The sequence below is a fragment of the Cetorhinus maximus genome, chromosome 2 (genome assembly GCF_964194155.1).
Source record: "Cetorhinus maximus chromosome 2, sCetMax3.hap1.1, whole genome shotgun sequence".
Taxonomy (NCBI): Eukaryota; Metazoa; Chordata; class Chondrichthyes; order Lamniformes; family Cetorhinidae; genus Cetorhinus; species Cetorhinus maximus.
The window spans coordinates 175,693,347-175,981,704 of record NC_135880.1 but is presented as its reverse complement, the minus strand read 5'-3'; the positions used below and the strand labels follow the sequence as shown (position 1 = coordinate 175,981,704).

Below are 288,358 nucleotides of genomic sequence, written 5' to 3'. Positions count from 1 at the left end.
ATAGAGAAGTGTGAGGTCATACATTTAGGGAGGTCAAACAGTTACAGGGATTACACAATAAATGGGAATATACTAAGAGGGGTAGATGAAGTGAGAGATCTTGGCGTACAAGTACACAGGTCCCTGAAGGCAGCAGTTCAAGTAGACAAGGTTGTAAAGAAGGCATATGGAATGCTCTCCTTCATTGGCAGAGGTATAGAATATAAAAGTAAGGATATAATGTTGGAATTGTATAAAACACTGGTGAGGCCACAACTGGAGTATTGTGTGCAGTTCTGGTCACCACATTACAGGAAGGACGTAATAGCTCTGGAGAGAGTGCAGAGGAGGTTTACAAGAATGTTGCCAGGGTTAGAAAAGTGTAGCTACGAGGAGAGATTGGATAGGTTGGGGTTATTTTCCTTAGAACAAAGATGGCTGAGAGGTGACTTGATTGAGATGTACAAAATTATGAGGGGAATTGATAGAGTGGACAGGATAAAATTGTTTCCCTTGATGGAGAATTCTAGAACCAGGGGACATAGATTCAAGATAAGTGGCAGAAGGTGTAGGGGGGACATGAAGATGAACGTTTTTACGCAGAGGGTAGTGGGTGCCTGGAATTCGCTGCCCAAGTTGGTGGCCGAGGCAGAAACTCTAAGCTCTTTTAAAAAGTACCTGGATCTGCACCTTAAGTGCTGTAAGCTACAGGGCTATGGGCCGGGTGCAGGAAGGTGGGATTAGAAAGGGCATCTGGGTGTCCTCGGGCTGGCATGGACAAGATGGGCCGAATGGCCTCCTTCTGTGCTGTAACTTCACTATGGTTCTATGGCATTACCATCACTGAATCCCCCGTCATCAACATCTTGGGGGTTACCATTGACCAGAAACTGAACTGGACCAGCCATATAAATACTGTGGCTACAAGAACAGGTCACAGGCTAGGAATTCTGAGAGAGCAACTCACTTCCTGGCTCCCCAAAGCCTGTCCACCATCGACAAGGCACAAGTCAGGAGTGTGATGGAATACTCTCCACTCGTCTGGATGAGTGCAGCTCCAACAACACTTTAAGAAGCTCAACAACATCCAGGAGAAAGCAGCCCACTTGATTGACACCTCATCCAACACCTCAAATATTCACCCCCTTTACCACCAGCGCACAGTGGCAGCAGTGTGTACCATCCACAAGATGCACCAAGGTGCACTGCAGGAACTCATCAAGATTCCTTTGACAGCACCTTCCAGATCCCTGACCTCTACTGCCTAGAAGAATCAGGGCAGCAGACAAATGGGAACAACACTACATGAAAGATTCCCTCCAAACCACACAGCCTTGGAAATATATCGTCGCTCCTTCACTGTCGCTGGGTCAAAATCCTGGAACTCCCTTCCAAACAGCACTGTGGGTGTACCTACACCACATGGACTACAGTGGTTCAAGAAGGCAGCTCACCACCACCTTCTCAAGGGCAATTAGGATACAAATGCTGGCCTAACCATCAATGCCAAAATCTCATGAACGATGCTCACCTCATCCTCTCACCAACACATTGCTCATGCCCTTTCCTCACAGTTTGCACACATTGCCAGCCATTCAACCATCTAAACCACCACCCAAACACGTTGCCTTACATTGGTACACTTCCCTCTCTCGTGCAGGAGAAGATAATGCACAAACAGAGGCAGCTGGTGCTAAATGGAAGGGAACAGGGACAATTGCATGTCCTGAACCCCATGGAGAGACATCACAAGTCATTATCTGGCTGCCTATTTCTGAGCCCATGGCCAGTGGTGGGGCTGAAACAATCAAAAGTGGCAACAGCCTCATACCTAATCCTCATTCTCCCTACCCACATCCTCCCCATCGAACACTTTCTCCTGATTTACTAGCTGTAGATGGTGTAATCATGTCCCAGTGGGTAGAACCATCACCTCTGAGTTCCTAGGTTGTGGGTTCAAGTCCCTCTCCAGAGTCCAGCGCAGTATGCGGTAGCCAGTTTTGAGGGAGTGCTGCACTGTCAGCGGTGCTGCCTTTTGGATGAGATGTTAAATGGAGAACCCATCTGTCTCCTCTCTGATGGCTGTCCGATGGCAATAATTCAAAGACGATCAGAGAAGTTAGCCCACATCAACATCAAAAACACAGATCATCTGGTCGTAATCAAGCTTTTGGTCATCTGATCTCCTTACATGTCTCAGTGTCATACCTTGTTTGATAAAGCTCCAGTGAAGTGTCTTGGGACATCTCATTATGTTAAAGGTGCTATAGAATTATAGGCTGTTGTTGTTATCTGATTGCTGTTTGTGGGTGCTTGCTGCACACAAATAGGCCACCCCATTTCCCACATCACAGCAGTGACTATGCTTCAAAAGTACTTCATTGGTTTCGGGAACACCCAGACATCTCAAAAGGTGCTAGGTGGGTGCAAGCCTTCATTTTTAAGCCTTTTATTTTCTCCACAGCCAGGTTAACATTTTAGGAAACTCATAGTGGCGCAAGGTTAGAATAAGGTCCTTTTGCAAATCAAATCACATCAAGTTGTTGAGAATTCTCAAGTATGTGCCCTGACTTTCTGTGGGAAGTTTGTTTGGGCAGTTTACACTCCTCCTTCCGAATTTCCATTGAACATGCCATGCGAGATCAAGAACAACTCGTATTCAATATAGCGCCTTAACATAATGAAACATCCCACGGCACTTCACTATTAGACAATATTTGATACTGGATCACATAAGGAGATATTAGAGCAGTCCAACCAAAGCTTGGTCAAAGAGATAAAAGTAAAATACTGCGGATGCTGAAAACCTGAAACTAAAACAGAAAATGCTGGAAAAACTCAGCAGGTCTGGCAGCATCTTTGGAGAGAGAAACAGAGTTAACGTTTCGAGTCTGTGTGACCCTTCCTCAGAGTCCCTCCTGAAGAAGGATCATACAGACTCGAAACGTTAAATTTGTTTTTCTCTCTCCACAGATGCTGTCAGACCTGCTGAGTTTTTCCAGCATTTTCTGTTTTTGGTCAAAGAGATGGCTTTTAAAGAGCATTTCGAAGGAGCTGAGAGGTTCAGGGAGGGAATTCCAGAGCTTAGAAACTAGGCAGCAGATTGGGAGAATTCTGTAGATATCCTTCAGTGTCCAGTGTGACTAGTATAAACACTCCCACAATTAGACATGTGTTGTCCCTCTTTCCAACACACAGCTTTTACATACCTAGATCCAGTTTTATAAAAACTGCATGCATTTTTGATGTATATACTTTCTAAACTGTTGTTTTGTCAAAGAAATACAGTAAATAATTAATTACTTTTCATTACACACACTTCCATTAGCCTCTGTAACATGGATGCCTCAAAACAGTTTTTTTAATACAACAGAAACCTCTTTACAAACACAGCAGAATAGTCAGCACATTCTCCTTCATTCTAAACTATCTTCAGTTAACAAAACATTGTGGGATGCAAAGCAAGTGTGTCATTTCTGAAACAATGCATTTATTAAGAAATTGCCATGTTAATTGACAGGCACAATATCATCATGTTTAATTTCACTCCCCCCACCTGTCTAGATCTCTTTGGAGTAAAGAGACCCATGCTTCCTGTGGTTACTATCAATGATCACACTCAAGCCTAATTAGGTAGTGGAGGCATCATTGGCAGCTGTCTGCAAATTTTGATGAATGCTCTTGATCCTTAGCAGCACATTTAAACATTCAGCCAGCATGTGTGAGGATCTGAAAGCCAAGTGCTCCTTCTGAACTAATAACTGAAGGCTAAATCCAGACATTCCACAGCAGTGTGCAAGGGTGTCACTCTGAAACTGGACATCTCAGGCCCAAACTCAAAAATGTTACAGCGATAAAGCTTAGTTCATTTCTGCGGATTAATCCCCCCCAGCGATTTTCTGGGGTTCATGTTCTGCTATCCTGTGTGTTATTTTTTAAGAAACCTTTGACTGTTACATTGATTTTTCAATATTAGTGTTGATACATTGATTTTTTAATATTAGTGTTGAAAGTGGGGAAGAATCGCCTTGGGGAATAGTGCTGAATTAATCAATGGCCCATTACACCCCCAGCCAATATTGCCTTCAATGGAACTACATTACACATTAGGTGTATAAGAGGTGGTCATTGCAATTCCCGCCCATTTTGCACTTTCCCCCAGGGTCAATTTGTACCCCAATGTAGCTTCAGCCTCTTGTACACCCTTCTCCTTTCTCACAATCTGTGGCCTTGCCTTTAGCAACTTAGGCTGCACACTCTGGAATTTCCCTGAAACTCTGCTCCTCGCATCTTAACTCACAGCTAGTCCCATCCCCCTGTCACCCTTGTGCTCACTGACCCACAGTGGCTCTTGGTCAAGCAACGTCTTGATTTTAAAATTCTCAACCTTGTTTTCAAATCCCTCCATGGTCTCACCTTTCCTTATCTTTGTAATCCCCTCCAGCCCCACAACCCTCTGAGATACCTGTACTCATCTAACTCTGGCCTCCTGAGCATCCCTGATTTTAATCACTTCACCATTGGTGGCCTCACCTTCAGTTGCCATGACCCTAAGCCCTGGAATTCTCTCCCGACACCTCTCTGCTTCTCCACCTCTTTCCTCCTTTAAGGTGCTCCTTAAAACCAATCTTCTTGACCAGGTTTTTGGTCATCTGACCTAGTAGCCCAGATCTCCCATGTCTCAGCATCGTCGGAGATTGGACATACACCCCAAGATGTACTTAGGAACCCCGGAAGCCCTGAAGTGCTGACTCCGTGGGAATTGCCTAGGAAGTTTGAACTTCTGATGGGCAATTCCCCTACTCCCCAGCACCCTCTGAAAAAATCTCCCACTCTGCTTTGGATAGTTCCGATTAACTTACCTAGATAGTTACCCAGAAAATGTTACTCAGAAAAGCCCTAATCTAACTCATGGGCAACTATACAGCTGACTCCCTCCCGCCAACCCCAATCACTCACAATGACCCCCTGACTACCCTCCTGACACTCCCAACTTCCCTCCCAACCCAACTACCCCTCCTGACCTGACCTGATTTGCCCCAATAATATCCCCTGACCCAACCTGGCTATCCCCCACCACCAGACTCCCCCCCCAACCCCCCCCATCACCGACCTGACCTGACTAGCCCCCGACCCCTGACAACCCTTCTCAACCTGAACCAACTACCCTCTGACCACACCTAGCCACCTCACCCACCCGACACCCTACCACCCTACCCACCTACCCACCTGACACCCTATCACCTTACCCACTTATCTCACCCACATACCCACCCTACCACCCTGCCCATTCACTCATTCATCCATTACCCATTCACTAACGTTCACACTCAAGATTTAAAGTTACCTAATGGTAGCTAATGCTGTAAAAAGGGGGCATGTCTTCTACGCTGAGTCTCTTTGCTGCTCTCCACGTGGCTTCCTGTGATAAGGGAATTTTTCTGGCTGCTGCATCAGAAGTTGGAGAGTTTTACACGTATCCAAATGAGTGTTCAGTTTTCTGTCTGATCAGCATTGAACACAACGGTTCCAACTTTAATCGGAAGATTTGGGCCAATATCTCCTTTATGTGGCTCAATGTCATATTTTGTTGTTTCATGCTCCTGTGAAGATCCTTGGGATGTTTCATAATCCTAAAGAGGCTGTATAAATATAACTTGCTGTAATGTAATTAATCCATCACCAAATTTGATATTGAAAGACAGCACCTTCAACACTCCCCCAGTACCGCCCTGGGAGCATCAGCCTGAATTTTGTGCTCAAGTCTCTGCAACATGACTCAAACCCACATTCTCCTGACTTAGAAACAAGAGCATTACCCACTAAGCCACAGCAGACAACTTAGTTGCTTAACTGTGCCTTGAGGGCATGACTCCTTCCCAGTAGGAAAGCAACATGTCTCCACTCAACAACTCACCTGGGGCATAATTAAGGTTGGGAGCTCAATGTCTGCCAATCACTGGTACAAATCTTGTGCTCTTTTGCTCTATGATACTTTATCCAACACATTGTACCATGTGATATCTGATTTACACTGTGTACCAGTGAAAACTATAGCATTTCAGAAGATGATCTGCTGGATGCAGTTAACAGTGCCACATGTTACAAAGCTTTTTGGCGTGCAATCAAGATGCGTGAGCTTGAGATTAGCTGACAAGTGATCAAACCCAATTATTATTTTCATTCAGTCTCAAGGTGTGGGTTTCGCTGGCAAGGCCTGTGTTTATTTTCCATCTCGAATTGCCCCCGAGTAGGTGGTGAAATCCCTCCTTGAGCTACTGCAAGCGTAGCAGTTTGGTATAACTGGGAGGCTTGCTATGCCACTTCAGAGGGCAGTTATGAGTTAACCACATTGTGTGAGTTTGAAGTCACATGTAGGCCACACAGGTGAGGATGGCTGATTTCCTTCCCTAAAGGACATTAATGAACCAATGGGATTTTACAAAAATCTGGTCATTTCACGGTACTTTATTATGGATTCTAGCTTTTTAACTCCTGATTTATTTAAATAGATTAATTAAAATTCCCCACCTATTACCTCTTTAGGCATGTATGATCAAAGGAAGGAGGAAGAAAGACTTCCTTTTATATAATACCTAGGGAATGTCCCAGGTAATCCCATTGTGATTCACAGCCAGTTAGTTTCTGAACTGTGTTCACTATTGGTTTCATAGGCAAATGTGTTAGCCAATACGCTCACATTGATGTTCCACAAACAGCAACAAGATGTGTTGCTTGTTGGGGGGATGGTTGTTGGCCAGCTTAAAGGGGAAACACCTTGTTCTATTTTGAGAATGGTGTCCGTGGGAAAAAGGAGATGGGGCACCTCAGGGTCCACATGTTAGCCAAAAGACAGAGGAGGAGACAGTGGCATAGTGATAACATTGCTGCTGTAGTAATCCAGGGGGGCTAGGCTAATGTTCTGGGGACAAGGATTCAAACCCCACCGAAGGATGAAAAGTCGTTGAATTTGGGAATGTTAGCACTGTATATTATATGAATTCGGGAGTGTTAACGCTGTGAGTTATCTGAATTCGGGAGTGTTAACTCTCTATGTTACCTGAATTTGGGAGTGATGGTGGTGTGTGTTATCTGAATTCAGGAGTGTTAACTCTGTGTGTTATCTGAATTTGGGAGTGTTACAGCTGTGTGTTAAGTCTGTATTACCTGAATTCAGGAGTATTAGTGCTGTGTATTATCTGAATTCAGAAGTATTATCAATGTGCGTTATCTGAATTTGGGAGTGTTAACTCTGTGCGCTTTCAGAGTTTGGGAGTGTTAGTGCTGTGTGTTATTTAAAATCGGGTGTGTTAGCTCTGTGTATTATCTGAATTCGGGAGTGTTAAATTCTCTGTGTTATCTGAATTTGGGAGTGTTAACTCTGTGTGCTTTCAGAGTTCGGGAGTGTTAGTGCTGTGTGTTATTTAAAATCGGGTGTGTTAGCTCTGTGTATTATCTGAATTCGGGAGTGTTAAATTCTCTGTTATCTGAATTTGGGAGTGTTAAGTCTGTGTGTTACAGGAATGTTACCTGTGTATTATCTGAATTCGGGAGTGTTAGCGCTATGTGTTATTTGAAATCGGGCGTGTTAACTCTGTGGATTATCTGAACTCAGGAGTGTTAGCGCTGTTTGTTATCTGAATTCAGCAATGTTAACTCTCTGAGTGATCTGAATTCAGGAGTGTTAGTGCTGTTTTATCAGAATTCAGGAGTGTTAGTCCCATGTGTTATCTGAATTTTGGAGCGTTAACTCTGTTTGTTATCTGAATTCGGAAGCATTAGCACTCTTTGTTGTCGGAATTCAGGAGTGTTAACTCTGTGAGTTCTCTGAATTTGGGAATGTTAGCTCTGTGAGTTACCTGAATGTGGGCATGTTAGTGCTGTGTGTTATCTGAATTCAGAAGCGTTGGTGAATGTGTTATTTGAATTCGCTGTGTATTATCTGAATTAGGGAGTGTTACTGCTGTGTGTTACCTGAATTCGGGAATGTTAGCTCTGTGTGTTATCTTTTTCATGAGGGTTAACGTTCTGCGTTACCTGAATTCAGGAAAGTTAGCCTGTGTGTTATCCGAATTCGGAAGTGTTAGAGCTGTGTGTTTTCTGAACTCGTAAGTATTAACTCTGAGTTATCTGAATTCAGGAGTGTTAGTGCTATGTTATCTGAATTCGCGAGTGTTAACTCTGTGAGTTATCTGAATTCAGGAGTGTTAGCACTATGTGTTAACTGAATTTGGGAGTGTTAACTCTGTGTGTTAACTTTTTCAGGAGTGTTAGCGCTTTGTGCTATCTGAATTCAGGACCGTTAGCGCTGTGTGCTATCTGAATTCTGGAGTGTTAGTGCTGTGTGTTAACTGAATTCGGGATTTTAACGCTTTGTGTTATCTGAACTTGGGAGTGCTAACTCTGCGTGCTATCTTTTTCAGGAGCGTTAACTCTGTGAGTTATCTGAATTCGGGAGCGTTAGCGCTGTGTGTTATCTGAATTCGAGAGTGTTAACTGTGAGTTATCTGAATTCGGGAGTGTTAACTCTGTTATCTGAATTCAGAGTGCTAACTCTGTGTTTATTGGAATTTGAAAGCTTTGACACTGTGTGTTGTCCTTTCTACAAATACAACAGAGTAAACCTCAAAAGTTGGCTTTGAGACATTCAGTGGTCATGAAAAGCATTTTGCAAATGCACTCCTTTCTTTTTTTTCTGAACTTTGAGGAGTTATCCTCAAAAGCTATTATGCAGTGTATCACAGTCAAGCAGAGCTTGGAGGATGCAGTGCTTGCCTAGAGCCTAATTCTCACTGACTAAATCAAATTATACATTTCAGGTGGAATGCTGGGTGAATGGGATTCATTTGCACCCCTCACTTCTCTGCATACTCTGCACATCTAGAGGATGTGACTATTCACTTAAAAACATTCAAAGCATTGTTCAGGGTTTCTCGTTCTAACTGTTAATCAGTAACAACTGCTCGAACATACCTTTCTGTGGCTTGCATGGTGAGAACAGGATGAGGCTTTGGTTCTAATATTTCTCACATTTGAACAACTAGCTGATATTTTCCATTACCCCTGACTGATTTCTGGGGGTGGCTGACACTGTACCGCATATCAAGCTTTACAGGAGGAGGTAGTAAAGAGGAAAGAAATGGAAGGAATGTGATCTTTCCTGTCAGATATTGAACTAGTTGAAGGCCACCGGGAATCATCATTGCTGAGCATGCTGATTTTCAGCAATATACAATCCAACAACAACAATTGACATTTATATAGCACTTTTGACATTGTAAAATGTCTGGTCTTTCATTGAAGTGTCTTCAAGCAAATTTTGGCACAGAGCCACATAGGAAGATATTAGGGTAGGTAAATAAAACTTTGGCCAAGGAGGTTGATTTTAATGAACCCCTTAAAGGAGAAGAGAGAGGCAGCTGCGACGTAGAGACATTTAGAGAGAGAATTCCAGAGTTTAGGGCCAGAGCTGAAGGCATAGTCAACATAGGAGGAGCAATTAAGGGATTTCTGTCTCTGCCACTGCCCTTCAACACAAACCATTCCATGAGTACCACACAAAGCCAGACTTGTTTCAACACACTCAATGGGATGAAAAGTAGGGTGTGAGTAGGTTTGTGTGGAGCATGGACACCAACAAGGATCAGCTGGGCCGAATGGCCTGTTTCTATGTTGTAAATTCTTTCCTATATTATGCAAAACTGTTAAAAGTGCTCTAAGTGACAGAAGTAGCATTTAGCAGTAATAAAGAAAGCAAATTGTCAACACTAGGTAAATCTACACAAGCTTTTTCAAACAAATATAAGCTTAAAGGGCATTTTAAAATACTCAGGCGTCCTGTTGCGTCCTGTTATTCTATAATCCCTGTTTTTGCATTAAATGGCCTCTTGTATCAGATCAGCAAATCTAAAGAGGCTTCCAAATGGAGAGCTGGGAACAGCCCTGGATATGAGCCCATGGAATTATTACAATGAAGATGGAGAAGACAGACAAAGATTAGAGCATCACCTGTGGCAGAACAAGCTGGTCCTGAGCTTTGTTCACACTGGGCCCTGGGCTTTGTTCACATTGTTCCAAAGGAAACAGGAAGAAAAGGAAAGAGAAAGGGCATTCCAAAGGGAATGGGCAGAAAAGGAAAGATAAAGAGCATTCCAAAGGGAACAGAGAGAAAGCAAATTAGAAATGGCGAAGTTAGAAAAGGAGGAAAGAGAAAAAGAGAGAGAGAGAATTCCAGCTTAGAATGCTGGCAGTTAAAAAAAGAGGCACCAGGAGGTGAGGCAGGAGTTATGTCCAAATCAGAATCCAATGGGGAGATGTTTAAATTTGTACAAGCTCTTCCAAAATTTGAAGAAAGAGATGTTGAAGCATTCTTTATTTCATTTGAGAAGATGGTTAAACAGATGAACTGGCAAAAGGAAAACTGGACATTGCCCAAGAACAAATTGACAGGTAGAGCACAGGAAATTTATGCTTCACTGTCAGAGGAGGTTTCGAGGGATTATGATGTGGTGACAAAGTCCATTTTGAGTGCATATGAGTTGGTCCCTGAAGCATATAGACAAATGTTTTGAAATTTAAGGAAACAGCCTGGGAAACCTTACATTGAATTTGAAAGGATTAAGCAAAATAGTTTTGACATGTGGATACAAGCATTAGGAGTTGAAACTACCTATGAAGTTCTCAGAGAGGTCATTCTCTTGGAAGAATTTCAAAACTCCCTACCTTCTGTAATAAGAACCCATGTTGAAAACCAAAGGGTTGCAACTGCTAGACAGGCAGCAGTAATGGCTGACGATTATGAGCTGATCCATAAAACTAAACCTTTTTTCCATCACCCCCCAAAAATTTGAAAAGGATAGAAAGTGGGAGAGTGAAAGGAAAGCAAATAGCCAGGGTAAAGAATGGATAGCTTGGAATACCTTGAGATCTCCTCCCCAGGTCAGGAAGGAAGGTGATGAGTGAGGGTGGAGGTGAAACGCAAAGGCCTAAGTGTTTCCACTTAATAAAATGGGGCACATTTGTTCAGAATGCTGGAAGTTGTGAGGGAAGTCCATGGGACTTATTGGAGTTCGTAAGAGTGAGTCTGAAAAAGGAACTCAAAACGAAAATGCCACGGATCAAATTGTAGCTTTAACTACAAATGAGGGTCTGGAGGTAAATGCTGCTGTGAATGCAGGTGAAGTGAATAAGGTAAATGAGAGATATAAAGGGTTTTTGTCTAAAGGAAAAATAACCCCTTTTTCATCAAATGATGCAGCTAAACCCGTAACCATATTCAGGGACACAGGAGCTACTCAAACTCTTTTGCTGGAGAAAGGCCTGGTTTTACCTCCAGAGAGTTCAATGAAAGCTAAAGCATTGGTAAACGGGATAAGTGGAGAGTATATCCCGGTTCCATTGTGCAAAGTGCAGTTGGAGTGTGATTTGGTGTCTGGATTGGTTGTTGTAGGAGTGGTTAAGAAATTACCCGTGGATGGAGATGATTTACTCTTGAGGAATGATTTGGCAGGAGTGAAGGTTATAGCTTCGCCCATAATTAAGGAAAGCCCGAGAGAGGCTAAGGAGATGGAACAGTTACAAGAACAGGTTCCTGGTATTTTTCCATCATGTGTGGTGACCAGAGCAATGGCTAAACAAAGTCCATCACCAGAGGTCAAAGGGATACTGCCAGCAGATGTTAGAGTAGCTGAAACTTTCTTTAAGGATGAGGATAATTCAAATGAAATGTTTGGCATGTCTTCCTTAGTTGAGGCTCAGAAACCAGATCCAGAGTTAAACAAGTTAACACAGTCAGCTCACACTGAAGCTAAGGCTGAAGGAGTTCCGGAGTGCTATTCTATTAAAAACAGAGTTCTGATGAAGAAGTGGAGACACCCTCACAGACCTGCAGTTGAGGAATGGACGTTTGTTCATGAGATAGTGGTATCGCTCAAATATCATAAGGGAATATTGTGAGAAGCACATGACATTCCTATGGCAGGACATGTAGGAATATGGAAAAAACAAGCAATGATAAACAGGCATTTTACCTGGGCAAGACTTCATAAGGATGTAGTGCAATTTTGTAAAACATGTCATACATGTCGGGTAGCATGTATACCCCAACGTGGAATCAAACCACCACCTTTAATACCCATACCGGTTTTTGAAGAACCATTCAGTCGGGTATTAGTAGATTGTGTAGGACCATTACCCAAAATGAAAGCAGGACATCAGTATATCCTTACAAGACCACCCAGTTTCAAGAAGCTATTCCTTTAAGGACAATTACAGCTAGGGTGGTAGTGGAAAAGTTAATTCAGTTTTTCACTCTTTATGGCCTACCAATTGAAATACAACCTGACCAAGGTTCTAACTTCATGTCTAAGATTTTCCAGGACATAATCAGCAATTTCAGTATCAAACAACTAAAGTCTACCATCTATCACCAGCAGATACAGGGAGCTTTAGAGAGATACCATCAGACTCTTAAAACCATGATTAAGTCCTATTGCCATGAATTCCCAAAGGGTTGGGACAAAGGATTAGATTTCTTACTATTTGCTACCAGAGATTCTCCCAGTGAATCTACTGGATTTAGTCCATTTGAATTGATCTGTGGTCATGAAATAAGAGATCCATTAAAATTGATTGAAGAAAAGTTCCTGAAGCCAAAAGACAAATCCTCCATGTTGGATTACATGTCCATATTTCTAGAAAGCTCACAGGGGCACGAGAGCATTAAAAAATTTCCCAAGCCAAAATGAAAGAATGGGCAGACAAACATGCTACAACTAGAACGTTCCTAGCAGGAGATGAAGTATTGGTATTATTACATTTGCAGGTTGAACCCCTGAAAGTGAAATTCAGTGGCCCCTACAAGATAGTTAGGTGAGTTAGTGCAGTGACTTATCTGATAGATTCTCCTGAGCATGGGAAGAAGAAACGGTTATGTCACATAAATATGTTGAAGCAATATCATCGCAGAGAAGATGATCAGAAAGAGCAAATGTGCCAGGTGGTAGGAGTAGTGGAGGATGACAGAGACAGTAAGGGCAAGGTAGAAGGAGAAGTACACAGTGCACAAAGCGAACCTCCTACAATTCGACTAGCCAATACGAAAATAAAGGTACAGTTAGACACTGTTCTCGCATTTAGAGGGAGGATCACAGGAAGATTTAATAATGTAACTTAGGAAGTATAAGGAAATTTGTAGGGATACACCTGGATGTACTACGTTAATTAAACATGATGCGGACGTAGGAGACTCAATGCTGATAAAACGACATCTGTATCGATTGAGCCCAGACAAACAAGCTCAGTTAGAAACAGGGATCAAATATATGCTGGAAAATAAATTGATCGATCCCAGCCAAAGCAGCTGGAGCTCACCAGCCGTGTTGGTTCCTAAGCTGGATGGATCCACTCAGTTTTGTATAGACTATAGGAAATTGAATATAGTAACGAGGACAGTTTTGTACCTGATTCCTTGGTTAGAAGATTGCATCAATAGGGTGGGCAGTACCTCATTTCTTTCTAAAATTGATCTATTGAAGGGGTACTGGCAAGTGCCATTAACATCAAGGGCTAAAGAAATATCCATCTTTGTTACACCAAGTGGATTGTATCAATGTCTAGTCATGCTATTTGGGTTTAAAAAGGCCCCAGCTACATTACAGAGATTCAGATGAATCAAGTTATAGCTGAAGCACCAGCTGAACTCCTTCAGCCTCCTTTCTGAGCCTCAATTAAGGAAGACATGCCAAATGATGTCATCATATATGGTAGCACATGGGAAGGACATGTAAAGCAATTATAGGACCTGTTTTAGCAATTGCAGTTGGCTGGCTTAGTCATAAAGCTGGCCAAAAGCGAATTTGCAAAAGCAAGGGTAACTTACCTAGGTCACATTGCCAGACAAAGGCAGATGTTGCCAAGAGCGGCAAAAGTGAACGCTCTAATAGAATTTAACATTCCTAAAACCAAACGAGAAATTATGAGGCTTTTGGGAATGTGTGGGTTTTATAGGAAGTTTGTGCCTAATTTCAGCACAATAGCTGTACCTCTCACCAATTTGTTAAGAAAACAGGCAAAAGTGGAATGGTCAGCAGAATTCCAAGCAGCCTTTGAAAAGCCGATGGGAGTCTTCATAAATGAACCAATGTTGGCCGCCCCTGACTTTACCAAAACTTTTAAAATGGCGGTTGACGCTAGTGATTTGGGGGTAGGTGCAGTTCTGTTACAAGGATGATAAATTAGGGAATTAGGGATAGAGAAGCTGGTGTGGTACTTTTCCAAGAAACAAAATCAATATCAGGGGAAATACTCTACTGTAGAAAAAGAAACTCTAGCATTGTCGTTGTCTCTTCGACACTTTGAAGTTTATGTCTGACGCGATAACAAAGAAACACTAATCTACACTGACCATAATCCTTTGGAATTCATTGAAATTTTCAAACTCAAAAAGCAAGATTGTTTAGATGGAGTCTATAGTTTCAACCATTCATTGAATGTAAAGATTGTTAACATTGCTGGTAAAGATAATGGGATAGCAGATGCATTGTCCTGGGTGTAAATTACTGAAATAAGTATAAGTGGGAAGGATGGATGAATGAATGTAAGTCTCGTGTTTTGTTGCCTATGTGCCGCATACCTTGTGATGAAATGCATTATTTAAATTGCATTTCATCCTTTTTAAGGGTGGAGGTATGTAAAGAACCTATTTTTTGTTATTTTTCTTGGACTGTGGCTTTAAAAATTGGACTGTGGCTTTTAAAAAACTACCATGGCTGCTGTTGAAAGACATGTTTGTTGGAACAGGATGAGGAATATCTATAATGTTGCTATCCTGGAACATAGAGTGCCATAAGAGAACAGGATGGTACCAGAAAGGAGTTCTGGACCAGGGGGAACTGCCTAATGACAGCATTTTAATTGGTGCTTGACCAGGTGACCAGGGTTTTGTGTGGTAACAGTGTGGACAGAAAAGTTCCTAGCCTGCAAAGAGGGAAGACCTGAAACCTCTCTCTCTTGTGTTTGTAAGATTCCAGCAATCCTGCCATAATAGTTAGCTGGCTATCCCTCACATTTCCGTAACCTACTTTCTCTGAAAACCCCTGTCAAGAGGAAAAGGGGAAACATCACCAGTAGAGACTTTGAAAAGTAAGTATTCAACCAGTGAACCTCAGACTGAAAGTGCTGGGAGACCACCTCGAGTCATCAACAACAAATTGCAAGGAATTTGGAAGACATCAATCAAAATTAACCCATCAAATCCTGTATGGTGCTATTGAACTGTCTTACCTCACCCTTAAAATCCATGTTTTGTGTGTCTTAGGTGTGTGTGTGTGTGTTTGTGTGTAGGGGTTTAAGCAGAGGTAGAGTTTAAGTTATTCAGTTAGAAGCTAAGCAGTTCATATTTCTTTTGCCACTAGTTAAAGACAATTTGTCCAGTAAACAGTTATTTACCAATTAAGTTTACAAACCTGGTGCTTGTATTCTGGTAACCTAAATAAAACAGTTAAGTAGAATTGGGGCAATCTGGTGGTTTGGTCACATTTTGAACATTTGTCATGGCTTAGGGAACAGTGGGGCTTGATATTACAACGCACTATCCCCAGTGAGTCATGATAATTGGTCCTGGGCTTTATTCCTACTGGTCCTGGTGTTCACACTGGAACCTTATCCTGGGGTTTACACTGAGCTGGGGTTTTGGGGTTTGCACTGGGCTGGGATTTTGGGGTTTACACTGGGCTGGGGTTTTGAGGTTTACACTGGGCTGGGGTTTTGGGGTTTACACTGGGCTGGGGTTTTGGGGTTTGCACTGGGCTGGGGTTTTGGGGTTTGCACTGGGCTGGGTTTTAGGGTTTGGCTGGGCTGGGGTTTTGGGTTTGCACTGGGTGGGGTTTTGGAGTTTGCACTGGGTTGATGTTTTGGGGTTTGCACAGGGTGGGGTTTTGGGGTTTGCACTGGGCTGGTGTTTTGAGGTTTGAACTGGGCTGGGATTTAGGGGTTTGCACTGGGTGGGGGTTTTGGGGTTTGCACTGGGTTGGAGTTTTGGGGTTTGAACCGGGCTGGTATTTTGGGATTTGCACTGGGCTGGGGTTTAGGGGTTTGCACTAGGTGGGGGTTTTGGGGTTTGCACTGGGCTGGGGTTTTGGGGTTTGCACTGGGCTGGGGTTTTGGGTTTTGCACTGGGCTGGGTTTTGGGGTTTGCACTGGGTGGGGGTTTTGGGGTTTGCACTGGGCTGGGGTTTTGGGGTTTGCACTGGGCTGGTGTTTTGGGTTTGCATTGGGTGGGGATTTTGGGGTTTGCACTGGGCTGGGGTTTTGGGGTTTGCACTGGGTGGGGGTTTTGAGGTTTGCACTGGGCTGGGTTTTGGGGTTTGTCTGGGCTGGTGTTTTGGGGTTTGCACTGGGCTGGGGTTTTGGGGTTTGCACTGGGCTGGGGTTTTGGGGTTTGCACTGGGCTGGGTTTTGGGGTTTGCACTGGGCTGGGGTTTTGGGGTTTGCACTGGGTGGGGTTTTGGGGTTTGCACTGGGCTGGAGTTTTGGGGTTTGAACCGGGCTGGTATTTTGGGATTTGCACTGGGCTGGGGTTTAGGGGTTTGCACTAGGTGGGGGTTTTGGGGTTTGCACTGGGCTGGGGTTTTGGGGTTTGCACTGGGTGGGGTTTTGGGTTTTGCACTGGGCTGGGTTTTGGGGTTTGCACTGGGCTGGGGTTTTGGGTTTTGCACTGGGCTGGGATTTTGGGGTTTGCACTGGGTGGGGGTTTTGGGGTTTACACTGGGCTGGGGTTTTGGGGTTTACACTGGGCTGGGGTTTTGGGGTTTGCACTGGGCTGGGGTTTTGGGGTTTGCACTGGGCTGGGTTTTAGGGTTTGGCTGGGCTGGGGTTTTGGGTTTGCACTGGGTGGGGTTTTGGAGTTTGCACTGGGTTGGTGTTTTGGGGTTTGCACAGGGTGGGGTTTTGGGGTTTGCACTGGGCTGGTGTTTTGAGGTTTGAACTGGGCTGGGATTTAGGGGTTTGCACTGGGTGGGGGTTTTGGGGTTTGCACTGGGCTGGAGTTTTGGGGTTTGAACCGGGCTAGTATTTTGGGATTTGCACTGGGCTGGGGTTTAGGGGTTTGCACTGGGTGGGGGTTTTGGGGTTTGCACTGGGCTGGGGTTTTGAGGTTTGCACTGGGTGTGGTTTTGGGTTTTGCACTGGGCTGGGTTTTGGGGTTTGCACTGGGTGGGGGTTTTGGGGTTTGCACTGGGCTGGGGTTTTGGGGTTTGCACTGGGTGGGGTTTTGGGTTTTGTACTGGGCTGGGTTTTGGGGTTTGCACTGGGTGGGGGTTTTGGGGTTTGGACTGGGCTGGGGTTTTGGGGTTTGCACTGGGTTGGGGTTTTGGGGTTTGCACTGGGTTAGGGTTTAGGGGTTTGCACTGGGCTGGGGTTTTGGGGTTTGTACTGGGCTGGTATTTAGGTGTTTGCACTGGGTGGGGTTTTGGGGTTTGCACTGGGCTGGGGTTTTGGGTTTGCATTGGGTGGGGATTTTGGGGTTTGCACTGGGCTGGGGTTTTGGGGTTTGCACTGGGTGGGGGTTTTGAGGTTTGCACTGGGCTGGGTTTTGGGGTTTGCACTGGGCTGGGTTTTGGGGTTTGACTGGGCTGGGGTTTTGGGGTTTGCACTGGGTGGGGTTTTGGGGTTTGCACTGGGTGGGGTTTTGGGGTTTGCACTGGGCTGGGGTTTTGGGGTTTGCACTGCGTGGAGTTTTGGGGTTTACACTGGGCTGGGGTTTTGGGGTTTGACTGGGGTGGAGTCTGGGGTTTGACTGGGGTGGGGCTTTGGGATTTGGTTGTGATGCCAAGTGCCTTTTTGGGGTTTGGCAGCATGGGCTGGGGTGGCTGTTGGGTGACAGTGGTACTTTAGTCTGGAATTTCTGTGAATGGGGAGCCTCAGGTGGCACAACTGGCAGAGTAGAATGTGGGGACTGGCACTTGTGGATCCCAAATCAAACAGCTGTACCAATTCTTACCATCTATCCACTTTGCATATCCCTGATTTTAATCACACCACCATTGGCGGCTATACCTTCAGCTGTCTGAGTCCTACGCTCCCCAGTTCCTTCCCTGAACCTCACTGGCTCTCTATCTCTCTCCTCCTTTGGAAGGTTTCCTAAATACTACCTCTTTGACCAAAATTTTGATTATCTGTCCTGATATGTGGCTTGTTGTCAAATTTGGTTCAACAATGCATTTGAGAAATGTCTTGGGATGTTTTACTAGATCAAAGGCGCTATTTAAACACAAATTGTTGTTGAAATGGCCAGCCAAATGGTTGCCACTGATGCAGTTAGATTCACCCCTTACTGTTACCCAGCTATGGTGAATATAATGAACGAAAGGGGCAAAACAAGTTCATTCAGGGTGGTGCATATTGGCCTGGCCACAGAGCTAGCGATACTCAGAGTTTGACTGGAATATTTTGGATACTCAAGTGGGGAACAGAAGTGGGGGCTTGTTCATCCACGTCATTCAAGTCTGTAGTAGGGAATGATTAGGTACTGAGGGAATTGTGGTCAAGGAGTACAGGGAAGAGGGAATCAGGGCATCTTTGTTCAGGCCCAACCTTACTGTTTCCAGAATTGAGTTCTACAAGGTCCAGAAGCTATCACACCTGAATAAACTCTGGGGTCTAAACTATTTTTAAGCATCGAGAAGGCACATGGCAAGCAGCGCACCAATCACATATGCTAGATTTTATGCTCTACACATGCATTCTTCCACCATACTTCACCTCACCCTATCAACATAACCTTCTATTCCTTTCTCCCTCATGTTGTTATCTAGCCTCCCCTTAATACATCACTGTCACTCACTTCAGCCACTCCCTGTGGGAGCAAGTTCCATATTATCAACACTCCCTGAATTGCCCTATTGGATTTATTAGTGACTATCCTGTATTTATGAGCTCTGGTTTTGGACTGCCTCCATAACTAGAAACATATTCCCAACTGCTAACCTATCAAACATCTTTTGTGGGCCTAGGTCACCCCTCAACCTTCTTTTATCTGGAGAAAAGAGCCTCAGCATGTTCAATCTTTTTTGGTAAGTACATGCTCTCGGTTCTGATAACCTCCTTGCAAATCTTTTTATAAATCAACGTTCTCAGTATCTGGGTCATTCCCCACTAAAATGCCGCATGGTGTGGATGAATAAATCTCTACCTCTGTGCCCCTTTGTATAAGCAACATATTCCAACCAAATCCTGGCCAGTGTCCTATCATAGGGGTTTGACTGTGCAGGGAGGCCTGGACAATATAATCTGAGAGGAGGGGGTAGTGGCGGGATGGAGTGGATACAGCCGGTCAACAACTCCCAAGGACTCACGGAAAAGCAGGCCCAAAATCTCACCAGTTTGCAAAACATGAAAGGGCGCCAAATCCTGACAGACCATGAAAGGTGTTTGATAGGGTAGGGGTTGGGAAGATGTTTCCAGTTATGGAGACAGTCCAAAACTAGAGCTCTGGGTAGTCACTGGAAGGGGCGGAAGGTGCTCAGCAGGAGGTCTACATCACATCTTCTGCAAGGCAAGATGAGCAAAGGGAAGGTAATGGGATGGAAGATGTAGAGTGATGGCTGGTCAGAGATAGAGTGGGTAGAAGCTAGTCGCAGGGGTGGAGAGGAGGAGCGGGGGAAGGCGGGCAGCTGTACGAATGACTCCAGTCTTACCACGAGCAAATAAATTCATTCTTCACATTCTTTTGGAGAGCAAGGCAGATGGTGTGTGGGAAAATAATTTGAGGAGGTGGCCCATTATAAGGAAAGACTTGCATTTGTGTAGCAACTTTCACAACCTCAGGGCATCCCAAAACACTTTGCAGCCAATGAAGTACTTTTGATGTGTAGTCATTGTTGTGACCCAGCCATGCTGCACACAGCAAGCTCCTACAAACTACAATGTCATAAGTAACCAGATAATCTGTTTGATATGGTGTTTGAGGATTAAATGTTAGCCTGAACATTCAGGATAACTCCCCTATTCTTTTTCTATTTATTCGTTTTTGGGATGTGGGTGTCACTGCCAAGGGCAACACTTATTGACCATCCCTAATTGCCCTTGAGAAGGTGGTGGCAAGCCACCTTCAGTACTGCATGAGGAGTGTGAGCCTAGATTTGTGCGCTCAAGTCTTTGAAGTGGGATTTGAACCCACAACCTTCTGACTCAGAGGTGAGTGTGTTACTGACTGAAATTTGGGAATCTTAGTCTGTGGAGATAATGCTGGAGTGGGAGGATTTGCCTGGGGAGAAAGAGCCACAGTGATACTCAATGCCGCTGAGCCAAAGCTGGTGATGAGTGACTAGACCAGATGAGTGCCAGATGTACACGGGTTTGCCCTGCCCTCTGATTTAAGGGAGTGCCCACAGGGCCTGCAACAGAGAAATGGCAGGAGTGGGAGGTGGCGAGTGACTTGAGGGGAATGAGGGAGAAATTAAGCAGCAGGTGAGCAGGTCAAGAGGAGTGTTGTGAGGGCCAGTGTGTGGGTAGCGGGAAAACACTCTCAGATTTTAGTCAATTTTGCCCTGGAAAATAATTGTAGGCAGTTGTACAGGAGTGACCTGGAGTCATACTGCCTCAGGTTTATCTTTCCCCCTTCTCTCTCTCTCTCTATAGTACTGTACCCACTCCCTGAATCTCAGAGGGTACCAATCACCCAAATTCACCACCTGTCATTCATTCAGGATCCACCATGTTTGATACACTAATGTGCTGCAATGTCACTGCTCAACAGAATCTAGTGTTACTGCAAGGATCACAAGTCTGCCACCTTCTTAGGTTTTTTTTTTCATTTATGGGATGTGGGCATCGCTGGCTGGGCCAGCATTATTTGCCCATCCCCTAATTGCCCTTGAGAAGGTGGCGGTGAACTGTCTACTTGAACCGCTGCAGTCCATGTGGTATAGGTACACTCACAGTGCTGTTAGGGAGGGAGTTTCAGGATTTTGACCCAGTGACAGTGAAGGAACGGTGACATATTTCCAAGTCAGGGTGGTGAATGATTTCGGAGGGAAACTTCCAGTGTTGTTCCCATGTGTCTGCTGCACTTGTCTTTCCAGGTGGTAGTGGTCATGGGTTTGGAATGTGCTGTCTAAGGATCCTTGGTGAGTTCCTGCAGTGCATTTTGTAGATGGTACACACTGCTGCCAGTGTGCATCGGAGGGAATGAATACTTGTAGAAGGGGTGCCAATCAAGCAGGCTACTTTGTCCTGGATGGTGTCAAGCTTCTTAAGTGTTGCTGGAGCTGCACTGATCCAGGCAAGTGGAGAGTATTCCAACAAACTCCTGATTTGTGCCTTGTAGATGGTGGACAGGCTTCAGGGAGTCAGGAGGTGAGTTACTCACTGCAGAATTCCTAGTCCCTGACCTGCCCCTGTAGCCACAGTATTTATATGGATGGTCCAGCTCAGGTTCTGGTCAATGGTAACCCCAATGTTTGGAAGTTTGTTGCTTTTCATTTCAGTAACCTGGAGAACAATAAGGAGCTGTTAATGAGCCTCTGCATCATAATGAGCAATTTAGTTGACTTAACTATGCATGATCTGATTTCCTATCAACGCACATTTTGAATAGCTGCCCAAGTGCGTCAGCAGGAATGATTGTTTATAGTTATTTGGAGGTGGAGTTATAAGTATACAACACTTAATAATGTGACAATGATAGGTCATTAGAAGACAGCTGCCATGGTTTATAAGTAATTTTTGAAAGACGCAAGTTTCTACGTGATACAATTAGGTTGTGTGGCAAGGGAATATTAACATTCACCTCATGAGCTGCTGACATAGCCCACTCACAAATTTGTCACTTAATTGACCCTCATCGTGTTCAAGCTTGTAGTATCCTGCTTCACCCTAAGATGCAGCCATTAGATCAACAGGAGTGTGAGATATTAGAATATTGCATTAATGGCTGAATATAGAATCACAGAATGATACAGAGCAGAAGGAGGTGTCATGAGGGTATAACCATTTTCATAATATTTTTCTGGAGTATTGTAAAGTAAGTTTATGGGGGTAAGTAGTTGGGTCTGTCTGTGTGTGATTTAATTACATTTGGAGTCAAATAGACTGCAGACTTTGACTCATCAAAAGAAGCTAGCTGCTTGGTGTGCTAATGGGCAAACATGAATGCTGGCTTAGCATATATGGTGTGGAGGGAATTCACATTTTTAGATAGATGAAAGGGATTTTAGTTTGTTTACAAATAGCAAAACAAGCAAGACTAAGGACAATGTTTATTTTCCCCAAAGGTTACTGGCAATAAATAGCAGCATGAAAGTTTTATATTGTGGGGGAAATATGGTTTCAAAGACATATGAAACAATAGAGTTTACATATTGGGAAGAGAGAAACATATATAAAGGAGAATGGATCTATGTGTCAGGGGAAGGCATTGTAAGGTTTAACAGAAGTGTGTGAAGTAGCCTTAATGAATCCTCCAGTATTTGTGCATAAGCCTGCTGTCTACAGAAACCGAAGCTGGAAAAGGCCATTTTGAATTCCACTGTCCAGGCTATTGTGTTAATTTTCTGGATCTGTTTAAAATCTAAAATCTATTTTTGGACTGTTGCCTTAAAAGGGGTGTAATTGGGAGTCAGGTTAATTAAGGATTTTAGAAGTTATTATAATAGTAATTTCTAGTCCTATGTATGTGCTTGAAATATTTTCTGTTGTTAATAAATATTTTAATTGAGATTTTTAAAAAAATCTCTAAAAGTCTTGGTGGACTTATTACTTCTGAATTGAGTGCACTCATCTCAAAATATATACAAATTGCCAAACTGTTGTGATAGCGCGATCAAGTTTCCCTCATCAATTTGATCTGCCTGGCACACATCATCTGCCATGTCAGAACAAGAGGCCATTCGGACCATCATTGCCTGTACTGTTTCTCTGAAAGAGATATGCAATTAGTTCAATTACCCTGCTCTTTTCCCATAGCCCTGCAGTTTTTTTCCTTCAATTTTTTATTCAATCCCCTTTAGAATGTTACTATTGAATCTACTTCCACCATCCTTTCAGGCAGTGCATTTCAAATCACAACAATCCACTAGTGAAGATGGTTTGCTCATGTCACCTCTGGTTCTTTTTCCAATCACCTTAAATCTGCATCTTTGGTTATCGACCCTTCTGCCACTAGAAACAGTTTCTCTTTATTCCCTCAATCAAAACCCTTCATGATTTTGAACACCTCATTCTCAAGTCTCCTCTTAAATTTCACTGGCTAGCAGTGTTAACTCCATTTCGCTGCCCACAGATGCTGCTAGGCCTGCTGAGTATTTCCAGCATTTTCTGTTCTTGTTTCAGATTTCCAGCATCTGCAGTATATTTGTACTCCTCTTAACTTCTCTGCTGTAAGGAGAACTTTATTGCAAGGGGATTGGAGTACAGGAATAAAGAGGTCTTGCTACAATTGTACAGGGCTTTGGTGACTCCACATCTGGAATACTGCGTCCAGTTTTGGGCTCCATATACTTCCATTGGAGGCGGAATAGCAAAGGTTCACTGACTTTATTCCCTTGGGTGAGACGCTGAGTAAATTGGGCCTATATCGTCTGGAGTTTAGAAGAACGAGAGGCATACAAAATTCTGAAGAGGCTTGATAGGGTGGACGCTGAGAGATTATTTCTGCTGGTCAGGGAATCGAAAACACAGGGACGCAGTCTCAGGATATGGGGCTGATCATTTAGGACTGAGATGAAGAGAAATTCCTTCACTCAAGGAGTTGTGAATCTTTGGAATTCTCTAACCCAGAAGGTTGTGGATGCTCCATCGTTGAATACATTTAAGACAGTTTTTGGTGTCTTGGAATCAAGGGGAGTGGGTGGGAAAATGGAGTTGAAGCCCAAGATCAGCCATGATCAGATTGAAAGGTGGGGTAGGCTCGATGGGCCATATGATCTACTCGTGCTCCTTTCCCTTGTGTTCTTGTAAACCAAGCCCAGCTTCTCCAGATAACTGAAGTCCCTGACCCTGGAACGATCCTAGTATAGCTTCTCTGCATCCTTGCCAGGGCTTTCGCATCCTTCCTGAAACATAGCACCCAGAACTGAACACAGGACTCCGGCTGAGGCTGAACCAATGTTATAAATGTTTAGCATAACAATTGGTCAGCAGCGAGCAGATGAGCCGTAAACCAGACTAAAGTGACACCATTGTCTGACTAACATCCAAGTTAAAGATCAATGGAATTGGGCCGGGAAAATTACCCTGAAAGTGAGTCCAATTGCAAGGCAGGTTTGAAACAGAACCGGGGTGAGTGGGGGAAGATAGGAAACAGGAGGAGGCCATTTCACTACTCGAGCCAGTTCCGCCATTCAGTGAGATCGTGGCTGATCTCCAACTTAACTCCATATACCCGCCTTTACCCCAAATCCCTAAATACTTCTCAATAACAAAAATCTTATCAATCTCAGATTTAAAATTAACAGCTGATCTCTCATCCAGCATTCCATGAGCTTTTACTTTCTATACCTGTTCATGACATTTTAATGATCTACGTACCTGGACCCCAAGGCTCTTTGTGGAAGGGAGTTCCAAATTTTAACACTGTTTGTGTGTAGAAGTGCTTCCTAATTTCAATCCTGAAAGATCTGGCTTTTAGTTTTAATTTATGCACTCCCGCCCCTCTTCCTAGACTCCCCAACCAGCAGGAATAGTATCACCCTATCTTACCTTCTTTGTCTGCCCTAATATCTTAAAGCTTTGATCAAATCACCCCTTAATCTTCTAAGTGCCGGGGGATACAAGCCTAGTTAGGGTAACCTCTCCTCATAATTTAATTCTTGGAGTCTGCGTATCATTCTGGTAAATCCACGCTGTAATCCCTCCAAATCAATAAATCCTTCCTAAGGTATGGTCCCAGAGATACTTACAGTGACTCCAGGTGTGGTCTAACCAGGGATCTGTATTGATGAAGCATGACTTCTATCCCCTTGTATTCTCGACCCCTGGCCAGCATTCCATTAGCCTTTTTGGTTACTTTCTGCACCTGTTCATGACATTTTAATGATCTACGGACCTGGATCCCAAGACTCTTTGAGTCTCCGCCGCTTTTGGCTTTTACACCACTAGGAAAATTGTTTAAAAAAGAAAATCACTCGACCCACCCCCAGCAGCCACTTCCAACACCCCCATTCCAAATTTCCAATCCCAAACCGCACCCCCACCCCTAAACTTTTAATGAATGCCTTTGCTTCACAGCTGCTGGCACAGGAGCCAGCCATGTTTATGCAAATGCCCTACAGCCCAAATCCTGGAATGGTCACAGGTACCAGGAGTGAGTAGACAGAGGTCCCACTCCCATGGTGCTGGAGCGGGTTGAAGGCTTCACCAGGGTAATGTCTCTGTAGAACAGGCGAGCCTATGGTCATCATTACTACAGATTTTAAAATAACTTACATTTATATAGTGCCTTTCACACTCTCAGGACAGATACAGGTTTTTTACATCCAGTGAGGCATTTTTTAAAGTGTGATGAACTGTTGGGAATGTAGAAAACGCAGCAGTCAATTTGCACTAAGCAAGCTCCCACAAACTGTCATGTGATTATGACCAGATAACCTGTTTTTATGATCTTGGTTGAGGGATAAATATTGGCCAGGACACTGGGGAAAACTCGTCTGTTTGCCTTCAAAATAGTGCCATGGGATCTTCTTGTGCACCTGATAGAGGGGACGGGGCCTCGGTTTAACACCTCATCCAAAAGGCAACAACTCTGACTGTGCAGCACTCCCTCAGTGTTGCATCGGGTGTGTCAGCCTGGCTTTTGTACCCAAGCCCCTGGAGTGAATTTAATTTTATTTAGAAACGGCAGATCATATCATACAAATAAATAAGAGTTTTACAATCACAGTCTGGCTAACAGCAAAGGGTGAGAACAATATTTGAAGTTATGCTGTGTAAGGTACATGTATGGTTCATGGTTTGATAGCCTGATGATGTATCTTTGGTTTTATTCATTGAAACACTTCCGGAATTGGTGAAGTTTGCTGAGATCCCACTTGGACAGTATATCTTCCTTTATTTATCTGTTTAAAAAAAAAAATTTAAAACTTCAGATACAAAATTTGCATACCCAAACATATCATTTTCCACATCCTTTGTCTTTCCAATGTCTTTCACAAAAAATTAAATTACATAAAATTTTACAGCACAGAAGCAGGCCATTAGGCCCATTTAACCCCATCTGCATATCCTTTTATTCCTTTCTCCCTCACATGTCTAACTAGCTTCCCCTTCGATGCATCTATACAATTCCTGAGGCTAAACACTGAAACTTGAACAGCAGGGTATCACAGGAGCTAAAGTTAAGGGGCAAAGCTGGGGGGTGAACCTTGAGCCCTCCCCTTTAGTGATGGGGGGTGGGGGGGTGCTTTTAATCAGGCGGGAGGGTGGCGCATGGGGATCACTCCACCTTCCCTGATTAGGCCTGTGACAGGAAGACACATGAACAGCCTTCCTGCCCCGCCACCAATTGAGGCCCTTAAAACGGGCAATTAATGTACCCTTAAAGGCCTAACAATGGCAAGTGGGGGGCTTGCCATGTTGGGGGGTTCCCACATTCAAAGACACTCAGTGCCTGGTCGAGGGATCTGGCATCGGAAGAGGGCCCACCCAGAGCCACCCCCTGCCCTTGCTGCCGACCTCCCCCCCTTCCGCCATCACTCACCTCTAGCCTAGGATCCAATAACGATCCTAGGCCTTGGGTGGGTGTCATGCCAGCAGCAGCTTCCTGGTGGCGCTACCGTTCAATAGAGTTGCCAGCCTCTGACTGGCTGTCTTGACGGGCAGGACTTCCGCCCCCAGAGTCCATGACCCCTGAGATAAACACGCCACTGGCCTATCAAGCCACTGAATGGAACAAGGTGCGGTGGACCATCCCAAAAAGAGGCATCGTGAGGGTCTTGACTGCTGTTTCCAGAGCTGGCAAGACCAGCTCTGGCCAGCTCTGCAACCAGCAGTCAAGACCCTCCTCGCCTCCACAGGATTCCTGCCAGTGACTCCAATCAGCGGGCAACCAGTTTTAGAGGTGCCACTAAGGCTGTTTACACATATTGATGATGAAGAACAAGGAAAAGATTTGCATTTATATAGCACTTTTCATGATCACCGGACGCCTCAAATCTCTTTACAGCCAATGAAGTATTTTTGAAGTGTAATCACTGTTGTAATGTAGGAAACGTGGCAGCTAAATTGCACACAGCAAGATCCCACAAACAGCAATGTGATAATAACCAGATCATTTATTTTTGTGATGTTAATTGAGGGTCAAACATTGTCCAGGACACCAGGGATAACTTCCTTACTCTTCTTCAAAATAGTGCTACAGGATCTTCTATGTTCACCTGAGAGGACAGAGGGCCCCAGTTTAATGTCTCATCAGAAAGGTGGCAACTCAGCACGTCCTGCACAGGGAGTGTCAGCCTAGATTCTGGTGCACAAATCTCTGGAGTGGGTCTTGAATGATGCATTCCATTAAGCACTCTATGTCAATGTTGTGTTGTATGCTTAGAAGCATATCACATTACCAGAGTCATCACATATACAGGATGATTGAAATGCCACACAAGACCGAAGAACACCCCCACCTTCAAACAAGGAAACAATTTTTATTTTCTAACTTACAGTAAACTTTCAACACCATTCTCGGCAGCCGTCATGTCTTCTTGAAGCTCCTGGGGAGAAAAGGGTTTAAAAATAAAATGAAAATCTTTCCCACCTTCTCTCCAATTTAGGGGCCCCACATGGTGAAGAAGGGCAGGCTGTGAGGGATCTTCCTACACCCACTTGCATCTGTCACCAGGGAATGTGCCCATAGCTGTTGGCCCAACCCTACGGGCATTGGTAAGATCAGGGGTTCACAATATGGCAAGCATGGCGAAGAGCCCCTGATCTAATGCTGCATCACAAGTCTGTTCTAAAAGCATCAGTAAGCTCAACAGCGCTTCATTTATGGTGTCATATTTATTGCTTATTGTTCATAGAAACTGAGAGAGTAAACCATGGACAAGTAAGAAATTAACCCTCGTGAAAATAAATCATTTAGATACGTTAGACTCTATAATGGGGGGTGGGGGGAGCGAGGGGAGAACAGGAGTTATATTGTCTGTCATCAAGAGTTCTAATTTTCTAAAAATACAACTTTAAAGACCGCTACAGTGTCCTTTTATTAGATATGTTCAGTGATGGGCTCTCATGGTAGCCCGGGAATGAATGTGTCATGTGGTGGAGCAGAAAGACTCCCAGGTCCAATCCAGGCCTAGATAGCTGATTTCCATTTTGGGGTGGAGGATGGAGGGGGAGGAACGGGTTGTGGCTGTCAGCTCCTCAACACTCCCAGGGTGGAGGAAGAGGGGAAATTAGCCAGAGGTGCTGAACAATCATAATTCAGGGTTCTTCTGCTGCGAGTGTGTGTGTCTATGTGGTGAGTACAAAGCGAACTTCTGCAATAGTTCCTGTGGTTAAAGTGTCATTCACACACGGGTCCAAATAAAGGCTAGTCAGGGAAAGTGATGTTAAACTTGTAAAGAACCTTAGCTAAATCAAACATAAGAATACCGTGCTCAGTTACATATGAAAATACGAACATATAAGTTAGGAGCAGGAGTGAGCCATTCAGCCCCTTGAGCCTGCCCTGCCATTTGATAGGATCATAGCTGATCTGATTGTGGCCTTGTCTCCACTTTCCTGTCTACCCCGTTTACCCTTTATCTCCCTTGGCAATCAAGAATCTATCTAACTCAGCCTTAAAAATACTCAATGATCCAGCCTCCACCGCTGTCTGGGGAAGAGAGTTCCAAAAACTCACTACCCTCTGAGAAAAAACAAACATTCTCCTTATCTCCGTCTTAAATGGGAGACTCCTTATTTTTAAACTGCGTTCCCTAGTTCTAGTCCCTAGAGAAAGGAGAAACATCCATTCAGCATCCACCCTATCAAGTCCCCTCAGGATTTTATATGTTTCAATAGGATCACCTGTCATTCCAATGGTTACAGGCCCAACCTTTCCTCATAAGATAACCCCTTCATTCCAGGAATCAGTCGAGTGAATCTTCTCTGAACTGTTTCTAATGCAATTATATCCTTTTTTAAGTAAGGAGGCCAAAACTGTACACAGTACTCAAAATGTGGTCTCACCAATGCCCTGTACAACGCTAGCAAAAAACCCTACTTTTATACTCCATTCCCCTTGCAATAAATTACAACATTCCATTTGCATTCCTAATTACTTGCTGTACCAGCATACTAACTTTTAGTGACTTATATCAGGACACCCAGGTCTCTCTGTACTACAGCATTCTGCAGTCTCTCTCCATTGAAATAATATGTAGCTTTTCCATTCTTCCTGCCAAAGTGGACAAGTTCACAATTTCCCACATTATAATTCATCTGCCAATTTTTTGCCCACTCATTTAACTCTTTGCAGACTCCTTATGCCCTCTTAACAACATACTCTCCTGCCTACCTTTGTGTCATCAGCAAATTTAGCAACCATACATCATCCAAGTCATTGATATAGATTGTAAATAATTGAGGCACCAGCACTGTAGAACTCCATGAGTTACAGCTTGCCAGCCCAAAAATGGACCCATTTATCCCTGCTTTCCGCTCCCTGTTAGCTAACCAATCCTCTATCCATGCTACTTGTTACCCCTTACACCATGAGCTCTTATTTTGTGGAGTAACCTTTGCTGTGGCACCTTATCAAATGCCTTTTGGAAGTCCAAGTAAACCACATCTACAGGCTGCCCTTTAACCACGTTACTTGCTACTTCCTCAAAGAACTCTAATAAATGAGTCAACCATGATTTCCCATTCGCAAAACCACGTTGACTCTGCCTGATTGCATTAAGATGTTGCAAAGGTCGAAACTCGAGTGGGACTTAAAGCCACAGCTTCTGGCTCAGTGGCACAGATGCTACCCATTCAACCACAAGAACTCACACCAGCCATAAACACATGATAAAACCCTGACAGATCTAAAATCCTCCCTCTACCCCCACATATTTATATTAATTTTTCTTTATTCAGAGAAGCATGAGTTAGCAATTGTAAAATTATGCATTTCTAAGATTAGCTCATTTGTAAGTAGAGCGGACGATGTTGCAATCTGTTACCAGCATACCAGTCCCCATGGGAATGTGCCTGTGGAGAATTAATTCTCAGGCACAAGTTACAACAAAAAAAAAGGATTGGCATTTCTATGACGTCGTTGATAAAAATCACACACAAAACATGTAAACATATGACTTTAATCCCAACACGCCAAACTGAATTAAAAACAGAAACTGCTGGAAACACTCCGCAGGTCAGTCTGCGTCTGGGGCGAGAGTAACAGAGGGCAGGATTTTTACCTCGTCGAGCGGGCTCGGGAGTGGTCATGAAGCTGACCACCTCCCGTGATCGGGCCGTGACCTCCATTTCACACCGGCTGGCCAATCAATGGCCAGCCAGCGTGACTCGCGCGCTGCAACGCTGAGCACCGCCAGGGTGGGGGGGTGCGAGCATGGACGTTTGCGCATGCGTGGGGGAGCGCGCGCTGAAAGCTCCCCCAAAGGCACAGGGCCGCCTCAGGGAGCTGAAGATTTTTAAAAACACAAATAAAGAATTTAAAAATGTTAAAAACTTGTCCCCTCACGCGACTCTATCACACGAGCAGGGACATGTCGTAAATGAGATTCGAACATTTTTACTGTATTTTTAATTCTTGTTGGAAACTTCATCCCACCCGTGGATAAGGTTTCATAAAAAATCCAAAGGCTGCCTGGCCGATTCACTTCCATGTAAGGTTGGACAGGCAGCGCAAATTTCCATTTAATTATTCATTGAATGGCATTAATAGGCCTGTTAATTGCCAGCGGGCGCGCACACCTGCCGACCGAAATATCACGCGAGTGTGCGATGACATCGGGATGCTCGCCTGACATCATCGCACTTCATCTTACGCACGAGCGGGTCACGCGCACACCCGCCAGCTCAGCTCAAAATTCTGCATGACTCTTCCTCAGAACTGAAGGGAGGTTGAAGCGTTTTTTTTTTTATTCATTGGATGTGGGCAACGCTGGCCAGGCCAGCATTTATTACCCATCCCTAATTGCCCTAGCTCAAAAGGAATTTAAGAGTCAACCACTGTGGGTCTGGACTCATGTGTAGGCCAGACCAGGTAAGGATGGCAGATTTCCCTTCCCTCAAGGACATTAGTGAACCAGATGGGTTTTCACAACAGTTGACGATGGTTTCATGGTCATTAGAATCATTAGAATTTTAATTTCAGGTTTTTTTATTGAATTCAATGCCATCATCTGTTGTGACAGGATTTAAACCCAGAGCCTCTGGATTACTAGTCAAGTGACAATACCACTACGCCATCACCATCCCCGTGATGGATTTTATACTGTTTACGATGGGGTGGCAGGTGGAGCAAAATAGGTCAGGGTTAGGCGGGAGCTCAGGAGAGATTTGGCAAAGATGTCGTGGACACAAGACAAAGGAGTGGTAATGACAGTGTTAAAGACTTAGGCTGGTGCTAATAGTGGCATAAAGGTCAGATAGCAGAATGTGTTAACTGCTATTAATTGTCTTGTGATATGACCACCTGCTTCCAACTCCCCACCCCCACCCCCTCCTGCCATTGGTCACCCAACATGTCCATCCTCATGGTGCCCCACTAGCCAATTGGGAAAGAGGAAGACTCTTTATTACTCAATTGGCTCTTGACAGCAGTTTTCCTTACCATCGCCAAGACTTTTGTAATGAATAGCTAGAAATGTGGAAAGAAAATGAGAAAAAAGAGGCATAAATTGTTTTTAATTCACCTATGATTTTTCTCCTGGGTGTTGTCTGCAGCTGTGTCAAGGAGATTAATCTTCAATTGTTGGAGGTTCCTAGAGGTGCTGAGCACAAGGTTGGGCTGGTTCACTCACCGCACCAGAGAGTACTATCAACTTGTAAAACATGGTAACTTCACAGAGTGCAGGAGCATCAGTCCTCTCAGGACTGCAGCAACAAGGCCTGGCCAAACCCCGGAGTTGCGGCAGTAATAGCTGAAGCGGGAGAGCCAAGTTGGGGAGTTTTCCTCAGGTGGAGACAACAGCCCAAGTAGGGTTGCCAACACATGTCTACTTAGCAACTGACTAAAGACCTGGATTGGTCAGGGCCTGGGAGCAGCACAATTAGCTCCTCGCTTAGCCACAGGGGTTGCTAGGTCAGGAAATACCTTGGGGATTTAAGAGAAGTCTATAGAAATTCATGGCCAATCCTCCATCAGGAACAAGGAAGCATGACGCAACAACAACTTACATTTATATAGCACCTTTAAAAGTAGCAAGTGCTGCTTTGTAGGAACATTACAACAAAATTTGACACTGAGCCACGACTAGAGACATTAGGGCAGGGGGGCCAACAGTTTGGACAAAGGGATAGGTCTTAGGCAGCTTATTAAAGGAGGAGAGAGAGGTGGAGGGGCTTAGGGGGAGAATTCCAGAACTTAGGGCCTCAGCAACTGAAGGCACGGCCCACCAAGAATGGAGAGATGGAATTGACGGATGCTCAAGAGGCCGGAATTGGAGAAGTGTAGAGATATTGGGAGGAAGTAGAAGGTTACTGAGGCAAGGAGCAGGTGTGGCTGATGAGAGGTTTTGAAAACAAGGATGACAATTTTAAATTTAAGGCGTTGCCAAACTGGGAGCCAACGTAAGTCCGTGAGCACAGGAAGGGATGAATGAACGGGGCTCGGTGCCAGTCAGGGTATGGACAGCAGAACCTTGGACAAGTTCAAGTTAATGAAGGGTGGAACATCGAAGGCTTGCCAGGGGAGCATTGGAACATTCAAATCCAGATGAGGGCTTCAGCAGAAGGGGACCTGAGACAAGGACAAAAACTGCAATAAAGCAGACAATAGCATTGGTTCATGTGAAGACATACTTACCATACCAAAGAATAACAGAGAAACAGGAGAAATCCAACTGTTCCCAAGGAAGCTAGTCCTAAAAAAATCATAATCTGTACATCGTTTGATGAACCTAAATAAAGAAAATAATTTTGTGTCAGCAAATTGAGTGTCTTCTAACTTAGTGTCAGCAAATGAAGTAAATAAGTACCAATGGATCAGTTGGCCTCAACTTAACCATGTTGTTAAAAGCGATATTTGTGACAACATAAATTGCATGCAATAAACCTACACCAGTTTATATTTTGAAGATATGTGCTGTTATCTTTGTACAGGTCAAGTTCCAGTTTATCACTGACAAAAGCAGGGGAGTTATAATGAACCTTTATAAAGCTCCGGTAAGGCCACAACCTGAGTGTTGCATCAAGTTCTGGCCACCACACTTTAGAAAGGATGTGAGGGTCCCTGAGAGGGTGCAGAGCAGATTTACCAGAATGGTTCCAGGGAGGAGGGATTTTAGTCACAAGGTTAGATTGGAGAAGCTGGGGTTGCTCTCCTTGCAGCAGTGGAGATTGAGGGGAGATTAGATAGAGGTGAACAGGGTTATGACAGGTTTAAATGTGGTAGACAAAGAAATGCTGCTCCCATCCATTGATGGCACAAGGACAAGGGACACAGATTTAAGGCTTTGGGCAAGAGATACATGAAGGTTGTGGGTTTTTTTTTTACACAGTGAGTGTGTAATGACCTGAAACTCGCTGCTGATGAGAATGGTGGAAGGAGAAACGATAAACCAATTCAAAAGAAAATTGGGCGGGCGTTTGAGGGCTGTGGGGATAGAGCGGAACTGACTGGATTGCTCTACAGAGGGCCAGCATGGACTCGATGGGCTGAGTGGCCTCTTTCTGTGCTGTAATGTCTCCCTGAACTCTACGATTCTATGACAAATCCAGGGGCGAATTTAGCCTCGTAAACGTAAACTGGAACCATACAGTAGCTTTAAATTTCAGAAACCGATCTTGTAAAACAATTCAACCAATGAATTATAATTAGGATAGAACTGAAACCATTTCGTATAACCCACGTCATGTTATCCTTGAGCTAATTCGGCAGCTCAGTGGATGAAACAAGACGTTAAACAGGATTTGGCATGGCACATTCTGCGCCTTAAGGAGCAGATTCCACAAGGCGAACTGTCACCCGAGGTCAGGAGGGGGCGATGTTGGGCAGGATAGGCAGCCAGCCTTGGCTGGTCAGTTGATGATAGCTGTTAGTCAGAAGCATGGCTTTATTCAGCTCAGTGTCCACTAGAGCTGTGTGGGAAGAGATGAGTCACACCTGGGAGTAATATTCTGCGACAGAATAACACAAAGCAAGAGTTTTTTAATGGTCTGCACATATTTGTCCCTGTTGGTTTGCTGATCAAGTTGTGTTTTATCTTTACTTTCAATGAGGTTTTGCCTGCCTCCATCCCAGGCCACTATGATATGTATACAGACAAACACTAGTGTCTGTGGACTGGTGCTCAGGAGCAAAGAGTCTAAAACACATAAAACAAAAACAGGAAATGCTGGAAAAATTCAGCAGGTCTGACAGCATCTGTGGAGAGGGAGTTAACGTTTCGAGTTCCGTATGACTTCTTCAGATGCTGTCAGACCTGACGAGTTTTTCCAGCATTTTTCTGTTTTGATTTCACATTCCCAGCACCCGCAGTATTTTGCTTTTATCTTAGTCTAAAACACATATTGTGGTGACTGCATGCATTGTCCCTCCCTCCTGTCAATCACGGGGTCATGTGATGTACTGCGTGGGCTTTGCCCAATGAGCTCTTAGCGCGGGAAATCCGGGGAGGGGGGGGTGGCTGGGGGAGTCTTTCAGACGAGGGATCGGGTCTAGGTGCAAGCACTCCGAGACGTCTCCATTATAAAGTTTTAGTGTTTCTTTATGAAACCTGTCTGCGCTCCATCGAGTCATCACAGATATCTACTGGGTTTTGTAGACTCGTGCACTGAGACCCATGGACTCCCAATCAGCATTTCAACAAATTTTCAGGAGCAGAACAAATTGCAGGAAAGAGAAAGTGACAAAGCAATACTTTGATGTGGAAAGACACCAGGTTCTCCCATGTTTTCTGCAGCTTCCATCTTGCATTCAATAAACTGGTTCACACATTTACTGCACCATTTGAAGATTTGAAATTTGGGCCTGAAAATAATCATGACTACAAAATTGGGGGTCTCATCTATCTGGTCCCTTATATTGTTGGTAAAGTTAGACAGCACCGACCACAAGCCTTGGAACCGTTGAATGGGAAAGCTCCCACTTACATGCAGCCCTTCACAATGACAACTCTCAAAGTGCTTCACGCCACAGGGGTAGATTGTAGGGTTGTGTGATAGTGTAAAACAGGAGGTGGCCATTAGGCAGCTCCCCCACCTTCATTTACATTGATTTCAATTCAAGGGAGATCTAGGGGCCGACTACCTATCTCCCATTTTACACTGTTGCCAAGTAAGGATCTACACTGATGAGTTTATTTTAAAGTTTACTGACTGTTGGCAAGACTAGAGCGGAGACGGTTTATAATTTTTTTATTATACGTTCATGGGACGTGGGTATCGCTGGCTGGGCCAGCACTTATTGTCCATCCCTAATTGCCTTTGAGGACTGAGTGGCTTGCTAGAGAGCATTTAAGAGTCAGCTACATGGCTGTGGGTCTGGAGTCACATGTAGGCCAGACCAGGTAAGGACGGCAGATTTCCTTCCCTAAAGGGACATTAGTGAACCAGATGAGTTTTTACGACAATCAACAATGGGTTTCATGGTCATCACCAGACTTCTAATTCCAGATTTTTTCATTGAATTCAAATTTCACCATTTTGAACCCAGATCCCCAGAGCATTACCCTGGGTATCTGGAGAACTAGTCCAGTGACAATATCACTCTGCCACCCCCTACCCTACTCTTATCAATTGTAAAGGTTGTTAGACTGGGGAGCATCATGCAAGTAGGCACAACACAAATCAGCTCACCTTTTAACTGTGCCAAAGTCACACACGACTGTTTCTTCACCTAATGAAATAAAAAGTGTGGACTTTAAATCGCGTCTTCACTTCCCAAAATGGCAAACTTGCATCTCTCCTGAAGGCAAGGTTAAAGCCAATAAATAACCTCTGACCATTTTGTAACAGTGACAGCAGAAATAGATCTACCGGGGAGAAAATATTCAAACCATTTATAGAACAGCTTTTAATAAGGTACAAATCATTTTGAAACCAGGGGATTCAGGCAGAGGTGACAAAAATCGAGGAAACCGTGAGGAAGTGTCGATGGTTGAAGAGGATCTGTTAGGCTTTTTACTGCCAACCTCGGTTATTGCTTTATAACCGTACAGAGACCAGATTTATATCAGCTCTAATATGGAGTTCATTTCACAATAACTTGCATTTATAAAGCGCTCCTCACTGAGTGCTGTACAATAAAAGGAGACAAGGTAGGAGTGTAACCAACTAACCTATCACCAGAGGTTGAAGGTTTCAAGATTCTTAGGGCTAATGCATAAGCTGAGCCTCAATAAACTGTTAGATTTTGCCACAGGCCCTGTGATCAGGGGGACGGTGAACAGAGTTGAGATTAAATTACTTTACATAGAGGACGGTGCACATTGCGGAACAGGCAACCACAGAGGTAGGTCAGGTTTTGTCGGCCTGGCTAGTTTTTGGACAAAATAAATGATTGAGGTGTACAAGAACACTCTGGTATTATTTTCATTCTGAAGCCTGCAGATGGACTGCAATGGTCTATTCTGCCTCTGTACATTCTTATGCCTCCGCACCCAATGCATGGGGCAGCCTTAGTCATTCTCCTTGTTAAAATTACAAGGAGGCCAGGCTCGAATTCAGCCCGGGCTAATGGAAGGAGAGTCACTCCTCTCTGTGCTGTCTTGCACCCTGGGTCAATCTGGACACAGTTTCTGGTACATGCCAGTTAGGGCGGGGGAAAGCCAGTGTCCTCACCTGGTCTGGACCCGTATGTGACTCCATCCCAATGAGATTGAATTCTCACTGCCTCCGAATGATCTAGCAGCCCCCACCACCTTCTCGGGGCAAACAGAAATGGGCAATAAATTGTAACTATCGGGAAAGACTGAGCAGGCTGGCTTTTGCCATGGAAAAGAGACCATTGAGGGCTGACCTAACAGCGGTCTTTAAAACGATGGAGGTATTTGATAAGGCAGACGCAGAGAAAACGACCCTGCTTGTGTGGGAATCAAGAACCAGGGACCATAAATATAAGACAGTCGCTCATGAATCCAATAAAGAATTCAGGAGAAACTTCTTTATCCTGAGAGAGGTGATATGTGGTACTCGCTACCACAAGGAGTGGCTGAAATGAACGGAGTTCAGAATTAATGCATTTAAGGGGAAGTTACGTGCGAATTGTAAACAAGGAAAAGTGTTTGAAAGAACAAAATCATTCGATTTTATATAGTGTAGCAATTTGAGTGCTTCTCCTAGGCTTCCATTGCTCTTTAAAATAAAAACTGTCAGGATCATCCAATCATCTCCACTCTCTGCTGCTGTTGGGATGAGATGTGAGTAGACAGCTCCACCTAGTGAACTGGTGGAGTATTGATCAAGGAATGAAAATCTGATTTCGGAGTTCTCGATTTCTATCTTTTCAGCCCATTCTTTGAAAAAAGCATTTTTGTTTTAGTGAACCATGGTAAAAGAAGTCAACATCGTGAAATTTGTTTTTTATGATTCCCATGGAGACCAATAACAAAAAAAATCCAAGCTTCCAGTTAATAGCTGAAAGGATAATACAACAAGATTTCATGTTTTAAAATGGCTACTGCAACAGAAGACTAAATACTATCTTTGGGGACAACTTACACTTTAAACCACAGAATGGAATAGCTGCCTTTTTATTTTTGCAACACTAAAAACACATTTCACAGGTATACGTTACATTGTCCTTTAAGTGGACATTCAATTCTCCCAAAATTGATCCAAAATTATTTTTAGCTCCCGAGGGTTTACTTCCAAGCTTTTCCTTTCCTAGCCTGGAAACCTTTAATTCCAGAACCGTCTTTCACGATGCAAGTTTTCCTGGATACTTCTCCCTCTAGCTAAAGCTAGGCAAATCTTCCAACTTTGTTTTAACTCCCCATGAATTTGGTCTTATCAATCTGAGTGCGAGCTCCCACCTGCAATCCTTCATGGTGAACCATAGATATTTTCAGCCTCCAGCTGCTTTCCCTCTCCCGGACCCTGGCAGATTAACTGGTCTGCGAGTTTTCGGGAATACATTAGAAATCATTCCCCACTCAAAAGCCCATCTCCAAGGCAATGTGAATCACATGGGCCTTGTGTCCAGGTAGAGATGCTAATTATTTATCCCTGAGGGCCCAACTCTTTTTCATCCTGGAACAAAATGGATGGTTTAAAGCATAACTGTTTACACCCCAACATTCTCAGCACTTTTCTGGAACTTTGGAGTCTCGCAGTTAGCACACAGGTTGCTGCCACTGACTCCAAGTGTATACACCCTGCATCATCTTCCCAGTAAAACAATTTGGGGCCCCCACCCCCCTCTAATCTCTAACAATCAAACCATCTAGGGTTGCTGTTAGGCAGGTGTCAGAACAGGTAACATGATACCCTTAATTTTACCTGACAGACACAGCCCCAAAACATAACAGTCTTATAAACCTCATGATTGCAGCACTCTGTAAATTTCCCCATTTTCCACACCAGCCACCTCAATGCAGCATTGACACAGTGACCTTTCTGGGTCAGGTGGCCCTCACACGCACAACTTTGCTGGACAGTGACGTTATGCTTTCAAACAATTTTAAAAGTGCTTTTCTATAAAATATCAACTTACATAATTCCACTCACTGATAGTTTTCAGCAGGAAGGAATAATTCCTGCCACTTTCTAAAGCAGCGTTATAATACTCTCTGTAGTACAGTCGGTCTCCCACAGAAAACCGCATCCCATCCTCTACATCCATTGCCAAGAATTCTGCCGTGACATATGCTTCACTGCCCCTTCTGTGACCAAAGAAGCTTCTCATGTTTTTGGAACTGCAATTGAACGATTGTTGCAAATGCAAGGGCAGAACAACTACCTGATAAAAACTAAATGGGTGAGAAATAAATTAGATCATAAACAAATCAAGCAAGCACTGTGATCCATGGAAAACAATCATGGTCATTGTAACAAGCACTTACTGGCTCTGTACAAATAATAATACAATCTCTGTATTTGCCAGTTTGCTGTATATCTTAGATATCTGAGTTATCACAGAACCATGCAGGGATGGCTTTAGTTCTAAATCCAAACAAGCTTATTTACAGAACTTTAAACATCTCAGAATTTACAGGATTTTCTACATCACATTAGTGTCAGCAAGGAGCCTCAGTCTTTCTGGAACTTTCTCTGGTTTTCAACACTCTAGCTCCACCCACAGGCTTAAGCAATCAAGTACAGTTACTGGGATCAGTTACCGGACTAACATAATCAAACACAGTTCAATCTAACCATTAAACACTGCACTGAGCTCTTTCAATTCTGGCCTCTTGCACATCCCATATTTTAATTGCTCCACAATTGACAGCTGTGCCTTCAGCTGCCTAGGCCCTAAGGTATGGAATTCATTCCCTAAACTTTCTGTCTGTCTGTCTGTCTCTCTCTCTATCTCTCCTCTACAAGATTCTCCTTAAAACCTATCTGTTTTACCAACATTTTGGTCACCTGTCCTAATGTCTCCTTAAATGGCTTGGTGACAAATCTTATTTGATGATGACTCCTGTGAAGTACCTTGGGGGCATTTTATGACACTAAAGTTGCTGTACTAATGTATACTGTTGTTATTGTTTGAAAAAATTTTTAAAACAACAGCTGCACTATTGCTGTCTGCATGTTGGATTGTTAAGTCTCAGTGTCACTCTCCTTCTACAGTCAGGAACCCCCCTTAGGAATCCAGAGTGCTGCAGGTCCTGACTTCAGGAAAGTACAGAGTTCCTGGGAGTGACAACTACATTCAATACATATACTGTTGCATGATTTATTCTCCAAAGACCTCAGTTTTGCACGTAGTGTATCAGGAACTGTGAAAAAAAACTTGAGTACTGTTGAAAAAGAGAAATGGACCAAAATGTTTTGGCTTGCACTCATCAGGACAGATGCAAGAGTGCCAAACTTCAAAGGGAGCAACAATTTATACTGCAAGAGAAAAGGGTGCTGATTAGATGGCAAATCAACTCTGATTACTTGTGTTGCCATGGAGAATGCATCAGGGGACTGCTGTTCTCCATGCTTTTGTTTATTTCACAAAGGGAACAATGCCTTGACATGTTCCTTTTGCCTGAAGAGGGCAGATCCCTGCAAATGAATATATGTAGCTTCTAGCAAGTGTAAGTGAGAGCTCGGTTGATAATTTTAAATTGTTTTTCAGAGCAATTCTTAGCACACTGGGATTGTTCAGTAGGTGCTGTCCAATCACGGAATCCCATCTAATGTTAGACGTCATGTTTTGAATTTTGAAAACCCAGGCTGGTTGAGAGTGGTCAGTACTCTGTCTATTGCGAACAGCTGCAGGGATGTGCTGTTTGTTACAATCCGCCAGTTGTACGGCCCATGTGCCTGGCATCACACCAGCATTGAAATTCATCCATTTGTGTTGTAAGCAGAATGTCTTTTTGGCTTGACGGCAGCACCCTGCTAGTGGAAAATACCACTTGTGTGCATAAAACAAAGCGAAATGGCTAGTTTTGCACGTTTTTTTCAAATTATTGAGACACCTTTCCCCTTCTTTGGTAATTTGACGTAGACCAGGCATGTTTCAGGTCCTAAAGTGACGGCCTTAAGCCCATTCGTGAGTTTGTGTGATACACAGTGAGCAACGACCTGATCCACAGGATTGCTTTGATGTGCCCTATTTCGGTTTCAAGCTTGCATGGTGAGCAAGTGACTTGGGCCCTATTTACAAAGTTGCCGATAAGGCCAATCTTACAGCCTGTGGAACTGTGGGAATCCCAACGTGTATACTGACCAAAAAAAAACCTGTTGGTGTCTTAGTGGATTTAAACAACAATTAATCTCTTGCTGTACCCATTATTGTTTGAAGGCATTTTTAAAATATAACTTCGTAATTATTGTCTGAAAATGTGGGACACCATTGAACAGTCTATTATGATGGCACAGAACAAGACAGCTGAGTCCAGTGCATGAGAGAGAGAGGCTTGCATTTATATAGCACCTTTCACAACCTCAGGACGTCCCACAGTGCTTTACAGTCATGGAAGTATTTCTGAAGTGTAGTTACTGCTGCAATGTAGGAAACATGGCAGCCAATATGAACTCAGCAAACTCCCACAAAACAGCAATGTGATAATAACCAGACCATCTGTTTTTAGCGGTGTTGGTTGAGGAATAAGTATTGGCCGGGACACTGGGTAGAGCTCCCCACCCCCCTGCTCTTCTTCCAACAATGCCATGGGATCTTCTGTGCCCACCTGAGAGGGCAAGTGGGGCCTCAGTTTAACATCCCATCCAAAAGATGGCACCTCTGATATTGCAGCATTTGCTCTGCAATGCGCTGGAGGTGTCGGCCTAGACATTGTGCTCAAGTCTCTGGAATGGGCCTCAAACCTTCAAACTTGGAGGTGCCACCTGCTGAGCCAAGACTGACATGCTGGAAATTAAAATCTTACTCATAACACTGTTGGGTGTTCTATTTACTAATTTTGAATGTAAATCTGACACACTTACCTAATGGGCCCATTCTTACTTTCTACCCTACGGAGGATGAGTGGTGGAAGTCTTTGCTCTACAACCATAATTTGTACATCAGGTACTGGAGGGTCTAAAATGGAGAAAACACGTTTTAAAAAGCAAAGTTCCCTGGTTATGTTTTTAAAATTCTGAGACCATTAAAGCCCACACCAAATCTCAGTACAATATTTTGGAGCTACAGCAGTAGATGCGATTTTCTCTAAAATCTGCTTCCACCTCTATAACATCACCTGACTCCACGCTCTTGTTACTTCCAGGCTTGACTATTCCGACACACTCCTGGCCGACCTCCCACATTCCACCCTCCGTAACTCGAGCTTATCCAGAGACTCTACTGCCCGTGCCCCAAGTCCTAAGTCCTATTCACCCACCACCCCTGTGCTCACTGACCTATATTAACTTCACAGACAAGCAAGACCTCAATCTTAAAATTCTCATACAACAAAAAACAGAAAATGCTGGAAAAACTCAGCAGCATCTGTGGAGAGAGGAACAGAGTTAACGTTTCGAATCTGTACGACTCTTCTTCGGAACTGAAGAGAAATGGAAATGTGATGAAATTTATACTGTTAAAGGGGGGTGGGGCAGATGAAGCTGGATAGAAGGCCATCGATAGGTGGGGACAAGGGAGGGATTGATAAAGATGTCATGAACTAAAGGGCAAAGGGGGTGTTAATGGTAGTGGTTATTCCAAAAAAAAAAGGGGTGTGATAATAGCAGAACAAGGGTAGCATTGTGTATCATCACATTTCCACTTCTCTTCAGCTCTGAAGAAGGGTCAATAGGACTCGAAATGTTAACTCTGTTTCTCTCTCCACAGATGCTGCCAGACCTTCTGAGTTTTTTTCCAGCATTTTTTGTTTTTGTTTCAGATTCCCAGAATCCGCAGTATTTTGCTTTTATCTTTAGTGTTTAAAATCCTCATCTTGAATGTTTTCAAATTCCTCCATGGCCTCAACCCTCCCCAACTCTAATTTCCTCCTGCTCCACAACCTTCAGAGATATCTGTGTTCCTTCAATTCTGTCCTCTTGGCCATCCCTGAGTCTAACTGGTGGCCATGCCTTCAGCTGTCTGAATCTTAAACTATGGAATTCCCTCCATAAACCTCTCCATCTCTCTCTCCTCCTTGAAGACGGTCCTTAAAACTCTTTGACTAAAATTTTGGATATGGCTCGATGTGGCTTGATATTGAATTTTGCTTTGCAACGCTCCTGTGAAGCATTCTTAGGACGTTTAAAAATGTTAAAGGCACTATATTAAATCAGTTCTTGTTGGAAAGCGGTTACCTGGAGCCTGTTTTGCAGCATGGGAAATAGGAGGACATTGTGAAAGTGAAGAACTTGCATTCATATAGCAACTTTAACATCCTCGGCATGTCCCAAAGCTCTTTACAGCCAAGTCATTACTTGTAAGGGAGGTCACTGCTGTAATATAGGCAGTTGAGGTAGTGCTCAGTAAAGACAATGAGAAGATAGAGTGTCAGCAGTGTTTCAGTTGTTAGTGTTCACACCCCTGAGTCAGAAAGCTGTGGGTTCAAGACCCAGCTAGAGACTTGAGAATGAAAGTCAAGGCTAACACTCCTGAGGGAGTATCGAGTATTGAGGGAGTGCTGCACTGTCTGAGGAGACATTAAACCGAGACCTCAGCTGCTCTCTCCAGTGGATGTAAAAGTTCCCATGGGAGGGGAAATCTCCCTGGCGTCCTTGGGCCAAAATATATTGCTCAGTCAACATCACACAGGTTATCTGGTCATTATCACATTACAATCTTTGGGATCTCACTGTGCAGAAATTGGCTGCTATGCTTCCTGCATCAATTATAACAGTGACTACACTACAAAAGTACTTCATAAGCTGTAAAGCGTTTTGAGATGCCCTGCGGTTGTGAAAGGCACTATAAGGAATGCAAGTTCATGAGATCTGTGTCATCCATCCAAAAAAGTGGCACCTCTGACAATGCTGCACTCCCTCAGTGCTCCACTGGAGTCAGGCTGGAATATCCTGGAATGCAGCCTCCTGACTCGTGATTAAGTGTGCACCAACACAGACACTACGTAACGGTCCTCCTTGTGTCGTGCATTCATAGAATGACACTACGCAATAAGCGATCATTCTGCCCATCTTGCCGGTGCTAGCTCTTTGTTAGAATGATCCAAATAGCCCCACACTCCTGTCCTTTCCCCCATAGCCCTGCAAATTTACCCTCATCAAGTATGTATCCAATGTCGTTTTTGAAAGTTACTGTTGAATCTGCTTCCACCGCCCTTTCAGGCCAACTGCCCATTAAAGGTTAATTTTAAGCTAATTGCTGCCAATATTGGCTGTGAGTGCTCTCCTGAGAAACTTAAACAGTTAAAGCAGAGTCCTGTAACTTGAGAATCAAACTCAAACTGCTTGCTATCGATACAACAAAGAAAAGGTTGATGGGCATCTTTACCGTTTACATTAGAAAGTGCAAAGCAATCAAATTCCAAAGGGTCACATTACAAGCAAGGAAAAGACTGACCTTAACACTAATGTTTGGAGAACTCACTCTCCTTTGCTTGAATTATTGTACAAACATTAGATCCCAGATCAAGCAAATGTTATTGTTATGTTATAAAAACTCATTAAGAAATAGACCAATTTTTCCTCATCTAGGCATTCCTAATCAATAGGCTACTAAATCACTAGACTGATTCCTAGGATGAGGGAATTTCCCTGTGAGGAGAGACTGAGTGGACTAAACCTATATTCCCCGGAATTTAGAAGCATGAGAGGTGAACACATTAAAACATCGAATTCTTAAGGGCTCAGCAGGGTAGTTGCTGAGAGACTGTTCCTCTTGGTTGGGGAGTCTGGAACTAGGGGTAAAAGTCTGAGGGTGGGGCATCAGTCATTTAGGGCTGGGATGGGAGGGAATGTTTTCATTTGTGGGGGTGGAGGGGTTTATGTATCTTCAGAGCTTTCTGCCCCAGAGGGCTCAGACATTGAATGAGACGGAGATCGAAAAATATTTGGATACTGAGGGATTCGGAGTGGGGAGGCGATGTGGGGGGCAGGGTGGAGTTGCAGTGGAAGATCACCCATAATCTTAGTGAATGGTGAAGCAGGCTCAAAAAGGGATGAATGACCTGCTCCTACTCCTATTTCTTATGTTCTTATCAGGGAAGAAAAATTGAACTCCAAAAAAAGTCAGTAAATTTGGATAAAATAGGTGAAAATCATTAGTTATTTGGAGTAGGACTTGAAACCCAAAAAAACTGGAAAACCACAAGAAGAAGCATAGATCCCACATAATATCTGTCTCTGTGGTGAATAGTACATTGGCCAATAAGAAGTGTGCTACCAGCAACAAGAATAATTGGTCCCAATTTTGCTGGAAAAATAACACCAAATTCACAACATACGCTATTATTAATGCATAAGTCAGTCGGCAAGTTCAAGGGTCAAAATGAGTTACAAATCTCAAGAACCTTCTGGTTAATTAATACCACTCCATTGCTAACTTCACAAAAACAGCATCTTCATTATTTTTAAGAACTGGCTGGATTTATCCATTACTAGCCGATTTAACACAGTAATTAAAGTTAGAAAGTTAGGTCTTAAGTACTCTTTTAACAGCATGAGAATCCTGAGTGCAATGCCAACCTCTCTGGCCCTGAAAAACTGTTCAATTTTTTTTCCATTCATTCACGGGATGTGAGCCTCGCTGGCTAGGCCAGCATTTATTACCCATCCCTAATTACCTTTGAGAAGGTGCATCCATGCAAGTAGTAAATTAGTCTTGGAGATGTTAAAAATGTAATTTTTTTAAAAATTAGAATTATTTCCTTTCTGTCTTTTTTTTCCCCTCATTCTTAATCCCAATCATTCTTTCCCTCTCGTTATTTCTCTTTCTGTACCTGATTTGGTTCTAATTCACCCAATTTCCTTCTCTGTTGTTCCTCTGTTTCTTTCTCAGTCCTTAAATTTCATTGACTGAGCAGATAGAGCGTTGGTCCTATTGCTCACTGATGCCCCAGATTTCCCATTGCCCCCATTGAGCCTTAGTCAGCTTGCACTTGCAACAAATTACTGGGAAAATCTTTTGAACTGAAGGCGAGGGCAAATGCCTTCCTAACAAGGTTTTCCACGAGATGCCCCACCCAGCAAGGTTTAGAACAGAGGTTGGAATGTTTCTCATTCATTGGCAAATATTCCTCACTTTTCTCTTTCGTAAAATTACGAGATCAATCCTTGAAAAAAATCATTACCTCAGGCCTTTCAGACTAAATGGTTGCGGAAACACATTATTGTTGCTTCCGTAAACTTACATTCACAGACAAAATCGAAATCACAGAATCTTAACGGCACAGAAGGAGGCCATTCATCCCATCGTGTCTACACCAGCTCTCCAATGAGCATTATGACCTAGTGCCATTGCCCTGCCTTTTCCCCGTACCCCTGTGGTTTCTATTCAAATAATCATCTAATGCCCTCTTGCATGCCTCATAACTTCCCTTGTTATACAGGGAGCAAAGCTTCCTCTTGTAATGCACAAGCGTCAAGAAGATAAGTCATGTCTAATGGCAAATGGGCAAAAATGTGAGTCAAAATCTTTTAAGTTTCATTGGGGAGAGATGTTTCCCTTCTTGCAGTCGTAAAGGTTGGGAATTTTCTGGGAGCAGGTCCCATGTGTCTGACTGGGATTCCTAACTTCCGCCAGGCACAGTTGTGTGAGGGTAGCACCCAGAAAATTCCCAGTCACGGATTCCAAAGTTTGCCATTTCTTTTCCTACTGAAAATCAGATGCAAAGACACCAGTGTCACATTGCACAGCAGTCACATGGTGGGTAGTTCGCAAAAAATTGTTATCAGCTCTGCAAAAGGCAGCCATTTGTGCTAAAGCTTAGGGTAGGGAGGAACACAACATTCACTTGCAAGTATACAGCACCATTCACACTTTTATGTCTTGGGTAAATGAGTTTGTTGGCCAACCGAACTCTAACTGCACACCTTCCTATGTTCTCCTCAATTGCTGCTTGCAATCAGTAACGGGGAGAGACTGATGTAAAAATAAACAGTGATGTTTATTGAGACATAGGGCAGAGCACCAGATCATACGTGCTCACTCAGAAACCTCCAGAACTAGACTTACAGTTCCCAGTTGCCCATGCTGTTCAGTGATTCATCAGTGCTGTCACATGATCAGTACACTGGAATTCTCATAAAGGGACAGGGTACCTCACTTTACTACACACACAGGAAAATATTCCAAGGCACTTCTCTGAAACATTATCAGAAAAAATTTGACATTGAGCTACGTAAGGGGATATTAGGACAGAGGGCCAAAAGCTGGGTGATATAGGTAGGTCTCAAGAAGTATCTTAAATGAGGAGAAGGATGTAGAGAGGTAGAGAGATTACAGGAGGGAATTCCAGAGATTGTGTCTGGCCAGCTGCATAGCCACCAACGACAAAGCAATGAAAACCGGGGGAACATAAAAACCCAGAACTGGAGGTGTGCAGAGATCTGAGGGTTGTAGGGCTGGATGAGATTACAGAGAATAGGGAGCAGTGTAGCCACAGAGGGATTTGAAACAGAAGAATGAGAATTTTAAAATCAAGTCGCTGTCAGACTGGGAGGCAATGTAGGCCAGCAAGCAGAAGGCTGATAGTTGAATGGGACTTGGTGCCAGTTGGGACAAGAGTTCTGGGTAAGCTTAATTTACAGAGAGTGGAAGGTGGCAAGTCAGGCAGGAGAGAATTGGAATAGTCAAGTCCAGAGGAAACAAAGGTATGATAATCGATTATCAGTGAACAAAATAGATTCTGTTCCATTTCCCATGGCTAGAGGAAAGGATAGTGCAACTTAAACGAACAACTGTTCAGGATCAACATTATAACCATTACGCCCACCTCAACCATTGAAGTTAGTTACTCACCAATGACTGCTGTTGACAATTGTAAGTAAGCAGAATGTTGCAAAGTAAGAGCTGTGATATTCACTGTATAGTTAGTGCCTGGTTGCAGGTCCAAACATACAATTGGGGTGTCATCTGCTGTACTATAATTAAATGACATCTCGGAAAAGAACTCTCTTTGGTAGATTCTCCGTCCTTGTATCTGAAACTAAAAAGAAAATCATAATTTGTTCTATTGGAACTGTAGAAAGCAAACTGATAGTACATAAAAATACACTGTATCCATTGACACCTCTGTGTTTGCCAATGAGTTGGGGGATGGAGCGGGGATGGTATTGGTGGGCAGGACTTCCAGCAGGACTTGCTGCAAACAGTCCACTGTACAGCAAATAAAGCCTATTTACTCAACAGCATCTCTTTAGAAAGAGTCTCTATGAACCACAGTGACTAGAAGTCTTAATTAAAACTACAGCAAAGTTTCCTGATAAAAGCAAAAATTATTTCTCCAGCAAAATGCAGTGAGTGGGGGATAGTTACATAATATAAGTCATGTGTGTAAAATCCATCTCAGTCACTTATGATTTTGCATTCTCCAGGGGGAAAATTTTTACCTCAGCAGGCAGACAGCACCAGACCCGCTCGAGCGTAAAATGATGCGTGATGACGTTGGGCGAGCATCCCAACAACAATGCGCAGTCACGCGATATTTCAGTCGGCAGGCGTGCGTGGGAGTTGGCAGTGCGCCTGCTGACAATTTAAAGGCCTATTAAGGCCATTAAAAAGGTAATTAAAATAAATTTTTCACTGCCCACCCAACCTTACAGTTGACGGGTAGGCGAAAAGGCCAAGCGACCTTTGCACTTTTTAGGAAACCCCATCCACGGGCGGGATGAGGTCTCCAACAGCAAATAAAAATAAAAATCAAACGTTTTACATTTCATTTATAACATGTCTCTGCTCATGTGACAGCTCTGTGCCTCAGGGAGATTTGCAAGCGCTCACTCGCACGCATGGGCACAGTTTGCACTCGCCCTCTTTGCCCAGCCCGCACAGGCAGCGCTGAGTGCTGCTGCTCGCATTTCACACTGGGCGGGCCTTCATTGGCCCACCTGCGCGAAATCGCAGCCCAGTCCCGATCACAGGTGGCGGGCAGCTTCGACCGCGCACCCCCCCCACCAGCCTTGTCACTTTCCAAGCCCACCCGGCAAGGGCTGAATTCTGCCCCAGGAGTGACTGACAGGAGAATTACTCCATCATCCCCACTTTGGTCGAGAATAGCAGGGTCACTATAAGCAGCCATATGAATGGCACCTAGCAGCCCCATGCATTGAAATAATAGAGTGGATGGCCACTCTGTGAGAATAGGAAGGGAACTCTAGCTGTATTGCAATCAAAAAATAATAATACCCTCTCCTCCTTCAGGTCCCACGTCCTAAGAGGGCATTGGCAACAATGGACTTCCATTGGATTGGTCCATGATTATGCTTGGCAAAGCACTGCAGTGGTCTGCCATTGCCCTTTGCAGTATGGCTGACCAGGAAACTCCCCCACTGACCACCAGGCATACTGGAAGGATTTGCAGGCTGATAACCAACCTGCTTGGCCACGTTATGAACACCTTCTACAACCATCAAGTCCTGAAACAGGACTTGAGCCCAGAGTTTCTAGCCCGAGGGAGGAACGCTACCCACTGTGCCACAAGACCGCCAGAGAGGGAGAGGTTAATGGTTAAAAACAGCACCAGGAAAGCCATGGTGACATTTTCAGAGAACAATAATAGTAACAATAATAGTAAGGTATTTTTTAAGTTATGTAAGTAGGAAGCCTGGAATCAAGGACTGGATTAGATTCCTGATTCCTGAAAGGTTGAAGCCATGCGAGGAATTAACCGTTTTTGTTTAAGTTCAGTTTCAGTTCTGAGGTAATCATGACTAAACAGGTTAAGGTGTCTTCATGAAATTAGTAAATTTAAGTAATATTTCAGAGGTTGCAAGCCAAAATTAATGGGCTTTATCATCTGCTGTGATGCAGGGCCCAGAATCATAGAAAACTTACAGTTCAGAAGGAGGCCATTTGGCCCATCATGTCTCTGACATCCAACAAAGAGTCATCCAGCTGAACCTCACTCTGCAGCTATTGGTGCGTAGCCTTGTAGGTTATGGCACTTCAAGGGCATATCCAAATAATTTTTTTTTAAATGCAATGACCTGATTCAATTTATCCCAGAACATTTTAGGCAATAGGGGTAGGCCATAGCGTTGGGAGATATTTTCAAAAGCATGGGGCGCGTCAGCCAAACTGGATACAGATTTTTGAGGAAGTGACTAAATCAGTGCGTGGATATACTGTACATGGATTCTCCACCTGGATAATATTTTTCACAGATGACTATTTAAACAAAGGGGGCATGGAGTTGGTAGGGAACGCACGGAGTTGGTGGGGAAAGTAATGAGGACAATGGGCGGAATCATCCCACATTTGCACTAAGTGCAATACCGGGCAGGTTTAATTTTTTTTTCCTTATTTTTCCTTGCTGTCTCTTATTGTCCTCTCTCTCTCTCTCTCTCTCTCTCAATCCGATCTTTCTTTCTCTCTCTCTATTTCTCTTTCTGCACCTGATTTGACTCTAATTCGCCCTATTTACTTCTCAGCCGTTCCACTGTTTCTTTCTCAATCCATAAATCTTAATCGGCTAAGGAGATAGATTTTGGTCCCGACATTCACTCAGATCCCAAACAGTTGACCTCGCTTTGCTGTGACCAGTTCGCAACTCCAGCATTGCAGAGATTAATTGGAACTGAAGAGCAAAGGGGAAAAAATCCACTCACAGTGCTCATCGCAAGATGCTGCACTCCCGAAAATTCGGGGCAATTAATTCTAAAACTTTAACAGAAGAGACATCTAGAAGTCTTGCATTTCCACTTACTGAATATGTGTCCTCAGATCTGGATCCAACCCGGTCCCTTCTCCACTTCAAGCAGGATTCATTAAATAGAATAAAATCATTAACTATGAACGACAAAAAAAAAGACCCACAGTGTAACTGATTTCAACCCCAATAAAGACAAAGGACATAACCTGGAAGATGTTAGAATTTAATTGCTCCACATAGCATTACTATAGGTCAATTACAGAATTGTGCATTGGATTGTGCCGTGTTCTGGAATATCACCAGTAAGTGAAGTACATCATCACTGGCAATACCAAGTGCCACTTCAGCTAATGAGCAATGGATTATCAATATAACATTAAAACATTTGAGGAAACCAGCAATTGAACGCAATTATTAGAGAATGGATTTCAGTCGGTAACCAACCTTTGCTTTGTACTACTTTCCTGAGACAGAATTGAAATACTTAAGTTCCCAGATAAAATAACGTTATCATTTTGATATTATTCTAAATGTTTACTTTTGGTGTTGCTTCAACCAGGAATAGTAGCCATTCATCTATAAAGTAATTTATATAAGTTTTTGCTAAACCTAAGTTAAGATAACCTCAATGTCTATCCTCATTAAGACAAAGAGAAGCTCACTGTCTAATTTAGCCAGACTGTAACATCAGATGACATGATCCAAACTGGCTCAGTAATGTTTCTCTGAATTCTTAAATACCTGGCAAGTACAGCACCCAGTTCTCAATAACTCTATTGCTTTTTTGGTTTCTTTAATGGGATGTGAGCATCGCTGATAAGGCCAGCATTTGTTGCCCATTCTTAGCTGCCCTTGAACTGAGCAGCCATTTTGTGGGTCACATGTTGGCCAGACCAGGCAAGGATGGCAGATTTCCTTCCCTGAAGGACATGGGTTTGTATAATAATCTCTAATAGCATCATAGTCACCATTACTGAAACTAGCTTTCAATTCCAGATTTTATTAATTGAATTTAAATTCCACTAGCTGCCGCAGCGGGATTTGAACCCAGAGCATCAGTCTGGGCCTCTGGATTACTGGCCAGTGACATTGCCACTACACCACCACTGGTGTACTCCATAGAAGAAAATTTGGACTGTGGGTTTCCACAGGCCTCTATCAATATTGATGAGAAGCGAGATGACTGGCTCAGCTATGATTGACAACTGCAGACCCCAATCTTCCTGGGATCCAAGAGCTGCTGTTGGAGGTAGCATGAAAGGAGGCACCCATAGGTCAGAGAGGTAAATCCCAAAATAGGTTCCCAATTTTTCGGCGATAATGCTGACAAAACTGTCTGCGTTCATCGTCAATACTTTACTGAAACTGACAGCAACTCCGGAAGCCTGCATATGGAGAATTATGATCCATGGACAGAACGAGGGACCCTCCCCCGGAAGCCCATTTTCAGGCTTCCCATGTGACGACACGTCGCTGGTTGAATGCCAGCAGTGGCGGGATGATGCCTTTAAGTGGATATCTATTGCCCTCTTAACGGCCTAAATTTGCATCTAGGCAGAAAGGACGTCCACGAAGTTAATCGGGCAGAGGTGGGAAGGTGGCGGAGTACCCAACCCGTGCACTCCCATCTGATTCTCCAAACCCGCTGCCAGGGGAGGGGCATTAAATCCAACCCTTAGCAACACTCTAACCATCCTTGATAAAGCTACATCTTATTGAATAAGATGTATCTGGGCTTTTAAACAACCTACTGCCTTTATTATTACTGCTAAATACCCACACATGCCCTGAAAGAATAAATATATATGTTTTGAACGTCAAAGTTCTCCACCATGATCAGAAATTCTTCATGAAGTCTGTGTTTTTTTAAAAACTTATGAGTTTTAGCTTCCATTTTATCCAATCATGATCATGTATTTCCACGTCTGAAAGCTTAAATTAAAAGTGAAGGATAGCACACTTTTAACCAACTGGTTTTCTGACTGTGTTAATACTTAAAGGCGATTGGCTGCCGACCGACATCACTGTTGCTGTGCCAGATTTAAACTGCCATTGGGAAAGGAAAAATCCACACCACAGGGATTGCTGAACCTTTGTGGGAAGCTTTCTTAAAAGGTCAGTGGCGTGCGTTGTTGCTTTGCTGGTGACCGCAACATCCAGGGCTGTGAAATCTGGAGTGGTGCACATAACTTGTGGGTTTTCATGGGATTGACTTGTTCTCCCCCTCCCCTTCCATTCAAAATAAAATGCCCACACTTAAACTCAGATCTGTCCAACATACTTCTGTTGTGTTAGAACTCCAAGACTACCTAATAATTTGAGCTAAACTTGTTCTGTGCAACATTAATACTAAATGCCTTTGTATCCATTTGGGTGAAATTTCTCCATTTACTACAATATAATTTGGTTGATGTCTTTGTTTAAAATAGCAAGCAGAAGAATTTAGATTGAATACATTAAGCTGTTCATTACTAGTGCCTTAAAAGAGATTGCAATCCCTACATTTTTTTAAAAATGGGATTCACAGCAATGGTGTTAAATTTAAAAGAACATTACCTTTACACAGCAATGTTACTTCTTCCCATTGTCCTGCTTCTGTGCAGACTGACATATTCCTTCCTGACACAGTGTAAAATCCATCCTTGCATCTATAGTGGACAGCACTCCCTTGTCTTGTACTGCGGTACCTGAGCAGTTCTGCATGTGGTACTACTGGCGGGATCCCACAGTCAATCTCTACAAAAGATAAATGGTACAATGATCCCATCTCAGTCAGGGCTCCTTCAGTGAAATGCATATTTTCATCCACAACAGTGGTGCCCAAGCCACATTCCAGTTCTAGCACTGCAACCCAGGAGAAAAATCATGGGCACAATTAGAAAGAAAAATGTTATTTTTTAGAATTTTATATACATACTTTTGCTTATTGGTGGTTAGCTGAGTTGCCTAGAGAGTTACTGTGTGGATCAGAATATTGCCAACAGTGCAGGTTCAATCTCTGTTCTGGCTGATGTAGACATGAGACCTGCCCCTAAGAGTGGGAGGCAATGCCAAACCAGCACTGACAAAAAAAACTGGCAAGGAAACAGCTCAGGATGCAGCATCAGCAGAAACTGAGCCAAAGAAAAACAAAAATACCTGGAAAAACTCAGCAGGTCTGACAGCTTCTGCGGAGAGGAACACAGTTAACGTTTCGAGCCCGTATGACTCTTCAACAGAACATACGGACAAGAGTCATATGGACTCGAAACGTTAACTGTGTTCCTCACCGCAGGTGCTGTCAGACCTGCTGAGCTTCTCCAGGTATTTTTGTTTTTGTTTTGGATTTCCAGCATCCGCAGTTTTTTTTTGCTTTTAACTGAGCCAAGGACTTGCCTTTGGACAGAGCGTGCATGAAGTTTAAAAGATATTGAAGGTGGTTGAAGATGTTTGGCTGGACAGACGCCCAAGTTTACATGTTAGAGCCTCCAGGAATATGTCAAGCCAGAGTGGAAAATCTTTAGGTTTGGTAGACTAGGGGGCAGGATGACAAATTGGTAATGTCCAGGGCAACTAAAAAATCAGAAGAAATGAGACAAAATGATTGCTTCATTTGGGAGCTGAGTTGGTGGGGTGAGGGGAAGGAGGGTTGGGGAGATGGAGGCAAAGCAAAGTTTCTATGAGAATTAGGGAGAAAATTAACATTAGTGCACCTGAATTGTAGGATCAAGTGTGTTCAAAACATTAATACTGAGATGAAGTCACCCTGTATTTTGAATTTCACCTGGCTGATTGCCAATGACTGCAAGCACGTGTTTCTCATGCCATCTACGATGCTCTTGAATAATTGATCCCACCTCTGTCCCATCGATTGTGGTGCATCGCAAAATGTGACCTTATCCCCGTCAGGGACCGAAACCATTCTGGAGTCATAATGTAATCAAAAAACCAATGGCAGACCGGTTAGCAACCAGAGGATGCAGATTTAAGGTGATTGGCAGAAGGACCAGAGGCGACATGAGAAAACATTCTTTTTGCACAGTGAGTTGTGATCTGGGGTGCACTTACCCTAAAGCTGGAGGAAGCAGATTCAAGAGCAACTTCCAAAAGGGGACTTGAAGGGAAACACTTACAGGGCTTTGGGGAAAGAGTGGGGTAGTCAGACTATTTGGATAACTCTTTCAGAGAGGAACAGGTATGATGTCCCAAATGCCCTCCTGCTGTGCTGTAACATTGCATGATTCCATATTCAGCCATTACTGTAACATCCTAATACCCCATGCTCTTGTTGATATAATGGCCACATGATTGGGAGAAATGGGATACTACAAGCTTAGACCTGATGAGAGCCAGTCCAGTGACAGAGTTGAGAGTGGGTTATGTTGGCAGGATATGAGCCGAAGGCTAAAATTGTCTTGCAACATAATCCAATTATTTCACGCTGGTACCCGAGCCTCGTTTAAAAGATGCTTTATCAAGGTTACTCTCTTCTGCTGTACTACAGAGAATGCTCAAACATCATCACATTATGAAACGTCATATAAAGACAGACAGGCTTGCATTTATATAGCATCTTTCACAACCTCAAGCCATTCAAGAATGCTTTACAGCCAATGGGGTACTTTGAAGTCTAGTTGTTTGCTATGCAGGATATATGGCAGCCAACTGGCGCACAATAAGCTTTCACAAACAATGTGATAATGACTTGTTTTTGTGACCTTGGTTGAGGATTAAATATTGGTGAGGACAAGAAGGGGAACTCCCAAGCTTGCCTTCGAAGTGCCTTGTCATCTTTTATATCTACCTGAGAGGGCTGACAGGGGTTCAGTTTAATGTCTTGCCCAAAAGATGGTACCTCCAACAGTATAGCACGCCCTCAATACTGCACTGACAGTGTCAGAATCACAGTGCAGAAGAGGCCCTTCAGCCCATCAAGTCTACACCGACACGTGAGAAACACTTGACTTACCTATCTAACCCCATTTACCAGCACTTGGCCATAGCCTTGAATGTTATGACGTGCCAAGTGTTCACCCAGGTGCTTTTTAAAGGATGTGAGGCAACCCGCCTCCACCACCCTCCCAGGCAGCGCATTCCAGACCGTCACCACCCTCTGGGTAAAAAAGTTTTTCCTCACATCCCCCCTAAACCTCCTGCCCCTCACTTTGACCTTATGCCCCCTTGTGACTGACCCTTCAGCCTAGATATTTGTGACAAGTCTCTGGAGCGCAACTTCAATCCATAACTTTTTGACACAGGAAGTGTTGACCACTCAGCCACGGCTGACAATTATAGTCCGACCCCCATACAGCCTAAATGGACTTTTATTCCTGAACATGTACAGGTAATATGAATCAACAGGAAACCGGATTGTGTACAGTCAAGTCAACTAAATAGCTGGTTATGACTCAAAGGCTCATTAAAAGTTGTCCTGCAGGCAACTGAAACTCCAGCTTAAACTAAGAGTTGTTATGATCAGCCCAAAAGCTGTCTGATCATCTAGGTTGTTCTCAACAACAACATGAATTCATTTAGCGCCTCTACATGTAGAAGGACAAGAGCAGCAGACACATGGGAACACCACCACCTGCAAGATCCCCTCCAAATCACACACCACCCTGACTTGGAATTATATCGGCCGTTCCTTCACTGTCGCTGGATCAAAATCCTGGAAGTCCCTTCCTAACAGCACTGTGGGTGTACCTACACCACATGGACTGCAGCGGTTCAAGAAGGCAGCTCACCACCACCTTCTCAAGGGCAACTAGGGATGGGCAATAAATGCTGGTCTAGCCAGCGACACTCACATCCTGTGAAAGAATAAAAAAAAGTAAAATGTCCCAAAGAAATGTTAACAAACAAAATTTGACAGTGAGCTACTTAATGAGACATTAGGACCAGTGACCAAAAGCTTAGGCCGGGATTTCCTGACCCCACTGCGTTAGGGGGATGTGGCGAGCCAGCCAAATGTCCATTGACTTCGGTGGAACCGGAAGATCCCGGCCTTAGTCAAAGTGGTAGACTTTAAGGGGCATCTTAAAGGTGGAAAGGGAGCTAGAGAGGCAGGGGGGTTTAGGGAGGAAATTCCAGAGCTTAGGGACCAGGCAACTGAAGGCACGGACAACAGTGGTGGAGTGAATAAAATCAGAGATATGCAAGAGGCCAAAATTGGAAGAGTTGTGGAATCTGAGCTTAAAAGGAGGTCTGGAGCACAAGTCCACCATGTATATTTACAGTCAGATGACCACCAATGATAACTAATTATAAGGCAGAAGTTCATGCCATCATGAAATGTTATAAAAAGAGTTTTTTCTTTCAATGTTCAGCTAAATGGAAAACACATCAGATGCAACATGTTTTACCGCAGAACTCTGACACATTAGGATTAATATTCCCACAAACACCTGCTCCTCTTTTGGTTGTCTTATGCACACGGGTCCTTTATTACCTGTACAAGTGAAATTAGCTCCTTCCCATTGTCCTCGGGCAGAACAGACCAATGCGCCGTTTCCTCCTTCATTTACGTAACCAGCCTTGCAAAGATACCGGACTTCACTTCTGTACACTGTCCCTCTGACTGAGGGTGGCAATGTATTTGGTACGTGAGCTGGGGTTCCACAATCAATAGCTATGGAGTATAAAATTAGACAAACTCTAATCAACCTTCTAGGAAATGATAATCCTTTATTATGCACAATGATTATTTTAAAACTCTCATCCTGGTTTACAGTTTCATGGCCTTGCCCCCTCCCTGTCTCTGTAACCACTTCCAACCCCACATCCCGCTGAGGTCTCTGCGCTCCCCCAATTCAGGTCTCTTGTGCATTCCCATTTCCTTCACTCCAGCATTGGCAGCCGTGTCTTCAGCTGCCTGGGCCCAAATCTCTGGAATTCCCTCCCTAAACCTTTCTACCTCTCTCTCTCCCCTCCTTTAAGTCACTTTATGAAACCTCCCTCTTGAACCAAGATGTTGGTCACCAGGAGGTAATACCTCTTAATATGGCTTGGTGACAAATTTCATCAGATAACAATGCTGCTTGGGACATTTTACTATTTTAAAGGTTCTATATAAATGCAAGTTGTCACATTGTGTTGTAGTATTTCTCTGAAATGGCCTAGCCAGCCACTTAGCTGCATCAAACCACTACGAAGGGTGGAATTGTCCCATATTTGCACTAAGTGCGGTAGCGGGCGGAAAAAATGACGTTTACCCACTGGAATGGTAGCTTTTCAAGCCGTATCATCCCAAACCCGCCGCATTACTTATGCATTCCTGGGATACACACCCTTTCCATGGCGGGCGGGCTCCGATTCGCCTGCCACTCTGTCACCTCGCCGCTTCATCACGCCAGGCACCACATTTAAAGTACAGCCTTTTGCACGCCGTGGAGGCCCTGCTGTGATGTCCTCTACCCCCGCTCTGGCCGCAAGAGGGGAAGCTACATTACTACTCCGGCTCGGTAGGCGATGGCAACGGTGATCAGTGCCAATGTTGCATAGAAGAGGTTGGGCATCCAATGCAGATAGAGGGTGAGTGATCTCATCTGTGCAGCCAGAGTAAGGCAACCATCTCATCACTCTAAACTCACACACTCAAGCCCCATCACACATTCACTGGCATCTCCCTCACTGCCAGCTAAAGGGACATCACCACCCGTTCTCACGCACACACCCTCCCATGTCCACCTGGCCTCATCTCCTCTGGAGACTGCCTCCTCAGCCCTCATCATCTTGAGGCCACTTACACAGATCAACTTTGTGCCCCCACACACACCCTGGGATACCCTCCTACCCCAGTACAGCCCTCTCCCTGCAGCCTCTTCCCTTACCTGAGGCCACTTCTCCCCTTTCCCCAAGCAAGCCCTAGCCCTGCAGCAGTTGAAAAGCCACCTCCGCCTTATGGCTGGTCTGGTAGGTAGAAACTTGCCCATGAGACCCCCTAAAAGTGATGCGGTGCGGCCTGTGAAGCCTGGCACTGATGACTGCGAGTGCTGGCCGAAGCAAGGTAGGCAAACAAACCTCGAAGTCCCGAGTGAAGTGCAGCTCGCCAAGTGCACACCATATGTGTGCTGTTGTGAAACACGTCAGCGTGTTTTCCTGCCAACATGGGTGGACGATCCAGCAGGGGGGACAATTCTGGTGGGCTGGCCTAATAATGATATGCAGATGTATTACAGTGAGGCTCCCGACGTCCAATGGCGGGAAACTCGGCCTGCCATGGGCAGGCTGAGCGGACGATCATAAACTGGTTTCACGCTGTCGTGAAATCAATCGTGCCATTTTGTCCGCTCACGCCACCGAACACGCCCGTCGCCGGTAGGCACAGAAAATCCCAGCCACAGTCTCCCTCCCTAACAGCAATATGGGTGAACCCATATCATATGGACTGCAGCGGTTCAAGGAGATGGCTCACCACCACCTTCTCAAGGGCAATTAGGGATGGGCAATAAATGCTGGGCCTAACCAGTGACGTTCACATCTCAATAACAACCAAATAAAACAAAACTGGAGGAACAGCACCTCATCTTCCGACTAGGTACTTTACAGCCTTCTGGACTGAATATTGAGTTCAACAACTTTAGATCATGAACTCTCTCCTCCATCCCCACCCCCTTTCCGATCCCCCTATCCAATAATTTATATAGATTTTTCTTTCCTCACCTATTTCCATTATTTTTAAATGTATTTCCATCCATTGTTTTATCTCTACCTTTTAGCCTATTTCGATCCTCCCCCACCCCACCCCCACTAGAGCTATCTGTACCTTGCTCGTCCTGCTTTCTACCCTTAATGTCCCCATTAGCACATTTCTTAGATAATATCACCACCGTCAACACCTCTTTGTCCTTTTGTCTTTGACATCTTTTGGCTATCTCCATCTATCACTGGCCCTCTATCCAGCTCTATCTGTCCCACCCTCCCTTAAACCACCTTATATTCCACCTCCTTTCTATTTTTCCTTAGTTCTGATGAAGAGTCATTCGGACTGGAAACGTTCCTCTCCGCAGATGCTGTCAGACCTGCTGAGTTTTTCCAGGTGTTTTTTTTGTTCCAAATAAAACAAAAGTTTTGAGCCAGATAAGGGGTTGGAACTTGTTGGTTAAATAACAGCATGGTGATGAATCGTGTCATTATTAATGTGCAAATCACCCAGCAAGTTCAAGGAATTAAGAGATACACCTTGAGTAGCGAATCTCCAGGACTAGGCAAATTTATCCTGCTCTGCTGATTGCAAGTGACATCTTGCCCTTAGCCTCCCCGATACCTTTAAGAACTTGCAGCATTATCACATTAATTGTTCATTAAACTCACTGCAGAAAGTGAAATCTGGTCATTAACAGTATCAGTACCTTTTCAATGACGTGATAGTTCTTAATGGAATGCCAATCAATTGCTCCGACCCAGAAATTGAACAGTTTAAAGTGCGGAGTCTCATACCTTTGGGTAGTAAATTGTTGTTAGAGTTTAAAGACTTATAATGTACATTTTCCTTACTTTTCTTTTATGTCTCTTTCTCTCTTGATCCAATCTTACTTTCCCTCTCTTTATTTCTCTTTCTGCACTTGACTTTTGACTCTACTTCTTATTTCCTTCTGTCCTCTTCTGTTTCTTTCTCAATTCTTAAATCTCATGGGTTACGGAGTTAGCCTGTTGGCCCCATCATTCACCAAGGTCCCCCATGGCCCTCACTGTGCCACTACTGGCTCACATTCCCAGTGAGTTACAGTGCAACTAAATTTTGAGCTGAAGTGTGAGGGTAAAATCCTCACTAGCGATGCGTGCCTCGAGTCACACAACATCAACAAACCAGAGCCAATATCATCTGACAAGCACAGAGTTATTGATTGGGCTGGGGGAAGGGATTGTGAGTCAGACCATCTAATATTTCATTCTGAGCAGCCTCAATGTCCTGGAGCTTGCTAGTTTTCTGGAGGAATAAAGGAGAAATTTCCCAGAGATTTTCCTCAAATAGGCCATATATCTTTTTAAGAAAGAAAGGAAGGAATGAAAGGATGAAAATAAAGAAAATTTGTTTATTGTAAAATCATGATGACGGTTGGTACTGAATTGTTTTGACGATACAAATAAAACAAGTAATCATAATTTGTAACATAGTTATAGACAATCATTAAAATAAAAATAAAGTGTAAAATAATTTAAAAATTACATAACCATGGTCATTTCAGCGTACAAATAATTATAGTATGTTGCAAAATGCAGGTCTCCTTAAATTGCAGATTAGGAATGAAGGGTCTACTGTGCTCTGCATTTTGTTCCAAAGCCCATAGATCATATGTTGTCAGGTTGAGTTAATTAAATTCTCAATCATTTATGTTGTAATGGTGTTGGTTACAGAACATGTCTGTTGAAGGTGTATTTGTAGCCTTTTGTATGTTCACAGCAAGTCTTTATTAACTATTTACACATATACAGTGAAGGGTACAGGCAAGGAGCTATCTCCATGTCTAGGTCTTAACACATCTCTGCTCCACACCACAATGACCCTAGGTCTGGGTCATGTGCCTTCTTACACCTGGCAGGGGAGAGACCATAATCATGGTTCTGCCAAGGCAAGGTCGGGAAGCAAAGGCTATAACCAATCGAAACCCATACCATGGGTTATCTAACACCGTCCGAGTCACGGTGAAGGACAGCGAAGGAGGATCACCTATGCATCGGGCCTTCTTCGCCAGGAGGATCCTGTTAAACGTGTGCGGCTTTGAAGCTCCGGAGATCTTCACCCTGAAGGACTTCCCCAACGCTGGATTTTTCGACGTAATGTTCAAGCGAGTGGCAGACTGCGTCCAGCTCCTGAGGGTGTTCGAGGAGGAGAGACCTGCCGGAGATGAAGATCCTGACGGTGGAGCCGCTCTTTTCTCTGCCGTTGCAATGGGAACGTGTGGTGATGGTGCATCTGTACAACCCCTTCGTCCCTGTCGCCGACGTGGTCACCTTCCTCACCAGGTACTTCGATAAGGTGGGGAGCGGCACCAAGATTCGAGATGACTTGGGGATCTGGACAGGCAAACGCCAGTTTAAGGTCACGCTAAAGACCGACGGTAAGGGAGCCATTTTCCACCCTCCTTCCAGATTCGCTATCGGGGGAAACCGTGGCTACCTGGTCTACGCTGGGCAACCCAAGCATTGTCGCTCATGCGGCAAGGGTGGTCATGTGGCGGCCAACTGCAGCGCCTCCCTCTGCAAGATCTGCAAACAGGAAGGGCACCAGACAAAAGACTGCAAACAGGCTAAGTGCTGCAACCTGTGTGGCGAGGTAGGTCACCTCTACAGGACCTGCCCCAAACGCTGCCGTACTTACGCACAGGCAGCCAAAGCCAACGAAGGGGAAGCAGAAGAAATGCTTCGTGTCACTTCAACCACCAAGGCCGCCAGGGAGCTCAACGGGACAAAGGAGGACACAGATAGAGACAAGGTGGAGGAAGAGGTTGAGGCAACAGATAGCAAATCAACAGCATTACCCCCTGAACCTCCCAGTCCTCAGGACAGCGAATCAATGGAGGAGGAGGCAGCAGTGGAAAAGCAGCAGGGGGAGTGGCAGACGGTGAGGAGAGCCAAAAGGAAGAAGGAGCGAAGAAGGAGCAAAGCCACTTCCCAGACAAGTGGCAAGAGGCGTCTCCCATCCGACATGGATGACAAAGGCAGCAGCTCTTCGGATGAAGAAGTGCCTGGGCGGCACCGACAGAAGAAGCGGCAAAGCTCCAGGGAGTTGGAGGACGAGACACCCGAGCTCCAGAACATTGGAGACAACAAGGAGACCAGTGCACCCCAACTTTGCCTGCAACCTGAGGAGGCCAGTGCACCACAGCCCCAGGAATCTGGGAGCAGTGAGGCAATCATTGCACCCCAGCTCCGGGAAGCCGGGAACAGCAACGCCCCAGAGGGGGTGAGTTTTGGAGAAGCTTCTCCAGCAAATGTCATCTCAAAACCCGCTCTCTACGCGAACCCCCAGATGCCACCTGAGCAGAACACTGCCAAGGAGAACTACCTCAGCCCATCCAAAGTGAAGCAATTTGAGCTCACTACGGGTATGAAGGAGCAGACTAAAGGTCTGGGACTCTCAGAGACAACGGGTTTGGTAGGAGAATAAATGCTTTAAAATGGGTTTAAAGATTGTATCCATAAATGTGCGTAGCATTAAATCTACTACGCGATGTGTTGCGACCTTGGACTACCTTGCCAAGGTCAAAGCTGACCTGTTGTTGCTGCAGGAGTGTGCGATACCGCACCTCAGCTCCTCAGGCAATGGTCACGATGGTGGTCCCATGGGCCATCGATCTGGTCGGGCGGAAACAACTCTCGTTCCTCTGGCCTGGGTATTCTGCTGCGGGGAGGCAACTTCACCGTCTCCGAGGTTAAGGAGGTGGTGGGCGGGCGCCTCCTTGTAGCAGACGTAATGTACAAGAACGCTCCACTCCGGTTAATTAACGTGTATGGCCCGTCACAAGGGGCTGAGCGGCTGGAGGTTTTTCAGCAGCTCCCACTGCTGCTGGCGACCTCCAGGCCAGTCATTCTGGGCGGTGACTTCAACTGCATCATTGATGTGGCTGGACAATCCAGCAGGGCCGACAGCAGATTGGACGCTACGTCCAGATCCCTGATGGAAACAGTTAAGGATGCCAAGTTGCACGACGTCTTCAGCAACCCTGCAGACGGAGCGCAGCGTAGATACACCTGGTCGCGGCCAGACGGGTCCATTCGTTCCAGGATAGACTTCCTGTTTGTGTCCCGTGCATTCACAGTCAGATCCACCGACATCAAGCCGGTGTTTTTCTCTGACCACTGCCTCCTACTGCCGGACTGCCACTTGGAGAAGGACCTGAGGGTGGGCAGGGGGGCATGGAAGCTAAAAGTGCAACTGCTGACCCCAGAGAACAAGAGGAGCTCAAGAGGGATTACAAAGGTTGGAGAACCGTGAAACCCCTCTTTGAGTCCCTGACACACTGGTGGGAAGCGATCAAGGGAAACATCAAGAGGTTTTTCATCCTCAAAGGCACCCAGAAAGCTAGAAAGGAACAGAGGGAAATGTCCCGACTCCAGAAAAACATGCAGAATCTGCTCCGGCTGCAGTCGATGGGGGTCGATGTCAAGGAGGAACTCCAAGAGGTGAAGAGCCAGCAAGCCTCGCACTTTGCCTCGGAGGCCTTGAAGATCATCTTCCATTCCAGAGTCCGCTCCGTGGAGCAGGATGAGACGTGCTCACGTTTCTTCTTCCAAAAGGTACACAGAGAGAGCTCTGTGATCAGCAGCCTGAAGGAAGAAGACGGCTCAGTAAAGTCATCACGGTCCGACATTTTGAGGATCAGCAAATCCTTTTATGCCGGATTGTATGACGTGAAGCCCACGGACAGCACGGCCTCCCAGTCCTTCCTGTCCTCTATCACGGAGGTCTTAGACGACAGTACGCAGGAGAGCCTGGACAAACCGCTAACTCCTGATGAACTGAATAAGGCCCTTGAGTCCTTCGAGAAGAGTAAAACTCCCGGAAGCGACGGCTTGCCGGCTGAGTTGTATTCGGCTCTGTGGGACTTGATCAGCCCAGACCTGCTAGAAGTGTACGAGAGTATGCTCCTGGCCGGCAGTATGTCAGAATCCATGAGGAAAGGCATCATCACCCTCATCTACAAGCACAAGGGGGGAAGGGAGGAAATTAGAAATTGGCGACCCATTTCACTGTTGAATGTGGACTATAAGATTCTGTCCAAGGTCATCGCCAATCGGGTCAAATCCGCTCTGGAATTGGTGATTCACCCTGACCAGACCTGCACTGTGCCAGGCAGGAAGATCTCTGACAGCCTCGCGCTGCTCAGGGATACGATTGCCTATGTACAGGACAGGGGTGTGGATACCTGCCTCATCAGCTTGGATCAGGAGATGGCCTTTGACAGAATATCGCACATCTACATGGTGGATGTGCTCTCCAAAATGGGGTTTGGGGAGGGAATTCGAAATTGGATCCAACTGCTCTACACTAACATCAGTAGCGCAGTCTCAATCAATGGGTGGGAAACAGATAGCTTTCCGATTAAATCTGGAGTCAGGCAGGGCTGTCCTCTCTCGCCTGTTCTTTTCGTGTGTTGCATAGAACCCTTTGCCGAGTCCATCAGGAAGGATCCGGGCATAAGAGGAGTGACGATCCCAGGCAGTGGAGGCACTCAGGTAAAAGCCTCCCTGTACATGGACGATGTCGCCGTCTTCTGCTCGGATCCGCTGTCGGTGCGCAGACTGATCCACATCTGCGACCAGTTCGAACTGGCCTCGGGAGCCAAGGTAAATCGTGGGAAGAGCGAGGCCATGTTCTTTGGGAACTGGGCTGACCAATCCTTTGTCCCCTTCACTGTCAGGGCTGACGGCCTGAAGGTGCTGGGGATATGGTTCGGAGGGACCAGGGCATGTGTTAGAAACTGGAAGGAGCGAGTGTCTATGGTGAAAAGGAAACTGGGCACGTGGGAGCGACGCTCCCTCTCCATTGCGGGTAAGAACCTGGTCATCAGGTGTGAGGCACTCTCGCTGTTGCTGTACGTGGCGCAGGTCTGGCCCATTCCACACTCCTGCGTGATGGCGATCACTCGAGCCATCTTCCGCTTTATCTGGAGGTCAAAAATGGATCGTGTCCGCAGGGACGCGATGTACAAGCCTCTAGATAAAGGGGGAAAAACGTGCCCAACATCGCCCTCATACTGATGGCCACCTTTGTGTGTGGCTGCATCAAGCGGTGCGTAGACCCTCAGTACGCAAACACCAAGTGTCACTACATGCTGAGGTTCTACCTGACCCCGGTGTTGCGAAGGATGGCCACGCTGCCACGGAACGCTCCAAGTAGTTGGACCGTGCCGTACCACCTGTACCTCGTGGAAAAATTTATGCAGAAAAACACCTTTGACCACAAGTCCATCAGGCAGTGGTCAGCACGTAACGTCTTAGAGGCCCTGAGGGAAAAGGAGAGGGTGGACCCTGTGGGATGGTTCCCCGAGCAGACTGTCAAAGTCATTTGGCAGAATGCCTCATCGCCAGAACTTTCCAACAAGCCCCATGTGCCTTCTTACACCACTGTGTGGGCAGTAATGTACTCAGTCCCACATTAACACTGCATGTATCAGACCCTTGTGTACAATTTACATACTATTATTTATAAAGTAGGGGATTGGGCTGTCTCATGGGCCAGGATTTTCCCCTCTGTGATTTGGGGGCGAGGCTCGGTCGCCAAGGGGAAAATGACGTGGGATGACATTGGGAGGAATCCCTGACGTCATCCCAGTCCCTTTAAATTTTTAGGAAGGCGGGCGGACAGTGAAATCAGCTGTCCGCCCGCCGACCCGTCAATGGCCAATTGAGGCCATTGACAGGCTAGTTAAAGTAATTAAAGACTTGCCCGGCCAACCTTAAGGCTGGCAGACAGGCCAGGAGCCCCAGCGGGCTGCAGATTATTCATGAAACTTCATCCACTGGCGGGATGAAGTTTCATGTCTGTTTTGTAAAAAATTAATAAAGTTTATGTGTTCTTTATTAACATGTCCCATCTCGTGTGACATTGTTACATGAGGGGGACATGTTAATAATTTTTTAATGTTTCTATTTTTAATGTTTTTGACACTGTCACTGCTCTCCCTGAGACAGCACTTAGTCTCAGGGAGCAGTGCGCTCTTTCACACGCATGCGCACTTTGACAGATGGGGAATCCCTCCCCCACCCCGCACAGGAAACGAATAGCGCTTCCCATCGGGCAGGCCGCTGGGCGGGCCTTAATTGGCCCGCCCACTCAAAATGGCGGCGGGGCCCGTTTCAGTGGCGGGGGTCAGCTGTCCGCCCACCATCCGAGGGCAAGATTCTGCCCATGGTCTTCCCCAGGAGTTAGCATTACTAAAGCTTGGGCAGAATAGTGGGGGCACTGGTGATCTTTGCTTGTCATTCATTCTTTTATTCATCAGTACACACATTAATAGCTGTTAATCCTTCAGCACAGGTGCTAGAACACATTAAGCCTATGAAGCACCTGGCTCTCAGTGGCTGTATGACACCTACTGGAAGCAAACAAAGGAACTGGGATAAAGCACTCCCAATCCTTCCACGATCCTACGTTAGTAATCTCCCTTAGTCACACACCCTTGTGAAAACCTTCCTGCTTCGTGCTCTCTCAGCCATCAGCAGTCATTATGCCCCTGGTCCCTGAAGCTTCTTCTCAAAACATCTCTGCCTAGGGTTGCCAGCCCTTTCGGAATGGCCGGGAGTCACCTTGAATCGACATTAATCTCCTGGTAGCCAAAGAGAGCCCTCCGGGAGATTTTAAACTGCAACATCAGTGGTGAACGGAGCAGACGCGCAGGCCGGGCTTGCCAAGGCAGAGTTCCTTTCTCTCATCTGTGTTTGTTTGTTCTTTAACACAGGTTTATGATTATGATTAGATGATGTGCTCATTCGGCAAGCACTGCGGGCAGGCATGTGTAGGGCCTGCAGCACTGCCCTCAGTGCTTGCCGGATATTCAGACACTCCAGCTGGCTGCTGATTGGACACGGCCGCTTCGCGTCCGAGTGGAAAGCGCAACAAAGTAGCGGTGTGGCTCAGGTTGGTTACAGTAGCTTTCCAGCCCAGGACTTGGAAATGATCCAGGGCAGTGGGAGCTGGAGCTAGCTTACAGGTGGGACCCTCCTTCACCCAGGGTAGTCCAAATCCAGGGGAGGGGGCTCATCCTCGGAATAAATATGCATTGCTTGTGTTAACCTCTTTAGACGGGGAGATATTTCGGACAGAAATGATTCCCTGGGAATGTGTTGGTATTTTCAAATATTCCCCAGCCTGCTCCAGCCATGCCGCTGGCTTTCCATAACACCACTTCCGCCAACGTCTTCCAAAATATGTCCAGCCAGAGTCGGCAACCCCTATCTCTGCCATGCATCCACTTACCAAACTTCAATTGTCCCCTCGAGGTCTTTCTCTGTCCTTTTACCAACCTGTTTGCCCACTATTTGAGAGTGAATATCATTTCTGGAGCACTGACCTTCACATTCCAGGTTTGCTCCTTCCCATTGGCCCTGGACAGAGCAGATGGATGTGTTGTTTCCTCTCACACGCACATAGCCAACCTGGCACTGGTACATGACTGTACTTCCATAGGTTGTGTTAACTGGGGGATATGACACTGTGTTCAGTAAAGCTGGTGGTGATCCACAGTCAACAGCTGAGGAGACAGGAACCCAAGTTTATTTAATTTACTTTTCTGAGTATAGGTGAATTTCTAATAAGCAGAAACTGGAACCTCCAAACCAGCTCCACTCCATAACAATTAACTTGCACAAAGCAAAATCGACAGAAGAAAACAACGAGATGAATGTCCAGTCAATCTTCCCGGCTGAGGAGAAATCTTGACCAGGACGTTCGCTGGGAGAAATTCACTACCTTTCCTTGGAAAATGGCAGGGATTTCTTTAATGCCCAACTGAAGAGGTGGATAAATTCCCATTTTTAATGCCTCCTCTGAAAGCACATCTCCAACACTGAGGCATAGCAACAGGAGTTTGGCCTTCAGCCCCTCAAGCTGGTTACTTATTAAGGAATTCAAATAAAAATAAATTGGGTCAAGAAATGTATTCTTAGGAAATCTATTCTGTGGAACAGAACATCTTTTCTGTCAATATTATCCATAACAATATTTCATGTAAAGCGTTTAATGATGAGTCACTTGCTTACTCAAATCCATTCAAAAGAAACACTCCAAACATATACTGAGAACAAAATTGTTGCCATTCAACAAGATCTGTAACCTAACATCCAGCTGCCTTGGTTCTGTATCCCTTAATAGCCTTAGCTAGCAAAAATCTATTCATTGAATATTTTAAATGTTTAATTAAGCCAGCGTCTTCTGCTTTTTGTGTGAAAGAGCCCCACACTTTTACATCTCTTTGCACGAAGAAGTGTTCCCTAACTTCTCTCCTGAATGGTCCAGCTCTGAATTTAAGGTTATGTCTTCATGTCCTGGACTCCCTCCACCAGTGGGAAATGTTTCTCTCTTTCCACCCTATTAATTCCTTTCAAAATCCAAAAAATCTCAATCAAATCAGCCCCTCCCCCCCACCTTTCTACATTCCACAAAATATGGCCTAGATTATGTAACTTCTCCACATAATTCTAACCTTTGGAGCCTTGGTAACATTCTGGTGAATCTGCACTGTTCTCCTTCCAAAGTAGCCTAAGATGCAGTGCCCAGAACTGTACACTTTACTCCAGAATGTGGTCTAACCAGGGCTTTGTCCAGAGGAGGAAAATTAGCTCCACTGCATATCCAATTCTCTAGTTATAATGCAGCTGTCCATTAGATTATGTACTCAAGTCTGCAGTGGGACTTTAATCTAACCACTCAGATGTGCAAGAGCCACCAATGAGCATATTGCATTCACATGCAGGATAACTAATGTCAGTGAGGGATTTCATGAAGTTTGACTCATTGAAAGGAAAATTCAGTGAGAGGAAAACCATCGAATGCAGTCACTCCCGGGATATCATTCCCATAGAGACTCAGTTTAACTCGGGCTTAAAAACATTTCTGGAGCACTGACCTTCACATTCCAGGTTTGCTCCTTCCCACTGCCCCCGGGCAGAGCAGATGGATGTGTTGTTTCCTCTCACATGCACATAGCCAACCTGGCACTGGTACACGGCTGTACTTCCATAGGTTGTGTTAACTGGGGGATATGACACTGTGTTCAGTAAAGCTGATGGTGATCCACAGTCAACAGCTGAGGAGACAGGAACCCAAGTTTATTTAATTTACTTTTCTGTGTATTGGTGAATTTCTAATAAGCAAAAACTGGAACCTCCACTCCATAACAATTAATTTGCATAAAGCAAGTCCGACAGGAAAACACAATGAGTACACTGGGAGAAACTCCCTACTTTTCCTTGGAACATGTCAGGAAATGTTTAGTGTTCAATCATACTGGCAGACAGATCCAAATTTTTCATGACCCTGCTGAATGGACATCTCCAACCTTGGGGCATAGCAAGAGGAACTCAACCCCTCAAGCCAGTTACTTAGCAACAGCTTAAATAAAAATAAATTGCATCAGGAAATGTATTCCTAGGAACTCATTTTGTGGAATGGAGCAATTTTCCTGTCAGTTTTATTGATAATACATATACCCATAATTATACCTGGATCATTGCCCAAATCACATGTAAATTGACATGGAGACCATCAGATCAGGAGAATTAATGTGGTTAAAGAGCTGGAGCTGGATTTTCAAGGCCTGGCTGTGGAGGAGGAGGACCAAAAACAGGTGGGCCCAGAATTTCCTGCCACCATCAGTTCCGGTTCCGACCGGGAACCATTTTGAAAGTGTTGACTTGTGGACCCCACACTGTGGCTGAAACACGGCCAGTGAAGGTTAGAGGTGGGCCTGCATCCCACAAGAAGATCAGGGAGGCTGGTGCCCTGGGAACCTTTAACCCCAACCACCCCACTTCACCACCCCCTCCCTGCCCATATGGCACAAGATCACCACAGCTGTGGCAATTCATCATTAAAACTAGGCCGATGTTCCAGTAAACGGAGGCGGGCTTTCCAGCGTGCTGGGTTGGCCATCCGCTCGCCTCCATTGCAGCCTCAGGCCTCAGGCCTGCCTCCAGAGGCTGCGGGTTGGACTCCATCCCACCCCCAACACCCTGGAGCGAAAATATTGCATGCAGGGGCCCTTTATATGAAGACTGGTCTGCCGAGTCGAGAAGTTTCTTTACCCAGGTGAGAATGTAAACTATGGAACGTGGCTGAAGTGAGTAGTTTAAATGCATTTAACAGGAGGATAGATGAGCCCATGAAGGAGAAGGGAACAGAAGATTATGCTGAAAGACATAGATGAGGAAAGATGGGAAGAGGCTCAAGTGGAGCATAAGCACTGGCATAGGCTGGTTGGGCTGAATGGCTTGGTCTGTGCTGTATATCCTATGTAAACCATGTAACATGTTTAACAATTAGTTACTGAAATCACAAATGCAATTAGGCCTGGGAAATTATTCCCACATAGTCTCAGTTTAACTCAGCCTTAGAAATGTTATGGAGCACTGACCTTCACATTCCAGGTTTGCTCCTTCCCACTGCCCCCGGGCAGAGCAGATGGATGTGTTGTTTCCTCTCACATGCACATAGCCAACCCAGCACTGGTACACGGCTGTACTTCCATAGGTTGTGTTAACTGGGGGATATGACACTGTGTTCAGTAAAGCTGATGGTGATCCACAGTCAACAGCTGAGGAGACAGGAACCCAAGTCAGTTTAATTTACTTTTGGGTGCATTAGTGAATTTCTAAAGCAGAAACAGGAACCTCCATCCCAACCAATTTGCACAAAACAAGACCCGTGGGCAACAATTAATGTCATTGGTTTGGGAGGGAAATCATGGCATGGGAATTGGGAGAATCTTCCTATTCATTTCTAAAAAGGGTCATGGGATTTTCAATATTCACTTGAACACACAGACAGAATGTGTCTTCCGAAAGATAGCATCTTCAACAATGCAGCACTGCTTTAGGCCGATTGTTAGACTGATACATTACCCTGGACCAGACCCCAGTTTTTGGTAATTTTCAATGCTAATTCCAATAATTGTACTTTGAGGAAGAAGGAGTCTGAAACTAGCCTGTATCTTAAAACAGGTTTTTCCAAGACAGCAAAGGAACATCACAGACTCACCTAGTTCAGCCCAGACACTCAGAATGAACTGGTTTATATTTTCCTGCAATGATTCCCTAATCCCTCCCCAAGTGGGGACGGCTGTGCTTAATTACCAACTTGAAGCGTGTATTCTATGCAGCGCAATTTCAACATTAATGTTCGACTAGGATCAATAACATTTTGTTTAGAGTAGACAAAGTTTGAGATTCAAGATACTAAGAGAATAAAGCCACAAGAGTCCATGGGTTTTGAACAAGCAAAAATAAACTTTACAAGGTCATAAAGATAAAACAATTTATAATATCTATCTGATACTCATTCAGGGTTAATATGAACTACATATGAATTCACAGGCAACCTGTGGTCAAATGCACCACATACTCAATAAATGGCAGATGAGATCAAGGCAGAGTCTATGGATTTCGCAACAACCCACCCAGACATCTCAGACACCATAAATGACGATCCACCTTGCAGGGTTTCAATCTCATCTTCCAAGATTCCGTTCCCCTGGATGCCCAAGACTGTACTCAAGCACCAACTCACATGTACAATTACAGCTCTTCTGCCGGGCCAAGCAGAACACCACTGTTCCAATGGGGTATCTTCGCCCCAGCAGCTCGCAACATTGAATCACCAACCTTCAGCTGCCTTCTTGGATCTTCAGGGCTTCTCCTGAGCCCTCTTCAATTACCAGGCTCAGACTGCGTCAACAACGGCCCACCTCAGGGTTTCACTTAAAGTCTGCTCCCCGCAGCTGTTTTCCTGTTTAGAGCCTGTTTCTCTGCTCCTCTCTTTTTAAGTGAACTGGGGCCTTTTCCTGTCCCCTCTCTGGGACTCTTCTTTTGGGACATCTCCCTGCCCCCTCTCCCTCTCCCCTGCCGGAAACACCAGTGTTCCCTGGCATTCCAATCCCGGTCACCTGACCCGGGTTTTCGCGCCATTTTTCTTCTGGCACATTTGCACTGGGCCCAAAGGACATACAAATGCCGATCTGCGCATGTGCAGCCCTCTCCCGGTCTGCACATGCACACAAACTCCGAGGCCCATCGAGAGTTGAAGTTCCCAACCTCCGCTCTCAACGTTAAGTTTGCCTTCCATAACAGTGAGCTGTGAACCCATTCTCTACCCACTTAAATGTGGGAGTTAGATCAATTGAGCCATGTTGATCTCAGGTAACCCGCCTATAAATACAATGAAAAATTACTGTAAGGATTCGTTCGGAAGTTTGATTCAATTAGAAGAAAAATTAGATGAGAGAAAAATCACAAATGTAAAGTCACTGTCGAAACATTATTTGCCTATTATTTTAGAGTGAATTTCATCTAGAAATATTCTGGAGCACTGACCTTCACATTCCAGGTTTGCTCCTTCCCACTGCCCCTGGGCAGAGCAGATGGATGTGTCGTTTCCTCTCACACGCACATAGCCAACCCGGCACTGGTACACGACTGTACTTCCATAGGTTGTGTTAACTGGGGGACATGGCACTGTGTTCAGTAAAGCTGGTGGTGATCGACAGTCAATGGCTGAGGAGACACATATCTAAGTTATTGTAGATATTTTTGCATCTATGAGTGAGAAACAGAAACCGGAGCCTTCGCACCAGCTCAATCTCCTAATGATGAAGGAAACAGAAGGATGATACCAGCCAGCATTATGATGATTATATGCTGCAAATAAGTTGATAACATTTCAAATTGTGCCCAGAATTAACTTATAAGAAAAGAGCACTGGGGGTTTTATGGTTGCCATTCTCCTGTTACACCGCAAGAGCTCGTATCTGCTAATCCAGTCTAATGCTCATTAAATCTTTAATGGAAAGCGCTAACTGTTACATATTTGTTGGTTTGCTATATATCTTAGATGTCTGACTTATCTCAGAACAATGCAGAGATGACACCAGTTCTAAATCTACAACAGGTTTATTTACAGTACTTATAAATATCTCAGAAATTACAGGATTTCTACATATACATGGGGCAGAATCTTGATAAGGTGTCAGGTTCCTCATTATTTACCCTGTCCATACCCCTCAAGATCTTGAATACCTCTATCAAGTCTCCTCTCAGCCATCTTTTCTCCAAGGGAAATAGTCCCAACCTTTCCAATCTATCCTCATAGATACAGTTCTTTATCCGTGGAAGCATTCTTGTGAATCTCCGCTGTACTCTCTCCAATGACTTTACCTCGTGGTGCCCACTTTCAGAAGCATCTTAAATATATGTTACTTTTGCAGGGCAGTTGTTATTGTCATCGGTTATTGAAACTGGTGTTGTTAGTGTGGCAGCTAATTTGCAGAAAGCAAGCCCCACAAAAAACAATGAATCAAAGGTTCTGAGTTGGGGGAGAAACCTTGACCTGGCCACAATTCCCGACTCTTTGTGGAAGTATCAGGGAATTTTTAATGTCCACCTGAAAAGGTGAACAAAGCCTCTGTTTAACACCCCTTCCAACGCCAACAGTACAGAACTTCATTAGGGCCAGAATTTTTCGCTGAACGGGTGGGCAGGCGGGCGGGCACCCAACCCGCTTGAGTGTAAAATAGCGAATGATGACATTGGTGGTTGCAAGCTGCGCTCTCCACAATCTGGCACTGGCAAAGGGGGACCCACTGGAGGAAGAGGATGTTGCCTAAGCTGCACAGGACACAGATGATTAATCCAGTAGTGAGTCAGAAGAGGAGCATGGTGAGGAGATCGCTGAGGGTGTGGAGGCAGACCTCTGTAACCTCCAAGGAGGCAGGGATGCCCGGGACACCTTGATCCAATGCTTCTTCAGCTAGGCTGCCAAATAAGCACTACCACCTCATGCCAGGGCTGCCACCTCCATCCTGGATGTCTGAAATGATCCTTTCCTTTGACCCCAAAGTCCACTCAGTGCCTGTGCAATAAGGTTTCGAGCCACCCACGTCCAGCATTACATGCCGGCGTACCCTGCACTACATTAAATAAGAAAGGTAAAGCATACTCAAGCCATTATGACAAAAGAAAATTTATCTCATGTTGACAGTCAAACAAATTAACAGAACCTTCTCCGGTCTTCATTCCCATACCAGTTAAAATTAAACAAAGCATTGCACAAAAGAAGATCACCCATAACCAGTCTCTCTTGTGCTTTTGTGGTGCTTTAAACTTACGTTTGCGAGTGCTACATCTTGGTGTTCCCCACTCGCTGGCACCAGCATTGGAGACAGCCTGCTGACTCTGCTGTCTTATTGGCCTTGATGACCTTGGCGGTCATCCACTGGCCAGTGGAGCCTGTGTTGGCCCCGCCTGGGAGGGAGTGGCCAGTTCCATGGCTGGCACCCCCTTAGTTGCTGCAGTCTCATCAGATGCTACGGTCACTGGCAGAGGGGTGGAGGAGCTGCTGCTGTCATCCAGAGCACCCTGAGAGGAGCCCACAGAGATGACAGACAGCTCGTGTGCCAACATGAGGTTGCTCTGGACCTCCCTGCTCACCATTGATGGATGGACACCTAGCTGGGATACAGAGTGCTTCATCCATCTCCCACACTGACACTGACCACCTGAGGTCAGTGCCTGTGTGAGGGTTTGCAGGTCTGAGTGCAACCCCAGGAACCCCTGACTCTGTCCCTGGAGCTGCCTCTCCATGATAGTTGCTACTCTCTCAATGGAGGAGGCAGTGCGATTCGCCATGAGGGATAATGCAGTGCTGATGCTCCGCACGGACTCCTCCATAACCATGGCACACATGCCCTCATGGATCTCCGCCAGATCCTCCCACACATCTCGCTAGACATCCAGCATCTGCCGCCTAATGGACAACTCCAGAGGCTCATCGTCTGCCTTCGACTTAGCATCATTCTGGTCTCCAGCTGTTCTCCGATTGTTGGCGCCCTGGACACGCTCGGCCTCTGCCTGCACCTCAAGCGAGTGTGAAGTGCCCTCACTGCTGTGCACCGGCTTTCTAGCCGAAGATCTAACACCCACTGAGGTGCTGGTATCTGAGTTTGTGCCTGGTTCAGAGAGCGGGTGTGATGCAGGTGCATGTGGAGACTGGCAGTCCTCTGGCGTCATAATTCTAAAAGACGGCTTCAATTTTTAATAACCCATCTCACACTATCTCCTGTACTCATTACCCCATTACATTACCAGATGCATGTATCAACATAACAACATATATACACACAAGTCCTTAGCATCAACAGGAGTCACTCCAATACAGCATCCAGGCTTTTTAAAAAATGTTTAAAAATTTTTAAACAATTTTCCTTTAAGCTTCAAACTCTTGATAACGCATCTGCGAACAGATTCTCTCTTCCAGCAACATGTATAATCCGCAGATTAAATGGTTGTAATAATTGACTCCACCTGAAAAGCCTTGCACTTTTGTCTCAAAATTTGTACAGAAACTTTAAAGGATTATGATCTGTATAAATAATTGTTTCTGTTGAATTGTTCACAACATAAATTTCAAAATGCTGCAATGCTAACACCACATCAAAGGTCTCTTTTTCGATCGTTGAATATCCTCCCTACTGCACAACCAGCATCTGTAAAAAACATCAGTTTTTCAATTCGGGTGTCATCCTCTTGTAACAGTACAGTCCCAATGCCTGTATCACTTGCATCAACGGCCAACTTGAATTGCTTGGCGTAATTGGGTACTGCCAAAATTGGTGCCGTAGTCAACACAGTTTTCAAACTATCAAATGACTTCTGACACTCCAGTGTGTTCCTTTCTGAAAGTTCAGTCAGTGGGGCAACCACTCAGCTAAAATTTAGTACAAATCTCAGGTAAAACCCACTCATGCCCAGAAATCTCAAAACTTCTCATTTTATTGTAGGCACTGGGAAATCCACGATAGCCTTGACTTTTGCATCTGTCGGAGCCACCTTACCATGTCCAATGGTATGGTCTAGATACGTAACTTGTGCTTTTGCAAATTCACTTTTAGCCAAGTTCATCAGCAAATTAGCTTCTTGTAGTCGAGTAAATAATTCTTCCAGATGTTGTAAATGTTCCTCCTACATCTCATTGAAAACTATTAGATCATCAATATAAACAGCACAATTGCTCAAGGCTGCAATTACTTTGTTTGTCAGTCTTTGAAATATCGCAGGTGCATTCTTCATACCAAATGGCATGAGTTTAACTGATATAGTCCACTTGGCAGTACAAAAGCTGATATCTCCTTTGCTCTCTCCGACAATGGTACCTGCCAATATTCTTTTAGCAAGTCAATCTTTCTGATAAATTTCGATTGTCCTACTTTATCAATGCAATCTTCCAACCGTGGTATAGAATATGAATCCACTTTTGTCACTGCATTCACTTTTTGATAGTACACACAGTCTTTGTGTTCCATCCGGTTTCAGTACCAGTACAATAGGCGAACTCCAGTTACTGCAAATAGACTCAATGATATCATTTTGAAGCATGAAATCAATTTCTTTTTGTACTTGTGACAACTTTGCATGATTTAACCTATAAAGTTGTTGCCTTATTGAAGACAAAACTTGTACAGAGACATCATATAGCTTAACCTGTCTTCCCCAACTTATTTCCACAAATAGAATTGTGTGACTGTAATAGCTTTTCCAAATCACTTTGACACTTATTTGGAAGGTAACTCAATATTTCATTTACATTTTCAAGCACCCCCTCATTATCCAAATTGATTAGGGGAAAATCAATTTCAGAGTCCTGCATTTCTACCTCTTTCTCATCATCCACCATCGCCAATACCTCTTTTTGTTCCTCTTCCCCGTCAAAGTACTTTTTAAACATATTTACATGACATACCCTGCTTCTTTCTTCTATCTGGAGTATTTATTAAATAATTTACTTCATTCAATTTCTTTTCAATCCTGTAAGGCCCACTAAATCTTGCATTTAATGTATCACCTAGTAGTGGTAACAAAGCTAGTACTTTCTCTCCAGAAACAAAGCTGTGGGTTTTAGCTTTCTTACCTGCCTTCACATTCATCACTTGCTGTGATATCTTTAAATGTTCCCTAGCCAACTCACATGCTGTGTTCAATCTTTCCATCAAATTTGATACGTAATCCAGGAGAATAGTTTCTGAATTTTGACCTGCCAATTTCTCATGAATCAATTTCAGTGGTCCCTTTACCTCATTACCATAAACTAGTTCAAAAGGGCTAAAACCAGTAAATGCATTAGGAATGTCTCTATTAGAAAATAAGAAAAATGGAATTCCTGTATCGCAATCCTGTGGATAATCCTGACAGTACGCTCTCAACATAGTTTTTAAAGTTTGATGCCATCTTTCCAAAGCTCCTTGTCACTCTGGATGATAAGCTGTTGACTTAAACTGTTTTATCCCCAAACTGTTCATTACTTCCTTAAACAGCTGTGACATGAAATTTGATCCCTGATCTGATTGTATTTCCTTAGGTAAACCATATCTTGTAAAAAAATTTAGTTCACTTCTCCACAATCCTCTTAGTTGTAATACTTCTTAAAGTTATTACTTCAGGAAACCTGGTAGACACATCCATTATTGTCAGTAAGTACTGATTTCCATTTTTAGTCATAAGGAGGGGTCCTACACAATCAATCATGACCCTGTAAAAGGTTCTTCAAATGCTGGTATTGGGATTAAAGGCACCGGCTTAATCACTGCTTGTGGTTTCCAGTTACTTGACATGTATGACAGGTTCTACAGATTTTGACTACATCCCTATGCAATCCTGGCCAAACAAAAATCTCTATCATTTCCTCTGTTTTCCTACTTCCTAAATGTCCCCCCATTGGAATTTCATGAGCAATTCTCAGAATCTCATTTCTATATACAACTGGGTTAACAATCTGATGCACTTCCCTCCAACTTTTATTTACTGAGACATGATCTGACCTCCATTTTCTCATTAAAATATCTCCCTGAAGGTAATAACATACTGGAATACATTTTGCTTCTGTCTCTGAGTAAGTTTTCTGATATAACTGCTTTAATTGCAAATCATTTTTCTGTAACTCCACTAACCTCCTTGAGTTAAACACTTCAGCTGAACTGTCCTGTATTCTTTCCTCCTGAACAATGTTATCAAACACTGTGCAAATTAATTGGATTTTGACACCTTCATCTTGCCTTTGAACTGCTTGCCCTTCTTGTTTTTCTTCTTCTTCCCTATGAGCCTTTGACCTCATTACAACACAATCAGAAAACAATCCAGGATGCTCCTCCTGCAACACCTCTGTTGAAAACACTTCTGCAGGCTGCTCAACTACCATAGGCATCACCCACATTTGCGATCCAGCTATACCATTACCCAGAATAAATTGAACCCCTGCAATGGCCAATTTTTCCACCACTCCAACTATAACTTCACCAGTCCTCCATTTGCTCTTTAAATTTACCTTCCACAATGGAATAGATTTAGCATCTCCATGAACCCCACTTATTATTACCTGCTCCTGTAATACTCTCTTTGAACAACAAGTATCACTATCCCAGCACATTAAGGATTGACTCGCCTCTGTGTCTCTTAAAATTTTGACATCTTTACCTACTCCACCCTGTAGTCATGGAAAGACTTTCCCTTCGTACACAAAATCTTTAAACATTTCTGCAACATGCTCCTCAGAACACATTCCCTCTTCTTCATCTATCACTGATTCTCCCTGTTTCACCTGTACACAAACCATTGGTTCCTCCTGTGCCTGAATCTCAGAACCCACAGTACTTTTATTTCCAGAACTTTTCTGTACCCCAATAATTCCAACAGATTTTCCTGCAATTTCCAACACACTGATTTCATGTGTCCCACTTTATGACAATGAAAACACCTCAATTTTCGAATGTCACCTCTACCTTCAGCACCTTCCTTTTTATTCTGAGAAAAACTTCCTGCTACTCCTTCTCTTCCCTGACTACCTACCTTCCTTTCACCCTCCCACTTTTTATTCTTCTCCAAAAAAAAAACGAACTCATAATCATTAGAAATCCCTACTGCTTGTCTTACAGAATCAACCTTCTGTTCCTCCACATGAGTTCTCATTACCAAAGGGATTTAATCATTAAATTCTTCCAAAATAATTACTTCCCTAAGAGCTGCATTCATTGACTCTATTTTTAATGCCTGTATCCACCAGTCAAAATTATTTTCTTTTACTCTTTCAAACTTGATATAAGTTTAGCCAGGCTGTTTTCTCATATTCCTAAATTTCTGCCTGTATGCTTCAGGAACTAACTCATATGCACTCAAGGTAGCCTTTTTCACCACATCATAATTCACTGACATTTCTTCGGATAATGAAGCATATACCTCATGCGCTCTACCCACCAACCTAGACTGTGATAATAATGTCCAGATTTCCTGTGGCCATTTCATCTGTTTAGCTAGCTTCTCAAATTAAATAAGAATACTTCAATGTCTTTATCCTCAAACTTTGGAAAAGCTAATCTAAACATTTCCCTACTGGGTTCTACTCTAGAGATAAGTCCTTCCTCACCTACTGGCGTCTCCTTTTTAACTGCCAACATTTTCAGTTGGAATTCTCTCACGCTCTCTTTTCTCTTTCCTCCCTCTCTATCTTCACAATTTCTAATTCCCTTTCCTGTTTTCTTTCTCTCTCCTACCTTTCTACCTGTTCCCTTTGGAATGCCCATTCTCTTTCCTTTGCTTCTAATTCAAGTTTTTTCAGTTCCTTTGCTTGTTCAAATTCAAGCGTCTTCATTTGTAACTGAAGTCTCACCAGCTCCAGCTGTGACTCACTAGTGTCAGATATCACTTCCAACTGTAGATGCTGTGCAATACTTTTAATTATATCTGATTTTCTAGCCCCGCAGGTAACCCCAATTTTAACTTACCTGCCAACTCTGTTAACTTACTCTTGGTTATTTGTTGCAACCTAATTAGAGTTATATCTTCTACTCCCAGACAAGTCTTAGCAATTGCCAAAGCCACCTTGCTGTCTCACCACTTCTAAAAAACCTCACCAGCTCCTGAATTCAAAGTGCTTCTCGTACTCATAACCTTAAGATTCACCAATTCCAAAGCAATCAAGGAATTATAAATATTATCCCGTCAAAAGCTCCCAGTTGTTATGACACAGCTGAGTTATAAAGGCTGAGTTAATTAAAATCTCAGAGGGAAACTTTAAACAACTGGCATAGCTTTTCCAAATCACTTTGAAACTTGTTTCAAAGGTAACTCAATATTTCATTTAAATTTTCAAGCACCCCCTCATTATCCAATTTGATTAGAGGAATATTTTTCAATTGGTATGTTTTGAGTTGCAGCTCTAAATTCAGGAATAAGACCACCAGTTCTCGAGAGGTTTTTTATATCAAACTAAATGAATCATTTACAAAAATTAAACACATACACGTGGCTACAAATTACTACTATCATAGCTTTTAACAAATTCCAAAATTAATCTCCATTAAGGCAACAATAGCCAATATGCTCAAACAGTTACCAGGCAAAACATTTTTTACTGTATGAATTCAAAATGAGGTTTCTTTCAATTTGGTTCCTTTGCAGGCAGTTGTAGGCTTACAGCTGTAAGATCTTACATGCGTCTGACCTGCATGCACAAACTCCTTTCTGTTATACCCAGCCTTCCCCTTTGAATGTAACTTCTCACTGTATCATCAGCTCCTTTGAATCCCTTTCATAGTACCAATTTTATTAGTAGTATAAACATTGCCTGGTGTCTCTTAGCTAGGTGCAAGATTTCACTCCCACTCTTCAATGCTCTATTCAACAAAATGAAAATTCACCCTTTACCTTACTGTTTACACCTCAAAACTACTATACATCAAAGCACTCAGACTAGCTGGTTTCAATCCTATTAATACACACACAGGCTAAACCTCTATTTAAAAAAATAATTTCCAATAACATTAAGTACATTAATATCTCTTCCTGACATGCTCACATCTGGTTAGGATTAGGAAGTCTGCGACCTTTCAATGTTGTTATGGGTTGTCTTCTTCTGAAAGGAGAGAGGAGCATTGAATATAAAGACTGAGTTAGATTCTCTACCTGCATCGCCATTGCAGCCCGGCCAATCCCACCTGAGAAGCACCTTGAAGGGCACATCCAAGTGGTGGCCCTCGAGCCACAAGACACTCAGCCCAAGCAGCCAGGGCTCACCCCCTTGGCCAGCTCCATCGTCAATGACGGTTGGCACTCAGACTCTAACACCTCCGAGCTCCACGGGGGAACGGCCAACCCTTAACACTTCAACACACTGATCCATGCCAACCCAGTACTCACCCTTCCTGAGCGCAGTAGGTCGTTAAACCTCTTGCAGCACTGGACCCAGGTGTGCCGCACAAAATCATGGCTGCTGACCTGTGTTGCCCCCTCTCCCCAAGCTCTTTTTGTAAGGTGCGGTGGCCTCCCCCTTCCATCCCTGGGGACAAGGGTGTCCCTCCTGGCAGCCACCTCCTCTGGGCGAACCACAAGGCACTCATCCGAAAACCGTGGTGGTGGGAGGGGGCGAATGCCCACCCGATCTGCCCTCCCGCCTGGCGTCTCCAGCCGCATTTGAATCCATAATTTTTAATCTCCTGCTGACGACACCGGAGGTGTCTTCATCACTGGCAGTCTTCCAGGGCCTGATTGTGCAGGTTTTAAACTAGCCGCCGGGACGCCATTGCACCCAGCGGCCAACAGGCCCCGCCCCCGCCCGCCACTTTCTGACTATTGGGGGGCCACCGTTCACACCTGGCGGGACTTAATTGGCCCCCCCAGCGTGAAATTGCGGCCCGGGGGATGATCGCAGGCGGCGGCCCGTTTCCAGGCCGCTCCCCGGCCTACAGACCAAGCCCACACGCCGAATCCAAAATCCTGCCCCGAGTGTGGGTCTGAACCCCGCGTTGTCTGGAAAACAGTCAAGAAATGTGATTCCCTACCCCCCCCAGCCGGAACAAAAAATTAATGGCCAGGGGGAAGACGGGCCCTCGGAGCTGAAGGGCCAATCAGAGACCTTTCAGCTTGAAAGGAGTAGCCGTTTGCCATGGCAGGTAAGTGAGGGAGAGGGGGCTTCAAGACGGAGGTACCCTCTCTAAACCTTAAAATTAAAAATAGCCTTTGCAGCCAGGCAACCATTGTGGGGTGGGTTGGGATGGATGGATGAGCGGTGGGGCAAGACACCCACAAGGTGGCCTCTGTCTGCTGCTGCGCCCTGGCTGACTAGGAGTTCCTCTAAGCCTTCCTGGATTGCTTTCCCCACCAGCCCCACCCCCACCCCGTCCTCCCCTGTAGCCTTCCTTCATTAGAAGGCCTTTAATGGGAGCGACATTTTATGTGGAATGGCGCCCGGGAATTGCCCGGGAATGGAGCAGCATTGCCAAATTCGGTGTCCCGCCTGCATTTGTGCCATGCCCCAGATGGGGCTAAAACTCCAGTTCATTGTTTCTAACCCTAAGTTAAACTGAGACTTTGGCCTTGGCCCATCCATCTTCAGCTGCTTCATCAATGACCTTCCTTCCATCATAAGGTCAGAAGTGGGGATGTTCGCCGATGATTGCACAATGTTCAGCACCATTCGCGACTCCTCAGGTACCGAAGCAGCCCATGTCCAAATGCAGCAAGACCTGGACAACATCCAGACGATCACATACTGGGGGTTATCATTGACCAGAAACTGAACTGTACTAGCCAGATAAATGCTGTGGCTACAAGAGCAGGTCAGAGGCTAGGAATCCTGCAGTGAGTAACTCACCTCCTGACTCCCCAAAACCTGTCCACCATCTACAAGGCATAAGTCAGGAGTGTGATGGAATACTCCTCACTTGCCTGGATGAGTGCAGCTCCCACAACACTCGAGAAGCTGGACATCATCCAGGACAAAGCAGCCCGCTTGACTGGCACCACATCCACAAACACTCACTCCCTCCACCATCGACGCACAGTAGCAGCAGTGTGTACCATCTACAAGATGCACTGCAGGAATTCACTAAGGCTCGGTCAACAGCACCTTCCAAACCCACGACCACTGCCATCTAGCAGGACAAGGGCAGCAGACACATAGGGGCACCACCACCTGGAAGTTCCCCTCCAAGCCACTCACCATCCTGACTTGGAAATATATCGGCGTTCCTTCACTGCCGCTGGCTCAAAATCCTGGAACTCCCTCCCTAACAGCACTGTGGGTGTACCTACACCACACGGACTGCAGCAGTTCAAGAAGGCAGCTCACCATCACCTTCTCAACGGCAACTAGAGATGGGCAACAAATGATGGCCCAGCCAGCGAAGCCTGCATCCTGTGAGTGAATAAATAAAAAACTTTCGTGGCACCAACCTTCACATTCCAGGTTTGCTCCTTCCCACTGTCCCTGGACAGAGCAGATGGATGTGATGTTTCCTCTCACACGCACATAGCCAACTTGGCACTCGTACATGACTGTACTTCCATAGGTTGTGTTAACTGGTGGATATGACACTGTGTTCAGTAAAGCTGGCGGTGATCCACAGTCAACAGCTGAAGAGACACAAATCCAAGTTATTGTTGAATAATTTTGGTTATATTTGCAAAATTAACAACCCAAACTGAGCCTCTGGGCCAAATTTAGCCTGAAGGAGAAGAGAAAGAGCCAAAGAGCAATGAATCTAAGGTTGAATTTTACACTGGGTTCTCTTCCCCAGGCATAAAACTTAGGTGCAAGCCCACCTTTGATTGGTTGGCTTGTTATACAGCCATTTAGCCTTTAATTGGCTTGATGCATGCCCCCACTCCCCCCCCCCCCCCGCCCCAAGCTCATCTGGGAGGATTTCCCGCCTCTGAGAGCTACCAGCTAATCAAATGGCCAGAAACTCTTGTCCCAGAAGAACCACTGGTAGACCAATGGCCACTGTTGGGACTACAACATTCTCAAGGAAGGCGTTCAGCAATGGAGCCTGGACTGTGAGGTGAGTCCACGGTCTCCATAGGGATAGTCTGGCAGGCCCCAGCTAGGAATAGGTTGGCGGAAGGTGACGGGCAGGGGGGCAGGGAAAATCACTGGAGGGGGGTGAGTTCACACCATGTGGGGAAGAACATAAGAACATAAGAAATAAGAGCAGGAGTAGGCCATTCCAGCCCCTCAAGCCTGCCCCACCATTCAATATGATCATGGCTTCTCTGCCCCAGGCCTCAACTCTTTCATGCCCAGTCCCTCATAGCCCTCAACCCCCTGATATTTCAAAAATCTATCTACCTCCTCTTTAAATGCTTTCAGTGATCTAGCCTCCACAACTCTCTGGGGCCGAATTTTGCGCTGGCGGGGTTTTACACTTCCACCGCGGTCAAAGCAGTTTTGAATGGCTCACCGCAATTGACAGCTCCTCCTCCGGCGCAACGGGGCCATAAAATTCCACCCTTGGTGCCGGCCTACCCCACTGTGGGTAAAGTCTCAGCAGTGGGCGGGGGTAAGAGGCCCTTAAGTGAAAAGTCAGCTCTGAAGAAGAGTCATATGGACTCAAAACATTAACCCTGTTCCTCTCTCCACAGAGGCTGCCAGACCTGCTGAGCTTTTCCAGCATTTTCTGTTTTTATTACTTAAGCGATTGGTTGTGGTTTTAACGATGTTTCCACGGGTTTGAAACAGTGACAATGTACGGCTGTGAAAGCTGGACCATCAAGGAGAGTGACGAGGTTTGAATAAGAGCATTTAAAGTAAAAGGTCTCAGACGTGAGTCACGGACAGCCAAGCACACAAACGAGTGGGCGCTCGAGAAAGCCGGTGCTAAGGGGAACTTGTTTGAGGCGGTGATATCAAGGAAGCTCACGTATTTTGGACACGTGATGCGAACAGGAGGGGAGTGTTTGGAAAAAGAAGTAACGCGAGGCAAAACACCTGGAAACGTGCACAAGGAAGGCCCAAGATGGCAATGACGGGTAATATCAGAATGCAAACTGGCCTTTCTATGGACTGGCAGTGAGGGCAACTGAGGGTAGAAATCAGTGGAGAAAGGCTGTTCATAGTGAGGCCGACCCTCAGAACGAGGACAGATAAAAGGCAAGACGAGACAGACAGGTATTTCATTAAAAAAGATCTGGAATGATAAGTAATTACGCTGCTAAGATAGTAGCTTGTATAGACAGTAAAATAAACAAATTGTCAGTCCCTTTCTCAGCAATCAAAAGAACACTTCACACCCATTTTACTAGAAAGAATTTGATCGCTTATCTTTGGGAGGTCTAGCCTGGCTGAGAGGTATTTGGAGACTAGGTGCTGTGCAGGATTTTTAAAGGGAAGCTAAAGGAATCTCACTGAAACCAAGGGCTGAATTTTGCCGTCGGTGAGCAGGGGGCAGGGCCTGCTCGCCGACGCGCAAAATGACGCGGGATGATGTCAGGTAGAACCCCTGACATCACCCCGCCCCATTTAAATATTCAGGAAGGCGGGGGCACAGCCAAATCAGCTGTGCACCCGCCGACCTGCCAATGGCCAATTGAGGCCATTGACAGGATAATTAAAACAATTAAAGGACCAGCGGCGGGATGAGGTTTCATGTTGGGTTTAAATAACTTTAACAAAGTTTGAGTGAAATTTATTAACATGTCCCATCTCGTGTGACATTGTCACATGAGGGGGACATGTTAAGGATTTTTTTATTTTTCTATTTTTAATGTTTGTACAACTTTCAGCGATCTCCCTGAGGCAGCACTTAACCTCAGGGAGATGTGTGCTCTTTCGTGCGCATACGTGAAAGAGCGCAGTCTTGCTTTGGGGAATCCCCCCCCCCCCACCCCCCCACCCCCCCCCCCCCCCCCCCCGCCCGCACAGAAAGCACATAGCGCTTCCCGCCGGACGTCATGTTGGGCGGGCCTTAATTGGCCCACCCACTTAAAATGGCGGCGGTGCCCGCTTCTATGGCAGGGATCGGCTCCCCGCCCGCCAGAGTTTGGGTTGGGCCCGCCCACCTGACAGGCAGAAAATTCTGCCCCAAGATGCCAGGAATATTGGAGAAACTGATCTTCACCTTGCTTATGCCAAATAAAACAACTCTGATGCGGGGAGCTGTGGCAAGTTCTTCACTTTTGGATCATTACAGGAGGATTAATTTGTATTTTTTTGAATGCATTAATTCCAACCGTAACAGCCAGCTGCTCTATGCATTTACCTTATTTGAATTAAAGGAGCTTAACAATTATATGGGAGGACATCCCACCTAACGTTTGCTCGGCCTGCCTTCTGTGATATTGAAAAAGACAAGGATATCCAATACTGATCACGAGGATACTACAGTTACAATAGCCTGGTTATGATATTGTGCAAGCAATTATCGGGCAGTGTGAGTCAACTCCCATATTTCCTCTGGTGGGGTAGTCCAAGACAAAGGGGCATAACCTTAAAATTGGAGCTTGGCCATTTGGTGTGATGTCCGGAAGCACTCCTTCCACTCCAAAGGGTAGCTGAAATATGGAATTCACGCCCCCAAAAAGCTGGTGAGGCTGGGGTGTTAATCGAAAATGTCAAAACTGAGATTGACAGGTTTTTGTTAGGCAAGGTAATAAGGGTTACGGTACTGAGGCCAGTAGATAGATTTGAGATGCAGATCAGCTATGAACAGCAAAACAGGCTCGAGGGGCTGAATGGCTTCCTCCTGTTCTTATGTTCATAGCAAAATGCTCAGACTGCACATGGGAGCAACTGCTATCACTGAACTGGAAAATATATCTATAGCAGAATCCAAATTTGCAACAAATTGTTACAATCCCAGTTAGAAACTTTTCTTAACAAGTTATTTACTGAAAGGATGAAGCCACCAAGATTTCATGGTTGAAAACAGAAGAATTTTTATTGTACAAGAGTCAAACAAAGCAAACACTAAATATTGTCTTATGTACCCTCCTATACTCTAAAACATAGAATTAATATGCATTAAATATGAATTAACAAGCAAATTGCAGTTGATTATAAACTATAAACTGCACATTAAATGACAGATACAACTAAGACAGATCTTACGAATTGGCTCAGCAGACTACTCATAGTATAGGTTATCAAACTCAGTCACTAAGTCCTTCAAAACTCTAAATTCCTTATGAAGTATTTCAGCTTCTCTCCTTCTAGGGGGTACCCTGATCCCCAGCTGACAGCAGCGCACAACCAACCTGAGTTCCACAGGCACCGTGTTCTCCTAAAATGGCACCCATCTGCAGAACCTCCTCAACTCAGTCTGCATGGCATAGATCAACCAATGTTATCTTCAAGTAACAGAAACAGCAGCAGCAACTGCACATTTGCTTATTCTCAGCTTCTGGATCTAGATGTTGTCTTCTTCAGCCTACCTGTACTGCACCACTGGACTCATCATCTACTGAGCTTTGATGGCTCTGTCTCCTTTTATATATCTTCAACCAGAAGTTTTGGTTTCCAACCTCAGTTTCAGTTTTAACTTCCTGAGAAACTGGGGGGTCAGTTTCCTTTTTCAGTTTCCATTTTTCAATTAGGGTCTGTCTTAAAAAAATACAAGCTTTTCCCAAAGATTCCATTATAAAATAGGATTATAATAGGATTTATCATAGGATTGATGCTGCAGTGACCAAGCTATTCTTAACATTTGTGTCTTTGTCTATCTGGAATACAATCCACTCCTCTTAATTCAGAATTATTTAATTTGAATTAACCAATAATTCAATATTTTTAGCATTGAAATCCCAATTTCCCACATTATTTAAGTTTCTAAAAATTAATTTATAGGATGTGGGCTTCACTGGCTGGGCCAGCATTTATTGCCCACCCCTAGTTGCCGTTGAGAAGGTGGTGGTGAGCTGCCTTCTTGAACCGCTGCAGTCCATGTGGTGTAGGTACACCCACAGTACTCTTAGGAAGGGAGTTCCAGGATTTTGACCCTGCAGCAGTGAAGGAACGGCGATATATTTCCAAATCAGCATGGTGGGTGGCTTGGAGGGGAACTTCCAGGCGGTCGGGTGTTCCCATCTATCTGCTGCCCTTGTCCTTCTAGATGGTAGTGGTCATGGGTTTGGAAGGTGCTGTCGAATGAGTGAACTCCTGTAGTGCATCCTGCTGGTGGTACACACCGCTGCTACTGTGCATCGGTGGTGGAGGGAGTGAATGTTTGTGGATGTGGTGCCAATCAAGTGGACTACTTTGTCCTGGACAGTGTCCAGCTCCTTCAGTGCTGTGGGGGAGGCATCCAGGCAAGTGGGGAGTATTCCATCACACTCCTGACTTGTGCCTTGTAGATGGTGGACAGGCTTTGGAGAGTCAGGAGGTGAGTTACTCGCCACATGATTCCTAGCCTCTGACCTGCTCTTGTAGCCACAGCATTTATATGGCTAGTCCAGTTCAGTTTCTGGTCAATGGTTGATAGGGGGTGATTCAGTGATGGTAATGCCATTAAACGTCAAGGGGCGATGGTTGGATTCTCTCTTGTTGGAGATGGTCATTGCCTGACACTTGTGTGGTGCGAATGTTACTTGCCACTTGTCAGCCCAAGTCTGGATATTGTCCAGGTCTTGCTGCATTTGTACATGGACTGCTTCAGTATCTGAGAATGGTGCTGAACATTGTGCAATCATGGGTGAGAATCCCCATTTCTGACCTTATGATGGAAGGAAGGTCATTAATGAAGCAGCCGAAGATGGTTGGGCCTAGGACGCTACCCTGAGGAACTCCTGCAATGATGTCCTGGAGCTGAGATGATTGACCTCCAACAACCACAACCATCTTCCTTTGTGCTACATATGACTGCAACCAGCGGAGAGTTTTCCCCCTGACTTCCATTGACTCCAGTTTTGCTAGGGCTCCTTGATGCCACATTCTGTCAAATGCTGCCTTGATGCTAAGAGCAGTCACTCTCACCTCACCTTGGGAGTTCAGCTCTTTTGTCCATATTTGAACCAAGGCTGTAATGATGTCAAGAGCTGAGTGGCCCTGGCGGAACACAAACTGGGCGTTAGTGAGCAGGTTATTGCTAAGCAAGTGCAGCTTGATAGCACTGTTGATGACCCCTTCCATTACTTTACTGATGATCGAGAGTAGACTGATGGGGCGGTAATTGGCCAGGTTGGATTTGTCCAGCTTTTTGTGTACAGGACATACCTGGGCAATTTTCCACATATCCAGGTAGATGTCAATCTTGTAGCTGTACTGGAACAGCTTGGCTAGGGGCGCGACAAGTTCTGGAGCACAGGCCATCAGTACTATTGCTGGAATATTGTCAGGGTCCATAGCCTTTGCATTATCCAGTGTCTTCAGATATTTCTTGATATCACGTGGAGTGAATCAAATTGTTTGAAGACCTCCGCTTGGGACCTCCGGAGCTGGCCGAGATAGATCATCCACTCAGCACTTCTGGCTGAAGATTGCAGCAAATGCTTCAGCCTGATCTTTTGCACTGATATGCTAGGCTCCTCCATCATTGAGGATGGGGATATTTGTGGAGCCTCCTCCTCCAGTGAGTTGTTTAATTGTCCACCACCATTCACGACTGGATGTGGCAGGACTGCAGAGTTTAGATCTGATCCGTTGGTTGTGGGATCACTTAGCTCTGTCTATCACTTGCTGCTTATGCTGTTTGGCACACAAGTAATCCTGTGTTATAGCTTCACCAGGCTGACACCTCATTTTTAGGTATGCCTGGTGCTGCCCCTGGCATGCCCTCCTGCACTCTTCACTGAACCAGGGTTGATCCCTTGGCTTGATGGTAATGTTAGAGTGGGGGATATGTCAGGCCATGAGGTTACAGATTGTGTTTGAGGACAATTCTGCTGCTGCTGATGGCCTATAGCACCTCATGGATGCCCAGTTTTGAGTCACTAGATCTGTTCAAAATCTATCCCATTTAGCATGGTGGTAGTGCCACACAACACGATGGAGGGTATCTTGAATGTGAAGACGGGATTTCATCTCCACAATGACTGTGCGGTGGTCACTCCTACCGATACTGTCATGGACAGATGCATCTGCGGCAGGCAGGTAGGTGAGGATGAGGTCAAGTAAGTTTTTCCCTCACCACCTGCCGCAGACCCAGTCTAGCAGCTATGACATTTAGGACCCGGCCAGCTCGGTCAGTAGTGGTGCTACCGAGTCACTCTTGGTGATGAACATTGAAGTCCCCCAACCAGAGTACGGTCTGCACCCTTGCCACCCTCAGTGCTTCCTCCAAGTTGTGTTCAACATGGAGGAGCACTGATTCATCAGCTGAGGGAGGGCGGTACGTGGTAATCAGCAGGAAGTTTTCTTGCCCATGCTTGAACTGATGCTACGAGACTTCATGGGGTCCGGAGTCGATGTTAAGGACTCCCAGGGCAACACCCTCCAGACTGTATAGCACTTTGCTACCACCTCTGCCTTGCTGGTGGGACAGGACATACCCAGGGATAGTGATGGTGGAGTCTGGGACGTTATCTGTAAGATATGATTCCATGAGGATGACTATGTCAGGCTGTTGCTTGACCTACTGTGAGACAGCTCCACCAATTTTGGCACTAGCCCCCAGATGTTAGTAAGGAGGACTTTGCAGGGTCAACAGGTGCCTAGGTCAATGCTGGGTGGTCCATCCAGTTTCATTCCTTTTTTGTGACTTTGTTCCAACTAAGTGGCTTTCTAGGCCATTTCAGAGGGCATGTCAGAGTCAACCACATTGCTGTGGGTCTGAGATCACATATAGGCCAGACCAGGTAAGGACAACAGATTTCCTTCCCTCAAGGGCATTAGGGAACCAGATGGGTTTTTACAACAATCAACAATCACTAGACTTTTAACTCTATATTTTTATTGAATTAAAATTCCACCATCTGCTGTGGCAGGATTTGAACCCAGGTCCCCAGAGCATTACTCTCAGTCTCTGGATTGCTAGTCCAGCGACAATATCACTACACCATTGTTTGCATTATTTAAGGGGACTTGACAGAGTGGATGCTGAGAGGATGTTTCCCCTTTTAGAGACTAGAACTAGGGCATGCAGTTTAAAAATAAGGGGCCTCCCATTTAAGACAGAGATTAAGAGATTTTTTTTCTCTCAGAGGGCCGTGAGTCTGTGGAGAATGGTGGAGGCAGGGTCATTGAATATTTTTAAGGCAGACGTAGATTCTTGAGTGACAAGGGAGTCAAAGGGTAAGAAGAAAAGTGGAGCTGAGGCTACAGTCAGATCAGCCATGATCTTATTGAATAATGGAACAGGCTTGAGGGGCCGAATGGCCTACTCCTGTTCCTAATTCATATGTCTGTATGTTTTCAATTCAAATTGCTGGATAATTCTAACACAGTAAACAATTTTGGATCAAAATTGCTGTCATTTCTTCCACAGAATCACAGTATGTGAGCTGAAATGATAAATACAACCAGTTTTTCCAGGAAGAAGGATTTTCCCTTATCCTGTTGTCAGCATAGAGGCTAATGATATTTACAGGGCGAAATTTTACTGCAGTGGGATTTTACGTTCCCACCAAGGACAATGAGGTTTAGAATGTCTCGCCGCATTTCACGGCCCCATCCCCACTGAAACAGGGCCGTAAAATTCTGCCCACAGTGTGCAGATGTCAATACTGACTTCCCTCATATTAGTATGAATTGTATATAAATTGTGTTTTATTGTTTTCAGGTCGTGGGTGTTAACTGGGCATTCACTTGAGCCCCCTATAAAAAGACAAGGACTAAATATGTGGTTTTGGGGTAAGGAGGTGCATTCTTGTAAAGCATAACTCTGCAAATAACTATAACAGTGTGTAAATATTGTCTCCATTCCATCCTTCACCAATTGGCTTTCTGGACTATAACAGTTAATGTGACAGGGTAAACCGAAACAGGAATGTAGGCAATCCAGGGGATGTGACAAGAGTGAAAGGAAATCAAAAATGTAAAGTGACTACTCGACATTGTTTATGAAGTCTCTTAGTCTCAGCCAGATGAACAAACACTGACCTTTGCATTCCAGGTTTGCTCCTTCCCATTGTCCCTGGGCAGAGCAGATTGATGTGACATTTCCTCTCAAATGTAAATAGCCAACTTGGCACTGGTACACGACTGTACTTCCATATGTTGTATTACCTGGTGGATTTTGCACTGTGTACTGTAAGACGGGAGGAGATCCACACTCCACAGCTGAAGAGAGACAAAACACGTTAGAACTCTAACGTAGAATCAGCTCCAGGCAGCTTGAGTAAATATACACAAGCGTTTCCTTATCCTTACCAGAAGTAGATTCTACTGACCCATTCCACCAGGTTACCAAAGATTTCTTATTGAATTAAACCACTATCAGAGTTAGAGCATCTTTTAAACAGCTATTAACTCCAAGTTTGCTGTTTTCTAATTGTACCAAGCCAACAGAAAGATGAATATTAATAGAAAACGAGGACCAAAATTTTCAACCTCTGGAACCTGACAGCCTTTCCACAATTTGAGCTTTGCATGCAACGCTTTATTATTTATTCCAAGTATGTTATGTTAATTAGCAGCAAAATCCTGCTTTAGGCCTTTGTTAACCTTCATTCTTCTTCCTCTAGTGCGAGAAGCTATGGGATATTATTATAATTACAAGTTAGCTAATACTGGAGGAGACTGATACAAATGATTTATGGTCAGTACCACAAAGGGGCACGATTCATATTCCATTGCACTTTTCAATATATCTATTCTGCTTAATTTAACTACTTAATGCTCAGCATTACAATAAATGAAAGTTTGAAACTGCATAAATATGAATTAATACTGACACACAGATTGCAATATTTCAATGACACCATGTTTAGTATAAGGGTCTGGCAGATATGGGGTTAATCTGGGACTGAATACAGTGCTGCCCACACAGTGATGTAAGGGAGCACATGACTCCACCCAGGGTCAGTCTAGTGTTGGACAGAGCTTTGTGTACCAGTCCCTTTCTAACAGCACTGTGGGTGTACCTACACCACATGGACTGCAGCAGTTCAAGAAGGCAGCTCATTAGCACCTTCGCAAGGGCAAGTAGGGATGGGTAATAAATGCTGGGCCAGCCAGCGAAGCCCACATACTGTGCGAGAATTAAGAAAAAAACATGGAGACAACTCCTGGCTCGCACCCTTTACTGTATATTTGTAAATGGTTCTAAGAGTTAATAAAGACTTAAGTTAGCCTACGTATGATTACAAAGACTTCTTGAGACCTAATAAACTGTATTCAACACCGTTCAGCATTACAATAAATGAAAATTTGAAACTGCGTAAATATGAATGAATACTCTCGCACAGATTGCAATATTTCATTTACGCCATGTAAGTGTTATTTCCCAGAGCTGCTGCTTCACGTTCTGATTTTAAATAAAAAAGTTATTAGTCAATTTCTAGAAAATTGATTTGGCCCCTTAAGCAACTTCTGCCACCTAGAAGGACAAGGGCAGCAGACCCATGGGAACAGCACGCCCCACAAATTTGCTCCTGGTCACATTCTATCCCGATTTGGAAATATATCACCGTTCCTTCACTGTCATTGGGTCAAAATCCTGGTACTCCCTTTCTAACAGCACTATGGGTGTACCTACACCACATGGACTGCAGCGGTTCAAGAAGGCAGCTCACCACCACATTCTCAAGGGCAATTAGGGATGGGCAATAAATGCTGGCCCAGCCAGCGATGTCTACATCCCATGAATGAGTACGAAAAATGTTGCCATGGCATTTTATAAGTTATTTGGGTTCAGCCGATGGTATAGAATCTCAAACTGGATTTACCAGGGATTGTCCTGACACATGTAAGAACATAATTGCTGTAAATTTGGATACTAATTTCCTTGACAACAAGCGTTACATAGATAAAAAGAAACATTAAGTTTGACTCAAGCGAAATAAATTTTAGAGTTACTGTTGGAGCATTTTAGTCTTAGTTTAACTTAATAACATTCTGGAGCACTGACATGCACATTCCAGGTTTGCTCCTTCCCACTGCCCCTGGGCAGAGCAGATGGATGTGTTGTTTCCTCTCACATGCACATAGCCAACCTGGCACTGGTACACGACTGTACTTCCATAGGTTGTGTTAACTGGGGGATATAGCGCTGTGTTCAGTAAAGCTGATGGTGATCCACAGTCAACAGCTGAGGAGACACAAGGAGACATTAGTTAAAATCATTTCGCTGTATTAAAACAAAAGGCTATCATTGGAGGCTCACACCTGGGATCTTTCTAATCTGTGCAACCTTCTGCCACATCCCATGGTGCATTTACCCACTGGCCCGTTGTGCTTGCTGCTATCAACATTTCTATTTTCTGATCATAGACTTTACATTCTCCAAATGATATCAGCTGTTTCTACTTGAGGGAAGAGGAGGTGATGACTCTCATATTCCACACACTATATACACCCTGTTTGTTTGTGTGTCTCCAGTAGGCAATCTCGAGAGTGTAGAATGCAATCAACATACAGTTTAATGTTCCTTCTGAAAGACAACATCTCCAACAATATAGCGCTCCACTAGCTACGTACTCAAATCTGCAATGGGACCCATAATCTCAGAAGAGGGAGTGCTACCAACAGAGGGATGTTGACATTAGACATCCCTCATAAATCAGGCATAGAATATTACAGCACAAAAGGAGGCCTTTCAGCCCATTATGCTTATGCTAAGTCTTTGAAAAAGCATCCGATTAGTTTCAGTCCCCCACTCCTTTCTCACAGTCCTGCAAATTTTCCCCTTCCAAGTATTTATCCAATTCTCTTTTGAAAGTTTCGATTGTAACTATTTTCACCCTCCTTTTCGACGGTGCGTTCTAGTTCATAACAACTCAATGCGTGAAATGCTTTTCTTCAAGTCTTCTCTGGTTCTTTTGCCAATTATCTTAAACCTGTGTCCTCTGGTTACCAACCCTTCAGCCACTGAAAAGGGTTTACCCTATCAAAACCCTCCATGATATTGAACTAATTTCCCCTTAAGCTTCTGACATCTCCAGTTGCTCTGGTCTCTCCAAACAGCTGAAGTCTTTCTTCTCTGATACATACTAATAAATCTCCTCTGCACTCTCTCCAAGGTTTTTACATCCTTCCTAAAGTGAGATGTCCAGAATTGGTCACAATATTCCAGCTGAAGTCTAACCAGTGTTGTAAAAAAGTTTAACATACCCTATTTGTTTTTGTACTCTCTGCTTTTATTTATAAGGCCAAGAATTCTGTCCATTTTTTTAAACAGCCTCCTCAACTTGTCCCACCACCTTCAAAAACTTGCAAAAGACACCCCTTTCTGTTCTTGTGCCCTCTTTAACATTGTACTATTTAGCTTATATTGCTCTCTATTCTTTCATCCTAACACAAAGAAGAATTGATGTAGGGTTTATCTGGAAGTTTGACTCAATTGGGAGAAAAAGTAGGTGAGAGCTTGAACATCGCTGAAAAGAGAGAGACATGTTGTCGAAGCTTTTCGTCTTGCACTCATCAGGACAAACGCAAGAATGCCAAATTTCAAAGGGAGCAACAATTTATACCACAGGAGAAATGGGTGCTGATATGAGGACTATGTTCAAGCCTCACACCTTTGCTAAATTACTCGGGAGCTTGCAGAATCTGTAGTTCCCTGTTGCTTTCACCATGGCAATGCCTCAATGAATTAGAGTCGACTTGCCAACTAATCAGTACTCTTTTGCTCCTGTAGTTTAAATTGTTGTGATTGTTTGAAATTTGGCATTCTTGCATTTGTCCTGTTGAGTGCAAGATGAAAAGCTTCAGCAACATGTCTCCCTTTTCAGCAATATTCAAATTAGGTGAGAGAAAAATCACAAATATCGTAATTGATGGAACATTATTTGCCTATGATTTTACTTGGAACATTCTGTAGTACATACCCTTACATTCCTGGTTTGCACCTTCCCATTGTCCCCGGGCAGAGCAGATGGATGTGTTGTTTCCTCTCACATGCACATAGCCAACCTGGCACTGGTACATGACTGTACTTCCATAGGCTGTGTTAACTGGGGGATATAGCACTGTGTTCAGTAAAACTGGCGGTGATCCACAGTCAACAGCTGAGGAGACACAAATTGTGTATAAAATTATAATTAAAAGCTATGTTTCTGGTCCTACCTTTGCATTGAAGTTTATAACTATGCCAAAGATTGTAAATTATCATGCGGTAGATGAATACCGCAGAGTACATTTTCATCTTCACCGCTTGACTGACACGCTAGTGTATTACTGAGGGAGTGCTGCACTGTCGGCGTACTACCCTTCTGCCCTCTTGGATGAGCATGAAATATCCCATGGTAACTTGCGAAGAAGGAAAAGGGAGTTCTCCCCGGTGTCCTGGCCAGCATTTATAGTTCAAGCAACACCACTAAAAACGTATGATCTGGTCATTATCATATTGCTATTTATGGGATCTTGCTGTGTGCCAATGTCCTGTCATGTTTCCTACATTTCAACACTTCCAAAGAGGCTGCAGCATTTTGGGATGTTTTGAGGTTGTGAAAGGTGCTGTGGATGTGCATGTCTGTCTTTCTATTCTATAACAGATAGTTAGATGATCTACCACACCAATGTAGTGAAGACGATCACTTTAAACCCTCAGAATGCTGAAAACATTTTGCATTATGCAACAGCACAGAATTCCTTGTCCTCCACTGGTTTTCAAACTTCTTTGTGAGTGCATACCCTCCTGTAGATGTTGATACATTCCTGGCCACTCTGCTTTAACTCCAGGGTGAACTCCCCCAAGCACAAATATTGTTATCATTACAGAAAACATGTTCATTAGTGTACACCATCAGGTATAATGTATGCCAAGCCAGCAAACACAGAAGAAAATTAGGAGCTATTGGCAATAATACAGGAAGAAAGGTTGTTTCTAAGATGGAAGGAAAGATTTGTATTAATACTGCGCCTTTCACAACCTCAGAATATTCCAAAATGCTTTCCAACCAGTTGTGTAGTGTTTTTACCGTTGCAATGTAGGAAATGAAGCAGTCAATTTGCACACAGTAAGCTCCCATAAACAGCAATTGTGAAAATGACCAGATATTCTGTTTCAGTCAATTCATTTGAGGGATAAATATCAGCCAGGACACATGGGAGAACTGGTCACTGTTATGTGGTCAAGTGGTAAGTGCATAATGAGCTATTATAGAAAACGCTCCATGACCTATGACCAACCTGGGTTGGCATTCTGTTTTGGTGTAATCAGTATATTAGAGGCTTTAATGTGATATGCCTTACCTGGGTAGAAGAACAGCCAGCAAACTCTGCCAGGCAGCACCATAACTGATACATTCCCACACCGCAGAGAATGTGGTGCAATTAATCTGGCTCCAAATTTCTCATCTGCCAAATCCATAACAGGATATCTCTGGACTGTGCAGGCAAGTTATGAAAATCAAAGTACCAGGTATCGTATTACTTCACTGGTATCTACGCAGTGGGGAGATCTTGATTACTCTCACCCTAGTGTCACAAAACTTGACGAACACTCATGTAAGAGTGACACTCATGAAGGAAATGACAAAGTCAGCATCACTCCTGGGACAGGGGTTGCATGGGTAGTGCAATGGGGCATTATTTACATTTAGGGCTGAATTTATTCGGTCCATTGAGGCCGGGCTGGGAGGCAGGAGGGCTGACAAAATGGCGTGGGAGGGCGTTGGGAGGGGAGCGCGGCAGGCAGCATGGCATGTGGCAGGAAAGTTGGCAGCTCAGGCGCCCACGCGACAGCCAATTGAGCCACATAATGGCCCAATAATGGGTGGCCACATCCCACCAGGCACATTGCCCACACAGGATTGTCCGCCTCCATGTGATTCCTGGGTGGGGCGGTGGGGGGGGTGGTTGGTCCACCTTGACGGGGACTCCATGGCCCATGGAGACCCAGTAGTAATCCAGAGACCCATGTTAATGCTTTGGGGGCATGGATACAAATCCCACCAGGGCAGCTGGTGGAACTTAAATTCAATTGATAAACCTGGAATATCAAGCCAATCTCAGTGATGATGACCATGAAACCATTGCCGATTATCATAAAAACCCATCTGGTTCACTAATGTCCCTCAGGGAAGGAAATCTGCCGTCCTTACCCGGTCTGGCCTACATGTGGCTCCAGACCCACTGCAATGTGGTTGACACTTAACTGCCCTTTAAAATGACTCAGTAAGCCTCTCAGTTCAAGGGCAATTAGGGATGGGCAACAAATGCTGGCCTTGCCAGTGATTCCCACATCCTATCAAAGAGTTTTAAAAAAGCAATGGCTCTACTGGTGTACCACAAATACTACACCTCCCACTGATCGCCAGAGAGTGCCTGCCCAGCTTCCCGATAAAGACATAGCCACCCTTCGAGGGTCACTAGCCATCAATGCACCCTCACCCCAAAGCTGCAGCTATGGCTGCGGCCACCGCTCCTGGTGGCACTGCCAAAGCTGCTGATTGGGCCAGCAGCTCCTGGGGGTGGACCACCATCCATCTGTTAATTAGCTGCCACTGGCAAGGGTCCTGCCAATCACTGGGACTTGACCTACAGCAGAAAAACTCAGGTCCTTGTCTCAGTTTAACTCGGGTTCAGAAATATTTCTGGAGCACTGACCTTCACATTCCATGTTTACTCCTTCCCACTGCCCCTGGGCAGAGCAGATGGATGTGTTGTTTCCTCTCACACGCACATAGCCAACCTGGCACTGGTACATGACTGTACTTCCATAGGTTGTGTTAACTGGTGGATATGACACTGCATTCAGTAAAGCCGGTGGTGATCCACAGTCAACAGCTAAGGAGAGACAATGAAGGATAATTAAGATTATTTAATTGTATTAAAAGAAAAAGCTATATTTGGGGATCTTCCTGGGGTATTTCTGTCTGTATGACTTACTGCCATGTTACAAGGTACATTTTCTCACTGAGAACTAAAAACAATTTATATTTATATTGCAGGAAACACAGGAAAAGACACAGAGGTTTTTGTTTGGCCAGGATTGCATAGGGATGTAGTCAAATTCTGTAGAACCTGTCATGCATGTCAAATAACAGGAAAACCACAAGCAGTGATTAAGCTGGTGCCTTTAATCCCAATACCAGCATTTGAAGAGGCTTTTACCAAGGTCATGATTGACAGTGTAGGACCCCTCCCTAAGACTAAAAGTGGAAAGCAGTGTTTATTGACAATAATGGATGCGTCTACCAGGTTTCCTAAAGCGATACCTTTAAGAAATATTACGACTAAGAAGATTGTGCAGGAGTTAATTAAATCTTTCACACGATATGGGTTTCTGTACCTTAATGGAGATTAGTTTGGGAATTTGTTAAAAGCTATGATCATAGTAATTTGTAGCCATGTGTATATATTTAACTTGTGTAAATTAATCAAATGTTTCATTTAGCTTAATATAAAACCTCTCAAGAACTGGTGGTATGATTCCTGAATTTAGAGTCACATCTCAAACATAAAACTTAAAATTATAGGTTATGACAGTTCTTTAAAGTATCCCTCTGGAATTTTTAAATAACTCAGTTTTACCAACTGCTTGGTCATAACACAGAGTTACATAAGGAGATATTAGGTGAGATGACCAAAAGCTTGGTCAAAGAGGTAGATTTTAAGGAGCATCTTAAAGGCTAAAAGTGAAGCTAAGCTTAGGGAGGGAATTCCAGAGCTTTGGGCCTAGGCAACTTGAGGCACAGTCAGTAAAGCTGGTGGTGATCCACAGTCGACAACTGCAGAGAGACAAACTCAAAGCACAGCCACCAATGGTGGAGCAATTAAACTTGGGGATGCACAAGAGGCCAGAATTAGAGGAGCACAGAGATCTTGGAGGGTTGACGGGCTGGAGGAGGTTACAGAGATAGGGAGGGGCAAGGCCATGGAAGAATTTGAAAATAAGAGTGAGGGTTTTAAAATCAAGACATTGCCTGATCAGGAGCCAATGTAAATCAGCGAGGACAGGGACTTGGAGTGACTGAAGACACGGGCAGCATATTTTTGGATGACCTCAAGTTTACAGAGGGAGGATGTGAGAGACCAGCCAGGAGTGCTAGAAGGTTCCAAGAGCAGCTGAACCGTGACAGGGGCAGAGTTGGGCGATATTACAGAGGTAGAAATAGGTGGCCATAGTAATGGTGCAGATATGTAGTCAGAAGCTCATCCTGGTGAGAGGGCACAAATACAATGCCAAGATTGCGAACTGAGTGCTTTAGTCTGAGACTGTCGCCAGGGAAAGGGACTGAGTCGGTAGCTAGTGAACGGAGTTTGGAGTGGGGACCAAATACAATGGCTTCAGTCTTCCCAATATTTAATTGGAGGAAACTTCTGTTCATCCAGTACTGCTTGTAGGAGAAACAGTCTTATAACTTAGCAACACAGGAGGAGTTGAGAGAGGCGGTGGTGAGCTCGAGCTGGGGGTTATCAGAGTACACGTGTAAAGAAATGCTGTGCTTTTGGATGATGTCACTGAGGGGCAGCATGAGGATGAGAAATGGAAGAGGGAAAACCAGAGGGAACAGTGTGGGAGTGGGAAGAGACCCTATTTCATGTGATTCTCTGGCTACAATTAGATAGATAAGAACAGAACATAGGTGAGAACAGTCCCATCTGACTGGAAGATAATAGAGAGGCATTGGAGGAGGTTGGCGTGGCCAACTGTGTCAAAAAGAACGAGTTACTATTCAATAACAATTTAATTTTTCTATCTCTCATACTGTCACATTTACTGACAAACTGTTACAACTGGGAAGGAAATTATAAATACAGATTCTCTCTCAGAATGTAGTTTATGCTTAGTCATAGTTTGACTCGGGTTTGGAAACATTCTGGAGCACTGACCTTTACATTCCAGGTTTGCTCCTTCCCACTGCCCCTGGGCAGAGCAGATGGATGTGTCGTTTCCTCTCACACGCACATAGCCAACCTGGCACTGGTACATGACTGTACTTCCATAGGTTGTGTTAACTGGTGGATATGGCATGGAGTTCAATGAAGCTGGTGGTGATCCACAGTCAACAACTGTAGAGAGACATACCCAAGTTAGTTAGTTTTTATCTTAGTGTTTAATTTGACTGCCACTTCTCTTCAAGGAATGTCTACTTTGAAAAAGTATTGCTCTTCTCTCTGACAGGATTTCCGCCTCTCTCTTTTGCCCTGTCTAGATTAAGGGTCATACGGACTCGAAACATCAACTGTACCCCTCTCCGCAGATGCTGTCAGACCTGCTGAGTTTTTCCATGTATTTTTGTTTTTGTTTTAGTTTAGAACTGTGTGCATTGCATATATTGTGTACACAAAATGTTATTCCCATGAAATATTTGCCAAGGTAAGGTTGCAGAGCACTAGCGTTAGGTCAGTTTTGGGGTGTAAATTCAATGCGACCTGTTTTCAGGTCTGAAATGAGCAGAGTGTGCCAAAAACCAGAGGCACGAGGCTCACCTGAACTTGGGCCTCAGGCCTGGTCGCGGTGTTGCAGTCAGGCATTGGCTAGCAGCTCAGGAGTTTCACAAGGACAAAGTTGAGGTCCTCAGCAGGGGTGTTCTGGTGGGCCCTGGAGAAGGGGGATTGGAGGGAGGAGGGGTGGTTAGGAGTGAAGGAGAGAGGGAGGGGGCAACTGAGAAGTGGGTCATCAGGAGGAAGGGGGAGGGTTGCTTGAAGGAAGGGACAATCAGAAGGGAAGGGGAGAGCTGGTTGGGAGCCATACATAGCTCATTGGCCTCCATATTGGAGGCTTAGGTGCCTAACTTAAGATTTTAAAATGATCACAGTATCAATGAATCTTTGGCTAATATCTCTAATTTGATTTACACAATGCAATTCTGGGCATCCACTGAGAGAGAAACTATTGGCTGACTCCACTGCTAATTAGAGCAATGTACTTAGAAAACAATTCCTGAAGGAACACTGACACGCAGCAACACATCCATGAGATGGCAGTCTTTCATTACACACATACGCATACACATACATACACACACACACACACTTCTGAATTTAAAAACTGAACATTTCAGGATGCCGTCATACAAAACATTCTTCCTTGAGTCACAAAAGAGATTTTCTAACACCATTATAGAATCATGGAATGATAACAATACAGAAGGAGTCCATTCAGTCCATCATGCCTGTACTGGCTCTTTGAAAGAGCTATCCAGTTATTTTATTCATTTACGGGTCATGGGCTTTGCTGGCTAGGCCAGCATTTATTGCCCATCCCTAATTGCCCTTGAGAAGGTGGTGGTGAGCTGGCTTCTTGAACCGCTGCAGTCCATGTGGTGTAGGTACACCCACAGTGCTGTTAGGGAGGGAGTTCCAGGATTTTGACCCAGTAACAGTGAAGGAATGACGATATATTTCCAAGTAAGGATGGTGTGTGGCGGGAAGGGGAACTTCCAGGTGGTGGTGTTCCTATCTATCTACTGCCCTTGTCCTTCTAGATGGTAGTGGTCATGGGTTTGGAAGGTGCTGTCTAAGGAGCCTTGGTAAGTTTCTGCAGTGCATCTTGTAGATGGTACACACTGCTGCCACTGTGCGTCGGTGCTGGAGGGAGTGAATATTTGTGGATGGGGTACCAATCAAGTGGGCTGCTTTGTCCTGGATGGTGTCAAACTTCTTGAGTGCTGTGGGAGCTGCACTCATCCAGGTAAGTGGGGAGTATTCCATCACACTCCTGACTTGTGCCTTGTAGATTTGGGGAGTCAGGAGGTGAATTACTTGCCACAGGATTCATAGCCTCTGACCTGCTCTTGTAGACACAGTAATTATATGGCTAGTCCAGTTCAGTTGCTGGTCAATGGTAACCCCCAGGGTTCTGGAGTTGATGTTGAGGACTCCAAGGGCAACTCCCTCCAGATTGTGTGCCATTGTGCCACCACCTCTGCTGAGCCTGTCCTGCCAGTGGGACAGGACATACCCAGGGATGGTGATTGTGGAGTCTGGGACATTATCTGTAAGATATGATTCCATGAGGATGATTATGTCAGGCTGTTGCTTGACTAGTCTGTGAGACAGCTCTCCCAATTTTTGCACTAGCCCCCTGATGTTAGTAAATAGGACTTTGGACGGTTGACAGAGCTGAGTTTGCTGTTGTCATTAGCGGTGCCTGAGTCAATGCCAGGTAGTCCTTCTGGTTTCATTCCTTTTTTGAGACTTTGCAGCCATTTAATATAACTGAGTGGCTTGCTAGGCTATTTCACAGAGCATTTAAGAATCAACCACATTTCTGTGGATCTGGAGTCACATGTAGGCCTGACCAGGTAAGGACTGTTAGGAAATAGAGATAGTTTAAGTAAGTTATAATGGCATTTGTAGGTGTTAGGAATGAATTTTAGCTTTAAAGTTTAAGTTTGATTTGTATTTTTGTGTCTGTGATAAGAGAGGTCAAATGGAGTTTTAGTTCCACTTTAAAAGGCTGCTTGCATTTCTAATGGGGTTTTTTTACAACTGTTGCAGCTAAGTTAAACAAGGGTAGGAGAATTAAATTGCTGCCTAGCAACAGGAGGCCGGAGAGACAGGTCCCTCCCACAGACACACACACAGAAAAAGATAAACAGCAGTTTGTTTCAATTTGGAAGCTGTGAAGTTCGGTTGGTGTTTTTTGAAAGTTGCTGCCAGGAGAGACTAGAGCAAAGGGGACAGATAGCCAGTCCCAAGCTAAAGAAAAACTTCAAAACCCAGGGGAATGTAAGAGGGGAAAGTCCAAAGAAGACGTTCTGATCAAAGGAAGGACAGGAACCTGGAAAAGGTCCTGTTAAGTGAAGCTAAGAGTGAGGGGCAGAGGAAAAGTCTCCAAGCTTCGGATTTAAAGAGACAAAAGCTGCAGAAAGTAGATTTAAAACGAGAACAGTTTGCAAGAGGCAAGAAATTCCAAAGAAACAACTGAAGGTCTGCAATTCTTTGTTATGGGCATATGAAGCAGTGGTGTACTGTTGACATCTGAGTTGATGAAAGAGAGTGTGTGGAAGACAGCTTGAATGCATGTGATGCCTCAGGGAAGAGGAATATTGGAGGGAGAGTTCGAAACCCTGGAAGGCGGCTAAGAGAAAACGTTGGTTTGGGAGAAGATTCCAAAGTGGATTCTTGGAGAGTGGGGATTAGAAACCCTCATGAGAAGGACGGAATTCAGTGAGACTGGTTGGCTCATGGTGTGGCAAGCATCAGGGGGGGAGTTGAGGAGAGATCTATAGCATCTGGTTGAGGTGACATCTGTCACTTGGTTTCAGAGTGTGGTGTGTCTGACCACAGGGTGCCATAGGTGTACAAGGACTGTGTATTTACTGTGAACGTTAAAGGATAAAATAGCTTTTATAACTTGTGTTATCTTTACAAATCTGTATATCTGTAAAGGTATAGTTGTGGGTTTTGTAATATAGTTCAGCTTTTCATGTTGAATAAGTGTTTTTTTTTGTTAAAAGTTCATTAGCTGCCTCTGGTGACTTTGTTCAGTAGCCCCTCTCCACGTATCTAAACAAACAAATAAAAGTTCGATTTATCAAGCCGGGTTCCACCCTGGGACCAGGCTTGTCCAGTGGTGACCTCAGCTGGGAATTGTAGCAAGGACAGCAGATTTCCTTCCCTAAAAGACACTAGTGAACTAGAAGGGTCTTTACAACAATCAACAATGGTTTCATGGTTATCATTAGACTTTTAATTCCAGATTTTTATTGAATTCAAATTCCACCATCTGCCTTGGTTGTGTTTAAACCCGGGTCCCCAGAGCATTACCCTGGGTCTCTGGATTACTAGTCCAGTGACAATACCACTACACCACCGCCTCCCTTTAGTCCAACTCTCCTCCCTGTCCCTTCCCCACAGCCTGCAGATTTTCCCCATTCAAGTATGTATCCAATTCCCTTTAGAATGTTACTATTGAATCTGCTTCCAACACCCTTTCAGGCAGTGCATTCCAGATTATAACAACTCACTGTGTAATTTTTTTTACAATAGGTTAGGGAGAAAACATAATGCACCTCTCTCCAAACCATGATTGGAGACCAAAGCACAACTTGAGCCCATGTATAATCAGTGCATAGGTTTGTATATCCTTTCTAGGAGCATTTCATTGACCTCCAGGTAAAGAAACAAGTGCTGTGTATGTTCAAGCAAACTAGGATAGCTCCTGAGAAATGTCCAAAATTACCTTGTATTCAGCTTTGGGAGAGGAATTTAATTTGATTTTCAAATTCATGAAATTAATTGCATTCAGGCCATTGGTAATCCTGGACTTTTATTAATAGATTTATCCATTATGGTCTTAGTTTTAGCTTTTTCCTCTTTAAAATGAAGGTCACCATATCATGTTACAGCAAAGCGACAGAATTCACAGCTGAGAAACCAACTGTTCCCTCCGCAGGAAAGGATGTTAATCTGCATTCGTGATGTGGAGCCACTCCCTGACGACACTCATTCCCAACTCTGAGGCTTCTCACTATGGCTGAATGCACCACACCATGAGGAGCTGAGACCCTGAGACCAGGAAGATCCCAGGTAACTGTCCATTTCCATGACAAAGTTGAAAAAAATACTTAATGTGCTATAAATTGCTTTGGTCCATCCTGAGGTTGTGAGAGGTGCAATATCAATGCATGTCAATCTTTCTTTCTTCCTGAAGCTTACTCAGACTGTTTCCAACCTTGCTGTTGCGTTTGATCTCAAGATGAGCTTCTGACCACTTATCCACTCCATCGCCAAGATCACCTACTTCCACCTCCGCAACCTTGTCTGATTCCACCATGCTCAGCTCATATGCTGCTGAAGCCTTCGTCTGTGCCTTTGTTACCCCTGGATTTGACAATTCCAATGCTCTCCTGGCAGGTCTCCCATCTTCCACCCTACATAGACTTGTGCTCATTCAAAGCTCTGCTGCCTGTATCTTCACTCACGTCAAGTACCATCCACCCATCACCCCTGTGATTGGTGACTTAAATCAGCTCCAGTCCAACAGCAACTCGATTTTGAAAAATCTCATCCTTGTTTTCAAACCAATCCATGGCCCCTCCCGATCTCTGTAATCTCCTCCAGCCCTGCAACCCTCTGAGATCTCTGAGTTCCTCTAATTCTGGCCTCCTGTACATCCCCAATTTTAATTGCTCCGCCATAGGCGGTCATGCTTTCAGCTGCCTTGGTCCTAAGCTCTGGAATTGCCTCCATAAACCTCTCCACTATGCTATCTCTCTCTCCCATCCATTAAGAGGCACTTTTAAAACCTACTTCTTTGACCAAGCTTTTAGATATCTATCCTGATACTGTATCTCCTTCTGTGGCTGATAATCAACAAGTTTTATTGCTAGACAACACCTCGGGATGTTTTGTTATCTTAAAGGTGTTATATAAATGTATGTTGTTATTGAAGTTATTCTTTCCATCTCATCCTGGGTTGTAATGGTGGTACTATGATCAGCATCAGAGTTCCTGATTTGGAGTGATGTGGGGAGAGGAGCAAAATTATCAGACAGCGTTGTCCATTCATAACCTTTTTTTTAAATTTAATCATGGGTTGTGGGCATTGCTGGCAAGTCCAGCATTTGTTACCCATCCCTATTTGCCCTTGAATTGAGTGGTTTGCTAGGCCATTTTAGAGGCAGTTGAGAGTCACATCTCAGCCAGACCATGAGGTAAAGATGCCAGATTTCCTTCCCTAAAGGACATTTGAGAGCCAGATAGGTTTTTAAGACAACTGATGATAGTTTCCTGGTCACCATTACTGATAGCAGCTTCCAGTTCCAAGTTTTTAATTAAATTTAAATTTCACCAGCTGCTATGGTGGGATTTGCACTTGTGTCCCCAGCACATCAGGCTGGGCATAGGGAATGCTAGTCCAGTGACATTACCACTACACCACCATCACTCCCTGACCTGGTGCATCCAGCTGGAAAGTGAACAGGTGTGGATGTCAAGTGACAATGGATTTGATTCAAGCTCCATTTTGAGATCGCTCATGGCCAATGCCAGTCATTCTCCAGGGTCACACGAGAAAAAACTGACCAGTTTAGCAAAGTGATGGCAAGTGGTTGGCCTTTGTGGAGCTAGACCTCTGCACGGCCTCAACCATGCCTCAGTGGATGAAGCTAAGACATCTCCACAGGTTGAAAGGAAAGCTACCCCAGGCTAAAGCCACATAACCAATAAATCTTTATCTCTTTCCTTCCGTCTTTTTGTGGAGTCAAAGGCTGCTTGCTGCAGACATAGAGAGGTGCTGAAGAAGGTGCAATAAAGATTTCTGAGGATGATACCAGAACTGAGAGGTTGTAAATATCAGGAATAAGTGAACAGGCTGGGGTTCTCTTCTCTAGAAGGCAGAAGGCTGAGGATGACATGATAAAAAGATCTTTAACATTATGAAGGGGTTCAGTAAGGTTAACATCCAGAAGTCATTTCCACTTGAGAAGGAGACCAGAGCTAAATATAAGATAGTCACTAAGATATCCAATCAGGAAATCAGGAGTGACGTCTTCACCCAGGGCATGGTGCGAATGTGGAACTCGCTCTCACAAGGAGTGGATGAGGTGATGAACATAGATGCCTTTAAGTCGAAGACAGATTAGCACATGAAGGGGAAAGAAATAGAAAGATAAGCTCATTAGATAAAGAGGAGTGGAAGAAAGTTTGTGTGGAGCATGGACCAGTTGGGCCAAATGGCCTGTTTCAGTAAATTCAAAGCTGTCGCATTGCAGCGCATGCCCAAATAATCATTATTCATGCATAAGGTGACACAGCGAAGTTGGCAGGCTATCCAAACATGGGGTCATTAAATCCAAGTTCAGCTCGGCTCTGACACAATATTTATATCACTCATTGTCTACCTTTATACCCTCTGCTGTTTTTGACTTGTTAACCACTCCATCCTCCTCCAAAATCCATCTCAGACATTCTGTTCTCTCAAGCCTCCAATCCCCTTGTTACAACAACAAAACAACATTTGATCTGATGAATGCTACTCCCATTTCTGTGCAGCAGATTTTGAGGCTCCTCAATCGTCTTCCTCATTCAGTGCTGACCCTCACCCAAAAGTCTGGAGTCAGCTGCTTATGTACAGTAATGACCTCCCTCCAATTCCATCATTATTCTCAAGTACTCAATAATATGCCAGCACTAAATTATCCTTATAACAGTAACCCTGTACTATTACATTGTGATATGTATCCACTTCCTGCACCAGCTGTCCTTGGTCAGCTTCTAGTAAGCTGTTATATATAATGGGTTCATACTGATTAGGAATTGGCTTGAGACTACATTAATTAAATTTACGCTGGACCCCTTCAACCACTGGAGACCAGAGACTTTCATCACACCAGCCTGGCACAGATTTGAGCCCAGCTCTCAAGAAGGTAGGCTAATGGTTGGCTCAGTGCCCCAGGCTGCCTCCCAGATAGAATCACAGAATGGCCTCGTTCTGTGCTATAGCCATTCACTCCATTGTGCCAGCTCTTTGCAAGAGCACCCCAGATATATTGTTCATATCAAAATGCACAGAGACACAACCATCTACAAATATACGGCATTACTAAAAACTATTCCAGTTCACTTTTGCCAAAATTGGTTTCAAGTTTGAAACAGGAAATTTAGGCCATCTGAATTTTCCAGTTTACAACCAACATCCCAATGGACTTTGCTTTTCTTCCCTACAAATCACAAACACAAAATCACCAAAAAAATGAAACTGATTGATAATCAGCATATTTACTTGCACAGTGAGTTCCATCATTGGGAGTGAATGACTCCATGTACTTGTTATTGTTAGATGGTCTGTATCCTTCATTGCATGTGCAGTAATAGCTGCCAAATGTGTTGTAACAAGCCGTAAAGTCCCCACACATCTTTTTGGCCCCGAAGAGGCACTCATCTTTATCTAAAAAGAACACATTAAATAAGATTTAATCTCTGTCATATCACAGTAGAAAAACATGCATCACATTAGCATATCAATTGAATCAAAATTTTCTGCTCTGTTCTATTTTTCTGACCACCTGCTGACAAACACAGGGAGGATAACAAGAACTCTGATACGTGTTCATATAAATTCCCCAGTGAGAATCTTGTGAAAATAAAACTTGAGAAGCTGTGTAGGTGTCTACTGTGGCTCAGTGGGTAGCAGCATTGCATCCCCAACGAACACACTCCGCCCCCCCTCCCCCCCCATCTTAACCAAGTCAGGGTTGTGGGTTTAAGTCCACTCTCCAGACTTGAGCACATAACAGCAGTTGACAATTGCAGTGTTATCAGATGTTAAACTGAGACCCTACCTGCCCCACTTGGGTGAATATAAAAGATCCTGTGGTGTTATTTGAAAAAGAGCAGAAGAGTTATTCTGGGGATCCTGGACCAATATTTATACCTTAGCCGACATCACTGAAGCAAATTATCTGTCATTTATCTCATTATTGTGTGTAGGAGCTTGCTGTGTGCAAATTGACTGCTGAATTTCCTACAATGATTATGTTTCAAAAAGTACACCATTGACTGTAAGCTCTTTGGGGTGTTCTGAGGTTTTGAAAGGAACAATATGAATGTAAGACTTTCTTTTCTTCAGTTTTACCAATTCCATTTCCTCTTGACATTCAAAGGCATTACCATCACTGAATCCCTCACAATTTACATTCAGGAGTCACCACTGTTATGACACAGCAGTTGGTAAAAGCTGAGTTATTTAAAATCCCAGAGGGAAACTTTAAACAACTGTCATAACTTATATTTTCAATTGCTATGTTTGAGATGCCACTCTGAATTCAGAAATGAAACCACCAGGCTTCAAGAAGTTTTTTATATAAATTAAATTAAACATTTATTAATTTAACAACAAATTTAAACACACACACACATGTCTACAAATTACTACCATAATAACTTTTAAACAAATCCCCAAATTAATCACTCCTAGATAATCTTCCCCAATGCAACAATAACCCATAGACTTAAACAGACACCAGGCAAAGCACATTTTTATCTTAATTCAAAATGAGGTCCCTTTCAATTTGTGTCTTTGCAGACACAGTGGTAAGATTACAGGCTGCTTAGATATTACATGCCTCTGACTTCCACACACAAAACTCTTCTGTATATACCTAGTTGTCCCTTTGAATGTAAATTCCCATTGTATCACCAGGCCCTTTGAACTCCATCTCTTCTAACAATAAAACCTCTTTCATAGTATCAATTTTATTAGTAATATAAATATATTGCTAGGTATCTCCTAGCTAGGTGCAAGATTTCACCCCCAGTCTTTGAATGGTTTATTCAACAAAATGCAAAAGTATCCTTTACCAAACTGTTTACATCTCAAAGCTATTATACATCAAAGCACCCAGACTGTCTTTAATCCAATTAAGACACACACAGACACACCCACAGACAGAGACCCCACTACAAGTCCAATCTAAAATCGTTTCCAATAACATTATATGTATTAATAACTTCATGACATCCCCTTCCTATTGAAAAATGAACCATCATAATTATAAGAAGGCTTCATTTTTTAATAACCCATCTCACACTATGTCCTATACTTATTACACTATCAGATGCATGCCTTAACATAACAATATTTATACACAAGCCCTTGGTATCAACTGAAACCACTCCAGTTCAGTGTCCAGGTTTTTTAAAATTGTCCAATTTTCCTTTAAGCTTCAAATTCTTGATAATGCATCTACGATCAGATTCTCTCTACCAGCAATATGTATAATACATAGATTAAATGGTTGTAATAATAGACTCCACTTTAAAAGTTTTGCATTTAATGAATCACCTAGTACTGGTAACCAAACTAATACTTTCTCTGCAGAAACAAAACTGCAAGCTTTAGCTTTCTTATTGCCTTCACTTTCATCACTTGCTGTGATATCTTTAAATGCTCCCTAGCCAACTCACATGCTCTGTTCAATCTTTCCCTGGAATTTGATACACAATCCACGAGAATAGTTTCTGAATTTTGACCCATCAATTTCTCATGAATTAATTTCAATGGTCCCCTTACCTCATGACCATAAACTAGTTCAAAAGGGCTAAAACCAGTCGATGCATTAGGAGCGTCTCTAATAGCAAATAACAAGAATGGAATTCATATATCCCAATCCTGTGGCTAATCCTGATAGTATGTTCTCATCATAGTTTTTAAAGTTTGATGCCATCTTTCCAAAGCTCCTTGTCACTCTGAATGATAAGCTGTTGACTTAAACTGTTTTAGCCCCAAACTGTTCATTACTTCCTTAAACAGCTGTGACATGAAATTTGACCCCACATTTAATTAACTCCTTCACAATCTTCTTAGTTTTAATATTTCTTAAAGGTATTGCTTCAGGAAACCTGGTAGATACATTCATTATTGTTAGTAAGTACTGATTTCCACTTTTATTCTTAGGGAAGGGTCCTACACAATCAATCATGACCCGAATAAAAGGTTCTTCAAATGCTGGTATTGCAATTAAAGGTGCTGGCTTAATCACTGCTTGTGATCTCCCTATTACTTGACATGTATGACAGGTTCTACAGAATCTGACTACATCCCTATACAATCCTGGCCAAAAGAAAACCTTTGTATCTTTTCCTGTTTTCCTAATTTTTAAATGTCTCCCATTGGAATTTCATCAGCAATCCTCACAATTTCATTTCTATACCCTAATGGGATAACAATCTGATGCACCTCACTCCAGCTTTCATTTGCTGAGACATGATCCGGCCTCCATTTTCTCATTAAAATATCTCCCTGAAGGTAATAACGTACTGGAATACATTTTGCTTCTGTCTCTGAATAAGCTTTCTGATATAACTGCCTTAATTGCAAATCATTTTTCTGTAACTCCACTAACCTTCTTGAGTTAAACATTTCAGCTGAATTCTCCTGTATTCTTTCCTCCTGAGCAATGTTATGAAACACTGTGCCAGCTAATTGGATTTCGACACTGCCTTCTTGCCTTTGAACTGCCTGCCCTTCTTGTTTATCTTGTTTATCTTGTTCTTCCTGATGAGCTTTTGATCTCGTTATCACACAATCAGGAAACAATTGAGGCTGCTCCTTCTGTAACACCTCTGCTGAAAACACTTCTACAGGCTGCTCAACTACCATAGGCATCACCCACATTTGTGACCCAGAATAAATTGAACCCCTGCAATGGGCAATCTTTCCACTACTCCAATAGTAACTTCACCCGACCTCCATTTACTTTTTAAATTTACCTTCCACAATGGAATAGATTTAGCATTACCATGAACTCCACTTATTATCACCTGCTCCTTCATACGCCCTCTGAACAACAAATATTAGTATCCCACAGCAATAAGGATTGACTAGCCCCTGTGTCTCTTAAAATTTTAACATCTTTACCTACTCCACCCTGTATATACGGAAAGACTTTCCCTTCACACACAAAATCTTTAAACATTTCTGCTCCTCAGAATGCTCTTGGGTAAATTGTGAACACATTCCATTTCTTTACCTATCACTGATTCTCCCCTGTTTTATCTGTACATAAACCACTGATTTTTCCTGTGCCCACAGGTTCCTCAGAACCCTCAATACTTTTTCTTCCAAAACATTTCTGTACCCTCAATAATGTCAGCAGATTTTCCTGCAATTTTGCACACACTGACTTCATGTGCCCCACTTTATTACAATGAAAACCTCAATTTTCGAATGTCACTCCTACCCTCAGTACCTTCCTTTTTATTCTGAGAGAAAACTTCCTGGGAATTCTGAGCCACTCCTCTTCCCTGACTACCTACATTCCTTTCTCCTTCCCACTTTTTATCCTTTTCCGATTTGAAAGCATCACGAGAAAAAAGGTTTAGCTCTATGAACTAACTTATAATCATTAGAAATCTCTGCTGCTTGTCTTACAGATTCAACCTTCTGTTACTCCACATGAGTTCTCACTACCGAAGGGATTGAGTCTTTAAATTCTTCCAAAAGAATTACTTCCCTAAAAGCGGCATATGCTGTCTCTATTTTTAATGCCCCTATCCACCAGTCAAAATTATTTTGTTTTACTCTTTCAAACTCAATTTAAATTTGCCCAGGCTGTTTTCTCATATTCCTAAATTTCTGCATGTATGCTTCAGGAACCAACTCATATGCACTCAAAATAGCCTTTTCACAACATCATGCTTCACCGATACCTCTTCAGACAGCGAAGCATACGCCGCATGCGCTCTACCCAGCAATTTAGACTGTAATAATAACATCCAGTACTCCTATGTCCATTTCATCTGCTTAGCTATCTTCTCAAATGAAATAAAGAATGCTTCAACATCTTTTTCCTCAAACTTTGGAAGAGCTTTTACAAATCTAAACGCCTCCACACTGGGTTTTAGGTTAAAGGTTTTTTAATCATCAGAAATCTCCTCAGAATCCGAGATCTCTTTTTTAACTTCCAGCCTTTTAAGCAGGTACTCTCTATCTCTCTTGCCTGAAATTCCAGTTCCAGCTTCCTTTCTTTCTCCTGCCTCTCTGCTTTCTCCCTTTTAAATGTAATTTCTCTTTCCTTTGCTTCTAATTCAAGTTTTTTTGTTCCTTTTGTTATTCAAATTCAAGCTTCTTCATCTCAAACTCAAGTCTCACTATCTCTAGCTGTGACTCACTCGTGTCAGGTTTCACTTCCAACTGTAGATGCTGTGCTACCTTTAATTATACCTGATTTCCTAGCTCCCACAGGTAACCCCAATTTTAACTTATCTGCCAACTCTGTTAACTTACTCTTGCTTATTTTCTGCAACCCAATCAAAGATATATCTTCTACTCCCAGACAAGTCTTAGCAATTGCCAAAGTCATCTTGCAGTCTCACCACTTCTAAAAGAAGCCTCACCAACTCCTGAATTTAAAATGCTTCTCGTACTCGTACCCTTAAGATTCACCAATTCCAAAGCAATCAAGGAATTACAAATTTTATCCTGCCAAGGGCCCCCAGTTGTTATGACACAGCAGTTGGTAAAAGCTGGAAGTGGATACCATTGCAATTTTTACAGGAAAAAAAGTGGACAACCAGGAAATTTGCCTGATCCTCCCAACGAACCATTGTAACTTCAGCTGAAAACGAGTGGAAATTTCGGATGCAGGCAGAGACGTTGGGAGGAACATTGAGGAAATTCCCAGTGAGGCCAACATGGGCTCTGTTTTGGATTGATCCGACAGCCTGCAACGGGCTTATGGGGCTCCATCTATGCTGTAAACTTAGGTGGTTCTATGGTAATTTTACATAACTTACAAAACAGACAATAAAAAAACTGGCAGCAAATTTCAAATTTCTCTCACCCTTCCCCTTTCCAAAGAGTTAGTTGACCCATCAGGTCTGAACCTATGATTTAATTTGAAATGCAGAAGCCATTTCCATAGGCATGTCCAATAGACTTGCATTTCTATAGCACCTTTCAGGATCACAAGACACCCCAAAACACTTTACAGCCAATTAAGTACTTTTTTGAAGTGTTTTCACCGTTGTACTGTAGGGAATGCAACAGCCAGTTTTCACACAGCAAGATCCCACCATGTGTTAAAAAAAGATGATCTGTTTTTAGTGATGTTGAATAAGGGATAAATGTTGCTCAGGAAACTGGTGTTAATGCCCCTGTGCTTCTTCAAGATTGTGCCATGGTTTCCTTTGTGTCCACCTGAGAGGGCCTCAGTTTAACAACTCATCCAGAAAACCGCACCTCTGACACTGCAACACTCCCTCAGTAAAGCATTAGGAGCATCAGCCTAGATCATGTACTCAAGACTATGACTGTGTCACATGAGATGGGACATGCTTTTATTTTTATGAAAACTTTTTTATTTATTTAATAAATGCTTTAGGGAACCTCATCCCGCTCGTGGATGAGGCTTCCTAAAAAACACGAAGGCCGCTTGGGCTTTTCGCCTGCCCGCCAACCTTAAGGTTGGACAGGCAGCGTTCTCAAGTGGCTCAATTGATTTCTTAATGGCCTTAATAGGCTGTTTACATATTGGTGGGTGCGCAGCCGACTCCAGCACATGCCCGCTGAATGAAATATCGTGGGACTGCGCAATGAAGTCGGGACACACGCCCAATATCATCGCCCATCATTTTACGCATCGGCGTGTCAGGCCCGCCACTGCACACCAACTGAAAAATTCTGCCCAATGATATCTTGGGACATTAGCTTTTGTCTTAGCTTCAGCAATAGTAATCCAATCCTGTTGTATTAATCTACCCATTAGATAATGGGATGCGGTGACAAATTCACCAAACAAACTTCCACCAAAGTAGATAAAAGCAAAATACTGCGGATGCTGGAAATCTAGAACAAAAGCAAAAATACCTGGAAAAACTCAGCAGGTCTGACAGCATCTGCAGAGAGGGATACAGTTGACGTTTCGAGTCCGTATGACCCTTCATCAGAACTAAGACATATAGAAATGAGATGAAATATAAGCTAGTAGAAGGTGGTAAGACAGGAGAGCTTGATAGGTTTTCCCTCCTATTTTTAAATTTATTTCGATCTATTGTTTCATCTCCATCTTTTAGCCCATTTCGATCCCTTCTCCCCACCCCACCTGCACTAGGGCCATCTGCCACTAGCTTGCTTCCCTTAATGTCCCCATTAGCACATCCTTTTGATAATATCATCACTGTCAACACCCCTTTGTCCTTTTGTCTATGACATCTTTGGCAGTCTCTTCTTGGCCTCCACCTATCACTGGCCCCCTATCAAGCTCTCCTGCCCCATCCCCTTCTACCAGCTTATATTTCATCTCATTTCTATATGTCTTAGTTCTGATGAAGGGTCATACGGACTCGAAACGTCAACTGTATCCCTCTTCACAGATCCTGTCAGACCTGCTGAGTTTTTCCAGGTATTTTTGTTTTTGTTCCACCAAAGTAGCTATCTTTCACGAAACAGCGAATAATGGAGACAAACAAACCTCTCCACAAATAAACAAACCTTTGCTGTGTACAGACTGCCAAATTGAGTGTTAATCACTGAATGTGGTCATCACTGCCAGCTCAGCTTTGTGCTATTAAGATCTGTTGTTGCTAGGCCTTAACTTTAGATTATAAAGGTCTACACACAGAGCCCTTTGTCTACTTTCAGCCTACAAGCTTCTGTCATGCACAGGTCTTAAAAGAATTAAGTATTATTTTCCCAAATGTCTTACCTGCGCAGAAAGTAATTCCATTTCCAGAGAATCCATAGTTACAGGTGCAGGTTTTCGTGTCCGTGGTAATTGTGCATGAAGCGTTCACGTGACAGGTAGAACAAACATCTGGGCTCGGATCTGGTACTGCAGCTGTTACACAGAAAAGTGATACAGCCACTCAGCACTGAATCATACTGGACTCTTCTCTTCCATCCCCCACCTCCTCAACACCCTTATTTGGTCCTTCTTAACCCCCCCACTTTGCTCACCCTGAAGGCAAGGCCTCCTACCGCCCTGCAATTCCACTTCACCCGAGAGCTCCCTCGTTGTCAGTGGGGCCGCTTTTCAATTTTGGAGAACGTTCACGCTGCTCACGGCCCCGCAACACAACTTATTCAGAGCAAAAAGCTGAACTGTACAACTGAGCAGAATGCAGTGGGCAGTCCCTTTAAGGACTGCTGGTTTGTTAGTGCACATCTGGTTCCAATGGACAGAACCTGTTTAAACAATTGTAAATCTCTTTTGGACTCAGATTATACAGTATATAGAATTACATAATAATTACGGCACAGAAACAGACCATTCAGCCCAACTGGTCCACGCCTGTGTTCATACTCCACACAAACCTCTTCCACCTACTTCATCTCATCCTATTAGCATATCCTTCAATTCCTTTCTCTCTCATGTGTTTATCTAGCTTCCACTTAAATTCAACTCTACTATTCACCTCAATTACTTCCTTTGGTAGTGAGTTCCACATTCTCACCACTCTGTGGGTAAAGTTTCTCCTAAATTTCCTATTGGATTTATTAGCGACTACCTTGTATGACCTACCTTCTTGAAATGCTGCAGTCCATGTGGTGTAGGTACACCCACAGTGCTGTTAAGAAGGGAGTTCCAGGATTTTGACCCAGCAACAGTGAAGGAACGGCGATATATTTCCAAGTCAGGATGGTGTGTGACTGGGAGGGGAACTTCCAGGTGGTGGTGTTCCCATGTGTCTGCTGCCCTTGTCCTTCTAGATGGCAGAGGTCACATGTTTGGAAGGTGCCACCAAGGCTCATTCAGCAGCACCTTCCAAACTATGACCATCTAGAAGGACAAGGGCAGCAGACACATGGGAACACCACCACCTGGAAGTTCCCTTCTAAGCCAGTCACCATCCTGACTTGGAACAATATTGCTGTTCCTTCACTGTCGCTGGGTCAAAATCCTGGGACTCCTTCCCTAACAGCACTGTGGGTGTACCTTCACCACATGGACTGTAGTGGTTCAAGAAGGCAACTCACCACCACCTTCTCAAGGGCAACTAGGGATGGGCAATAAATGCTGGCCCAGCCAGCGATGCCCACATCCCCTGAATGAATCTCTAGTTTTGGTCTTTCCCACAAGTGGAAACATTTTCCCCATGTTTTCCCTATTAAACTCTTTCATAATTTTAAAGACCTCGATTAAGTCACCCACCAGATCTCAATTGAACTGTGAAGTTGTGAATTAATGTTGGTTCTTTAAACCCTATAAACTCACCTGAAAAGGTGAAAAATAATTGCTTCAATTTTCTGTAAACTTGTTGGCAAGACTTCACAAATTTCCCCTCCCCACCTCCCTCCCACCCTCACCCACTCCCAAGAATTGCAATAGGCATCTGAAATTGATGTATTTTTTTAAGGTTTTAACTGATCAAACTTAAGTTTCTCTGCATCACAGGTTCCACACCACGTGGTATCAGCAGAAGCAGTTATTTTGGATTATTTTCACAGGAAGATAGCAGAGTTGGCCATGCAACTTTATGTTGAAGACAAGCTTGAGATAACCAGCCCACAAGTACAAAGATTGCAACTATCTCAGAGTCACAGCGAGAAGACAAACTAGGGCTCCTAGAGGCTTCTAGAGACATAGAGACTTGCAAAACCCAATACAGATTATTAATACCCAAAATAGCCAAACAAAAACTAGAATCATTAAGAACAGACATCTGGGCATTTCACTTTCAAAATGACAGCCAGAGAACTCCTGCAATTAAATGTGCAACTTTACTTTTACTTACATGAATTTTATGCATTGAGATATGCACAGTATTGTAAAGTTGTTTATTTACTTAAATAAGCCCAGTTACTCTCCCACAACACACACACAGCCACAGACACACACAAACACACATAAACATACACAGGCCCCCACACACACACACACGCACACAAACACACACAGACATGCACACAGTCTCTCACACACACACACACACAGTCACACACATACACACAAATATACACAAACACATTCGTGTACAGATACAGATAATTCTTTTGAGGAACAGTATAATTGACTTTTAGTTTAAATTAATAAAATTAGCACTCACCATGTACGTAGAGGAAGCCAGTGTACAAGAACCCCACATATATGCTCAGGACAGGGGCAGCGAAGATCCAGCCCGAGGTTAGCTCCGGCCTCATGGCCAGAACAAACACTGAGTTTAACAAGAGGAGCCTTGCTTTCCCTTATATCCTCAACAGGAACCTGTTAGTGCCGCCTGCTCCTACTGTTATCTGGTTATCTTTGATAAGTGTGGCCTGAATAGATTAAAAAGTTGCTTCTTAATATGGACATGTTTAATTTTTAAATAGATAACTATTTCTATTCTGACAGAAATAACTAGTAATGGGTTTCTGTTTTGCAAAGTCATTTCCATTTCATGTTTAATTGCTACTATTATATTCAGCCAATGTTACATTTGGATGAAAGGATTTTTAACAAATGTTTGCAGTATATTTAAGCATTAGGGCTAGCATAATATCAATATAACAGTTATATAAAAATACCAATTTTATTTTTAGCCTTCAAGTATTAATTTACCCAAATATCAATATATAATTTTATTTGTAGGATATTGAGAGAGTAGTTAGCAAACCAAATGGGATCTTGGGCTCCATAAATAGAACCTTTACAAAGCTCTGGTTAGGCCACAACTGGAATATTGCATCCAGTTCTGGTAGCAGACTTTAGGAAGGATGTGAGTGTCCTTGAGAGAGTGCAGAGAAGATTTACCAGAATGGTATCAGAGATGGGGCACTTTAGTTACAAGATTAGTTTGGAGAGGCTGGGGTTGTTCTTCTTGGAGCAAAGGAGGTTGAGGAGAAATTTGGTAGAGGTGTACAAGATTATAACAGTTCTAGATAAAGTAGACAAAGAAAAGCTGATGGTACAAGGACTAGGGGACACAGCTGTAAGGTTTTGGACAAGAGGTACAGGGGGAATACAAGGAAGGACTTTTTTGCACAGCGAGCGGTAATGACCGGAAGTCGCTGCCCACAAGGGCGGTGGGAGTGGAGCTGCTCAGTGATTCCAAAAGGTAATTGGATGGGCTACGGGACTAGAGCAGGGGAGTGGACTGACTGGATTGCTCTACAGAGAGCCGGCATGGACTCGATGGGCCAAATGGCCTCCTTCTGCGTCGTAATAACTCTATGACTATAAGCTGGTATCGGGGCTAGTCCAATATAAATGCTGCACATTAATCTTACGATTCACACTGTTCCCATTGCTAATAGTGTCTATCAATAGGAGGATGGCGGTCAAATGGTGAAAGCCCAGGAAGCTGTGGTATTGCTCACCGCAGGAATTCCAGGTAATCAAATGGAGGCTCCTTCACACATGTGGAGATGGGAGCTGGCTAAGTACTGATAAACATTGTGGTGACTTTATCTTAATGCCTTAGTTGAAAATGTTTTTGGACAAGCCTTTATAGAAGACTGGAGTCAATCGTGTCTTGATGATTTCACCTCCGGTCTTGTATTTATAATATAATTATATTGTAATCACATCATCCCACCAGTACTACAGTGTTCCTACAGCAGGGGTATATAATTACAACATGACAAGTCACAGGACACCATAAAAGTGGCCATAGAAATTTATAATGGAAACAAATTGATAGGATTGTGCCTAGATATTATAATGAACCAGCACTGTAAATTATTGCATATATTCTTTATTTACACCCATTTTTTTGTATTTCTCTGTTGCACAAGTTTCTATTTTTTTTCATTCGTTCATGGGATGTGGGCATCACTGTCTGGGCCAGCATTTTTATTGCCCATCCCTAATTGCCTTTGTTCAGAGGGCAGTTAAGAGTCAACCACATTGCTGTGGGTCTGGAGTCACATATAGGCCAGACCAGGTAAGGACAGCAGATTTCCTTCCCTAAAGGACATTAGTGAACCAGATGGGTGTTTACAACAATCAACAATGGTTTCATGGTCATCATCAGACTTTTAATTCCAGATTTTTATTGAATTCAAATTTCACCCTCTGCCATGGTGGGATTCGAACCCGAGTCCCCAGAGCATTACCCTGGGTCTCTGGATTACCAGTCCAGTGATATTGCCACCTCCTCCTCCATTAACTATTAACTACCAGCCCCACTCCCCCAATGTAGGCACTTAAATAGAAAACTGTTGACCAATTTTTCAATTCATTTCTATTTCAGGAATCTGTCCTAGGCAGTAGCCCAGTCATCCTGTAAATTAATCTTCTGAAGCCCTTTTTTTTAAAGAAAATAAATTGAGATGAAGGGGGTATTTTCCCAGACAAGGGAAGGTGGGTTTGAGTACATGCCGTGTGTTAAGCTCCCTAAAAGTGACATTAGATCAGGGTCCTAACATCATTCTGTCCTCTTCCAGATTTCACCGGGGTGGTATTGATGGCAAGCGGGAAAACCCCCTTGGATCTGTCAGATAAGTATTTAAAAGGTAGGTAAAAAGTCAATTAAGAACCGTTTTAACCCTGAATTCTGGATTTCCCAGCCATTGAAGCTGTTTCCTGAGTTGGCGTCAGGGTCACTAAGGCAAGTGCATTATGCAAAGAGCTTTTAAGTGAAATTGAAAAGCTGGGAAGCCTTTGGTCTATGATACTGAAGGGCGTTAGCCCATGGCCTGTTGAGAGGCTGCTGTTCAAAGCACTCCTCTCAGAGAGCGCTGTCAATGTTTGATAGGTGATTGTCGGCACTTCCCTGCTGTCAGCCTTCACCTTGGCCAGGGACATCATGGCAGCTGCACCCTCCACCTCAGAGGAGGAACAAGAGAAGCAGCAAGACCCACAGCGCCAGCAGCAGAAGGAGCAACACCAGCTGCCTTTCCCTCAGCCATATGCTCCTCCACAGAGCAGAGGTGATGGACACCAACGTCCAGCTGAGAGGAGGTAAGACCCCAACACACGGGGTCAACAAGCAAGAGAGTCAGCTCTCTCAACACACCTAGGAACCAGTGCCTCGGGGGGCTCAGGCTTCCACAGCAGGTCATTGCTGGCGTCTCCTGGAGCAAGACCTCCTTCCTGGTGGACCAGTGGACATGCGTTGCCAGTGCTATTGGAGGGCCAACTCCCCACCCTTAGAAGTCTGACCCCTGCCAAGGTTGTGGGCTCGCTTCTCCTGCAAGGGGAGAAAGCAGAGAGTTCTGAGTTTGAGAAACAGGATTCTGGAGAGAGGAGGGAAGGACCAACACTTGTGGAGGGTGAGGCATGGGTGTGAGAGGGCAGTAGGATGAGGGCGAGTCTGAGTGTTGGCTGTCCGGATGGGGATGTGGGGTGCCTGCAGAGAGAAGATTGAGTGAAGTTGTGAGGTGTATTAACCTCAGGAGTGCTGTGCAGGAGAATGCTGGGGAAAACAGAATGTGGGACTTGGCACCTGATACTCCACTCACCTTTCCTACCCTCCTAAGTTACTGGGCCCTCTTGGTGCACTACCTGCAGTTTGGAGGGATCACACTCTTGCTGCTGACTTCCTCAGGCACTTCTGTCCACGCCTGCTTGGTGAGAGACATTCTCTTCTTCTTCCCATCCTTGGGAGAGCAGGCCCCCCCTAAACCCTCAGCAGGACCTCCAGGTAAGAGGCAGAGACCTGGGGTGGGCCTTCCCAGGTCTCCTCCCATTCCTGTGGTTGCTGCAGCCTCATAAAATCATTGCAACCCATATTTTGGGCCCTTTAATTAGAAATATTTCCTTTGACGGAGTGGATGCGAGAGCCAACCGGCCTCCCCTGACTGGCTGGGTAATTCGGAGGTGGGAAAGGTTCTGGGAAAGTGTCTCAGCAAAGCCCACTCCTTCATCATTCAGATTCCCAACATACAAATGGCCAAGTCATCCCGGCAGGGACAAAGTCCAGAAAATTCCACCCTGAAGACTTTCTCCACTCCATTTTACTCTTTTATAAGCCTCTTAGTATTGGAACAAAGCACTGAGGAGCAGCAGTAGGCCATTCAGCTCCTCAAGCCCGCTCCATCATTCAATATGATCATGGCTGATTTGGTTGTGGTCTCAACTCTACTTTCCTGTCGGCCCTCCATAACCCTTAACTCCCGTCATCAAATATCTATCCAACTCGGCCTTGAAAAAACTTAAAGACCCAGCCTCTACTACTTTCTGGGGAAGAGAATTCCACAGACTAATGACCCTCTGTGAGAAAGAAATTCTCCTCATCTCTGTCTTAGAAGGTGGGCCTTTTATTCTTAAACTATGTCCCCTAGTTTCCACAGGAGGAAACATCCTCCGGATATCCACCCTATCAGGTCCTCTCAAGATCTTAAATGTTGCAATAAGATCACCTCTCATTCTTCTAAACTCCACAGGATTATAGGCCCAATCTGTTTAACCTTTTTTCATAGGATAAGCCCTTCATTTCAGGAATGAGTTGAGTGAACCTTCCCTGTACTACTTCTAAAGTAGTTATATCTTTTTTCAAATAAGGAGACCAAAGCTGTACACAGTATTCCAGATGTGGTCTCACCAAGGCCCTGTACAGCTGTTGTAAAACTTCCCTGCTTTTATACTCCGTCCCCTCTGCAATAAACGACAACATTCCATTTGCCTTCCTAATCACTTGCTGTGCCTGCATACTAACTTTATGTCATTCGTGTACCAGGAAACCCTGATCTCCCTGTACCACTGAGTTCTGCAATCTTTCTGCATTTAAATAGTATAATGCTTTTCTATTCTTCCTGCCAATGTGAAGAAGTTCACATTTAACCACGTTATACTCCATCTGCCAAATTTTTGCTCATTCACTTAACTTGTCTATATCCCTTTGCAGACTCTCTACCTCCCCTTGACAATTTACTTTCCTACTTATCTTGGTGTCATCAGCAAATTTAGCTACCATACGTTTGGTGCCTTCATCTAAGTCATTGATACTGATTGTAAAAAGTTGAGGATCCAGCACTGATCCCTGTAGCACTCTATAAGTCATAGCTTGCCAATCTGAAAAAGATCCATTTATCCCTACACTCTTCTTCCTGTTAGCTAACTAACCTTTTATCCATGCTGCTAATATGTTATCACCTACACCATGTGGTCTTATCTTGTGTAGTAACCTTTGACGTGGTACCTGATCAAATGCTTTTTGGAAAACTAAGTACACCACATCTATCAGTTTCCCTTTATCCACTTTGAATGTTATTTCATCAAAGAACTCAAATAGATTAGTTAAACACGATTTCCCTATCATAAAGCCATGTTGGCTCTGCCTGATCACATTGTGATTTACTATGTATCTTACCATAACCTCCTTAATAATGAATTCTAGCACTTTCCCTACAACAGATGTTAGGCTAACTGGCCTGTAGTTTCCTGCTTTCTGCCTACCTCCTTTCTTGAATAAAGGTGTTACATTAGCTATTTTCTAATTCACTGGGACTCAGAATCATAGAATCACAGAATTTTAACAGCACAGGAGACCATTCGGCCCATCGTGTCCGCACCGGCTCTCCAAATGAGCATTATGACCTAGTGCCATTGCCCTGCCTTTTCCCCGTACCCCTGCACATTGTTTCTATTTAAATAATCATCTAATGCTCTCTTGAATGCCTCAATTGAACCTGCCTCCACCACTCTTCCAGGCAGTGCATTCCAGACCTGAACCACTCATTGTGCAAAAAAGTTTTTTCTCACGTCACATTTGCTTCTTTTGCAAATCACTTTAAATCTGTGCCCTCTCATTCTTGATCCTTTTACGAGCGGGAACAGCTTCTCCCTGTCTATCCTGTCTAGACCCCTCATGATTTTGAACATCTCTATCAAATCTCCTCTTAGCCACCTTCTCCCCAAGGAAAACAGTCCCAGCCTCTCCAATCTATCCTCATAACTGAAGTTTCTCACCCCTGGTACCATTCTTGTAAACCTCTTCTGTACTCTCTTCAATGTGTTCACATCCTTCCTATAATATGGCACTCAGAACTGTACACAATATTCAAGCTGAGGTCTAACGAGTGTCTTATATAAATTCAGTATAACCTCCCTGCTCTTGTACTCTATGCCCCTATTAATAAAGCCCAGGATGCTATATGCTTTATCAACTGCTCTCTCCACCTGTCCTGCCACCTTCAATGATCTATGCACATATATACCCAGGTCTTTCTGCTCCTGCACCCCTTTCAAAATTTCACCCCTTATTTTTTATTGTCTGTCCATGTGCTTCCTATCAAAATGCATCACCTCACACTTCTCCACATTGAACTTCATCTGCCCACTCCACCAACTTGTCTATGTCCTCTTGAAGTTCCACACCATCCTCCTCACAGTTCACAACAATCCCAAGCTTCGTATCATCCGCAAGCTGTGAAATTGTTCCCTGCACACCAAGATCTAGATCATTAATATATATCAGGAAAAGCAAGGGTCCTAATACCGACCCCTGGGGAACTCCACTACAAACCTTCCTCTAGCCTGAAAAATATCCATTGACCATTACTCTCTGCTTCCTATTTTTCACCCAATTTTGTATCCACGTTGCTACTGCCCCTTTTATTCCATAAGCAATAACTTGTCTCACAAGTCTGTTGTGTGGCACTGTGTCAAATGCCTTTTGAAAGTCCATGTACACCACACCAACAGCATTACCCTCATCAACCTTTTCTGTTACCTCTTCAAAAAACTCCAGCAAGTTAATTAAACACGATTTCCCCTTTAGAAATCCATGCTGCCTCTTCCTTATTAATCCATATTTTTCCATGTGACTACTAATTTTATCCTGAATAATTGTTTCTAGAATCTTGCCCATCACAGAAGTTAAACTGACTGGTCTGTAATTGCTGGGCTTATCATTACAATCTTTTTCGAACAAAGGCGTAATGTTTGCAATTCTCCAGTCCTCTGGCATCTCCCCTGAGTCTAGGGAAGACTGAAAAATTATGGCCAGTGCCCCTGCAATTTCTACTCTCACTTCCTTTAATATCCTTGGATGTATCACATCCGGTCCTGATGCCTTGTCAGCTTTAAGTACCAACAGTCTATTCAACACTTCCTCCTTATCAATTTTGAACCCTTCTAGTGACAGAGTTTCCTCGTCTGTCACCATGGCCTAGGCAGCATCTACCTCCTTGGTAAAGACAGATGCAAAGCTTTCCTCTAATACCTCAGCCCTGGCCCCTTTGTCCATGTGTAAATTCCCTTTTAGGTCCCTAATCGGCCCTACTCCTCCTTTTACCACCCTTTACTATTTATATATCTATAGAAGACTTTAGGATTCCCTTTAATGTTGTCTGTCAATCTTTTCTCATAATCCCTCTTTTCTTCTCTAATATGCTTCCTCGCCTCACCTCTGAACCTTCTGTATTCCTCTTGGTTCTCAATTGTGTTTTCTACCTGACACCTGTCATAAGCACACTTTTTCTTCTTTATCTTAATTTCAATTTCCTTTTTCATCCAGGGAGCTCTGGATTTGTTTGCCCTACCTTTCCCTTTTGATGGAATATACCTTAACTGTGCTCGAACCAATTCTTTTCTGAAGGTAGCTGTGGTAAAGAGGAGTACCATGTACATTTCAGAGAATGAAAGTGGACTAACCATATGACAGTACTGACCAATCACTGTACAGCGTGGGCTGAAAGAGTGTTAACGTTTCAGGCCTGTGACCTTTCATCAGGACTGAGGAAAGTTAGAAATGTAACAGCATTTGAACAAGTGAAAGGAAGCAGCATGTGGTGGTGGAAGAACAAAAGGGAACGCCTGTGATAGGGTGGGGGCAGGAGAGATTAAATGACAAAAGGTTTCATGGTGCAAAAGCCAAAGGGAGTGGTAATGGAACAAGTAAAGAAACAATAGATGTGCCTAGAGGAGGTGTGAATGGCAGAATCCTGAATAGCTGCTGTCCAAAAGCAAAGGAAATAAGAGAAACAAGAGAGGATAAAGCCAAACCAGCAAAGAAAAAGGAAACAAAATGGAGGCAAAGGTTATGACCTAAAATTGCTGTAGCCAATCTGGAGTCCGGAGTGCTGAGTTGGAAGGCGAGGTGTTATTCCTCAAGCTTGCATTAAGCTTCATTGGAACATGGAGCAGGCCAAGGACAGAAAGGTCAGAGTGGGAAGCAAGGTGGAGAATCGAAATGGCAAGTGACTAGGAGCTTGGGGTTATGCTTGTGGACTGAGTGGGGGTTTTCCACCAAGTGGTCACCCACTCTGCATTTGGCCTCCCCAGTGTAGTGGAGATCACATTGTGAGCAGCAAATACAGTGTACTAAATTGAAAGAAGGACAAGTAAATTGCTAATTTACCGGGAAGGAGTGTTCGGGCCCTTGGATGGTAAGAAGGTGCTAGGTAAAAGGGTAGGTGTTACATCTCCTGTGCTGACATGGCAAGGTGCTGTAGGAAAAGGAGGGGTGACTGAGGAGCGGACCAGAGTGTCGCAGAGGGAACAGTCCCTTTGGAATTCTGAAAGTGGGGTGGGGAGGAGTAGTTGTGTTTGGTCGTGGTATTACGTTGGAGGTGGCGGAAATGGACAGAGGATTTTCAGTGAATATGGGGGCCGATGGGGGTGGGGAGGAGTGTTGGAAGAGGTGAGGACAAGGGGAACCCTGTCATGTTTCTGGTTGGGAGGGGCAGGAGTGAGAGCAGAATTGCTTAATTAATAGGGATAATGAAGGGGTAATTGTATCCGTCCATCTTGGGAAAGGTCTGATTTCCTGTTTACAGTGAACTTTCCTAAGAGCAGTACCGATGGGTACTTTGAAAGCTGATAAGAGATTCCTCCCACACTGTAATTTGTGTTGTGTTCCCTCCCAGTTTCTGTTAATAAGGCATGCTGTGAATGAGAGATTAAAGAGACTCGGCCTATCAGAGAGTGTGTCTAGCTTTCAAGCAGTTAAACTGACTATCTCCAAGTAACTTAATTTAATTTTTCTTTAATTCAGGCTTGTATACTAGGTGATATATATAAACATATTTTACATCTCTATCTGTATGTCAATCTGTATTGTTTTTGTGAAGTCACGAATCCTCATGGGAGATACAACCATTCACTTGTGCGGTCATCAAAAGGCCATTTATTTTATTATTTCATGGGATGTGGGTGTCTCTGGCTGGGCCAGCATTCATTGCCCATCCCTAATTGCCCTCGAGAAGGTGGTGGTGAGCTGCCTTCTTGAACCGCTGCAGTCCATGTGGTGCAGGTACACCCACAGTGCTAGGGAGGGAGTTCCAGCAACAGTGAAGGAACAGCGATATAGTTCCAAGTCAGGATGCTGTGTGGCTTGGAGGGGAACTTACAGGTAGTTGTCTTCCCATCTGCTGCCCTTGTCCTTCTAGGTGGTCGAGGTCATGGGTTTGGAAGATACTGCCAAAGGAGCCTTGGTGAGTTGCTGCAGTGCATCTTGTAGATGGTACACACTGCTGCTACTGTGCATCTGTAGTTGAGGGAGTGAAAGTTTAAGATGGTGGACGGAATGCCAATCATGATTCATCTGTATGGTATTGAGCTTCTTAAGTGCTGCTGAAGCTGCACTTATCCAGGGAAGTGGAGTGTGCTCCATCATACTCCTGACCTGTGCCTTGTAGATGGTGGACAGGCTTTGGGGAGTCAAGGAGGTGAGTTACTCTCTGCAGAATTCCCAGCCTCGGACCTGCCATTGTAGCCACAGTATTCATATGGCTGGCCCAGTTCAGTTTCTGACCAACGCTAACCCTCAGCATGTTGATGTGGTTGAGGTAGAGCAATAAAAGCAGCTAGTTTTCCCACTTCTGATTGTTCTCTCGTGACCTCAGGATGATAGGGTAAGGACAGGATTACTCTCAACTGTGATGCTACTCATGGAAGAATGGCCTATCCAGCCTCACACATGAAGAGTGACCACGTGAGTAAGTTAACAAAGGACCATCCTTCTGATGAGGCATTAAACCTGCCCTCTCAGATGAATAGACAAGATTCCTTGGCCACTACCTGGAAGAAGAACAGGGGAGTTCTCCCTGGTGTGCAAGCTCCGGAGTGTTCAACCTTCTTGCTTTTTGAGGTCCCTGTCCCATATTGTAGAGATCACACAGACTCCCTGTGGATAATACAAGTATTCTTTGTGTATAAAAATTAGTGAAATATTTAAATATATATTTATCACTATTTTTTCTTATATTTACGTGAAACCAACGGACCAACACTTTCAGTGTTTGAACATACAGCCCCAACGTCTACAAGCAGCCTGAAATAAACCTGCTGGATCAGAGGGTGTCCTCACGTGTGTGACTGTGTGCAAATCCTTGGTGGTAGCTTTAACCCTTCACCATTGTTTCTCAAGTTTAAATAATGGCCTATTTTAACATGGCTCCCCCAGCAGAAAGTTGTGTAGATATTCAGCAGAAGAGTGGTGCTAGGGCCCTGAAATGGCTGTGCTCCACTTAGCACCGCTTTCTCATCCAGATTCCATGCGCCACCATACCTGTTGGGGCCTTCCACTGCTTGGGTCTGGAGTCCATCTGAATGATGTGGGTGACTCATTATGGCATCCAAACTGGGGTCCTATGATGCAAGTAGGACCTGGATACGGTTTAGAGGGTCAAGAAAGTTGTGAATATCATCCTTGGGCGGGTGGGGGGAATAAACCTTGAAAAGTTGACTCCTTACTCCTCTGTTATCCAGTTTGGTGCCAAGGACAGATTCTCTGCGCTTGGATATCAAAATTCCAAACAGTTCTTTCTTCAAATGGTTTCATTATATGTAGCGCACGGCTAAGATCCCTCTCATCCATATTAACAGCTGCTCAAAGTTAACCCTCTCCACTACCAGCCATAGCCAGAGGGATGCTGTTGGTAGCATTTGGTGATGTCATGACAGCTCTGCTGCATCTCCCAACACCTGACTACAGCCAGGAGAACACAGGTGACCAATAGCGAGTGAGTGAATGAGGGAGGTGTGCCAAGAAGATATAATAATTCTCATAATGTTATTGGAATTTATTGTAAAATAGAGTAATAGTGGGATGTGTCTATGTCTGTGTATGTATGTGTGAGATTTAATTGAATTAGAGGCAGTTAGTCTGGGTGCTTTGATCTGAGAAGAGAGGTTAAGTTTGAAATGTAAATTAGATAAACATGGGGAAGTTTAGAAACATAGATGTCAAGGGACCATTTGCATTTTGAAATAAACCAGAGCAGATTGTTTTTAAAGGAGGGGTGAAATGTGTCACCCAGCCAGGTGAAGTTTAGAAATGGTGTTCATTTTTCCCAAAGATTACTGATAAACTTAGTGCTATGAGAGGATTTTATAATCAGGGAGATGAAGTCCAAAGTCATGGTGAAACAATGGGTATTTGCATTCAAAGAGGAAGACATGTATAAAGAAGGAGCAAGGGCTGTGTGTAGGGGAAGGCATTTTTAAGTTCTTACAAGTAAAAAAGAGCTTCAGCATCTATACCTCAAGCTGCTGTCTTCAAAGTACTGAAGCTAAGAAAACTCACTTGGAAGCCGACATGTTCAGGGTATATGTTTCTTTGCCTGGGTCTTTTAAAATCTGTGTGTCTTACTGTTTCCTTAACGAAAGTGTAACTGGGAGTTAGATTGTTTAAGGTATTTAGAAATGATCATATCAGCAATTTATAGATCAATGTAGGTATTTAAAGTCATTTCTTCTATTAATAAATGCTTAATCTAGTTATGTAAATACCTCTAAGACTTGATGGTCTTATTACTACTGAATTCAGGGAACGCAGCTCGAAATTTATACAAATTGCAAAACAAGTTGTGACAGTTGTTTCAAGTTTCCGTTTGGGATTTGAACAACTCAGCATTTACCATCAGCTGTGCCATAACATAGTTGGGGGCTCTTTGCGGGAATTTTGAAATTCCTCATGAATCTTAAGGTTATGAGTACGAGAAGCACTTTGAATTCAGGAGTTGGTGTGAGGTTTTTTTTGTAGTGGTGAGACTGCAATTTGGCTTTGGCAGTTGCTCAGACTTGTCTGGGAGTTGAAGTTATAACTTTGGCTGGTTTACAAAAGGTAACTAAAGCTAAGTTACTGGAATTGGCAGATAAATTACAATTGGGGTTACCTGTAGGGGCTAGGAAAACAGATATAATTGAAGGTATAGCACAACATTTAAAGTTGGAAGTGATACCTGACACTAGTGAGTCCCCGCTGGAGGCAGTGCGACTTCAGTTAGAAATGAAAAGGCTTGAATTTGAACAAGCAAAAGAACCGGGAAAACTTGAATTGGAGGCAAACGAAAAGGAACAAGAATTGGAAATGAAAAAACTGGAACTCGAGGCAGCAGAAAAAGGGAAAAAGAGAGATTATTTCAAAAAGAAATGGAAATGCAAAAACTTGATCCCCATGGGAAAAGTTAGCAATGGAAGAGAGAACGAAGGAAAGAGACAGGGAATATCGGCTTAAAAGGTTGGAAGTTAAAAAAGAGACCTCAGATCCTGAGGAAAGTTCTGATGATGAAAAAAACTTTTAACTTAAAACCCAGTGGGGAGATGTTTGAATTTGTACAAGCTCTTTCAAAGTTTGAGGAAAGAGATGTTGAAGCATTCTTTATTTCATTTGAGAAGACAGCTAAACAGGTGAAATGGCCACAGGAAAGCTAGACATTGTTGTTACAATCCAGATTGGTGGATAGGGCACATAAGGTTTATACTTCACTGAAAGAACAAATGTCAGTGAATTATGATGTGGTAAAAAAGGCTATTTTGAGTGCACATGAGTTGGTTCCTGAAGCATACAGACAGAAATTTAGGAATGAGAAAACAGCCTGGGAAAATTTATATTGAGTTTGAAAGAGTTAAAACAAAGTAATTTTGACCGGTGGATACGGACATTAAAAACAGAGACAACATATGCAGCTCTTAGAGAAGTAATTCTTTTGGAAGAATTTAAAGGTTCAATTCCTTCGGTAGTGAAAACTTATGTGGAGGAACAGAGGATTCAAACGGTAAGGCAAGCAGCAGAGATAGCTGATGGTTATGAGTTAGTTCATACAGCTAAACCTTGTTCTTGTCATCCTTTCAAATTGGAAAAGGATAGAAAGTGGGAAGGAGAAAGGAAGGTGGGTAGCAGGGAAGAGGAGTAGGTGGAAATTCCCAGGGAGCTTTTTCTCAGACTAAAAAGGAAGGTGCTGAGGGTAGAAGTGACATTCGAAAATTGAGGTATTTTCATTGTAATAAAGTTGGGCACGCAAAATCAGTGTGCTGGAAATTGCAGGGAAAACCTATTGGAATTATAGGGGTGCAGAAAGGTTCTGGAAGTAAAAGTACTGTGGGTTCTGAGGTTCAGGCATAGGAAAAACCCATGGTTTGTGTACAGGTAAAACAAGAAGAAATATAAAGAAGTGGGAATGTGTTCACAAATTACCTAAGAGAATTCTGAGGAGCAGGTTGCAGAAATGTTTAGAGATTTTGTCGGTGAAGGGAAAGGCTTTCCATATGTACAGGGTGATGTAGGTAAAGATGTTAAAATTTTAAGAGTCACGGGGCTAGTAAATCCTTAATGCTGTGGGATAGTGATATTTGTTGTTCAAAGAGAACATTGCAGGAACATGTGATAATAAGTGGGATTCATAGAGATGCTAAACCTATTCCATTGTGGAAGGTAAATGTGAAGAGTAAGTGGAAAACAGGCAAAGTGACTGTTGGAGTAGTGGGAAAATTGTCCATTGTAGGGGCTCAATTTATTCTGGGTAATGATATAGCTGGATCACAAATGTGGGTTGAGCAACCTGTAGAGGTGTCTTCAACAGAAGTGTTACATAAAGAGCATCCTGGATTTTTTCCAGATTGTGTGATAACGAGATCACAGGCACATAGGTTTAAACACGAAAACCAGGAAGGGCAGGTAACTCAAAGCCAGGAAGAAGGTGTTGAAATCCAATTAGCTGACAATGTGTTTGATAACATTGTTCAGGAAGACGGAGCAGAGGACAATTCAGCTGAAGTGTTTAATTCAAGACAGTTAGTGGAGTTATAGAGAAAAGATTTGCAAATACAACATTTATATCAGACAGCTTACTCAGAAACAGAGACAAAATTTGTTCCAGAATGTTATTACCTTAAGGGTAATATTTTAATGAGAAAATGGAGGCCGTATCATGTTTCAGCAAGTGAAAGCTGGAAGGACGTACATCAGATTGTTATCCCATTTGGATAGAGAGAGGAGACTCTGAGGATAGCTCATGAAATTCCAATGGGGGGGACATTTAGGAAGTAGAAAGACACAGGCAAAGATAGAGAAACATTTTTACTGGCCTGGATTGCATTGGGATGTAGTCAAATTCTGTAGAACATGTCACACATCAGATGATAGGGAAACCACAAGCAGTGATTACACTGGCACCTTGAATTCCAATTCCAGCGTTTGAAGAGCCTTTGGTTGTATAGGACTCCTCCCTATGACTAAAAGTGGAAATCAGTACTTACTAACAATAATGAGTGTGTCTACCAGGTTTCCTGGAACAATACCTTTGAGAAACATTACAACAAAGAAGATTATGGAAGAGTTAACTACATTTTTTACAAAATATGGTTTACCTAAGGAAATACAATCGGATCAGGGTTCAAATTTTATATCACAGCTGTTTAAGGAAGTAATGAACAGTTTGGGGATAAAACAATTTAAGTCAACAGCTTACCATCCTGAGTTACAAAGGGCTTTGGAAAGATGGCTTCAAATTCTTAAAAACTATGATGAGAGCGTACAGTCAGGATTATCCATAGGATTGGGATGCAGGAATTCCATTCTTGTTATTTGCTATTAGAGACGCTTCTAATGCATCAACTGGTTTAGTCCTTTCCATCTAATCTATGGCCATGAGGTAAAGAGACCACTGAAATTGATTTATGAGAAATTGGTGGGTAAAAATTCAGAAACTGCTGTCCTGTATTATATATCAAACTTGAGAGAGTATTAGACAGAGCATGTGAGTTGGCGGGGGAACATTTAAAGATACCACAAGTGATGAAAGTGAAAGTGGACAAGACGGCTACAGCTCGGAATTTTGTTGCTGGAGAGAAAGTATTAGTTCTGTTACCAGTACAGGGTGGCTCATTAAATGCAAAGTTTAGTGGGCCTTACAGGATTGAAAAGAAATTGAGTGAAGTAAATTATTTAATAAATATTCCAGATAGAAGCAGAGGGTGTGTCAAGTAAATATGCTTAAAATGTACTTTGACAGGGAAGAGGACCAAGAGGAGGTGTCAGTGGTATAGATAAAGAGAAAGAAGTAGAAATGCAGAATTCTGAAATTGATTTTCCTCTAATCAAATTGGATAATGAGGGGGTACTTGAAAATTTAAATGGAATATTGAGTTACCTTCTGGACAAGTGTCAAAGTGATTTGGAAAAGCTATTGCAGTCACACAAAGGTATTGTTGAAATAAGTTGGGGGGGACAGATTTAGCTAAACATAATGTGTCTGTAGAAGTTGCATCTTCCGTAAGGCAAAATCCGGCAAAGTTATCACAAGTACAGAAAGAAATTGACTTCAAAATGATATCATTGAGTCTAGTTGCAGTAACTGGAGTTCGCCTATTGTAATGGTACCGAAACCAGATGGTACACAAAGACTGTGTATGGACTATCGAAAGGTGAATGCAGTGACAAAAGTGGATTCATATCCTATACCACAGTTGGAGAGTTGTATTGAGAAAGTGGGACAATCAAAATTTATCACAAAGATTGACTTGCTAAAAGGATATTGACAAGTACCGGAGAGAACAAAAGAGATATCAGCTTTAGGTGTGCCAAATGGACTATATCAGTTTAAACTCATGCTATTTGGTATGAAGAAGCACTTGCGACATTTCAAAGACTGATGAACAAAGTAATTGCAGGTTTAAGCAATTTTGCTGTTTATATTGATGACTTGATAGTTTTCAGTCCTACTTGGGAGGAGCATTTACAACATCTGGAAGAATTATTTACTTGATTACAAGAAGCTAATTTGGTGATGAACATGGCTAAAAGTGAATTTGCAAAGCACAAGTTATGTATCTAGGCCATACTATTAGACATGGTAAGGTGGCTCCAAACGATATGAAATTCAAAGCTATCATTGGATTTCCCAGTGCCTATAACAAAATGAGAAGTTTTGAGATATCAGGGCATGAGTGGGTTTTATTGGAAATTTGTACCAAATTTTAGTGTGATTGCTCCCATTGACTGAACTATTAAAAAACAAGATGTATCAATGGACACGAGTGTCAGAAGTCATTTGACAGTTTGAAAACTGTATTAACTGCAACACCAGTTTTGACAGTACCCAATTATGCCAAGCAATTTAAGTGGCCGTTGGTGCAAGTGATTGTTGGCATTGGGGCTGTACTGTTACAAGATGACGACACTGGAATTGAAAAACTAATAGGGTATTTTTCACAGAAGTTGAAGGCACAACAGAGAAGATATTCAAGATTGAAAAGGAGACGTTGGGTTTGGTGTTAGCCATGCAGCATTTTGAAATCTATGTGGCAAACAATTAATCAGAAACAATTGTTTATAGAGACCACAATCTTTTTAAGTTTCTGGGCAAATTTTGTGATAGAAGTGCAAGGCTATTCAGATGGAGTTTATTACTGCAACCATTTAATCTACAGATTCTTCATGTTGCTGGACAAGATAATCTGATGGCAGATGCTTTAGCAAGAGTTTGAAGCTGAAAGGGAAAATTGGACATTTAAAAACCTGGGTTCTGAACTGAAATGATTTCTGTTGACGTGAAGGATTTGTATATATATTATGTTAATACGTGCATCTGGTAATGTAATAGTGCAAGTATATGGATAAGTATAGGAGATAGTATAAGATGGGTTAATAAAAATGAAGCCGTGCCGTCTTTTTAAATTATGATGGTTCATTTCTCAATATGGAGGGATGTCATGAAGGTATAATAATTCTCAATGTTATTGGAGCTTATTGTAAAATAGAGTAATAGTGGGATGTGCCTACGTCTGTGTGTATGTGTGAGATTTGATTGAATTCAAGGCAGCTAGTCTGGGTGCTTTGACCTAAGAAGAGAGGTTAGGTTTGAAATGTTAATTAGGTAAAAATGGGGAAGTTTAGAAACATGGGTGTCAAGGGAACATTTGCATTTTGAAATAAACCAGACTAGATTGTTTTTGAAGGAGGGATGAAATGTGTCACCTAGCCAGGTGAAGTTTAGAAACCGTGTGTTTATTTTTCCCAAAGATTACTGGTAAAACTTAGTGCTATGAGAGGGTTTTATTATCAAGGAGATAAAGTCCAAAGGCATAGTGCAACAATGGGCATTTGCATTCAAAGAGGAAGATATGCATAAAGTAGTAAGGGCTGTATGAGGGGAAGACATTTTTAAGTTCTTACAAACTAAAAAAAGCCTTCAGCATCTATGCCTCAAGCTGTTGTCTTCAAAGAACTGAAGTTAAGAAAACTCACTTGGAAATTGACTTGTTCAGGGTATCATGTTTTTTTGTCTGGGTCTTTTAAAATCTATGAGTCTTACTGTTGCCTTAATGAAAGTCTAACTGGGAGTTAGATTGATTTGGGGATTTAGAAATTATCATAGTAGTCATTTGTAGATCTATGAATGTATTTAAATTCTATTAATAAATATTTTAAAAACCTTGGTGATCTTATTACAACTGAATTCAGGGCATGTATCTCAAAATTTATACAAATTGCAAAACAAGTTGTGGCAGTTGTTTCAAGTTTCCCTTTGAAATTTGAACTCCGCATTTACCATCGGCTGTGCCATAGGAGATACCTTGCTCTTCCTTATCTCTCTAGACCTACAGCCTTCTTAAATCTCTACCCTCCTCCAATTCTGGCTTTGAGCATCCCCAATTTTAAATTTCTCCACCATTGGTGGCTGCATATTCAGTTGTCAAGGCCTTAAGCTCTGGAATTCCCTCCATAAATCTCTGGGGCTCTCCATCTCAAAAACATTCCTTCTGTCATTGTTAGCTATCCCTCAACTCAATGATGACTTCTTGCTCAGGATCGCGAGTTTCTGACATGGCTCTTCACGTGACTAGTAAGCTGATTTTTGACCCACAGCTCTTTGGGGGCATGGAGCAGGACATCCCACCCCACAAGGTAGTGGGATCTGGAGTGCAGGATTGGCTTCCTTTTCTTTCTTTCCCTGCCATCACTCCTCCCTCATCATTAAGGCAATGAAGGGTCAAGGGCAATGCAGATTTTTGGACAAGTTGCCAGCTCCTCCCAGTCATTGGAGTCAAGGAGAGCTTCAGAGTGTTTTTCAAGTGCTCTCCCTAGAACAATGGATATTTGAGAACAGGAGCTGGCAGGGGCCAAGTATATCCCCCCACCAAACGTTCCTTAAGATCTACCTCTGTGACTGAGGTTTTGGTCACCTATCATAATATGGCTGGGTATCAATCTTTGATTCATAACATCCTGTGAAGAGCCCTGGGACCTTTTACTACTATAAAGGCATCATATAAATACAAGCTGCTAGCGGTCAAATTGTCAGAATAACCGTCTATTCCTTTCTCCCTTGTGGTACTTATATGAATTCCCCTTAAATGCATCTACATATTCACTTCCATACTCTAATCACTCTGTGTAAAGAAGTTCCTCCTAAATTCCCCATTGGGTCACCTCTCCCCGTTTTTTAGATAGAACGCACAGCATAGAAACAGATTATTTAGACAAGCTAGTCTATACCAGTGTTTATGCTTCTTAGCAGCCACCTCTCTCCATTTAACCACTCCAGCATATCCTACTATTCCTTTGGCTCATATGTTTATCCAGCTGCTAGTAATATATTCACCTCAACTACTCCATGTGGTAGAGTTCCACATTCTAACCACTCAAAATTGGTGCGAGTATTTAGTTCACGGTTTGTGTGTTAACTGTAGAAAATGGGATTCATGCAATTATAGCAAGCTTGGAGCCAATTACACTTAAAAGGTTGGGGCCAGGTTGCCTTTAGAAATCAACAGCTAGAAAGGTGAGGTAATTAAAATGCCAGGTTTCAAGAGATTGGCAGAATACTTCAAGAAAAGGCAGTTCAAGAGGTCATCCACGTTTGTTTAACGAAGTCAGAATAGAAGAGAGTTGTAAAACAGCAGGTGGGCTTATTAGCTAAAGAGCTGGAGACATGATGTCTGCAAAGCTTGCATTAACGGCAGTCCAGAAAGATGTTTTTGTTTTTTCGGAGGGCGGGGAAAGAGTTGAGACAAATTAGTTTAGACACATTCAGTAAACCCTGAAAGGTTGTAAACCTATTTACTTCATCAGATCAAAGAAGAGATTGTAAATGAGGGATAATTTGTCTAAAGGTCAGTTCCAGGACATTTCAGAGCAGGCTATGTCATTATGGAAATGGGTGGAGCTGAGGGAGGTTTTCAGGTTTCAATCTATCTGAATGTTTGCTGAGTTTGTTGCAGCTTAAACCTGATGTGTGCAGTTCACAGGTCACAGACATGATAGCCAATTAGTTATATAGACCTGCACTAAAAATCACTTAATCATTCACCATATGGATGTGGATGAGGCTCAATTTCCATTTAAATATTGAGGAACAGAAGATGAAAGATTGCCTAGTTTGAAACAAGTGGAAGAATTTGCAGTGATCCTCCAGAATCTTGTGGCAAGGAAAGCAACTGGCAGGTTAGCTTGGAAGCATTGAAAAAGTAACAAGAAGGGACTGAGGCCTCCACAGTCAAGAGATTGTAAATGAAAATGTTACCTCTAAAAATAGCTGGAATTGAAGGTTCTCCGGAGAACTATGGCATATTTATGGGTGGTCCCTATAGAAGTAAATAACTAAGATTGATTTGCTATAGTGATAAGCTATAGTGTTAACTTAATCATATTTGCTTTGTATAGTTTTTACATAAAGTTTGTGGTTTAAAAAGTGAAATCTTATGGCATGGTTCTATTGGTTAAAACAAGATATTTGGATTTGTTTTTAAATGTTAATGGTCCCTAGCCAGATCATAAGGTAACGGTTTATTAATCACTCATATTTATGGTCCCTAGTTTTGAATCCCGAGTGGAAACATTTTCTCAATGACTTTTTCGACCATGTTTAAGATTTTCATCCCAAAAAGCGTACTCAAGTGATTATATACAAATGGCATAAAGCTATACATCCAGCAATAGAAAAGTGAAATGAATCATTTATTGTATAACCTTACCATTAATTCATTAACCATTTGATTTTTTGTATTAATATTGCATACTGTTTAAGTACCAGAGGCAATCTTGTATGGAAACCAAGTGCAAAAGAAGAAAATACCAAGCACGTTAAGAATAAACATTTTCTTTTGGGGCAACATGGTTATAGTCATCACTAAATACAAGTTCAACATCTAAACTTCGTTCAAGGTCTTGTTGGCTACTCTATTGACTAGTTTTAAGTGCATTACAGGCAACTTATTTCCAGCATGTTCTGTTTTCAGCCACACTAATCAATACTATTGCTGTGTCAGGTGCTTGACAAGGGCAGAGAGAGATCTTGGGGATAGTGCCACTTCCTACTTATCTACTGCTGGCAAAGTGAGAGTGACCTCAACCCAAAGGCTGAGACAAGCTACAAAATGTGGGTTGTTGCAAAATGCCATGCCACCAACCTTCACTTCTCTGCAAACATGAGAACGAGGAAAATGAAAGCAATAAAAAGCAGACATGAGCTAAAAGCAAAACAGTAAGGGCTCGAGATTATATAAGATGCACAATTATGAAAATCCCACTTCTGCTACAATGAAGCACGTGCAAGTATGAGAGAAGGTAATGCAATTAACAGCATGTAAATGTTTTCTCCTGCTTCCAAAATAAAGAAACCTGACTGCAAGCTGCAACTACAACTTAAGCTTCGGCAGCAAGTTAAAAATGAATAAAGTTGCGCTTCTTGCTTCCCGTCCCAATCATGGAATGAGAAAGATACTGTGACTTGAAGTGATGCTTCACTGGGTGTTTGTCAGCATCCAAACACTGTGCAGCAAGATGGGAGGGCTGTAATATAGAATGTCATTGATTGCAAAGTATACTTTAAGCTACAATTCTTGATACTATCGATTAACAGGTACCAGAAGCTAGTGTTCTAGTATTTAGCACTTACATTACTTTAATGGAAAAGCACACAATGGATGAAACTTCACTTTGGTCCACCAATCGAGGAAATTCTGCCTCATTATTCTCGAAAATGCTTGAATGAGTTTTTAAACTGGCTACCAGCTCTATGGGGGCTGCAGCAATGTCTTAAAATAAATTTCCTATGCATTGTACTTGTACTCTGCTCATATAATAATGAATTTTAGGAATAAACAGCAGCTCTAATTTAGTATCAAAAAGGATTTTGAACCAAGTAGTAACTTAGGCAATGGTTGACAGAGTATTGAATTTTCTTTGTCAACAGCAAAGGTCAGATTTCTCTGGAGTTAAGGTAGAAATCTGAAGATCTGACTAATTTGAAACAAGATGCCCAAAACTTGAGACTTTTAAAAATACCATACATTCCTGAATTGATGTCATGTTATATATTAGAACCATGTGCGTATATATATCAGCACTCCATTGAACTTGACATAAAGACTATTTTCCCAATAGTAATCCTATTTTACAACCTGCTGCAAAGAACTGTAATGTTAAATGAAGTCTTCTCAGTAGTGCCAGATTGATATAAAAAGTTAACCAACTATGATATTAAAATTTTGAAATGTACTAACTGATGGTGGTCTCAGGTTTCTGATTCTTTGCCCAATTTCAGTCCTCAAATGGAACAAAGCGTCCCTCGAGTGATTAAATATTGCATTACGAGATAGCACAAGAAAGATTGGAGAAGCTGGAGCTGTTCTTCTTGGAGAAGGTTGAGAGGCGATTTGAGAGGTATTCAAAATCATGAGGGTGTCTGGGCAGTGTACCTAGGCAAAAACTTCCCATTGGTGGAAGGATCGTGAACCAGCAGGCACAGGTTTAAGGTGATTGGCAAAAGGAGCAATGGCGACATTAGGAGGAACTTTTTCCACACAGCAAATAGGTAGGATCTGGAATGCATTACCTGAGTGTGTGGTGGGTTCACGGTTAACTGAGGCTTTCAAGGAATTGACTCATTATCTGATAAGGATACGTTTTGTAGGGCTATGGGGAAAAGGCAGGAGAGTGACACTAGGTGAATTGCTCCTTCAGAGAACCAGCAAGACATGAAGGGACAAAGACCTCCTTCTGCGCTGTTACCATTCAATGGTTCTCTTTTACAAATTGTGCTTTTCCCCACCTAACATTCTTGATTTTATCTGGAATTGTTTTGGACAATACAAGCTGAATTGAGACAGTTCCCAAAAAAAGTGAAAGAAAATCAAGTAATCGGGCTATTCTTGTGATTTTCCAGCAGCTAGGTATAAACACTAGTTTATACCTGGGAACAAGCTTAGCTGTTTGGGAATAATCCAGAAAAGGAATACTTTACAAGTGGGTAAAATTTTGTTTTAGTAAAAAGTTTGAAATACTTCCTTAAAAAAAGGTTTTCATTTCATTCTCAGGCTGTGGGCATCACCGGCAAGGCAGGTATTTGTTGTCCATCCCTAGTTGCCCTGAGAAGATAGTGGTGAGCCTTTTCTTGAATTTCTGGTAGTGGTTTGATGTATAATTGAATGACTTACTAAGCCACAAGAGGGCAGTTAAAAATCAACCAGGTTGGTATTAATATTGGAGCCACATACTGTCCCAAACTGGGTAAAGATGCCAAGTTTTCTTCCTGAAAAAGGACTTCAGTGAACCAGTTGGGATTTTTTTTAATAACATTACCAACAGCTGATGAGTCTCTTTTACTAATTCAAGCTTTCTTTAAAAAACTAATTCAAATGATCAAATCACCATGTTGTTTCTCGGATTATCTGTTCAGCCCTCGTAGTAGCTCACACAACCTTGTCCAACAACATGGCAAATTTGTGCCAGTAACCCTCTGTTTCTCCTCCCCCAACAACAATGAATTCCCAACCTCACCCATATTCTGTGGAACAGAGTTAGATATGTGGAAAATGAGATGTGAAAGGCAGTTTTTACTGAACTTCTCTTGCACTTCTATCAGGCAGCTTGGAGCTGAATTGACAAGACACTTGCTGAACTACTTATTTTTTGACATATGGTGTGGTTTGGAAATCCCTGTGATTAGACAGGATAAAGCATTCCCACTGCTCCAGACCTGTGGCAATCTGCAAGTTATCCATCTTCAGAGCATCAGCAAGGGACATTATTTAAATGATGGGATAAGGGGTCTCCAATTGAAACAGGATGATAGCAAAGTCTCTAAAATCCTACAAAACAAGCAACTAATTATAAACATCTTTCTAACAGTTAGTATGTGCACACCCATTTAGTATGTACAAACATACAAAATGCCCAATTTTTCTAAGGCTTGTAAACTCTGCTCTGTATTGAATCCTAATGACATCCTTCGCCTGAAAAGGTGGAAAGGTTAACTTCCAGCAAAGATGGTGCTTGACAGAATGGAGCATCAAACACACAGCACAACTGTAAAGGGCAAAAACAATGGCACATCGGTTCTTTTAATAAAACATTTAAAAATGGGCTTTAAGAATGTTATTTCAGCAAGAAAGACCGCAAGTCATGAGATATAAAGATTAACAAAAAAAAAGTTAATAGATCTAGAACAGAGGTTCACAAACTTTTTGCTACACATTCTTTTTAGAGATTTGTGTCCTTTGCACGCGCAGACCCTCTCAGAGCAAGAAATCTTGTTCTTAGCATAGAACAAGATTTTAATTTTTCAGCTAAAATACTATTTGAGACAAAGGAATATGCATCGCACAGCGCCACGACTATGCAACTAAATAAACCGAAGTTAAAAAGATAACTTGACTTGCTCTTAACTCAGCAATTAGAATGAGTCAGAGACTTGTAGAATCAGTTTCTAGTAAAAAATCAGTCTTTACATCCAGGCAAATTTTAAACCCTCTGGTTGCCTTTCTAGAACTGAATTTCACAAAAAACAGATCAGAGAGAAAACTGACCATTCCATACTTAAAAATTAGATTTTTTGTATTTCATTAGCCATAAAATGAAAAGCACTTAAGTATTTGCAACTCTATTCAATTTCAATATTCATAAAGGAATGAATAGGAAAATGTGTTGAGCCCATATTGCGCGGAATGAATAAAATCTCCGGTTTCCCGCTAAGACTTTCACCTAAATTTTATGTAACTCATTCTAAATTCTCTTGCACTGTAAGTACAAAATTTATATTTTTCTCACTGTGATGTGGAGAACAGTGAAAGGTGGTGGATTGGGTGTACCTCTGTTCTGCTGTTAATCAGATAATACAATTATTCAATAAGAGCAAAGTGGCAAGGAGCACGTGCACAGTTTGGAAGTGCGGTTGCATGCCGCACCCCCCCGCACGGCTTCATCACGCTTGCCCCTCCATTACTGCAGCTGTGGACTGTTGACACAGCAGAAGCCCTCGCTCCTGGGGAGCTGTGAAAGACCATGTTCCAATGTAAACCAGGAAGAACATGGAAGGGTGACAAAGCCTGCTGCAAAAGAAATTCAATTCAGCCGACAATCCGAGAGCAGGGGAACGGGACAGACAGGAGCCAGGTAAATAACATCCCATCTCCTCATGGCCCACACAGGTAACCTCAACTCACCCCAAACCCTACAGATAAGCAGAGCGCATTATCTCCCGTCTCTCCCTACCCCACCCCAGCTGACAGTTTGGAAATCTCTGATCTAGAATTAAGAAAAAAAATAAAGAGAAAGTTAGAAGTGCTAGACAAAGAGGCAGGAAGATCAAGAGGTGTCATGGCATTTATTGAAAGCATGCTACAATTAGAGGAAAGATTATCAAGGCCATACAAGCAAGTACACACATATTGAAAGAAATGGAACACTGTATACAGAGACATGCAATAGACAATTAGAAAATATTTTTTTAATATTTCATCATCTCTGCATTAAAAACAAATCATCTTAACAGAAATGGAATCCATTTTGTTTCTTCCACATTGACACAAACTGCTTTACAAATGAAACCTGGTACTGTTGCTTATCAAAATATACAAGACAATCAATGTTTTCATATAAAAACCAGTTTGTACTTCTTCTTGTTCCCAAAAAACCTCAGATTAAAAAAAAGTTGTTACAAATATTTACAGCATTTTCATTGTCAGCTGAACATTCTTACAAACTCAAAAAAGCAGGGAATTTTAAGAACAGACCAAGTACATGAATGAACAGGGAGGAAAGCACTATACACCTGCCAACACCTCAATGCTAGAAGGGGAAGATTTAAGAAAAGCAGCTTGAAAGAGAGGTTTAGGGATTCCACGTAAATGTTGCTACCCTCGCCTGAACTGCACAGGTAGGAGCATCCCAGCTGCAATGCATGTCTCAAGCCTAGTTATACCGCATGTCTAATGTCACCGTCATCCTATTGACTGAAGACAAATGCCTGTTAAGTGTCTAACTGGCATCACCTCAGACAGTATGCCATTACATACTAGTCCATTGTTGGTGCTGCACAAACATCAGTCCAGTTTTTAAATTCAAAAAGCAAATAAATTTAGGTTGCTCACAGCGTCAGTCAATTCAAGTCAGCTGACTTTTCTTCTTCAGTTACAAGTATTAGCAGCTAGAAGCTGGTTTGACTATTTGCCTGCGAATGGAAGAGTTCTGCCTTAACCTGTTCCGCAGACAGTATAAACAACTTGTTAGACCACTGTTGAGAATGCTACATCACACTGCTTGGTGTTACAAAGCAAGAGGTATTACACACTAATGTTTCAGGCTTTATACTTGTCGAACGGTGAATGAAAAAACAATCGCAACTTTGGGAGAGTTCTGGCTCAGGGCATCACAAATGGCAAGGATACTGTGCGATTCCTAACAACTGTTTTAAGATGCTTCTTTTATGAAGTGAATCTCTGGTTCCACGCTCGGCATGCAGGAGTTGACAGATCCAATTCAATGTAAATTAGTGACCTTAAGGTATTCTCTCCTTAAAGCTAGGTGCAATCAAACGAAGCACCTCATAACGAAAACAAAAAATTGTTATTCTTCTATTACTCACAATCTCCCTCCTTTTATACTTGAAACTACATTCATAATAGTTTTCTATTTTAGGCCTAAATATAGTAAAAGGAAAAGATCAAATTGGAGGGAAGAGAAAAAAATGATTAAGACTATTGAAGGCACATAAACTTTGGTCCTGTTTTGGTTTTTCTCTGAAACCCTGAAATAAAAGCTCATGTTTTCTCTACCTTATCATTCACTAATATTTAATCTTTTTCTTTTCTGTTAAGTGTCTTGGAATTCCACCTGAATGGTATTAAAGAGTCTTGTATTTAATAAATCAGTACAGTTCTAACCATGGTTTAGTTGCAGCTTCGCAAAGTCTGTGCAGCTCTGAAGTATCTTTCAGAATGGATGGAAGAGTTAAGGACATTTTTTCTAGACTGGCAGTTAGTCCAGTGAGCATTCAATAAAGCAAGAAAGGCAAACACAAAATGCTAGATATTTAGCCAGGGAGTCTAACGAAAGAAAGGAAAAATCCCATCAAAGAAGACTTTAAAAAGTATCTGCACAGAAACATTCAAAAGCCTAATTCCCTCAAAACAACAGCCAATAATAACAATTAAACATTCGTAAAATTAACAGGTAAGTTCACACTACAGATCCAAATAAATGAAATATTTAAGATAACATATAACAAACTCTTAGCACACAGATTGGATATTTAAATCATTTAGAACATTGCAGATATTCAAAAGGAAAATCAGCCTCAGGCATTGCAGTTTTGAATTGGTCATCATATTTAATATTCAATCAAAACTGCAGTACAGGCTTTTATACAGCATTTCTGCAGCTCTTGGATGATAGAGAGAGAATACAGATTTGCATTTTGCCCGAGGAGAGGAAGGAAGTTTGCATTTTCATTCCCATCTGTGTACTAATTTGTAATATAAATCAAATCAGTTAGCAACTGTTGCAACGCTGCAAAATACACAAAAGAAAATTCACCTAAATCTACAAGGAGAAAGACTCCCTTTGAAAGAACCCACAATACATGTACTGATGAAACCTCAGGAAAAGCCTCTAATCTATTTGATTATAAGCACATAATAAGGCACATGATAATTAAACAAGTACACAGTAAATACGAAACTGATAATTTCTTTCAGATTATATTTTAGTGGTATGAAAGCCCATGATGTTTATTTCTTTTCCCCCAATATTACCAAAATAATTTGTTTAAATTGTGTCAAACTTTTAGATCTAGACCTGATTTTTTTCCCTCTCCCCCAAGATTGTAAACTTCTTTTTAAAAAGAAATTCTCACTGAACCAGTTGTTAATAGGTGAATGAACATCAATTTATGGCTGCGGACTGCTTGCAACAAACCCGCACCTTTCAAAAATTAGATATAAAGAAAATTGGTATTGAGAAGTTTAAACCGATGGATAAACAAAAAAGAAGGATCCCATCATTACTGTTGTGTTCCACTTAAAACATCATTACTCTAAGCATCTCTTGCAGGCATAGTTGGTCATTGGTATTTCAGTCTCTGTCTGAATGCTAATTTACCACATTGTGTGGTCCCAGTCTATAGGGAAAACAGGAGAGGAATTAAATCGTAGATTTAGAAAAGGAAACTCTGAGATGGTGGTTTTCTCCAAGGTCATGGTTGTGAAGGTCAATGAGAGCCTGGATTGCTTCTTCAAGACTGTCTAACTGGATAAGGGCCATCTTACGGTCCTTCCTGCAATGCAAAGAACAAAATGGGTTTTGAAACAATTTAACTGCTATATAGGTTGTTTTTAACATCAATGAGGGAAATTATTTGTTGGAATAATAATTTAAAATAGCCAAGACACCACATGCTACTGACCATTCCCTGGTCAACATTTGCAGACACGTGCCTTGTCCACAACCCCTGTCAATGTTGTTCTTGGGCCCAATTGCTACGAGTGAAAAATGCCCAGAACAAATTCCAGCCACACAGTTTCCCATAACATGCAAAGATTGAAACACTCCACAAAGGGAACTACTGTTGCAAAATGTGTACCCTATGAATCTGTGAACTGCCAATCCACTGGGCAGTGTGCATCATCATGGAATCATTGAATGGTTACAGCACAGGAGGCTGTTCGTCCCATCATGTCTGTGTTGGTCCTCTGAAGGAACAATTCACCCAGTGCCACTCCCTTTCTTTTTCTCCATATCCTTACAAATTTTTCCTCATCAGATAATGATCCAATTCATTTTTGAAAGCCTCAAATGACTGCCTCCACCACACAATCAGGCAATGCTTTTCAGGTCCTAACTACTCGCTCCATGAAAAAGGTTTTCCTCATGTCATTTTTGCTCCTTTTTGACAATTACCTTAAATCTGTGTCCCCTAGTTCACACACCTTCAACCAATGGGAACAGTTTCTCCCTATCTACTCTTTCCAGACACCCTCATGATTTTAAATACCACCAAAGCTTCTCTCAACCTTCTCCAAGAACAGCAGCTCCAGCTTCTCCAATCTTTCTAGTGCTATCCAGTAATGTGCTATTTTACACTCCAACATTTATTCATAAAGGAATGCTATACATTTCAGAGCACTGAAAACATCAAACCTACAAGCACCACACAAATCACTGTGGGTTAGAGAATGAGACAGTTTGAAAGTGGATTCCAAGCTCATTTTCATAGAATCACAGAACTGTTATGGCGCAGGAGGCGGCTATTTGGCCCATTGGATCTGCACCTGCTCTCCAAGTAAGCAACTCAACTAGTGCCATTCCCCCACCTTCTCTCCGTAACCCTGCACATTCTTCCTTTTCAGATAACAGTCTATTTCCCTTCTGAATGCTTCAATTGAACCTGCCTCCATCACACTCTCAGGCAGTGCAGTTCAGACCTTAACCACTCACTGCGTGAAAAAAAGTCTTTCCTCATATCACTTTTGCTTATTTTGCTAATTACTTTAAATCTGTGTCCTCTCGTCCTTGATCCTTTCATAAGTGGGAATAGTTTCTCTCTATCTACTTTGTTCAGACCCCTCTTAATTTTGAATACCTCTATCAAATCTTCTCAATCTTCTTTTCCCCGAAGGAAAACAGTCCTAACTTCTACAATTTATCTTCATAACTGAATTCCTCATATCTGGAACCATTCTTGTGAACCTTATCTGCAGCCTCTCTAATGCCTTCACATCGTTCCTAATGTGCGGTGCCCAGAATTGGATGCAATAATCCAGCTGAGGCCAAACTAGTAATTTATACAAGTTCAACATAGCCTCTTTACTCTCGACATTTTGGACATGATTATTAAATAGATGATTCACTTTAGTATAAAGCATTACACAAATAGAAAGAGTGCTTTATTCCACAACTTCTAATCACTTTATGGTTTATTTCTTGAAAGGCAATTTAAAAAAAAAAAAATGCAATGGCCCTCATTCTCTCTCCCTCCCATCAACAATGTAGGCCTTTTCCTTCAATGAGGAAGGGATAAAACTAGAACGGCAACAGTTATTCATGCAATACAGTTTCTATGGATTGTCTGAAAAATCATCTTCCAATTGTAGTTCACACAACTGAACATGGGGTGTATTCCTAACAAAAACAAAGGGAGTGAGGGAAATCACTCAGGGCTTGGTGCTTTAAGAATTCTCACTTTTGACATTCCAATTAACCTTCCCTGCTCCACCACACAAGGTGGTCAGCTGCGGTGTGCACCCTTGGTTTCTCTTTCTGCGAAGGCAGCACCAAGATCTTTTCAGCATGAGATAATGTTGAAGATCAAATGGATTACCTCTGCATTGGTCATCAAGGTTGTTAAATGAACTGCAACAGGAGAACTGGCAGTACAGTTGTGTTGCAATCACTACTCAAGGAGGTCTAGTCTGTCTAGAGATAATGATCCTCAGATAGAAGGAAATATCCAATGGATCACTGCAATTCAGACAAACTTAAGCTTCAAACTTTTTCTGGTATGGGACACGTGATTTGTTGAAATTAGATCAGAGAGCATGGTCAGTTAAACAGTGGAACTGAAAATATCACAACACTTCAAATAAAAGGAACAATGTCAGTTTAGCTTTCAAGTTCCCTATGGTATAGGGGAACTAGGTTGCTTTTCTTTAAAAAAGCAATTTATTGTATGGGAGAACGAAGGATGATACATTGTCCCTTTCTCCTGTTTGTTTAGAAGGGCATCCATGGCACATGTTAGACAATTGAACTCATCCTACTAATAGCCAAAAGGGGATAGCCTAAAGGGCTATGAATGCACATTAGAATGACAAAGTGCTGGGGCATCAATTTTTTACAATTATTATCAATAACTTGGATGATGGGGCATGGTTGCTAAATTTGCTGATGACACAAAGGTAGGAAAAAGTTGTGAAGAGGGCATAAGGAGTCTGCAAAGGGACATAGATTGGTTGACTGAATGGGCAAAAAATTGGCAGATGGGGTATAATGTGGGAAAATGTGAACTTGTCCACTTTGGCAGGAAGAATAGAAAAGCTGCATATTATTTCAATGGAGTGACTGCAGAACTCTTGTGGGGCGGAGGGATTTGGGTATCTTAGTATACGACAAAAAAATTAATACACAGGAACCGTAAGTGATTATGAAGGCAAATGGAATGTTGTCATTTATTGCAAGGGAAATGGAATATAAAAGTAGGGATGTTTTACTACAGTTGTACAGGGCATTGGTGAGATCACATCTAGAGTACTATGTACAATTTTGGTCTCCTTATTTAAGAAATTGCATTAGAAGCAATTCAGGGAAGGTTCACTCAACTGATACCTGGGTAAAGGGGGGTGGGGGTGGGGTGGTATCTTATGAGGAAAGGTTGTACAAGCTGCACATGTACCCAGTGGAGTTTAGAAGACTGAGGTGGTGATCTTTTTGAAACATATAAGATCCTTAGGGGATTTGGCAGAGTAGCTGCTGAAAGGTTGTTTCCCGTGTGGGAGAGACTAGAACTAGGGGGCACAGTTTACAATGAATATTTTCAAGGCAGAGGTAGGTAGATTCTTGACTAACAAGGAAGTCAAAGGTTATCAGGGGTAGATGGAATGTGAAGTTAAGGTCACAATCAGGTCGGCCATGATCTTACTGAAAGGCAAAGCAGGCTCGAGAAGCCGAATGGCCTACTCCAGCTCCTAATTTGCATGCTCGTAATCCAAGTGCACACTAACTATTTTTAACAAGCGTATCTAGAGGGGAGAGAAATTAATATTCAATGTACATTTTTAGACTATAAGAGCAGAAATTAGGCCATTCGGTCCATTGAATCTGCTCCGCCATTCAATCATGGTTGATAAGTTTCTCAACCCCATTCTCCCGCCTTCTCCCCGTAACCTTTGATCCCCTTACCAATCAAGAACCTATCTATCTCGGTCTTAAATACACTCAATGACCTTGGCCTCCACAGCCTTCTGTGGCAATGAATTCCATAGATTCACCACTCTCTGGCTAAAGAAGTTTCTCCTCATCTCTGTTCTAAAAGGTCTTCCCTTTACTCTGAGGCTGTGCCCTCGGGTCCTAGTCTCTCCTACTAATGGAAACATCTTCCCCACGTCCACTCTATCCAGGCCTTTCAGTATTCTGTAAGTTTCAATCAGATCCCCCCTCATCCTTCTAAATTCCATCGAGTATAGACCCAGAGTCCTCAAACATTCCTCATATGTTAAGCCTTTCATTCCTGGGATCGTTCTCATGAACCCCCTCTGGACCCTCTCCAGGGCCAGCACATCCTTCCTGAGATACAGGGCACAAAATTGCTCACAATATTCTAAATGTGGTTTGACCAGAGCCTTATAAAGCCTTAGCAGCACATCCCTGCTTTTATATTCTAGTCCTCTCAAAATAAATGCCAACGTTGCATTTGCCTTCCTAACTACTGACTCAACCTGCAAGTTAACCTTAAGAGAATCCTGGACTAGGACTCCCAAGTCCCTTTGCACTCCAGATTTCTGAATTCTCTCCCCATTTAGAAAATAGTCTACGCCTCTATTCTTCCTACCAAAGTGCATGACCTCACACTTGCCCACGTTGTATTCCATCTGCCACTTCTTTGCCCGTTCTGCTAACCTGTCCAAATCCTTCTGCAGCCTCCCCACCTCCTCAATACTACCTGTCCCTCCACCTATCTTTGTATCATCTGCAGACTTAGTCAGCATGCCCTCAGTTCCTTCATCTAGATCATTAATGTATAAAGTGAAAAGTTGTGGTGCCAACACTGACCCCTGCGGAACTCCACTAGTGACCGGCCGCTATCCTGAGAAAGACCCCCTTATCCCCACTCTCTGCCTCCTGCCAGACAGCCAATCTTCTATCCATGCTAGTACCTTGCCTCTAACACCACTTACTGAGCAGCCTCCTGTGCAGCACCTTGTCAAAGGCCTTCTGGAAGTCCAAATAGATAACATCCATTGGCTTTCCTTTGTCTAACCTACTCGTTACCTCCTCAAAGAATTTAAACAGATTTGTCAGGCATGACCTCCCCTTGATGAAACCATGCTGACTTTGCCCTATTTTATCATGCACTTCCAAGTATTCTGAAATCTCATCCTTAATAATGGACTCTAAAATCTTACCAACGACCGAGGTCAGGCTAATCGGCCTGTAATTTCCCGTCTTTTGTCTCACTCCCTTCTTAAACAGGGGGGTTACATTAGCGATTTTCCAGTCCTCTGGGACCCTCCCTGACTCCAGTGATTCCTGAAAGATCACCACTAATGCCTCCACTATCTCTTCAGCTATCTCCTTCAGAACTCTGGGGTTAATCCATCTGGTCCAGGTGATTTATCCACCTTCAGGCTTTTCAGTTTTCCTAGCACCTTCTCCTTGGTAATGGCCACCATACTCACCTCTGCCCCCCAACTCTCTTGAACTTTGGGGATGTTACTCATGTCTTCCACCGTGAAGACTGACGCAAAGTACCTATTCAGTTCCTCCGCCATTTCTTTGTTCCCCACTACTACTTCTCCAGCATCAATTTTCCAGCGGCCCAATGTCCACTTTTGCCTCTCTCTTACCCTTTATATATCTAAAAAAAAACTCTTGCAAACTTTTATATTACTGGCTACTTTACCCTCCTTATTTCTTTTTTAGTTATCCTCTGTTGGTCTTTGTAGGCTTCCCAATCCCCTGGCTTCCCACTGCTCTTCGCCGCATTGTATGCTTTCTCTTTAGCTTTTATGCTGTCCCTGACTTCCCTCGTCAGCCATGGTTGCCTCGTCCTTCCTTTAGTATGCTTCTTCCTAGGGATGAATTTTTGCTGTCTCTCCCAAATTACTCCCAGAAGCTCCTGCCATTGCTGTTCCACTGTCTTTCCTGCTAGGCTCATCTCCCAGTCAATTCTGGCCAGCTCCTCCCTCATGCCTCTGTAGTTGCCTTTATTCAACTGTAATACCATTACATCTGATTCCAGCTTTTTCCTCTCAAATTGCAGAGTAAATTCTATCATATTATGGTCACTTCCTCCTAAGGGTTCCTTCACCTTAAGCTCCCTTATCGAATCTGCCTCATTACACATCACTAAATCTAGAATTGCCTGTTCCCTAGTGGGCTCCACCACAAGCTGCTCCAAAAAGCCATCTCGTAGACATCCTACAAATTCCTTTTCTTGGGATCCACTACCAACCTTATTTTCCCAGTCTACCTGCATTTTTTAATCATTTTTTTGGGGGTGGGGACAAAAGAACAAGACTGTTACACTCTTAAGAGCTCAGTTGCAGCAGCTTAAAGTGCTTGAAAATCGTATGCCACCTGTGTACCTTGCTTTTAAATTTCAGCAAGTTACAAGGTTCAACTGTGAACTTAACAAAATCAATGCTCCACGAAAATCTATTATAATATTCCATACTTCAACTTAAGCACAGAAGTCCATTCAGCCCCTTGAATCTGCTCTATTAAATGAGGCCAATTTGCATTTCTTTACACATCATTGCTGTATAATCCCTTGATAAGCTTACCTAACAAAAACTTAAGTCTTGGGCTGACCATCCTCCTGATTTATGACATTAAGCAAATATATCTAATTACACCATGCATTCTTGTCAAACTGTCTCTTCCTTTACCCTAATGTGTTATATGGTTAGGAGATATGTCATTTTATCAAGCAGTTTTCATTTTTCAATTCAACATTTGGGACATTTACAAGAAATATTAACATTATGATGCACTGATAGATAATGGAAGAGCACAGTAAAGTTCAGCAGCAAAACATGGCAAATAAAACACTTGTGAACAGCATCACAGGTAATCTGCTAATATTATGTAGTAAAAATAGGACTAATATTTGATTACACCTCAGTATGAAAAGGCTGATAGCAGCAACAACCAACTGAAGGGACTTCAAGGTTAACTCAGTATCGTTATGTAATGTCAAACAGTAGCTAGAGATATAACACAACAAAAAGTAGACTTACAGGAAAAACTTGAAGCCTTTCACTGAACATCCAGTACTTTCAAACAGATTCCTCAGATCATCTTCTGTGATCGAAGGTCTAAAAATAGGCCAAAACAGCTTTTTACAAACAGCACAGAAAGCAGACAATTCATAACCAATTTTAACAAATGTATAAGCAGATCAGACTTCAACTACAGTACTCATTAGAAATTATGCAAAATGGATATTAGTGTGAAGAACATATAAAGAGCGTTTTACCAGGTCTTTGACTCAATGAAGGAATTACAATCTGAGCTCACGGTTACTAGCATTATATATACAGGTGTTATTGTATTAGCCACCTAAATTCTTCAGATTTTACATGCTGACTGGAAAAAAAAGTCATGCTTTATACCTCAACTACTTCGAGACACAACACTAATATGCACCGAGAGGAATTCACACAACATTGTTTAATGGAGGTGTGGCAGTTATACTGGATGATGTTAGACGAGCAACAGCCACCCTCATTGGGCCAGTAGTCCAGATGCCTAGACTAATCAGTCTGGGTTTGAATCCCACCACAGCAACTGGGGAATTTAAATTCAGTTAATTGAGAATTAAATGCCAGTCAATAATTGTGACTAGGTAACTACTGGATTACTGTAAAAACCTATATGGTTCATTAATGTCCTTTAGGGAAGGAGATCCATCGTCCTTACTAGGTCTGGCCTATGTGATTCCAGACCTACGATGACCTGGTTGACTCTGTACAAACGGTTCTCTGAAGTGGTCTAGCTAGGCCATATACAAAACCACTGTGACCAAGTATAAGAATAAAACCATATGGACCACCAGACACCGATCTAGGTACTGTACTCGGACATGATAAAAGGGCCACAGTTCTCCTCATTCACTTCTAGGAACCTGTGAGAAAACTGGGAGAGTTGTTTCACAGGCTAATCAAGCAACAGCCTGACAGTCACACTCAGAATCATACCTTTCAGTCAACACCCCAGACTCCTCCATTACCACCCTTGGGTGCAGTGGCATACAGTCAGGAGGCAAAGGTACTGGAAGTCCTCATTATTGGCTGCAGACTTCATGAAGTCTCATGGCATCAGATCAAACATGGGCCGGGAAATTTCCTCCTGCTTACCCCCTACCACCCTCCTTTAGCTGATAAATCAGTGCTCCTCCACATTGAACACCACTTGGAAGAAGCATCGAGGGTAGCAAAGACACAATGCATTCTGGTTGTGGGACATCAATGTCCATCAGCAACAGAGGCTCAGAAGCACCACTGCTCACTGAATCCTGAATGACATATCTGCCAGGTGATGAGAAGATATACCACAAGGGAACAACATCCCACCTACCTGTTGCAAACACATCTATCCGCAGCTGCATTTGTAAGTAGTGACCATTGCATAGTCTCTGTGGAAACAAAGGCCTGCCTTCACACAGAGGACACCCTCCATTGTCTTGTGTGGCATTATCAATGAGCTACATGAGATAGGTTCAGAACAGATCTAGGGTTTAAACCTGGACATCAGCAATACCAGAAATGTACTTCAAGATGATCTGTAATCTCATGGTCTGGCATATCCCGTCACTCTACATTACCATCAAGTCAGTGGACCAAAACTGGCAATGATCCAGGGCAGCACTCAACTTAAAAATGAGGTGCCAACCTGGTGAACCTACAATATAGAACTCCATGGGCAGAATCTTTAGGTTGGCGTGTGGGTGCATGCCTGACCCCATCAGACGCGAAATCGCACGTGATATTTTGGTTGGCAGGCGCGTGTAAAAGTCGGAAGCATGCCCGCCAACACTTAAGAGGCCAATTAGTGTAATTAAAGTTGCAATTGTCTCTGATTTTTTTGCGGTCCGTCCAACCTTGCAGTTGGCGGATGGGCGAAATCGGCCAGGCGGACTTTGCATTTTTCATGGAACCACATCCAAAGGCGGGATGAGGTTTCCGTTATTAAATTTAAAAAATGAAATTCTATGGACAGTGTTTTTATCATGTATATGTTCAGGGGATTGATTGTGATGCTTGGACATTTTTTTTAAAATCAGCAAAACACTTTCTTTAATTGTTTTCAAGTCTTCAGTTTCCCGAGGCAGCTCACTGCCTTCAGGGAGCTTTCATTCAGCACTCGACCATGCTTACATCAGAGCCTGCCCTCATGCCAGCAGCGCTGAGCATTTCAGCACGTGCTTCAAGCTGGCTGGCCATTAATTGACCAGCCAGCGTGAAATCGTGCTCGGGGGCCTATTGCGGGCAGTGGTCCGTTCCCGGCCAATCCCGTGCCTACCGGCCGACCTAAGAATCCTGTTCCATGTATGCTGAACAGGATATTCCTGCAAGAGTTCCTCAGAGCAGTGTCTTCGGTCCAACCTTTGTCAGCTGCTTCATCAATGACCTCTGCTCCAAAGTGTCAGAAATGGGGTTGTCCACTGATGATTGCAGTGTTCAGTTCCATTTGCAATTCCTGTGTCAAAGAAGTAGTCTGTGCCGGCAGGCAGCAAGACCGAGGTAACATTCACGCTTGGGCTGATAAGTAGCAAGTAACATTTGCACGATACAAATGCTAGCAACAACTACATCCTACAAGAGCCTCTGGGCACCTGCCCTTGACATTCAGTGACATTACTATCACTGAGCACCACCACACCAACAACACCCTGGGAAATCACCTTTGATCAGAAATTTAACTGGACCCAGTCACATAAATACTGTGGTTATAAGAGCAGGTCAGAGGCTGGGGATTCTGTGGCGCGTAGCTCAACTCCTAACTCCTCAAAGCTTTTTCACAATCTAAAAGACAAAAGTCAGGAGTGAAATGGAACACTCGCAACTTGCCTGGGTGAGTGGAGCCTCAATAACATTCAACTCGATATTATCTAGGACAAAAGCAGCCTCTTTGATGGTACCCCATTCACCACCTTGAATATTAACTCTGTCCCCCAATGGTGCACAGTGGCTGCAGTGTGTACCGTCTACAAAATGCAATGTAACAGTTTACCAAGCCTCCTTCAACAACGCCTTCAAAACCCTTAATCTCTACATTCTACAAAGGGCAGCAAGTGCTAGGGAACACCACCATCTCCAAGTTATCCTCCAAGTCAAGCAACATCCTGACTTGGAAATACATTTATATTACTTCGTTAGTCACTAGGTCAAAATCCTGAAAATTCCTCCCTAATATCACTGAGAGAGTACTCTCACCATACAAATTGCAGTGTCTCAATGTGGAGGCTCACCACCGCTTTGTCAAGGGCAACTAGAGACGGGCAACAAATGTCTGAATAAATCAGAACAGGCCCACAGGTGGCAAGGTATGAAGAATAAATCTCACATAACAAGGAGGGGGTGAAGTTAGGCTAACTCAATGCCATTTTCAAATCAGGTTATCAGAGTATTGTCTGCAAGCATGAAAGCAATCAGGCCTACTTTCCACTGGCACCAACTCAGCAGGGCAATCCAACTGGATTATATTGCACCCAAAGTCAGGCTGTTGTGACACACTAGATGACAATACAAAAAGGTCATGACATTTTTTTCACCTGTATAAGAAAAACAACTTTTCAAAAGGTGGCATAAAAATTTCTTAAATCAACAACCACACAATGTATTGTTATTAGCAGAATTATTTCTCCATCAATTGATTCTGTTCCTGTGTTCAGCCTGCTTTAGATTTTAAAAAAGGTTCTGCTGCCTTCCAGTCCTTGATAAAAATTATTTTCCTGAAGCTACTCACGGAATGTTGGAGAGATGCAGGGTGGATGACGGAGGGAAAATATTCTGGAAGTTCTTGGACCCTGGTTTCTTGAAGCGATGAAGTGGTGAGCTGCTGTAGTCCTTGGTTAGACCCTGGTCCTCCTGTCCTTCTCGAGGAAGCTGAACCATTTGATGTTTTGACAAAGTCACGCGCAATACCCGGCCATATACCTTCTGCCCATTAAGGTGGCTCATGGCTGAGGGGAAAAGAATGTTTGTATTTTTAAGTCAATATGCAGAAAATTCAAGTATTCTGAAAAAGACTAGATCGTTGTTTCCGTTCTCAAGCCAAGAATATCTGCAAATGATCTGCTCCCATGCATCAAATGTTTCAATCAACTTGAAAACTCATTCCCCCTTAATACAATGGGTTTTGAAAACATGTACCAAAAATCTGCATATAAAGTGAACTCATTAATATATTAATCTATATTTTGGTTTGCTAGTTACAACCTGTAGTGGAAACTAAGAATGGAGCTTGCATTTATATCACACCTTTTGCCTCAATTAGTAAAGTCAGTCATTCTAACCTCAAGTATCAGGTTCAATTCATTGCTCCTAAATTAACTACACAAAACGCAAGGAATAACTTACACCCAGTGTGTGACCGACACAGAGTAAAAACATGACTGATTTGATCTGAGCTGAACTGGTTGCTCTTAGCCAGGGTAGCAATTAAGGCATTACAACTGCCCTTGCAGCTCCCAGATGGAGAAAAGAACATTTGTAAAGGCTAATTTCTCAAATGTTATCTACTGACTCTATTGGACACATATGTAGGCTAGCTGAAGACATGAGTAACTTCAGCTGTGTTGTGCAAGCCAAACAGCCTCCCAACAATGGCAAGATTCACAGTATCACAGTATCTTTACATTGGCCCGTCGAGTCTGCACTGATTCTCTGAAACAGCATTCCACCTAGTCTCACTCCCCTGCCCTTCCCCGTAGCCTTGCACATTCTCTCTTTTCAGGTAGCAATCTAATTCCTTTCTGAATACCTCAATCGAACCTGCCTCCACCATCCTTTCAGAAAGTTTGTTCCAGACTCCAACCACCCTCTGGGTGAAAATTTTTTTCCTCACATCACATTTACTCCTTTGCTAATTATTTGAATCTGTGCCCTCTAGTTCTTGATGTTCTCTTGTGTGGGGTTCACCCAACAGCAGGCACTTGAGGGTGTCCAGATTTTGTTTTGGCAGGAATGGGCATACCCTAATTCAGGAGAAGGGAAGGAAAACGGGCAAGCAACTCAAAGGACGTTAATAAATTAGTTCATGAACCTTACCCAATTGAGCTTGGTTTGCATCTGCCATCTGTATTAAGGCATTTTCTTTTTTATTGAACAAGATCTTCACACGATGTACATCACCATAAACTCCTTCAGAATGAGCAAACAAAAATAAAAAGTTTCAATTTCACCAGAAGTATGAGACAGGATAAGTGATATCATAAAACAAAGCAGAGTATAGACAGGACAGGATCAGAGCAGGAAGGGAAAGAAAATAATTTTCAATCACTTAAACACTTGAAAAAAAGACATGTGCACACATTAACAAATGCTACACTGCAGAAATAAAATTTCATGCATTTTAATATTTAACATAAAATCAATTGATAGCATAGATGTGAGATCCTGTTGAATGAAGCACAAACTTAAATGCAAACAAAAAAAATTCATTGTAAAATAGCAGTGGAAATGACAACATACCAAAGAGGATGAACAGCCAGTGAGGTGAAACCTTCTGTAGTAGGGGGAAACAAAATAAGTCAGCACAAGATGGACCGGAGACAAACATCATCAAATCGCCCATATCGAAGAGTGTTTCAGCATTACAGTTGAAGGCCAGTTTGATCCATCGAGCATTCGATTTGATCACAAAAAAAAGTATAGAAGGTTCAAATGCAGTAGGTTTGTCGTTTTGGGGACGTTTGTTGATATGGAAAGTTTGGGAAAATGATGGAATTAATGAAGCAGGACAGTGAGGGGAAAAGAAAGAAATATTATAAAGTCAGTAAAATGTGTGTTCAAAATGATCTTTTTTCCAAAAAAAGGTATCTTACCCTATCCCTTATCTTTATCCCTCCACAGCCCACTGGCAACTCAATGGATGCAATCAACAATTTTCCTTAGTCAAACCACTGATGCGGTACAAAAATGACTTAGCCCCATAGCTGCTCTTTGTTTTCGCTCGAGACACACAAAATTTACCACCTAGCAAAAATCTAAGGACAGACGCACGTGGATTATATACCTCTTGCATTTAATAATTTTATTTTTGTTCCATTCGGAAAAATTGCCGACAAAAACAGATGGTAGCATATTCAGAATAATGACAGTGAGCCTTTATTTGGCACAAGGATTATACCTGTGTATGAAGACAAGTCTACATAAATAGAAAATGAGAGAAGCCCACAACTTCTTTCACCACCTGCCACACAAAGCATGTTTGGCAGAAATGTTTCATGTCTCAAAAGCCTAATAATGCTATTCTAGCATGAAGAGAGGCCATTTTAATTGCAGTTGCTTTCCTCAGGAGTACTAAAACTCATTCTTGCTTTGAGCATAGTGAAAACCAGACATTTAATCAAAATTATTTGTTGATCACAACAGCTTCTCTGAATTAGTAAGTTTTGTGAGAAACATTTGGTTGAAATAACTAATGTGGCAGAATGTGTTTATGGGCATGTTACATTAAATCAATCTCCTTTAAACTGAACAGTTACATAATATATGCTAATAGCATTCAATTTGAGTATGAGTGTTGTAGGAAAAGCTAATGCATGGACTATAACAAATTATATAAATATGCAATTGCTTCACTGATAAATGAAGCCATACTAAGTTGAAAATTAGAACAACGTTAACACGATAGCATAGAAAATCTTTGTTTTTATAAACTCACATGGGCCAGCTAAATATTGTTGTTGCTTTAAGCATAGGGCCTTTCCTTATTGAGAACACTTTTTCTAAACTAAATGTATGTTCTGGCAAGACCAGGAGAGATAGCTACAATAACGGGGAAGTTTGTAATAACAACTGCTAATTACAATCAGACTTGACAGTAATAGGAAGCAAATACACTCTAGAAATAAAAATTGTGTAGCATGGGTGTAACATACATCAAAAAATGCCAAAAACAGGAAATATCACAGAATATGAAAATACACAAGGATAATGACCATTTACCAACAAGGAGCAATGAATGACAGCTACAGTTATTTAAGGAGTAACCTGGAATTTTCATTGTAATCTACATAGTTAGCAGAGCAGGGGTGTTGGGTGGGTGGGTGGGGTGGGAGGCGGGGGGGAGATAGTTATTTATTACAGTGACTTAAACTTCACACTTCTAGTAAGCTCTTCACCCAGGTTTCCTTTTACTTGTTAAAAAAACTTTAGAACTAGTAAATAAGTGGGGGGAAAAAAACATGATTTAATTTGCATTAGATATCCACTAATGTAAGCATTTTGCTATTGGGTACTCTATAGTCAATTTGGAAATTCCCCAAAGAGCAGTAACACCAGAAGGGCCCATTTTTAGAAGGCAATAAATACTTCTATTTGACTGGCATTAATGGCACCACATTCACATGCTAAAACATTCGTTACATAGTCGCCACCCCCTTGTCACTCTGATTGTGGTGCTTTAAGGTGTTGGTCTGAAATTCGATTTAGATTATAAGACCATAAGAAATAGGAGCAGGAGGCAGCCATTCGGCCCCTTGAGCCTGCTCTGCCATACAGTAAGATCATGGCTGATCTGATTGTGGCCTCAACTCCACTTTCCTGCCTGTCCCTTATTACCTCCCTTGTAGGTCAAAAATTTGTCTCAACTCAGCCTTGAATATATTCAGTAACCCAGCCTTCACTGCTTGTTGGGGCAGAGAGCTCCAAAGACTAATAACCTTCAGAGGAGTAGCTCTTTATCTCCATCTTAAATGGAAGGCCCTTTATTTTTTGTCAAGCCCCCTCAGAATCTTATACATTCAATAAGATTACCTTTCATTCTTCTAAAACCCAATGGGTATAGTTCCAACCTGCTTAACCTTTTCTCATAAGGTAACTCCTGCATCTCAGGAGGGAAGATGGTGGCATAGTCACTGACTAGTATTCTAGAGACCCAGGGTAATGCTCTGGGGACCCAGGTTTGAATCCCACCATAGCAGATGAAGGAATTTTAAATTTTAAAAAAATCTGGAAATTAAAAAACCATTGCCGATGGTCGTAAAAACTCATCTGGTTCACTAATGTCCTTTAGGGAAGGAAATTTTACCTACTTGTGACTCCAGACCCACAGCAATATGGTTGACTCTTAAATTTCCCCTTGAACAAGGGCAATTAGGGATGGGCAATAAATGCTGGCCAAGCCAGCAATGCCCACATCCCATGAACGAATAAAAGGAATCAACCTAGTGAACCTTCTCTGAACTGTCTCCAAAGCAAATAATCCCTCAGTACTTTAGATGCGGTCTCACTAATGACCTGTACAGTTGCAGCAAGACTTCTTTTATACTCTATCCCCATTGCAAGAAAGGCCAACATTCCATTTGCCTTCCTAATTACTTTCTGTACTTGCATATTAATTTTTTGTGATTTGCATCATGTAAGCTCCTTTATGACACAAGTTGTATAATGTTCCAAATTTAACTGAGATCAATGCCACCATTATACCTGACCACCATCACAATTCCTTAGGTTGATAGATGATGTGCTATTAAGCACCTACGACCAGCGTGTGTTTAGTAATTAAACCCATACACTAGACAATTAGAGCTGCAGAGTATTACTGGTATAAATGAGTGCAAGTATGCAATGCATTGGGACAGCATGCACAATATGCATTTGCAAAGTGTCAAGCCACAGGTTAGACGGAGGAGGGCACTCGACAAGTATAACTTGGCCTTCACTGGAGCCACATTCAGAACATCAACATTAGGCATTATAATGGTTAATGGTAACGCATATGAGCTGAAAGCTGAGTCAAAATGAGACGATACATCAGCAATCCAGAGAGGCACATTAACGTGTACTGAATGAATATATATATATATATATATATGTGCTAGCACAAACTGTCAAGGCTCTCCGTCAGTTTAAGAACCTATCAAACCTCAGCTCCTTGTAATGGATACTAGTGTTGCATTGATTTGATTCATAATTAATCAAAGGCAGTGGAAGGATGGTTTCTGCATACGTGGATGTTACAAATTACTAGTAGTACAATCTGAAACTAAATTTCTGTCTTCCAAAAATAATTTTTAAAAAACAATACTGAAAGCTCAAATTCCCCCAGAAACATATACAGCAATGTATTCTATGAAACTTGAAAATAAGTAGGCAGGATTTACTAATATTGAGCTTCTTAATGATATCACCAACCTCAGGGTTTAGGTTGCTGACTAGCAGGACAGAGTTTGCTGCTGGGCCAATGCCGTGCATTGCTAGACGACCACCGACTGCACCATGTGGAAGGCCAAGATGCCCAAGCCCTCCTGGGATTCCTTGAACAGACAGACCTGGAGACAGTAAAGACTTTGACATTAGCCAGGGCAGATGTGCTTCCTTCATATAATGAACCATACGCTTCAGAAATTTATTGAAGATGGGAGTCTGAGATGATTAGAATATGTGTATACTACTATAAAAGTTAACAATTCACTAAGGTTTCAGGTCCCATCACTGTGTGTCAATAAATTATACATTAAATCTCAGTGCAAAGTACGTGGTCACTATATTTAAAACACACTTCTAAGCTTCCTCCCCGACGCCAATTCTCCCATGCTTCCTTCCTCTCTTTCTCTCCAGACTCACTGAAATGGGCACCCTTCAGCACCTTGCACACAGGACTGGGAAATGAGCACTGAAGGTCATTTTGCAGTGGGTAAGTGAGGGGTGCAACACAGGTAACACCAATCCAACCCACAGCATACACTTTCCAGTAGGAGATCAATGGATAATCATAAGATTAAGGTGATAACAACCATGGTTAAGTAGAGGACAAAGTCCTATGAGTTACTATCCCTCCATCACCACCACCAACATCAGCTAACTTAGCACACATTGAAGGATGATTTGGGATTCTTTGGCTTGTACAGTATTTACATGCTAATCAAATGAGCTATTGGGAGAATTCCTTTATTTAAAAAGGAATTATAAGTTAGTCCTCCTGTGACAATCTGCTAAAGTATTAAAACAAATCTATTATTCCAGTCCCGAGCATGCTAACCTGCAGTTTGTGGAAAGCCAAGAGCAGGGCCAAATCCACCACCCCCATAGGGATTGGAGATGATACCAGGTGCGCCTAGGGAAAGAAACACAATTATGTTAATTTAATATAAAATTACAGTTACTTCACCACATTTCTTACTATTCCAACAATAATGTTGTCTTTTGTTAGAATTAATGCCTCACTCATGTTCAAAAAATACTTGGAGTTGCATTTCCCTCCAGTGCAATCATTAGTTGTGCTTGGCTATCTTACAGCATATGCAAAGATGTGTCGCTCACTACACCTAGCAACTGTAAAAGTAACAATTTATCGACTCATTTAATATATTGAGGACCACATGAGGGATGATGTGGAAAATGCACTTGAGTAATAAAGGAGTTTTACACACAATTAGGTTCAAATTTACATTGCATCTGCCCTATGGTGAAATTGCATTGGAACAGTTATTATAACACTAGATACAATCAGAAAAAAACTTTCATTCCCTACATTCACTCCAATTTTTTTTTATTCATTCACGGGATGTGGGCTTCGCTGGCTGGGCCAACATTTACTGCCCATCCCTAGCTGCCCTTGAGAAGGTGGTGGTGAGCTGCCTTCTTGAACTGCTGTTAGGACGGGTGTTCCAGGATTTTGACCCAGCGACAAGTGAAGAAACGGCAATATATTTCCAAGTCAGGACAGGGAGCTACTTGGAGGGGAACCTCCAAGTGGTGGTGTTCCCATCTATCTGCTGACCTTGTCCTTCTAGCTGGTAGTGGTCGTGGGTTTGGAAGATGCTGTCTAAGGAGCTTTGATGAATTCCTGTAGTGCATCTTCTAGATGGTTCACACTGCTGCTGTGTGTCAGTGGTGGAGGGAGTGAATGTTTGTGGATGTGGTGCCAATCAAGCGGGCTGCTTTGTCCTGGATGGTGTCCAGCTTCTTCAGTGTTGTGGGAGCTGTACTCATTCAGGCAAGTGGGGAGCATTCCATCACACTCCTGCCTTGCCTTGTAGATGGTGGACAGGCTTTGGGGCGTTAGGAGGTGAGTTACTCGCTGCACAATTCCTAGCCTCTGACCTGCTCTTGTAGCCACAGTATTTATGTGGCTAATCCAGTTCAGTTTCTGGTCAATGGTAACCCCCAGGGTGTTGATAGTGGGGGATTCTGTGATGGTAATGCTACTGATCAAACAGATAGTGGCCTTAGGCAGGCCTGGTCCTTCTGTCCACAGATGCAAACTTGTATGCAATTTTGAGAAAGCGGCACCATCAGACCTGGCAGGCAAGTGTCTCAAGAAGATTTCCTCTCTTCGCTCAGCAAACTCAGTTCATGTGCACGGCACCAAGTAAAGGGTCAGGGGAGGACATGGCTGCAGGTTTGTCGGCAGGTAAACTTTCACAGGATGGGGATAGAAACAATTGATTCTGCATGGATTGCTGTTTTGAGTTGCATTATGCAATTAGGATTGCTACTGAGGGGGCAGTTACTTTGCAAGTGCATTTACTTTCTAACTTCCTTAAGTCAGTACTGCCTTTTCCTTTTACCGAGATTTGTTCACAGATGCAAGATATTCTTTGGTTACGTCTCAATGCTTTGCAGAAGTTTCTGAAAGCTTTGATAAAAGTTAGAGGAAGCAATAGAGAACTAGTGTCCACTGGTGCACAAATTTACCAATAACTCAATGACATGCGGGTATCTCCAATTATTTGGCCATAACTAAGTAACAAATGTAATAATGAAATACCTAATTTCATTTATAAAAATGAACGTGGACAGTTCAAGAACACCAAAAGTATATATAGATCTCATTCCACAATGGAAAAATAAGAAAAAGATCAGGTTTGCTAATTTTATATGTGAATACAACCAAGTCATGAGCTGACCTCAGACTAATCAAGCACTTTGAATTGATGCTTTGCACACAGGCTGCATGTCATCCATTGACATTTGTGAAATGGATGATAATGCAGTGTTAAGCCACTTAACTAACTAAAAGGAGCGAGATTCTCTAAATTAGAGTTCCATCCTGCAGTAAACTACTGACCACCCATGTATGATCTGAGTTTTTAAACTGGTCCAGCAAGGTTATCCTCAGGGTAATCGTCCATCATCATCTCAAAACATTCTGCCCAAAGAATCTTGCAACAATTTGGAAATTAAACTGCCACCCTACATAAACCCCTTATGGAATACAACCAAATTTTTCAATTGAAAACAAGTTTCAGTCTGCACATATTTAAGAGGATCTCTACAAACTGGTCAGAAAACAGTGCATGATTAAACTAAACAAAACTGATATTCTTGCTCAACTATGCTCGATTAAAAGCAAGGTCACAGGCAATTATTGGGTGAAAACTGCAGACAATTGGTGGATACCTGGAATGTGCCCAATGGGAGCTGATCCAGATAAAAATAAACATAAACATACCAACTAATCTAAATACTATCTGTCCTACCATTAGAATATCTTTACAAATCTGACCCATAGTGGCAGTTAGCAATAGCCAGGTCGTAGTATGTAATGTCAACAGTTGTTGATTGTAAAACTTAATTGAACTCCAATGTTTCGTTAGGTAAAAGGGAGATATATCCTACCAAATAAACCCATGCAGAAAGTTTCAAGTCAATTTAAATCTACTTTTCAGAGCAACATTAGGTTTTTTTTTAAAATTAGCCCTCATGATCCTGTGACAGTACAACAGGAAAAGCATTTTAAAGAGCTTATTTTTAATCAAGTTTGGTGAACTTTCCTTTCAGTTAGTTCATTGAAATTACATTTTCAAGCCTCCTGATCCAGCCAAAGCAACATCATCTGTGTCAGCTCCAAATCAATGTTGCAGGCACGGCTTCTGGCTATACCGCTATATTGTCCTGTTTAGAAAATACTGCAGTTGGGAGGTTCATGAGCAAGCAATACGGGTGATTAGGCTGCCACTGCCCTTTCATGACCCACCAAGATGACCTGTTTGATACACAAGATATTTTAGAATGATCTAGCACATTTTGAAGTTAGCAGATGTCTGGGCAGATTCATTGAATCATACAGCACAGAAGGCAGCCATTTGGTCCATCAAGCCTGTGTCTTCTCTTTGGGAGTTATCCAAGTCGTGCCACTTCTTGGTTCTTTCCACTTAATCCTGCAATTTTTTTCCCGCTATTCAACTAGATATCCACTTCCCCTTGGTTTCTTTGCCAATAAACTTAAAATCTATGCCCCTGGTGACCGATTCTGCGGAACAGTTATTCCCTACACAATTGGTCATTAGTGAAAAGAATATGGTAGGTTAGTGATTTAATTCCCGTAGCTGTTGTAGACACAGTAGATAGAGATTGAAGAACAAAAGGGAATGAAAAGCGTCAGCAAACAACAAAACATAAAATTTACCTGTCATTATGTATTTACCTAGAAGTGAGGTTTCCTTACCAAAAGCGGCGGCCACAGAAGGGTCAACGGTCGGCTGGCCGTCGCCGGAAGGAAGATCAAGCCGTGTAAAGTCTCTGCTTTTGTCATTGTTGTATTTAACATTAAGGCTAGTCAGCTTTGAGAACTCTATACGTAAAGTACAGCAAGCATTGTAGATATTCTGGCCATCCAAAGTCTGGAGAAAGTCAAGCAGATAAACTATTATACAGCAATTCACAGATCTTTAAAGCAACAGATAACGTTCCACAGAATTGCTTAAAAGCTCACCATGAACCATATGAATATATGAAACACAATTCTATTCTTAATATCTTTACAAGAAGAAACAGTGAGGCAAGCATGATATCTGCACTCATTTCTAAAGGGTTCTGCATTTGTTATGGCTCCTCTTGCAAACAGCAAATTGTGGTAGTTCCATTCTGCACTGGGAATGTTTCTGGGAAGGCTTCTTCATGTTAAAACAAGGTGTGAATTTATTAGAGTCAAAAATACTTAGGACCCAAAGAATGAACATCTGACTTGCATTTTAAGGCTTAATAGCCCCCTTCTCCTCAAAAGTATGACCATACACAACGTGCTATCCCCAGCTAACTGAACAAACATTCAACCAGCTCCCAGACCACCTCCTATACTGCTCTACTACAGACTTTGGTGTATGTAAGAATAGTCCATTTAAATTTTCTCCCTTCCCTGCTGCCATTCCCTCATAACACCATGGTAGTTCAATACATGGGGATTAAAGGTTCAGACCTAAGCCTTACTGATCTGTTGCACAACAATGAAGGTCTAATGTGCTTCAACATTGTGCTACTCAATTAATTAAGTTTATTTTTCCACTATATTTTGATTTCACTATATAATATTCAATCGCCAACTTTATTTAGAGATGGCTCAGGATGGAGAAAAAAAAGACAGCATTTCTCTTGATTGCCTCCCATCTATGGACTCAAGACTGCTATTGGACAAGAGACCCAAGTTATCCTGTTCAAAACTGTGCTTTTGCTTTGAAAGGGCAAAAATGGTGCAGAAATACATGGTAGAAAGGAAAACAAAAAAAAGGATGCCACTGTTTTACTACAGTATTTACTGGTGAGAAACGTAACTAAATTAAATGTTAAAAAAAGGATGGTATTGAATGGTGGAAGACAGGATTCATGCTTATGATCTACTAAATAATAAACTAGTATTTTCAGCCAACTATCATGTAGAAGTGGTGGAAGGAATCATTCCAAGATTACTCTCAGGCACTTGCTAGTAGCTAGTTAGAGCACAATTGGTGGAAGTCTATCCAGCATATTGGATGGGTTTTGCATTCACAATGGGGAGCCCAATAGAAAAGGGGTGGAGATCAGAGGCTAGAGAGTCACCCTTTTAAAAATAACGAACAGATTAGTAGCATCTACACAATACGTTTGTCTTTGACAATTTTCTGAAATTCTGTATACCAGTTAGAAGCAGAATAACACAAGTAGAAGTTACATTCAAAAGAGAGCGTGAGTCATTTTAAAGTGTCAAAGTAGTAGTTTTAATAGGGATATAGCAGCTAACAATTATAAAAGTACTACCTGTTGGACCCAACACTAACCAGTTTAGCATGATGAGCATGCATTGGATCAGCATACTGTAGCAGTGCCTGGAATTGATTGTTCTTTGTGAAGGTGATGATTTTCAGCACAGTTCCATACTTGGTAAAGATCTGTTTGGAGTAAAATGTGCATCAGTATAAAAGGACACCAGGCCACTCAACTGGCAAGTTCATTTGTTAGCAGCATTGCACCAGGCTTCAACACAAACCTCTTAATTAAAAGAGTGAGTGCTGACATCACTGCGTCAGCCAATGAGTTGAAGGCAGGACAAGATTACATCAGTCCAATTTACAATACAGTCTAACTTATAATAGAGTCTATGTACTAAGTGAATAGTGGTGATTTAAATAGAGACTGTGTGACCTAGAGCAAAGAGAACCCTTGACAAAAACGAGTCTTCTAATAAAAGCCCATAAAGTTGCTGTACCATCAGGGCAGGGCCAAATACAGCTCAGGCATTTGCCCACAAAGTTGAAATGGGGACAAAATAATCATATGTTAAAACATCTAGTCATAGGTGGCACTCAGAGCTATACCTTCAAGCAGTGATATTGGGTTGAGTGTAAATTGCTTAAATATGGCCACTGTTGGAAAATGGCACATGACAATAAGTTATCCAAATCAAAAGGCGGGAACAAATTTGAAGGGGAGAAAATAGGAGATGATAGGGCTTTCAAGTCCAGTAGTTTTTAATATAAATGTATAGACTGCTTTACACATTTAATACACTGGGTTTACCTATTCAGAGTGCTGAAATCCAATTCAATTAGTACTATTAACAACTATTATTAAGCTATGTTGCTCGAAATGGCTATTCTTCATTCCCAAATATAGTGAATCCATACCTGATGCAAGACCTCCAGAGTGACAGGATAAAAGAGATTCTCCACAATGATGCGCAGGACTGAACCAGCTGTTAATGCGCCCTCATTAACCGTGCTGCCTGTCATAGACATGTTGCTAGTGTGCATCGCATTTACTGCCTGTAGAGCAGCCTGGGCTCGCTGCAGAGAGAGACACAAACATTTCTTAAGCTAGCTGTTTTTATTTCTGGTGGCAATTTGTTGAAACATATACATTGAGGTTATTGTTTTTTTTAAAGGTAGTTTGCAACATGTACACAAATTCCCTAGCATTTACAGAACAACAGGTTCCTACAGTGTGAAAAAGCATTCAGTTTTAGAAACCTGTACAAGTATAAACTCAGCAGGACACAAAGGAGAACGCAAGGCTTCAAACCAAATGGATATGGCTTTAAGTTATGCTCAAAATTTACCACAGCAGTACACAGAATTATTGCATAGAATGTGACAGGAAACCACATTAAGTGGATATTAGACAAGTTGGTCAAGAGCTTGATGAGAAGAGATAGATTTTATCAAGTATCTTAAAGGAGCAGGGAGAGTTTCTTTAGTGGAAGAATTCCAGTGCTTGGGGCCTAGGCAACCAAAGGCATGACTGCCAATGGTAAGAGCAATGGAAATCAGTATTACATAAGAGGCCAGAATTGAAGCAGTGCAAAAGGTTGACACGGTTTGGCTGTTAAGTACCACTGTACAATTGCTCCATGGGAGCTGCATGTGGGGGGGTGGGGGGAGAAGGGGCGCAGAGAATGCCTCTCATCAGACATACAAGAATTGTTTTCAATAACAACAACAGCAAAAACTACATTAATTCATCAGCTGAGAAGTTGCACTGCAGGCAAAAGGATTTTACATTGATGTGAAGAGAAAAATGGGGACATGGAGGGAGGAGAAAAAGGACATTATATTGAAATACTGTGGCCAATTACAACCACTATATCTGGAAACCCACAAGTGTGCACACCTGCACATCAATTTTTTTATTGGGTGGTCTCTGTGCAGTCTGAGGTCAGCAAAACTGAGCAAAATGGGTATTTGCTAACAGAGACCATTACGCAAGTGACAAGATATTATTTATGTTGAAAATTTTCAGCAAGAGTCTTAGAGCTTTCTTACAAATCAAACTGAAAAGCATCACCACATGGCAAACAAATTATTCAGCTAGTGGAATAAACACAATACAAACGACCCTCATACAAGATTAAGGATTTAACCATTTAAAAATGACATGGAGGGAAATGGATACCTGAGGATGAATTAAAACAGCTAAGCCTCTGAAGGGTCCAAATAAATATCATACTAAAATCAAAAGTGTGTGCGGTTTACAACTGCTACCCGAATAAAATGCTGCCATGAAGTTCACAGCTTTTGTGTGCCATACTCAAGAACACAAATGTTTGCTGTTGCTCGGCCTATTAGAAACTTATGAAGTAGGCCGCATTCCAACACCAAACTTATATCACCATTTAATTATATTGTGGCTATGTGCATCTTAGCTCAATGCATCTGCCCTGATTCCATAACCCCTAATTCCCTTACCTAACAAATCTATGCAACCAGACTTCATAATTTAACCGTTTTAGCCCCATTATCATTCTGTTGAATCCGTGCAGCATATATGGTCAATATGTATGAGATGAAGTGCCACAAGAAAAGGTGCAATTTGTGACAGCTTTATCCAGCTTCTGAGGCACATTACCAAGTAGACTATCCATACTTGACTAAACAAAAGTGCAACAGTAACAACTCAATTTTTTTTTTATAATACACGGTGAAAAGGGAACTGGATTCCAATAGTGAGCATACATCTTTGGGGACAAGGTGTCTTGTGTACTGCCACCTTGCCTCCTTCGATGCTGTACAATTCTTGGGCCAAAGTACTTTGACATGTTAATTCTTTGATTGTTAAGTTATTGAAATGGGTGCAGTGCTGGGACAGAGTGTGAGATCCACAAGAACACTTTCCATTATCCCATCACAACAGACTGCAGAAAAAGCAGCTGCTTGCTTTTGATCAGATTACGATAAAAGGTGCATGAACGAAGCATGAATGGATTGCATTTGACATATGTTGTGGATTGAAATATCAAATTGCCCAAAATCTAGGTGCTGTGATAGGAGAGGTTTACAATTCAGGGACGAATGATGTACTAGAACCTTCTATTGACTAATACTTATTGCGGAGGTGACGTTACAAGCTGAGCTGACCGCATCAGCTCCTCTTGACCACGTGCCTTTCACAAGCATCTTGTATTGGCAAGATTCCCCAAAGGGAGGGTTTGTACTTGGGATCCTTTGTAGCACTGCTCTAGGCCTTGGCAGAAGAATGCATTTCAGCCACTTGTTGCTTGCTCTGGCTGCACATACAATCTGCAGCCAGGGAACAAGGTCATAGTCCACTGCCTCTATCTGTAGTCCCAGAGATGTCTGGGGAAAAACGCAACCACGTTAGTTCATAACCTGTATCCCAGCAGAAGATGAAGCACAGAAATAAAGATAGGACATGAATACAAAATTGAAGGACACAGAGCTCTAACCATTGGAAACCAGAAGAGAGCTGATTCAAAACAACTAACACAAAGGAGCAGGGACAGGAGAACAGAAATGTATTCACTTCCTTTAGGTCAACAATTAAGAATATGTAAGAGGCTTGACAAAGTGAAAATTGAGTTTCAGTAAAAATGATAAAGGCAGGATGACTAGAAACGGTAATGGAGAGAATGAAGATTTCAGGAGATGCCATAAATATTGCAGAACTGATTGAAGGAATAGATATGGTATTGGCCATGAATCCTTAAAATTGTATAGTGTTAGTAGGCAAATTCCAAAGATGCACTGGTGAAAAAATGTAAATTTTCCAATTAAGAAACAGATTTAAATCCATTTTTATGTAAACCACCAACAGTACAGGGAAGCTGAATATTATGTAGAAAGCTGGCCTTGGCAACCAGGCTGTATTTTAAACAGGTTTTCAATTTAAATTAAATAAGATGGTTTGCTAAATCAGCATCCATATTCTTTTTAACAGATATATTACTGCAAAAAAAAAAAGTGGGGAGGGGGGGTGCTCGAGGAAAATATTGGGTGGGACATGGGTGCGGTCAGTGAACAATTTTCTTCAGAACGAAACAAAAAGCAAAATACTACAAGTCTGGAACAAAAATCAGAAACACTCACCATGTCAGGCATCTGTGGAAAGAATAGACAAGTTAATTATTCAGGTGTGAACCCTTTACTGGATCCATTATCAATGAAACGTATTTAAAAAGGAAGAGAATACACCACAAACAGGAAAAGAAATTGAATATCCTATGATGTGCTTAAGGGCAGAATAGATGATGGTGAAATGGCAACACTGATATTAGCATAAGACAATGAGAGAGATATCAAAATACAAAGTCAAGACAAATACGAGACAAAGAACTCCTGAAAAACTTCTGAGTTCAGCGATAGGCAGGAAGGACTGAGCAAAAGAAGCTGGCAAAGCAGGTTCCAATGTCCAGCAGCCTGGTAGAATAAAAGAAAGCAGGTTGGCATGAGATATGCAGACTATTTTACCAACTTGATGCTCTGATACAGGTTTCCTATTCCAAGTTCTAATCAGCTTCTTTCCTCACTCACCCTCGACAGTCAGCGAACATCTGTTTCAATATTACACAGAATTTGCAGCACAGAAATAGACCTTTCACACCAATTGGTTTATGGCTGGTGTTTATGCTTCAGACGCATCTCCTCCCAAACTAATTTAACTCTATTAACATAACCTTCCATTCTTTTCTTGCCGTGTTTAGCCAATTTCCCCTTAAAATGTAGCTTTGCTTTTTGCCTGAACTACTTCTTGTGATATTGAGTTCCACATTCTCACCACCTTCCAGGTAAAAAAAAGTTTTTCCTGAATTCCATATTGGATTTATTAGTGACTCTCATATTTATGGCTCCTGGTTTTGATGATCTGCATAAGTGGAAGCATCTTACTCTATCACTTCTGTGTAGTGCTCCCCATTTACATCCTCCTTCAATGTCCAAAACCTATTTCCCTTCATTTCCACCCCTAGAAAGAAAAACTGTTCCCCAATTCACCTACAACGGTACCTAGCCTTTGGCCTTCCTTTCGCAATACCATTTCAGCAGCCACCGACTTGTGCAACTGCACAGTTTTAATGCCCTAGTCCCCAATAAAATTATTACACACTCTTATAACATAAGAAATAGGAGGAGTAGGCCATTCAACCCCTTGAATCTGCTCTACCTTTCAATAAGATCATGGCTGAACTGATTGTGGCCTTAGCTGCAGTTTCCTGCTCAATTCCCATGCCAATCAAAAATTTCCTCAGCTTGAAATCCTCTCTTCCCAGCGAATCCACCATAAACCAGCATCCAGTGAAGTCTTTGAAAGTGCACTAGCTGATGAAGTGCATGTACACTGTGTGATAACCAACAACTTGGCCGATTTTCACAAATTTCTAGCATTGCGAGGCCTCAAGGATAAACCAGACATACATATATGTAAAAGCAAAATACTGTGGTTGTTGGATATCTGAAACAAATACAGGAAGTGCTGGAAAAACTCAGCAGGTCTGACAGCATCTGTGGAACAAAGGGAGTGGGATAGTCTATCAACAAACTGCACGCTGTTCTTAATGACAGGTCTGAATTAGTGTCCATTGGACATAGCCACTAAGAATGACAGCACAGCCCTGCTAGAAAGCAAGTTGCAAAAATGCTTGTTGGACTTGTGTAAGCGCAACGAGCTGCCTGGTGGTGTATATGATAGAATTCATCCTCATGGCTCACTGCATGAAATTCAGTTTTTTAATTCAGGAAATTCAGTTTTAAAACACCATGTATGCCTAGTTCCAGGTGTCTCCAAAATCTTTGTCGGTTTCCACGAGAAACGTGTCTTCAATGGATTTTATAAAAAAATACATTTGTTCATGGGGCGTGGGCGCTGCTGGCTAGACCAGCATTTATTGCCCATTCCTAATTGCCCTTGTCCACAGTGCATTTAAGAGTCAACCACAAATGGCCCCTAATCTCCTGCCCCTTCTATATTTCCAATGCGTAGGTGATACATTTGTCATATTTGAATCTGCAACTGCATGTAAGAATTTCCTTACACACCTTATTGGACTCCGTCTTGCACTCAATTCACCTTTGGAATGGAGCCAAATTAGCCCATCTCCTTGAGAAATATGCCATGGGATTCTCTACTATTGTCCACAGCAAGCCCACTTACACCATACAATGTACTCATTGGGATCCCTGCAGTTCCACACACTAAGATTGGCCTCATCAGCAAGCTCAAAAATAGGGTCCGAGCCATTTGCTCAATGCAAGCTTGATGCCAAAATAGAGCGCAAAGCTATCCTGCTGGATAATGGCTACCCTGATCAGATCGCTGCTCGTATATGTTGCGCACACTCATGAATGGCCCTAAGGCCGCCACTTTCGGTCCTGAAAAGTGCCCAGAGTTCCTCAGATTAAAGGTAAGGTGCCTCAAAAAAAAGAGCAACAGGTAAAGCTAGCTGTTTCACACTGCTACTGCAGGAGCAACATGAGGGGTATTCTTCATGAATAGGATACTGCCGTCAGGCCAAGACGTTCTTCCTACCACACAAATGAGTAATGTGGTATATGAATTTCAGTGCCAAGGTGATGATAGGTAGGTAGGTCATATGTCCCAACAACTGGAGGATCATATCAAACATCCCTTCAGCTATTTGTTACAGGTGAAATACTGACTGTACTCAAACAGCATGTGCTTGCAAAACTCAGAAGTGTGCAACATGAGACGTGCTTTTGTGATTGGATAACACTTGCTAAACAATCCTGATTGTGCTAAGAATTATGCTGACAGCCAGTTTACAGTTATCAGTTGGGCTCACTAACGTGTGCCAGAAGGTACATATATTCACACACAGGGCCCTGTCCTTAGCATTGATGTCCGTACATTGCGTTTTTTTCAACTAAACAAAAGCTTGGGGAACAGCCATTCCCTGGTGCATTCTCCTTGGCAATGCCTTTACCAAGCAGAATCCACTTGACAACCAATCTGCACCCTCTTCTTGTGCAGTACAAATTGTTGTTCCCTTTGAGCTTCTTGTGAACCTGTCCCGATGAATGCAAGACGAAAAGCTTCAACAGCATGTCTTTTTTTTCCAGCAGTTAGTTAAAACTCTGTCTAACTCTGGGTCTTTGAAGATGCTCCAAGACCAAACCTCCACTGCTCATTGGGGAGGGAATTCCAAAGACTAACAATCCTGAGAGAAGAAATTCCTCCTCATCTCACTCAAACAGGAAACCCTTTATTTTGAAACTGTGCCCCCAGTTCTAGATTCTCCAAAAGAGGAAACATCATATCGGCATCTACACTGTCGAGCTTCCTCGGAATCTTTTTCAATAAAATCAGCTCTTTCTTTTAACATCCAATCAATATAGGCCCAACCTGCTCAAACTTTTCTCATAAGACAAAAACCCCTCATCCCAGGAATCAGCCTAGTAAGCCTTCTCTGAACTGCTTCGAATGCAAGTATGTCTCACATATGACCAAAACTGTACACAGCACTTTAGGTGTAGTCTCATCAATGCTCTGACCAGTTGTAGCAAGACTTCCCTACTTTAATACTTCATTCTCCTTGCAAAAAAGCCAACACTACATTTGCCTTCTTAATTACTTGCTGCACCTGCACACTGACTTATGATTCATTTACAAGGGCACCCAGGTCCCTCTGTACCACAGCATTCTGCAGTCGCTCTCCATTTAAACAATATTCTGCTTTTCTATTCCTCTCGTCAACGCAGGCAACCTCAGTTGCCCATATTATGCTCCATCTGATAAAATTTTTGCCCACTCACTTAACCTACATCTCTTTGCAACCTCTTGTGTCCAACTCACAACTTGCCTACCTACCTTTTTGTCACCACTAAATTTGGCTACATTATAGCCTGTCACTTCACCCAAGTCATTAATACAGATTGGAAATAATTGAAGACCCAGCACTGATCTCTGTGGCACTCTACTAGAAACAGCTTGCCACCTATAAATTTATCCCATTTATCCTGACTGTTTCCCATTAACTAACCAGTCACCTTTCCGTGCTCTTTGTGCAGTAACCCTCATTACGTGGCACCTTATTGAATACTTTTTGGAAATCCAAATACACTACATCTGCAGGTTGCCCTTTATCCACCCTGTTTGTTACATCCTCAAAGAAATCTTAATAAATTTGTCAAATATGATTTTCCTTTCGCAAAATCATGTTGACCCTGTCTGATTGCAGTTATGATTTTCTGTAAGTCCTGCTACTACCTCTTCAATGAACGGGTTCCAGCATTTTTCCAATGACATATGTTGGTAAAGTTTCTTACTTTCTTTCTCACTCCTTTCTTGAACAGAGATGCTACATTTCCAATCTACTGGAATCTTATCAGAATCCAGGGAAAGATTATAAGCAATGCATCCACTATTTCTGACACCACTTATTTTAAGACACTAGGTCTAGGGGACTCGTCTGTCTCAAATCCTTTAATATTCCCATTGCTTTTTCTCCAGTGATAGTGATTATTTTAAGTTCCTCCTTCCCATTTGCCTCTTGATTTTTGGGGTTATTTTTGTGTCTTCTACTATGAAGACTGATTCAAAATACTTGTTCAAAACCTCTGCCATTTCTTCGTTTCCCATTATTAATTCCCCGGTCTCACCCTCCAAATAGCCAAACTCACTTTAGTTACTGTTGTTTTTATATACTTTCAGAAGTTTTTGTTTTTATATTTCTTGCTACTTTTCTCTCATACTGCAACTTCTTTTTAAATCAATCTTTGCTTTTTTCTAAAACTTTCCCAATCTTCTGGCTCATCACAAATCTTCGTAGCATTGAATGCCTTTTGTTTCAATTTGACCACCCTTAACTTCCTTAGTTAGATATGGATGGCGCATCCTTCTGGTAGGAGTCTTTCTTCCTCAATGGCATATATATATATATATATATTTTTTTAGTTCTGAAATATCTCCTTAAATATCTGGCACTACTTCTCTACCAGCTTCCCTTTTAACCTATTTACCCAGTGTACTTTAGCCAACTCTGTCATCATAAATTTAAATAAAGGCAATTGCAAGGGTAAGACATTATTTATGGACCCATATTTCTCATTTTCAAACTGAATGTGAAATTCTATACTGTTTTGATCATATTTTCCCAGAGGGTCCTTCACAATGGAGGTCTTCAATTAATCTAGTCTAATTATGCATTACTAGTCCAAAATAGCCTGTTCCCTGGTAGGATCCATGGAATGTTATTCTGAGAAATTGTCACAAATACACTATGAACTCATCCTCTGGGCTACCTTTGCAATTTGATTTGTCCAATCAATGTGAAGATTAATGTCACCCATGATTATTATAGTCCTTTTTTCTTGCAAAGCCCCATTATTTCTTGATGTCTACTCTTGTCTTGCTGTGTAGCTACTGTTAGGGGTCCTATAAACTGCTCCTAAAGTCACTAAAAGTGACTTTTTTCTTTTGTTACTTATCTCACCCCACCCCAAACTGATTCCACACTTTAATTTTCTGAACAAGAATACTGATCTCATCCTTTATTAAGAGCTATCCCATCTCCTTTCCCTTTAGTTCTGTCCTTTTGAAAAGTCAAATACCATTGAATATTCAGGTCTTAGCTTTGGTCACCTTGCAATGGTGTCTCCCCAATGGTCATATCATGTTGATTTCTATTTGTGCCATCAATTCATTCATCGTGTTACCAATGCTGCATACATTCAGATAAAGAGCCTTTAATTCTGTCTTTTTACGATTTTTGCCTACCCTGATTTTACTTGCTGGTGCACTCTTATGCATGCATACTTTGCTTCCTGCTGTAGCACTCCGATTATCATTACCCATTTCATTACACTGCATTATTGCCCTGCCCTTTCTCTTTACTACTCTAAATCTCCCCTCCAGTCGTTCGCCGATATGGCTCTTATCTCAGCTCCCTCAATTCCAAAGGATGCAAACTTGACAACTGGTTTAGCAATCCATCACCAGGTCTGGCTGGATCAAAAAACATTATTAGCTCCTGCTCTCTTCTGCTAAAACTGCTCATTATTCTGGGATCATCCCAAAGTTTCTATTGCAAACCATCTTCTTAAACCCCTCTTCCTGTCTCCTCCATCCTCACCTCCAACAGGTGCAAGGAATGGACTTATTTGTCACTAAGATCAAGATCAACCCATCAGCTGCCTCTGCTGCTTCTCTTCTTTCCACTAGCCTGCTGGGCCAACTTCCTCTAAAATTCCCTGCTGCCTTAGCCCTGAATTTGCATCTTTCCCTAATTTCTCTCCTATCTGCCCTCAGGCCTTCTCTGAACTCATCTCATCCCCAAGGTCCAACTCCTGCTCCCTGGGCCCTATTCTCAAAGTGCTGACCATCCAACTTCCCCTCGTGCTCCCAAGGTTAGCAGATATTGTTGTGGGCACTCTCTTGTCAGGCATTATCCCACTCTGTTATTTGCTAAAAAAAAATGTTTGATCCCACTGTCCTTGTAAACTACTGCCATTTCTAGCCTCCTTTTTCACTCCAAAGTCTTTGAACACGTTGTGGCCTCCCAAATCATTCCCAGAACTCCATGTTTGAATTCCTCCAATCAGGTTTCCAGTCCTGCCACAGTATCGAAATCAATCTTAACGAAATTGAAGTTACAAATTACATCCTATATGACTGTGACAAGGGTAAACTATCCCTCCTCGCCCTGCCTGTAGCATTTATGGGGGAAGCAGTAGCACTGTGGTAGTCACTGGATTAGTATTTCAGAGACCCAGGGTTCAAATCCTACCACAGCAGATGGTGAAATTGAATTCAGTAAAAAAAATCTGGAATTAAAATGATGACCACGGTACCATTGCTGATTGTTGTAAAAACCCATCTGGTTCACTAATGTTCTTTAGGGAAGGAAATCTGCTGCCCTTATCCTACAGGCGACTCCAGACCCACAACAATGTGGTTGACTCTTGAAAATGCTCTCTGAACAAGGGCAATTAGAGATGGGCAATAAATGTTGACCTAACCAGCAACGCCCACATCCCATGATGAATAAAAAAACCATACCATCCTCCTCCAACGCCTTCCCACCACTGTCCAGCTGGTGGCACTACTCTCACGTGGTTCCATTCTTATCTATCCAACTGCAACCAGAGTATCACTTGCAGTGGCTTCTCTTTCCGCACCACTATCTCTGGCATCCCCAAGAATCTAACCTCGGCCTCCCATGTCTCATTTACATGCTGTCCCTCAGCAATATCATCTGAAAGCACAGCATTAGTTTTCACACGTAGGCTAGCACCACAGTAACTCTTTATGCTGTTGCTAAATTATCACATTGCTTAATCAGAAATTTCCTCCAATTAAATATTGGGAGGACTGAAGCCATTGCTTTTGGTCCACACTCCAAATTCTGTTCCCTAAAAACCAACTTCAATCCTCTCCCTGGCAACAGTGAGACAAAAAATCAGTCTTGACCCCATGATGAGCTACGGTTCACAGTCTTGACCCCATGATGAGCTACTGATCACATATTCATGCCATCACTAAGACCACCTATCTCCACCACTAACATCTCCTGACTTCTTCCCTGCCTCAGCTCGCCTGCTGCTGAAGCCCTTATACATAGCTTTGTTACTTCTGGACTTGATTCCAATGCACTCCTGGTTGGGGCCTCACATTCTACCCTCCATAAATTTGAAGTCATCCAGAAACATTGTTGCCCATGTCTTAACTTGCTCCAAATCTGATCCACCTATCACCCCCATACCTCAAACTTACATTGGCTCCCATTAAGCAACAGCTTCTACATACTTGTTTTCAAATCTCTCCATGGCCACATCCCTCCTGATCTCTAAACTCCTCCAACCCCACAACCCTCTGAGATCTCTGCATTCATCTAATTTTGGCCTCTTTATTCAGCATTCCCACTTTTAACCACTCCACCGTTGGTGACGGCATCTTCAGCTGCCGAGGCCCTAAGCTCTGGAATTCCCTCCTTAGACCTTTCTGCCTCTCTACCTTGCTTTCATCCTGTAAGACACTCCTTAAAATCTGACTCTTTGACCAAGCTTTTGATCATCTCATTCAACATCTCATGTGGATCGGTACCATATTTGTTTCCTACTGCTTCTGTGAAGTTCCTTGGGACAGTGTGTGATATCAAAGGTGCCATACAAATTTAAGTAGCTGTTCTTCTCTACAGTTGCCCAATCTAATGTTAAAGGTCATTATTTTATTAGCTCTCTGCTTTCTCTTTTCTAGAACAAAGATGCCCAGCCAATTCAATCTTTCCCAATAACCTACCACAACTTCAGACCTTAATTGTAGCTCCCACTTTCTTCCTACAAGAATTGCTGGCAACAAGAGGGGTATATCTTCATTTGCGAGGATTATGCCAAGTGAGAAATACTCCTCTCAGAAGTTCATCATGCCCTGTTCTCCACTTTACAAGTCATTCTGCTTCTGTATATGTGCATACACACACTAGTTTACTGTTCCCCTCACCTTCGTTAAGATTCCTTCATCAAGATTCCTTCAGCTTTATTTTGCAGTTCTGAAAAATGGTTCTATACCCAAATCACCACCTTGTCTGTTCCCGGACCCAAGAACTTGAATAGAACACAAAATCAACATAACTTAACCTTTAGTCTACAACATTTATAAAAAGGATCCCAATCATTTCGATGTTGAAAGCCAACAAAACTAGTGACTTTTGAGGAATTGCGGTGACTTGGAAAAATTAAGTTAAATCATAGACACCACAGCATATACTTGTATAATAACCAGGATATTGCAGCAACTGCTGCCATCTGATGGTGCAGACAGGAGTGACAAAAACTTCAGCTTTGAAAGTGTGAAAACACAAAACTAATTGTATCTGTGTCTCAATTCAGTCAATCTTAAATCCTGGTTCTGAATTCTAAAACTAACTGCAACTTCTGGCAAACTATGCTGCAGCACGAACGACTGCAATGTGATTCGACAGTGAAGCAATGGTTTATTTACCGTTGTGTTGAAACGGCTGCAAAAACCCTGATTGTTCTTTAATACCTCACCCAACTGACCATTCTTCATTATGGGTCCATGGGGTCAGGCGCTTTGATGCTAGACCTGATTCCATCTTCACCCATGTGCATTTACTAGCTGGGTTCAGGAGTGATATTTTCTCTCTTCACCATCACTCAGGCCACTTGTAGCATCTGGCCACCTCCACTGTGGGCAGGTAATTTCATGGAGACAAAGAATTGAACCTGGGCCATTCTTGGTCCATGTGATTCTGCAACTAAACTGCATGGTGCACATGTTCACTAAGTTATTGGTAGTGTCAAGTGTTTCTATCCTAATTATGTTCCTAAAATTATCTGCCAGTGCAGTTGAGAAGCATGTATTCATTATTTGGCACCACTGGCTTGGTACACCTTCATTTGCATTAAGGTAGAACTTGTGCATGATGCTATAGGTAAAGTGTGCTTGGAAAGTGAACTCTGCTGATGGCTAATCCAGGATTATCCAATGAATAGTCGAGTGCTCTGGTCTGTGTAGAAATAGCCGATTTCAATCACAAAGGCTGCAATTGATCAGAGTTTAGTTCAGCGATTTTGGGGCAGGGGTGCAGCATAGAAAGAGGGGAAAAAAGGTTCAGTTTCAATTGATTCAAGCTGGAATTAGGAACTTGGGGGGTGGGAAGAGGAGAGAGAGAGAGAAGAGAAGAGAGAAAACAGAGAGAGAGAGAGAGAGTGGGGGGGTGGGGGAAGAGAGAGAGAGGGGGGGGGGAGAGAGAGAGAGCGAGCGAGCGAGCGAGCGAGAGAGAGAGAGAGAGAGAGAGAGAGAGAGAGAGAGAGAGAGAGAGAGAGAGAGAGAGAGATCAGGTTCCATAGTGATGTCTGGTAACTGAACATGTGAATGACCACAATTGGCACCTTCATGACAATACCCCCACACAAATAATAATACACTTCACAGAAGGAAAAAGGGGAGGAGAGAAAATTAGTGAAGAAGGAAACTATTCTTGATTGGTCTAAAAACTGGTCAGATTTTTCTGCAGTTAATTCCGTGCAGCAGAAACTGTTCACTAGCTTATCAGCTACTGTTTTAAGTGATTATTGATATTTTATGTTCAGATTTGCTGAATTACAATTAAAACAAAAAAAAAGAGAAAAGATTATGGGCAAGTTTAGATGCAGTTAATTTTATAATAGCAGTGCCATCAAGCTTGTCTGTTTAAACATTGCATGTCAGGAAACATGAACAGAAATGACTGCTAAAACTACAAGCGTGCAATTCAATTAGCAACGAGCTGTTTTATAGGGTTGCCAAATATATTCCTGGAGGTTTCATCACATGACTTGCCCCAACACTCCAGCCATCAGTCAGCCAACACATCCATCCTTGTGACACACTGCCTACACCAACTGGAAAGCAAAATGTCTCATTACCAGGTTAGGTGATGCTTGATTGTCAACCAAATAGCCTTACAACCCCCCGCCATGTTCAATATTTTTATATCTGGTAAAGAGAAGTGTTAAAAAAATTTTTTAACTACATCCCTATGTTTTTTTCTCTAGAGTTGCACACAGCAGTGTCCTGGAAACTCCAGGCCAATACTGGTGGGTTGGCAAACCTTCTGTTTTAGCTAGCTGCACAGCTTTGTAAATCCAATCAAAAGGCCCACGTTCAAAATGTAAGTGTTGTCTAACATTTGAAAAACAGGTTTTGCTGCTTCCCACTAGTTTTAATCAGTCCATCTTGAAGGAGTGCCCCATTTCAGAGGATGGAATGGTAGAAATATCAAGGTGATTTATCTTGTCTCAATTATCTCAATCACTTCAGAGGACTGAACAAGAACTTGCCATAGTACTTTTGCTTTTATTAGCCATGGGGTTATTCTCTGGTTTATTTGTTTTTTTGGTTTATTGCCTCTCCTACAAGGTTACATGAGGCAGGGGCAGTGCGGGTGATGAACAGGAAGTGTGCAGTCATGATGCGCGAGCCAACACGGTGCAGGGTACTTTGATGGAACAGCTTGTGTTTTCCTGTCAATTTTTAGTATAATTATGGCAATATCTTAATTAACATGATGTTTCACAACTTGCATTTGTATCACAATTCAAACAGCAGACACTACCATATTACAAAGAGTGTGTGTTATCTGTTTAATGATACATGTGACTGGGAAACGCCAGTGATTGTGCACTGCATGGGGTCCTGCCATTCAAATTGCTCAATGTCTAAAGCTATGGTCTTGGAACAGCATTATAATAACTTTGAGCAGCACAAAATGAGGCACAAACACTATTAACTACAAGTTTTCCTGAAAACCTGAGACCATCAGTACCTCAGAAACTTTGGCACCATGCAGCTAAAAACACAGCTGGTGGAGTCTTTTACCAGAGTGGGGTAGAAAGGAAGAAACTCAAGCAGGGCCTTTACTCATAAACCCCCCATAAAACTAAAGTGAAAATAAGGAGCATGCGTCTCCTTATACTTAAGCCTGACTTGGAAAGTATTTTGAAAACTACAGCCGTTAAACTCGTGCCTCCTTTAAGCCATCAGAATTAAGTGGTTGTTAATTATACAATTTAAAATATTGGTTCCAAAACAGATAGTAACAGGACATCGGGGAAAAAAAAGATTTTTAAAAAAAGACCCTTTAAATCTCTTTAGTTTCTTCCAAAGCTTTGATGCCCATTGCTGAAACAACTTTGAGTGCAGCTGCACATGAAATACATTCACAAGACAAAGATTAAATACAGATGATGTGTAATGGTTTTAACAATGAAGATAGTATTAATCTCATTTTACAGATGTCAGCTAATTCCTGTCATGTGATGAACTTCCGGATTTAGATGAGTGAAACAGGCTACATTGTTTCTGCATAACAGTTAGTGCGCACTATATTTGTTTACAAAGCACCAAGTAGAACTTGCTTAAAACCAGTTCGACTAAGACTGGAGTTTTATTCTTGGTTCATTGTGACTTCATTTTAAAACGACCACATGTCTGCACATGTTGAGTCTTATTTTCTGGGCCACTCCCAGGACATGGGCGCAAGAAACTGTAACAAAGTCATGCCATCACATTCATTTCCTAATTGTCTCCAACCCATCAGCTGTTACCAAAGGCAAATTAGATTTGTAAGCATGTTACAAACATACAGACAAGCAATAATCTATAAAATAAAAACCTGCAAACTTACAGCAGTCAAATTCTGCACCAGAGGGTTGTCTCAGTGCAGCAAAAGTAGTTTCACTTTGATGACAATTTTTTTTTCTTGCATGAGGTTTCAACTTGGCTCAGTGCCAACTGCTTGCTGTTAATTCAGATGGCAACTGCAAATGAGTTCCATTTGTTTTAACCCTTGCAGCATCAGCATACTAAATAAATTATGTAGAATGTGCATCACATAAAGAGGCCGTTTTGGCTGAACAAGTCCTTGGTGGTGTTTACTTGAGCCTCCAACTATCAGTACTCACCTAACCATAACATAATACCCTTCTTCCTTATGTGTTTTCCTAGCTTTCCCCTGTTATTTGCCCCAGTCATTCCTTGGAATAGAGAGTTCCATATTTTCTAGGCCCTCTGGGTAAAGCAGTTTCTCCTGAATTCACTTTTTGATTTATTTGTGACGATAGTATATTTATGGTCTCTTGTTTTGGACGACTCGATTTATTTGTGACGATAGTATATTTATGGTCTCTTGTTTTGGACGACTCCACAAGCAGAAATATTTTCTCTACATCGATCCAATTATATGACCAGGACCTGGCTGGTCACAAAAACAAGACCAAGAGCCTTAAGCTCAAGGCCAGTATGAAATTCTAATGACAGATCTTTGCTTGCATCAACCCACACCTGCTGAAAAAAAATGGGAAAAGCAGCCATGGCAAAAAAGTTACTAAATTCATTGTTCCAGGCAAGGCAAATTCTAGTAGATTGGGGTAGATCTCTGAAGTTTGCCTTCAGACAACAGTGCAGGAAGATAAGTACAGAAAGGCCAAAAATGGGGATGGGAAGTTGAGGGGGGGGGGGGGGGTTAGGGAATAGCCAGGGATAGCTGATGTGATGAACCATAGGAAGTCAGGTAGGAAGTTGTTGACAAAGGGGTTGTGAGACCGATGTTTGGTCTTTACAATGTAGAGCAGACTCCTCCCTGGGCAATTAATAGTCGACCAGATTGAAGAAAACATAGGCAAGTTACTATCGCACATGCAAAGCCTATGTACATCAGTTGCAGCTTGTGCTGAATTATTAGGCCAAATTCCCCACCCCTCCCCCCCCGCCTCCTCCTCCCTGTTAGCATAAGCTCTCAAAAAGATACATTAATTGAACAGGCATGTTTAACATATTAAGCTGTTGCAAAGCATAAGGTCTTCAGCAATGGTCCCAGTAAGGTGCACCCTTGTGTGACCATGCAGCAACCTGGAAGGTAGTAGCCACCCACAACTTGCCCCCGTGCAAAAAAATTTAAAGGTACTGCAAATTAGAATGTACAGGACAAAAAAAATTACAGGAGACTTTGGTCTTCAGTTATAGGTTAAAGTTTTCCTTCTGCCTGCATCCAGCTTCCCTTACAAGTGTGAGAAAGGAAAGGTAATCTGTTTTCTTAATTTAATCTAATCATTCCGCAATTTCTACATTTATAATTACAGCAAGAAAATTTAGCAGGACGAGCAATAATTTATTTAAGGAGCATGGCAACATGCCTTAAAAAAAACACACGCATACATAATACCCAAGATACACTTACGCCTTGGTTAGGCAAGTTGTCAGTCTTCAGTTCCCGGTGGTTGGAATACTGGATGTAGATGGGCTGATTGCGGAGGTGTGGAGTGACTGTGGTGTAATAGTTCACCATAGTAACAGCTGCTTCTTCTGAAGCCATTTCAAGGAAAGCCTGCAAGAGCAGGAGGAGGGAGAAACACTTGATGACAAAATTAACAACACAACATAGCTTTTTTTAAAAAAAAACTTAGAAGTAAATCCCCACCTTCCACCATAATACATTAGAGTATTCTGATCACTGATGCTCATTATTAGACGCTGAGCCTTAAAATTATATTTTCCACAGTGCATTGGCCCCTCATCTAAAATGAGCTATTCCAGTAGATGTCATAATTCAAGTTCAGCAGATAATGCGAGGGACATGGTTGTGATTCAATTTGAGACATTACACAAATGGTCTGTTGAGAACCAGGAGCCGCAGCAAATTGTACAGCAAAAAAAAAACCGCATTGTCTTGTGAGAATTGTTCATACGAAGAACATAAACAAGCTGGCCTGATATCCACGATAGCCGTGTCTTTCAGCCATCCTTTGACAGTCCAATACCCCAAAAATAGTCTACTCGCCGACAACAGGGCTTGGTGATAGGTAGAGTTTAAAATGCTACCCAATCAGTTTGAGTGTAATTGCAGGACAAAGGCTCATGAATTATCAAAAAACACAAGCACAGAATATTTGATACATCAATAATCTGCCGGGGGGCAAGGCAAATTATCTAAAAAAAAATGCAATGTACCACCAAAACCTATTTTCACATTCAGCTTACCTTCAGAAAAAAAAACATTCGTCATCTAGTCAATTACTGGATGAATACACAGTTTTCTAGGAATACAAAAATATCCGTGGTAAAACAGGTTTTTAAGAACTGTATATCTATCTGATATAAGGTGTTAAAGTGCTTTGGTCAACCCCAATTGGAAGTATTTTAACTTTGAGCACCTCACCTCAGAGGTGAAGTAAGAATATCAGGGCACGTGGAGCAGTAAGATTTGAGGTATATGTCAGCCATGAATTGACTGAACGGCTCAAGGAGCAGAATAGCCTCCTGCTATCTTCATGCTATGCAAGAGTTCTAGGTGAAAATGTCACAATGCAATACATATTCCATTTTATTAACTCATAAAATTGTGATATTGGATCTATTGAGAAAGCTGCATCTTTCAATCAGTAACTAACTGTGTGGACAGTGAGATGATGTGCGAAATTACAATAAGGTCAGAACTGAAAGCCTGTCTGAGAAAAACAAGGCAACATATAGGGTGGAACAAAACAACAAAGTCATTGCCCTCAGAGAGGGGAGGGCTTGAGAAGATTTTTTTTAAAGTTGATGGCAAATTGCATGAGAAAACACTGAGAAATGTCAATATTTATTACAGCGTTACAAACATTTGTTATATATGAGGGTGAGAGATTGTGAAACAACATATTTGTTGATTGGTTAGGAGGCAGAGATTTTTGTTTCTCTACTAAATACGACACATCCGACATGGATTTTCTTTATTTACCAACTGTCCCACGGCACTGCTCAGAGCACTAAGAGGCCGCTCCTTTAAAATAACAGGGGTGTTATGCTATGTAACATCAGAGCCAAGAATCTTTTATTTGCCTGATATACTGAGATTTTTACTAATGCTTTGACAATTAACAATGGCCATTTTTCTGTGAAAACTGTAAATGAATGGTCCTCTTTTTATCATATAGACATAATTTGCCATCGCTTTTAAAAAACCAGCACACACAGAAAAATGGTATGCAAGAAACAGAAGTTGCAGGTACATATTTAACAATATTGGAGGAAGGGTGGGGTTTGATTGCATTTTGTCAGCACGCACAGAGATGGGCCTGGGCTTTGGCAGCACTAAGGCTGTGGAAGCTATAGCATTGTGTGGTCTGGCCCTGCTGAAGCTCAGTAGAACATAAAACATGGGATTTAGTTCACTGGTGGATTCTCAGAGTACATCTGTCAAAAAGGGAGAGAGGGAGGGCCAAGGCTTCAGTTTTCCTGTCTGACTTTCTTAGGCCACATTGCAAACCTATTGGAGCTTTATTTCAGCTTTCACTGAAGTCATGAGAAGTGCAAGTAGCCTATGCGCTTGCAATTACAGGGATAGAAATATGGATAAGGCTTTTCCACCATTATATGTTGGTACATCTATTTCCTCTTGTAAACACCAACAACAAAGCCTTTGATAAGGTCCCACATGGGAGACTTATAAAGGAGGCAAATGCACATGGGATAATTTGATAAGGTGGATTCAAAATTGGCTTAGTTGTAGGAGACAGAGGGTGATGACATGAGGATGCTTTAGTGACTGGAAGCCAGTGTCCAGTGGCGTACCACAGGGATCTGTGCTTGGCCCCCTATTATTTGTCATTTATATAAACGACATAGATGACTATGTGGAGGGTAGGATTAGTAAGTTTGCGGATGACACAAAGATTGGCCGGGTGGTTAACAGTAAGGTTGAGTGTCTTGGGCGACAGGAAAATATAGACGGGATGGTCAAATGGGCAGAAAAGTGGCAGATGGAATTTAACCCTGAAAAGTGTGAGGTGTTACACTTTGGAAGGAGTAATTTGACAATGAAGTATTCAATGAACAGCATGACACTAAGAAGTTCTGAGGAACAAAGGGACCTTGGCGTGTGTGTCCATAGATCTCTGAAGGCGGAGGGGCATGTTAGTGGGGTGGTGAAAAAGGCATATGGGACACTTGCCTTTATCAATCAAGGCATAGATTACAAAAGTAGGGAGGTCATGTTGGAGTTGTATAGAACTTTGGTGAGGCCACAGCTGGAGTACTGTGTGCAGTTCTGGTCGCCACATTATAGGAAGGACGTGATTGCACTGAAGGGGGTGCAGAGCAGATTCAGCAGGATGTTGCCTGGGATGAAACATTTAAGTTATGAAGAGAGGTTGGATAGACTTGGGTTGTTTTCGTTGGAGCAGAGAAGACTAAGGGGCGACCTGATCGAGGTGCTTCATTGTGAGAAGCATGGACAGGGTGGGTAGGGAGCAGCTATTCCCCTTAGTCGAAGGGTCAGTCACGAGGGGACATAAATTCAAGGTGAGGGGCAGGAGGTTTAGGGGGGCAGTGAGGAAAAACTTTTTTACCCAGAGGGTGGTGATGGTCTGGAATGCGCTGCCTGGGAGGGTGGTGGAAGCAGGTTGCCTCATCCTTTAAAAAGTACCTGGATGAGCACTTGGCATGTCATAACATTCAAGGCTATGGGCTAAGTGCTGGTAAATTGGATTAGGTAGGTAGGTCAGGTGTTTCTCATGTGTTGGTGCAGACTCGATGGGCCGAAGGGCATCTTCTGCACTGAGCGATTCTGTGATGTTATGTACAATTCACAAATGGTAGAGATTATAATTATGTTTATAGTAAATGCACACTATGTAAGGTTTGATATAAATAACTGATCTATTGGAACTACAAAAACAATGTAATCTTCTCGTGAAACAGGGTAAGGGCAGGGGAAAAATGAACTCAAGCACAGAGACATAATTCAACCCTCATTTTGAAGTACTGCACTCAGTTTCAGCAATCTGGGAAGCAAAAGTGGTTAGAGCACAGGAATTTCTCTACAGAACAGCCCAAGGACACAAGAGGTGCAAAACTATGCCTCTGCAGTATCAACACTGGCGGGAGGGGGTAATGATAGTATGACAGGAATGCATAGGCAGCTTATCATGATGAATCTGGACAAACTGAGGCACACACTTGTAATACCAGATTGAAGTCAACAAAACTAACTTTGCAAATGTTCAGAGCACGAGATAGAGACAACTTTTTTTAATACAGCGATATTGCTGTGATCAGAATGCACTACCCGAAAGGGTGATGGAAGCAGATTCAAAAAGGGAATGGGACAAATACTTGAATGGGGGAAATGTGGAGGGCCATGGGCAAAGGGCAGGGCAATGAGAAATTGAATAGCTCTTTCAAAGAGTAAACACAGGCACGCTAGTTGTGCTCCATGATTTTATGATTCTATGGGACTTCGAGTTTTGCTGACTGTAAATAAATCCCAGATCGTGTTGCTTACATTAAATTGGATGACGCTGTACTATTTTGAGAATAGATGTGTTATGCCACTTCAAATGTGCACTATTCTAATCCTAAATTAGAGCTCTATCTTGAAAGCCAAAGAGGTTAACCCCTCAGGCAGTGTGTTTGTTTTTGATAAGAACTTTGCAAACTTGTCCCAAGCATTGTTGGCTGAATTCCAACTTCACACTTGTGCATTTCAGCTGTTTGTAACCGTTTTGCCGATGTCATAGTGTGTTGTGGGCACTGCTGAAAGTCAAGAGCAAAGCAAAAACTAATGCCCATTACACATATAGGGATAACATCTCTAAGCCTTCTTTCAGAGTTGTGAAATGATGGGCATTATCTTGCTGAATACACTACAAGAATAATGAAAAAACAAGTACAATATATGGCTCACACAATTCATCAAGAGCAACTGTAAATTGTAACACCCAAGTCCACGTGAGATTTCAAACTAACCTGAAGCTCCACATGGAGGGTAATACCAACAGTGGTAAGCGTGTTTTGCAGCCGTTTCTAAATATCTCTTTTCTGAGTGTGTTAGCAATCCCTCCCTCCAAAAGGAAAGGGCTATTTGTGTCCACTAAATCCATCACAATTGCTGGAAATAATATTTAATTATATAGATGTCCCAAATCCTCCTAAATTTAATTACAAAAAGTGTTGCTTGAAAAACAAGTTTTTTTTTGCTTTTTACACTGTACTTTTTGACCAGCATCTCAGGTGATCAAATCAAACTTCCATTTAGAGAGAGAGAAATATTAGATATGCAAGCTGCTGCAGGCTATAACAGTATCTGCCCAGTTAACAATTTAATTATAGTGGGGGATTATGACGAAACAAGGCCAGCATTGGGAAAGGAAGTTGGCTGTTAAAATGGCCTTTTTCCTCTGGTGGTGGCTTGTGTCTAAAGCAAAAAGGTCTAAAACAAACAGTCTTCATCTCAATTAGTCTGCATTATCTGCAAAGTTTTCCCACCAATAAGGGCAGCAACCTGCATTTCTGAAAGGCTGATTCATGTTCTGGCTCTTAATACAATCAATCTTTCCTTTGGAGGAAGAGTAGTAGAATCACAACTGTTGGCCAAAATCTCTGTGCACTTGTAGTCAGGATCTGCACACAGAACATGCTACCCAGAACATTGAAACCTAACTGGATAAACATGCAAACAAGACGTGGTGCATCTTCTGTTTGTCTTCCAACCTTATCCTTCAAATAATGCGCATCATTCTTGATAGAGGGATCAGAGGGGCCACATTCACCTAGACAAATGCCAAACTACTCTTCCCATGAGTTGTAAGTAGATGGGTGAAAGCAGCCATGGGGAAAACACCCATGCCATTTCCAATCTGAGCAAAAAAGAGCCCTGCCTCTGCTCGAGTAGTATGTTCATGATTGTTAATTTCCAAATGGGAGCACCTGCAGACACAAACCCACATTCCATCACCGTATAATGCCTTCTACCAGTGCTCATTAAGAGGTGCAGTGGAAAGGACATGCACCCTTCTACATTTATTCTTGCACTAAATTTTTTTTCAAAAATCTATAATCTGGTTCCTTTCCTTTCGCAGTAGGACAAGTAAAAAAAAAATTAAATAGTTCAGAGAATTCAAATCTCATGGAATCAAGAGCAGCACACACCAAGCTAGGGCTATTTTAAATCAATCTCAAAATACATAACTGAAAAACTGCATGATGAATTAAATGATGTTTCATGTTTCTGCATATTTCTTCAATTCTAAGATTGGCAAAAAAACGATTCTATTAAAAAATCTGAAAGAAAGACATTTAGAACAAGACATTTCAATGAAGCACAGTGCCAAAAACCTGCAGTCCAAGGGCATGAAAATTGCATTTCAGTTGAGAAAAAATATATATACAAATCCACATACCTGATTTTTCCCTTTTAACATCAATAGATTAGTGACTTTGCCAAACGATAAACCTAGTGAAAGGACTTCTGTTTCGGAAACCTCATTTGGAATCTTACGAATATGAAGAACACGAGAGGGAGGGTTTGGAGATCCGTCTCCTTTAAATTTTTTGGTGTCGTTTCCATTAGCTTAAAAAAAAAGGGAAGTACTATTACTAAGTTGCATAATTTCCTCGTTAGTATTGCACAATGCTCCCACATGTAGAACATTTGAAAGATACACACACACAAAAAATGAATCATGCCGTATTTGCGCATGCACTTAACACCTGTTGAATTTTGCTGTTCCACAATGTGCAAGCATTACAGGAAGTGAAAATAGGCATCCTACTACAGGCTGTCACAATCTGAACAAAATTAGCTGTACTTAATGACTGAGAACCTCTAATCTTGATCAAAACCTCAGGATTAACACAAGAATTCCTACTTCATATTATCCAGTTTGATAGCAATCCATATCAGTTCAAAACAGGTTTAGTACAGCTCAACCCTGTTCACACTCAGTGCCCCAACACCTTTCCATCAGCAATATTATCTTGAGCAGAACCCATCTAGGCCCAAACATTTTCAGCAGTTTCATCAAAGACCTTCCCTCCATCATAAGGTCAGAAGTGGGGGATGTTCACAGATGATTGCACAATGGATGTTTGTGAACGATTGCACAATATTCAGCACCATTCATGACTCCTCAGATACCGAAGCAGTCCGTGTCCACATGCAGCAAGACTTGGTTTGGGCTAAGAAGTGGCAAGTAACATTCATGCCACATAAGTGTCAGGCAATGACCACCTCCAACAGGAGAGAATCTAAGCATCTCCCCTTGACCAGGAGAGAATATGAGAGGAATACCAGGGTGCACAAAATACTGGGAGAGATAGATAACACTAGAATAAAGAATAGCAAGTTAATAGGTGGAGTCGGGGTGAGGAGAAAGTAACAAAATCTAAATAAATCAGGGTTACTATGCATGCATGTGAATACACGGAGTAAAATAAATAAGCTTGGGGAGTTACAGGCACAGGTTGCCATGTGGAAACATGATGTTGTGGTGATAACAGAGACCTGACTCAAGGAAGGGCAGAACTGTTCTGTTGAAGGGTCATGAGGACTCGAAGCGTCAACTCTTTTCTTCTCCGCCGATGCTGCCAGACCTGCTGAGTTTTTCCAGGTAATTCTGTTTTTGTTTTGGATTTCCAGCATCTGCAGTAGTTTTTTGTTTTTATATCTGAATGTTAAATATTCCTGGGTACAGGTGTTCAGAAAAGATAAGGAAGGAAGGAAGGAAAGGAGGAGGGGTGGCAGTATTGGTTAAGGAGAGCATATCAGTGCTGGAGAAAGAGGATGTCCCAGAGGGTCCAAGGACAGAATCAATTTGGCTGGAGGTAAGGAACAAAAAGGTTGCAATTTCATTCCTCGGTGTAGTCTATAGACTGCCAACCAGTGAGGAAGACAGAGAAGAACAAACTGCAGGGAAACTACAGATAGATGCAGGCATTTTATAGAGTAGTTATAATGGGGGACCTGAATTACCCGATTGTAGACCAGGACAGTGGTAGTGTAAAGGATGGAGAGGAGCAAAAGTTCCGAGATGATGTTCAGGAAATTTTTCTACAGCAGTATGTATCCAATCCCAACAAGAAAAGATGTGCTGTTGGACCTGGTTCTTGGAAATGAGGTAGGCCAAGTAGATCAAGATGTCAGTGGGGAAACATTTAGGAAACGGTGAGATAAAAACAAAAAGCTAAAAGCTACTGCGGATGCTGGAAATCCAAAACAAAACAAAAACAGAATTACCTGGAAAAACTCAGCAAGTCTGGCAGCATTGGCGGAGAAGAAATCAGTCAACGTTTCGAGCCTCCATGGCCCTTCGGCAGAACTGCAGCATAGTTTCAACAAGGGAGAAATATAAATTGGTTTAAGGTGGGTGGGGGGCGGGGGGAAGAGACACATTGAGGGTGTGGTGTGAGCAGATAATCAAAAGATGTCAGAGACAAAAGGGTCAAAGAGGTGTTGAAGGTGGTGGTCTTTGTCTGAGAAAAGTGCTAATTAAGAATGGAATACAGGATATTCAAAGTACAGCTCTAGTGGGGGTGGGGTGGAAAGACTAAAGGTTTTAGTTTTAGATTTAAAAATAATGGAAATAGGTGGGGAAAGAAGAATCTATATAAATTATTGAAAAAAAAAGCCAACTTTAGATCTTAAACTCCCCCTCCCCCCATCCCCACCCCGTTTCTTTTCCCCCCCCCCACCCGCTTTTTTTTCAATAATTTATATAGATTCTTCTTTCCCCACCTATTTCCATTATTTTTAAATCTAAAACTAAAACCTTTAGTCTTTCCACCCCACCCCCACTAGAGCTGTACTTTGAATATCCTGTATTCCATTCTTAATTAGCACTTTTCTCAGACAAAGACCACCACCTTCAACACCTCTTTGACCCTTTTGTCTCTGACATCTTTTGATTATCTGCTCACACCACACCCTCAATGTGTCTCTTCCCCCCGCCCTCCACCCACCTTAAACCAATTTATATTTCTCCCTTGTTGAAACTATGCTGCAGTTCTGCCGAAGGGCCATGGAGGCTCGAAACGTTGACTGATTTCTTCTCCGCCGATGCTGCCAGACTTGCTGAGTTTTTCCAGGTAATTCTGTTTTTGTTTTATTTAGGAAACGGTGATCACTGTATCGTACATTTTAGGATGATGATAGGAAAGGACGATAGGCAATCCAGAGTAAGAACAATCTACTGGATGAGAGCCGACTTTGATTGGGGCAAGAACGGAACTGGGCCAGATAGACTGGAACGTCAGATTGTAAAACTGTAGCTGAACAAAGGGCTACCTTCAAAAAAGAATTGGTTCGGGCACAGTCAAGGTATTTTCTATTGAAAGTGAAAGGTAGGGCAAACAAATCCAGAGCTCCCTGGATGAAAAAGGAGATAGAAGTTAAGATAAAGAAGAAAAAGTGTGCTTATGACAGGTGTCAGGTAGAAAACACAACTGAGAACTGAGAACCAAGAGGATTACAGAGGTTCAGAGGGGAGGCAAAAAAGCATATTAGAGAAGCAAAAAGGGATTGAGAAAAGACTGGCAGCCAACATAAAATGGAATCCCAAAGTCTTCCATCAGCACACAATAGTAAAAGGGTGTTAAGGAGGAGTAGGGCCGATTAGGGACAAAAAAGGGGATTTACACATGGAGGCAGGGGTCATGGCTGAAGTATTACATGAATGCTTTGCATCCATCTTTACCAAGGAGGTAGATGCTACCCAGGCCATGGTGACAGGCAAAGAAACTCTGTCACTAGAAAGGTTCAAAATTGATAAGGAGGAAGTGCTGAATAAGCTGTCCTTGGCAAGTTGGCAAGGCACCAGGGCTGGATGAGATTCATCCGAGTATATTGAAGGAAGTGAGTAGAAATTGCAGGGGCACTGGCCATAATTTTTCAGTCTTCCCTAGACTCAGGAGAGGTGCCAGAGGACTGGAGAATTGCAAACATTATACCCTTGTTCGAAAAAGGTTGTAAAGATAAGCCCAGCAATTACAGACCAGTCATTTTAACTTCAGTGGTGGACAAATTTTAGAAACAATTATTTGGGATAAAATTAGTCGTCATGAGGAAAAATATAGGTTGATAAGGAAGACCCAGCAAGGACTTCTGAAGAGGAAATCATGTTTAACTAACTTGGAGTTTTTTTTGAAAAGGTAACAGAAAAGGTCGATGAGGGTAATGCTGTTGATGTAATGTATATGGACTTTCAAAAGACATTTGACACAGTGCCACACAACAGACTTGAGAAATGTTATTGCTCATGGAATAAAAGGGACAGTAGCAACATGGATACAAAATTGGCTGGAAAATAGGAAGCAGAAAGTAGTGGTCAATGGATATTTTTTGGGCCAGAAGGTGGTGTGTAGTGGACTTCCACAGGGGTCGGTATTGGGACCCTTGTTTTTCTTGATATAGATTAATGATCTAGATCTTAGCGTGCAAGAGACAATTTCAAAGTTTGAGAATGATACGAAGCCTGGGAGTGTTGTAAACTGCGAGAAGGATGGTGTTGAACTTCAAGAGGACATAGACAAGTTGGTGGAGTGGGCAGATAGGTGGCAGATGAAGTTCAATGCAGAGAAGTGTGAGGTAATGCATTTTGGTAGGAAGAACATGGACAGACAATATAAAATAAGGGGTGAAATTTTGAAGGGGTGCAGGAAGAGAAAGACCTGTGTGTAAATGAGCATTGATCATTGAAGGTGGCAGGACAGGTGGAGAAAGCAGTTCATAAAGCATATAGTATCCTGGACTTTATTAATACTCGAGTATTGTGTGCAGCTCTATGCACTATATTATAGGAAAGGTGTGAAGACATTGGAGAGAGTGCAGAAGAGGTTTACAAGAATGGTTCCAGGGATGAGAAACTTCAGTGACGAAGATAGGCTGGAGAGGTTGGGATGGTTCTCCTTGGAGAGAAGAAAGCTAAGAGGAGATTTGAGAAAGATGTTCAAAATCATGAGGGGGTTGGACAGAGTAGATAGGGAGAAGCTCGACATCATGCAGGACAAAGCAGCCCATTTGATTGGCACCCCATTCATCACAATAAATATTCACCCCCTCCACCACTGACACACACTAGGTACCATCTATAAAGATGCACTGCAGCAACTCACCCGCTTCTTCAACAGCATCTTCAAGCCCATGATCTCTACCACTTGGAAGGACAAGGCCAGCAGATGCATGGGAACATCACCACCTGCAACTTCCCCTCCAAGTCACACACCATCCTGACTTGGAACTATATCACCATTCCTTCAGCATCGCTGGGTCAAAATCCTGGAATTCCCTTCCTAACAGCACTGTGGGTGTTCCAATAACACATGGACTGCAGCAGTTCAAGAAGGCAGCACACCACCACCTTCTCAGGGTAATTAGGGATGTGCAATAAATGCTGGCCTAGCGAGCGACACCCAAATCCCATGAACGAATAAAAATTAAATTGCTGCCAATCTTCCCTTCCATGCAGCCAACTACAATACTCTGGTAGTGCCCCAACAACTGGCTCATTTCAGACCAGCTAACACACAGATAGTTGCTGTTTTTTGTTATGGCTCAGCTAATTGTGGGATAAATGGGAGTGCTCAATCCCACTCTTAACCTGAGGGATACAGGAAGTCTTCCTCGTCTTTTGTTCGAGAGAGATTGGTTAACTTTTGAATTTTTGTGTTTTTAAATCTCTAGTTTAGTGACCATAGTTTACAATTCGAGAGCCTAATTAGGTCCATATTCATCATATCTGCAACATTCTAAAGATTGAGACCACATCACTAACTTTTTTTTAATAATATATAAAAGAAAAACAAACTTTAGTCCAGGATTATCCTCAGGATTTCTACCAATCCTTTCCAGTGTTAACATGTTCTATTCATGGTTTATTCCAGGAAGAAAGATGATATTTCAATGTGCCCAATCAGCCTAAGTTACCTGTTTTAATCTGTTATTACTGTCTTTGTAGTGATGAGCCCAACCATTGAGTTGATGGGTGAGAATCATGCTCTCATAGGTATTTATTGGCCAAGATGGAAACACCATCTAATGCATTTTATAAATGTCTTTCACAGCGTGCATTTGTGTGGAGCAAGCAGGAGTGACTAAGCCAGAGATGAAAAATGAACTGAATAATAGTTAATAATAAAACTTTGGAAGACATGTCCGAGTGCATTTTAGCTCATGGTGCTCTGAAGCTGATCCTTCAGTTTTCACTAGTCACCAGAAATTGCTCTTGTTCAGCTCTGCACTTGAACGAAAGCAAGAGCTCTAGTTAATTATGACCACAAGGCAGCAGTTCTATATCAAAATCTCACAACAAACCTGGAGGTACCTATATTAAATCCTTTCCCCACAAACACAGTTAAAAAGGAAACTGTCAATTTCTATGAAAGGAATGGGAATCAATTAGCTTTGGGGTTTTGTTTTAGCTGTCCTAAATTTTTCAGAAGGTAGTAGCAACTCCTCTTTTCATCCTTAAACCACATCTTACAAATTTGGGGTTAAGAAGTTTCTACATGCTTACAAATTTCACTGTAATTTGAAACATGGGAGTTTATGTCAAGACAAGATCTAGGTATTCTAAGAACAGATTTAAAATGTTAATCAAAGTAAACCAATAAAAACATACATGTAACAAAACCCAGAATTGAGTTGAGTTTTCTTTGAAAGCATCCAGCTACTTGGAAAATGCAAAACTTAACAGAACTACAGCTGTTTGTCTGTCTCTTGCTAACAGAGTTTATAAACTTTTGGGCCCCAATAAAGACCAATTGAATTTTTCCCCCACACAGCGAACTATTTTTGTTTAAGAATGGGGAGGGCAAAAATGTTTTAACTCTAAACTTTCAGGAATAAACTATTCATTCTTGTGTTAGCAATTAAGTGTCATTATTGTTGCAACAGCTATTGTGTATGCTATATTTGGCCAATATCAAGAGTTGAATTGCCAGTGCTAATGGATGGGAAAGATTGAGATTTCAGTCGTTCACGATAATACCACTTTTACATAGCATCATGGGCTGTGTTTTTGAACGTGGAGCTGAGTTCACACTACTGCCCATATCAAAGTTATCTTTAAAAAAAAATTGGAACCCTATGGGCACTCAAATTCCAGCACTGTCAACCTGCAACTACAGGGAACATAAGAGTACAAGAGATAAGAACAGGAATGCGCCATTTGGCTCGAGTCTGCTCTGCCATTCACTAAGATCTAGCCAACCTTTTACACTAGCCACACCATCCCCAAATCCCTCAATTCCCTGAGTATTAAAAAAAAACTATCGATCTCTACCTTGAATATACTTAACAACTGAGCAACCAGAACTCTCTATGGTAAAGAATTCCAATGGTTAACAACACTTGGAGTGAAGAAATATTTCCTCATCTCAGTCCTAAATGGCCAACCTCTACTGTGGCCCTCAGTTTCAGACTCACCAGCTATGGGGGAAAAATCCTCCCAGCGTCCACCCTGTCAAGCCCTCAGAATTATTTTTATTTTACATACAGCACAGAAATAGACCATTCAGCCCAACCAAGCCATGCCAACGTTTACACTCCACTTAAACCTCCTCCCATCCTTCCTTATCCAATGTTTCTAGGCATGACACAGTTTTCACCTCTCCCTCACATGCTTAGCTAGCTTCCCTTTAAATGCATCCATACAATTCACCTCAACTATTTCCTGTGGTTGTGCATTCTCTGTTCTCACCAATTGCCGTGTATCAAAGTTTCTTCTGAATTTGATTTGATTTCTTGGTGACAATCTTATGCTAACAGCTTCTAGTTTTCCTTTCCTAGGAAGCACACTTGTGTCTATTCTGTCTAATCCTTCCGTTAATTTAGAGACCTGTTTTAGGTCACTCTTCTAGGTGATACAAGTCACGGGTTTGGAAGGTGCTGTCAAAGGAGACTTGGTGCATTGCTGCAGTGCATCTTGTGGTTAGTACACATGGCTGCCACTGTGTGTTGGTGGGAGTGAAACGCTTATAGTGGTGATTGCAATGCTGATCAAGTAGTCTGCTTTGTCTTGGATGATGTTGAACTTCAAGTGCTATTGGAGCTATGCTCATCCAGGCAAGCAGAGAATCAGGAGGGGGGTTACTTGCCACAGAGTTTCCAGCCTCTGACCTGCTCGTTACCACAGTATTTATATGGCTGGTCCAGTCCAGTTTCTGGTCAATGGTGACCCCAGGAGGTTGATGTTGGGGGGGATTAAGCAATGGCAATCTCACTGAATGTCAAGGAGAGAGATGGTTAGATTCCCTCTTGTTGGAGATTGTAACTGTGTAGCACTTGTGGCACAAGTGTTACGTGTTACTTGTCAATCCAAGCTTGAATGTTGTCCAGACCTTGCTGAAAGTGGGCACTGACTGCTTCAGTGTGAGGAACCGCAAGTGGTACCGATCAATATCCAAATCATCAATGAACAACACCACTTTTTATCTTATGATGGAGGGAACGTCATAGATGAAAAGCTGAAGATGGCTGGACCAAGGTCACTACCATAAGGAACTCCTGCAGCAATGTCCAGAGGCTGAGATAACTGGCGTCCAACGGCTGGCAACAACAATCACCCTTTCCAGTCTTTGGAAAGCTCCTCCCGCCACTGCTTTCTCCATGTGCCACCCCACCCCCACCACCCCATCCCATCCCAACCGCTTCCTCCGCACCACGAAACCCCCACCCCAACTGCACCACGAAACCCCCACCCCCACCCCCAACCACTTCCTCCGCACCACCAAATGCCCATTCCCAACCACTTCCTCCACCACCACCCCCCCCATCACCACCACTGATTTGAATTTTACCAGAGCTTCTTGATGCCACACTTGGTCAAAAGCTTCCTACATGGCAAAGGCAGTCACTCTCACCTCAGCTCTGGAATTAAGCTTTTCTGCCCTTTTATTGACCGAGGCTATCGTGAGGTCTAGAACCATGGGGCTTTGGTGGAATCTAAACTGGGCATCAATGAAGCAGGCTTTTACTGAGCAAGTACCACTTGGTAGCACTGTCAACGACACTTTCCATCACTACAAGAAAACTGGTGAGGCAGTTAATTGGCTGGATTGGATTTGCCCTGCTTTTTGTGGATTGGACATACCGGAACAATTTTCCACATTGTCATGTAAATGCCTGTGCTGTCGTAACTCTGGAGAACAAGTCATCAGTACCACAACTGGGATGCTGTCAGGGCCCATAGACTTCACTGTATCCAGTGTCTTCAGCTATTCTTTAATATCAGAGTGAATCGAATTGGCTAAGACTGGCATCTATGATGGTGGGAACCTCAGGAGGACGACAAGATTGATCATCTACTTGGCACTTCTGAATGAAGATGGCTGTAAATGCTTCAGCCTTGGCTTTTGCACTGATGTGCTGGGCTTCCCTCATCATTGAGAATGGGGCTCTTTTTAAGAGCCTGCCCCTCTGATTAGCCATTTAATTGTCCATCATTCACAAATGAATGTGGCAGGTGAACTGATCTGTTGTTTGTGGTGATTGCACTTGGCTCTATCTATAGCATGCTGTTCCCACTTTTTAAAGTGTGGAGCTGATTTTTCTGCAGCTTCACCAGTTCAGCATTTCAGTGATGTGTACATTTGTACTCCCAGAACCGTTTGCTCCTCCATCCAATTTAAATTCTAATTCAAGTCGTGACCCAAGTTTCCTTGCCAAAATATAATACCTTACACTGTTAAAATTTATTTGCCAATTATATGCCCATTTTGCAAGTTCACTAATGTCTTGCTGTAAATTGTTGCAGTCTTCCTCAGTATTGACTATCACTTCCAATTTGGTGTCGCCAGTACGTACTGTCATTAAAGGCCTTTTGGAAATCCAGATATAATACATTTATTGCATTACCTTATTCAACTTTCCTACCTCTAAGAATTCAATGAGGTTGGTCAAGCGAGGCTTTCCCTTTTTACTTCAATGCTATTTGTTTCTTTTTAAATTGTACGGCTACAGGGAATGGAGGAAGTGGGAATATGGGAGTTGCTGTTGCAGAGTCAACAATGACAATGGCCCAAATGGCATCCTCTGTACTGTACCCATTCTATGATTATTTTCTGGCTTCTAGATGTTATTCTATTTTCTCCTTAAATAGAGATTCCATTATTTTTCCTACCACTGAAAGTAAGTTGACTGGTCTATAGTTCCTTGGAAATATTTGATTTTCGTTCTTAAATATAGCTATCACATTAGCTGTTATGCCTCTGGACGACATATTTTTCGAATGAATTATGTATGTCCAATAATGTCTTCTATCTCTTCCCTAGATTCTTTTAGAATGTGCAGGTGCAATCTGTCCAGGCAACACGCTTTAGTCTTCGAATTTTATTACTTTAATACTTCTCTTTATTTTAAATGCGATAATAGCATTTCTAATCTCATCTTCCCATGTCACTTGCAACTGATCTGTATCTTAGTAAATACTGGAGCAAAGTAATTACTTAAAATTTCTGCCTTTCACCATAGTTGCCTGTGAATTTATTCTGACTGCCTCTTAAAATAATCCTATTCCCATCTCAACTTTTCTTTGTGTCCATAGGATATTTTTGTTTTATGTTCCTTGACAATTTAATTTCTAGTTCTTTACCTATTTTTTTTTAAACTGAGTCTCTTCATATTCTCCCTTGTCTGGCTCTCTTGCACTGTCCACATACTTAGTTTATGCCCCTGTCCTTCCCCTCCCTTTTCTCTCATGTCTTTATTTGTCCATGCATGTGTGTTTAAAAGCAGAACTTATTTTTCAGGACTTTTTTGAACCCCTTTTAAAATATTACTTAATGCTGTTCTACACAAATGTCAATATTGTCCATTTTATTTTCCCCAAGTTCTATTCTTAGACCCTCAGCTTTTCTCCAATCTTTAATCCCTGCTCTCTGTCATGCTCATGTTCTTCATAACTAGCCTAAACTGTATTAGTATCATGGCCACTATTGCCAAGACGTTACCTTACTTTTACTTCTCTCTGCACTCTGGTTAATTCTACATTACCACATCCAGTAACAAATCCTTGATGGGAACCTTAGAGTTAGGAATGGGTCCTGTATACCTTGTAGGAACTCCATTCCCTTATCCTTTTACATACCTCTTCTAGTCAATTTCAGAGTAGTTGAAATGCCCCATGATTATTAATATACAATGTTTGTTACACACTTCCCTAATTTGTTCACAGTGATTTTCACTGAATTAAAGCAGGCGAAGAGAAAGTTGTTCAAATGCAAATAGTTTTAAAATGTTGACTTTTCTGATTAGGCTTCATACTGGCTGTTTTCTCTACAGTTGAGCTGTATTGTTATCAGTAAAACACCAGTAAGGCAGCACAAAGTGCATTGATATTTTACTCTGTGCCCAATACATTACTGTTCCAACGCCAAAAAGTCCAGGCCAAATGATGCAGAAGAATTAAAAGTAAATAAAGCTGACATGGTAATTAGTGCTTTTGTGAGCATTAAATACATTTGCCATAAGAAACATCTGCCTATACTGATCCATTACATTAAAGATATGACAGACATTTCAAAATCCATGTCAGTAGTCTAATTCAAGATCAAGTATCTCAGTCAAGAGGAGACACTATGAAGGATTTTCAAAGGATAGCAATATGATAGCCTCAGTCAGAGTGTCAAATGGGTTTTAACTGGACTGAAATTACAATATTTAAAATTACATCTTGCTGTCAGAACTCAAGGGTTACTTGCTTAGCAGGCATTTTCCTCAAAAATGGCTACCAAGTTGAAATCTCCCATATTCTAACATGATAAACGCCACGAGATAATTTAAACTTTACACCACAGGTGGGAAACTGCCCTTCCCCGCCAAAAAAAAAATTGGGGATTAAAATTGCTGTGTCACAGTCAGTGGTTGCCAAAAAAAGTACATTCTTTATTTTGCAGAGCTGAAATTCAAAGGTGGTGGTGGTGGGGAAATCAAAAATCTACACCACTGAAAGTAAAAAATCTGCTAACCCCAAAACAACTGAAAAATGCAGTTTGATTTTTTTTGAAAACTGCTTAAATATTAGTTTGGCAGCTCAATTGACAGATTAACTAATACATTTTCAAAGAAAATTTTTTTTACAAATGAATTTGGGACCTCAGTCTCTCAGAAGCTAAAAAACATAATCAACCTCCTCTCGCAACCCAAACAGGTAATGGAGGACCCCATCTTGTGATGTACTTAAGACTTCCACTAGACTTCTGACAAATTTTCCAAATAAAAGAATATAGCTTGAATTCAAAGCAGGGGAGATTCAGAGCACATTGAGGAATTGAAAAATTGGTTAACTGGTAGAACACAGGCGATATTTGTTGGGAGTTGGGAGTAGAGAATTTCAAAAAGGGGTCAGAAACTCAAATTGGTACATAACACCCAACTAAGAAAGGGAATGGAACTGGAAGTGGCAGCTTAGAAATTACAGATGAACTGCATAAAATATATGTGGACACAAAATGGCAAATGAAATTCAACAGTTAAGTGCAGCAATTCAGAAAGAAAATGGCACAAGTACCCCATGAATGATATATAAATGAACTTGGACAAAATCAAAATACAGAATTCTTATAAGACTGCGTGTTCAACATGTCCTAAAAATGCAAATAAGCATTCGCCATCATTTAAAAACATGTCAAGACTGTAAATATTCCAGAGGTCATGATCAAACTGTGCAGTGCTCTGGTTAGGGAACAATTTGAAAACTGTACCCAGTTCTGATTTCCAAGAATCAATGGAGGCATTAAGAGAGAGGGGTGTGGAAAAGAGTCACGAGGCTGATGCCTAGTATCAATGCCCTGAAATCTGGAGAAAACTCATGTCTTATGCAAGTAATCTTAAAAACATGTGACAGCGTTTCTTTAAATTAAATCAACACAATATTTCTTGTCGGTGCATGAAAAGCGACAATGATTCTGAATCTGCCAGTTTCATTATTATCTTCAGTTTTGAATTACAAACTCCATTCCCCAGCCACTAACTCCATTCCTCTCCCTCAACTGTTTGAGGCTGAATCAAGAGTGCAGTAAGAAGGGGCACCAGGGTCTGACAGCAAGTTTGTATTAGTACCCAGACTTACTGCTTCTCCATGTTCAAGTTTATATGAATGGCCCAGAAGTGTCTTTTTGAAAAAGGTAACCAGTGCTCATAATTTTAAAAATTGGGTAAAATATATAATCTAAGTTAGTGCTCAAAGATGCAAGATTGAACAAAATGAAGAGAAAGAAGTCCCAATATCCTGCATGCCCAATAAGAGCATACTGTATAGTTTAAGTCATAATTGGCCTCATCAAGTCCAATTTTAACTGCTTTAAAACAACATAATGAGGGACAATAATAAACCTATTGTGTACCCCAACAGACTGCTACACCACCATGATGCATGTCACTAATAACATGCTGTTCTGATTATTCCACACAATCCAACTCAACCAACATCAAAATCCAGAGGTAGGAAATATGTTGTCAGCTCACTCACATCCTGCACTGCTTTTTGAAAAAATTATGGAGATGCAGCAGAAAGAGAAAAGCAAATTCCTGTAGGAGGAGTTCCAGTTCCCATGTCATTACCTCTGGTATTCCTCCAAGAATCTATCCCTGACCCCCTATTTCTCAGCTGCTCCTCAGCGGTTTCAACCAAAAACATAGCAACATCTTCCAGATGTACACCAACGACATCCAGTTCTACACCGATACTACCTCCTTAAACCCTTCCACTGTCTCTAAATTGTCAGACTACTTGTCCAACATCCAGTACTGGATGAGCAGAAATCCCTGGTACAAACTCTGTTCTCTAACCACTGACTCCAGCCCTTTCTCTGAACTGTTTGAGACTGAACAAAGCCGTTCACAGCCTTGGGTCACATTTGACTCTGACACAAGCTTCTGACCACATATCTGTGCCATTACTAAGACCCTATTTCCATCTCTGTAACATTACCTGACTCCACTCCTGCCTCAGGTCATTTGCTACCGAAATCCTCATCCATGCCTTGGTTACCTTTGGGCTTGACTGTCCCAACGCACCTCTAGCTGGCATCCCACAAGCTACCCTCCCTAAACTTGAGATCATCCAAAAACTCTTTGTTGCCTGTGTCCTAACTTGCTTCATGTCTTGTTCGCTCCTCAACCCTGTGCTTGTTGACCTACATGAACTCCCAATGGCATCATCCCTCCCATCTCTGTAATCATTTTCACCTCCACAACCCTCCCAGATCCCTGCATTCTTCTAATTCAGGCCTCCAGAGCCCCAATTTTAATTGTACCAAAGCTCTGGAGCTCTTGCTGAAATTCTTCATCTCTCTACTTTCTTTTCCTTCATTAAGACGCTCCTTAAAACCTAAATGACCAAGCTTTAGGTCTTCTGTGGCTGTGTGAAATTTTGTGGCTCTGTGAAATTTTGCTTTACAGTGCTCCTGTGAAGCACTTTTGGATGCTCTATGACATTCAAGGCAGTAAGAGTGCCAATTATTGTGCGAGTGGCAATGTTGACGATAAGGCATCTATTTTCACTCGAAGGTCTGTGACAATCTCAACCCAGCCTTGTTGGTATCCACACACCCACTCTTCTCTGGCCCAGCCTTGCCAGTGCCCACACACCTGCTCTTATTTGGCCCATGCTTGCTCGTGGCCAACACACCACCTTTCTTGACTGTTATCATGTTTGTTGCCCTAAGAGTTTTTTGATTTTTAATTCTGATGTTCCATTTATAATGCCCAAAAGCAGGCAGGCTGCGGCATTCAGTGATACATCCCACTGACAGCAAACACTTATAAATGTAATTTACTTTATTATCTGATCCCAATGCACTTATTGTATACAGACACCTTCACAGTTCACGTCTTGAAAATGGCCTACATTATTTTTCCACTGCACAACAGAAAAACTTCAGCCATATGCCACCTCATTGAGTTCTTTAAATAAAAGGCAAATGAACATTTTTCTAAAGCATTTAATGCTTAAGCCTTCTGTACATTTAACCATTAATTAAAATCCACCAATCTTTATGAATAATGCCATCGGTTTTCCCATATTAGCCAGAAGAAATTTCTGCTCATACGGTCAGAGATGTCAGAAAAGCAGTCTGATAATTTAGAGACTGGCTACTGTCTGCCATGCATGCTGACAAAAACTGAACAGCCCTTATTAACTCTACTCGAAATTTACAGATACAAATGCAAGGGAGTGATTCCAAAATTGAAAAATCATTCAGGTTCAAATGTGTGCACTTTTTGGGTACTGCTGTCCTGTTTAAACAGTATCCATAAATGCCTTGTTAAAATGATCCCATCATTAGTGCCAAGTATCTGCATATCATTCTCCAGAGGCCATATTGCTGACAGCTTAACTACAACATTAGCATTTTTTTATTGAACCACCAATTTATGGGCATTTTTGTGGTGTCTGCTCAAGGCCAGTGGGAAACGTAATTTCAAACTAATTTCTTCTTCTCATCTCTGAAGGTAGGAAAAGGTGAAAAGGCAGGAAAGTGGAGTTGGATTTGAAGATTATCAGATTAGCCATGAGTGGCAGAGCAGATTTGATGGGCCGAATGGCCTGCTTCTGTTCCTACGTCTTATGGTGATTCATGCTGTAATACAGTCCCATAGGCACTAACAACCTTTCAGGGCTAATTCCAATTGAGCAGATATCATGTACTAACCTGTACTAAGGGTTAGTATTAGCTTACTCAACTCCATGGGGCATCAGAGCAAAATCCAATCCTGCTCTCACCCAACATCCATGTAGATGGGCTTTAAAACAGTAACTGAAAGTCAGAACAGTGACCATCAATCCTCTGTTCTGGCCCATGAGCTTTCAAGGTATGCAGATTCCATGAGGCTCTGAAGATATACCTTTTATAGCTGTAGACAGATTTCTGCTATACTCTCTAACACGAAATTATTTCTGTTGCAATCAAACACATTCACTGCAATTACAGAACTCTGTGGGTTGGGGGGGTGTCCCAGATTATCGTGAATGCTTCAGCCTTATCTTTTGCACTGATGTGCTGAGCTCCCCCCATCATTGAGGATAGGGATATTTGTGGAGGCTCCTCCTCCAGTTAGTAGTTTAATTATCCATCACCATTCACGACTGGATGTGGCAGGACTGCAGAGCTTACATCTGATCTGTTGGTTGTGAAATCACTTGCCTGTGTCTATCACTTTCAGCTTATGCTGTTTGGCATGCAAGCAGTCCTGTGTTCACCAGGTTGACATCTCATTTCTAGGTAGGCCTTGTGCTGCTCCTGACATACTCTCCTGCACTCTTCATTGAACAAGGGTTGATCGCCTGGCTTGGTGGTAATGGCAGAGCAAGGGGATATGCCAGGCCATGAAGTTACAGATTGTGGTTGAGTACAATTATGCTCCTGATGGCCCACAGCGCCTGATGGTTGCTGAATTTCGAGTTGCTGCATCTATTCAAAATCTATCCCATTTAGCACAGTGGTAGTGCCACACAACATGATGGAAGGCACCCTCAATGTGAAGGCAGGACTTTGCCTCCACAGGAACAGTGTGGTGGTCACTCCTACCGATACGGTCATGGACAGGTGCATCTGCAGCAGGCAGGTTGGTGAGGATGAGGTCAGGTATGTTTTTCCCTCTTGTTGGTTCCCTCACCACTTGCCGCAGACCCAGTCTGGCAGCTACATCCTTTAGGACTCAGCCAGCTCGGTCATTAGTGGCGTGACCAGGCCACTTCTGGTGATGGACATTGAAGTCCCCCATCAAGAGTACATTCTGTTGCAATTATTACGAGATCACGGGTCGCTGGTAGGTTTCTGGTAGAATTGGCTTCTTGAACCAGGTGGCACACTTATTCTAAAAGAGTGGGAGGGAGGGAGAGCAGCCTTTAGCTTGTTTCCTCTGCTAAAGGCTTTCTTAACAGTGCCTGTGTCACTTGCAATCTCTCTGTGCTGGGCAACCTTGTCCTGAAATACTTCAACCATTGTCTATTTTCAAGAGGTTTTGGGTGCATTTGTCTGTGGCAGCCATTGTTTCAATAGCCAGTATTTCACATTTTTAAATGTCTCTTCCTTAGATAGTTGAGTTTCAATGGGTGACTGGATTATAGGAAATGTCTAAAACAAACGTATGGATTAGGAACAGGAGTAGGCAACTCGGCCCCTTGATCCTGTTCTGCCTCTCAAGATTACGGCTGATCTGATTTTAACCCATATTCCTGCCTATCCCAGTAACCCATCAGTCCCTTGCTTATCATAAATCTATCTACCTCTGCCTTAAAAATATCAAAGACATTACTTCCACTGTCTTTCGAGGAAAAGGGTTCCATAGACTCACGACCCAGAGAAAAAATTTCTCATCTGTCTTAAATGGGCGCTACTTATTTTTGAACAGTGAACCCTAATTCTCTCTTAACACTCTCCACAAGGGTGTTTTGTTGGTTCCTCACCTTCACCTTAGAATGTGGCCTTGCATTTTTAAGCAGTTTGCTCTGTCCCAGTTCAAACTGCAAAATTTCCAGTCAGTTGGAAGTTGAAAACTCAGCTTTTCAAAAATAAAACAGCTTAGCCTCGTGATATTTCTCCATCACAAGAAGAAAAAAAAATAAGATTCACTCTCATTTCATTACAAGGTATAAACTCACAAAACAAAAAGAAAACACATTCACTTCCACTCACTCACTTAGCCTTGGTCTGGATTATCCCTTCAGTTTTAACTGGGTTTCTAAGTTCTGGACAGGGCATCTACAATCACATTTGATTTCCCTGCAAGGAGAGATTTTTAGGTGATATGGTTGGAGAAAAACTCCAATGGAATAACTTTGCATTCTGAGTTTTGAGTTTCCCCACAAAAGTCAAAATAAAAAAAATCGGCCAGTGACTAGTGGAGTTCCGCAGGGGTCAGTGTTGGGACCACAACTTATCACTTTATACATTAATGATCTAGATGAAGGAACTGAGGGCATTCTGACTAAGTTTGCAGATGATACAAAGATAGGTGGGGGGACGAGTAGTATTGAGGAGGCGGGGAGGCTGCAGAAGGGTTTAGACAGGTTAGGAGAATGGGCAGAGAAGTGGCAGATGGAATATAACGTGGGGAAGTGTGAGGTCATGCACTTTGAAGAATAGAGGCATAGACTATTTTCTAAATGGGGAGAGAATTCAGAAATCTGGAGTGCAAAGGGACTTGGGAGTCCTAGTCCAGGATTCTCTTAAGGTTAACTTGCAGGTTGAGTCAGTAGTTAGGAAGGCAAATGCAATGTTGGCATTTATTTCGAGAGGACTAGAATATAAAAGCAGGGATGTGCTGCTGAGGCTTTATAAGGCTCTGGTCAGACCACATTTAGAATATTGTGAGCAATTTTGTGCCCTGTATCTCAGGAAGGATGTGCTGGCCCTGGAGAGGGTCCAGAGGAGGTTCACGAGAATGATCCCAGGAATGAAAGGCTTAACATTTGAGGGACGTTTGAGGACTCTGAGTCTATACTCGAAGTTTAGAAGGATGAGTGGGGATCTGATTGAAACTTACAGAATACTGAAAGGCCTGGATAGAGTGGACATGGGGAAGATGTTTCCATTAGGAGAAACTAGGACCCGAGGGCACAGCCTCAGAGTAAAGGGAAGACCTTTTAGAACAGAGATGAGGAGAAACTTCTTTAGCCAGAGAGTGGTGAATCTATGGAATTCATTGCCACAGAAGGCTGTGGAGGCCAGGTCATTGAGTGTATTTAAGACCGAGATAGATAGGCTCTTGATTGGTAAGGGGATCAAAGGTTGCGGGGAGAAGGCGGGAGAACGGGGTTGAGAAACTTATCAGCCATGATGGAATGGCGGAGTGGACTCGATGGGCCGAATGGCCTAATTTCTGCTCCTATGTCTTATGGTCGTGGTCAGTATAGATTGTAGTCTTTCTGTATATACTTAAGACACATATCTGAGTGTTCAAGAGGCAGTAGTAAACCTTGGGTTTCTTTTTCTGTGGGATACAGTTTCTCATTTTGGAGGACCTGATTGATCTCCCTATTCCCGATTCATCCTTCTGGAAGACGATAGCCCCTACCCAGAGTCCACTAGCATCAATGACTAAGTGTTTGATTGAACTCTGGAACTGCTGGTACAGGTTCATTTATTAAAATGGCTTTCAGTTTTTTGAAAGCCGTGTGGCATTTCTCGGTCCACGCTAGTTTTGCTTTTTTCTGTGTTAGTTCTGTCAGGGGGGCAGCTACAGTGTTGAAGTTTGGGACGAACTTGTGGTAGGAAACCACACATTTCTAAGAATCTCATCTTTTCCCATTTTGTCCTGAAAATGGGAAGCTGTACCACTGCTTGTGATTTGGTGGCTCTAGGTGGTGCTTGCTTTTGATCCACCACATTTTCTAAGTAGGTCACCTGAGCCTTAACGAACTCACTCAGATTGACCATTAGATCAGCTGACTAATTTCTGGAAGAGGGCTTCCAGTTGCTCTAAGTGAATGAGTTTCCCAGGTGTCAATGTACAACTAGGAGGTCATCTATATGCGCTGCACATTTGGATAAGCCCAACACTACCTGGTTTATCAGCCTTTAAAAGGTAGCTGAGGCATTTCTGAGTACAACTGACATGACTCAATGTTATAACCCATTCGGAGCCACGAAGGCGGAGGTTTCCTTCACACAGGCAATCAAGGGAACCTGCCAGTATCCCTTGAGTAAATCTATTTTTGTGCTGTAGGCTGCATTAACTACCCTATTTATGCAGTCTTCCAGTCACATCATTAACCTTTCGATAGTCAATGTAGAGCCTTGTGGAGCTGTCTGGCTTGGGCACATGTACAGCCGGGGAGCTCCAGCTACTCTGCTGCTAACTCCATTAGTTGGCACTCCAGCATGTAGTTCATCTTCTCCTGAACATGGGCGAGTGTTTCTGGACCTAGACGGTAGGGATGTTGCCTTATGGGAGGGGCCTCTCCTGCATCCACATCATGTAGAGTTAAAGTGGTGCAGCCTGGCTGATCACCAGGTGTTTTTAAATGCCATGAACAGCCTTCATCAGGTCTCCTCGCTGTTCTGCATTTAGGTGGGTGAATATAGTGTCCAATTTCACAAAAATTTCTGTGTTTGCTCGCTGGGGAGTAGGGGGTTCAGTGTAGGCCTCACCCACATCTCCCTCCAATTCATCCTCACCCTATCTCTCATCCTCCAGGTCTGTTGTTGTTGGACAGACCGTTACTTGCTTGCCCCCTTCTCAACAATGATATTGTTTTATCATGTTGACATGACACAGCCTTTGACACTCTAAACCGTAGGAAGAATCAATTAGATAGTTTACCTCCCCAAATTTCTTTGCTACTCTGTATGGGCCACTGAAACAGGCTTTTAGGGGTTCACCCAGTGTTGGTAGGAGCACTAGCACTGGGTCTCCTGGCTGAAAGGTTTGGGCCCTGGCATGTTTGCCTGTCTGTTTTTTAAAAAAGCTGTTCGGGAGGTTTTTTTTAAGTGCTCTCGAGCCACATCACAGGCTCTCATCAGTTGCTCACAGAACAGTTACGTAGTCTAACATGGAAACTTCCACCTCCTGTTCTAAAATCCTCTTGTTGATTAGTTTCAGAGGGCCTCTCACTTGGTGAATGCAAGCCAATTCAAACGGAGTAAAGCTGGTGGACTCACTGGGTGAGTCTCTGGTGGCAAACAGAAGAAAACCTAGTCCCTCAACCCAGTCATGGGGGTTCTTGTGGCATTATGCCCTGATCATTGTTTTTATGGTCTAGTGGTACTGCTCTAGCACCCGTGGCTGTGGATGATAAGCAGAGGACTTGAACCGGGTCATGCCCAGGTGACCCATAGCTTCCTGGAATAATCAGGACATGAACTTTGAGCCCTGATCCAACTGGATCTCAGTGGGCAGTCCATTCCAGGTAAAGAATTGAGTTAATTCCCCCATCACCATTTTGGCAGATTTGGTTCTCATGAAAATGGTCTCTGGGAAGCAGGTAGCCACATAGGATATACTAGTGGCTCTCTTACGTTTTAGACAGGGGCCCCACACACTAGCACCTTGAATAGTTTCCCAAAAGCCAGCACAGGAAATATAGGTGCAGGTTTTATGCAGGCTGGGTTTTCCCCACAACCTAGCAGGTGTGGCAGGTTCTGCAAAACCATACTACATCCATGTGGCGGTGCGTCCAATGAAAATGCTGACTGGTGCAGGCTTAGGTTTCTCGCATACTAACATGCCCAGCCAGCGGGATTTTGTGTGCTAGCCTTAATATTTGCCCACAGCACCACTACTTGGTGGATCGCTGTCCACTCATCGCTTGCAGGTCTGTGAGGGGGGTCTCCAATTGCTCATCAGCACCTCATTTTTAATATAGTAGCATTCAGGGATTGCCTGACTCAGCTTCAGCTTGGGCAGCCTGAGCTAACTTTTTTAACAATGGGTCGGCTTGATGAGCAGCAACCATGGAAGTTCTACTTATTACCTCCTAAGGATCCTCTAAACCCCAGAAAAACTCAGATAACCAGATAGTAGGGTCTTCTGTCTGCAGGACCACTTCAGCTTCCTGAGTTTCTCTGGCCACAGACCAGGTCAGCACACAGTTAGGGAAAATGCCAGACACTTTTCTCTTGCAGCTGTTCTGTTTCCCTGACCTCAGTCGACTTCTCTGAGACCACTGGGGATGCTATCACTTTGATCCCACCAGGTTATTGCCAAGGTGGTCAACCCCATCCACAGGCAAACTGGGAACAACTCCCATGGTCACCAGTCTTGACATGAGGTTGCACTCCAGGCACACCCTGTAAGGGGATGGGCAAGCACCCTGGTGGAAAAGTCATGCCTTTTCCCAGGAGTCGAGTTTGGCTGGCCCTTGTATTCTTCAGTATTACTATAGGCTTGCTTACCTCGCACAGGGCAAATGTGGCCAATCTTCCTTCTGATTACCTTGTAACTCGGGGATTTTTCAAAACTCACCTTCACTTGAGTAGTGTGCCAACAGGGGTTTGCTGCCAGTCAGAGCCATGGTCTGCTATGCTCGCTGTCTGACTCTCATTTTCTGCATGAGGTTCGCATGCCCCAACAAATCACACAGGTTTTTCCCTAACCTCTAGCAATCAGCAGAGATGTCCTGTCTTGCGGCAGTTAAAACACACAGGTTTCTTGGCCTCACTCAGCTTCTCAGCACAATCCTTTCAGGCCTTGGTGGGGTGGGGGGGGCCTGTGTTTCCAGCTGTCCCATCTATCATGTGGGTGTTTAGTTTCCTGTAACTCACCCATCTTCTATCCTTTTCAGTTGTTTAGAGTGACTCAGGAAGAGTTTCCTTTGGGATGAGGATTTGTGGATAAGCTCAATCATCAGCTAGTTGCTACCCGAATGGCGAGTTACTCTCTGCCAGTTCTTAGCGGGAAGGGTAAAGAGATTTTGAAACGAGGGGGAAATTATTTCACAAAGGTTTGTGCAGGTGGCCTCAACTTAAAGCACCCGTACCACCAGTCAAAAGCGAGCTGCTGAAGCTATTCAAATTCCAGGTATGTCCAGTCAGGCCATTTCCTGTGGGTATGGAATTTCTAACAGTATGCCTCTGGCACCCACTGGTATGCATTTTTTTAAAAAAGCCCTCTTGCTGCCTCATAGCTGATCACACTTTCATCAGGAAAGAGGCGATAAATGTTGGGAACTTTTCCTTTCAGTTTACTCTGCAACCGCAGGGACCAGCTTTGGGTTGTGCTGACCATTCAAAATAGATAAAGCTCACCTATTCATCAAATTTGGGGATTAAATGGGCAAACTTGAATACCTCAGCCTTAAGTCAAAGCTGGGGGTGGTTCCCTCACAAGGAGTATCTTCAATGGGATCCTCCCTTCTCAGCTCAAGCTGCTTTAATTTACACTCCCTTTCCTCTTCTGCCCATCCCTGCCACATCCCTTTCTCTCTTTTTCCTGTTCCTGCCCCCCTCTCTCCTGTCCCTGCCTTTCTCAATCTTTTTTCTCCATCCCTGCCCCCTCTCTATTTAATCATGGGATGTAAGCCAGTATTTATCACTCATCCCTAACTGCCCTCGAGAAGGGGGTGGTGAGCTGCCTTCTTGAACCGCTGAGCGTATTCCATGTGGTCTAGATACACCCACAATACTGTTAAGGAGGGAGTTCCAGGATTTTGACCCAGCGACAGGTGGAGGAACAGCTATATATCTCCAAGTCATGATGGCGAGTGGCTTGGAGGGGGGCTTCCGGGCAGTGTTCCTATGCGTCTGCTACCCTTGTCCTTTCAGATGGTAGCAATCATGGGTTTGGAAGGTACTGTGTAAGGAGCTTTGGCAAATTCCTGCAGTGCATTTTGTAGATGGTACACACTGCTGCCATTGTGTCGGTGGTGGAGGGAGTGAATGTTTGGGGATGTGGATGTCAATCAAGCTGGCTGCTTTGTCCTGGATGGTGTCAAGTTTCACTAATCCAGCAAGTGGACAGCATTCTATCACTCCTGACCTGTGCCTTGTAGATGGTGGACAGGCTTTGGGGAGTCAGGGAATGAGTTATGCACCTCAGGATTCCAAGCCTCTGGCCTACTCTTGTAGTCAGTATTAATATGGCTAGTCCAGTTCAGTTTCTGATCAATGGTAACCCCCAGGATGTTGACAGTGGGGAATTTAGCAATGGTAATACCATTGAAAGTCAAAATTAGTGATGGTTGGGTTCTCTTGTTGGAAATGGTCACTGCCTGGCATTTGTGGGGTGCAAATGTTACTTGCCATTTGTCAGCCCAAGCCTGGATACTGTCCAGGTCTTGCTGCATTTGGACATGGACTGCTTCAGAATCTGAGTCGCAAATGGTGAACAAAATCAGCAGCAAACATGCTCACTTCTAACCTAATGATGGAAGGAAGGTCATTGATGAAGCAGCTAAAGATGGTTGGGTCTGGGACACTACCCTGAGGAACTCGTGCAATGATGTCCTGGAACTGAGATGATTGACCTCCAACAACCACAACCATCTTCCTTTGTGCTAGTTATGACTCCAATCAGCAGAGAGCTTTCCTCCCAAAATTCTCATCGATTTCAGTTATGCCTTGAGGCTCCTTGATGCCATACTTGGTCAAATGCTGACTTGATGTCAAGGGCAGTCACTCTCACCTCGGAATTTCAACTCTTTTGTTCATGATTGAACCAAGGCTGTAATGGAGGTCAGAAGCTGAGTGGCCCTGGCTGAAACAAACTGAGCGTCAGTGAGCAGGTTGATAGCATTGTTGATGACCCCTTCCATCATTTTACTGATGGAGGGGAGACTGATGGGGCGGTAATTGCCCGGCGTAGACTTGCCCGGCTGTGTGTATACAGGACATAACTGGGCAATTTTCCACATTGCTGGGTAAATACCAATGTTGTAGCTGTTCTGGAACAGCTTGGCTAGGGTTGCAGCAAATTCTGGAGCACAAGTCTTCAGCACTACTGCTGAAATATGTCAGGGCCCATCGTCTTTGCAGTATCTAGTGCCTTCAGCCATTTTTTGTTATCACATGGAGTGAATCAAATTGGCTGACGACTGGCATCTGTGATGTCGGGGCTCTCCAAAGGAGGAGGAAGCCGAGATGGATAATCCACTCGGCACTTCACAGAATTACAGAGTGCAGAAGAGGCCCTTCGGCCCATCGAGTCTGCACCGACACGTGAGAAACACCTGACCTACCTACCTAATCCCATTTACCATAGCCTTGAATGTTATGGCATGCTAAGTGCTCATTCAGGTGCTTTTTAAAGGATGTGAGGCAACCCACCTCCACCACGCTCCCAGGCAGTGCATTCCAGGCTGTCACCACCCTCTGGGTAAAAAGGTTTATCCCTCACATCCCCCCTAAACCTCCTGCCCCTCATTTTGAACTTATGCCCCCTTGTGACTGACCCTTCAACCAAGGGGAACAGCTGCTCCCTATTCAACCTGTCCATGCCTCTCAATCTTGTACACCTCGATCAGGTCACCCCTTTGTCTTCTCTGCTCCAACGAAAACAACTCAAGTCTATCCAACCTCTCTTCATAACTTGAATGTTTCATCCCAGGCAACATCCTGGTGAATCTCCTCTGAACCCCCTCCAGTGCAATCACATCCTTCCTATAATGTGGCGACCAGAACTGCACACAGTACTCCAGCTGCGGCCTCACCAAGGTTCTATACAACTCCAACATGACCTCCCTACTTTCGTAATCTATGCCTCGATTGATAAAGGCAAGTGTCCCATATGCCTTTTTCACCACCCCACTAACATGCCCCTCCGCCTTCAGAGATCTATGGACACACATGCCAAGGTCCCTTTGTTCCTCAGAACTTCCTAGTGTCATGCCGTTCATTGAATAGTTCATTGTCAAATTACTCCTTCCAAAGTGTATCACCTCACACTTTCCAGGGTTAAATTCCATCTGCTACTTATCTGCCCATTTGACCATCCCGTCTATATCTTCCTGTAGCCCAAGACACTCAACTTCACTATTAACCTCCTGGCCAATCTTTGTGTCATCCGCAAACTCACTAATGCTACCCCCCACATAGTCATCTATGTCGTTTATATAAATGACGAATAATAGGGGGCCGAGCACAGATCCCTGTGGTACGCCACTGGACACTGGCTTCCAGTCAGTAAAGCATCCTTCTGTCATCACCCTGTCTCCTACAACTAAGCCAATTTTGAATCCACCTTATCAAATTACCCTGTATCCTATGTGCATTTGCCTTCTTTAGAAGTCTCCCATGTGGGACCTTGTCAAAGGCTTTGCTGAAATCCATATAAACTACATCAATTGCACTACCTTCATCTAGACACCTGGTCGCCTCAAAAAATTCAATCAAATTTGTTAGGCATGACCTCCCTCTGTCAAAGCCCTGCTGACTATCCCTGATCAAACCTTACCTCTCCAAGTGGAGATAATTCTGAAGGAGAGAATCTTTCTCCAATAATTTCCCTATCACTGACATGAGACTCACTGGCCTGTAGTTCCCTGGCTTATCTCTACAACCCTTCTTAAATAGCAGAACCACATTAGCTGTTCTCCAGTCCTCTGGCACCTCCCCCGTGGCCAGAGAGGCATTAAAAATTTGGGTCAGAGCCCCTGCGATCTCCTCCCTTGCCTCCCTCAGCAGTCTGGGACACAAATCATCCAGACCTGGAGATTTGTCCACTTTTAAGCCTGCCAACACCTCCAATACCTTGTCACTCCCTATATCAAGTTGCTTAAGAACTTTGCAGTCTCTCTCCCAGAGTTCGATACCTTCATCCTCATTCTCTTGGGTGAAGATTGTTGTAAATGCTTCAGCCTTATCTTTTGCACTGATGTGTTGGGCTCCCCCATCATGGAGGTTGGGGATATTTGTCAAGACTCCTCCTCCAGTGGTTTGTTTAATTGTCCACCACCATTCATGACTGGATGTGGCACAACTGCAGAGCTTAGGTCTGATCCACTGGTTGTAGGGTTGATTAGCTCCGTCTATTGCTTGTTGCTTATGCTGTTTGGCATGCAAGTAGTCCTGCTCTTGGCATGCCCTCCTGCAGTCTTCACTGTGCCAGGGTTCATCCCCAGGCTTGATGGTAATGGTAGAGTGGGGGATATGCCAAGCCATAACGTTACAGATTGTGGTCGAGTACAATTTTGCTGCTGCTAATGGCCCACAGCACCTCATGGTCGCCCAGTTTTCAGTTGCTCGATCTGTTTGAAATCTATCCCATTCAGCACGGTGGTAGTGCCACACAACATGATGGAGGATATCCTCAATGTGAAGACAGGACTTCACCTCCACAAGGACTATATGGTGGTCACTCCTACCAATATTATCATAGACAGATGCATCTATAGCAGGCAGGTTGTGAGGATGAGGTCAAGTAGGTTTTAACCTCATTGGTTCCCTCGCCACCTGCTGCAGACCCAGTCTAGCAGCCATGTCCTTCAGGACACGGCCAGCTTGGTCTGTAGTTGTGCTACCAAACCACTCTTGGTGATAGACATTGAGGTCTCCCAGCCAGAGTACATTTTTCACCTTTGCCCCCGCCTCAGTGCTTCCTCCAAGTGGTTTTCAACATAGAGGAGTACTGATTCATCAGCTGGTGGGATGGGTCCATGATACATGACCCACTCTTTTTCCCATCCCCAACTCTCTCTCACTTGAATCCAGTTCCTGCCCCCCTCGCTTTTTCCTGTCCCTGCCCCGCTTTCATTTTCTCCCCTTTCGAACTTCCGCTGCTCAAATCTTAATTTCTCTGCTGCTAATTTGTCCGTTTGTGTCCTCAAATTTCCACCTCTAGACCGTTCGCCAACAGCTTTAAAATTCTGTTTTTCTGGTTTTAGGCAAGAACTCCATCTCTAAGTGCCTAATTTTTCCAAGGACCGCGCCCTTAACACGCCAGTATAGAGAGTATTGACATAAAACGTGGACATTTTAGTGCTCGAGTACGACAGACCCAAGAAAACCTTCTGCAGTATTTACATTGCTTTTTAAGGAAATATTTTATGTTCCCCACCCCAATTGTTTTTTCCGTTTGTGGAAGCAATCCCATATGAGCCCCCCCAATGTTGTTACGGCCAGGTGAGGAGGAGTGAACTGACTCCCCCTCTATTCAATGTCCTCAGTTGGTCGTAAGTTTCAGTTTCTTTCTCAGGAGGATTTGCCTTTTGCAAATCAGAATGCATTTAACTATTTAAGCGGTGATCAGTAAGGAGCCAAACAAGGTTTTGAGTCAAAGAACAAATTTAATCAATAAACCACACACACGTATCAGAAATAAGGGGAGTTAAGAGTCCAATAAAAAAACGTAAAGGAATATACAGTTAAGTGTCCTTTGATTATCCTCGAGGCATAGAATTTAAACGCTGCGGCCATTTGGGTTAGCTGGTGACTTGGATGCAGTCAGGTATAGAAGATGTTGCAATTAGTAAGTTTCTGGTAGAGTTGGCTTCTCAAACCAGGCAACAAATTTAGCCCAAAGAGAGAGGGGGAGAGGGAGCAGCCTTCAGCTTGTTTTCTCTGCTGAAAACTTTCTTGACACTGCCTGTTGTACTTGCAATCTCTCTCAAGTAGCTGGGCAGCCTTGCTTCAAAATACTTCATGCATTGAGTATTTCCAAGATGTTTTGGGTGAGTCTGTGGCAGCCATTGTTTCAATGTCCAGTATTTTGCACTGTTAATGTCTCTTCCTTAGATGGTTACGACTTCTGATGAGTGTCTTAAATATCAGAAAGGTCTTTCTCCTTTCCTTCCGCGCCATCCACCACCACCAACACCCCGCCCCCCACCCCCAAACCAGGGTGATTTGTTTGCGTTTCTCACCTTCACCTAGGAACGCGGCCTTGCATTTTAAAGCAATTTGCAAAATTTCCAGTCAGCTGAAAGTTGAAAAAAATCATGTTTTCAAAAATAAAAAGGAGCGTAACCTCGTGACATGCCCAATACATAAGTTTCAGAGGGTGCAAAAGCATCCCAGAGCAGATTAGGGGTGAATCACAAGCCCTTGCAAGCTACTTGTCACTGGGGTGTTCCATTACTGAGAGCTAGCATGCAAGGCGTTTACAGAGAAGCTAAACTTGAGGCCAACTTCAAGTCCTAAAGATGAAGGACCAGCATTCACCTCGTTGCAACTTCCAATGCATATTCCTTATTCATGAAGCTAGCACCAGTTTATCTATATTTCCCAAGGTTATAAAGATTGAAATATAAGGGTAGATATGGAGAACATGCTCAATATGGTTTATCAAAGAAAGGAAGCTTCAATGTTAAGAAATCATGGCCCAATCAGGCCATGATGGATAAAAACCATAATGAATTACAGCGTACTTACAAAACAGTGCAACCATTGTGAAAATAATTTCCACAACTGCACAGTATATCTACTGTGCCACCATGAGTCAGGACTTTGTATCTTTTCATACAAACAGGATAATTTTTATGTACCCACAGTGAAAAGACATGTGTTTCAAAGCACAGTGTGTTCATTTACTATACTTATTCAGAATGTGCTGTACTAAGATTTATAATACGAAATGTTATTGAACATGTTTCATTAAACAGTCAAACATTAGCTAATAAGGGCATTGAAAAATTGTCAGTAAGCCATGAACCAAGTTGCAGTTAGCTTCAGGTATTCAAAGTGCTATTACTATCAGATTTGATAGAGATAATAAATACCTGTAGCTGGAGTAGAATTGCTCATGGTAGATGGGCCGTTAACAATACCAGCAGAAAGAAGCTCGTCAGATCCCCGCTGAAAAAAAAAATCAAATACTTAAGTAATTTCCAACATGTAACAGTGTAATAATCATTGCTATGCTAAATAACATACAATATGGGTACAAGGCTTGTTAGCAATCAAGGTATTGGGGTATTTATTCATTCACAATGTTTGGAATAAAATAAATTTGACAAAAATCAATACAAGTTATCAACATATTGCTCAAAATATGTACTTGACTGTACAGGATACAAATAACATCCCAGGAATAATTATGAATCAGGAGGTGAAAGGGAGGGAGGAAGGAACTTAAAACAACTACAATAAAGAAAATTATTGGAACTAAAAGCTGATGAGTTCCCAGGTCCTGATGGACTCCATTCTAGAGTCTTAAAAGAAGTGGCTGCTGACATAGTAGATGCATTGGTTTTAATTTTCCAAAATTCACTAGATACTGGAAAGGTCCCATCAGACTGGAAAATAGCAAATGTGACTTCTTTATTCAAAAGGGAGGGAGACAGAAAGGGAATTCCATGACAGTTAGCCTAACATCTGTCACTGGGAAATTGTTAGAAATCAGTTATTAAGGAGGTTATGGTGAGGCTTAGCAAATCTCAAAGCAATCAGGCAGAGTCAACATGGTTTTGTAACGGGAAATCATGGTTAACTTAATTTATTGGAGTTCTTTGAGGAAGTAACAAGCAACATTGATAAAGGGGAACTTGTGGATATGCTGTCATTAGGTTTCCAGAAGGCATTTGACACGGTGCCACGTCAAAGGTTACAATGCAATTAAGAGCTCATGGTGTGGGGGTGACAAATTAGCATAGATAGACGATTGGTCAGCTAACAGAAAAGAGTAGAGTAGACATAAATAGGTTATTTTCAGGTTGGCAAGATGTGACAAGTGGAGTGCCACAGGGATCAGTGCTAGGGGGCTCAACTATTTACAATTTATACCAATGACTTAGATGAAAGGATCAAATGTATGGTTTCCAAATTTTACTGATGACACTCAGATACGTAGGAAAGTAAGTTGTAAAGAGGGCATAACCTATGTCCCTTTGCAGATTCCTTGAATGAATAGACAAAAATTTGTCAGATGGAATGTAATGTGGGAGAACTTGAACTTGTCCACTCTGGCAAGAATAAAAAAGCAGCATATTATTTAAGTGGAGAGAGATTGTAGAACTCTGTGGTAATAAAGGATCTGGCGTCCTGGTCCATGCATCACAGAAAGTCAGTATGCGGTTTCAGCAATTGATTAGGAAGGCAAATGCAATGTTCTTGCTTATTGCAAGGGGAATGAAATAAAGAAGTAGGGAAGACTTAATGCAGTTGTACAGGGTGATGGCGGGAACACATCGAGAGTACTGTGCATAGTTTGGTCTCCTTATTTAAAAGCGGACATAATTGCATTATAAGCAGTTCAGAGAAGGAAGGTTCACTTGACTGATACTTGGGACGAAGGGGCTATCTTACGTGGAAAGGTTGGACAGGCTGGGCCTCTATCCACTGGAACTTAGAAGAATGAGATGCCGTGATCTTACTGAAACATAAGATCCCAAAAGGGGTTGATAGGGTAGATGCTGAAAAGATGTTTCCCCTTTTGGAAGAGAGTAGAATTAGGGGACAGTTTAAAAATAAGGGGTCTCCCATTTACGATAGAGATGAGAAGAATTTTTTTTTCCTCTCAGGGGGTTGCGAATCCTTGGAACTCTCTTCACTGGAGTGGTGGAGGCTGAGTCCATGAATATTTTTAAGGGAGGGGTAGATGGATTCCTGACTAACAAGGGGGTGAAAGGTAATCAGCGGTGGGCAGAATGTGGAGTTGAGGCCACAATCAGATCAGCCATGATCTTATTTAATGGACAAGCAGGCTTGAGGGGCATAACGGCCTACTCCTGCTCCTAATTCATATATTCATAAATACGGAGAGCACCTCTGAAATCTTAGGGTCAAACATTCAGGTCATCAACATCATTCTTAGGAAAACTTCATCCCAAAACACATTTCTTATAATGCAATACTGCCTTCCAACATACATCTCAACTGTCCAAATTCAACAAGTTTCCATCATGAGTACTCTGAAAAGCAAATTTTTTTTCAATGACAAACTTGTCAACACAGCCTGCTAAACAAGTACACCACAGGATAGAGGCAGCATACATCCAACACGATTATTCAAATCTATCCAAACTGCTTTAGTTTCTAATTTCTCACACTGAATATAATTCAAAGTGACATTTGGATAAATAAAGGAGGAAGATAGAGTGCTTCTTGGCAATTCATGGCCATATGTTTATTTCCAACTTTAAAAGAAAAGTTGATGGCCTGTTAACATTACTTATGCTTACAACACTACCCACCCTACAACTAACCATCATGTTGAACATACAAGGGCCAATCATGCTTCCGCTCAAATTTTTTTCCTCTCCATCTGGGGGAGGCATCTGGTTTCTTTTGGTGTCTATTCACTGTGTGAAGGTTAAAATTAGGAACTCCAACTATCTATATGTGGAAAATCTGAAGTATGAACTCTCATGCAGCACAGTTGCATAATTTAAAGAATTATGCCTAGCTCCCTTGAAAGCCTTACAGCCAAGGGCACCACTCATTAAATCCAGAACCTTCTGGATCAGCAACAGATCAGTGTCTAGTTTAACTGATCTAATCCAGAAGACAGGAGAACACCTGGCTTTTGTGCCACTTGTTAAAATGATGGTGGGATGAGAAGTCCATACAACTGATCATTATCTTGGAGTGTATTGCTGGGAAGTACTCAAGGGAACGTTAAGCTGTGGACAGTCATTTGCCTGAGGTATTGGAGAGGCATCAGCTCTAATTGCATTTAAGTGACAGCATGTTGAGCAGTGGAAGAAAAATATTGTATCCAATCACCAAAACCTCTGAAATAAACATCTAAACTTTCTTCCATCATTGTTTAAAACTAAGCTAACGTAACCTCTGTAACCTCTCCGGTCCATTAACCTATTGTTCAGAAACACCAGTTGTCCAGATGATTTTTTGAGCAGACCGAAGCAGCTTTCAATATAAATTTTAGTACAGTACTTTGGGAGCAGAAACATGGGGGATGCTGTATTTGGTAAGTAAAACCATTTTATTACTTCCTTATAATGTTTTACCACTCTTATGCTTCAGGTAAATATTTATATTTATGGTGTTTTCCAGTACACACACTTGTGGTTAGACATCCTAATGTCAGTCTATAATGCAGAAAATTCCAAAATCCAGAAATGACTTGGTCCCAAATATTCTGATTCTAGGGAGATTAGAGTGTATTCCAATTTAAATTATCACCTCACTTTGCTGCGGAACTTGTGTTCCTCTTATTTATTTGGCAGTTGCTAAAAATCAGAGAAAACAGGTCATGTTGTGTTCTTTCTTTTTAAAATCTAACCACAAATAACAGATCAATTCCAAGATCACTTTGATTCCCTTGATGACTTCATGATAGTGAGAAAGGAGAAAAACAGCTGCTCATTATGGAAACAAACAGAAAATGCTGGAAATACTCAGCAGTTTAGGTAGCAGCTCTGGCCCAAGAAACAAGAATTTAATATTTCAGATTTATGACCTTTTGTCAGAACTGGAAAAAGTAACCTTCCCTATTGTTCATTACTCTCTTCCATGAGTAATATTTGCAGGGTTGAAATCCACCCTCTCCCCATTATCTTGCTATCGTAAAGTTGCCAGGTTGGAAGCTGTCCCCACCAACCCCACCCCCAAAAGTAGCACAAACGGAGCCAAAAGTAGTATTTTTATATTTGACTTTTTTTATTTATAAAATAATACCTTCCATGGAGAGGCAGGCAATTTGCGTACAAATAAACTCAAATCTAAAATTTTAAAATTGAATTTTGGCCTGTATTGCTTGGGGGGGGGGGGGGGGGGGAAGAGTTTAAAAATAGGGAAGTCTTGTTACAACTGTTCAGGGTGTTGGTGAGGCCGCAGCTCAAGTACTGTGTACAGTTTTGGTCCCCATATTTAAGCAAGGACATACTGGCATTGTAGGCAGTTCAAAAGCGATTCACTAGGCTGATTCCTGGGATGAAAAGGTTGACTTACAAGAACGGCTAAACAGGTTAGGCCTTTATTCATTAGTGTTTAGAAGAGTCTTATTGAAGCATACAAGATTCTGAGGAGGCTTGATAGGGTACATGTTAAGAAGTAGTTTCCACTAATGGGGGAATCTCAAACGCTTTACAGAATGGGACACTCATTTAAGACTGAGATGCAAAGGAATTTTTTCTCTAAGGGTAGTGAATATCTGGAATTCTCTACCCCAGAGAGTTGTGGAGGCTAGGTCACTGAAATTATTTAATATGAGGAAGTAGATAGATTCTTGAAATATCGGGGAATTGAGGGTTACGAGGAGCTGGCACGAAAGAGGAGTTGAGGCCTGGGACAGATCAGTCATGATCTTATTGAATGGCGGGGTAGGCTTGAGGGGCAGAATGGCCTACTCCTGCTCCTATTTCTTATGTTACGTTCTTATTTATCGAATTCTATAACAAAAACTATATATACACAAATTTCAATTTACCCCACCCCCACAGTATAGAGATTTTATTTAGCAGAGCTTGCACTGAATGTGTATTAAAGTCCATGAAAAAAAACACCCTGCTCGTTTTCAGAACTAAATAATGTGTCCCAATCTGTTTTCTTGGATTGCATATGGATCAGTATCATTCTTCATCAGCAATCATGTCATCATCAGCCATATCATTCTACAAATCATCGTATTCTGTGCCATTGATATCCCACATTTCTTGAATGATTTGACAATTGCCATTCTAAGTTCATCCCAGGCCTCTACACCCTATCCACAAAGGGGTGCTAAGAGCCTGTATGCTGCTCCCTTGGTGAATGTTTTCTCCTCCAATCATCCAGTCATTCCATTTTTTTCTCATGTTATCCTTGAAGGGCTTGTTTAGAGAGGCATTCAATGGTTGACAAGACTGGTTAAACCACCGCGAATCTCTGCAATCTCACTGTGTTGCAATCTAACTTCAGTAATGTTAACAAGGTGTGATCTGAAAATGTCAGCGATAAGACTACATTTTTCTTTGCGTAATCCTCCTGATCAGAAACTCCAAACTTTTTCCTCAGCCGTATTTTCAAGCCACCTCCATCCATCCATCATTGTGAACGTAGATTACTACTCCTTTTGAGAATTGCTGTTTTGGGATGGATTTTCTCTTGAATATCACTACCAGCTTAAGCTTCGCCCTGCTGGATGTACATGACAGCACAATGGTCGATCTATTCTTTTCACGGCCAGTTGTCTTCACTAACACTGTTTTCTCTCCAATTTTACTCACTGTTTGACTTGCATGTCAAAATTCACAGGAGTCTCACTCATGTTCTTAATGCAGGCCAACCTGTATCTGTTCTTTTGTCTATGTCTGATTATAAACCACTAAAATGCAATAAGCCTGTCATAAAGTTCTGCTGGGAGACACAAATCTTGTTGCAGTACAAAATTGTTTCTCTTCATAAACCTGGTACACCATCCAGGGCTGACTTTGAAATTTGCAATGCTTAATTTTGCTTGTTTCCAGGCCAAGATCAGCGAGAAACAGAGTTCATTCCTACAATTTTCATGGGCATATTTTGCAACTAGGTAGGTTTGCACCAGGGCGAGTTTGGCTTCAGTGGCAAGCAGGGATTAGAAAAAATTTGGATCTTTTTGCCAAGTCAGGGGTTGATTTTTACATGAGATCAATCATTACTTGAGTGTATACAAAAGATTATTTAACTTGGGCTCCTATACATAATTAGAATTAGAGAACACTAATTCAAAATTAACAAGCCTCAAGTAAAATGGTAAAGAAATTTCCACTCCTTACTGAGGAAGTGTATAAATGCCATTTATGATGTAGTAAGTTCTTCACAGAAGCCGCTGGCAAAGTAATCGAATGAGGCAACTCAGCATAGTTTCCGTTCACCACCACTTCTCCTTGCAGCTTCTCCCATTTTACTTGGGGTTGCCAAAATGATGGTTGATCACCACTTCCATTTTGTCATGTCAGAGACCAATTCCCCTTCCAATCCCGCTGGATTCAAGTTTCTTGCCACCGCATCTTTCCATCTAGTCTTAGGCCTTCCTCTTCTCCTTCCTGGCAGCCCCACCTTCACTCGCCTCACCACATTGGGGATCAAGGGTTACGGGGAGAAGGCGGGAGAATGGGGTTGAGAAACCTCTCAGCCATGATTGAATGGCGGAGCAGACTCGATGGGCCAAATGGTCTAATTTCTGCTCCTATGTCTTATGGTCTTATGTCCCTTCTCTCCACAGAACAGATGACCATACCATTTCAATCTCTTCTCAGCTACTTTCTTCGATGCTCCCAAAATCTTGACTGACCCCCTGATGTGCCGATTCCTGATCTTGTCTTCTTTCATTTCTCCACACATTTATCTCCGCAACCACATCTCATGAATATCCAGTCATTGTTCCTCTCTTCTTGATGTTGCCCAAGTTTCTGCACTATATAACAAGACTGATTTCACAACACTCTTATAGATTCTTCCTTTCAGTTTCAGTGATACTTTTCTAATACTCCACTGTACTTCTTCCAATTACTCCAACCACAGCTACTGGGTTACCTAATTTACATATTTCGATCTTCTGCCAGTAACTACTCACTTTCTCTTGACACATTCACTCTGATCCTCTTCATGCTCAAATTGACTATCCATTCACATCTAACCTAATTACCCTGGCTCCACTGGTTTTAGGCTTATCATATAAAATCCATTTTAGTATTCTCAGCACAGGTGGGAGGTAAAGAACTTCATAGCACGAAATCCACCAATAATTGGTAATGTCCCTCATAAGTCTTAAGTATGACTACTGACAGAAACAGGGGAAACTCTCACTGATTCAACAAAACGTTCAGTTATGATGTTCAGACAATTTGTTGGGGCAGAACAAGGAAAATGTGAAGCTGAATTTGGCAATGTTACACCGGAGGTGAAAAGGCAAAATCTGAGCAGGTGTCCAAAGTGAACAATGTGATATTTCCCAGCTTTAGAAAATTGTCACAACAGTCAGGAAAAATGAGAAAAAATGGAAATACAAATAACATAAATATTAGAAACAAAACAGATCAAAGAACTCTTCAGATTCTGAATTTATGAAGTTATATGCAGGATTGATTAACAACCTGATACTTGGGTAAGGGCAAACACGAAACTATACATGTAGAGTTCAAGATAGCCGTAACAGATCAGCTGTTTCAATATCAAACTAACATTCCTGAAAAAGTGAGTTATACTTATTCTTTGCACTGCAGGGACAGACAGAGCTCCTTGAATATTCATGTACTAAGAGTAATTTACTAGTCTCCTGTGCATGTGCACAATCTACTGTTAAATATTACAGCATAAACTTAAAAAACTCTAATAGAAATATATATTAATATATTTGGGCCTTGCAGGTACAGACCAACCGGAGAGACATACTGATCAGTTTAGCTGAGTCAAGTAACTATCTTGTGGTCTGTAAAATCTCTGAATTTTATAAAAGCCTTACGCAAGCTGTTGGTTGGCACAGATTAGCCTTGAACTGCAACAAGAATATTTCAGATAATCAAGGTTAACACTGAAGGCTCATTCCCTTCATGAAAACAAAAAATGTCATTAAAATATTGAAAAGTATCACAAGTTTTGCCATTAGTATCACCACTGAATTATGACTTGCCCAAATTATTTTCAGATGAGTATTTTTGTTATCTGGAGGCATTCCTTTTATAGCAGTCAGCATAAACTCTTTCATCAATGCAGTTCTATGTTCACTCAATGCAAAATAAATGAACAGTGGCTTTTTTCAGGACCAGAACTTAAAAATTGCCAACTAAAAATATAATCTGTTGTAGCTATTTTGTTTTAGCATTTAACTGAAATTCAGTATCGAGTAGAAAATGGACCAAAAATAGCTTGTAAACATTACTTATAGCTCATAATTGAATATGACAGATCATTCCACTTCATTCAAGTTACCGGGCATTTATCTTAAGAATATGTTCTCATCTTTCTGTTACTTCAGTTTTAGTTCAAATTTTTGAACTAAAGAAATTAGTACAAAGAATGGCACAATCAGGAGCAGACTGTGTAATTCAAATGCTGTTTAAATACCTTTGCAAACAAACAGATAAATTCCTATGTCATCTCCAGCTGTGCCTCTTCTGCACTAGTTCTGCTGATGAGAGTTCATTTCAGTTGGATCAAGTGTCCAAATAGGGGTGATTAACTGTCAGTGCTGTTATGCCATTTTAACACAGCTACAGCCAGAAAAACAAAAGAAAAGCTGGAAATGAGAAATCATTTGGCTCAGAGCTCACTTCCAAATGCTGAACTGCCCCATCATGGTATCTCGTATTTTAAATAATCCCATAGCTTTGGTTCTATTACATCACTTGGTGGTTTTTTACTATAAGGAATTTCAAGTAAAAGTTTTTTTTAAGAATTGTTGGAACTGGGAAAATAAGTTCAATTTATTTCTACTGTCCTTACTTATCTGGCACTTTTAAATCTAGGTTTTCCTTCCCTCCACCATTTAACATATGTCAAATCAGTCGCCTCCTTAACCACCTTTTCTAATCTGATCATGGGTCATCCATTTGGGTTCAGCCTTGTTGCTTCTCGTGGTACCCATTCAAATAGGGTCAGCATATTATGCAAAAACAAATTCAGTACTGTGTGCACACTGACTAGATTCTGATAAAGCTGAAACAGCTGTGAATTTGTGTTGTATTTTACTGTTCTAGCAATACATACTAGTATTCTATGACCTCTCGTCAACTGCCCTTCTCAAAAATATTCTGTATTTATTTGTTGCCTTTCACTGCCACTGGACGCTTCAAAGCGTTGTACTGCCAATTAAATATTTCCTGAAGTGGTCACTGTTGTAATGCAAGAAACATGGCAACCAATGTATATAAGCAAGCTCCTACAAACAGCAATGTGATAATGACCAAATGATTTGTTTTTGTGATATTGGCTGAGGGATAAATTTTGGTAAGGACATCAAATTACTTGACCACACACTCTGTATATTCTGTCAAATGTTTACAACAATTGCCAGATATGTGTTCACTCTATTGCATTCTTCAACCCAAATCTGAACTCCTCATATTGATCAGCGAATTATAGATGTTAGCAAAGGCGCAGTAGTGTAAGGGAAAAGAAGGAAGTTGCCTCCTTTGGCCTTTCCTATGACCAACAGTATGACTGGTGTGTGGGGGTCAGGGAGAATGGCTAGGAGCAGCATAACAAGGCCAGGAACAGTCCTTTGTATGCCCAAGGCAACAAGCCAAAGGGAGCAAGGACAGAAGCTGAAGGGCAACGTTGGAGAAGAACTAATACCCAGCTGTCAAGGAAAGGGTTTCAGCGGTAAAATAAAACACGAATTAAAAATAAAACGTAAACCTAAATACAGACATGGGCAACTCTCATCACAGTGCCCGCTAACATTCAGATAAGTGAAACCAAAAGTCAAAAATAAGGGTAATTTAAGCAAGCATTACACCAAAAGGCATACTTAATGATATACATCCATATATTATTAAATGTTATGCACACTTTGCACCAATAAAACCTTACATTCTATTGCTATGTTTGACAATGGTTGTGACAGAGCTGAATTTGGGGCAGAGGATGGGACAGGCAGAAGAGGGAAACAAACTCAGTTTGAGGGATCTCAGCCCTCCAGCCAGTGGCTCAAAAATATCTTGGGAGAAATGTGTTAAAAAATTTAAATTAACCAATATGTGAAAAAGAGCACTGTGGTGTGATAGACTCAAAACGTGCACAAGAGACAGCACTTGTACTAAACAACTATGAGATTGCTCACAGCAAGTTAACACGTTGACGCACCATTTTTGCATTAATTTTACAGCCAATAATACCACCAAGTGCAGTTTCTATGGCAATTTATCGCATTGCTGTTTCAGAGACTTGGCTGCATACAATTAGCTGTAACATCTAACAGTGAATTTTAGATATTACCTATATAAAATTCAACTCTCAAGATCAGAATAGCTGCCACAACACAAACTGACAATCAAACAGCACTTGCCAATGTGACCTGAAATTACATTGAGTTGCACTTTATGCATACCTCAATCAAAATAAGTTACTATGAACAAAGCAATGTCAGGCATCAGGCAAGATAGGGAGCTCAGTTTCTTTTCTCCAAAGCTGATAGCAGTGACAGTGACGGGTAACATTTAAAAATTTTTTTTGAACATATAATTCAATTAAGCAGTAAGGTTAGGGATTTATTTAACTGAATTACTTAGGAGATATTATAGCATAATATCCATTATTTCACAGAGATCCAGATCAGGCAACAACTTATTGACTGATACCCACAAGTATGGTCTGCATACACAATAATTCAAGGCAATATTAATATTTTAAACTACTGTACACATCTAAATTTTTGACATTACCATTTTTTCTAAAATACCTCAACAGTGAAACAAATGCTTTAGCAGCACCAAGATTTAGCTGACCCATGTTGCCACCTACACCAGACAAGGCAAAAATAAACAGAATACCTGTGACAGTTGATAACAGCACTCAGAAACATACAAGTCTTCAAAAAAGCAAGCAGAAAACAAATGCCAACTTATGAAGTAAATTAGCAAACAAATGCAAACTATTTAAACTAAAGACAAGAGGTTGGGGGAAAGCAAAACTACGGGTGGTGTGCGCGAACAGGAAGTTATCAAAGCCTGTTATTTTATGAAATAATAAGTTAACTTTACTAGGTACGCCTGTCACTTGGATATGCAACTGAATATTTCGGCTGAAAAGATGCAAGCATCATGGAGAGCTCGCCTCAATAGACTGATTGGTTGTCACCCTAGAAACAAAGTCTCTCCAGAAGACTGCAACAGCTGCAGGGTAAACTATACGTGTCGTGCCCAGCATCAAGCTCAGGAGGCTCATTGTCTTGTGCATCAATTATTGAGAGACACTCGCACACCAGCAGTAAGGGGACACTGCCTGGCCTCCTCACCCAAATATACTCCAATAGACACACTGAAAATTCCGTTATCAGAACTGCAAACTAATAAATGGTACATACTCAGGTGGAAATGTGTGATGTGGCTTTTATCTTCTGTATTGCTACCAAATCACTAATAACTTGGATAAATTGTTTTCAAGTGTGAACTAAATGCAACAGCAAAGCAAGTCTTTGTTTACTTTGAAACATGCTACTCCTTTTTTCCCCTTCCTGCTAAAAATATTTAAAACTCTGATTACGATTGCATTTTAACACCAAATATTAGAGCAACTTATCCATCAAGTGTTACTCATTGAACGGGGGGGGGGGGGCGGAGGAGAGAGAAAAATCACAGAGGAAAACCCACCATCCCGCCTAGGTTCTGTAAAGGTTTAGGCCTATGGTAACATTATAATGCAGCTATCAGTTACCTCCTCTTTATAGTGGGGAAAAAAAACCGTGCAGTAGCAGAATGAACTGACATTTGGCATTCCTGATACCATTGGGAAGGCAGTTTTTGTTTTAAATTCAACTCTCTCGGCTCTGGCGCAGATCTTTCTGCATTTAGACCGAATCACCAGCTGTGGGATACAGACTACACAGCTGAAGTTTTATGTAAACCAATATATTGGTTGCAATCACCACCATGTCAGTGTCGGGCTCAGCGGAAGCCTCCTCTAGTTCTCCTAATCTTCAGGAGTCATCTCCAGTAAATAGCACCTTCCTTTTCTGAAATGGCTCACGCAATCAGGCATTAGATAGGAGAGATCATCAGCCTAAGGCACCTTTGCAAAGACTAATATGAAAAAAAAGCTATATTTATTTAGCCTGCAGGGTGGCAGGGTCATTTGAGGCCTCACGGGTGGTCATCCCTGCCCTTTTACGAGTTGCCTCAGGGCCAGCTATGCTCAACAGTGGAAGCAGCAAATTTACAGGGCAGGATCCTTGGGAAGAGGACTTGTGTTTCCTTTAAACACAATGAGGAAGGAAATGGTAAACTCTCTCCTGCATTCTTTTGCCTAGTCATATTGCTCTCAAGCTGAAGAGTGGAAGGCCCTTTCAAGCAGAAAAACACAGGACCATGGGGCACAGAGAAACGAGCAGAGGACCTGTCCTCAAGCAGATCACCACTAATCACATTTATTGAACCATCAAATGAAATCAATTGATCTTAGATATGAACAATTAACATTAAGACCAGAATTCACTGTCTGCTTCAAAGCAAGACAACACCCAAATTATGTTTTAAAATTACGTTGGTCATATTCTGTACAAAGTAAATTCTATAATCCCTCGCCTCAGTCTAATTTTTATTAATGCATCTTTAATTACAAACAGCTGATCATGTTTATCACAAGAGATCTATTCATGTCCCATTTACACCATGTGGTTACGCTTGTGCAGACTGCAAAGCTGATTCCCCTCAACGGAAAATTATGAGATTGAGGACTCTGGAGAGAGAAAATATATACCGCCACATATTTACTTTCTACAATGAAAAATGCACAGGGATGACAAAAGCCTGAAATTTTCAGCCTAGAGTTCCAGTATAATTTAAGTACAACAGTAATATAGATACTTAGCTTTGTGAGCCAGTTGGGTGCATATTATTGCCTCAACAGTCATGGATGAAAATTAATACTTCTATTTGAACATGCACACAAGTTGCAGATCTTAACATATCTTTGTTTGAATTTAGAATTGTATCGCCCATTAGAAACAACTATTTGCCAAACTGCAGGCATATAATACAAACAGATCAAACCAACAAGTAATTCAAGCAGATAGAATTGTCAAGGTCGTGTGAGCCATAGTTTGAATATCTTGGGATTACGATGGGGAACAGCAAATGTTTTTCCCTACATTGCACAATAATCCAATGGTGGGGTTCTAATAACCATGAATGCATAGATTAAATTACTGCCCTCCAACATTTCCACAAGTAGCATCTCACAGGATATCAGGTTACTTTGGGGTAGGACATTTAACATTGTAGTATCCAATTTGGAGATTCAGTCAACGTTAAGTCATAAAAACATAATGCTGGTAGTTTTGCACGTACAGCATAATACTGCCTCCAATTTAGCATCTCTGGCAGTCTCGCTTAGAGACCACAGGAAACAAGGTGTCTCGGTGAAGCAACGAGGAGTGCTTCTTTGTTGCTGGAGCTTAGCACACAGTTGGGGCAGAGGAGATGGAATATCACTATGCCTTGGGCTGTGCTGCACTTTACTCAATTTAGAAATGCTTCACACAACGTCTCAAATTCCAAGAGGGCCATTCCCACAATAATTTAAAAAGAAAACAATTGGTCTGTGACCTTAGAGCTGGGAATACAGTTTTAATATCATAGTACCTGTACAGTTGATGTTTCATTCAAATATTTCAATCAGCTGCAGCAGTCAACAGCTTTCCATCACTTGCTGTGGACTCGACACGCTGTGTACAAGTTCACTGCAGACCAATGAGTGATGTTATTACTTCAAGTTCAATCAACAAATAATTTAAATGTTGATAACTGGGAAACTCACCTGCTCAATGGACAACACAGAACCAACAACTTGTGTGAAATAGCCATAAGTGCAATAAATATGAAACCTGAGTGCATAGTGAAGGGTTGACCTTTCTCAAGAAATAAAAAGAGTTTCATGCCTGATTATTGGCCATTTATTTGAAGTCTCCAGCTCACCTTTAGGGATTATAAAGAGGGCTAAATGTGGATTAAACACAACTCAAGGGCATTTTAAAAAATATTCCTAGTGATGCACATCACTAAAGTTACTTTGGAAAACTGGAACTTCCACCATATTGAAACACTGAAGAAAAATAAGTATGGAAGGGTAGGAGGAAAGGTGAGAAAGAGAAATTGAAGTTATTCCAAGTGACATGATGCATTTTTAAGAATAAAGATGATGCAAGCAGGTTATTTAAAAACTGCAATTGTAGGCCTAGAGATTACCATTCATCTCATACGCAAGGTAGCAGATATGTGGAACAGCTCCCTTTCAAAAGAAGCTAATGCCACATTAATTAACTCATTTAAAAAGGAGCTATAAAGAGCATGAAGGAAGCTAATAAGATTAAATAAACAGGATTGAAGATTCCCAGTGTAGGCAATAATAATGAATTCCTTTATGAAATGCACTGATGCAATGCGACGAGGATCACAACATGTCACTGTGGAAGGCTGCTGTTCAGGCGAAATAATGAATTGCAACTTTTAACCTGATCATCTCAATTTTAAAGGAAAATTTTAACAAAAACCTGGACTTCCTGGTTATTCTGCCCTAAATAAATTGGGTGGAACCCATGACAATGCAAGATAACAAACTGTGAGGGAAAAGCTTAGTGGCTCTGCACAGTTTTTCTTCTTTAATTGTTAAATCCCACATGCAAATATAATTAATTCTGATTACCAATAATTTGTACAAAAATGTTAGCCTGAGCTAACATAAATGAGCAAGCTGCTTAATTCTTGATATCAAGGCACTTTCACCACTCTCCTGAAGACATTTTTCATTAATTTCATCAATTGCATTGGCAGGGATCAAAGTTGAAAATTCTAAGGAGGTAAAGACACACGACCAACTTTTAGTAATCAATGAGCTACAAAACACTAACCGCACTATGTTTTGGCACTGACAAAGACAATAATTCTTCAAAAAATGTAACTGACATCAATATATAAATCCATTTACCTCATCTGAACAGGTCATTCAAAACAGCAGATTGTTGAAAATAGTCAGTCAACAATCTGCATCTTTATAGATAGCATACTGGAGTTATGGTCCGGGGCAGGATGGAATAAGGAAATGCAAAGTACATCCCAAGTGAAAGGAAATCATGTAAATTCATTGGAAATGATAAACTATTGAAGCTTCGTTGATGCCAAAGCTTGGCAGAATTGTTAAAGCAGACATCTCAGTTGTCTTGTGTTAACACCAGCTTAAAATAAACAGTTGGTTTGTAAATTCATTAGGGATTTCTCCTCCCCCAACCCCCAGCCAATTTTTAAAGTGCACATTTCGCCACACTTGTGAATAGCCTAGACATGATAATGAAATCTTATGAAGCAGTCTGGCAAAAAGGTTAACCAATTGATTTAAACTCATTAAAATGCAAATATATTAAATAAACAAGCCACACCATATTCAAATACTAAGCCTTTCATACCTGCACCAAAAATATACTTTAATGATTCAATCCATGTAAAAACTATACCCTTATCATTCAGAGTAAAACAAAATGTACCGAGAACAGGCATTCCTGAAAATCCTCAGTTAAGAAACCGCGCACACAACGCACTTAACGATTTTTAAATTTTTCATCCTCATTTTCAAAGCCATCCGTGGCCTCGTCCCTCCCTTTCTCTAATCTAGTTCAGCACTGCAAACCTCAGATCACATCACTCTCTCAATTCTGGCCTCTTGTGCACCTCCATTTACATTGGTCAAACACTGGTGCCCACACCCTCCATGCTTCGGTCCTAAACTCTTAGTTCCCACCCTAAACCACTCCGCCTCACCCCTCCTCTTCAAGACATTCCTTAAATCCTCCCTCTTTGACCAAGCTTTTGGTCATGTGTCCAAACATTTTCCATGGCTTGCTGCAAATTTACATCTGATTAAGCTTCTGTGGAGCACCTTGGGGCATCTTATTAAGTTAAAGGTGCTATCTAAATACAAGTTTTGTTCTTACGCCACACGCAATTCGTTAGCGCCACCATTTTTATTAGCTCCTGAGAATAAAGCCAGAAAGAACCAATGAAATCTCCTTGAAGTTATATGAAAGGGTTGCCAGGACACAAAGCCGGCAACAGATTTGCATGAGGAAATCTGACCAGCAGCTATCCAGCAGGAACTATTTACACTAACATGCAACACCAGGGACTGGATCCATCAAAGTTTACACTCTTCTGGTCAGCTCCCAGTGAGCCTAGCTGTTAGTTTAGAAAGAAATGTGAGATAGTGGTGATGGTAGTGGAGGGGTTGGTGGGAAATGGAACTGGTTGTAAAAATAGAACACAGGACATCCTCAGAATTTAAACAGTATTTAGCCAAACCTAGGCATTTTCTAACCCACATCTGTCACACATCATTTCCCCTCCCCCAACTTTATATCCTTGCCTGAAATAGCACTTGTGGTTGTTTGAAACTAAGCCCTCCACCCACTCTTTCAGAGCAGATTTGAGCCAGGTAAAACCAAAATGGAAAGACATGGGGATAATTATAAAAAAGGACATTTGAATACTCCAGTTAGCACTGCCAAATTCCCATCTGTCATCTCAGCAGCGACGATGAGGTCGAATGAATTCCCTCCATTGTCACTGCTTCAGAATGAGCCAGTCTGCTTCAGACATTTGTAACCCTTCTGCGACAATCACTTTTATCATTGTCTATCCAGTGCTTGGTCTCATTTGACTTCATATGGCATTGAAGACAGCTGTTTTGAGAGATTATTTTACAGTCATAGCACTTAATTAGCTCTGGCTCGGAATTCAAAGCATTCCCCGAATTGTTAGAGCCACTGGAATAATTCACTGTCTCAAGTATAGTGGCCACTTGAATACAGAAACTGGCTGCCTGAAATTAAATCAATATTTCATAAATGGTGTTCTAGCAGCAAACAGACTCATCCTATTTGTCGAGACAACACTGAGTCATCAGGCATTTTGTGTTCATATTTATTAAGTTGTCTTGTCGTGATATTGTGATATTAATGCTGCTGTCTTAAACAATGTTAGGTAGCAGGAAAAAAAGCCTTCATTCTATCGTCAAAGTGCGGGGTCGGCGGGGGGAGTCTTTGAAGCTCGGGTTTTTAAGATAAGGCACTGTTTTATGTCGCATAGAGAAAGGTAAACCAGAAATTTCTGGTTCTATATCAAATTAGTTGGTTTCAGCATCAGGATGCTCCAGTCCTTAATGTCACCCTTGCTCTGAGGCGAACATGCGTAGATATGGGCTAAGAGCAAGATTTGGTTTGTCTCGGATATTGTCCTGGTCAACCTGGCTAACAATCATTAAAAAAAAATAGAAAATGCATGAATACGGGGATGTATAATCCAGAATTCTCCCATAGCCATAACTACTACTATTCTCACCAAATCAGAAATAGGTTAATATTTCACCATGTGATTCTACACGTTGTGTAGTAATAACTTTATGCCTGATTATGCAAATCACGTCATATAATTATGTCTCATACTTGAGATGGGAAATTTCACCAAGTGCTACACCAATTTTGAAACAGTAAAAACAAAAGCAATGCATGAAAATGTGAATCTCAAACTGAATAAAATTGACAGTTTATATTGAGTATTCAGAGCATCAAAAACAAATTGCCACACCCTCCATCAAATTTGCATTGGTAGGATGGTTGAACTTTGAAAAGTATTAAAAGTTTCACCTGACAAGGGCAACAAAAAAGAACTGGGATAGTGCATCTTATGAATGGAATGCAAGAGAGGTGCTGCTTAGAACAGATCGAGGTTGAAATAATCAAAAAAGGTTCACCTCTGGACAAACACCCAATAAGGCAGAAATAAATATTGTTTTTTGATCCAGCATTCCATATCTGAGAAAATCTCTCTCTGTTAAGCAGGCCAAAGCGTGAAATTTGTTTGCTTGTGACCTTCAATGATGCGTGAAAGTTTGATTCATGGGTCTACTATTCTGCTGCTGGGATAATAGAACCAGTTTTAGCAATGTAATTTCTGGGAAACAGCACAGATACTGCACTCCTGTGGTCTATAAAGCACCTAGCAGCTCAGCCCAAGTGAACAAATTAGCCATGTCAAATTAGCATTTTTAAATACATACGCATAAAATTATGTAATACTTATCATGAAGAGTCTTTACTGCTGTAAATGGTGCAGTGCAGTTTTCATTTCATGTCATGTTGTGCATTATGCCGTATAAAAATACCCAGAATATTGGTCAGCATCTTCTGCAAGAGAATTTCTAATACAATGCAAGGCATATAGTTAACAAGCACCTATCTATTAATTTAACTGACTTTGAAGAGACCATTGAACAGTGTAAATCAATGTATAACTGTATTGGAGTGTCAAATAATTGGGATTTTAAGCATATGACTATGAAATCTATTATTTGTAACAAAACAAATTGTCCACCTCAACAGTTCCTGATCATTCAGAATACAAAGCCATTTCTACTAAGCCTTCCCATATTCCGATCTTGGCTAGTTCCAACAACATTACATTTTGTTTGGTTTGCTCTGGTTGCCAAGGCTTTCAGTTATGGGATCGCACAATGTTAACAGGAGTCTACTGCAATGTAAAAAGCAACGAGAATAGTTGAAATTCTTGGGGAGTTTTACTCCACTTTAAGGGACTGCGTTCTGCAGTTTTATCCATTTGTCTGTGAAAACCACAAAAGTAATAATAAATTTAAAATAGTTCAATTTCTACTCAGTGCCTTTGCACAATTGGGAGCAGTAGGGATTCGTGTAGTTAAAAGGATTTCAGTAATTGAATTAATGCAAACTGACTCGAGTGAGAGACTTGCAAATAGAGAGCAGGGAAGATGCATGATAAGGGCATCTCATACATAATCAAATTGAAACAAATGAAGGCAGTGCAAGGAAAACTTTAAATAGTTTACACACATTCATGCTAAAATACAACTTACATCCGATCGGGTTGTTTGAAGCAGGGTTTTTTATTCCTTGGAAATCCATTTGAGAATTATCTCCTGAAATTTTTTGTAAAATAAAGCAAATTTATAGTCCTTTATCGCCATTTGATTCAATTTACAACATGGAGCTTATTTGAAATGTGCAAAAGTTCTCCAACAAGAGAAGGCAAAATAATGCAAGAGGTGGAGGCTATGAAAGGGAAGATGGTCGACCCCTGTGTATAGGCAGATAGTAAGTCCATTAAGATTTCATGAACGGAAATAAATGCAAAGCTTCCAGCGATAATGCTCTTTGTGGGCCGATAAGTCAGTGCAACATTTTCATTTCTGTAAACAGCGCTACTTTGGTAAATAATGAGAACAGCAATCAAAGGGTGGCAATATTTCATGCAACAGGTAATGCTCACTGTCATCTCTCAAGTACAAACGGTTTGTTTTGTACTAACATGCACACAGACCATAACAGCAAACCTGTCATACTGGAGTTCTCATGAGAGAAAATAAACTCAAAGTATACTGTGCCCTCAATTTACATAAAATTTTGTTTTAAAGTCTACCCTTTGTGAAATATTAGAATACTGCAAATATTTTTAAAATTACCACCAACAAAAGTAAAATACTGCTTACCCCACTGTTATATAATGGTTCATTGATACTTATTATTTTAATCCTTTGGGCTGCTGAACTCCAGAATAAATTACATACTGTGCATACTGTCTAGAGATTGCAAAGTAAAATATTTTTATTTTCCCCAAAGGCAAGTTGGGCAGAACCAGTCTCGCACATCTCCGTTATAGTCGCACTGCAGAATTGACAATGGGATAATATCAAATTCATTTTTCAGATAGGAAACCAAGCACTTCCGAGCAAGCCAACTATGGGGAAAAACACCAAGGGCAAATAAACTCATCAGAAAATAATCCCCTATAGTTAACTTCAGAGCTAAATGCATGACCAGCTGGTAAATGAGAAATCTTTACTCATGCTCAATTCTTCCCACATAAAAAAAAAATATTTTCCTTCACGAGGAGGGCAAAGCCTTCAATCACAATCACTGAAATAACTGTTTACAAGAATGACAACAAATACATAAATAAATGATGCTTTCATTGATATCACAATTTGCAACTGTTACCATTTCACTCACATGTACTCTGATCCCCCGAGACAAGTACAATTTATTATAAATTTGCAAAATTGTTATTTACAACTGTTTTATGATGTGGTGTTGCACAACATAGCCAGTTCTGTGGGTGACTTGGATACTGAAGCAGGCCCACCATTCCCCACAGACATCATGTAATCAATTTCAAGCTAAACTGAAATCAGCACCCACTGAGATGACTTGCTCCAGAAGATGCAGGATTCCCAGGAACCAGTCTCAAATTCTGGAGGTTAACTGGCAGTCAACTGCACAAAACCCTTGGTCCCAAGAATTGACCCATAATGGGTCTCAAGCAGTATAAAAACCAGCTCCATGGCACTGCCAGGTATCTTTGCTTTATTTATGTAAAGCTGACATTAGTAATGGGACTAAAAACGGCTGTTTCTGGCACTTAGTAGTTTGCAAGTCAGATTCCAAAAGCCTAGTGACTATGAATTAGCTGCAAACATCCAAGCTGTTTCCGTAGACTTTTGGCAGGTTTATACACCCGAGAAAAGCCAGGTGTGCAAGTCTGCCACTGGTTTGTGGAAGGCAATTAACAAAATAAATACAAGGCTTGACTCAGACACCAAGTTCAAATCTCTGACCAAAAAAAGACCAATATGAAAGGCATGGTTGATTAAAGTAAACAAGATAATAGCTAAGAACGTAACCCAAGAAATAGCAGTATGGCATTCCGCCCTTCAAGTCTGTTCTGCTATTCGCCAAGATCACTGTTGATTTTTCTACCTCAATTCCACCTTCTCATATGATCCCCATATCCCTTAAATTTCCTTAGCACCCAAGGATCTATCTTAAATATCCTCAACAACTTAACATCACAGCTCCCTGGAACACAAAATTCCAGAGGGAAGAAATTTCTCCTCATTTCAGACCTAAATGATCAATACCTTATTCGAAGACTTATTCAAAGCCCTTGGCTCTAGAATTGCCAGCTAGGGAAAACATCCTCAATGCATCTAACCTATCAAGCCTTTGAATTTTGTGTTTCAAATAGACCCCTCATTCTTTTAAATTTCAGGGAATATAGGCCTATTCTACATGATCTCTCCTCATAGGACAACCCTCACATTCCCAAGAGTCAATCTAGTGAACCTTCATTGCACTCTTTCAAAAGGCAAGCATATCCTCCTCCCTTAGGTAAGGGGAGGCCAAAACTGTGCACAATTAGATACAGAGTACAGTTCCCCATAAGGGTCCCCCCATTAAGAAACTCTTTCAATCCTGCATCCTTCCTCTTTGAATTGTTGCTTTTTTGCTATATAAAGATATTTCCTTGCCCAAGCAAGTCATTACAAATTTAATTAAAACTATTAAACCAAGTAATAGCCTCAGGTGTTGAGACATCTCAATTCTCAAAATCATGATGATGGAGTCGTTTTACAGAAGGCCAAGTACAACGTCTAGCACAATTAACATCCAGTCAGATCAAAACTGTAGCTGAAACTGATTGGACTCATGGGCAGTCAGCTCTTTACTGAGCAATGCTGTCTCCGCATCATTATCCCTAGTCATCCATTGCCCTTTCCACCCCATCTCCTCTCTTGTACCCTGGTTATAATAGTGCCTTTTCACCCAAGCTGCAAATTGGGAGTTTAAAGCTACCCGTTCAGAGCTCAATGCCCACCCTGGCCCTGCAAGTTCTTATTTCTACTGTTCTTTTGAAATGGCTGGGACTTTGCTTCAAGCTTCCTTCTCAGAATCCTGAATTCCTCTGCCATTAGGAATATGCCACAGTGCTGGACTGCTTCAAGACTTGGCTGCTGTGACTGCACTATTACTCAAAACTTGGACGGTAATTTGGCCTTGTTGACAATCCATTCACCACCCGAGCTTCTGATCGTACTTGCATGCACTGCTGGTTTCTCAACTTTATTTTGCTGCTGTGTAGCTGGAAATCTAATTTTCCGTGGGCTCAAGTCCATTTCTCCACTTCTTCTGAACCAGATAATCATCTCCAACATCAGAATCAAGCATCATCCCATCTGCCACATCCTCAACTTTATCTATCACCTCTGTGTGAAGTTATCTATAGTAGTACCTGGTTCACTGACACCAAGATTTAAAATTCCTATCCTGGTGTTCAAATCCCTCTATGGTCATGACCTGCCTACTTCTGTAACTCTCTCCAGCCCAACAATCCTCCTCCAAATCTGGTCTCCCAAAAATCCCCAACTTCTTAAACCTGAATATTGGTAGTTGCGCCTTTACCACATAAGCCCTAGACTCTGCAATTTCCTCCCTCAAACTCTGCCATCCCCCATTCTTCTGCTAAAGAACCTTTAAAACCTACTTCTTTAGCCAGGCTATAAACTACCCAAACAAGGATCATCCTTGGTTTGGTATCAATACATGTCCATTCTGCTCCTGGGAAGTGATTTGGGACAATTTCCTGCTTTAACAGTGTAATATAAATGCAAGTAGTTCTTGTTGAGATAGATGTACAGTACCAAACCACTAAATGTATTGTGCAACAGTTAAAGTCTAAACCAACAGTTGATGCTTTACATCTCCCAGCAAGCACCTAAACATTTGTTATAGAGCAGTGTTTCAAAGAGTCAAAGCTGCTGAATATATGGAATGCAACTAAACCAATGCCAATTAAATACAAAATAGGGAGAAAGACTGAGATCATAAGATCAATATTCGGATTGATTAAAGTATCATTTGAATTGTTGCACCAAGAGTAAAAGGATTGTTGAAATTGGATAAACAACTGACAGTTTTGAATGAGAAGGGCAGTTTTGTTTCTGATAATTAGTTCCATCCTCAAACTGAAAAAAATGCAAGATTACACAATACTCAACAATAAGCATCACTGTAAAGCCAATGTAGTATGTGCACCCAGAAATGGCAGTAACTATAACAATACTCTGATCAATGAATATATATTGGTGATGGATTAAGTGAGACAATAGTTCAGTTAAATCATATCTGGAACCACAAAATACTACTTCGGTAAATAACTGGTATTATCACTTGGCTACTGCTTAATAGCTGCTTCCACTTAGCTGTGCAATGCCCAGACAACCTTTTATTCTGACTTAAATCTTCCAAACCATTATTGTACTGGTGATGCAGTTAGAACAGATTGCATAAAAATCATGTTAACTGTGAGGAAGCACATAGTGGGCAGTCCAACCAATATCATATTGCAACGGTTTTCTTTACCTGCACAAGATCTAGTGGCATAATGCATGAAATAATCAAACTAACCCCGGCCACAAACAAAAGTATACAAGCAAATATATAGGGGAACATCACTTGAAAGCAGGGAATTGCACAGATACACAAAAGGAAGCAACATATCAAAACCCCAAAGCTTTGATTTTTTTTTTAAAAAAACAATCTTAAAAAAGAATATTGCCATTAGTAAATAAGTATGATCATAATTTTTCAACAATTTTTGATCTATCCATTTTTGCTGAGGCAGGGACATAGTTTGGGGAACTAATCACCGAGGATTCATACTCCTGACTGCTATCCAGGAAACCCTGCAAAAGTTTACACATGCAGGTAAATTTGGATCTGGCGATGTTGCCAGTCAAATAGTTTGCTAGCATTCACAGTGGGGCCTCTAGAGCAAGATCCCAGGGGGTGTGGGGCAGGAGGAAAGGATAGAAGGAGGGTAGAGTGCATAGATTAGGAGAGGGGGGAGCCTGCTTCCTTTTGCACTTGAAAGATGAAGGACAGGAGGAGTCACTCCCTTCAATTTCTCTCCCTCTGTGGAAAACGTGCTTTTCGTTCATTGCCTTCTCACAACAGCATGGCCAAGATCCAAAACCATGCAAGTAGATCGCAGGAGTCCGTCAACCGGTATGTTTCTAGCATTTCTGTATTGACAGCATGAACAGTGAGGGGGCTGTGGGCAGAATATCTTCCTAAATCATGTGGCAAGTCAGACCACTTTCCTACTTCTATGTGTCTTAACTGCATTACTATATTAAATAAAAACAAAAACAATAAGCAGCATTTACAACATAGCACATTTTACTTGTAGCTTCAGTGTGTCGTCTAGATGATGGGTGTACTAACTATAGCACTCAGACTCTACCTGGCCCACAAAGCTCAATTCAATATTTGCTCATTTCTGAGTCACAAGTTTGTCCAGTTTGTCAGACTGAAGTAAATCAAAGTGCTATTCGCTTAGTTCAAGATCATTAAAGCCTAAATCAGGCTACCCTGAGATACATGTACAGTAATGGTAACTTTATATCTGACCTGTTAGACCCAAGGCATGAATAACATGGGCATAAAGTTTGAACATTCCCCCTAACCTAGGTAAAGTATGGAAACCCAAGCTCTACACTTAGCTGGCCACAGTAAAAAGGTTTGAAACTAGATGCAGGGGAGTTGACACAAATCTCATTCTCACTGATTTACTGAGCTTTAAGTGACTTTAGCTCAGATTCCCATGACGGATATCCCTCAAGCCATTTGTGAGGTATCCATCATTCAAGGATTGAATGAAGCATCACTACAGTTAGCAAACTTGAGCAAAGTTAAATAAACTGCAAATAAAGTATTGTTTTCAGACTGCGAAAGCTTTTTCTTCCACTTTTTAAAAAAAAACCTCAGAATTTGCCACTGGCTGTCACCTTGCATGGTAGTAGTTGAAATATCTGTTCTTTAATACATTATTTTAAGTTTAGTTCACCTTTATGGGGCACAGCGGAGGGTAGAGAGAAATCTTCATTTTCCAAAAGAAAACTGTCGGGGAAATGCGAAATAATGAATGTTAATTTAACAGATGTTTGACACATTCGACTAATGTGAACAAAGAGTATACCCTGTACGTATTACAGCACAAGTACTACACTTCGGTGATAAAGCTTCCTCAGAATCTGAACCCACATGCCCCCAACACATTCAACGTTGTGTACTTAGTCATTTCATCCTCTATCCATGTTGGGTGGCTCAACAAGACGCAATTTTATCAATTGACAAATGGCAGCTATGTCAAACTTCACTTTGATGAGCCCCATTAATGCATAAAAACATGGGAAGATTTTATTGAAATACCAATGAAAGAGCTACAATTCTCAACTTGGCGCATTTGAACAGTGTTCTTAATGTTAAGCACAATAACTCAAAAATTAAAACTTGAAACAAAACCAACACTGCACACAAACATCACCTAAAATTAAGTTATTTTGGGCAAAGACATCAATTGGGAAATGATGTAAATCAATTGTTAATGCTAATATGTAATTTTGGCCTACAGGAAATGTGAAGAAAAAAAGATGAAGCCAATCTCTTCTTGCCTGAACTCTACTATCATTTGTTAGTAAAGCCATAACTTACTTCAAAAGGTCAGTAAGTAGTTGTTTTAAAACAAACTGGGGCCATCGGAAATGAACACCTGTTACTCAAATTTCTTATTCTGAAAATGAACAAACTGGCTGATATATAATACACACTAGGAATATCGTAACACTTGCACAAAGGTATTAAATCTTTACACAAACTGTTTTTAGTACCAAATAACCGAGCTGGTTAAAATGGGGGAAAATTACAAACATTAAAGAAAAAAAAGTCTCCAGCAATTTTTTTTTATATTCGTTCGTGGGATGTGGGTGTCGTTCACTAGGCCAGCATTTATTGCCCATCCCTAATTGCCCTTGTTCAGAGGGCATAAGAGTCAACCACATTGCTGTGGGTCGAGTCACATGTCGGCCAGACCAGGTAAGGACAGCAGATTTCCTTCCCTAAAGGACATTAATGAACCAGGTGAGCTTTTACAACAGTCGACAATGGTTTCATGGTCATCATTAGTCTTTTAATTCTAGGTTTTTATTGAATTCAATTTTCACCATCCGCCATGGTGGGATTCAAACCACCTCCCCCAGCAGTTAAGATGCGTATTACATGTTCACCTTGCAGTCAACCAATTCTCCACTTAAGTACATTCATCATTATGCTGCCCTTGATAGAGACATATGGAAGGTATGATGAAGAAAACTGCTGTTTAGTTGTCTGCCAGTTGCAGATTATTATTTAATAAACATTTAGGATCACCATACATAAATTTAACACCTGCATTTGGTAACTACATTCCTGCCCTTTCACTTTTGTTTGACATAGCAAATTTACACAAGTAATATGATTTGAATATTAAGTAATTTTCAGGATTTCTAAAATCCAGTAGATTTACAAGATAAATGCGCATTATAGATTGAAAAATGAAAAAGTAGCAACTGTGCAAACGAAAGTACAACTGAAAGCTGCCCAAAATTATTTAAAATCAAAATATGGCTTTTTAATGAAAAAAAAAAATGCCAAGATGGAGGACCAAAGCAGAACTCCAGTCCTCATGAAAGGCTCAGTCATTAGATTGCTTGGATAGATATTAAGATTGCTTGGATAGATATCAGCAAACATTCTGATGAGATGTCACTGTCAAGTATTCAATACTGCTGGCTGTGCTTTTAAAAAAGTATATACTGGGATAGACTCCCCATGCCTACTCCTGGCAATTATCCAAAAACTCATTAATTTAGAATTCTTGGGAGTGGACAGACGATGATTCTCTCCTAACTGCCCCACCTCCACCCACTCACTCACCCATTAATTGAACAGCCTGCCAACATGCAACATCATGAGTCAACGTGAAAGATGAGCACTTGAGATAATGGAAAACAACCAGCCATTTAATCCCAAGACCAGAAATATTTAGTCTGCACTGATGGCAATTATTCCACCAAACTTAAATTCAACATTTTAAAACAGATTCAAATATGATTCAATAATAGCTGTAAACTTATGTAAAGAGGCTAAAATACATAAAAGATTAGCTCTGCAATATTTGGAAAGAATCAATTTTCACGACATTCGTTGCTTTAGGATGGTCAACTACTAACAACCCAAACAGTTAGTAGAACTCGATAGTGTGTAAAACTTGTTATTTCACTACTGGAAAATCTTTCCAGATTTACTGTGCAGACTGTCCCCTGATCATTTCCACATTAGGTAAAGTCAGGTTCCAGCACAAGGGATGGCTGAACATCTGACTGATTCTGGACAAAAAAAAAACCAATATTTAAATACAAAACTCTTCCACAGAGTTCCACTCTTCTGCAGCTACTGCCAGTTATATTTCTATGAAGAAAAATTACAAAGATCAGGACACCATTTAAAGGATAACCTCCAACAATGTCAGAAAACTAACTTTCATCCCTCTCCATACATATTCCCACCCCCACCCCCCCACAAACACCCCACCACCCCCAAACTTTTATTGGCTTGGGGGAAATAGCAATCAATCCTAATGAATAGCAAATGTAGTAAAAGGAACTAGATGTAGCTTCGTTTTCCTGTGTCTGTTGTCAGGCAGCAATTCCGTTTGCAGGCAGCAATATCCTGCACATACATTTCAAACAAAAGAAAAGCTTCACAGGAACTGAAATTTAAAAAAGGAAGAACTGCAAATGCTAGAATTTCTGAATTAAAAAACAGGAAACATAGTAAACACTAAGCAGGTCAGGCAGCATCTGTGCAGCAAAGATAGGGATAATGTTTTGGGCCTATGACCTTTGTCACGAGCATGGTTGACACTGGTTTAGGCGTTAATGATACCCAAGACATACTCCCCTACGAATCAATCCCCTCTTTCAAGTCCCATCAAATTTCTGTAGTGTTCTCTCCAATTCCATGTCTATATCTATTGATAGACTAAGTGAGAGAAGTCCCACAGGTCATTTTTATGAAGCACCACTGAGCACATCTTTCCAGTCTAAGAAATATTTTCAGCCCGGTCATTTACTCTCTGCACTCCATCAAACCCACCATTCCCCTTTTAATCCAATATGCCATTATCTTGCCACAAGTCTGCTACATGGTACCTTATCAAACGCATTTTGAAAATTCATTTACATCACATCCACTATTTCCTTTGTCCTGTAAAGAATTCCACAAGACTGCTCAAGCAAACACTGTCCTTTAGAAATCAATACCCACCTGTTCTTGCTAAGTCATTTTCCAACTGCTCAGTGATTTCATCCCAGAACGAGTGCTCCAGTAGTTTACCAACTCAGGATTAACTCATCTATTATTTCCCAGCTTATCTGTGCCGTTGCTAATTGACAGTTTCCACCTTCCAGTCTTCTGACTCAAAGTTTCTTCTCAGGGAAGTATGGAAAATTATATAATCAGAGCTTACTCTATATTTTCTGTAGCTTCCTCCTCCTCAGCCAAAGAACCTCAAGTTTGTTAGAATTTGGCTATCTTAAGCATAAGCAACTTCAGTGCCATCTGTCCAACTAACTTCCACTCAAGCTTCCACAAATTCAGTATTTACATCCTCTGTAGACTGAAATAGCAATTGACATTTTAGTATTCTCTTCAGAAGGTATAACTTCAACAGGGATACAGCTTTACAAATTGGGAGGTTATCACAATCAACCAGCTTCAGTCCTAATTTTTAAACGCTGGATATGATCAGACCTGACAATTCTGGCAGTTACCCCTTAAGGCAATGATTGCTGGGACCAGTTATAATACTTACTGTCCCAACACTGGCTGAAAAAATATTCGCGCAGTAACATAGTAAAAAATGACATCCAAAATGCTGACCTGTCTTTCTCTAGAGATCAACTATGCATCCCCTGCATTTTCTATGGTTAGAGATTTCCAGCACTTGCCGTTTTCTTTTTGACATTCAAAAATGAAAATCATTATGGAGTACATGTAAACTAATAATATGATCTCCCATAAACTGTTGTAATTTAGGTTACAAAAAAATAATTTAAACTATTATTTTCTTTGCACAACATTTTTGCAACAGCAAAGGTTGAGGTATTCAAACATGTCAATATGGACGAGAGTAAGATCCATGGATTCAGAAATTCAAGATAACCAAAACTCCTTGATAAGGACAGAATGTGAATTAGATTCTTATAGTGGGAAACTGGAATTCAATTACCAAATCATTTGTTGTTCTCTGCCCTCCTCCAGTTGCCACTATACACAAGGTAGAATGCTTCAGCTTCATTGCAGAGTTGCAATGGAATGGCACAGATTGGGTACAAATGTGTTGCTTCAGAAATCTAAAGATACATAACTACAAAAGATTGCTTGAGGTTTGTGTGATTAATTGGGAGAGGAGCCAGATTTTCATGTATATCAGAATAATGTTGAACAGTACTTCAGAAGAATGTCATACAGATGTAATAGAATTTAAATTGTTACATTTTAACCTTTCAAACTGCATCTCACAACTCGGGCCTTGTTTCCAAGCAGTTCTGAGGAACACTTCAGTGTCCAATGTATCATTTTTCGAATAGGATGCTAAACTGAGATGCAGTCTGCCTCCTCAAGCAGAAGTAAAACATGAAGAGCCATCGAAAAGCAAAGGAGCTCTGCTGTGATCAACATTTATCCTTTAAACGATATCACCAAAATAAACGAATCCTAGTTATTTATCCCATTGTTGTTCGAGGACCTTTGTTGTACACAAATTTACAACCGTATTTCCCTACATTCTAGCAGCGACTAACTTCAATTGTACTTCAGCAACTGTGAAGTGCTTCCAAGATGTGAGTGGCACTTCTATAACAAAAATAATCTGTTCCAAGCTCCACTGTACAGTTTGTGTGTAGTGTCCATATTTACACAATGCACACTGCCAGCGTGCAGGTTGTTGTTGAAACACAATACATCATGGGACATAGCTCAGGCATGAATTTTGGCACTTTATAAAGCAACAAACCTGACAAAGAAATGGGCACTTTGACAAGTTTTAACTGTCCTAACTGCTGTATTTTGATCCAAATTCATGAAATTAGACTTTATAAAAACTTTAATTAATTTTTCTCCCATTACGCTCTTCAATCCAAGCAAGAAAAGCAAACCTCTGGCAAAGTCGCTGTCAAGTCTGAGCTACATGCTGATTTAATATTTCTTCCCTTCCCCTTAGGCACCTTGTCTTTAATAAATTTTTGGGGACAGGTGAAGAAAAAGGGCAGGGAGCAACATTAACAGAGGAATTGCATTCTCAAGGAACAAGCAGTAGTCCTTGGGAAAATTTTTGAAATCTTCTCAGAGGAAAACAAACCATACTTATCAATACAATGCCAGAATGAACAAAATAATGGAACACAGGCATCACAAAGTTCAACATAGAACTCACCATATGCACAATCCTAATGATTTATTCAATGCAGTCTTTAGAACTGGTAATAATACAATTGACATGAATAATTCATTACAGATTAATCACATCCTGAGTGTGTTTCAAAATGCTGACACTTTTGATGCTCAATGTTTTTTTTACCTCATTCCATTAAAGATACTTTTCTGCTCTATTATATATCTGTCCATACACTGAAGCTGCAGTTTTATTAAAAGTATTATCTTCAAAATCTCCAGTATGCCAGCCAGGTGCTCTGAGGGGGTAGGGAGCAGAAAGAGAAAGGAACCAGGGTGGGAGTGGATAGGTACTGTTTCTCCTCTTAAAAGGATACTCAGTTAAGTGTCAGTCAACAGACAACAGAACGTGAAATGCTTCAGTCAGCTCATACGTCAAAAATGTTATTTCACCAACTGAATGAGTTTCCTCCTTCACTTTTCCAGAGATTGAGTAATGGTCACTGTAAATAAGTGACACAGCAATAATTCTCCAAATTTCAATTTGACGAAGACAGAAATAATAGATTACATATCCAAAACAGACAAACTGCACACACTAGAAACTGGAAAACAAAACTCCAAAAATACAAGTCAGTTAGTAGAATATTCAATAAGGCAAATAAATGAAGAGGCATGTGACTTGTTCCAAGGCCTGTTAAAAGCCAAGCAGAGAAAATTACATGCAGTTTACACTAATGTGATGAATCCTGTATTAACAGAGTTTGAAAGCAGCAGAAAATCACAATCCCTAAGGGGAGGAAATTGGGTCTGACACATGTCATGCTTCAATTTGTCCTTTCTGAAAGAGATTTCCTTTTTCTTTTGCAAACAAATCTCAAGTGGGGTACTGCAGTAAACAGTGCAGTTCAATTATTTCTCCTTTGCTTGTTACCCTTCCAGAATATAACTGCCTCTTGCTGAATCAATGTTCTACAGATACTAATTACCCTCCAGTAATTTGCCCAAATAGCATTCCTTTTGGATGTGAATCTTGCAGCAGATGTCAACAAGTTATTCGACTGCAAAAAACTTCACTATAAGTGCTAATTTCAACGATAACTGAGGCGTACTTCTCCTGGAAAAACAGAAAACTTGGATCAATCTTATTTTCTTTAACATAAAATTAAGGAAACTATAGAGCCCTTGGCATCAGCTGCTGGTCATAGGGGCTCAAACTTGAGTCCTTCTGAGCCTACACACCTTAAATGCTCACTGGATAAACTTGCTAAGAATTGCAGAAATAGATAGAGCAGTGCAGCACTGAAAATAAACCAGTTGGCATAAGGATAACTTTGTGACTCCTGTTATTGGCTGTTTATGTGGACACCAAACCTGCACCTCAACATATCAAGCACTCAACATCTAAATATTATATGCATGCTTTAAAATTATATTAGTGAGGATATGTCCTCATTTAAATTTGTAGTTGTATTCCTGAAAAGTGCAATAACTTTTAAGAGAATTAGATTTTCCCATTAAAACCAATGTAAAAGCTGTAGTTTGGTTCTGGAGAATATTTCTCATCAGAAAAAAGTATTAAAACATTATGCCCTGTAAGTTGAAATACTTTACATTGCTAAATTCCTATATTGGTAAAGGAAATAACATAAAAGAAATATGCTGACTACTTGCCGAACCTCCCGTTTGCCACAGATCCTGCTCCCTGACACTCGCTGCTCCCCACTTCCTTCTCCAAAACCCTTGCTGAGAGTGAGGGCTTTGGAGATGAGCAACAAGAGGCAGGAAGAGTAGCTTCGGCTTGCAAGAGATAAGTTGCAAGCTGGAGGGGGTCAGGGAGGGGGGGTGGTGGCGCGAGGAGGTCAGCAGCAACTGTGAGGGTCAAGTAGCAGCAGAGACCAAGAGCCAGAGGGTCAGCAGCATCCAAGTGGATTGGAAAACAGGAGATGCCGCGAGCTGACGGGTCAGTGAGGAGAAAGGGTTAGCAAAGGCTGCTCCAAAATGGAGCTGATCAGGTCATACGATCCGATGCCAGCCCCAGCGTGAAGCGACTTGAAAACAAAACTTCCAACACTAAAAGTGAATATGAGTCCCATTAACTGATGAATATTAGAATGAAACGACTAAAAACGGCAACTTAAAACAGGGGCTTACTGTACTGAAAAGGTGAAACCTGCCTTGTAAATTCAAATAAATGAAAAACACATGGGAGTGAGCCACGTTTACGTTCATCAAAAATTGCCATAGGTTTTACACTTTTGACAGTAAAACATAGCCAAATCCAGTCTCATTTCCTGTTGTATACTTTTTGGTTGGGTTAAGGTTCACAACAACAGGCAGTGGAGAATTGGTATTAAGCAATAATTTCTAAACAGAGGTGGTGCAGCAAGTTGGTGCTGCAGCTCAACCAAGGCTGAGAACTGATTCATTCCCACAAATTTAACTCCCAACCTTAAGGACTCAGCCATGAAAGTGGCAGCAGAATCCATCATCATCAGGTCATGGGAAGATCTTTTCCCATAGGTAGAGTGTGAAAAAAGGTAAGTCACTTCCTAATTCGGAAGAGAAAAGGAAAGACTCAAATATTTCATTCTACTTTCACACTATTATTTTAAGTGCATTTATGTCCATTGTTATGATCAGGTATGGAGGGGTCAAATGGCTCCCCTCTTTTCCATGCCTCATTTGATTCTAACAGGATTTTTTTTTGAGGATACATTTGCCAATTCACTGAATGCTTAACTGCTCACGCACTATAATAAAAGAACCAATTGGACAGATTTTGTGTTTAACAAAGAAAGAGGTTAGCTTTATTATAGTTAACCTGATCCAAGTAAAATTATAAAATATACTCCAATCTCGCCCTCACACGAAGTTCACACACACAGATTACAGATGAGGAAAGATAGGTCAAATTTAGAGTCCAGAGAAATAGAAGGGGAACAGGCTCTGTAGTTTGGTGACATGGCTGACTTCGGTGAATTTGGTGGTACTACTGTTTCCCTTGGGGATGCGATTTAAAGATGTAGCTAACTGATTTGGCTGTCCTTCTGGAGACAGTAGCGCGAGACTTATTTCCTTCAAGAAGTCTGTCTGCAGCAGGGGCGTTCCTGGGTAGTTACGGTCAGCAAACAGGGTTCAAAAGCTTGCCAGGCAGGTTGGGGAGAGAGGGAGGAAGAGAGGGAGAAAGGAGGGACCCCACTTGGTTCTTCTCTCATCAGTCTCTCAGCTGCTTTGTCTTTTACTGCAGAGAAAGCAGTTGCTCAAACACACAAAGAATGAGCCTGTCATATGACCATCACCCAGTGATTCAAACATGGCCATTACTAGTGTATTCCCCCTTGTAACCTAACCAAGTCATCTGGGAATCTCCTCCCTGCTTCAGCGAGGGTCGCACTGTCCAAGTGATTAGGTTTAATGGCTCATCTTCACCAGTTGAATACCTCAGATGGTTGCCTTGATGCCTTGCTAATGAGGACAGGATTTGGTTCATTCATATTATCCTGGTCATTGTCCTTGATAGGTCTTTGCAGACATGGTGTCTCCATCTCAATGGACTGGATTGCGGAAGGTACAGTGATGCAAATTGGGTAGTCATCTTTGGCTACAAGCCCAAGTCACCTATAGTATGTTTTTAATAAATTAAGTTCAGGTTTCCAGCCACTGGATTAAACTTTATTATTTGACATAAAGCACATTTCTCTGACACCATATAGCCGTAGACTTTCACACCCTGCATATAGTTAGCTTTCTTCCAGCACCTATACTCAAATGCCACATCTTATAAACTCTCCAACAACAGTTAAAAGAAAACAAATTAAATTTAACCCCAGAAAGCACTTCTGAACGAGTTCCATATTTAAATTTACCTAATGGAAAACAGACAGATCAATTTTTCCTGGTCAATGGCATGGTGATGACTCAGCATCTAGGAAGCAGATCATAAAGAGAGAAGCCCATCGGAACAAGTCAATTTCCTCAACAAACTTGGTTTCTTTGAGATGGCTGTGTTTTTTGAGTTTCGCAGAATCAATTAATTAATCCCATTTCTCTGGTAGCCTGACAAAGGGGTGTCAGCTATATATTTATCCTTTAAACCATAACCATTCCTGCCACATTTTAGGCAACTACATATTATATTGGATTATAAAATGGAATAGAATCATACAATGGTTACAGGACAGGTGGTGGCCAATAGGTTCCGTGTATAAACTACTCAGTGTCAGTCTCTTACCTTTTCGCCCGAGCACTGCAATTTATTTTCTCTTCAGGTAATTATTTGACTCCCTTCCGAAAGCCACAATTGAATCTGCCTCCACCACACTCATGCAGCTGACCACATGCTGCATAACAAGATTTTCCTCATGTTGCTTCTGGTTCTTTTGTCAATCACCTCAAATCAGTGTTCTCTAATTCACAGAGATAAAAACAAAAAACTACTGCGGATGCTGGAAATCCAAAACAAAAACAGAATTACCTGGAAAAACTCAGCAGGTCTGGCAGCATCGGCGGAGAAGAAAAGAGTTGACGTTTCGAGTCCTCATGACCCTTCAACAGAACTGGCTCTGAAGAAGCTCTGTTGAAGGGTCATGAGGACTCGAAACGTCAACTCTTTTCTTCTCCGCCGATGCTGCCAGACCTGCTGAGTTTTTCCAGGTAATTCTGTTTTTGTTCTCTAATTCACAACAATTCTGCCAACACAAACAGCTTCTATCTATCCACTCTGTCTAAACCCTCATGATTTTGAGCACCTTATCAAATCTTCTCTCAACCTTCTTTTTTCTAAGGAGAACAGCCCAACTTTACTAATTTATCCTCTTAACTGCAAGCCCAAAGTCCCTCTTCATCCCTGGAACTATTCTCATAGTATTTTTTGCATTTTTTCCCAATGACTGTCCTAAAACTCAGTACCCAAAATTGGATGTAATATTCCAGTTGAGATTGAACCAGTGTTTTATAAAGATTCAACATAACTACTTTGCTTTTGTACTCTATACCTCCATATATAAAGCCCAAGATTCCTTAAGCCTTTTTAACCACTTTCTCAACCTGCCCTATCTTCAACAATTGTCCATGTATACTCCCAGGCCCCTCTGCTCCTGTACCCTCTTTAGAATTTTACCCTTTATTTTACATTGCCCTTCTTCATTTTTCCTGCCAGAAAGCATCACTTAACATTTTTCCGCTTGATAATTCATCTTTCATGTGTCCAGTCATTTCATCAGCCTATGCCCTCTTGAAGTCTACCACTATCCTCCTCACAGTTCACAATACTTTCAAAGTTTTGTGTCATTCAAAACAGAAAATGTTGGGAATACTCAGCAGGTCTGACAGCAACTGTGGAGGTCAATGACCTTCCACCAGAACAAAAGGTTACAGACCTGAAGTTAACTCTTTCTTATTTCAGATTTCCAGCACAAAGGTCTTTCAATTTTGCACATTATATTGGACACACCTTGTCCGAGCTATCCTATTGCTTTTGCCATCTTCACTTTTACAATGTTGCTATTTTCACCAAACCAGAAAGGAGAGAAAATAGATTAACTCATGATCATGATGGACAAGTTTCACTGGTTTTCAGTGAGTTTACTCAATGAGTGTCTGCAGCACTGAATCTAATCTCAACCACAGATACAAAATACTTTAGTGAAGTAAGTGATGTGAAATCTATTAATTGACCATACACAAAGGTTTTACCCATTGTTTTTACAATTGGCAGACATCTGACATTCCAAACACCTGTGCTAGGCAGTACACAAGTCAAAGCTCATCCTGCAGGACAGAGATCTGCAAAAAGGTATCACTGACACATCAATTCGATTTTAGATTTTCAGAAATGTAAAATTGTAAACATTTACTTCTCAGTTTTCATTGACAATTTTAAGCAGCAATGTGGAATGTCTGTAGCAGAAAGAATATGCAAGTGGGAATTCATAATAGTCGATTTTAAATCGTCTTAAATCAAACATATTTGAAAAATCACAGTCCTATATTGTACCCACTTATATGTATACAATGGCATGCAGTTGGAGATAAATCGCTAAACTTGGCAGTATATGGGTTTTTAGCATTTCTAAGTCAAAATAGCAGCCTACCATCTAGAGTAACTAACATTCTGGCCCAGAAATAAGAACTGTAATGCCATCAGCACTCATTATCATAGGAGTAAATCAGACAGCAACATAAAAGTGATCATACACATACAGTTCAATGCTGAAATAATGAAGCTGATGTACAAATTACCCTGCTCTGTGAGAAATCATACCCAACCCAGAGATTGCCACTGAAAAACACGAAGATAGGCACTCACCAAATCTGGCAGCACAAGTTAGAGCTTGCCATTCAAGTGAGCATTAAATTTTAAGGGCATGATAAAGTTTAATTACTGCCAAACAATCTCTTAGCCACTGATAATTAACTTTTACAAGTGTGGTGTCTCATTCCTTCAAACGTTTAATTATTGTTGGAAATTTAAAACAGTTAAGATATTTAAATAAAAGACCTACTTTCTCTTATCTCTATTAATCCCATCTTTTTTTCACTTTCTGTACGTGATTTGGCACTGAACACGGTCCTCTTGCTCAAGACTGTGTCCCTCAGTAAGGATTCAATGCTATGTTAATATGGCCCCAATCCCCCTAAAGAAGGCCATGCACCATCTGAATTTCTAATTATTGCAAGTTCCAGTGCACAAGCCCATAGAAAATCTGTGGACAAATTTAAATGTAATCAACACATAATTCTGGACAAATTAATACTTAAAAGCTCGTCGCAAAGAAACATCTGTGTTATAAAATATCAAAACTTTTCAACGCCATTTTAAGAAAATGTCAAAGTACAAATATTCTACATTAATTTAGCTGGGAAAATAAGTCAGTCAGGGGTCCCACACCTGATCACGGTCCAGCAACCTGTGCTGGAAATGCCGAAGTGCATACCAACATCAAGGAACTCGCAACAATTCCGAGGCTCAGGAAGATGACATCGGATTGCTATCTAACACTATCTGCTAGAACGACAACTACTTGGACATTAGGGGAGGACAGGATCAGTGATAAAAACAAAGACTGCTGGAAATGCTCAATGACCTTTCATCACAAGATTGTCTGACTTACTCTTTCAACACTCACTATCTCTGCTCACCATGAATAATGGCTATTTGAGAAAGATTCAATTATGCCTTACAGCCATAGAACTGCATCCCAACATGCAGCTGGCACCTTCAAGAGGAGGGAAGGAAATTGTCAAAGAAGTTCTTTTAAGTGCCAGTGGAAACCAGGATATACTCAGTTAGAATACAACTGGTTTGCATTGCAGTACAGTATCCAGCCATATGTCAGGCAGTTTTCATTGAATGAGTAATACTTTGTACTCCAAATGCTGAAATGGGGAAGGGGTGGGGGGTGCTTGGAAAACTGACCATTTGGCTCACACTGCTTCAGTTACAGCTTTTACAAGAGGTCAGAATGGCCCTGATAAAACGAGGTTGCTGCCCAGACTATTTAAATGAAGGGTGTATCATGGTGGAAAGCAGTCTAGAAAAGTCAATTTGTTTTCATTATAAGTAGTATGATCTGCCCCGAGAAAGCAACAATCTAGTCACAAGACTAAACACAGTTATGAAACACTGTTTAGAGCATGCAATGGTAGACAGAGTAAATCTATGATTTCAACAATTCATTTGGGAATGTTGCAAATAATGATCACTAGCTAATTTTAAGCACAACAAAGTGTCTTATGTTCTAAATTTAAACAGTTATGTCCCTAGGCCGTAATGTCTAGGCTTTTAAGTGAAGCTTTTAAAACGTTAACGCACTTCAGTTGGAAAAATGGAAGCATGAACAGTTAAATATTAGGTTAAAATATTGGATCAAATGATCATTTACATAGCCATCAGGATGTTCTTAGTATTCATGCTATTGGTAACACCCACCAGGGTAACCTGTTTATGCTATCATTCTTTGTGGTTACTCTGCTGAAAAGGAAAACAGCAATTAAATCAATTCTCAGAACACTAGGTATATGTAGTTAACATGGTCATTAGACATGACAAAATAGGCATGTTTGTGCAGTACTGGCTTCTGGGTAATTACCAAGTAAACGTGTAACAGCTGTTGTTCAGCTTTACTCCTCCAGGGCTCTAATATCTACAATCTACCAATCATAAAGCCCAATCCTCTAAGTGGTCTGATTTTTTTCAAAATTAGTTTGGATGGTTCTTCCACGGTTACCCAGAAAAAAAAATAGAATAATTAAAACCTCTAACTTTTGAAAGCTACTATCAAGACTCAGGCCAACCCCACACCAAACGGCCCCAGACTCCCAGCTGCCTTCACCCCCCGCAAAATGACCTCGGGCCCCGAAACTCCTCCCTCAATGACTCCAGATCCCCCCCACTACCAACGACCTATGACCCCCAACTCACACCCCACAACCCCACCGCCAACAACTTCAGACCCCCACCACACCCGGCCCCATGACCTCAGGCCCCAGGTCATCCGCCACCCCCCCTCCGCCCCCCCACCTCACCACCGACCTCAGACATCCCCCACCCCCAAATACTATCTACTTACTTTCCCCTAGCCTATCAATTTCCCTGGTCCTTTAAAAACTTACCTGCTCTAGACAGTGAGTGCCATAAAAGAGGGGGTGCGTGGCCCCCTTGAATAGGTTGGATCTACACTTCGCTGGGGCCTGCAAGGAGTATTTCAATGTAGGCCCCAAGCAGCCCTGGTGATCTGAAGCGTCAACGTAAATTTTCAAGACCAGGTAAGTCGCTATTTAGTTCTTCTAATTTCTGCGGGTCGATGCTAGTCGGAGGTTACAGTCTATTATGTTGTTTGAGGTATTTGGATAGGTAGATCAGGCTTCAAGAAGCAAAAAAAAACTTCTTTGAATGAAAGTTTAAAGATTAAGATTAGATGAAATGCATCCCATATTTAAAGAAATCCTGTGTTTTTGCCCCCAACCAGAATCTATAGATTCAGACTGTGTTGCCTTTTAGAGAACTACAGAAGACAAAACTTTCATTTTATGATTTTCAAGTTTTGGATATGAAATTCAGTATTCCAAACTGACTACCTGGAGAAAATTGATAACAACAGAGCAGCTAATGCCTGTGAAAATGCATTATACACAATTTTATTTGCACCTAACCTTGGACTGTAGTCAGGAAGTGCCCTGACACCAAAGAAACCCATTGACATCTTACTAAAGGATAAAGGGTTGAAGGGATGTTGGACCATGATATAAATGTGATTAGAACTTACTTAACACAACATAAACTGGTTTGGTAGAATGATCTGTTTCTTTGTGGTAACCTTCATGGGCATGGCCACTAAAAGATTTTATGGGCAATGCCAATTAAAGATTTAACTGAGTAACACCAAGCCTTTTGTTAGGTTAGGGCATCAAGGAACATGGTACAAGGCAGGTAAATGGAGTTGAGGTACAGATCAGCCATGATTTAGCTCCATTGTGGAACAGTGTCAAGGGGCTGAATGGCCTACTTCCCTTCCTATGTAAGTGAACAACAAACTGGTCATCATTAGTAATGAGGTTTAAGTCACATTTGAGAAAGTACCTCAAAAAACATGTGGATAAGGAAGTTGTAAATTGATTAAATAGGAAAGAAAAGGTTTGGTCAATCTTAATACCGTGACTTGGGGCAATGGGGACCAGTGGACAGGAATCGGTCCTGGATTGCTTCTATTACCAATATTTAAAGATGACACCGACAAAATCTTCACAAATGCATAAACATTACATAATGGAACATAATGTTGAAAAATGTAAACTATTATAAATTAATGAAAACTATGATTACAAAATGAAAAATATGTTAAATAAGCTTAGTGAGGTAGAAGGCCCGAATTTAGCAATTAATTAAACACTGGATAACTGCCATTCAAAATATGTCAACATCACAAAATAATGCACATCAGGATTGCAGGCTCTCAAAAAACAGTTCTTAACAAGGCTTAGACCTATGTTTCAGCTCAGCTATATTACAATTGTATTGTGAAGTTCAATCAATTCATCAGAGCCAGCTCCTCTCCAACAAAAAAAGGCCAAAAGAAACCCTCTCAACTAGCTGCACTCAAACCAACAAATTTTTAATTCTGATGCAGGCTGTGGGGCACCATCTCTCACTAAATTCATAACTTCATTCCATCCTTCTGCTGCTGTAAACATTCAAGATTTTAATACAAAACCAGTGATATGAAAAGGATATGTGAACATAGATGAATAGATAGTCAGGAATTTCTTTTTAAAGTCACAGGAATTTTCAGGTAACAAATAACGAGCTATTGTCATCCAAACCAGTGAGACCACAATGCCCTGTTGGGGATTAAATACTTGCGAAGGTAGTGGAAAGGATTCTCAAAAGGATAATTGCAAGTATTAAGCCATGGAGCCACTAAAAACTGCTACTAAACCCATTATTTACTGCAAGGGTGGATGGGAGGTGAAAACTCATCATGACTCAAATTTCAATAAATAATTTTACAAAAGAGACGTTAGGACATTTTATAGAAAAACTGGAATCAGGTAACTGGAGTGTATAGTAAGCTTAAAAAAAATCAGTGTTACAGAAATAACCTCTTTGCACAACTTTCAATACAAGCACTGGATTGCCAACAAAATAGAAGGATATAGTTACAAGTAAGGAAAAGTTTCACAATTGTTATTGTATTGTGAAACAGCATCTAAATGACAGAGCAGATTGAATGGCCGTTTCTCATTTCAACATTTATTTATTGTTGAAAACAAGTATTGAAGAATCTCATTTCAGCTGTGACAAAGAACAGCTAAATTATAAGACTCCACAGTTCAGTTGCATTGCATTTCAAACTTGCAACTGCAAAAGTGCGCAATTTTTTCCTGACCAAATTGCAATCTACTCATGTTCAAGAAAAAGGCCAAACAGTTGTACAAGGAATCAAACCGTAAAATGAGAGGAGTACCATGACAGTAAACGTCCCTGTCATTTTCTATTATAATGGGTACAATCTTCCAAATAGCATTTTCTGACAGCCCACCCAAGTCTCTATCAAGGTTCATTCACAATGAGTTGTCTATAGAGAAATAAGACCCTGAGCCTAAACTGTCCTTGCTCAATCAAATTCACAAAATAACATTCAGTTATACAGCAACCCCTTTCCATCATTGGGAACAGTGAACTCAACTGTAGTGTCCTTTTCCAAAAAGTTCTCATGAAGTGAACCGGAGGCAATTGCAATTTGTTTTCTTCTCAATTTCAATATTAGAGAAAAATAAGTCAAATTACAAACATTGAACTGTAGCTCCTTTGCCTACAATTTAAAAGATTTCCTGATGAGGTTAGTTCCGTTGTTCAGAGCATAACGCTCGTGGTTATTCCGCACAAATTGAAGTTAAATAGCAAAACTATATCAACCTGCATTTATATAGCAGCTTTAACACAGTAAAACATCTCTATAGACAAATGACTCATTGTGAATGAACGTTGATAGAGGCTATCAGAAAATGCTATTGAGAAGATTGTAACATCCTCAGGTGCTTCACAGGAACATTAACATCTGACACTGAGCCACATAAATAACATTGAGATATTTAATCTTAACATAAATTACAAATGAAACAGATAAGTGTTTTAATTAGCATGTGGAAATCTCAAATTTAGTTCTGGCACCTGTGTAGAGAAACTAGCAATATGACTCAAAAAAGCCTTCTTTATTGCATCTACGATATAAAACTGACCACACAGCAATTAATGCTAGTGTTGTTTACCAAACTGATGACAATTCCATTCCTAGGCAACATCACAAATTCACGGAGCATAAAAACACACTTCTTTGAAACTTGTTACTAAAATTACCAAACAGATGATTGAATTAATTGTGGAAACAATGCAAAAGTCAACAAACATTAAATGCATTAACAAAACGGCCCAAGACCATCATGAAAATATCTTAAAACAGATACAAATGGCACAGGATGATTTTTAAAAATGAATACGTGTTCAACTTTAACCTCTCCTCTCCTTACCACCCCACCGCATCCTGAGGCCCAAAACATGGTTAGATTCTTGCATACACTCCCATGGCTGCCTAAAACGTGACGCCAGAAAAAACCTGTCTCCTTGGCCTTCAATATAAAAGAACAATGTGCTTCACATTTAGGTTTTATAGGTGAGAAGCTGAATAGGCAGCAATGAGGGGTTTTGAGGAGTTTTTTTAAAAAAAGGTGAGAGAGGGGAAGCAATTAAGAAGGCTGTGTCACAAAAGACAGAGCGAAGTAGAGACAGAAATGCAGAGGGCAGAGTCAGGAGAACAGAAAGTTCAAGGAACATATGGCTTGGTGAGTCTGCATCAGTGGAACATCGATGGATTTCACCTTTAGAAAAAAAACAAACAAGTGGGAGTGATTTCATGAGAATCAGTTCTGTAGAATTCAGGACAGTTTTATTTGTGGGGTTTAGTATACACAAACCTAGTGATACATTTGTCACAGTACATTGTCCCCCATAGTATGTCACAGTACATTGTCCCCCATAGTATGTTATCAAATAAAACTTTATGCAGTGCAGTCAAACACTTACAGTACAAATCCTGATTCAAAAACTACTTCCTGGCCTGAGTCTTGCTGTTAGCAAAAAAACAACCAATTGTATTTCATGGAACAGCACAGGCTGGAACTTAATTCTTAATTCAAATGATGTTCATAAATTACTAAATATTCACTTTTATGGTTTATTGTGTAATCTGAACTTCTGAATGCTTCCTGGCTATGCAAAGCCCCGAGAGATGTCTACCTCAATCTGGATCTCACACGAATAAAACACACCCTTGATTTTCACAAACACTAATTCCAAGACTGGTGTGTTAAACATAATTAATAATTCTGCTCCATACAACTCAGACATTGAACATTTTAGAACGAGGAAAAAATCCACCATGCAGTTTAATTGCAAATCCAAAGCACGTGAAACAGATCAAACAGTCCACAAAAGTATCGACCCAACAGGATATATAAAAAAGTTCCTCCTGAAACCAGATCCACATACTTCCTGTTGTTGTACTTTTTTTTGATATTCTGTTGCATTAAGCTAACTAGCAGCTTCAGCAAAAAAAAGTGACCAAGTAATCTGTAGTTATTTCGAAAATCGTTCGGACTCTCGCAATCACTTAGTGAAGAGAAACTACTTCATTTCTGCCAACCCTGTGACTAATTGCTTGAGAGAGGCTGTTGTTGAAACAGCAGCCCTGCCAGAAAATGGTGACGATAAACTAGGAAGGGAGAGGGGAAAAAAAATCCACTCAGCGACACAATGAAACACAAAGTCAGGAAGGCTCAAGACTGAACTTTTTCAGCTTACACACAAGGGGTGCATGAAATTATAAAAAAAAGGGGGAAAAAAGTAAAGTTAGAAAGAGAGAAAAGACTCCTACCTTTAAACCGACTGCTATAAGATCTGTGACAATGCTGTAGGGAAGGAAAAGGGGAAAAAAGAGAACATGAGAAAAAAAAGTTAAAGCTCCAGTTACTTATACACAGTGATACAAATGAAACTTAAAGTGAGAGACAGGGGGAAAATGATTTATAAAATTAAAATTGGAAATGACTTTTTTAAAAATAGGGACAGATTTTCAGAAAGATCTTGCTTATGGTTTATGATTGCAGTATTTTAAAATTAAAAAGGCAAAAGGAGAGCACAGATGAAGCTATTTGAGTTGAGAGAACAGCAAAAGTCTCCACGCTTTATCTTTTTTTTGGGGGGGATGGGGTGGAAATGGCTTTTCACGCCAACTCGGCAGCGTTGTACGAGCACACAAACTACAACCTGAAACACGTTCCCTTCTACAAAGCGAGACAGGAACAAAAAAAACCCCCAGACAAGGCAGACATACTCGACCAGAAAATAAATGATCACTCGCCGTCCACATCCCCTCACTCACGGTTACAAATCGCACTTTTTTTTTTGAAGTTTTAACACAGTTTGCACCTCGTCGTCTTCATCTGGGTTTGCAAAAGCCATTTTCTTTTTAGAATGTTTTTAAAAACAGGAAAATAAAGTTGTTTTTTGATTAAATCTTCCTTCCCCATTACCCACGCGCAATTTTAGCTCCTTTTTGAAAAAGAAATTGCCTGGAAAAGGGACAAACGCACCAGAAAAAAAACCCCTAAAAATCCTTCGACAAACGCTCCACAAGCTGGTGGAGGGAAAAAAAACCTACACATTATATAATCTCAAATGACCTAAAACACTGCAGGATTAAGAACCATATAACATGCCAGCCAAGTGCAACAACAACAACAACCCAAAAAAAAACCATTAATAATAATCCAAAAAGTGAAAAGGGGAAGGTGGCGTCGAGCCTGGGGAAGGAAATAAATAAATAAAGGGGAAAAAAAGACAGGCCACCATCAACTCACCCGTCCATCGCACACACACCCCCTGAAGAGACACTAGCACGCAGAGAGAGAGGTGAAGGATTGATGCTGCTGATGGCGGCGGTAACAGGAGGTGACGGTTGGAGCCGACGCGAGCTTCTTTTTTTCAAAAAGAACAAGCCGTTGGCCGTTGACCGTCCCGTCGAAGGAAAGGGAGGAAGAAAGACAGCGGTTCGGCAACTTCCCGCCGTGAGTAATACCGAAAAGGATCGGGGAGTTGTTCGGCACAAGCTGACGGAAATAAAAAAAGGGGGGGGGGGAAGAGAGAGAGAGGGGGAGGCAGGGAGAAATGCTTGAAGAGAAGGAGGGAGAAGCTCCTCCTTTTCGCACCGTGTCTCCTCCTCCCGCTTCACCTCAACTCACTCACACTCACAAAATGGCGGGCCCCAGCCACGAGAGCAGCAACAACAACAACTCTCCCCTCCCTCCATAAACGCTGAACCCCGCCCAGTATCACCCCCCCCCCCAAAAAAACCCACCCAATTTTTAACGCTGATTTTGTTTCTGAGCACCCCCCTTGCTTTAAAGGCGATTTCCTTTTTCAGTTGTTCTTGAGGCCGGTCGGCCGGACCCCAAGAACAACAACTCTCCCTCCCCTAATCATAAAAACCAGCCCCAATATTCCAGAAAAACAAAAATCAATCACCCCCCCCCCCATTTTTGGTGCTAATTTTATTCGTGAGCATTCCCAACTTTAGCTGCGATTTCCAATCCCCCCCACCCCGCCCGACGTTTTGTCTTTTGCTTTCGAGTCGCTCCGAAATGTCCGCCCTTTTTTAATTTCTCTGGGGTGGAGGAATAATACCTTTTAACGAACAAATGATGTGAATCTTTAACATATATATATATATAAAAATATTTGAAAATGCTGTCACTTTTTTTTCTTTTGTGTCTCAACCAATGGCTGCATCGTGGTCTGTTGTGGAGGAAATGATTTTTCATGGTTTATTTTCTAAACTTTCCAAAGTTTATTTTCCTAACTTTCCTTTAACAGGGTTTTAAATCTTGCCCAAATCATCATTTCTACTGATTTTTTAAATGTCTACTTGATGATTTTAAAGATTTCTTACTGACAATATCTCGATTTTAGAATGCATTGTGAAAAGTGACGAAAAAAATCATTGCCCAGGTATAGGCACCATTTCTATTGATTTTTTTTAATATGTACTTGCTGATGATTTTAAAGGTTTCTTACAGCTGACAATATCTCACAATTGTGAAAAAAGACTTGAAAAAAATCAGACTTTAAATCTGTGAAGGCATAAATTAAGTTCCCTGTACCTCAGCAAAAAAGAAACACTGCTTTGCCATCAACCACAAACAATTTGGGAGGAGTGATTTACAAAGCTTTTAAACTGCAGATCACTCCTTTTCCACGCATGCTGATATCACGGTATGCAATTGAGTCCAATCTAAAGTGAGACTGGATTTTTCCCTCAGTAACAATCCAAGTGATAGATTTGCAATTATTTAACAAAACATTTGTACACACTTGAACATGGGAGTAAACTGCAAATAGGGAGGAATTCACCAAAAACTCAAGTTTCATTTCTGTTCGTAAGTGTTGCGCTGAGCTGAAAATCATCGGAATAGAATGTACTGACAAATGGAGAATACAGCCAAAGAGGAGCAACAGGTTTTTCTGGTGTCTTGGCCATCCTTTGGCCCACAATCAACAATACCAAACGGATCAACTAGTTATCCATTTCATTGGTATCCTGGGACTTTGCACTATGCCTGCAAAAGTGACAAGAGTTGGAAGATGACTTGAAATGAAATAGTAATACCTCTATTTTATGTACCAGTAAACATACTGTCTTGTTTTTCTCTCTCCACAGATGATGTCTGTCTTGCTGAGTACTTCTAGCATTTACTATTTTTATTTCAGATTTCAAATATCCAATGTTTTTTTTTGGTTTACCTGTTGCTTTGCATTCTGTGCCAGCCACCTGCATTCTTGGGATACCTAATTGTTGTACAGATGAAGCAAGGGTTGTCCTTTTTATTTCTTTGGAAGGGGAATGTGGAGAGTTGTTGGTTGATACTGAGAACATTGAGTGTGAGGAAAGGATTTTGATCCAGTTGGCTCAGGTGGTAGTACTCTTGCCTCTGAATCTCAAGGTTCTGGGTTCAAGTTCCACTGCAGGGCTTGAACACAAAAATCATTGCTGGCATTCCAGTGCAGTACTGAGGGAATGCTGCACTTTTGGAGGTGCGTCTTTCGGATGAGATGATCTGCCTGCTCAGGTAGATGTAAAAGATCCCATGAGACCATTTGGAAGAATTATCCCTGCTATCCTGGACAGTATTTATCCTTCGATCAACATCACAATAAACAGATTATCTGGTCATTATCACATTGCTGTTTGTGGGAGTTTGCTGAGCATAATTTGGCTGTTGCACTTCCTGTATCACAACAGTGACGACACTTCAAAAGTACTTCATTGGCTGTAAAGCATTTTGAAATGTCCAGTCATGAGAAGCATTATATAAATGCAAGTCTTTTTTTAAATTCCTCAATATGTTGCTGAAGGCTAATTTTTCAGAGACAAAAGGGTTGAGAGTCGTTTGCACAACTCCCAGAACAGCTTTTTTTTAATACAATGTCTATCATGTAGAAAAGCATCCCAAATTTTAAAGACACTTTTAAAACCCTGAACTGATGTTCTGTGATGTTCTGTGGGCACCTGGTAGAGGAAGAATTTTGAACATCTGGGACCTGAGTTTGAATGTGTTCCAGGATGGTGAGGTGAAAGTGTTTTTAAGGGAAGCTAGACATACACATGAAAGCAAAAGAAATAGAAGGTTATATTGATGGATGAGGTGAAACAGGGGTGAGAGGAGGCTTATATGGAGTGTAAATGTCAGCGTAGACCAGACCAGTTGGGCTCGTGTCCTTTTTCTGTGCTGTGCATTGTCTATGTCTAAGGTGCTTCATAGGACATTATCAAACAAAATTTGATGTTGAGCCATTGAGATGTTAGGACTAGTGACTAAAAGCTTGGTCAAAGAGCAAGGTTTTAAGGAGCACTTTAGAGGAAGGGACAGTCATAGAGGTCTACAGCACAGAAAAAGGCCCCTCGTCTGCGCTGGTCAAATGAGTACTTAACTGTTCTAAACAAAAATAAAAATACCTGGAAAAACTCAGCAGGTCTGACAGCATCTGTGGAGAGAAATACAGTTAACGTTTCGATTCCATATGACTCTTCAACAGAACTAACTATTCTAATCCCATTTTCCAGCTCTAGGCCCATAGCCTTGTATGCCATGGCATCGCAAGTGCACATCCAAATACTTCTTAAGTGTTATGAGAGTTTCTGCCTCTACCACCCTTTAAGACAGTGCGTTCCAGATTCCCACCACCCTCTGGGTGAAAAAATTCTTCCTCACATCCCCTCTAAACCTCCTGCCCCTTATCTTAAATCTATGCCTTCTCTCTTCTCTCCGACAGGATTTCCGTATCTCTCTTTTGCCTTGTTCACCTTCATTGCTTTCCATTTCTCTCCTGCTGTTTGACAAGGTGTTTACTAAAACCCGCTTTCACAGCCATATTTCCTTCCTCAGTGACTGTCTCCGTCTCCGACTTACCCCACGTGGATTTCAACTGAAGTTCCATCCTTCATGTTTCGAACCCACCCAGGATTACGGGCATCTCTGGGACATACAACGCTCTTCAGACTGCTGTTCTCATCGCATTCTGAGATCCACACTCAGTGCCATGCGCCGCCATATGAACACTACTCGACCTCTCCCTCCAGCAGCACCGCCGCACCCTTTCTCTAAGCTGCGCGTGCCCCTAGTTTCATTTTATTCTTCGTCTCATTCGACACCTCAACAAGAAACTTTGTCTCTTTCTCTCAAGTGCTAAGGAACGCAAGCTCCAACAACTCATCGATACCAACACCCATCCAGGACCCTCCACCCCTGTCTGTCCCCATCGCGTCTTCCAATCCCAGCCCCAGCCGTGTATTCACCATACCCCCTGACCTTCCCCTCTCCGATGCTGAATGTTCAGTGCTCAGCAAAGGACTTAGTTTCATACCCTTACGCCCTCATCTCAATGAATTTTGGGCTCAGCACGATGCTGAACTCTTCTTCTGCTGCCTTCGTCTCCGTGCTCACTTCTTTGGGCAGGAGTCCTCTCCCAATCAACGGATCTTTTTACCCACCTCCAATATTCTCCCTCCACTTGGACCCCATCTCTGGATTCTTACCTTCTCTTGATCTTTTCATTGAGAACTGTCGGCGTGACATTAGTCGTCTCAATTTCTCTGCTCCTCTCACCCACTCTAACCTGTCTCTCTCTGAACTTGCTGCACTCCTTTCTCTCAGGTCCAACCCTGACATTGTCATCAAACCTGCTGACAAGGGTGGTGCTGTTGTTGTCTGGTGCACTGACCTCTACCTCGCAGAGGCTGAGCGTCAACTCGCAGACACTTCCTCCTACCTCCCCCTGGACCATGACCCCATCAAACCATTGTTTCCAGGACTGTTACTGACCTCATCTCCTCTGGAGATTTTCCTTCCACAGCTTCCAACCTGATAGCGTCCCAACCTCAGACGGCCCACTTCTACCTCCTACCCAAAATCCACAAACAGGACTGTCCCGGCAGACCAATCGTGTCAGCCTGTTCCTGCCCCACGGAACTCATTTCTTGCTATCTTGACTCCATTCTCTTTCCCCTTGTCCAGTCCCTTCCCACCTACATCCATGATTCCTCTGACACCCTATGTCATATCAACAATTTCCAGTTCCCTGGCCCCAACCGCCTCCTCTTCACCATGGATGTCCAATCCCTCTACACCTCCATCCCCCACCGGGATGGTCTGATGGCTCTCTGCTTCTTCCTCGAACAGAGGCCCGAACAATCCCCATCCACCACAACTCTCCTCCGTCTGGCTGAACTTGTTCTCATACTGAACAATTTCTCCTTAAACTCCTCTCACTTCCTCCAAATAAAAGGTGTGGCTATGGGTACCTGCATGGGCTCCAGCTATGCCTGTCTCTTTATGGGGTATGTGGAATATTCCTTGTTCCAGTCCTACTCTGGCCCCCTCCCACAACTCTTTCTCCAGTACATCGATGATTGCTTTGGTGCTGCTTCATGCTCTCTTCTGGACCTGGAAAAATTTATTAATTTTGCTTCCAATTTCCACCTCTCCATCATTTTCACATGGTCCATCTCTAACACTCCCCTTCCCTTCCTTGACCTCTCAGTCTCAATTTCTGGTGATAGACTGTCCACCAATATCCATTACAAGCCTGCCGACTCCCACAGCTACCTTGACTACAGCTCCTCACACCCCGCTTTCTGTAAGGACTCCATCCCATTCTCTCAGTTCCTTCGCCTCTGTCGCATCTGTTCTGATGATGCCACTTTCCAAAACAGTTCCTCTGACATGTCTTCCTTTTTCCTTAACCGAGGTTTTCCACCCACGGTGGTTGACAGGGCCCTCAACCGTGTCCAGCCCTCCTCCCGCGCCTCCGCCCTCACACCTTCCTCTCCCTCCCAGAAACATGATAGGGTCCCCCTTGTCCTCACTTATCGCCCCACCAGCCTCCGCATTCAAAGGATCATCCTCCGCCATTTCCGCCAACTCCAGCATGATGCCACCACCAAACACATCTTCCCTTCACCCCACCCTGGTGGCATTCTGCAGGGATTGTTCCCTCCGGGACACCCTGGTCCACTCCTCCATCACCCTCTACACCTCAACCCCCTCCCACGGAACCTTCCCATGCAACCGCAGAAGGTGCAACACCTGCCCTTTTACTTCCCCTCTCCTCACCGTCCAAGGGCCCAAACACTCCTTTCAAGTGAAGCAGCATTTCACTTGCACTTCCCTCAATTTAGTCTACTGCATTCGTTGCTCCCAATGCGGTTTCCTCTATATTGGAGAGACCAAACGCAGACTGGGTGACCGCTTTGCAGAACACCTTCGGTCTGTCTGCAAGCATTACCCAGACCTCCCTGTCGCTTGCCATTTCAACACTCTGCCCTGCTCTCATGCCCACATGTCCGTCCTTGGCCTGCTGCATTGTTCCAGTGAAGCTCAACGCAAACTGGAGGAACAGCACCTCATCTTCCGACTAGGCACTTTACAGCCTTCCGGTCTGAATATTGAGTTCAACAATTTTAGATCATGAACTCTCTTCTCCATCCCCACCCCCTTTCCAATCCCCCCCTTTTTTTCCAATAATTTATATAGATTTTTCTTTTCCCACCTATTTCCATTATTTTTAAATGTATTTCCATCCATTGTTTTATCTCTACCTTTTAGCCTTTTCCGATTCCTTCACCCCACCCCACCCCAACTAGGGCTATCTGTACCTTGCTTGTCCTGCTTTCTACCCTTAATTAGCACATTCCTTAGATAATATCACCACCTTCAAAAAAAGATGGCCATTATGTCGGTGCCTAGAGGTTTGTTGAGAAAGAAAGTCACTTCAATATACGTCCTGGGCATCATGTGAGATGACTAACATTCAGGGGAACACGTAAGAATAAATAACAGGCATTCTGGGTTAAGCTGCCAGGACAGTCTTAAATCCAACCTACAAAAACTAAGCCTATTGCATACTCATATACTAATTGGTGTCTGAGTACTGAACCTGAGTTTTGACATAATACTCAAGTCTAAACCGCAGGGAATCACTTAATTGAATTTAGGAGGTTTCTTTCGAAAAGTCACCAGTGGTGGAACAATGAAAATCAGGGATGCAGACGAGGCCAGAGTTGGAGCAGCGTAGAGATCTTGGAGGGTTGTAGTGCTGGAGAAAGTTACAGAGATAGGGAGGGGTGAGGCCTTGGAGGAATTTCAACATAAGAATGAGAATTTTAACACTGATGCATTATCAGACAGGGAGCCAACGTAGGTCAGCAAGCGCAGGGGTGATGGATGAATGGGACTTTGTGCGAGTTTGGATATGGGCAGCAGAAGTTTCGATGAGCTCAAGTTTATGGAGGATACAAGGTGCCAGGCTGGTCAGAAGAACATTGAAGTAGTCAAGTCTAGGGGTAACAAAAGCATGAAAGAGGGTTTCAAGCAGCAGATAACCTGAGGTAGGTTCGAGACAGATGATTTTACAGAGATAGAAATTGGTGACTTTGGAGATGGAGTGGACATGGGGCCATTGCAGCGGCACATCATATTGTGTAGTCAACTGCAGACATGCCTACTGCAATCTCATGTTTGATCAATATGAATGTAGAGGGAACCTATGTAATAGAATAATCCAGCACAAGAGTTCAAAGTAACAGCCAATGTAAACAGTTTCTGGTCTGAGGTCAAAATTTTTGTCATTATTATTTATTCATTATTGTAAGTGATCTGAACTTTTGAGTGAGTTCTTTCTTGTTTGACTAACAGGAAGCTGTTTTGAAGTTTCTCCAGAAGCACCTTCCTCCATTATATTGATTGGAGTTTCATCAGGAACACCAGCTTAGGTCGGGTTTGGATTTTTGATTGATTCCTGACTGGGTGGCTTGGGATTCAAAGTACAGTGAGCTATATAAATTTGAGTTTTATATTGATCTCAGTGAGGTTAAAGAAAATATTTCAGGCTTCCTTAAAACGAGCTAAAAATTCTCTCTCTCTTTATTTAAGTGTGTATGCAAGAACCATTCCAGAATTGCCATCGAATATCAGATTTTGTTTTGGTGCACCAGGCAAGACCCTCTGCATTTGCTGATAGCAGATTGAAGATACTTCCTCTGGTCTCTCTTGAGCCCATTTTAATGCATTCTGACCAGTGCCTCCTGTATTGAGGTTCCAGCTCCACTGTTCTTTGTGCCGCATCACTTGGGATTGAAGTGTTCCATGCTCCCTGGTATTGATTACTATGTGGTTTCTCAGAATGGATTTTTGGGAGTTTTGTAATATGGCATAGAGAGAGATTGACCTCTCAGTCTGTGTTGAGTGAGCTGTGGTGTCGGGATTTTAGGAAGTCTGGGTCATAAGGGGCAACACTGGGATGTAAGTGGTGAAGCTGGCATAGTGGGTTCATTCAGATGAGTTGTACGATGACTAGGATACGGTCAAATTATTGTACATCTAGTATTGCATTTTTTGATCAATGTTGGATGTGATTGCTACTGAATGGAATATTATGCTTTACAATATATCTTGTGGGGATTCCGATGGAAGCTTAATGAATTCTTGGAGCACTATGACCACGTAGCTGAGGTATGTGTGTGGCTCATCCCTTTGCAGCTGGAGGGCAACAAGTTATATTTATATATGAAGACGCTGAAGAGTTTCCTTCCTGGTAGTGATGTGCACTGATTTTTCTTTGCCAGGTAGCATCCTTGATTATTCAAGGGTGAAATAGAGTCATAGAATCATAGAGTTATACAGCACAGAAACAGGCCCCTCGGCCCATCGTGTCCGATCGGCCATCAAGCGCCTATCTATTCAAATCCCATTTTCCAGCACTTGGCCCATAGCCCTGTATGCTATGGCAATTCAAGTGCTCATCTAAATACTTCTTAAATGTTGTGAGGGTTTCTGTCCCTACCGCCCTCTTAGGCAGTGTGTTCCAGATTCCAACCGCCCCCTGGGTGAAAAAACGTTTCCTCAAGTCCCCTCTAAACCTCCTGCCCCTTGGTTAAATCTATGGCCCCTGGTTATTGACACCTCCGCTAAGGGGAAAAGTTTCTTTCTATCTACCCTATCTATGCCCTCACAATTTTGTATACCTCTATCAGGTCCCCCTCAGCCTTCTCTGCTCTAAGGAAAACAACCCTAGATTATCTAGTCTTTCTTCATAGCTGAAAAGCTCCAGCCCAGGCAACACCCTGGTGAATATCCTCTGCACCCTCTCCAGCGCAATCACATTCCTCCGATAGGTAGTCAAACCACAGATTTATGCTGTAATCTTGCTACTGGATAGGGTAAGGAGGCAGGGCCCACATGTACCTCAGCTGGAACTGGGATCGAACCCCACATTGTTGGCCCTATTCTGAGCCATATGCTAACCATCGAGCTAATTGGCCTCACTATGGGCTGATTTTAAAAAAAATAAATGCATGGAATAAGAAAAGTCAAGGGCGTGTGAGAGGGAAGAGGTGTGAAGGGTATTGCAGTGGGCATTAGCAATCAACACAGGAGCAGTTAGCTTTTATTTTCTCTTTCATGCCAAAAAATCTCTTGAGGCTAATTCTCATCCCTCATCACTGTCCTAGTTAAGAGTAGCTAACTCAGCACAAACCATGTAATAAATTCAGTGTCATAATTGGAACTTAAGTCGGCAGGAACTGTTTTCATAAAAAGATGTCTCCTAATGACAAAGAAACTACACAGCAGTGAACTATAGCTGACTTACATACTCTGCTAGGATCCATTGTTTGCCGTCAGTTGAGTGTATTAAATTTGCTTTCACTTTGAGGCTGTTAGATTGTATGGAAGACTCTTTCAATTAGGATTATTCAATAAGGTACAAGTTTTAAAGGAAAAAAAATGGCCCTTTTTTTTGCCTCTCTCAAGCAATGTTCTCTCTTTCCCTCCTATTCTGAAGGCACTGACCACTTGCTGCAGAATGGTTCCAGAGATCCTAACCAATTTTCCCCACCGCTGCTGAAATCACCTAACTTTATAGATTTAGGCTCAAAGGGGAAAAGCCAAAGTCTGAGATATGCACCAGAGAATGTTTAACATGTAATGTAAATGTATATTGTGAATATGACTTGTGATTGTAAATATAGGGTGGCACTTCATGTGCTGTACTAAAAGAAACTAATCTCTATTGCATTTTATGTAATGTCAAATTTGTATTTTTATTTAATGTGTTTTTACAAAGTTTATGAATAAAGTGTATTTTTTGAAAAAGAAATCTTCAGGACTGTGCTGACCAGTGTTACTCAGCTTCTCATTAAAGAAAACTATTGTGCCTTTGAGGAAATTTATGTAGATTTTGATTTAGATGTAAGATAACTATCTGTGGCAATAACCTTATTCGATTGAAGCGGAGGGTTTATTATTGAGGGGGAGACTCCATGCTGGGATGGATTCACTGGAAACAAATCAACTGTGAGGAAAATTATACTGTGTGACACTGGTGGCTGGCACACATACCTGTAAATGACTCAGGCTCGCTCACATATGTGGACCTCAACATTTTTGGTGCTTGCTTATGTGAGGAAAAGAGTGCAGCAAAGACACAGTAATGGACCTGTCGTGGGCTCTGGAAGATCTAGTAATTAAGCTTGCTAACTTTACATGGGTTTTAAACTACAGCATATGAAATTACTTTCTATGTGGGAGGGCGGTTTCATCTGGTCACAAATGTCCATTTGAACAGGATCATTGTGAATTTCTCAATAAACTTGATGAAACTGTGTATTAAAATAATTATAAAGATTGAAAAAATTCAGAAATGACAAAGCCAACTGTTTTTATAACCTCATATAAATTGGCAGCTATATTTAAAAGTTCCACATTAAAAGTTTATCAGCTATGTAGTTAAAAAGTGTTTTAACATTAGCCACAATATATACCATTTTTAATATGAAGTTCAAATAATTTCCAGAGAAGCATGCCCCATGAACCTCCAACACCCCCCGCCCACCCCCTCAAATAATTATGCTGGCATGTGCTTATTTACAATTATACATTTGCTGGCAGCATCCCTGATTGAGCTTCACCTTGCATCTGAAAAGCAATGGTTGCTGGCACTGAACACTGTCACTTTGACAAGGAGAATTTGCAGGAAAGACATTAGCAAATGAAGCATGGAAAGTGTTGATGATAATTTTGATAGCTGTCTCCTACCTTTGGATAGGGAGACTGATTCCCCCCTCCTCCCTACTGCTTCTGCCATCCGGCACGCTTTCAGCAGTTACAATAAAGATTAAATAAATCCATAAGGAAAAACAGTTGACACACCTCAGGAGCCAAGTACTGCATTAATTGAGCTGGATAGATGAATTAGCAACTACTTGGTTGGGAGTGAAGTATTTGTTTGTATAAGGAAGTGACTCTCCGGGCACTATAGCTATACAGTGGGGCTGGGTTAGCTGGAAGCTCAAGTAGGTGATGCAAATGCAGACACATACACAGTGTGTCTGCACACTAAATGAATCTTCCTCTGGGACCCTACATGATACATACTGCTACTAGAACATTTAGTTCTATGCTAACAAAGAATCACAGAATTGTTACAGGGTGGAAAGAGGCCATTCGGCCCACTGTGTCTACACCGGCTCTGAGCATTTTAACTTAGTGCCAATCTCCTGTCTTTTCTCCGTAACCCTCTACATTATTTCTATTTAAATAATCATCCAAAGCCCTCTTGAATGCCTCAATTGAATCTCCCTCCACCACACTTCCAGGCAGCGCATTCCAAACCCTAACTACTCGCTGTATGAAAAGTTTTTCTCACCTCGCGTTTGCTTCTTTTGCAAAACACTTTAAAGCTGTGCCCTCTGGTTCTTGAGAACAGTTTCTCCCTATCTACTCTGTCCAGACCCCTCATGATTTTGAAAACTTCTATCAAGCCTCCTATCAGCCTACTCCTCTCCAAGGAAAACAGTCCCAACTTCTCCAATCTTTCCTCATAACTGAAGTGTCTCATCCCTGGAACCATTCTCGTAAACCTCTTCTGCACTCTCTCCAATGCGTTCACATCCTTCCTATAGTGTGTTGCCCGGAACTGTACACAATACCCCAGCTGAGGTCTAACCAGTGTCCTATATAAGTTCATCATAGCCTCCCTGCTCTTGTACTCTATGCCCCTATTGATGAAGCCTAGAATACTGTATACTTTAGAAACAGCTCTCTCTACCTGTCCTGCCACCTTTAATGACTTATGTATTTATACACCCAGGTCCTTCTGCTCCTTTAGAATAATATTCTTTATTTTATACTGTCTCTCCATGTTCTTTGTACCAAAGTGTATCACCTCACACTTCTCTACATTGAACTTCATCTGCCACCTATCTGCCCACTCCACCAATGTGTCAGTGTTCTTTTGAAGTTCTACACTGTCCTCCTCAAAGTTCACAATTCTCCCAAGTTTTGTGTCGTCCACAAACTTTGAAATTGTCCCCTGCACACCAAGATCTAGATCATTTGTATATATCAGGAAAGGCAAGGGTCCCAATACAGACCCCTGGGGAACTCCACTATAAACCTTCTTCCAGCCCAAAAAATACCTATTAACCATTACTTTCTGTTTCCTATCCCTCAGCCAATTTTGTGTCCACGTTGCTACTGTCCCTTTTATTCCATGACCTATAACTTTCCTCACAAGTCTGTTGTGTAGCACTGTATTGTACACCTTTTGGAAGCCCATATACACCACATCAACGGCCTTGCCCTCATCAACCATCTCTGTTACCTCTTCAAAAAAACTCCAGCAAGTTAGTTAGACATGATTTTCCTTTAACAAATCCATGCTGACTCTTCCAAATCAATCCACATTTTTCCATGTGACTATTAATTCTATCCCAAATAATTGTTTCTAAAAATTTCCCCACCACCGATGTTAAACTGACTGGTCTGTAATTACAGGGCAGATCTTTACAACATTTTTTGAACAAGGTGTAATGTTTGCAATTCTCCAGTCCTCCGGCACCTCCCCCACTTCCAGGGAACATTGAAAGATTATTGCCAGTGCCTCTGCAATAGCCCAATAAAATTATGTGACTCTAACCACATTAGTCACAAAGCAAGTGTTCATAGCTATCTAAGCACTTCTTCCTTTCTTCACTTCTGTTGAGCTTCACGTCACTTCACTTGGCCCAATATTAAGATGCAGCTTAATCCTGCGCATGATTTATGCTGTGGGACACACACCTTGATGTGCTTAATTTAAAGAATGGCATCCTTTACTATTTAGACTTTGAGTTCAAAGATTCCCAACCTAGAAGGTCAACATATACATTTTATGTTCGTACACAAAGAGAGCTCTGTGATCAGCAGTCTGAAGGAAGAAGACGGCTCAATAAAGTCATTGCAGTCCGACATTTTGAGGATCAGCAAATCCTTTTATGCCAGATTGTATGAAGTGAAGCCCACAGACAGCGCTCCTGTCCTCTTATCACGGAGGTCTTGAAGACGACAGTACATGGGAGAGCCTGGACAAACCGCTAACTCCTGACGAACTGACTAAGGCTCTTGAGTCCTTCGAGAAGAGACGGCTTGCCGGCTGAGTTGTATTTGGCTCTGTGGGACTGGATCGGCTCAGATCTGCTAGAAGTGTACGAGAGTACACTTCTGGCCGACAGCATGTCAGAATCCATGAGGAAAGGCATCATCACCCTCATCTACAAGTGGAAGGGGGAAAGGGAGAAAATTAGAAATTGGTGACCCTTTTCACTGTTGAATGTGGACTATAAGATTCTGTCCAAAGTCATCACCAATTGGGTCAAGTCCGCTCTGGAATTGGTGCTTCACCCTGGCCAGACCTGTGCTGTGCCCGGCAGGAAGATCTCTAACAGCCTCGCGCTACTCAGGGATACGATTGCCTATGTGCAGGACAGGGGTGTGGACACCTGCCTCATCAGCCTGGATCAGGAGAAAGCCTTTGTCAGAATATCACACACCTACATGGTGGATGTGCTTTCCAAAATGGTGTTTGGGGAGGGAATCCGGAACTGGATCCAACTGCTCCACACTAACATCAGTAGCGCAGTCTCAATCAATGGGTGGGAATCAGATAGCTTTCCTATTAAATCTGGAGTCAGGCAGGGCTGCCCTCTCTCCCCTGTCCTGATTGTGTGTTGCATAGAACCCTTTGCTGAGTCTATCAGGAAGGATCCGGGCATAAGAGGAGTGACAATCCCAGGCAGTGGAGGCACTCAGGTCAAAACCTCCCTGTACATGGACGATGTCGCTGTCTTCTGCTCGGATCCATATCTGCGACCAGTTCGAACAGGCCTCGGGAGCCAAGGTAAATCGTGGGAAGAGCGAGGCCATGTTCTTTAGAAACTGGGCTGACCGATCCTTTGTCCCCTTCACCGTCAGGGCTGACGGCCTGAAGGTGCTGGGGATTTGGTTCGGAGGGACCGGGGCATGGGTTAGAAACTGGAAGGAGCAAGTGTCTATGACGCAAAGAAAACTGGGCATGTGGGAGCGACGCTTCCTCTCCATTGCGGGTAAGAACCTGGTCATCAGGTGTGAGGCACTCTCGCTGTTGCTGTACTGTTGCAGGTCTGACCCATTCCACACTCCTGCGCGATGGCGATCACCCGAGCCATCTTTCGCTTTATCTGGAGGTCGAAAATGGATCTGCAGGGACGCGATGTACAAGCCTCTAGATAAGGGGGGAGAAAACGTGCCCAACATCGCCCTCATCCTGATGGCCACCTTTGTGTGCGGCTGCATCAAGCTGTGCGTAGACCCTCGGTATGCAAACACCAAGTGTCACTACGCTGAGGTTCTACCTGTCCCCGCTGTTGCGAAGGATGGGTCTGGCCACGCTGCCGCGGAACGCTCCAAGTTGGACTGTGCTGTACCACCTGTCCCTCTTGGAAAAATTTATGCAGAGAAACACCTTTGACCACAAGTGCATCAGGCAGTGGTTGACATGTAACGTCCTAGAGGCCCTGCGGGAAAAGGAGATGGTGGATCCTGTGGGATGGTTCCCCGAGCAGACTGTCAAAGTCATTCGGCAAAATGCCTCATCGCCAGAACTTTCCAACAAGCATCAAGATGTAGCTTGGCTCGTCGTTAGAAAGGCCCCCCAAGTCAGATCCTTCCAACATGCCAGGAGTCTCACCCCCTCTGCACATTGCCTTCGAGGTGGCTGTGGTAGGGACAAGATCGTTGTTCACCTTCTTGTGGATTGTGCCTTTGCAAAGAGGCCTGGAGAGAGATGTAGTGGTTTCTGTCGAGGTTCATCCCTAGCAGTTCTGTGACACAGGACTCTGTGCTCTACGGACTGTTCCCAGGGACACATACTGAGACAAACATCAACTGCAGCTGGAGGATCATCAACTCGGTGAAAGACGCTCTTTGGTCTGCCCGAAACTTGTTGGTCTTTCAGTGCAAAGAGTTGTCCCTGACCGAGTGTTGCAGACTGGCACATTCCAAGGTCCAGGACTACATGCTGAGGGACGCACTAAAGCTTGGGGCAGCCGCCGCAAAGGCGCAATGGAGAAAGGTCGCTGTCTAAGACCTTTCTGCCATAGTGCACCGAGGGGCTGGGAATTATATAGACCCCTTGGGCTGTACGGCTCACAATGAATGTATGCATTGAATACTAACTGTATTATAATTGTATTGAAGCACCTCAGAGTGCAACATGATGTATGTTGATAACTCCAATACCATTGCCTGACTGTCTGTAATGACCATATTGAAATGATTGTAATATTCATTGATTGTATTGAAGCACCTCGTGATCCATGTGTAAAAGTTGAATCTGATTGCACTTTATGTGATGGCGATTTAGAAATGTTTTGTAATATTCTTCCAGATATTTTATGAATAAAATATTTTAAAAAAATATATATATATTTTATGTTCGGACCGAGTGTTGCAGACTGGCACATTCCAAGTTCCAGGACTACGTGCTGAGGGACATACTAAAGCTTGGGGCAGCCACCGCAAAGGCACAATGGGGAAAAGTCGCTGTCTAAGACCTTTCTGCCATAGTGCATCGAGGGGCTGGGAAAGGTATAGACCCCTCGGGCTGTACAGCTCACAATGAATGTATGTAGTGAATACTAAATGTATTATAATTGTATTGAAGCACCTCAGAGTGCAACATGATGCATGTTGATAACTCCGATACCATTGCACTGTCTGACTGTCTGTAATAACCATATTGAAATGATTGTAATATTCATTGATTGTATTGCTTCAGCACCTCGTGATCCATGTGTAAAAGTTGAATCTGATTGCACTTTTTGTGATGGTGATTTAGAAATGTTTTGTAATATTCTTCCAGATATTTTATGAATAAAGTATATTTTTCAAAAAGAAAATATACATTTTATGTTCAGGAATTGGGATATTCTCCTTGGTCCACTGGGGCTGTTCCAATACTTAAGCATGTTCCAAACTTACCTCCTAAGTTAGTGGAATTCTGATGAAGGGTCATTGACTTGTGACATTAACCCAGTTTCTCACTCCACAGATGCCAGACCTGCTAAGTATTTCCAGTGTTTCCTGTTTCTATTTTAGATTTCCAGCATCTACAGTATTTTATTCTTGTATAATTCTAGTAGTGTTATTTTACTATTCTTGCTTGATGTTATATTTAGCATCTAGTGTTGGTGTAGGTAAATTCAGATCATTTTTTTGCAAAACACTGATTGGTTAGACCATATAATTATTGACATTCTGCCAGGAACCCCAACCTTTGATACAGTCCCTTTTTCCTTATTGGAATATACACGATTTGTACCCTTTCCAACTTCTGTTTAAATATTTCCCATTGCTAACCCATGGTTCTAGTTGCTGATTTCCCTTTTCATTTCATCTGAGTAAGGTACATTTTTATCTCACTACAATTTGCATTTTGCTGGACCTTTTCTCTTGACTATTTTTTCATTGGCCCTCATTATTTTGTGGTCGTTGTTTCCGAGATCTTCATCCATCTTTAGGCCACCTACTTGTTCTGCTTCATTACCCAAAATTAGGTTAAAAAGTGAATCTCTTCTTGTTGGAATAGTAACATATTAACAGAAAAGAATCCTGAACAGACTGCAAAAAGAAACCTCCCTTTCTTGCACCACAAACTTTTCCCTATGTATTAATAATACAATTAATTATAATTGTAAGGCATTTTTGATCATTAAAAAAGTCCTATAAGTATGATTCTATTGTTAATGTGTGCTTCTCTAGTTTGTCTACATTTTTTCCCCTACTTCATTTTCACAATTCCACAATCCATGATATAACTTCTATCGTGTGACTGATCTGTTCTTATTTCTCAGTTCAGTTCTGGAGGAATCTGTTTGGACCACATCTCTGTTTAAGTTCTCGTGTTATAATGTTTTGATATTGTTTCTAAATAATACCACTTCCCATCCTTCCTTTGCTAGGTCGTGATTATATTTGACCCACAGGCTTGAATGCCTCATTTTTGTTCCTTATACTTTGTGCTTTAAAATGCTCAGGTTTTAATTTGGATTCCTATGGTTTGACTTTTTTTTTACGCTTTCCCGTATCCTGATTCAGTTTCTAACTACCTTGCTCAGCTTAACCTTCCATAGATTCTACCACCTTATCCTCTGTACACTTAAGCCTGCTTTGTTCCGACATTGCTGATTTTATATCCTTGGCTTTCCCCTGCCATTGTTGTGATGGTTTAAATCTTCCTACACGGCAGTAACATTCTTGCAGAGATAATGGTTCTAGCTCCTTTCAGGTGTAGGTCTTTCTACCAGTTAATTTGTTTCTTCCCTGAACTGTTCCCAATTTTCAAGGAATCCTTGAATCCTGTGCAAAGCCACCAGCCATATATTTGCCACCAAGCCTGGACATTTGCATTCTGTTATGTTTTACTTTTCCTGAATGCAATATTGAAATTCAGTTTTTCATCAGCACCATTTGTTTGAAACCATCTGCCATTTATTTTCTGGATGCTTGTGCACATTAAATGGACAAATTGTTATGGAATTGTTTTCTAATTTCACTCTGTATCCTTTGCACCTATTTGAAGTTCACATTGAGTAAAGTATTTAGCTCTGTATTTATTGGCAGTGCCTCAGGAATGTAGAATATTTGCATCACTGTCTTTCCAAGTGCTACCTTATTATTAAAAGCACTCAGTTGCCCTTCCAGATTTGGATTGTGTTCTCCTGTATCCACTAAATTTTTCAATATTTCCTTGATTTTCTGAATCCTATCTAAATGAGCTAAAATGTCCTTTTGTTCTGCACATTCCCATCAGAGGAAATCCTTTGATCATCTTAGACACTTCAATTAGGTCGCGTGTTAATTGAAAACCCCAAACTTGAATCCTAAATTTCCAAATTTCTTCAATAATACAAGATTGAGCATAAATTAGATGTGAGCAATTTACCACATTCCACCTATTTAATGGAACACCTGTTTAGGTCCAAGCATGACACTGAGCGTCCGGTTGTCCATCATTTTATTCGCCACCTTGCTCTCACACTGACCTCTGTGTCCTTGGTTTACTGCAATGTTGCAATGAAGCTGAATGTAAGCTTGAAGAACACGCCTCATCTTTCGATTGGACACTTTACAGCCTTCTGGGCTCATCATTGAGTTCAACAATTTCAGACCGTAATCTTTCCTCCTGTTTTTGTTTCTTTCTTTGCATGTTTTGGTCTTATTCTCATTTTTACTTACTTTTGCTTTCAGAGGGGAGCCGCTCATCATTCTGCATTACTTCCTCCAAATACATCAATTGTTTCTTTACTTGTTTCACTACGACTCCCTTTGGCCCTGCACCACACTAATTTGTTATATAATCTTTTATTTTCCACCCTATTACAGACCTTCCCTTTTGTTCTTTACTCACCTTCCCCCATTTTATTTGCATAATCTCTATTACATTTCTAGTTTTTCCCAGTTCTGATGAAAGGTCATCAACCTGAAATGTTAACTGTTTTTTTCTCCACAGATGCTGCCTGACCTGCTGTATAAATCCAGCATTTTCTGTTTTTATTCCAAATTTCCAGAACCAGAATCTGCAGTATTTTGCTTTTGGAAATATATATATTTAGGCTTGTCCAACCCGCGGCCCACAAGAAGCCCCTCTATGTGGCCCCCGGATCAATTGGTGAAAACACTGTTAAGATGGGTCAGTGAGTTTGAAGAGTTCTGCAGCGGACTGCTCCTCCAATCACAGCCTGCTTCTCTCCCGCATTTGCTGCTGATAGGCTCCCTATGGAGCCTATCAGCAGCAAACATGGGAGAGAAACAGGCTATGATTGGTGGAGCAACGAACACTGGGAACTGCGAGTATGTGAACATAGACCCTGAAGCGCATGGGGCCTCCGCTCACCATGCTTTCCAGTAGCTCCAGCTGCTTTCCCACAACTCCCGGTGCTCTGTCCCGGCTCCCGCAGCTTGTTCCCAGCTCCAGCCCCTAGCCCCAGTTCTAGCTAGGTCCTTCCCAGCTTGGGCCGTGTCCCTCCCGGCTCTATCCAAGTCCCTTCTGGCGGGCACCCACATTCGGGCACCCCCAGGCCTCAGGACTTGCTCCAGGTGTGTCATCCGCTCTCATCGCACCTACGCACTCCCCCAGCTGATTTAGTGAGCGAGGGTGAGTGTGTTTGAGGATGGATGAGTGAGTCAGTGTGTGTTAGGATGGGTGAGTGAGTGAGTGTGTGTGAGAATGGGTGAGTGAGTATGTGTGTGAGGATGAGTGAGTGAGTGTGTGTATGAGAGGATGGGTGTCTCTGTGTGGCTGACTCTGTGTAATGGTGAGGGAGGGTGGATGAGATGGGGATGTGTGTGAGAGGGGTGAGTGAGTGTGTATGTAAGAGAGGGTGAGTGTGTGTGTGAGAGAGAGAGGGATGAATGTATGTGTGTGAGAGAGATGTGTGTGTGTGAGAGAGAGATGAGTGAGAGTGTGTGTGAGAGAGAGGGGTGAGTGTGTATGTCTGTGAGAAAGACAGGTGAGTGTGTTTATGAGAGAGAGGGTGCATGAGTGTATGTGAGAGAGAGAGGGTGTGAGTGAGAGAGAGGGGTGAGTGTGTGTGTGAGTGAAAGAGAGGGGTGTGTATGTGTGAGAGGGAGGGCGGGATTTTCCGCACCTGCCTGCTGCTGGGATCTTCTGGTCCTGCTGCAAGTCAGTGGACTTCTGGCTGGGGCACTGCCTCACCCGGGCAGGTCCCACCTGTGACGGGGCCGGAAAATCCCGGCCAGAGAGAAAAAGAGAGGGGTGAGTGTGTGTGTGAGAGGGAGGGGAGAGTATGTGGCTGGCTCACTCCCAGTCTCAGGGTGCTCACGCTCACCTTCACCCCCGGTGAGAGTGGGTGAGGGTGAATGAGAACCCTGAGACTGGGAGTGAGCTGGACACACACACTCTCACCCTTTCACACTCTAATGGTAGTCTTTATTTATTACTCATTATTTTTAATTATAAATTTATTGTTGTGATTTTGTTTTTGCTCAGCAAGTTGTTTCTTTTCATATGTGAACTTTTTTTTTGAAATTCATGTTTAATGTTGTGCTAAACCTATCTTTCCAAAATTTGCCCATCAGCACCCCCCCCACCACCCCAAGTCTGAGAAAGATTGAAATGTGGCCCCCCCCACGCGAAAAGGTTGGACAAGCCTGTGTTATTCCTAAATCACAGTGATGGAAGATGGAAACTAAGCAAAAAAGGGCTTTGGGAAATGTCATGCCAACCTACATTTAAATAGGAAAAGATATAGAGAGACAAAAATGAATGCTGAGCTCAAGAATGATATATATGGTGTGATTAAAAGATTGGCGAATGAGATAGGTATGGAGGAGGGTCTTGTATCGGAGAAAGAGGTAATGACTTCAGGGAGTGAATTCCAACCGGATTGACAAGCTGTCTGCCTATCAGGTGGGAAAACCTGCAGCACGATGATGCAGCTGAGAAACAGAGCTCGTAGGGTGACATGGAGAAATCACAGTGGCAGTAGGGAGGTCCCATGGTTAGCAGTAGGAGGAGGAAATGGCTGCCACACAAATATTGGTTGGATGGAAAAGACAGTGACCGGTTGCGGGGGCTGATGGTGGCCCGCTGGGGTTGGGGGCAGGGCGGGGGGGTGGTGGTAGTTGGTGTTCAGGGTTTGGGAGGGGAGTGGCTGAAAAGATGGAAGTTGGTGCTAGAGGTCGTGGGTTTAGAAGGTGCTGTTGAAGAAGCCTTGATGAGTTTCTGCAGCGCACCTTAAAGAGTATATGCCCTGCAGCCAAGGTGGAGGGAGTGAATGTTGAAGGTGATGGATGGCGTGCTGTACAAGCAAGCTGCTTTCTGTTCGTACGTGTTGAGCTTGAGTGTTTTTGGAGCTGCACTCATCTAGTCAAGTGGAAAGTATTCCATCACACTCCTGACGATGGCTTGAAAACGGTGGACAGAGTTTGGGGTGTTATGTGGTGAGTCAGTCGCCACAGAATTCCCAGCCTCTGACCTGGGGTTGGATTTGAAATTTTTTAAATTTCAACTTATCATCCTAGCTAAACCCACCCTGTCTTGGGGATTAAAAGTACCCTGATATAATACAAAAGCAAGGAAATTATGCCAAAACTTAAGGAAACAAGGTTGAAAAGAAGGTATATGGAATGCTCTCCTTCATTGGCAAAGATATAGAATATAAAAGTAAGGATATAATGTTGGAATTGTATAAAACACTGGTGAGGCCACAACTGGAGTATTGTGATGCAGTTCTGGTCACCGCATTACAGGAAGGACGTAATAGCTCTGGAGAGAGTGCAGAGGAGGTTTACAAGAATGTTGCCAGGGTTAGAAAAGTGTAGCTACGAGGAGAGATTGGATAGGTTGGGGTTATTTTCCTTAGAAGAAAGAAGGCTGAGAGGTGACTTGATTGAGGTGTACAAAATTATGAGGGGAATAGATAAGAGTGGACAGGATAAAATTGTTTCCCTTGGTGGAGAATTCTAGAACTAGGGGACATCGATTCAAGATATGTGGCAGAATGTGTAGGGGGGACATGAGGAAGAACTTTTTTACGCAGAGGGTAGTGGGTGTCTGAAATTCGCTGCCCAAGTTGGTGGTAGAGGCAGAAACTCTAAACTCTTTTAAAAAGTACCTGGATCTGCACCTTAAATGCTGTCAGCTGCAGGGCTATGGGCCGGGTGCAGGAAGGTGGGATTAGAAAGGGCACCTGGGTGTCCTCAGGCTGGCATGGACAAGATGGGCCAAATGGCCTCCTTCTGTGCTGTAACTTTTCTATGGTTTTAAGTGTGGACAAAGAATTGGGATTATTAAAGAGGACAGAGTTAGAGAAACGGTTGTCAATGCAGGATGTGGGGTGGGCAGTGGGTGTGGGAGGTAATTAAAGGCTAGAGAAGATTACACAGATAGGAGGTGTGAGGCTATGAAGAAGAGAATTTTAAACTAGAGATATTGGGGGAATGGGGTGTCTAATTAGACAAGTGATATGGGTGAATGGGACTTTACAACACTAAAACCTGATCATCCATTATTCCAGTCTTTCTTGACTCCCACTCCCCCAATGCCTCTGCTTTAAAATTCTCATTGTGTTTCAATGCCTTCATGGTCTCATTGAGTCATAGAGTTATACAGCACAGAAACAAGCCCTTTGGCCCATCATGCCTATGCCAGCCATTAAGCCCCTATCCATTCTAATCCCATTTTCCAGCACTTGGCCTGTAGCCCTGTATGCTATGGAGTTTCACGTGCTCATCTAAATACTTCTTAAATGTTGTGAGGGTTCCTGCCTCTACCACCTCCTCAGGCAGTGTGTTCCAGATTCCAACCACCCTCTGGGTGAAAAAATCTTTCCTCAAATCCCCTCTAATCCTCCTGCCCCTGACCTTAAATCAAAGCCCCCTGGTTATTGACAGCTCCGCTAAGGGGAAAAGTTTCTTCCTATTTACCCCATCTATGCCCCTCATAGTTTTGTACACCTCTATCAGGTTCCCCCCCTCAGCCTTCTCTGCTCTAAGGAAAACAACCTTAGCCTATCCAGTCTCTCTTCATAGCTGAAACACTCCAGCCCAGGCAACATCCTGGTGAGTCTCCTCTGCACCCTCTCCAGTGCAATCGCATCCTTCTTATAGTGTGGTGACCAGAACTGCACACAATACTCCAGCTGTGGCCTAACTAGCGTTTTATACAGCTTCAACATAACCTCCCTGCTCATACATTCAATGCCCCAGCTAATAAATGCAAGTATCCCATCTGCCTTCTTAACCACCTTATCTACCTGTGCTGCTGCATTCAGGAATCTATGGACATGTACACAAAGGTCCCTCTGATCCTCTGTACTTCCTAGGGTCCTACCATTCATTGTGTATTCCCTTGCTGTGTTAGTCCTCCCAAAATGCATTACCTCACACTTCTCAGGATTAAATTCCATTTGCCACTGCCCTGCCCATCTTACCATCTTTGGTCTTTCTTCTCTATCACCTATAACTCCCTTCAGCCCTTGAATATCCATCTCCCAGGTTTTCTGTTTCTGTGACGCTGGTCTCCTGTGCTTTCCCCTCCCTTCACCCCATCATTGCAGCTCTGTTCTCAGCTACATAGCCCACACCCTGGAATTCCCTTCCTAAATCTCCCTACCTCCTTCAGCCCACCTGTGTGACCAATCTTTTGGTTACTCCACTTAGCAACTGTCATTAGGCTATTTGTCCAAAAAAAGTCTAAACCATAACAGATGCACTGTCAGGAGCCGAGTTGGAAGGGATGCAACTGTCACCATGATCATAATAATATAATTTATGATTTTAATATGAAGTATATATAACTAATATAAAAGCAGCTGATTAGGAAGATACAAAGTTAAAAACAGATTTTGACAGCTTGTTGTGCTCACATTTTAATCTCTGCAAACTTTGCAATTCTTAGCAGGACCAGTGGTTTGTGGCTGAATAAGTCAAATTACATTTTTAATAAATAGGATTTTGAAATTTCTACTCAAGTTGTAGGGATTGCTACTGCACCTATTTATATCACAGAATATGGAAATTCAATTATCCTTCACTATATTTATCATCTTAGTTCTTTTAAATCTCATCATGTTATGTGTGCTCTGCCCAAACGCAGGTCCTTCGCTTGTTGTTTGCTGATGCTTCATCCTGAGCTGTTTTCTTGACAAGGTTTTGCCAGTGATGGTTTGCCATTGCTTTCATCTCTCAGGGGGTAAGGTGTGGAGGTAGGTCCCAAATCTACCTCAGTTGGAATGGGAATTGAACCTGAGCTGTTGGTGTTACTCTGAACCACATGCTAGCCATCTAAGCTAACCAGCTCCCCAGTTTATCATTATTAAAAATTATCTTGACATTGAAGACCAATGAGCAGCTATATGTACATGTGCTTTGAATACCACGTGTGTACCTATACTTTTTCCAGCTTTGCAACAGTGTAATGAGACAGTGGAAACTATTCTCATTT

General features: G+C 42.3%; 2 protein-coding genes and 1 long non-coding RNA gene across 27 annotated transcripts; 1 reads left to right on the top strand and 2 right to left on the bottom strand.

Moving 5' to 3' along the window:
• Positions 1 to 22,217: 22,217 nt before the first annotated feature.
• Positions 22,218 to 118,561, bottom strand: susd1 (sushi domain containing 1). Of its 21 annotated transcripts, none has more exons than XM_078571210.1 (23): positions 118,378 to 118,557; positions 116,037 to 116,168; positions 108,614 to 108,778; positions 100,771 to 100,950; positions 98,542 to 98,721; positions 95,820 to 95,999; positions 93,902 to 94,081; positions 91,933 to 92,112; positions 83,358 to 83,537; positions 72,459 to 72,638; positions 70,505 to 70,684; positions 68,999 to 69,178; positions 67,445 to 67,624; positions 56,878 to 57,057; positions 53,007 to 53,186; positions 50,505 to 50,587; positions 47,600 to 47,786; positions 41,671 to 41,764; positions 38,780 to 39,035; positions 35,923 to 35,962; positions 32,930 to 33,023; positions 27,628 to 27,677; positions 25,717 to 26,030 (listed from the first exon to the last, which is right to left on the bottom strand). In XM_078571210.1, exons 1-22 carry the CDS (start codon positions 118,469 to 118,471, stop codon positions 27,659 to 27,661), a joined length of 3,324 nt encoding a protein of 1,107 aa, XP_078427336.1. In that variant the 5' UTR covers positions 118,472 to 118,557; the 3' UTR covers positions 25,717 to 26,030; positions 27,628 to 27,658. The 21 variants fall into 21 exon arrangements, 17 of the variants coding, with proteins under 17 accessions (XP_078385137.1, XP_078385129.1, XP_078385118.1 ...); XM_078571202.1 differs by having other exon boundaries at positions 38,794 to 39,035; XM_078529011.1 differs by lacking the exon at positions 67,445 to 67,624 and having other exon boundaries at positions 22,218 to 26,030; positions 38,794 to 39,035; positions 118,378 to 118,560.
• Positions 103,393 to 107,518, top strand: LOC144667743 (uncharacterized). Its single transcript, XR_013573371.1, has 3 exons — positions 103,393 to 103,815; positions 105,284 to 105,417; positions 107,099 to 107,518. It is a non-coding gene; the product is annotated as an uncharacterized LOC144667743 (long non-coding RNA).
• Positions 118,562 to 143,012: 24,451 nt separating the features above from the next.
• Positions 143,013 to 264,711, bottom strand: ptbp3 (polypyrimidine tract binding protein 3). Of its 5 annotated transcripts, none has more exons than XM_078529099.1 (15): positions 264,343 to 264,711; positions 263,358 to 263,391; positions 219,938 to 220,013; positions 191,249 to 191,418; positions 185,269 to 185,415; positions 168,470 to 168,628; positions 167,624 to 167,734; positions 166,018 to 166,213; positions 162,628 to 162,702; positions 161,781 to 161,917; positions 158,112 to 158,145; positions 157,689 to 157,781; positions 156,385 to 156,601; positions 152,655 to 152,732; positions 143,013 to 145,975 (listed from the first exon to the last, which is right to left on the bottom strand). In XM_078529099.1, exons 1-15 carry the CDS (start codon positions 264,348 to 264,350, stop codon positions 145,843 to 145,845), a joined length of 1,668 nt encoding a protein of 555 aa, XP_078385225.1. In that variant the 5' UTR covers positions 264,351 to 264,711; the 3' UTR covers positions 143,013 to 145,842. The 5 variants fall into 5 exon arrangements, with proteins under 5 accessions (XP_078385225.1, XP_078385232.1, XP_078385249.1 ...); XM_078529106.1 differs by having other exon boundaries at positions 166,039 to 166,213; XM_078529123.1 differs by lacking the exon at positions 185,269 to 185,415.
• Between the last annotated feature and the right edge of the window lie 23,647 nt (positions 264,712 to 288,358).

Bases quoted from the DNA above. Each gene is read 5' to 3' on its own strand.
- susd1 (XM_078571202.1), bottom strand. From the start codon at position 118,471: ATGAGGCCGGAGCTAACCTCGGGCTGGATCTTCGCTGCCCCTGTCCTG. The intron at 108,779-116,036 runs GTAAGACATTTG...TGTTCTTTTTAG, and splicing joins TGGAATTACTTTCTGCGCAG to ATAAAGATGAGTGCCTCTTC. The intron at 35,963-38,793 runs GTGAGTGGAATT...TTATTTCATTAG, and splicing joins CTTCCTGCTGAAAACTATCA to GTGAAGAAACAGTCGTGTGT.
- ptbp3 (XM_078529099.1), bottom strand. The intron at 156,602-157,688 runs GTAAGGTTCATG...TTTTCCCCTCAG, and splicing joins TGCAAACCAAGCTCAATTGG to CCATGAGCCACCTTAATGGG. The intron at 152,733-156,384 runs GTGAGTAGCTTC...GCCTATTTTTAG, and splicing joins CTGCATCTCTCCAACATTCC to ACCTTCGATCACAGAAGATG.